General features: G+C 40.7%; 1 protein-coding gene across 2 annotated transcripts; it reads right to left on the reverse strand.

Moving 5' to 3' along the window:
- Nucleotides 1-66,591: 66,591 nt before the first annotated feature.
- On the reverse strand, nucleotides 66,592-236,297 carry SPOCK3 (SPARC (osteonectin), cwcv and kazal like domains proteoglycan 3). Of its 2 annotated transcripts, XM_056855211.1 has the most exons (11): nucleotides 236,091-236,297; nucleotides 181,416-181,424; nucleotides 181,277-181,322; nucleotides 162,948-163,062; nucleotides 136,841-136,967; nucleotides 114,933-115,047; nucleotides 81,506-81,622; nucleotides 72,132-72,353; nucleotides 70,631-70,693; nucleotides 67,808-67,945; nucleotides 66,592-66,962 (listed from the first exon to the last, which is right to left on the reverse strand). In XM_056855211.1, exons 1-11 carry the CDS (start codon nucleotides 236,295-236,297, stop codon nucleotides 66,802-66,804), a joined length of 1,320 nt encoding a protein of 439 aa, XP_056711189.1. In that variant the 3' UTR covers nucleotides 66,592-66,801. The 2 variants fall into 2 exon arrangements, with proteins under 2 accessions (XP_056711189.1, XP_056711188.1); XM_056855210.1 differs by lacking the exon at nucleotides 181,416-181,424.
- Nucleotides 236,298-288,358: the final 52,061 nt, after the last annotated feature.

Here is a 288,358-nt window from a genome sequence, read left to right on the forward strand (position 1 = left end):
GTGAGGTGGGTTAGACAGAGAGATTGTGACGGGCCCAAGAGTCACCCAGCAAGCTTCCATGGCAGGGTGGGGATTCAAACATGGTTTTCCCAGGTGTTAGTTAGATGCTTTAACTAGTATACCACTCTGGCTCTTGATGGGTCATTCATACTTATATTTGGCAATCATGCTAAAATTTACTGGGTGTTAAATCTTAGTGATTTGATCTGATAGCAGTTTCACAGGGATATTTAATGAATTTCAACTGCAGTATGAGTTGATAGCTCCAGTTAAAAGATTTGTGGGTTTCATGCTCAAAAGCATTTCGTTCGCTACAGCAAAATTTACTTCACAGCATTAAGAGAGTCACCAAGTGACCTCAGCTGAATTTCACCATATGGCTACAAGAACTGTTAATGAGAAAAAGATCAAGCATGGAGGAAATAATCAGCCAAATACTTAGTATGTTTGGTAATGACATTATCAAGCTCATTTTCTTGTGCAGAAAAGATAATGGAAAAGCACGCCCATTGAAGTGTTTATCTCTTCAGTTTACTGCTTTTTACTGTCAAATGCCTTGAGCTTTTGCAGCAAAGATAGCAGACAAAATAATAAGATTTTATTTCTTTAATTGTAAGATAAGTCCCATTCATAGGCTCACATGCTAATATATGGTGTTGGGTGCCGAACTACCGGTAGTTGTTTGCTTCTCTTTTGATGCATCCTTAGTAGGTCAACAAAAGTCCACATGGACTCCTATGTTCAGGACAAAATGATATAGAATAATTTTTCAGCATGGTGATGAAACGCATAGCGGCCAAATCAGGTGAAAATCCAATCCTGTACTGTAGAGCAGTGGGGCACCCAGATGGTATGAAATAAAGTTAGCTAGACAATAAAGGGCATAAGTGGCTGTGATATCAGTTGTGCCATAAATTTAAAAAGCTTAACCTACCAACATCCTGAACTAAGGACTCTGATATGCAGCAAGAAGCTTTGTGCCTGCCGCTGAGCTTGTAGAATCTTTTCCTTCCATCCCTTACACATGATGAGCATTACCAGCACAGATCCCTATTCACTCACTTGCGAGGAGGAATTTGGTGTTTTCTTTGCTTTTCCTATCACCTTTAAGGTTGCCAACCTCAAGGTACTAGCTGGAGATCTCCTGTTATTACAACTAATATCCAGCCAATAGAGGTCAGTTCACCTGGAGAAAATGGCCACTTTGGCAATTGGACTCTATGGCATTGAAGTCCCTCCCCTCCCCAAACCCTGCCCTCCTCAGGCTCCACCCCCAAAACCTCCCATTGGTGGCGAAGAGAGACCTGGCAACCTAATTCACCTAGCAGTTGCTGGGCCCTGTCAGAGCTCTAATTATTGTTTTTTACTATGCCACCTTTTGTCCAAAGAACTCGAGGCATTTACGAGTTTCTTTTCCCCTTCACTGTATTCTCATCCTGTGAGGTTCGACTGAGAGTGTGTACAAAGAGAATATAGGCACTTTCACACATGCCAAATAATGCACTTTCAAGCCACTTTCAGTACACTTTAACAATCGTTTGCAAGTGTATTTTGCCAGTTCACACAGTAAAATCCAGCTTCAAAGTGAATTGAAAGTGGATTGAAAGTGCATTATTCAGCATGTGTGAAAGTTTCCTGTGTGCTTGTCCCAAGACTTCATGCCTGAATGGGGATTTGAACCCACATCTCCCTAGCCCTGGTCTACACACTGTGATACCATCCTACCTCTCAGGTGCTCCTACGTTGTTCATATTTTTTCCTTCCTTTCATGTCCAGCAACAGCCTTCGGCGCCATGTGTGGAAAGGTATTGTGGACCTCTGCCTGGATCAGGGATCAGGGCAGGAAAGTGGTATTTCCTGCATCCAGCCATGGCAAGGGAAAGTATCCCCTTTGCTAAGTGAACTCCAGAGGTCATAATAACAGGCAATTTGCCTTTGACCCTCAGCAACCTAACTTACATTAATGTGCCACTGTGATTTTGCTCAGGTAAAATTCCTCTGCGGATTGAGGGCTGCTGTCGCTAAAATGGAGAGGGGATGAAGGGAAGCATATTTAATGGCTTGAGGAATTGTTCCCGTTAGCATGAAGGATGTTATCTGAACACACTAACAATGTGTTTTCATGAAAGATTTTTGATGGAGAAGCTATTTATAAAAGCCCTCGCAAAGCAATTAGTTGTCTTTCTGTATAACAGGATGCAGTTCCAAAATAGCTGCTTCTCAAAAGTGTACAATTGCTAATTTTCATTGTGAAGCTTGGCTTTCTGAGAACCAAATGCAGGAAGCGAGAATAATAGCTAGAAGGTGGTACACTAATTCCTATCAGGCATGGCCATGCATCTGTCTATGCTTCTGCTACTGCCCCTGCAATTTAATGTTGGGAGATAGCTAGCAGAAGCCCTGTTCTTTATTGGGGGTTTTTATTAAAAAAAAAAAAAAAACACAGTTTGATTAGAATTTTATTCAAGAGGAGACTCTCAAATGGGGTTACAAATACTGCTTTGGTAATGTGAATACATTTAATATACATTTAATAATTTTTGCCTGCAAAATTATAAGTGAATATCTAAATTAATTATAATGGTGGTTTATGGAACATTATAGTTTCCCATTATAGTTTCTAGATTAATTCATGCCATCATATTCCCAATTACTATGTATGGGTGTGAAAGCTGGACAGTGAAGAAAGCTGATAGGAAGAAAACAGGTTCCTTTGAAATGTGGTGTTGGAGGAGAGTGTTACGGATACCATGGACTGCCCAAAAAACAAATCAGTGGGCTATAGATCAAATCAAGCCTGAACGAACCCTAGAAGCTAAAATGACTAAACTGAGGCTATCGTATTTTGGTCACGTCATGAGATGACAAGAGTCACTGGAAAAGACAGTCATGCTAGGAAAAGTTGAGGGCAGCAGGAAAAGAGGAAGACCCAACAAGAGATGGATTGACTCAATAAAGGAAGCCACAGCCTTCAATTTGCAAGATCTGAGCAAGGCTGTCAAAGATAGGACATTTGGGAGGACTTTCATTCATAGGGTTGCCATGAGTCGGAAGCGACTTGACGGCACTTAACACACACACACACACACACACACACACACAGTTTCCCATGAGATCAGCAATAGCTGATCTCCAAGGACTTTTCTAATAACGCATCCACATATAATATAGATCTGAAGAGAAGAGCAGGATAACACCTTCTGGCCCTATCCTCCATTCAGGGTCAATCAAGGGGGGCAGCATGGTGGTTAAGAGTGAAGGACTCTAATCTGGTGAACTGGGTTTGTTTCCCCGCTCCTCCACATGCAGCCTGCTGGGTGCCCTTGGGCTAGTTACAGTTCTCTCTGAACTCTCTCAGCCCCACCTACCTCACAAAGTATCTGTTGTGTGTGGGAGGAAGGGAATGTGATTGTAATTGCTTGACATTTGGTTAGTTCACAACTTGTCTCACTCTTGTTTTGATGCCTTGTTTATTGCTTTGTATTTTCGTTAGGGACCACAAAAGCTGTGAATGCTCCAGGTCTCTGTGGACCTCTGGGAGGGCCTGCCTCCATTACCCAAGCATTGATCATTTATATAGATTTATACTGATTTCTTAGAACATAAGATCAAAGAACATAAGACAAAGAGTCTACATGCATGGACCATTTGGCATAAGACTTGATCAGGATGAGGCCAACAGGCACAATCTTGTTACCTAAAGAGTTATTCAAATCAAGCCTGAACTGACCCTAGAAGCTAAAATGACTAAACTGAGGCTGTCGTATTTTGGTCACGTCATGAGATGACAAGAGTCACTGGAAAAGACAGTCATGCTAGGAAAAGTTGAGGGCAGCAGGAAAAGAGGAAGACCCAACAAGAGATGGATTGACTCAATAAAGGAAGCCACGGCCTTCAATTTGCAGGATCTGAGCAGGGCTGTCAAAGATAGGACATTTTGGAGGACTTTCATTCATAGGGTCGCCATGAGTCGGAAGCAACTTGACGGCACTTAACACACACACATGCATCTGCTACAGGCAACCCAGATGTAGCTGCAGCAACCATGGCGTCTGGAAACCTTTGCTGCAGGCTTCTTAAGAATACAGAATGCTCATTCTTATCCTACTCAAGGCAGAACTACATATTATGTTCAAGATAAAGCTGCTGCTGTAAATAGCATCACAACACCAAATTCTCCCCCCTCACCGCAGTACGGGATAGTCATGTGACGCCCAACCCTACCGCCCAGAGTCAAGTTCTCTCAAACTCAGAGGTACAGGTTGGTTAGGCAGTCACTGGCTTGCTACTCATCTTGTCCCTATTTGTTTTTATAAGAGCCCTGACTTTTTTACACCCTGGGTCCCCACACGATTTCCCTGAGTCGCTGCCAGACAAGACAGCCCAGTTCCCTTTATCTCACCCAGTTCTGTCCCTGAGCTATTGGGTTAGGGAACTAGCATTATTGTCTTTTCCAGTGAACCTTGTCTTCTCATAATGTGACCAAAGCATGAATGATTGCTTTGTTGCAATGATAGCACAATATCCAATAGCCTAAATATTTCAACAACTTTCTTCTTAAACAATGTAAAAGATGTACATGTTTTATAATCTTTCATTTTTACAAGTATTATTCCAATAAAAATAATTTCCACATAAAGCTTTGACATTGTTTAAGTATAACATTTTGGAGGGCACTGATTCATAGGGTCACCATGAGTCGGAAGCAACTTGACGGCATTTAACACACACACAGAGAGAGAAGTATAACATTTAAACCGCGCTTGTTTCATTCCCCCCCCCCCCACAACTCAAGTATTTAAATTCTAATATTTGTGTGTATTGGAATATAAAATTAACACCAGATATTAAATCAGACCACCCTCTATTTAGGGCATTGGTTCCCAACCGGTGGTCCGCGGACCACCAGGGGTCTGCGAGAACTAAATTAAGGTCCGCGAAACAAAGTTATAAACCCATAATAAATTAACATTTATGCGGGCGGTGTGGCAGCGGCTCATGGGGGCAGAGCACGGAGGCGTGAGGCGGTGACTCGCGGGAGTGGCGCTCAATGAGTAAGGAACATGCAGGGGGAGGCCGGGGGAGGGTGCAAGTGAGCCTCACGGCTCATGCCACTTCGCATCCGCACGCACGTAGCGCAAGTCGTGTCACACGCATTAAGTACCTATTTTGTTTTGCTCAGGGCTGTGTCTGTGACTACTGTTTAGAGAATTGATATGACGGTTCCAGAGGAATGGTAAGTCTTTCAAATTTGTATTAACCTCTAAGATACCTGCGAAATATGTGCCATGCTCCCCGTGTCCTGCTGCACACGCCATTTGGTGGCAGTACACAAAGTTCTGTTGAGTGTGACACAAAAAACCGTCTGGTTCACTTTTCACTGAAGTTACACACTATTGGTAAATTGTTTTGAGCTATTGACCACTGTATCTCTTATAAAAAATTGTTATTCAATCACATACCATAGAGAAGGAGCTTTTATTTTTTAATTTGGATGTTGGATTTAGGATTTGCCGTGAAAAAAAAATACTAAGTGGTGGTGTAGCTGGGACCCATGGGTCCCAACCCAAAATGGCGTCCATTTGCACAGGACCGTATGGTCCCAGACTGGGATGTGAGAGGTTAATTTCAATCAATCAACTCAGCCTATCGCAGTCCACTGCTGGACATAATTAGTGTATTAATTTATTGATTCGAAATGACATAGTTATGGAAATGAATTTTGATTGCATCTTTGTTTTATTTTCAGAGAATGGCATCAAAAAAGAGAAAATACAACAATAGTTACATTAAATTCGGATTTACCTCCATTGAAAGTAATGGAGAAATAAAACCACAGTGCGTTATATGTGCCACCGTTCTCGAAAACGATGCTCTGAAGCCGGCAAAATTGAAACGCCACTTAGAAACAGTCCATCCTAATTTATCTGACCGACCACCTGAATTCTTTGAAGGTAAATTAGAGAATCTGAAAAAGATGAAACTTGGGCCTAGCGGTTCAAGATATGCATCATCAGAAAAAACATTAGTCGCGTCGTTTCAGATATCGAAATTGATAGCACAATAAAAAAAACCACACACAATAGGAGAAACACTCGTCAAACCTTGTTTGATGATAGCTGTTGAAGACATTTTAGGGATGGAAGCCAAAAAGAAAATACAAGAAATACCTCTATCGAACAACACGGTAAAAGCTCGAATTGAAATTATGTCAAATGACATCGAGGAGCAGCTTGTTTCTAAAATAAAAAATTCACCATGTTTTGCTTTGCAGTGTGATGAATCGAAAGACGTTTTTAATTGCAGTCAGTTGCTCGTATTTGTCTGCTTTTTAGACAACAACAACACTATTAAAGAGGAATTATTGATTTTGCGGAAACTGGAAACGACGTCAAAAGGTATCGACGTCATGAATATAATAGCGGAGTATTTTGAGAAACATAGCATTATGTGGGAAAAGCTCGCCGGCTTCTGTACGGATGGCGCTCCAGCCATGTTAGGATCATGCTCCGGTCTAGCAACATTAATAAAACAGAAGAATCCTTCAGCAATAACAACTCATTGTATCATACATCGTCAGGTATTAGCTTCCAAGACTCTTCCTAAAAGCCTTGTTAATACCATGGTTAATACCATAGAAATGGCCATAAAAGTGGTCAATGTTATTAAAAGCAGCACCTTAAATACACACCTTTTAAAAAAACTGTGCACTGAAATGGACTCCGATCATGAGACTTTTCTTTTCCACACCGAAGTTCGTTGGCTATCGAAAGGCAATATGCTGGGAAGGTTATTTGAACTAAGAAAAGAGGTTGAGCTGTTTCTAGCCGAGAAGAAAATTAAAGATTTACTAGAGCAGTTTTCTGATTCGAAAAGTCAGCTGCATTTGGCTTATCTTGTGGATATTTTCTCACTTTTGAATAAACTAAACTTACAGTTGCAAGGTTCTGGAAAGATAAATTTAGCAGGTGTGGGAAACATTTTTATGTTTGAAGACAAACTGCGTGCCTTTATTTGCAAAGTTCAATAATGGGTAGGTAAAGCTGGCGAAAACAATTATTCTGTGTTTGTGACATTAAAAGCACTGATCAATGATAGTAAAGATGACATGATCACTGCGAATATACAAGACAACATCAGAAGTCATCTGCAAATGCTGGTCGATGAATTCCACCGTTACTTCCCGGAATATAACCAGACCGAATCAAAAGGTACCCAAAAGCTGATTTGCAATCCTTTTGGTATTGCTGTTGAGGAGGTTGCAGAAGAAATCCAGGAAGAACTCATTGAATTCCAAAATGATAGGCACTGTAAGGTTGCGTTTGAATCAGTTTCTCTTGAAGAGTTCTGGTGTAAAAAAGCAATTTCATATCCTACAGTTTGGGGATTCGCCTTGCGATTTCTTATGCTCTTCTCCACAACTTATTTATACGAACAAGGGTTTTCTGCTTTGCTTATAATTAAGAACAAGACCAGAAATCGATTGGAAGCAAGTGATGATATTTGTGTAGCTCTGAGCAACAGTATTAGCCCCAGAATTGCCCAGCTTGTAAAAAGGATGCAAGCTCAAAAATCACATTGATTTTCAATTAAAATATATTCAAATACTATTTTAAGTTTAATGTTTAACTAACAGTTATGATTAAAGTTTATTTTCAAATTTTCAGAATTTTATTTTGAACCTTGGGGTCCCTGCACCGAACAAAAAAGTCCTAGTGGTCCCTGGTCAAAAAAAGGTTGGGAACCACTGATATAGGGCATTGGAAGATTTTCCAGAAAATCCACATCACTCGTAAGATGATATCATAGCAGAGGTGGATGATCCTACATTTTGATCCAACATAGGAAGCTTAATATGGGCAGCCATCCCTTGTTAAGCATAGTGTATTCTGTCCTCAACAACTACCACAGAAATCCTAGACAAGATTCTTACAATGTTTGCAACAAATGAAAATTATCTAATCAATTGTTAAATGCGACATTTAAGTGATTGACATTATATGTATGCGTGTCTGGTTGATGCAACTGCCATAGTCTCTCTGTTTAAGTTTTTTATACAGATGTTTATGAGAAAACACAAACTGTCTGCCATTTCTAACAATCTCTTTCATGCTGTCCCTTTTCTTCCTTAGACGCTTGTATTTTCCTTTCAAAAATAAAGTCATTGTTCAAAAGCTAACTTGCCATTTTGTGTGCCATCGGTCGAACCAGACACCAGACACTTCTATACTGTCCCATTATTGGTATATATTTGCATTCTTTTGTAACCAGGTATAATTGATGTGGGCTTCACTAACTCTCGGAAGTTAGATCACCTCTACCCATCACAAAGAAAGAATCTGGGAAATGAAAAGAATGAGTTCCTCCGACTAAGTAGCACAAGCAAATAATCTGTCTTTTATAACTAAAATGTTATCTAAACCAGGCATCAGCTTCTGTCAGGAACTTGAATAGAGGTTTCAAGCTGCAGCCTGGCAGGGCTGTGATAGATTTCACATTATTGGCTCTGCTATTTTTTTCCCCACCTGCCACAACAGCATTTGTAAACTGTACTGCCTGGTGACTGATGATGCCAAGGGTAAACAATGAACAGAGAATAGGAGAAAAGATGAAAAGGCGGCCTGCTGGCACAGGGAGGGGAAGCAGCCCTTCATCATTCTATCAGGGATGCCACGTGGAGAGTTATTTATCAGTGCTGTCTGCCCTGCTTCTCGGGATTAGCAAGGCACACCAAAGTTATTAAAATAAACTGTTTGGAATGTTGTGTGCATTTATAATTGGCAATGTGGGTTTGTTTTTCTGTCAGATTTACTAACATAGATTACTTTGTTTCATTGGGGAAAGATGGGTCTGCCAGAGATTATTGGCCCCTATATAATATATTTCTTTAGTTCTAATATTTACTGTATCTCGTGTGACACGATCCCACAGCTACATTTCAAGCCCCACCACTCCCCAGATCGTTTGCCTAGATCTATAGAAAGGTTGTTAGATTATTAATAAATATAAGGAACAAGGCAATCCTTGGGCTTGCTGATGATAGAAATAGGTGTCTAGTGTAGGCTGTAGAGATCACTGGAAGAGTCTGGCTCCAAACCATTTATCACTTCAGTGAAAGATTTTATATGTCCATGTCAAGAAAGACATCTCAAAGTATATTCAGACCAGAAATGTCTGAATGCACATTACTAAACCCCTGTGTTAGGAAGCAGGTGACAGTTCTATAGGGTGTGGCGTAAGCAATGTTCAGTGAGGCTGGAAATCAGGGTTCATGGGAGGCAACTTGGAATTAAACAGACACATAGTAGAGATCAAGTGAGGGGTCATCATCAGTAATGTAATTCAAGGAAAGAAAGGCATGAGGTCAAATACAGGCAAGAGGACAGGTCAATGAAGCACTGTACTGTAGTGGTTAGAGAGCTGAGCAAGAACTTCAGAGACATGGGTTCAAATCACTACTTAGCCATGAAGCTCAGTGAGTTATCTCAGGCTAGTCATGGTCTCTTAGTTCAGCTTACCTCACAGGGTTGTTGAGAGGGAAACAACAAAGCAATGGAGAACCATATACGCTGCCCTGAACTGCTTAGAAGAAAGACAAACTGAGTAGCATTTTTCTTTACATCAGTTTTTACAGTTGTAGTTAATGTTTTCAAAGATTTGAATATTCTTGTGGGAAAGCGATGATCTAGTATCCGGGTCTTCTTTTTTGTTCTTTTCCTATCTGATGTTTTAATTTTTCCTACAACCCAACAGCTACATCTTGCATTTCTAGTTGACTGATTTTATTTCATTTTATTTCCAAAACAAAAGTTTCTAAATGACATCGGGAGGTGTAAATTGTCATATATCATCAGCATCAGTTGATAAAATCAATCACAGAGCATAATTCTCACTAAGGAATTGAAATAATATTTTAATTTAGATCTAAAAGAATGAGTTCTTTAATGGATTTTTCTCCAAAGATATCTAAGAATTAAATCCATTTCATTTGGGGAAAATATGAAATTAGATGGTAATGAAACCTCTTGCTTTAATCCTAGAACCAATAAAAATGTGTTCATAATGTACTGGTTCAGAATGCAGAGTAATAAGAGCTATTAACAGTGGTGGTCCCTAACGAGTGTGAATCAGAACTAATTTTTTGGCATTATATCTGGCTTCTATTGACATAGAGTGGGAGGAGCCTGATAAGTAAATTAAGGCGCATCTAGGGAGACAGGGGTAATACAGCATTGATATGGCTATATTAAGGTGCGGGGGGTAGACTGAGTTGGCAGAAACCATTTTTTAGGGAACTGGATTAATTTGGTTCTCCAGCAGTAATGTTGGATCCAGTATAATCCCTGAGTTAATAAGGGTCAGTTGAAACCCATTAAGAGTGAGGCGCACAATATCCTTCAAGATCTCCACCTTCCCAACCTGCAAGGAAGATTTTTTTAGAATACTAAATGCTTTAAATAAGTAAAAAAAAAAAGTAATACAATAGCTGAAGATAGGGCAGTCATGATTGGTTGGTGGATGGGTGGGTTGGAAAGAAGGAAGCATGGAAAGGGGTTGCCAAGAGGAGGGAAAGAGGCAATAGTGTGAGGAGGGGAATTCAGGGGGAAATGAGGTGTGCCATACATATCCTTGCAGGTTCCCCACCATGCAACCAGGCCTTGCCTGACAGACTGTACCATGCCACTGGGCCTGACCCATTGGCAGGCACTGTACACTTGGGCCTAGTGGCTGGTAATGTACACCTGGGCCATAGTTTTCCCAGGTAGAGGCTGCCAAGGGGGAGGGAAAACTGACAACAGGGGGAGCAGAGAAAGGTAGGTTAGTTGGTGGATGGGAGGGAAAGAAGGAAGCAGGAAAAGGGAAGATACTATGGGAGCTTTAGGAAAAAGTAGGGTTGCCAGGACCCTCTTCACCATAGGTGGGTGGTTTTTGGGGCAGAGTCTAAGAAGGGCGGGGTTTGGGGAGGGGAGGGACTTCAATAGAGAACTGGTATGAACCTTGGTGAAGGTTTGAATCTTAATACTAGCCATTTGATTGTTGGCTGAAGAAGCTATTTTTTAGTGAAAACGCAAAGTTACATTCCAGAAAGGGTGTTTCCATCTCCATCTGGGCTCCGGGGCTCCCGGATTCCCAGCATGGCTGCCGGGAATCCTCCCGTCTACGCCTTGCTGATTTTCCTGGCCACTGCATCACCTAGCAGCTGCGCGCACGGCTTGCATGAATCCTCTTGGAACCCTTAATTATTGGTTTGCCAGCAGCCGCGCCACCTTTTTCAGCGCAGGCTCACCACTCTGTTGGCTCTCGCCGGTTTTCTCCGCTCGGCTCCTGCATCAGCTGTGTGCACGACTCTCACAAATCCTTTGGGACATTTACTTGAATATCAGTTTGGCTACAGCAGCGCACATTCTTTACAGGCTTACCGCTCTGTCGGCGTAGTATATTGCCGGATCCATCCATACTTTCGTGAATTCACTTTGGGTTGGGGCATAGAGAGTTCCATTGTCCCATCCTACTGAAGTGATGTATTTATGTACCATTTTATTGGTTTGATTATATCAGTATTTTGTACAAGCATGTTTATAGATTAATACAGTGATTATTATCACGAGAAATAGATTTTGTAGAGTCATTGACCTTATATTTACATGGAGCTGTGTGCTAATCATTACCTGGAGGTTGGCAGCCCTAGGAAAAGGGAAAGAGAAATAATGGAGGAAGGAAAAATGAGATGCCTCTTGCAAGTCCTTGTGGGTTCCCTGTCATGTAGATTTCTCTTAGCATTGTTTTTAAAGCGTCCTTTGCCGGTATTCTTTTGATTCCTAGCACATGTTCTGCTCCGTAGCCTTGTGTGGAAAACATCTTGATTCCCTACAAATAATAGATTATAGCTAAAGATGCAGCATGGGTCCGGAGAAGAATAAATTGCTTTAATTCCCTGCAATGAGGATGTGCAGTTTACTAACAAATCATGGGGAGAGGGAGCAAACACTTCAGCACTGTTTGCATCGCTTGCAGGTGGTAGGAACCAATCGCTCTTAGTGCCTCATTGTTATTCCAAAGGCATCCCTATAAAAGAAATAGCATAGATAATTATATTTCAGAAAGGAATGGTTTCAAAATATCCTATCTTATTAAAAAAGTGATTGATAAGAAAAACAAACACTGCTATAATGTGACTGCTGCTGTGTTTTACATTAAAAGCAGGGTTCTTTACAAGAATATATGGTTTCAAAGCCATTATTGGCTATATCTTTTTTGAAGAGAAAAAACCTTCCAACAAATACAAAACAAGTTTTGGAAACCAAGTCGTTTCCTTGCAGAATAAGAGTGACAATTTTGAAATTGCTTATGTATGCAGACATAAAAGTGCACTTAGTAACAGTAATTACAGCTTTTACAACAGTCTAATTAAAGAGCACATCCATCACATATATTGTCTTCTTGGCTGGGAACATTATAAATCATCTAAGAGGAGGAAAAGACAGTCTATTTCCTTTTCTTTCCAACCTGAAAGCTTCTAGGGTAAACATGAGTGGAGGAAGGAATCCTTCCGCTAACAGATAACTCAACTTCTTGCTTTCTGTTTCTCTCATCTAACAGGGTACTTTTCATTTTTTATTACATATGTGTGGTTATTTGGGAACTGAGGCACAGGGGAATACTGTCAGTACTTATAGTTCGTATCCATCTAGTACATTTTTATCCCACACTTACTCCAGGGAGCTGAGAACTGTATCCACAGCTTTTTTCTTCCTCATTTTATCCTAACAACTGTGTGAGATAGGTTAGGCTGAGAGATAATGACTGGCCCAAGGTCACCCACTAATAGGGTCGCCAGGTTATGGCCGGGGCTGGATGGAGAGATTACTGTCAGGCTCCAGCCTCCCTTTCTACGTTGCAAGTCAAATCGGGAGTCGGGACTCATCGAGCTTGCAGTGTGGAAAGGGAGGCTGAAGCCTTCAAAGCCCTGCTGTGCGCATGCTCTGAGAGATCAGAGAGTGTGCACAGCAGGGCTAGGGGTAAGGTTCCAGCCTTCCTTTCTCTGCTGCAAGTCAGATTGGGACTGATCTGACATACAGATTGGAATGGGAGGCTGGAGCATTCCCAGGAGCACGGGGGGGGGGATTACTCCCCTCTTACTGCTTCAGCCCTCTGACCATCAGCTGGTCAGCAGGCAGCCCAGTAGATTGGTGGGCAATTGCCCACCACAACCGGGCAGTTGGCAACCCTAGGTGTCACCCAGTGAGCAGAGTTGGGATTTGAACCTGGGTTCTTCCAGATCCTAGTCCAACACGTCACTACTCTGGCTCTCCCCTGTATTCCATTTTACATAAGCCCTACAAACATTTTCTACATTTGGTGGGGCCCAGCACATGGGAGGAGAGTGAAAGTGATACCTGCTGAACCATACCAGCCTCTACACATTGATCCAAACGTCTGCACAGAGCCTGTGGTTTTAAAGTTATATGCTCATATGTTCTGGCTCTGTAACATGAACACATACTGTGCATCCTTTTGTACACAGATGTGATTTATATAGATCTACCAATCAACACACGGACATCAAGGCATGGCTAGTGAGCTCAGTCCCAATATTCCCTCACACTCCCCAAATGTAGAAAACTATACAAAGCTACAGACACTCAATTGTACAGAATCATATATCTAATTATGAACCAGGAACCAGGATCCACATATCCACACCATGGAGCCAGGGACGCAAGGTGGAGGTGAATCTACAAACTTGTCAGAATCCCCAGGTTTATACAAGCATTCCAGAAGCTGGGGGTGGTGGCGGCTAAGACCCTAAGAAACAGACAAGTGATGTGAAAGGAGAAAAAATGCCAAAGTCTCATAAGATTTATCAACCCCAAACAAACAGGCCTAGCAACCCGATATCAATAGGTCCTTGGGAAAATGGCAGCAGGACTCAAGAGAGAAGCAGTGGTGGGAGCATTGAGCCAGAGGGGACAAAGAAGGAGCCAGAGAAGAATGGGTACCCCCACCACACACACACACACCAGTCCTCTCCCATGTTTTTTTAGGAATGTCATTTTGTTCTAGATTATATATAAAGGTATACTGCTTTATATGTATAAGAAAATGTATGGAAACTGTGCTAGAATACCAAATTCATTATAATTGACTTGTTATTTTAAACTCATATATATTTATATCTACCAATACATACAATTAGTCAATTTTTATCTGTAAATTTTCTTCATAACAATTCAATACTCAATTATAGTTGATTTTACAAGTCTTAGAAGATAGGCAGTATCTCATCGTACTCAGCACAAAATGTCCCTGTAAATAACTTTCCTTCATAAACTACTTCATATGTACGCGGTAAGGTAATTATACTTTCTTTCTGTATTTTAGGAAAATTGAGAGTGCTTTTAACGCAAAAGTGTGCTCAATAAGGGTTCACAGAGTGGCTTGGAACATCTGGGGTTTGCTTATAAGGTAGTTCAATTATTTGTTCCTGAATCACAGGTCTCCTGCAATGCTAATGGTGGTGCCTGGGCACAAGGTAGACTGGGAGGGAGGAAAGGCCTTGGACAAGGCACTGACCAACACCTGTCTTGTTACCACACCGACAAAAGAGGGGGGAAGGAGGTAGGGAGCAAACCAGCCACACACCTCACTCTGCTGGACTGAGCCACTCCCGTGGCTCTGTTGGCCCATTTCATCTGCATGTAGCTGTACTGCCACGGTAGTCCACTCAGCCAGACTGGGACACCAAAGCAAAAAAGAAAGCCCGCACACCCGCCAAACAGCTGAGAGGCGGTGTGGGGGGGGGGGACAAAACTAGCTGGTTTGGAAACTTAAAATAGGAACAGGAGGGTGCAGGGAAAGCCTCACACCGGCACCTCAGGTTACACTGTGACGTCTTCGTGTAGATGCTGGTCACTCCCCCTCTCTTCCCCCACCTACTTCTGCCCGCCGACCAGCTGAAAGTTGGTGGGCAACAGCAGTAATGGGTGGTAGATTGCCCGCCATAAGCAGGCAGTTGGCAACCCTACCTGCTAGATAGGTGACATTTAGCAGGAAACAGAGTATTGAAGGCTGAAAATCCTACAGAAGTCTTTTCCTGGAGACTTTAGAAAAAGCTTCTTTGACTTGGCCTGACCAGGTCAGTGGGAGGAGATAGAAAGATGACAAAATTCCTGGGCACAAGAAGGAGAGTCTCTTTTGTGCTGATTCCATCAAGGCAGATGGAGCTCTCAACTGTGGTCTGCTGGAGACAGCCTTTGCCATGTGCAGGACTGTAGGCCTGAGCAGAGGCTTCAAGGTAATGGAAACCCTGTAGAACAACTGTAACCTTTTAAGCTAAAAAGTTCAACTTGTGTTAACATCCACTAGGGCAGGTGCAGAGGGAGGGACCGAGGAATTTAAACTCCTTGGAATAGCCACAGAGCTGCAAAATCTTGATGCTGTGTTTGCTTTTATTTCAAGCAGTTTCTGCTGCTTCCAGAAACTTCCAGAAGGTATTCTATTCTAAAAGTCTGATTCTGTCTTGGTTTACATAAGCCAAGAGAATGAAAACATTTCCCAAATCCGCCAAGCTTTTCAAGGCCAATTCTGAGTCTGTATACATTCCCCCAAACATTTTTGAAGTGTTACATTAGTACACCTTGTTCTTTGCTACGTACAGAGAAGCAGTATGATAATCTCTTGGCAACTGCTGGCATTTGGTTTTGCATGTGAGTGCTTTAAAGTAATATAAAATATTTATTTTGCATTTGGGCATTTTGGTTTTGCAAGCAGGTACTTTAAAGTAATATACTATCGTTATTTTTCCTGAACAAATCTGCAGGCAGTAGGTGCTTGTGCTGCATATAAAACTGCTTTCCTTGAAAAAGTGCATTTGAATAAAAGGGGGGGGACCTTGCTCTACAAACCCTACAAAAACAGGACTGAAAATGTATAGAAGATACTATAGCAATCAAGCACAGCATATTAAACTCCATAAACCTGTATGAAGCATGGATTAATATTTTGGTATCATGCAAAGGAAAGAAGAAAAAGACTCTTTCATTCATTTTAATATATTTACTTTTTAAGCTACATGCGGTTTAATATTGGGATAGATTTCTTGTAATAATGGTTAGGAGATTTGTTTTGCTGTTTAGAGAAAAGATGTGAAATGAAAAACTTAATTCTTTCTCTTTAGAAGGAAGAGTGAATCATCTTCTTTTCATATATTATGCATCTCTATTCTGCAAGGAGCCTATAAAAGAAAAGTTGGAAAAGATACTATAAAACACTACAGACTTCCTCTTTCTGTGGAGGTAAATAATCCTCTTGGTGCTATCTCAAGTTGGGATCACAAAGGTCAAAAAGTACAACACTACTTAGGAGCATTCATATTAATTATTATTCTTTAGAGCAGGGATGGGGAACCTCAGGTCCGAGGGCCGTATGTGGCCCCCGAGGACATTTTTTGTGGCCCTTGGGAGCTCTGGGGCCCCGCTGCGAAGGCGCGGCACAGGGCGGCCCTCCCTGAGGGTGTTCCTGCGGCCACGGCTTGCAGGAGCGCTGCGTCGCCCTTTGGACCTCCTCTCGCCGACTGATGGCTGTTAGTCAGCAAGAGGAGGGAAGCTTCCCCCAAGACTGCCGCCTATAGCTGCAGCATGCAGGAACGCTGGGGCACACTGTAAGCCCCTCTTGCTGCCTGTCGGCTGTTGAGCAGCAAGAGGGGGGGAGAGGCCCGCGGCTCCCGGCGGCAGAGCATGCGCTCAGGAGCCGATCAGGCTTCAGGGGGCCTTTTGTGAACTCTGGGGGTGGGAAGGCATGGAGCCTGGAGCCAGGTTGCGTGGGGCCGGCGGCTGTGTGTGTGTGTGGGGGGGAAGGCTTTTCTCTCTTCCTCTCTTTCTGTGCCTTTCTTTGTCTGTCTCCCTCCGTCCTTTTCTTTCTCCCCCTTTCCATTTCTTTCTCCCTCTTTCCTTTTTCCTCTTTCTCTGTTTTCCTTCCTTCCTCCCTTGCCGATCGACGGCGGGCTGCGCCCCCCTGGTGCCTCGTTTGCTAGGGCCCACTGCTGGCTGCCCTCTCACCTCCAGGCCTCTCTGTGTGGCCTCCCCTGGGGTTGCCAACCTCCAAGTGGTGGCCGGAGACCTGGCAACCCTAGCCTCTCCCCCGCCACCAGGAGATCTACACCTGGTATGGCCCCCAAATGATGTTATAAATGTGCAAATGGCCCTTGGCAGGAAAAAGGTTCCCCACCCCTGCTTTAGAGAATGGAGGCTAATAATCCTCATTCGTCATCAACTCTACAAAGACATTATCTATTTGGGATGTCAAAAGCAGCTTTGGGTAATTTGCCTGGGCATATATCATAGTTACCAGAACACACAGATTTGCAGAAACCCCCCATGTTTTTTTAGCCAATTTCCTCCCCAAGATAATAACTTCACAAATTTACAAAACAAACACAGAGGTAAAATACTGGCTGCCATATTTGAAACCTCTATAGCTATTGGCTGTAAGAGTTTTGGCATCAGCATTTACAAGGAGTTCTTCCTGCTCATATTGCAGATATGAAATGTTTGTCAAGATTCCATCAGCTGAGGAGTTTTAAAACATTGAACACATACGCCCAAGGGGGTAAATAGAACTCTTAGTAGCAAGGAGTACAGAGTATGGTATGTGAATGGTGGTGTGCATAGAGGGTATGTATGCTTTTTGCTTGTGAGCAAAATAATAATGTATTTGTATATGAATGAAAGCATGTCCATCCATCTGGGGGAAAATCTACCTTCAACTTTGACCAGTTGAAGTGCCAGTTATTGGGCACATCTATCAAATGTGCCCAACAGCAGCAGCAGAAACCACTTTTAAAAGGAATCCGTGTATTTCTGGCCCCAGACCAAGTGCCTAAAGAATGAGACAAGACTGATACCCGGTGCCTCTTGCAGGATCTAGTTTGAGTATTCCAACTAGCGAAGAGTTTTCAATCAATAAAAATCACATTTTGAAAATCTCTTTGTCTACTGCAGCTTTTACTGAAACAGTAGAACATTGGTTAATATGGCCAAGAAAGAAGTAATGAATCTATTCTGAATCAGATGCTGAAGTGCTGAAAGTTGATTGTTGAGTTAAAAATGTCAGTTGAGTTATTAACTAATCTTACTGAGAATTTTGGAGTCTGTTGTTACTTCACCATCTGAGCATTTATCAGTCAAAATATATTTTTCTTGTCTTACACTAGAATCAATGTGCTTCTTGGGGAATGTCGTCTCCCACAAAATAAGCCATTATTTTCTCTGTCATTATGATATTCAGTAGCCGACCAGCAGGGAACAGCGAAGTCTTATGTTAAATGGGATGGACCTTTTAAGCCAACTGAATTCCATATTGTTATTGATCATTCAAATAAAAAAGGAAAATGCTTTTCTTCACCAAACAAAGGACCAAAAATCAGTTTTGAAACAATTTCTCTAGATTCTCTGCAAGTTGTCCGTATGTATAAGTCTAAGCATAGTATAATATTATGTAGCAGGTATTTTGTGTTTGTCACTTGGTAAAGATCAGTCCATTACCTAAAATGTTGACAGAAAACAGCCTAGTTCTAATGCCAATGTTTCTGTACTGATCATCATGAAACTGAAGAAGACTGGCATGTGTTACATGTTCCTGTGTCTGCCAAATGGGATAGTGCAAGAATAATTTAAACTGTGTCTTGACAGTTAGCCTAAAATATTTTATTCTGTAAGTAAATGACAGATTGTTAAAAAACCAATTTACTTAAAAAAAAACTCACCATGACAACAAAGTTTATTTCTCTAAATAGAGAACCTAAAGCAAGAAATTCAGAGAATACGTGCTCTCTGTAGACACATGCCTGAAAACACTCTAATTTTTTTCTGAGATGCAAAATAAATAAATAAATAAATGAACAAATGAAATACCATTCAGTTTCCTTCCATTTAAAGATAAAATTGTTCCTGACCTGTAGAGAGACTTGATGTTCATTGTAAAAATACGTTTAATAATTGTACATTAAATCAAATAGGAAAAAGACATTCACGCTTAATTTTTTTTCATGAATGTAATTAAATGCATCTTTTTGAAGGACTTTGGTGCCACTTTGTATATATTTCTAAATTTACTTCTTGAAAAATTACCTGTAAGTATGACTTTTGAAATAAGAATACCTCTTAACATAACCATGTGCTATATTTTAATGTTACCGGTTCCTTTTAAAGTTAAGGACGAAAGCATAACAAGCACTTAAAGGCCTGCACATAACCACAAGTTGGAAGATTTTTTTCTAAATTTATAAGCTAAAGAACACCTGCATTTTGAAACACTTTTCAATATGATTAGTGACATGAGCTATTCAAGACTAGTCGCCTCTTCCCAAACACTTCCTGTTCAATTTCATATGCTGAAACAGAGCTATTTTGGATGGTCCAAAAAAGCAGAGAACATGAATATATCTTACTTTCTCTCTTCATGTTTCTGACGGCTTGTGATTCTTTGGTAGATCACATGCTTTTATTAAAACCACTATAACCTGTGCTTTGACCCAAAAAAATCATGTTTTAGATGCAGAAGGTCACAGACTCAGTCTCTAGAACTTCAGTCAGAGGGTCTCTAGCAGAAGCAGAGAAAGATGTTGATATAAATTTACACATACATACATACATACATACATACATACATACATACATACTTTGTACTGGCAGCGTGCGGGGAATGGGTTAGGAGGCGGCATGGCGGTGCTTCCTCTCCACCGTCCCCACACGCCAGCAGCTCAGGAATGGGCTGTTCATGTTATCCTTTACCACTTCCATTCAGCCCCCCCACTGAAGCCGGGGGGCTACCCTTACTTGCAAGCCCCATGGAACAGCTCCATAGCATTCCACAGGGCCACGCCACCTAAAAAAGTGGCATAAATGCAAGTAAGGGTAAAGGGGAATTCCCGGCTTGAAGCAGACACCCCCTTTAGGAGGCTAGTGTCTGTGGCCCAATGCCAGTGTCCATGCCAGTCATGGTGGCGCAAGTGGCCTGGGCGCCTGCCCAAGCAGTGCGGATGCCAGCACGGGCCCTTCTGCACCTTCAAACGACTTTCGCTCTCCCAGGTCAGGAATAGGCTATAAGTAACTTAATATACAATGATAACTTTTCCTTTTATGGTAAACTGTAACATGAATAGAATACATTCATTGTGATTTATCATTGTTTGAGCATATTCATATTTAACATGATTTTACCCAGCATAGAGTATGCAACTCAGTTTTATTTGAAAGAGAAATCTAGCCATTTGGGGCATTTAACAATTGTTTTCATCGTTTTCATACTGTTTTGATGTGGAAACATAAGCCATATACCTACAGAAAACCAGTCTTAAGTTTTGCCACCTCCACTGAGATTGATTTCTGATCATTCCTAAGGACTAAAACCACTTCTCAAATGCAGCAACATAAAATGGAACTCTCAAGCATACTCAAAAAGATTTAGACAAGTAGTTCTAGTGACAACCTATGAGGGAATACAAAGGCTAGACAAATGGACCTTCTTCCAGCACAAAATGGTTAGCCAGGAGAGATCTACATCTTCACAAAATGTGCTTAATGCTCAAAGGGATGTAAGTCTTTTATTCCACATAGTTCATACTTGTCAGCCCACTATTCTTGCAAATGGTAAAAGACCTTGTAAAAACATGCAACTTACTAGCTCATCAAAGGAAAAAAAATGGGCATGGCAGATAGGAAGAACTAACTTATGTGGAGGGGATGTGGAGGAAATAAATTTTTAAAAAAGATAGGTTGTGAAATGAATGAAGGACAAATTCCTGCCTCCTCATTTAAAGTATATTTCCAACGGAGAATCAAACAGACATCCATTGTTCATTCATATTCTCCACTTCCTTTTGTAATGTGATAAAATTTAGTAGGCAATCCTCTTTCAGTGAAATCCTTAGGGGGGTGATTAAGAAGTGCCAGGGGTGGCACAATGACACCACCTCCTGAAGGGCTTGCCTTTTTCAAGAAAAAAACCAGGAAACTCTCTATTGAGTTCCATGGGTCTACACCTGCCTCTTGGCAGGCATAACCTGGTGCCTGTAAAAAGTGGCACTAACGCTGGCACAGGGGTCACCCAGCTCCTATCCTCTTCCTCACCCCCCTCACCCCAGTTAGGATTGCTCTGTTAGTCATCTTCCATGTTATCTACTTGAGCCTAAGGACTTTTACATTTGCCTCCTTTAAATGAGGTAGGCCAAACTGGCACCAAAATTCTGGCTTTAGTTTCATGCATTTTCAGCAGCCCAGTATGATAGAGCACTATTTAGGAGGCATTTTCGAGAACACACATAGGGAGAAATCCTAAGCAAAAACAACCAAAAAAGGTTGGCTACATAGACTACAACCCAGGGTTCTGGTCCCAGTGTATTGAAGCTGAAAATACATGCATTGCCTCTCTCAGATAACATGCTGATTTTGAGTATCAGGATTGCATGTAGCATGTTCTCTTTATGTGTGGTAAAATGTAATGACTGAAAAAAACCCTATTATCTGCTGTATATGCCCTGCTGGTTTATGCAAAACATCCCATATAACACAGTAGGGTTGCAGGCACAATAGGGCTCCAGTCACCTTGGGGGCTGAATAAGTGGGTAAGATGCCACAACATGCTGATTCTTGAGTGTGTTCTTCCGAATGTCAGAGGAGCAAAGTGGGATGCTTAGATGTATGGTTGCCAACTATGACTTGGGAAATTCTTAGAGATTTGGGGTGTTGCCTGGGGAGGGCAGAGTTTGGGGATAGGAGGGGGCTCAGCAGAGATGTGACGATTCCTCCAGGGGAACTGATCTCTGTAATCTGGAGATCCGTTTTATTTCCAGGAGAGCTCCAAGTTCCATCTGGAAGTTGGCAGCCCTACTTGTGTGCCTGTGCTGGCTCTCAGCAGCCCTCACAATGTGCAGGGTTCCTGGAGAATGAAACCCCTCCTTTTCTCAATGCTATATATTCATAGCTACCATCTTTTCCAGTATTATTATTACTAATTAGCTTCTGTTATCATGCAAAGAATTGTTATGAGGCCTCCAAAACAACAGCCATGATTTTAAAAGCCATGTAACACTGTTTTAGAGTATTATTGTTTCTCCAGGGACCAACAAAAGTATAATTGATGATGACCATCCCAGAAGAACAGATTCAACATCTGGCATCACCAGTTAATATTCACATTGTCCTCATCTTAGGTAAGCAAATCAGTTATCCCTTGATATCAACAGTGATTGAGATATATGTATATCATTGTTGGAACATAACAAAGCAATCCACTCAGTGTTGCATAACTGTTCTCTTACAAACAGTTGTTAAAATCATATCCTAGTTCAGTCTCTGTATGAACAGATAGGATGCTTGAGTTTCGTATGGAACACTTAAGGCACCAAAGATGGTATCTTGTTCTTTAAATGCATAGAGTGCTTTTCTACCAAAGGTACCCTAGGGGATTTGCAAACCAAATAATTTTGTTGTTCCACCTCCCTCCCTCTCCCCCTCTCTCCCCCTCTCACCCCCCCTCTCTCTCTCTGTTTAGGATATGACTTTGCTGCTGAAAGTGCTATTATAGCATGAAAACAGGCAACAGAAGAGTGCCACTTTTTAAAAGGAACATTTAAATGCTCTAGTAAAAAAAGAACATTTAAATGTTCCTTTTAAAAAGTGGCACTCTTCTTAAAAAGTGGCACACAGAAGAGTGCCACTTTTTAAAAGGTACATTTAAATGCTCTAGTAAAAAGCATGCATTCAGTTCCAGGTACAATGAACAAGTGAGCCTTTCATGAGTGACAAGATTATTAAAAAATAGTTCTGCATGTGTTGAAATATAGTTTTGGATTTATATGCATGCTCATATGAGTGCACATACAAAGAAAGATAGGAAAGAGTCTTAACGAGTGCTTCCAAAGTTAACTGTGTTTACTATTTAATTCAAACTTTGAAATGGCCACCCTACCTTCGTAATTAATGAAATGGATGCCATGTTAGGTGAGAAAAGGGTAGCAGAAGACAGCTTTGTGACTGTGAATGGATTTTTGGTTTTTGTATTCATATCTGATTTTTCATGACTTGATTTACAATGCAATAGCTTGAGAAAATTATAATATTGTCCTAGATTTTTACAAAAATTACCTCCCAAATGAGCTTATTAATCTCTAAGGTCCATCAAGCCACTGCCACAGAAACACTGATCAAATCAGGAGCTTCAATAAAGAGCAAGTTTTGATCGTTCTGTACTTTCAGCCACAAATGAGGAATGAAAGGAGGGAGATGTACAGACTTACCCTTAAGTCACCTCATCAGTACTTCAAGGATCTCCCTTCAATAGTTCAAGGATCTTCCTTAGCGGATTCTTGACCTGCACATCACCTCCATCACTATTCGTGGGATGATAGGATATTAATATTTTAAATAAATAAATAGAAAGAGAGAGAAATTATGACTTAGTTCAGATGTTATGTTAACCATCACCATGGTGTGGATGACTGGGAATATGCTGCAGGCTCACATACTCCGTCCTCACTCTTTTGCCATCTCCTCTCATTCATGTATTATTTTCTTCATTGGCGTAGCCAACATTAGTTGTGATTGGAGGAGCTGGAAACTTGGTGATAAACATGTTCCTCAGCACTTCCTTACCAGCTCGAGCAGCCGTGGAACAACTTTGTAGCTGTGCAGTAGCAGTGGTGTTTCATTTCTTTCTGTCTTGGATCTGCTTGGTATGTGAAATCGATTCTCCTCCAAGGCCAAGTGTGTGTCAAGTAACTAAACAATGTGCACATGGGGGAGACTACATGTTGTGGGAAAATGGGCATGTACAAAATACTATAATAATGATATTGATACCAAGGACTTAAATGAACACCAACTGATAAAGCTTTTGCAAAATACAAGTGTGTATTTATAACCACTGGTTGACTTTCTGGTTTGCTTATACTTTATTTTTGCTTATTTGCTTATACTTTATTTTTGCTTATACTTGATTACCCTAACCTGCCAAACAGGTCCAAGCTAAACATGAAGATTGCTTAGATGTTACCAAAAACTGTTGTTAGGCAATCCAGGAATGGTAGGAGTAGATAGGCAGGCAAAGAAAGGTGGGAGGAGGTAACAGTACAGCAAGATTTGAGTCCAATAGCCCTTTAGAGACCAACAAGATTGGGGGGGGGGGTATAAGCTTTCGAGAGTCGAAGCTCCCTTCATCAGATATGAAGGGAACTCTCGAAAGCTATAGCTCAAAAATCTTGTGGCCTCTAAGATACGACTGGACTTCCATCTAGCTGTTGTACTGCAGACAAGCATGGTTACTGTGATGTGTGTATATCTTTAAGGAGTTTGCTTCCCATCTGATGGGGATGTATTTAGCTCCTTAGAGTGTGGAGGGCGGGAGTCCTTCTTGGCAATTTAGATGATATGTCTGCCTCCCCAGTCATGTGTGAACGTCTATGTGAATAAAGCTGTTTGGATTAATAGCTGAGGGCTCCTGCACATTCTTCCAAGAGGCGTCTGGCAGTGGAACATCACATGGTGTCAGAAATATGGGCCAATTTCGACCTCCACCTCCACTTCTGCTGACTGGTAATCTTGCAGAAAATTGGAGAGCATGGGAGCAGGCTTTTCAGTTTTATTTAATTGCCAGTGCCACCGATAATGCTTCGGATAAGAGACAAATTGCTATACTGTTGAATGTGATTGGCGAAGAAGCTGTAAAAGTTTACAATACGTTTGTTTTTGAGAATGGACAGCCAGAAAAGTTGGATGATGTCCTTGTGGATTTTAAGAATTATTGTACGCCTCGGAAGAATGTAATCTTCGAACGCTATTGCTTTTGGAGCCACAGCTGGGTTCAAAATGTATCTGTAGAAAAGTTTGTAACAGACCTCAAATTAAAGGCTGCCAGCTGTGAGTTTGGCTCTGCCTCCGAGGAGTTGATAAGAGATAAATTAGTATTCAGGGCGCCTGAAGGACTTAAAGCAAAACTCCTGAAAGAAAATGACTTGACCCTGAAAAAGGCTGTGGAACTTTGCCAAGTTACTGAAGCACTTGCGTCTCAATTACAAACAATGATAAATACTGCAAAGCAGCCTTGTGAGTCACCGACTGCAAATATGCAACCTGAGGAAATTTCTTTGCAAGTGGTGAGATGACAACAAAGACACACCCTGAATCGGAAGTTAGCGTTGTTAGAGATAAGAACTGCTCCTATTGTGGCACAGTGCACAGGTTTCAAAACTGCCCTGCTTTTGGTAAGACGTGCTACAAATGTGGAAGAAAAAACCACATTGAAAAGCTATGTAAAACATCAAGGGGCAGTCAGATTCAGAACTTTCAACACCAAAAGGCAGATGTGCATAATTTGTTTATAGGAGTTTTGTCATGTAACACTGTTGATGATCAAACGAAAGCGCCTGGGTGGTATGCTGATGAGATTTTGAAGGGACTTAAAGTGAAGTTTAAGCTAGACACAGGTGCTGAGGCAAATATTTTGCCAGTTAACATATTCAATGTCCTGCCTGGTCAGAAGATACTATCTAGCAGCAAGGCTGTGTTGACAGCTTATGGTGGGGCACGCATAAACATCATAGGCACCATTGTTTTGACATGTTTGTCACAACGATGTAAAGCTGATTTAATGTTCTATGTCACAGATGTTTCACCACTTCCACTGTTGGGGAGGGAAGCATGTGAAGCATTGAATCTGGTGCGTAAGATAGATGCCGTACAGTCAGAGCAGCTGACTTGTGAACAAGTGTTATCAATGTATAGTGATGTTTTTGAAGGTCTAGGAGAATTTGAAGGACCCCACCACATATATATACTCAGCTGTTCCCCCAGTTGTTCATGGTTGCCGGAAGATACCATTTACAATACTGAATAGATTAAAGGACATGTTGGCCGAATTGGAGGAGACAGGAGTGATATCTATGGTGGTGTGTCCCACAGACTGGGTAAATAGTCTGGTTATAACAGAAAAAAGGGAAGTTGCATATGTGCCTAGATCCTCGTGATTTGAACAAAGCAGTTCGTAGACAGTATTATACTATCCCCACAGAAGTAGTCTTGGCTCAACTAGCAGGAAAGAAGATCTTTACAATAATAGATGAAAAAGATGGGTATTGGCAAGTAAAATTAGATAAACCTTCAGCATTATTGTGTACGTTCAACACCCCATGGGGGAGATACTGTTTTAATCATTTGCCGTTTGGCTTGGCATCATCTAGTGAAGTTTTCCAACAAAAAAATCATGAGGTTTTTGGTCATATAGAAGGAGTGTTCATGATTGCAGATGACATGATCATAGCAGCAGGGACCATGGAAGAACATGATCAAATCCTCCATCAGGTTATGGAAATAGCAAGGGCTAAGAATGTTAGATTTAATAAGGAAAAAATACAATTTAAGGTGGACTCTGTGAAATATATGGGACATGTGGTGACTGCTGAGGGCATTACCATAGATGAAGATAAGATCAGGGCTATAAGAGAAATGCCCTCCCCTAAAAATAGACAAGACATACTCCGATTTCTGGGAATGGTACAGTACCTATCAAAATACATTCCAAGGGAGGCTGAGTTAACAGCGCCCTTACAGGGTCTTCTAAAGAAGGATAGTTGCTTTCAATGGATGCCAGAACATCAGAGGGCTTTTGATACTATTAAACAACAGCTGTGCCAAGCACCAGTTCTCCAGTATTATGATGTAGGAAAAGCAGTGACCATTCAAGCAGATGCATCAAAAAATGGCCTGGGAGCCTGTTTGATTCAAGAGGATAAACCTGTTTCTTATGCTTCGAGATCCCTTACATCAGCAGAACAAAACTATGCACAAATAGAAAAGGAGTTTTCAGCTGTAGTTTACGCCATGTGAAAGTTCCATCAATATGTATATGGCAAAACGGTTTTGGTGCAAACTGATCACAAGCCATTGGAGATAATTTTTTTAAAAATCAATTGGTGCTGCCCCTGCTCACCTGCAGCGCATGCTTTTACAATTACAGAGGAACCAGCTTAGTGTATGATATATTCCAGGAAAACATATGTACTTAGCTGATACTTTATCAAGGGCTGTAGTGGACTCTTCCACAAGTGAGGAGGAGCAGATACATGAAGAAAAGGCTGTACATGAAGTGGAGACATTGGAGACTTGTCCTGTACGGTTAAAGACTATGCAGGAAGCCACTGTGCGAGATGAACATCTTCAGATGGTAATAAATTGTGTAAAATCAGGCTGGCCACAGTATTATAAAGATGTTCTTCTGTCTATAAAATCATTTTGGGCTATTAAGGATGTATTGCGCATTGAGGATGGTATATTGTATGTGGGTGAGAGGTTATTTATCCCCGTTGCTGAAAGACAGAGTGTGTTATCCTAACTTCATGAACCAAATCAAGGGATCCAGCGAACAAAGGCACGGGCAAAGGGACTAATGTACTGGCCAGGCATGTGTGCCGATATTGAACGATTGGTCAGGAGTTGCCCGGTGTGTGCCAGATTTGCTGTAAAGAATCAGAAGGAGCCACTCATGCCCCACGAGGTCCCAGACTTACCGTGGGAAAAGGTGGGCGTATACATTTTTGATTATCAGTCCTCCTCATTTCTTATGGTAGTGGACTATTACTCAGTATCCAGAGATAGTGACATTGCCAGAAAAAATTGCAGCTACAGTGATACTTAGACTTAAAAATATATTTGCACATCATGGTATTCCAAGGAAGGTAGTAAGCGACAACATGCCATTTGCTAGTAGGGAATTTAGACAATTTGCTCATGAGTGAGGGTTTGAGCAGTGTCTAAGTAGTCCCGGCTACCCTAGATCAAATGGGATGGCAGAGAGGGCTATAGGGTCCATCAAACAGCTAATGAGGAAGGTAGAATACTTAAAGAAGGATGTATATTTAGCATTATTGGAATTTCGTAATGCCCCTGTAACAGGAATGAAGTACTCCCCAGCAGAAATGTTGATGGGTAGAATGCTGAGGAGCAAGCTACCAGCATCTAATCAAATACTACGTCCTAAAATACCAAGTGGAGTAAGGGAGGCCTTGCAGGAAGTTCAGGATACACAGAGGTTTTTCCATGACCAAACAGCAAAGTTGCTTAGACCCCAGTAAGAAGGAGATGAAGTGTGGGTAGAGGGAAATAGGCAGTGGCATCCTGCTGTGGTAATAGAGCAGTGCCAGCGACCTCAGACATATAGGGTACAGACTTCTGATGGAAACATCTATCGGAGTAACATAATCCATCTAAGATGTTCCCAAAAGGAGATGTGAGAAGAACAAAAGAAGTAAGAGAGATGTAATCAAGGGGCGGGTAACAAGACATTGGAAGAGCTGAACAGTCAGGAGGAGAATAATAGTAATCAGGTGACAGAAGAAGAAAATCAGGAATTCAATAGTTCACAGAGGGCAGAAAGGATTCCTAGATGTATATCATCATATGGTAGGCATGTATTCTCCCCAGAGAGATACGCGCCATAATTTTATTGTTAATGTATCTGATGTATATGATATGTGGTTTTATTGGTATTGGTAATACTGGATCTTTTTGTATTTTTGGAAGGGGAGATGTAATGTGTGTATATCTTTAAGGAGTTTGCTTCCCATCTGATGGGGATGTATTTAGCTCCTTAGAGTGTGAAGGGTGGGAGTCCTTCTTGGCAATTTAGATATGTCTGCCTCCCCAGTCGTGTGTGAATGTCTATGTGAATACAGCTGTTTAGATTAATAGCTGAGGGCTCCTGCACATTCTTCCAAGAGGCGTCTAGCAGTGGAACATCACAGTTACCCTCTGAAACAAGGTAGCAGAGTGTTCCCAGTCTTCAAAACCACAATAAATAAAATGGAGTAAGATCAGAAGGAAGGCAAACTACCTTTCTTAGAGAGGACTTTTTGAAAGAGTAGAATACATTCTTTTTTCCCATTATTCCATTTCACAATGAAATATGAACCAAAACAGTTGCTGTATGTTATGGTGCCAAGCAGACTGAGAAAGATAAATTATATATTTTTTCAATAAAAATAATATTGAGAATGAGCTGAGAAAAAGGGGGGAAGTATGAGTAAGATACATTGGAAATGAGCAAAAAAGCAAATAGCATACTGGAAAGAAATATAGGAGCAGAGAAGAGTGGGGAAATTGTTTTAAATCACTGAGGCTAATTCCATTTAATTTAGCTACAAATCTGATTTATCCCATAAACTCAAAAACAAGTCATGGTCTTATACATCATCCTCTCAGGGAGAATAACGTTAACGGTTTCCATTTTTAGTCTGAGGTTATTCATTGCCCAGAAACCCAGAAAGGGAAGAATACTGAAATATCCTAGTATGAATAGTTGAGATTCAGTGGTCAACAGGAAGATGACAGAAATGAGAGAGGTTTTACAACCCTTGAAAATTGCTTAGCAAAAACCTTCAGCATTTTACAGGGCTACTTCTTTTCTAACACTTACATGTATTTGACATGCACATTGTGCAGTTGCAAACCTATCACCATGGCCTCTACAATTGATTTAACTGGGCATCTTTCTCTTAGACAAAGCAAATGTATTTCTAGCTTTACTGTTCACTCTGTCTATCGCTAAAAGGCAATGACAGATTCTTGGACTGTAGGTATCAAGAACAAGCCATTATAGCCAGTGGGCTGGATCCTAAAACTCTATCCTACTAATAGCAGTGTTGATAGAAAATGCATGTCCCACTGGTGCAAGGCTTCCAGCAGCAAGACAATCATAGGATCCAAAAGATTTATAGAATCCAATCCAGCGAACTTGCCTTGTTCAATGAATTTTTAACCTGGACTTTCTTGAACCAGAAAGCTCAATTGTGAAGGAAATTACTCAAGGAATCACTGAATTTTTAGACCCCTGAGCCACTTTTGTTAATTAAACTAGTAAGCATTGCCTATAACCTAGACATCTAGAGCTTTTAATGATACCTTTTGGAACGAAAAGGCGGAGTGGCAGAGCCCATCAATGCAAACAGGCAGGCAAGGAAATGGCACTTGCTGTTTATGGTAAATGATATATGTTTGTGCCTACTGGAGAGCCAGCATGGTGTAGTGGTTAAGAGAGATGGTTAGAAGTGGTGGATTCTAATCTGGAGAACCAGGTTTGATTCCCCACTCCTCCACATGAGCGGCGGATGCTAATCTGGTGAACCAGGTTGGTTTCCACACTCCCACACATGAAGCCAGCTGGGTGACCTTGGGCTTGTCACAGTTCTCTTAGAGCTCTCTCAGCTCCACCTACCTCACTGGGTGTCTGTTGTGGGGAGAGGAAGGGAAGGTGATTGTAAGCCGGTTTGATTCTTCCTTAAGTGGTAGAGAAAGTCAGCATATAAAAAACCAACTCTTCTCCTCCTCAAAAATGGCTGTTTAACTAGGCATTCTGAAAACCTTGACATGAACACACTTCTCAAGTAAACTTACCTTGATCCAACACCCTTGCTTACACTGAAGGCAAGCATTTTTGTCAGAATTCATCTCAAAGTCCGTGTTGATCAGCTTAAGGCTAGGCTGTGCCTTGGTAACAAGTAACAGATAATAAATGTCATGCTCAAGGTGAATGCATGTAGAGGAGTGTGAGACCAGCACACTCACTTTCACTCTTATATGTTGCTTTGTTCTTGCATTCATTGTTGTATATTGGGCTACTGTATCCTACTCCCTGCTCATTTACTTACTAGATTCGTGTTCCACTTTTCTGCAATGATCTCCCAAAGCGGTTCTCTTCTACAAATTGTTTCTGCCACCACTGACACTTTTATTGCATCCTCACTTGCATGGCATATGGAGGGGCTGCTAATTATCTAAGCTATTTTTATACTGCCTTTATAAGCAAAGCTTTCAAAGCAGTGTGCCAATAAAACATATATCAAAAATACCCAATCTTCAGAAAAATCTATTATAAGAACAAGAGTTGTTTTTTATATGGCGACTTTCTCTATCACTTAAGGGAGAATCAAACCGGATTACAATCACCTTGCCTTCCCCTCCCCACAACAGACACCCTGTGAGGTAGGTGGGGCTGAGAGAGGGTGACTAGCCCAAGGTCACCCAGCTGGCTTCATGTGTAGGAGTGGGGAAAAAAATCTAGTTCAACAGATTAGCCTCCGCAGCTCATGTGGAAGAGTGGGGAATCAAACCCGGTTCTCCAGATCAGAGTCCACCAGTCCAAACCACTGCTCTTAACCACTACGACCTGGGACAACCAGGTTTGAATCCCCACTTTGCCAAGAGGCTCACAGAGTGACCTTGGTCCAGTCACTTTTTCTCTGCCTAACCTCACTTACAGTGTGACAGTTAGGATCAGATGGAGGAAGGAAGAATGATGTTATATGATGGTTTGGGTCCCCATTGAGGAGAAAAACAAATATCTGAATCCAGTAAATAAGTACACTGCAGTCAAGCCATAATACAATATTGTATTTTACACACTCACAGAGTTTCAGCAGACTTGTTTTGTTCTTGTTGAGCAATCCAGCTGATATATTTTAGTTGCCATTTATAACAGAAAAGAGGGACTCAAACAGAAGGACTGAATGCGCCAGAAAGTACTTCTTTATTATGGACTTTGCCTGATGGGCCAGCTGATCTATTTGCTTTCTTCCTATAAGGGGGGGGGGAGGAAGAGAGAGAAGTGATCTGATAGCAGCTTATATTAATACTACTTTGCATGTGTATTTAGCCTTGTTTCTTTTTTACCTTTCACTAACCCTGCTCTTCTGATTCTTCTATGGAAAACATTCACTACCAACTTTCTGTCTATAATGTCTCTCTCCCCACCCCAGCCCCTTTCATTTCATACTTCCAGTGCAAATCCATTGCCCTGGGACAGGAAAATTGGTTTCAGGAATGTTTTCTCATAGGGGTTCTTCACACATCTTTATTGGTACATTCCCACAAGATGTCCTTGCTGTAGAGGGAATGTGCATATTATATTCACAGCAAGTAAAGGGGGGATCAGAGACCTAACTTGCAAGTTATTCTAGCCCATACTTAAAAAAAAAAAAGTATAGCTGTATAAAATTATTTAGCCACTACTTAAGCAAACTGGCTTAATGAAGGACAGGGAATACAGCTTTGATCTGATCAATATTAACTGTATTTCCAATATACCACAGGAGCAAACATTATGTAAATATTAAGGGGTGTCAGCCGGTTAGGAGCCCGTGGCGCAGAGTGGTAAGCTGCAGTACTGCAGTCCAAGCTCTGCTTATGACTTGAGTTTGATCCCAACGGAAGTCGGTTTCAGGTAGCCAGCTCAAGGTTGACTCAGCCTTCCATGTAATGAGTACCCAGCTTGCTGGGAGTAAAGGGATGACTGGGGAAGGCACTGGCAAACCACCCTGTAAACAAAATCTGCCTAGTAAACGTTGGGATGTGACGTCACCTCATGGGTCGGGAATGACCCGGTTCTTGCACAGGGGACCTTTACCTTTGTTTTTTTACAGCCGGTTAAGAATTTGGGGAGGAAAATCAGTTAACCATGTCTTGCCTTTAAACAACGAATCAGTTCATTTACTGAACTGAAATAAATGTACATATCGCAACACTTTAATGAAAGTCGCTTTTTGAGGATCCTAAAGGACTATTCCAGCTTCTCTTAAACATTTTAGCCTATAAGTTAAGAAGCAAAAGCAACCCCAATTCAAGAAGAAAAAATTAAAAAAAACTTCAAATAAGCCCCATTAATTAGCTGAGCATCAAATTTGCATCTATTATGTTAAAGCCTTAGCCAAGTAATCATAACAATAAATTGATTAAATTATGCAACCCTTGTGACTATGTAAATATAGACTCCAGTCCATAGGCGTTTAAGAAGAAGAATGTGCTATTGAGTCACAACCAACTCATGATGACCCCAGCCATGGGGTGTTCTAAGCAAGAGATGAACAGAGGTCATTTGCCATTGCCTTTGTCCATGTAGCAACCTGTCTTCCTTGGTGGTCTTTCATCCAAAGGACTAACCATGGCCAACCCTGCTTAGCTCCCAAGCCTTGTCAAGATCAGGCCAAACTGGGCTACCGTATATACTCGCGTATAAGCCGAGTTTTTCAGCCCCAAAAATGGGCTGAAAAAGCCGGCCTCGGCTTATACGCGGGTCAATACGGGGGGAGGGAGGGAGGAGGGAGGAGGGAGGGGGGAAAATTACTGCCGTCGCCGCCGCCGGGCCCGTGCCGCTTCCTGCCGCCGGGAGCAGCCTGGGGCAGCCTCCTGCAGCCGCGGGAAGGCTGCCCCGGCCCCCCCGGCCCCCGCCGCCATTTTTCCTGGGCAGGAGGGGCCTTGGGCAGCCTCCTGCAGCCGCAGGATGGCTGCCCAAGGCCCCCCGGCCCCCGCCGCCATTTTTTTTGGGCGGGAGGGGCCTTGGGCAGCCTCCTGCGGCTGCAAGAGGCTGCCCATGGCCCCCCCGCCCCACCGCCATTTTTTTCGGGCGGGAGGGGCCTGGGGCAGCCTCCTGCAGCCGCAGGAAGGCTGCTCCGGGTCCCCCTGGGCCTCGCCGCCGCTTCCTCCCACCGGGAGCGGCCTGGGGCAGCCTCCTGCAGCAGCAGGAAGGCTGCCCAGGCCCCCCCGGGCTGCGCCGCCGCCGGACCCTCGCCGCTGGAGAGCCTTTCAGGTAAGCCTGCGGGGGGGGGAGGGGTTATAAGCCGACCCTCGGCTTATACGCGGGTGCCTAATTTTTCCCCATTTTTGGGGAGAAATTAGGCACCTCGGCTTATACGCGGGTCGGCTTATACATGGGTATATACGGTAATCAGTCTGCTAAGAAGAATGTATCATCAAGTCACATCTGAGTCAGGGTGACTGAATCCATGAGGCATTCTGGGCAAAAGATGAGCAGAGGTTTGCCATTGCCTTCCTCTGTGTAGCAACCCCAGTCTTCCATGGTGGTCTGCCATCCAAGTACTAATCATTGCTCTCCTGGTTTGCTTCCAAGCTCTGATGAGCCTTGAGATAATCCAGGTTATTTGTGTTGCCTATTTAGTTTTTATTCAATATCTTAAGATGTTAAGCTTTTTACAAAAGTTCTAAAGTAATATATAACAAAAAATAGAAATAAAATGCAAATTTATCCTTAAGTAAAGGTAAAGGTCCCCTGTGGAAGCACCAGGTCATTCCTGACCCATGGGGTGACGTCACATCCCTATGGGGTATTCTTCATGGATATTTGCTGCTGTTTCAACGCTGTTTTGCGTCAGAGGCAAATTTTGGTTATTCACTGCAGAGCCGTGTTTTCCCCCACTGAGCAAAATAAGCCGGTTTAAAAGAGAGGCAATCCAAACCACTTCTGAGCCGTACTTTCCAGTAAAAGAGCATTTTGTTGCTCGGATGCCCATGAAGAAATGTTTGCTTTGCTCCCCGGGATGTCTCCTTTCTCCTCCCCCAAGAATGGTGATTGGCTGGGGGAGCTGTCACTCTAACAGCATTGCACCGGCAGGAGGGAGACCCAAAGCAGACTGGCTGCCCCTCTTCAGAAGGGTGATGGGGGTTTTGGCTTGGATTTGCCGCTCTCAGGATGCCCCTCCCCAACACACACACACATAGGATCGCACCGGCTGGAGGGAGACCCAGAGCAGACTGGCTGCCCCTCTGGAGAAGGGTGATGGGAGTTTTGGCTTGGATTTGCCGCTGTCAGGATGCCCCTCCCCAACACACACACACATAGGATCACACCGGCTGGAGGGAGACCCAAAGCAGACTGGCTGCCCCTCTTGAGAAGGGTGGTGGGAGTTTTGGATTGGATTTGCCGCTCTCAGGATGCCCCTCCCCAACACACACACACATAGGATCGCACCGGCTGGAGGGAGACCCACAGCATACTGGCTGCCTCTCTTCAGAAGGGTGATGGGAGTTTTGGCTTGGATTTGCTGCTCTCATGGTCCCCCCCCCCCACACACACACATAGGATCACACCGGCTGGAGGGAGACCCAGAGCAGACTGGCTGCCCCTCTTCAGAAGGGTGACGGGAGTTTTGGCTTGGATTTGCTGCTCTCGGGATGCCCCCCCACACACACACAGGATCATGGGAAGAGTGGGCGGGATTAGGCGGATTTGGAGCGGTGAGTCATGAGCGGCAGCAGACGTAAGCAGCGCAGAGAAGTGCGCTGTTTCTCCCGTGAAAAATTGGGATGGGGGGTGAATCTGCACTGCCATGAAAAAGCTATTTAAATCAGTTTATTATTTGCTCTGATTCGAAACCGAAGCAAAATCCACCGTGAAGAATACCCCTATGTTTCCAAGGCAGACTTTTGTTTTGCGGGGTGGTTTGCCAGTGCTTTCCCCAGTCATCTTCCCTTTACCCCCAGCAAGCTGGGTACTCATTTTACCGACCTCGGAAGGATGGAAGGCTGAGTCAACCTTGAGCCGGCTATCTGAAACCGACTTCAGTCGGGATTGAACTCAGGTCGTGAGCAGAGCTTTTGACTGCAGTACTGCAGCTTTAACACTCTGTGCCACGGGGCTCCTTAATTTATCCTTAAGTAATACTAAATTAACAAGGTAGAGATGACATTGCCATGGTTTTGGACATCTTCATAAATCTAAATGGAGATGTTGGGATAGCATCGGTGTCTGTGATGATCTAATGTCGCCACCCTGTCGCCACCCTAAATGGGGTGGAAAGTCATAATTGAAATGTTGTAAATAAATTAAATATGTAAATAAGATGACTCCTGACAATACAAAGGGTTAAGAGAGAGTGGATTTCTTACCCGTTCTTACACGATTAAGCATGGGCTTTCTGCAGTGCATTTTGAAAGGGAAATGCTTCTTCAATTGAACTTTTTTTCCCCTGAGGACTCCCCCAATGTGTAATTTTTCAGGTACTTTGGTTTCACTAGTTTTCTTCTGGCAATACTGTACAGAGTTGCACAGCATGTCCTGCTGTGAGGGTGTTTGCAAGCTAGATAGCCACACTTGTTGCAGATATGCTGCATGGGAAAAGCTGTAAGAAGGTTGCTGGTGTGTGTATCTTTTATAGTCTGAGCTGCTTTTATTACTGCAGTCTATTCCCCTTGATTTGTAACCCTGTCTCTTTCTGACTAAGGGTCAGGCTAGATATGATGCAGGAGAGCCATGGCAAGTAGGAACTCCCATGGGTATTTGGAAGTATAAAGCAGCCATGGAGGGCTCTGAATTGGGTTGAAAAAAATAGCACTGGAGAGGTGAATGATTCCTTTGCAATGTCATTTTCTAAATCAGCACCATGCTGCCATTTGCTACATTGGAAAAACCTGTTACCTGCATGTTTTCTCCAACAGGGCAAACAGCAACATTAGGGGGAGGATTTGGTTTTTCCCTCTCTGGCATGACTGCTTTGAACATCCACAAGAGATGCAAATTGTTGATTTCCTGCATCACATCTCATTAAAATATTGGCCTAACTACAGGTTATATCCCGACTGAAGTTGGTTTCAGGTAGCCGGCTCAAGGTTGACTCAGCCTTCCACCCTTCTGAGGTTGGTAAAATGAGTACCCAGTTTGCTGGGGGTAAAGGGAAGATGACTGGGGAAGGCACTGGCAAACCACCCTGTAAACAAAGTCTGCCTAGTAAACATCGGGATGTGACAGCACCCCATGGGTCAGGAATGACCCAGTGCTTGCACAGGGGACCTTTACCTTTACTTTTTTACAGGTTATAAAGTCCTAGGGACTATCACAAGGACTTTCAATCAGGTGTGTGTTGCAAATTCACCACTGGTAATTAAATTCCCAGGAAAATGAGGACCTGATTTGGATTGGGACCATAGTGAAGGAGGAGACAGTGCTTATGGCTTCCCCCTGCACCATTTTCCTGATTGCAGCAGACTGCAGATCAGTCCATATCCTCCTGTTGGCCTGACCCCAACAGACCCCTGACCACTTGGACTAGTTCTGTAGGTCTACACTGTGCAGATGCAATCATGGCAGAAAATATATTCTTTGCCACCATCACCACCATGGAGTATGCTTTCAAATTAGCTCTAGTCTGTGCCTTGTTGAATTTGTCCCAAGTCTATCTCTACCATCGCTCTAGCCGTCTCTGCTATCTTTTCATTATCCACAGCCCCTTAGTAAACCAAGGGTCTGCCTGGGCTTTTTGACCTGAGAGAGAGTGCCTAGTTGCAATCATGTCCATTGCTCAGGTCATTTCCCTATTCCAGAGATCAACCAAGGCATTGACAGAAGCGCTGACCAGACCATATCAGCAGGAAAATCCCTCAATGCCTTCTGAAAACGTATTGAATCCATCAGGATTCAGGGGCAGATCCATTCTTAAATGATCCCCCACCCCTGTGGAGTCTTGGTATCCCTTTAAGTCTAAACCCTAGCAAGTAGTGATCTGTCCGTGACAAGGGGACCAACTTTAACCCCTCCACCACCTTCATCTTTTTCCTGCCCAGAACAAAACACCAGACCAAGAGTGTGACCTGCACAGTGTATGGGCCAGTTATTACCTCAGACAGGCCCATGGTTGTCATGCAGACCATGAAATCCTGAGCCACTCTCAACAAGGTAGCTTTGGCATAGATGGTCCCCGGGCCTAGAAGTGTGCTGCAGTCCTCAACGAGACCCAGGGCCTTTTTGGCCCTGGCCCCGGCCTGGTGGAATTCCCTCCCTAATAACATCAGAGCCCTGCGGGACCTTAAAGAGTTTCGCAGGACTTGCAAGACGGAGCTTTTCCACCAGGCCTACAACTGAGGACAGCTGTGAAATGTCATCAGTGCTAGCCTCCCTACCTTCCCCTTACCTTATTTTATCTGAGTCTAATAACTATGGGGATGCCTGACTGTAATATTTGTCAATATTTTCCAGTATTTTTCAACAGCAACTACTCTCTGTGGAGCACCATCTATTGTTTTATTGCTTTATTGTTTTAATGAGGTCGTTATCATCAATTTATTGTTTTAATGAATATGCATAACTGATTGTAGGATGCTTTTAAGTATTGTTACCCACCCTGAGCATGGCCCCAGCTGGGGAGGATGGGACAGAAAATTTTAAAATAAATAAATAAAATATGGATGGATGGATGGATGGATGGATGGATGGATAGATACATAGACAGACAGATGGACAGATGGACAGATGGACAGATGGACAGATGGATAGATAGATAGATGGATGGATGGATGGATGGATGGATGGATGGATGTTGAAGTCCCCAAAGACAACCAGCCTGGGGTCCTCAACATCACATCTGAGACCTGTTTGTAGGCTTCCTAGAGGCACCTGGTTGGCCACTCTGTGAATTTGATGGAACTTGGTCTGATCCAGCATGGCTTTTCTTATGTTCTTATGACCACCTGCATATGTGAACCCTATTCTCTGACATGCCTGGGAGGAAACTTCTCTAGAATTGGGCTTTGTTTTCCAGAGTACCCAAAAAAACAAACAAATTACATTAAAATCAGATTGAGATCCAAACAATCAACTTGTATTTCTGTAGTTGAGTGCAATAAGAAAATCTATTCTTAGTAGACACAATATGCTTAAAGAAAAGCATCTTCTAACAAAAGTAGTTCATGCTGATGTCATTTATCCTGTTGGGCTCTAGGTTATGCATTCATTTTGTATGAATAACTTTTGTATGATAAGAAGACAGAATGAATACATTGAAAAATCAATGTGAGATGTAAGTACTATCTGTCCATCTCTCCAAGTATTCAAAAGTAAAGAGTAGAGTTTTCATTTACATTCTGAATTCTGAAACATCAGTAAGGAGATTATTTATTTTGTGAAAAACTAGGAAATAACCATTTTTGACTGTTGTCTGTTTAGAAGAATAACAGATGAGACAGGAGATGTATTATAAACAAGAATTGGAATTTAGTCTAATCAAATTTATTGTGAATAAAGCAGAATATGAACATTCTGGGCACCAGGTCTTAGGAAGTTAGGAATGTCCATGTCACTCAAATAAAAGTGTACCAAACTCGCTCTGCATGTACTTTTTGAATGTCAATGAAGATGTTTTCATTTTAGCACACTAAAATCTTTTTTCTGTAGTCACAGAAAATGTCTAAACAAGATTCAGGCTGGTGTCATCTTGATGAATCTTGGGTTTGCAATACCTGGGCTGCCTTAGCCACAGACCATGTGGCAACTGCCATTTTTGAATCTGAAACTATGGCAGTATTTTTCTGCCTTCTAACCTCTAATTTCAATCCATTGTCAGTGGAAATGGCAGGGAACAGGGACCAACAAGTGGAAATCCAAAACATTCTCAAGGGGTTGAAATCAATAATGACATAATGCTTGCACCCTGTCTGGTAAATAAATCCATAGTTTTCATATAAAAAGATCTACACATGCATAGGTGTGTATAAAAAGTGTTACTAAAATACGTCTCATTATGATACCTAGAAATGTGTACTTTTTTAAAAGAAAGAAGGATATCAAGATGGAACATTTAGTGCTGTGACTGAGATTCCATCCTTGTCAGTCAAAGCAGGGGATACATGAATTATACACAGTGATAAGTATGAATGATGATGAAAGGAAAGAACAAAGGATCTGCTATTAAATTTACATGCTTAGGTCTAAGAGGTAAAATATGTGTTATTAATTTTGATTGATAATAGACTATTAGGGTGTCATGTTAGATTAATTGAAATAGATAATAGTATGCAGAAGATATGATTCAAAAGCAGATATTGTGAAATGATAGTCTGTGACAAATTTGACAACACAGTGTTATGTGGAGAATTGTTGGATTTGGATTCTTGTACCAGATTATATTTTCAGTAATGCCTAGATCTAAAAGGGGGCAAGGACTCGGAACTATCCCAGTTTTCCTATTTATGATCTGATGTAGTATAGTGGTTAAGAGAATGAACTGTGATCCATAAAGTCCCTAGTTCAAACTTTGTTCCAGCTGGGAGCTCATTAGATGGCCTGAAACAAACCACTGTCTCTCAGCCTCTCCATATGGGGTTAGTAATGCTTAATCACAAGGCTATTGTTGGGATTATTAAAAAGTTAATACAAGTTTGAAGGTTCTATAGAAATTGTAGCTATTCTTTCTTACAAGCCATTGTGGTGTCGTTGTTAAATTGTCAGACTAGAACCGGAAGATATGCATTCATATATACTGCTATGAATTTCACACGTGACTTTGGCAAAGTTATGTGTAGAATTATTCTGTGGAAGACTACTTCAAAACAGGGAGAGAGCCAGCAGTCTGTCGTTTATCTGTTTACTCTGAAGTAAGATCATGGATTTAATTGGACATTGCCAAAAATTTATCTTTGAGAAAGATTACAGAATGGAAAAGGACTTTCACGCGTTGCCAAGAGTTTATGTGTAAAAGGATTTCATCTCAAAGGATTACAGAATGGAGGAGGAGGAAGTCTGACTTCTGTAAAACCAGTAAATAGAAATATATTTATATATGGCTTTATTCAGATAGAGGATTCATAATCCTTTATGGCTTGGGACCATTTTATCTGAAGAACCATCTACTCCTATATGAACCTGTTCAAATTTTAAGATCTGTATCAAAAGCCTTGGGCCTGGGTGCCACACTTTCAATTTAAGCAGGTGGTAACTGGAGACATAACCTCCTGGGTTGTGGTCTTCCCAGGTGTGGATTTAACCCATAGGCAGTTGGTTGAGGCTTACTATGATGGCTTTTAGATACAAATACAGTTTTATAATATTGAGCTTTTAATCGCTTTTAATAGCTATGTTTTTCTTCTGTTATTAACATAATTTTTGTGCCATTCCATTGCATTTTGATAGTTTTTATTGTCTGTTTTAAACTCTTGTTTTTAATTCATGATTAGCTTCTTACTGTTAACTGTGTGACAGTAGCTTAGGTTCACCAGCAAAATAGAAATGTTCAAATAAATAAATAATAATAATAAACCAAATCTTTATATCAACCAGTAATTTTTTCAGATAAAAATTTAGTAATCTCTTTTATATTATCTAGGAGCAGTACTTGTTTACATCAGATAGAAAGTTAGTAACATGAACAAGATTTATCCATTGGATCTGGAGGCATGCCCTGTTAAAGTATTGTTGAAATTGAAAAACACACTGTAATTCCCCTATCGTTGTGCATTGGTTCACACTCTGTAAACATGGAACTGTAGCTTCACTAAGATAGCAGCTGGATTTTCTGGATTGGGGTGTGTGTTTAAGTGAGGCTTCATATTACCCATGAAAATATCCCCTTTGGGACATAACTCTCTGGAGAGAGGTAAACACTTTATATATATTTATGTGATGCCATCTATTAACAGGCTTGTAATCAGCAACAGAAGTGTGAGGGGATGTTTGTTAATACAAACACTGTCAGCTGTAACATGGTACAAAATAAGTGTGTCTTTGATGCTTACTGAAAAATTGTACAGAATTACTGTCGTGTTATTATGCAGTTTACTAAAGGAATAAATTATATGCCTGTCACCTATAATGCAGTTATTCAGAAACACCCCTGATGTAGCTACATACATCTGCATTAAAATGTAAAGATGCTTCTTCTTCTTAAGGTCATAAAAACATAAGAAAAGCCATGCTGGATCAGACCAAGGTCTATCAAGACCAGCAGTCTGTTCACACAGTGGCCAACCAGGTGCCTCTAGGAAGCCCACAAACAAGATGACTGCCGCAGCATTATCCCGCCTGTGTTCCACAGCACCTAATATAATCGGCATGCTCATCTGTACTGGTAAGAATAGGTACGCATCATGACTAGTATCCAATTTTACTAGTAGCCATAAATAGCCCTCTCCTCCAAGAACATGTTCATTCCCCTTTTAAAGCCTTCCAAGTTGGCAGCCATCACCACATCCTGGAGCAGGAAGTGAAGAAATACTTACTTGTATCTGTTTTGAATCTGTCACCCTTCAGCTTCAGCAGATGGCTCCGTGTTCTAGAATTATGAGAGAGGGAGAAAAGCTTCTCCCTGTCCACTCTCTCCATACCATGCATAATTTTATAGACTTCTATCATGTCTCCCCTTAACCGCCTTCTTTCCAAGTTAAACAGCCCTAAGCATTTTAACCACTTCTCATAGGGCAGTTGCTCTAGTCCCCTTATAATTTTGGTTGCTCTTTTCTTCTTCTTTTTTACAGAGAGAATTGCTGGGGAATATTTTATTCACATCAAGAGGAATTCTTCTCCCTGCTGTAAATCATCAAAAATACAATGCTGTTGATTCAGCACTAAATTCACCCTCAAACACATATACTTTCTTCTCCTATAGGTATTAAATGTGCAAACTTACTTATGGTCCAAAGAATCTATGAGGGGAAGCCAAATGTGCTGAGAAGACAGCTCTCTGTGAAGCTACCGTCATAATTCAATTTAGGTTGCATGCTATTACATTATTGTTTCACTGCCTTACCACCCAAGACAAAAAAATTCCAACCCCCCCTTCAAATAACCATAAGCCGGAAGAATCAGAAATAATAATTTAGAAGCGCCTTTAACAGCACACTACAAGGAAATGAAACATGAGGACCATGAAATGTCCTTCTTCGTGGTATGGCAATACAGGGGCAAGCCTTATCAAACTCAAAATATGGACAGACTCTTAGCCCAACAAGAGGCACGTTTTATTTTTATTTTTGATTCTTTGCATCCAAATGGACTGAATACTAGCTTTCAATTGTCTAGTTTTCTGTAGTTTCTGTAGGTTTTCTTTAACAGTATGGCTATCAACAATGACAGGTGTCACCAATCAGGTTAGTACGACCTTAAATGTAACAGGGAAAGAGCACTTGGCAGATGACGCATGCATCGCCATCCGCTTGTAAAATGAGGCTACCCGCCACCGATTTTTGGTATGTATTATTTTCCCTCTTGTTCTGTACAATAAGTGAACTATTCATATTATTTTGATCTATGAACTGGGTGATTGTTTACCTGAATTATGTATTTTTAGAACAAACGTTCTAAACGGCTCAAGCTTCAATCCAAACTTTGCGGGACTGCCGAAATTGAGAAAGCCTTGCGAATTGGACTACCTTATGGAAACCTATTTTTTGGCGTCCGTGGAAAGAATTTCATACTCGGAGAACTTTTTGAGCCAATTAGGCACTGTATAATTTGCATAATTTGTCATTGTCACAAGTTGTATTTAGAAAGTGACACTAACACTGTTCTTATAATCTGTACTTGGAAAGTGCTGTATTCAGATGTTACATGATTATTACAGTCTGATAATATATGCTTAAGAAATGGATAACTAAAAACTTGACTATGAATCAGTAGATGTCATAAGTGCTGTTTATTTCCATAACCAGTACCTGGAGGTTGGCAACCCTAGTTTTATGCAAACATGTACCTAAATAGCTAACAGGCCACAGCCTTTGCTGCAATAAAAAAGGTAATAATGTTAAAGAATGTACTGAGGAGAGAGCAATAGGCTGCACTTACTTTTGAATATTTTTATTGTTTTAAAGAAGTGGCACACAATTTATTATGTACAGTTTTACCAATGGCTCCCAAGACAGAAAACTAAATTTGCATTGCTATTTATTACTGTTGTTGTGGGTGGGACGTAGAGGTTTTGCAAACATTCTTTTTGGGGGGTTTTCAGAAGCTCTATCAAAAATACATCAATAAACATCTGTTATGCAAGGCGAGAAAATGCCAGTAATTTTGGCCATATGCATTTTCAGCATGGAACATTTTGCAGTGCATTAAAAAATTCTCTGAAGGCATCACCACTTGCTGGAGTCTGTTTAACTGTAAGTGTTTCCTCATTATAATGCCATTAAGCACTGAACCAACCACTCATTCTGATTGATGAAGTAAATTCAAGTAACTGAGTAATCTACATTTAGTGCTAATATTGGAGAGTCCATTATTTACCTATGTTTACTCCCAAGTTTTGATGTCTTATGCTACCCATGGACACAGAATTTAAAAAAAATCATGATATGGGCAACATAATGAATAGGGATGCACAAATATTTTATTTTGTTTTGTTTGTATATGTTGTGAAGGTGATGACTTGCATTGGTGGTATTCCTGATTTGTTTGTTTTATGCCATCTATGCACCATTTATGTACAACTGGAACACAAACTGATATTGAAAAGAGGCATTCATGACAGTTGAGCCATAGATTGATTTGCCCCAGTCCAGCTTCAAATGGAGCTCATGGCCCGATTGGCTGGGGGAATAAAGCAGCCATCCAATGGGGAGAGCAGCAGGGGGAGGCTGTTTATTGCTGCTTCACCCCAGGGCAGCAGCTTTTGCTGCCTGCTGCCGAAGGAGTCAGGAGCATGCAGGAGCTTGGAGCTGTGAAGGCAATCTAGTCTCACTCTGGTTGCTGCCTGTTGGCTTGGCGGTTGTAGTGGTATGTGAGTATGTGAGTAAAAGAGTGATTGCTTAGTGGTTTTGATGCTGTGTCTCTTTTCCTTTGGAAATTGTTGAGAGGCTGAAGATTAGCTGTTTGGGTACATGTGTATTAGTTCCCCCATCAGGGATTGCCTAACTCCTCTTCTGCTTTGTGCTCCCTTGCCCCCCTGCTAGGGTTGCCAGGTCCCTCTTTGCCACTGGCCATTTCCTCCAGGGTATCAAATCTTGCCAACCTCCAGGTGAGGACTGAAGATGATCCAGAATTACAACGGATTTCCAGTTGACAGAGATCAGTTCCCCTGGAGACTATAAGAAATAAATAAACTTTATAGCCCCTGCTATTCCTTAACCAAAAGTAGCATTTGATCACTTTTGGAACCTTATGAACTGTACCAAGTACTATAGTTCATAGGGATCCACAGGTGCTCAAACACTAATTCTATTAGGTCATGCCCTGCCACTTTACTCAACCAGTAATCACATATTCCTCTGGCACAAGAAGCCTTCCTCCTGCGTAAGAGACTCATATATTTGAGAATCAAGCTGCTGTTAGCTGAACAGAATTATAGGATACAAGCCATTGCTACAATTGCCATGATTTTTGATGATACAAAATCCCACAAACAGAGCTAACCTCTTTATTGGTATATCCATCAGTATAACCACCGCAAGGGAAACACAATCAGTATTAGGTTTTAAGGTTTGTGCACAGCACCTCCACCTAAAGATGAGACTGAAATTCTCAAGGTATCTTTCATTTCCGCCCTTCAGAAAAGTTTGAGACTGTTGTCTCCACTGCTCTTCTGATGGGTGCTACAAGAAATCTGAAAATAGACAAAATTACAGTCCCTGCATGCCATTCCCCTACTGAATGCAGCAGTCTGTATTTTTATTGGTCTCCTATACTGTAGTTCCCCAAAGCCAGCAGGACATGATATAGCATTATCAGGCAGGGCACAATCATGGAAGCAAGTCCCACAGAGTATTCAAGAGCAGAAAGAAGAAAAGCATTTGTAGCCACAGTCAGGAAAGCCTGATTTGCCAGAAATAATGATGTTCATACTGAGCTAACATATAGAGGCAGCCGCCACAACCTGGTTTACTGTAAAAAGAAATCTACAAGGTCAGCTTGTGGTGCTGAATGCAAGAAAAGGGATAAACATACAGAAGTGGGGAAACAAAGAGGAAAAGTTCCATTCCGCAACACCTGAGTTTTCCATTTATTAGCACATAGTTGCTACGATAAACCAAAACTAACTCCTTAGGGCTCATGCTGAAGAGACAGAAAACTTACAGTTCAATCCTAAGGGCACTTTCCCAGGAATAAGTCCCATTGAGCAGACTTGAGAAGGATTCTGAGTAGACCTGCATGCGATTTCTCTCTTAATGCTTATCTAGACCTAAAAGAAATGTGCTGTTCAGAATAATAAGTTATTGCATTTGTTCAGTCCCTAATCTTTATAGACACTGTATATGGGAATACAGTTTCCAAAAAGAGCTGATCTGTACGGTCCAGCCTATTATTCCCCCCCCCCCCCAATGCCTATATGTAGACATAAACTGGGATTTTATTTATGTATTTATTTTGCAGGGCTGCTAATCGCACAGATACCACTTACATATGCTCTGGTTGGCATGGGGGCAGATCCAGTTTTGGGGAAAATATGGCCTGCGTGCCGCCCTTTTCCGCACTCTGGGGATCCCAAAAAGGGATTTGGGGGGAGGCCTGTATTGCAACATGCCCAGTCAGGGACATGCCCAGTTGGGGGCTGTCAGGGACATGCCCAGTTGAGGACTGTCAGGGTGGCCTCCTGCCAAGTGGCAGGGGACCACACAGCAGGCTTCCATCCCAGAGAGTCCCACGGACTGCCAGCCCAGGCTACTCCCAGCGGGCAGGCTGGGGATAGGAGATGCACCGGTTGGCAAGTGGGTCACCAATGCTTAGGATCACGCCCCATGCCATGCCAATGCCTGTTGCTGTAACCCATAAAAGTTATGGCCATTTCCATCCAGCAATGGTTTCTGTGGGTTTAATTGCATGCCAAGGCGTTCTTTGCTAGGGGACTGGCGTTGGAAGTGCATCCCAAGAGGGGGGAGGTTAGGGTGCTGCTAAGGTAGCAGGCTCCAGGCCCTTCCCAATTAAGCGCTAGGTCCGCAATGCTTAAATGTGCACAGTGCATCCCACCACCACCACAATCCCACCTTCCTTGCGCATTTCAGATGTAATGTCTGCATGGGGCTTTCCCCCCCTTAATCCTGAAAGAATGGTGTGCTATTGCCATTTATTTAAATGAACCAGTTGATTTATTCAGTTTGCTGTTCATCTAAGTACAATAAAAGCTCGTAGGTAATACCAAATAGTTCTCTCTACCATAAAGACATGATTTCTAGTACTTTCTAGTCCTGTTATTAGCTCAGAAAGGAAAACTCTTATTTCTACCAATTAAGCTCCTTCAAGGAATAATCTCTCCTACGCATAACAAAAGGTAATAAAGGGAATTCAACTGACAAAATTAATAATAAGAGTATAGATGTACTTTTATTAATAAAATTGTTAATTCCACTTGTGGCATCTTCAATCAGACTGAAACACCTTTGACGCAGCATTCCTAACATTTTATTTTCCTGCATAGAATTTTCTAATATTAAGGAGAATTTTGTGAATGCTAAGGGAGGAGGGGTGTCTGCAAAACACAGCTGTCCTCCAAATTCAAAGAAACTCCCATCACCAACTACAGATATTTAAGCTCCCCAGATTTTAGAATTCCCTTTAACATTCTTGTATTATTGTTGAAACAAACACTTCTCAGATTATTTTATTGAAATGTTTTAACCCACTCTTTAACAATTCAAGCTGATTTCAAACATTAAATCTAGAGGAATTCATGGTTTATATCACAATCAGATCCTAGTCTTGTTTTAGTAGAGAGAATCCCTGTTCTCCATCTTCTGCTTCCAGTTATATAATCTATTTGATTTCTGTATTGGCCATCCAATGATGTCCATGTATACAATCATCTGTTCAGTTGCCTGAAACATATGTTTGCAGTGAACAATTTGTTGTCTTCACAGAATTCTATGAGTCGCTCTCCTGCTTCATTTCATGCTGCTAGCCTAATATTTGATTCTACTTTGTTTCCTAATTTTGCATTCCAGTCACCTATGATTATCAGCACATCTTATTTAGTTGTGTGATCAATTTCTTCCTGGACACTTGCATAAAATATTTCAATTTCTTCCCCATCAGCATCTGTAGTTGAGGCATAAACCTGAATGAAGATTATATTGATAGGCTTTCCATGAAGTCTGATTAGTATTTTTGGTCAGACGTTGCATAACAGCCTCTTATTCCTTGAGCTCCATCTCACCTATTAGAGCAACTCTCTTTCTTCTGTGTTTGTCATTTCCAGAGTAAACACTTGGTAATTTTCTGACTAAAACTATCCTGATCCAGTCCACTTTAGTTCACTCCCTCCCAAGACTGCAATGTTTAAATGTTCCATTTCTTGTTTTACAATTTTGAGTTTACCTTGATTCATACTTCTCACATTCCTGTTATATGTGTTGAACATCTTTGGACTTCCCTTTTGCACCCATTCACATCAGCAACTGAACATTCTTTCAGTTTTAATTCAGCTACATGATTAAGAACTACACTATTCATACTTGTCCTCTGCTCTTCCTCAGTAGCTGAATGAGTGATATGCAATCTGGGGGTTCTGTCTTCCAGCACTATATATTACTTTGTTTTGGGTTTTCTCATCATAGGGTTTTCCAGGTATGAGATCATCAGAAGTGTTTCACCATTGCCTTCTTCTGTGCAGTACTAACCATGGTTAGCTGAAGCGGCACTGCCATTTATTATAGATCCTCTGCCAGTGTCACCTTCCAGTACTGCTGCTGCCCAGTTGTTACCCTTCCAGGATTCCTCCACCCTCATTACCATTGGAAATGTCTGTTCTCTTATGCTGATGTGTCCATTTATTCCTGAAGGGTGTGGAAGAATCTTAGTGTGGTATCTCATCTTTGACCATTGCACCGTGAGTGACACTGCTAGGAGTTTAGCCTCTTGACACAGTCTAAAACTCCTTGAAGTCTCAGCTTCACTGACAATCAACACCCCCTCCCTCACCACATTAAAGTATGCATCAAAGAGGGAGGAAAGTAATTTACAGAATCCATATTATTTTATCTTGAATCCTTTTATCAGATCTGGCTGGTTCACCAGCTATGGCCATTCCTTGAAAAGTTTGATCTCTCCACAGTGATCCATGCTTTGATCACATCCAGGTTAGCATACTGCACTGAACTGTCTGTGGTGCTGCCTTTGAAAATGGTTCAGAAAATTCAGTTGGTCCAAAATGCAGTGGCGAGGCTACTGTCAGGGTTTACTTACAGGGAATGTGTCACCCCATACCTTTGGAATGTCCTCCCCTTTGAGGCTCACTCGGTATCTAGTTTACTTTCTTTTAGGCGCCAGGCCAAAACACATCTTTTAACCCAGACTTTTAATCAAGGGTTTTTATCATATCAGCTTTTTAAAGGTCTGCTTCTGTTTTATGGATAGTTTTTATGCAGCTTGTGTCCAATGGCTTTTTTAAAATTTCTTGTTCTTAATATTGTTGTGTGGTTTTAATTGTAGGTCACCCCAAGCAGGGGTGTGAAGAGGCAGCATAAAAATATCCAAAAGAAATCAATAACCCTGTTTTGCTTATTCAGGGTGCCTTCCTCATCACTTTCTTAAGTATAAACTAATACTAAATGACATAGAACTCCCACAGTACAACCCAAAACATACAATTCTAAGTCCATGGGAATTGATGGGCTTCGAAGGATGCCGCTCTGCTTAGGACTGCGCTGCCACCATGCACATGGGAAGCCTTATGTTTAGAATGGTAATGATTTCCAAATTCACAGCAGCTTCAAATGTGCTGGAGTGTTGTTTTTAAAAATGCACTGCTGTGCGCTACATTGAGATGCCACATAATTTGTTTGATAGGTGTTTGTGTTGACAATGTCGGTTTGAGTAATCAAGCCATGTTGTTGATTAAGAAGGCTTCATGTTTCCCCTGAAATAAATCCTCAGGTTTATCTTTCAGTGACAGATGTTTGGTTACTAAATACCACAGCGACTGCTAAGATGTCCCATTTTTTGCTGGGCAGCACTTAACATATTCTATGCACTGTAGTCTGAAATCACTCTTTGTTAATTGGTATGCCAATATTCTGGTTATACAATTTCTTTATTGAGCCTATCAGATGCCCTTCACCAATTGCCACAGGAGGCTATTTCTGTGCTGTGATACCATGAAGATGTGAATGTCTTAAGTGCAGGACAGGTCAAAGCAGAATAGACTTTCCACATACAATTGGTAACCTCTTCTCTGGGCAATGCCAAACTAAAACCTATGTGATCTGATATGGTGTAGATTCATTTCATGTACAGCCCCTAGAGATGAAGGACCATGGAAAAGTTGCTCCAATGTGCGACTGAATATGAAGGGTATCCAATAAAAAGAAATAGAAGTTAGGGATGAGGAGTGAGATACCAAAGGGTAGGGTGATGATAGAGAAGATTATCAGGGAGGAGAGGCTCCAGAATAGTGCTAAGTCTTCATCTAGTAGAAGAAGAAGAAGCGTTTATATGCCGACTTTCTCTACCACTTAAGGGAGACTCAAACCGGCTTACAGTCACCTTCCTTTCCCCTCCCCACAACAGATACCCTGTGAGGTAGGTGGGGCTGAGAGAGCATGACTAGCCCAAGGTCACCCAGCTGGCTTTGTGTGTAGGAGTGGGGAAACAAATCCAGTTCACCAGATTAGCCTCTACCGCTCATGAGTAGGAGTAGGGAATCAAACCTGGTTCTCCAGATCAGACTCCACTGCTCTGAACCACTGCTCTTAACCACTACATCACACTGGCTCTCATAGTGTATATGAACTGATGGAGAAGTCCATATGACAGGAGGCAGGGCATTTTCCAGGAAGATGGGCATATAGCCAGTCTGAAATGACACGTGCCTGCATCCTAAGATTTAGGGAGTCATTTCAAAGTAGCATCAGATGCAGCCTGTAAGGTTGTTTCTATGGCATTAAAATTAATATTGGCCACTAAAAGGCCACAGATTGAAAATATGAGAAAAATAAAGTGGGAACAGCATGGAAATGAGTCATTCATCTGGCTAGGGGAAAAAATGACATGCAGTTAGAAAGGTCCACAGTATCAGGACATTGGTCTATCTCATTCAGGGTATTTATTTTATTTATTTATTGTACAAAATTTATATCCCACCTTTCTGCTCTTACAAGGGCCACTTAGGTGGCTAACAAATTGAAACATACATAATAAAATCACATTTTAATACCATTAAAACCAACCAAAACAAAACAAAATCATTAAAACTATTAAAGTCAGAGCTAAAATAAATACAAAAAAATAAACTCAGCAACGATAACATTGGTCAAAAGGGGGGATTCACTGAGGGAATCCCAAAAGAAATGAAAAAGTCTTTACCCTCTGGCAGAATATGGCAACAGACGTGGACAGATGAGTCTCCCTGTGGAGAGAATATCAGAATTTTGGTGTTGTGACCAAAAGGCCCTCTCCGCCTGTCTAACCTCAGAAGATATGTATTATATGCCCTTTTTACCAGAAAGGTTCCAAAGTTCCAGAGATCAGCTGCAGTTTTTGATAGTATCTAGCAGATTGCATTCATGGAACTTTGGCTAACCAAACCTCAGAAGAGGGCTTCACACAATCAAACAGTCATGTAATGGCTTCGTCATGTATCACCCAACCTGCAAGTAAACCTGCATTGACCTTGTCATTTGCTTGCTATATACAGCCCTCAAGTCACAGCTGATTTATGGTGATCCCATAGGGTATTCAAGGCAAGAGACGTTCAGAGGTGGTTTACCATTGCCTGCCTCTGCATCATGACCCTGGTATTCTTTGGAGTCTCCCATCTAAATACTGGCCAGGGTCAACCCTGCTTAGCTCCTGAGATCTGACATGATCAGGCATATTTACATGCCAAAAATATGTGTAGGCTTGGATTATATTTCAAGCTACAAAGAATGTTTATTTCCCTCTCCTTGTTTCAGAAGCATGTCATGTCCAATAACTTTATTTTAAAGTTTTTTTCTTCAGTAATCTTAATATAGGGCAGCCTAAAAATATTCTTACACTCACATTTCCAGAATTGTTTCTTTTCATGTGTTTTCAAAGCCCTGGCTTTAAATTGCCCCTTCTAATCCAGTCATAATATTTCTCAAATGTTGAACCGGGTTGAACATGGGGAATTTGCGTGGGGGTCATGGGCCATGGCACTTGGGCATTCTATTTTCATTGTCTAGAATGAGCAACAGAATTTGTGTGTTTTTGAAGGTAAGAGGCAGCCACTATAGTCCCCAGATCCAGGAACACAGGCATGCTGCAACTCCACAGGGAGCTTAGCAAAGGCGAGATTTCAGAATCTTTCGATGTACTTTGGATATGCTCTCTTGCTCCTGTCAGGCTAGAAAGAGAGAAGCTCAGAAAGGAAGACACTTGGCAGAAAAGTATCCAGGTAGCACATAAGGAAATTTACTTGAGACAAAATGACTGTAAAAGACTTAACCACTGAACCCCCAGAGCCCAGAAACAACATAAGCTCTTAATACAGGATTCTCCTCTCTCCAGGGTTACAAATATGGCTCCACTACCACTGATGTTTTCCTTTTCAGTTGGGATCAGAAATTTCATTAATCAGAAAGATCATTAATTACTTCAGTTCTCTTTTACCAATTTCTAATTTTTAAGGAGCTCAAATATGTCTCAAAGGACAGATGAACAGACCCATGAACTTGAAAACATGCACTCAATGGCATTTGACATCCTTGAACAGAATACAGATTGCTCCTTAATACAACATGATTAAGGATAAACATGAACTGGAAGATTATTTGACCAAAATGGATATATTCTCCTCTGGCAGAGGCTTTACTATGCTCAGATTTCAATTAATGACTACTTCTGTACTGAGGACTGAGACTGAAGAATTCCGTACTATTTGCAGTTGTCTGTCATCAGGCAAACTCCTCCAGGCTCAAATTGGAATCGGGTTGACAATTGCATGCTAAAAAGAAGTTCTAATCAATCAATGACCACACAGAAGCCCTCACCTCTTCCCCATAAGCCTCCAAAACTCCTTAGCTGGCAGTAGTGGTGACAGTGGCTGCCCTAGCAGTGGGGGCTTGTGACAGTGGTACCTTTTGTAACGATGGGAAGGAACGAATTAGCCCTGGTCTGTACATGCCAAGGAAGCAAGTTACCCTAAGCTTTATGATGCAATTCCCTCTTAGGGCAAATTAAATTCAAGTGGTCATGTTGGCCCACTGAAGCAAAATTGACAGGGGCCAGTCAGCATTCTCTATGCAGTATGGAAGATGGGTGATCTTATTTAATGGCTGGAAGTCCAGATTTTGTTCCCTGGCAATTATGTTTATTTTCCATGGCAGTACACTCTCCGCTATCTGTCGGTCTTACAGACAGGCGGTAGTAGCAAGAAACAATATCACTGGTCCTTATGAAGCCCCTGGTTCAAATGTTACTGGAAAAGCATGGAGTGGAGCCCAATTGAGAAATGTAGAACTGATGGACAAGAGTCAGGAAAGTGTCTCTCAGAAATGCAGCAATGCAGATTTAAATAAAAGGGAAGTGCCTCTCTGTATACATATCCCTTAAAATCTCTGTAATATTTAATGTTCAGGAATGGCATCTTCTTTGTAGCACACACAGATGAAAGACTACATTTAAGAAGACTTTTCTGCCTAAATACCTGAAATAAATAGTAAAGAATGTCATTATCAATATGCAAAATCCAAATGATTAGAGGCAGTCCATGAAGTACAAGCTAGAGATCTCTACAGTGCCAATTTTCATCTCAGCCACATGAAAACAAGCTACATGAACCTTTAAAACAACGCAAGCAATCTGGTAATTGAAACAATCTTTGCCGAATTCCTTCCTAGTGCGTATTATTGCCCATTTTATTGCAGTTAACACTCAACAGTTCAAAATGCGTACATGTGAAAAAAAGGCTATTAAAGTCCCCATCTGTTTTGGTTGAAAGATTAGCCCACCTGAGCATCAGAAAGTCACCTCTTTCAGATGCCAGCTGTTAGACATGCCAAAGCATAGGGTAAACTTGCATAGATGTTACATCTAATAGCAACTGGAGGCAGGGCTTTTTCGGTGGTGGTGCCTCACATGTGGAATGTCCTTCCCCTTGAGGCTCACATGGCGCCTACACTACTTTCATTTTTGTTTAGCCAAGCTTCTATAATTGAGACACTGGTTTTTTAAAAATCATGTTTTAGTCAGCATTTGGCTTGAGGAGTATTTAAGGCCCATTTTAAGATGCTGCATGTTTAATGCTCTGGCTGTGTTTCTGTATCCTGAGTTTTGATAACCTTTATGGTATTTTATTTTGTAAGCTGGCTTGGGCCGGTTCCCTGGATCGGCAGCATGGAAATGTTCCAAACGAATGAATGAATGAATGAATGAATGAATGAATGAATGAATGAATGAATGAATGTCTGGATAATTTTCTTATATGTAATTATGCCCATCGCTTAAAATGCTTGTGGTGAGGAAAAAATCTTTAGTGTATGATTGGGTTTGAAGACTTTCAGTACAAGCCTCTTTAAACTTCAGAACAGTCTGACTAGCATGTTGAGGAAAATACTTGCTATGCACCAGATTTTCTCTCTCCTGTATGAAGAGATGTTGTTTCAAAGCATGAGCTTTTGCTGAGCCTGAAGGCAATGGAAGGAAAATCCTATTGTTTAGGAGCAGAGATTTCTGTTGAGCCAAGAAAAAGAGAATACTGACCTTTTTTTTTGGGGGGGGGTGTTAATAGAGAGCTGCTAGTTGGTGGTAAACAAAAGATTTTTTTTTTGTGACCACTAATTGCCCATCATGCTTGTCTTTTATCTGTAAAGGCACAATTGTGAAAGGTAGCCGATGCCTTAGCCTGCAGAGTGGTAGTTAAAGGAATAGTGTGTCCAGAGTAAATCTGGGCAGAGAGGAAGGAGATGGATGGCAAGATTTCAGAACTGGTTGGCAAGATGCAATCTTGGGGACTGACGGAGTACTGTAGGTACTTTTGGAGGACTGGTGCCATTTGGGGGGGTCAGCACAATGTCACCTTCTCTATTGGTGTCTTTTGTCTTCTGAAGGAAGATGGCCCTGGAGCTTCCTAATGCCTGAGGAAGTGCGAAACAGTATAGGCCAATGCTGGGGATGCCAGCCTCCAGGTGGGACCTGGGAATCCCCTGGAATTACAGCTCATCTCCAGACTACAGAGATAGGTTTCCCTGGAGAAAATGAATGCTTTGCTATGGCATTGTACTACACTGAGGTCCCTGTTCTCCCCAGGCTCCATCCCCAAATCTCCTGGTGTCTTCCAACCTGGATCTGGCAACCCTTTCCCCCATTCCCCGCCAGTGAGCCAGGGGGGACCTGGCAACCCTAGAAGATAATTTTCTACACATCAGAGGCAGGGGCAGCCACAAGAAAAGTGGGGAGAGGGTCAGTGTGTGAACCTGAATATATTAGTAGTATATTTGAGGCAGTGAATCTGGGATTTATATACTAATTCAGGTCTCTTTGAGATTAGCCTGTTCCCATCCACTTCTCTTCACTCTGGAAGCTAAAGGTAAGGGAGTTTCTTTATGAAAAAGTGGAGGCACATCCCCTGATTCTATGACCTCCCTTCTGACTTCTTTGATGGTTGGTTTGACCTAATATGACCCAAAAAATGAGAAAAGTACTGTGGACTCAGGTATCCAGGCCAGTGCTTTTCCCTTGCAAGCAAGGCTATTTGATCATTTTACTAGGATTGCCAACCTCCAGGTGGGGCCTGGAGATCTCCTGGAGTTATTACTGATCTCCAGACTACAAAGATCAGTTCCTCTGGAAGAAATAGCTGCTTTGGACAATGGTCTTTATGGCATCATATCCTGCTAAGGTCCCTCCCCTCCCTAAACCCCACTCTTCCCCAGGCTCTTCACCCAAATATCCAAGAATTTCTCAGCCCCTCGTTGGCAACCCTAATTTGTACAGGCAGCAGAGCTAGAACAGAGCTAGAAGAAGAGTGTTTAGTTTGAGCAATATTGGGCCTGCAATCTTTCCACAGGAATCTGAAGCAATACCTATCCTGTAAAGTACAAGTAGGTTGCTGAAATAGTTAATATAACAGCTGAATGATTTCATTTGAAGATAGCATCTTTGGAGGAAAAGTATATTTAGGGAAATATTGTCATTTCAAAATGTTAATCCACTTCACATTCAACAAATGGGGCAGTTTGCTAGATTTCCCAGTAGATCATAAACTAACAAAAGTTTATCACCAAGAAAGGTTTAAATTAGGCAAGAGGAAAAGAGACTGATCTGCCGCTAATAGTATTCCATGGGAATTGGTATGAACTACCTTGAGACGGCAAACTGTGTTTAAAAGGGAATACATTATACAAAAATGGAAAGATGTAGAAAGCACAAGCCAAATCAGAAATAAAGCAAAAAGAAAATCTTTAGAGAATGGAACAATAATAGAGAGGGTAATGTGTCGATAAGGTAATCACTAAGACAAATATTGCAGAATATAGGCTAGTTTCTAACAGTCACTAAACAGCTAGACCCAGCTGATATTAGGCTTGCTTGTGGTGGACACTTGGGGCCCCCAGCGATGTTCAGCCAGTGGGGGACTTACCAGTGGTAAATTTAGGCCTTGGTCTGGTCGCCATGAACACAATGATGTCACTTCCAGAAGTCATGTCAACACGTCACCGACATTGTGGGAGACACTCTGGTATTTGAACACAACTCTATGGTAAAAACAGCTTCTACTGTAATAGTTTTTGCCTAAATACCAGAGTGTCTCCTATGACATTGGCAACCTAATGACTTCACTTCCGGAAGTGACATTAGCACGTTGGCGCCTGCCTCCCACTGCTGCTGGTAAGTTCCCCCATCCCCTAGTTTTTATGTCTTTATGCTTTATTGTGTTGTTAAATATTTATATGTATATTTTAAATGCTGTTTTAATGCCTTCATGTTTGCCACCTCGGGGATCCTGTTTGGTTAAAAAAGGAGCACATAAATGTTTTAAATAAATAGCATAAAATTCAGATGTAAACCCACATCTGGGGTGCTTCACTCATTTCTGAGGATTTTACTGCCTAGAAAAAATCCTGAAAAATCAGCAGCAGGCAGGAATAACGTTACTGACCAATCTAAAGGGAACATTTGGAAGGAGCACCTAAAAGAACACAGTCAGTATCACATGGTTAAGTAACACAGGAAGGACTATAATAGTAAACTACAGATATTGGAGAGGGACAAACCCCCAAGGAGGAGGATGTATTATTTGGACCCTGGCAAAGAAGTATCATTAAGAATAATGAGGCAACTTTACTTTAAAAAAGAATATTCAGGTTTTGTAGAAGGTGAAAAAGGAAGCTAAACTGGGTGATCTGCAGTTGTCCCAAGGGAAGTTATGAAAACTAACTAACTTAGGGCAGCTGAACTACAGACAAGTGAGAAAACATTATGGGGGAAAGAATTCAGCAACAGGTACAGCTCTTGGCTTAACAGCACTAAACCATATATAATCCCTGTAAAGAAAGCTGGGAAGCCATTAATGACAGCAAGCCTGGTTACTGCAAGTTCTTTGAAAGCCATTACTGTCCTGTCATTGTTCAGCAAGTTGAAGGTGTGCAAAAGGAAACAGGTGTAAATTTATCCTATTTATGTGTCTGATCTCAGAGTTAGTAGTAGGGGTATGCACCATTTTTTCCAGCATTTTTCAGATTTGGGTCTATGGGAACTGAAATTGTTTGGAGAAGCTGAAAAAAAAGCCAAATACCCATATTAGTAAATGGGTTTTTTGGCTCCCCCCCCCCGGATATACAAATTTTTGGGGCTCCATTTAAGTATATGGAGAATTTTGGGGGGCTCCGGGGGGCTGTTTTTCAAGGTAGAGGTACCAAATTTGCCACATAGCTTCAGGTGACTCTCCTTAGAAGAACCCCCAACTTTGGTGATATTTGGGTCAGGGGTCCAATTTTATGAGCCCCCAAAGTGGGTGCACCCCACCTATCCAATGGAGTTTTCAATTATTATTTTTTTCTAAATGATTTTATTTCTTTTTCACAGTATGGATGGTACCATTTTCAATTGTTTTCAATGGAAGCAAGCTGGAAACGCCTACAACAATTTACCTCACTTCACCCTCCTATTTATGCCATTATGCATGCTAAGGGAAGAACCTGACATCAGATCTAGATGTAGGACATATAAATTCTTAAATGACTGATCAAACATCTGACCTTTTTATTAATGTTGATTCAACTAATATAGTAACTTATCATTTATATCAACTCTTTCTCACTTGGTAATTGCTGTACATGTATTGCTCAAAAGTATTATTGACTCTCTCATCAGCTCTTTGTAGTAGGTCACAGTAGTAGTTCACAGTAGCCATTTACAGACAAGTATTAAGGCTATGGCAGAGTGACCTTTTCATGACCAGATCATGACCACACAATCCATTACATAACTACTTGCATCCTGAAGCTCAGTGAACACCTTGCTTAAGCCAATTCATTGGACTAAGCTTCGGTTCACTGAACTCTGCTCTTAATTTTGGCCAGAGAAACCAGTCCCACACCTCCCCAGAGCCCTCAGTTTGGCTGCCTATCACCAAGGCTGTACTGGTTTAAAATATGTGCTGCTAGGTGATTCAACCAATAAATTGGCTATTCAGGCAGACTCCGGAGTTCATTGTTAAATCTATAACACCAATGGCAAAACCACACAAGCATCAGCATACTCCATGGATTTTTTATATTGAAAGAGAAGGTGCTACTTCCTAATGCTTTCAACAGAATGTGTTACCACCACATAGGCAGCAAAGAAAACAAAAACAAAAAGCCACTATCCCAAAACATTATCATTCTTTTCTTCTCTAGTTAATATTAGAGTAGTTCCAGGCGTCCTAGGAAGAAAAAAACAAAACACATTGTGTAATTTATTAGGGAAAGGCCATCTGGCAGAATATATTTGCTCTTGTCCCTGTTTCACTTCATTCCCACCCAGGAATACCTATTCAGCTATTCCATTGCTCAGCAAGCCATTCCATGAATCTCGTGCATTCATTTACATTCTTGGGGCTGTAATTGCCATCTCTAATCACTTTTTCCACATGTTCATCACGCTCGTGCAATTCTTCATTTCCTTCTTATTCTCCTAATTTTTGATACCCCTCCTTTATTGGTGCAATCAGTTCTCTTTCAAAGCATGAGCTGAATATAAATTGCCTGGTTTACAGGGAATGGTAAATATTTTATAAAAGCTACGAATTTCAACAGATTGCTCTATCTATAATTTAAGGAAATTATTCCTATCAGGGTTTGAAGCAAACAGATTCTCCTTTTCCTTCTTTCTTTAAAATACAAATGTCTTCATGTCGTGACATGGGGAAATAAGTGCCTTTACTATTTTCATCTACCACCCACCTCCAATGCCATTATGCAACTGTTCAGGTAGATGTCTACTGATGGCTTTATTAAACCATGACTAAGAATCCATCCATAAATGAGATGCGAATCAAACATCCTAAATTCCTTGTACTTATTTTTCAGGAAGCTAAATAAAGGCTAATTCGGAAATACATGCCTCTCATTTGATTTATCTGCACTGGATGACTGGCAGCAGAATCTTGAACTGCCCCCTGAAAAATATATTAATTAGTGCCCTTGGGAGCTGTCATTCCAGTATCCCAGAGACAGGGCCAGCATTCAATGAACAGGGAAGAGCAGAATGCCACGGAGTCATCTCCTGACTTCTCTTGTGCAGAGTTTCAAGAGTGGTCTGCCCACACATGTCCTTTTTCAGCTTAGGCAGGTGACCTAGGGCACTCAGTCTGGCATTAAGCCATCACACCAACCAGTTTGCAATACTGCTTGCAGTTCTGGTCACTGTATCTCAAAAAGGACATTGCAGAGCTGGAAAAAGTATAGAAGCAGGAGCGAAGATGATTAAGAGGTCGGAGTACTTTTCCTGTGAGGAGACATTGAAGAGTCTGGGACTTTTCAATTTAGAAAATAGACAACCAAAGGGGGACATAAATCACATAAATCACATGCTGTTTATTATTATAGTATACCTGAATTAGCTAAAAAGCCATCCCTAGCTGGGTGGAACAGAGTGCAAGACAGTGACAGTGTTATATTCTTTCCCTCGGTCTCCCTACAACCCGGTCTCCATATTCCTAATCCAACAGAACAGGCAGTCAAAAGTTAGAAAGCCTGTTTTTCTCATGCCAATACGGGTGAGCAGAGAGAAGTAGCACAGGAAAAGGAAAGAAACTGTAGCACTAAAACCAGGGGAGTCTCCCACTCCACTATGGTTGCCAACCTCAAGTATTAGCTGGAGATCGCCTGCTATTACCACTGATCTCCAGCCGATAGAGATCAGTTCACCTGGAGAAAATGGCCGCTTTGGCAATTGGACTCTATGGCATTGAAGTCCCACCCCTCCCCAAACCCTGCCCTCCTCAGGCTACTAAAACCTAAAACCTCCCGCCAGTGGCAAAAAGGGACCTGGCAACCCTAATAACAGGGCCTTGTCAACAATAATGGACCATTCAACAGTTACACCATCCCAGGAACCAGAGCCTGCAATACACCCAGATCCTAACTCTAGCACCATATTCAGTCAGTCAACACTATCACAAGGCCTAATAACAGCAGCCATGCTATTCTTGGATCATTGCTTACTCATCCTGCAATGTAATATGTCATTATATATGCATAATATATGCATATATATATATGCATATATATGCACTAGTCTTTACTTTGAATTCTAACCTCCAGGTACTAGCTGGGACCTGGCAACCCTACTCAGTGTCCTGTATAGAGCGGCTATTTATTTCCCTCATAAAATAACTTTATTTTTCTGTGACTGAAGAAATGCCACAAATTACTCTTTTTTTAACACCTTCCTACTTTGTTAGCCTTCTTTTATTAACATTCTTTTAATTCTGGTTTCCATATTTTTTTTTCTGTGAGAAAATGTGAACGGCAATTGCTTATATGTCAAGCGGATTAGCTAAACTTCCTTTTCTTTCCCTTGACAAGCAAATCAGCGTGCCTAGGCTGGGAAGAGTTTACTGATAACATTCTCCTGTGCATTCTGTCATTAATTAGTCATATTTCCTTTGTGGGACTAAGACGCATGTGAAAATCCTTAAGATGCAAGCAGGTGCTTTTACTTAATTTTGTGAAAGAATTAAGAAATTTGCTCTCCTACTGATGTGCTGACAATTTGCTGATCTGCCATGAAGGATGAAGATTAAGAATGGTATCAAAGGAGCAGAAGAAGTTAATCATCAACAGAAATTCCAGTATGTCATCCTCTAGCCAGGCCAAAGAAACCCCAAAAAGGATTATTCAGTAGCGTTTTCCAGTACAAACTGGCAAGAAAGGTTTCCAAAGGTACCTTCGATTAAACATGGCTTTAAGCACTGAGTGCTTTGAGACTTCAGCTCTATAGGAAAGTATTTGATAGGAGCTCGTGTCCATTTCACCCGCGTTGTGACTGAGGAAGAATGGTTCAAAAAGGATCTTTTGAAGCCTGCCGCTCCTTTTTGCGCTCACGTCACCAGTTGGACTTTGAATTTATATAGCACAGTGGATGGAGTATTGTTTATTTATTGTGTACCTTTTCCATTACCACAATGGGCTAAATATGATTTTCTGCCATGGAGCATGTTATAATGCATACTGTATGTTAGACTTGTTTGGCTATATAGCACTCCATGCAATTTGTAAAGTCACAGTTTGCTACACAATTTTCTTATAGATTTTGCAAATTATTCACCTTGTGGATTTTTGTAATTTTGTACCTTACTTGCATATTATGAGATTTTCATTACATAACTAATTGCAACTTGGTCACCGTGCTGGTTCTTGTTTTGTTGCTCAAAAATTCTTTTTTTTTTTTTTTTTTTTTTTACTTCAGTACTGTTTTATATACTGTCGAATGGGATGGACGGAAGCTCTAGGAGACATCTCTATTGGCACTTGTAGAAAGCTTATATGGAACTAAAATGGAAGCTTGCCTTCTTAGATTACTTGCAAACAGAGAGCTTAGTACTCTAATGTGATTTATTGTGTTCCAGCACTGAACAGCCAGTATAAGGCTTGGGAATGCTTATTTCAGAGACTTCTTACAGCTGATTCTTTCACATTAAGACCAGTGATGCGCAAGCACTCCTCCATTCAGATCACAATTTGATCTCTAAATTGTGAGCAGCAACCTCAAATGCTGAAAAAAATGTTGGTGTTTTATTGAGCATTCAGAATTGTTCTAAATGGCATTGCAAGTTTGACTCTCACACTAATTTAATGTAGTTGTCTCTCTGTTCCCCATCTACTCAACTTATCTAACAGAAAAAGTCAGTTTACAAAAAAGTTGTCTTCCTTGATTGTTTGGCTGCTGCTGGACTGGAGGAAGCTTGTCCATCTAGTATGACAGATGTTATTATTTTTCCAATTGACTTTCCAAAGTGAGCATGTTGATGTTCACTGGATGACAAAGATATGTTCTCATATACGCCTAGGAACTGTTGCTTAATCTATGTTTTGAGCATTTACTAACATGATGAATGCTGACTGCACACAGATGCAAAAGGTAATAGGTGAGGGGTTGCTCAAAATGGGTCCAAAAGTTGGAGCTTGAGATAGAAAGGAGGGAATCCTTAACCAGAATACAATGATAAGGGCCAGATGGTAGTAGAGCTCAACAGTTCGGAACTGAAATTGAAGATACAACTAAATGATGAATGGGTAAAAGGCCATGGAAGCAGTAAGACTAGGAAGTAAAGTAAAATGGGAGGGAAGAATCAAACTCCACTAGTCTTGAAGAAGGGTCCAGTGATTTTGTGTTTGTGGTGGAAGAATGTTCTGGAAAGGAACCAGCTACAAAGATGGAGGAGCTTTTGCTGCTCTCCTTATTCACCAGTGTGCCAATGGAGAAAGTCTTCTATATGTCTATTTAGCGAAGAATTAGGATCCACTGCTCATTGGTGGGCTTTGGCACATAGATGCAAAAGCTGACATATATCAAAGCACAGCTGAGCTTAAGTGATATATTACCTTCCCATTGATGATCCTAAGGCATACATGATCAATGCAAGCTCACAGTGGGTACTCGATTACCTACCATAATGAATGTCACCAAGCTTTAACTCAGACTTGTGCCTGCATATAGACAAGGTATCTAAAACATGCTGCTTTGTAAGTGCCTGAGGTTTTCCAAAAATTCATTGTGAAAGCTTGTAATATTGAGCCAATTCTGAATTTCCCCTGCTAACCATCACAACCCTGGGTTCTTACATGCATGTTGCGTGCTTGTGTGCATGTAAAGCATGTTTTCTCTTCACTGTGCCACCAGTCCAAGTTAAAATTCCACCTCCCACAATACTGCTGCCTTGGGGAACCATAGGGAAGGCTGCCTCTGAGCAAAAACAAAGGGAAGAGTTTCCAAGCTATTCCAGCCCTTCCCCTGTGCATGTGTATGCGTGTGAGCAAATGATCTAAGGTGATATGAGTTTGAATCACAGTCTGCATTCCTAAACAGGAAAGGACTTTATTATTACAGATTAATCTAGAGCATAGACTAAGAAAACTGCTATCAGTGAGTAATGGTTACAGATCTAATGAAAAGAACATAAAGCATAAGTCTAAGCTGATTTAAGTATGCACAACAGTTACCTCTGACAACCCGCCTGGCTGTCGATGAAACAAATGCACCCCCCAAACCCCCTCCTGCTTCTGCAAGAGCATCTGGATCTGAGTGTCTGGGCAAAGCATTTGCACAAAGAACTAACAGGTGAGTCAACCTTTTAACCCTTCCTGCCCTGTGTTGGCAGGAAGCTTTTTCCAATCCAGATTTAGGGGGAAGTTGCATCCCAGACTCCCTCCAATCATTCTAGAGCTCATACCCAGATCATGTTTTACAAAAAAATAACCCACCCTGTCTCCCTGGCAACTAAGGCAATGGTTATCTCTTTGCAGAAACCCATATCCTGCTCCCTGACCTATTTGTACATTTTATGGTTCTCTTGCCTGAGAAAATGAATGGCTGTCAGGATCCCAGGAACTTCTCCGATGCACTTCAAGCACCTTATATCTTTGAATCACAATACTAACAACCCCCCAATCACTTATCACCTTTCCTCCCGCTCCAAATTTTGTAATTTTTACACATAAAAATAAAATTAGGAAAATGAAAATTATAGCTACATATACCAAACTTACATTATTAGTTGCAGTCATGTTTAATTACATTTGAAGATCATCCCGGAGATGTAATCCCATAAGTGTTAAAACAGTGGCTTCACCGCCTTTCACAGATATCCATAGTAATTATAGATATATTTTCTTTTTAAAAAAATTTTCATTACTTTCTTGTCATTCTCCTTTTCTCTCATCCTTACCATGCATGACACTTCTTAATTAAACCTCTATAGACTTGCAATGTTTTATGGTGTATGACTCACCATGTCAGAATTGACATTGTGAATTTCTTATTTCTCTACATTCAAGGCTTTCCACTAGAATCAAGTGCGGCTGTTTTTCTCAGCACCAACTTTGTGCCTTTCCTCTGGGGGCAGAATATTTTGAAAAGTTTCGCAGTACTACTAGAAGAAGAGTTGTTTTTATACTTCATTTTTTTCTACTTTAAGGAGTCTCAAAGCAGCTTACAATCACAATCCCTTCCTCTCTGCACAACAGGCACCTTGTTGAAGGTGGGGCTGAGGGAGTTCTGAGAGAAAAGTGACTGGCCCAAGGTCACCCAGCAGGCTTCATGTGGAGGAGTGGGGAATCAAACCTGATTCTGCAGATTAGAGAATGCTGCTCTTAACCATTACACCACACTGGTAGTGAAGGAAGGTGCTGCATTGCCTCTCATTGCTAGGAGGCCTGGGTGAAAGGTGCTTGGCCATATCATTTGGTTGGGGGGACTATATCCATGTCATATCATACCAAGGCTGATAAGAAGCCCAGGAATTCAGCATATTGTACTAATGCTTGATTGCCTCAATTGAATTTCAGGTATCCAGTTGGCCATTTGCTAGGTGGATACATTCAGAGAACAAGTATGGATTCCAAATGCTGCATTGTTCACAATTCAATTGGGGGGGGAGGGGGGCGCTTCCCACCTATTCTTATCTATGACTGTTTATATCAACAAGTTTTACTATTCTCTGTTTTGCAGTCATACTTCTTGAAATTTTGGGGCAGGTAGCAACACATTTAGAAAAATACACTATAAAGGGAATGAAATGAGAAAAAAGGCTACACAAAATATTCATTACTACTAAATACCTGCTCCATATACTAAAGTCAAATGTCTCATGCCAATTAGAACAAAGTCAAACAAGGTCTTAACACATATGGAAAATGCTGATGCTGTATTGCAACCCACTGTAAAAATTCCATTTTTATGCCTTCCATCAATGCATTTCCATGAAACACCTAGGATAATCCAGAATAAATCAGGATAATTGAATCCTGCACTTTTTTGTCAATTGTTCACTGGAATTCAATTACTCCACCGCTCATGTGGAAGAGTGGGGAATCAAACCCAGTTCTCCAGATCAGAGTCCACCGCTCCAAACCACCGCTCTTAACCACTACACCACATTGGCTCTCTGCTTTGTGTCTCCAGTGGGGAGAAAGGTGGAGTATAAATGAATTAAATACATGCATTCAGAAAGCACCTAGTACCAGATAAACATGCTTGAAGGAGTATCAACTCTGGAATGGGGACCATGCTATAGAATAGAAGAAAGGATTAGGATCAAAGTCAAAATGTTGCCAAAGGCGTCTGACAGCTACACCCATAAGAATCACTGCAGCACAGTGGGTAAAAGTTGGTTACAAGAGTCTTTATTTTGCAAACTATACATAAACATAAAAAAGAAAAACAGTAGTATTCTTTAATAATGCATAAGATAATCATTAAATTTTGTATTAAACCTACTGAAATCAAATGCAAATAAGAACCAAATTTCAATTAACTGGAGATAAAAATCAGGGAAAACAATAATGCACAGTTGAAATTAAACAACTGCTTGCATAATATTACACAGGTTCTTTCAGTTTTATTATGGCACAAAGCCACAGATCTGATATGCATGGAAGTGGTGGACTTTTAAAACGTCTACACAATTAATTAACATGCTAACATAAATACAGTGATTAAAATAATTTTCTCTACAGTCAAATTTTGAATGCTACTCTACATAAGAATTATAATGTATTCTACATGGTAATTACATAACAATGGGGGCAGGGGAGAAAATAACCCACTTTTTCCATTCCAGCAGCAGTACCTATATTGATATTAAATTTGGAATTTGGTAATGCTCAGCTATTTGCCTAATAATCCTATATTGGTATGCATGCTATAAATCTTTCTATTTCTATTTTGCAAGGCACCTTACAATACTCCTCTGAATGTTTGATCTAGTAACAGAAAAGGAAATGAATTAGGATAGAGATGCAAAACTAGTTGGCAATGGAAAACGAAAAAGCCCCAGCTTGGGTTAGAAAGCATATCTTGGGGAAAGCATTATTCTCAAGTACAGTACAGTAATATAATAAACATATTCTTTATGTAAAGTTTTCCCATTAAAATATGTTAAACTAATTTTATGATTAGAATGCTATAGAAATAAAGGTAAAATAATCAGGCTGCCTGCACAACCAAATTTACATGATTTTGACTTGAAAAGACACCATGAGCATAAAAGGACAACAAAACTTTAGATCTGCAGTGTTTATGCTTATCCATGTTTGCTGACTTTTAAAAACCATCATTTCAACACCTTAGTAATTTCAGTGTCAAAAACATTACCATTGCAAGTGCAAAGGAGGACTATGCTCTTTTTCTATAGTCATGGATTTTTTTGTTCTTCCAGTAATTTGTAAGTGACTTAACTTTACTGGACGCTATTCCTGTCCATGCACATTGTGAAAAGTCCTCATGGTCTAGAATCACTGCTAAAGTTTAAGTTAACAGAGCACCGGCTGGAAGCGGCCACACACATTCCCAAGGAGAAAATGTTTTTCATGGAAGGAATGAAAAGTTTGGTTGTCCTTATGATTATCTGCACATTTTTTTTAGTAGAGCACACACACACATTTCTTTGTTCAGGATAGTGTGATTGCTTCTGCTCAACGGCATATAAAAACAACATATAATGATTTTCATTTAAACAAAGAAAGTCTATGACTCCAGCTGCAATATTTCAAATAATCATACAAAATATACATGTTGTTTAGACTCTCCTTTTGACCTTCAATGGTATAGGAATTTTCTGGCGTGTCACCACATAAATTTTAGAAAGATATAATTTATTCACAGCTAAAAGCATCAAATGTATCCTTCATGGTCATCGTCGTCGTCATCATCTCCTTCATCCTCATCATCATCTTCAATTTCATCCTCATCATTCATCATATCATCTTCCTCATCATCTGTCCATTCATGGAAATCACCACTGGAAAAATCACCTGATGTTTCTATTTCAACAGCTAAGATAAAGTACACCTGTGTTACTATATGTCAAAGGTTTGCTTCAAGATGACAGATGATATTTGATTTTATAATTCCATATATAAGACAAAAAATTATTGCTATAAGGACACCTGCAGAACTGGAAGTTGCATAGAAATGTACGAGGCCCTAATCCTTATTGAGATGAAAGCCAGTGAAGCTGTTCTGAACCTATTTGAAACAGCTTTGCATCTCATGTGAAGGGCCTAATTATCTGCTGTACTGTACCACCAGTTGGCCAGAGAAGAAAGACAACAGGTAACTTGCCTAAGGGCTTTCAGGGTACAAACAGACTACTTGTTTTCCAGGGTCATCCTCTAGGTTCTACTGCAGTGGTTCCCAAAGTGGGCAGTACCACTCTTACCTAGAGGGGCCCTAAGAGGCAAGGGGACAGCAGGGGGGTCTAGAGGCGGGCCCCTTCAACTGTGTTGTTGGATAGGGGGCACTGGGGCTGAGTTTGTGGAACCAAGGGGGCGGTGGCCCGAAACGCTTGGGAACCTCTGTTCTACTGTAAATTTGTCTTGTCAGGCCCTATCTTTGCATTTCTAAGGACACAACTTTAGCCAAAAGTTAACATTTTAAAATGCTAATTTTAAACATACTAAGGACTTAAGCATGTCTTATAAAAAATAAACAGGGAAATTATATATTTTGGCTTGTGGTATAAATACCAATTTGGTATAAATACCAAAATTGGTCAGTCAACAGTATGCATTCCTGTTGTCATCACTCTATCCCTCCCTTAAAGATTGTCAGTTTGTCAAAATAGCATACTTATTTTTTTACTCCTAATCAAAATAATAGGAAGATTTCTGTGACTTACCACAGTCAGCTGCACCGTGTGTTCTGGATCCTGTCACCTCATTGCCATATCTGTCAACACACCAACATAGTCCTGCACTTCCATGGCACTGAGTTGGTTTATAGTACCCATCTTCATCACATAAAGGGATATACTGCCCTGTGCAATATGTACAAAAATTAAAAAGAATATTTAACAGAACAGCAATTAACCAATCAAGGAATTTGGTGAACAACCTCATAATTTTGTTAAGGCGCCAACTTTTCAATCATCAAATGCCCCTACTCCTAAGGCTGAAGCATGCAGCCCTTCAAAAGGTCCTATTACTGACTAGGAAAACCTCTTTGGTCCATCTGCTCTCATGCTGATCCAATACCCTATCTATAGTTGTGCTTTTGGTGTTAGAGCAGGAGAGATCCTATGCCAGAAAATTCTTTCACATTGGCTACTCTTGTATGATTCTGCTTAGGAATGCACTGTAAGATTCCAATAAGTTTATGTTCTGAGTAAAAAATGCTGAATAGTTCCAAGACTTTGCCAGCTACAAGATGAGAAGTCACAGCTTATTGGAGCATATCACTGGACTTGTTGCCATTTGTAGCCTTTACCCAAATTTCATTGAAGTACAGTATCCAAAATTATATCTGAAACAGCAATTATGTTTCACCAAGCCTAGTCCTCAGGAAATTATTAAAAATAAGACCTCTTAAAGAAGTGCTCAGATGTTTTAAACAAGCCAACACTGGAACCACAAGACATTGGTTTGCTGTGATATGGGAGAAAATAGGTCACATTCTAACATAAATCTACGTTGCCCTTCAATTGTATTATATTGCCTATAAACATCTTTGTAAAAGGACAACATATGCTACTCGTAATCGTTGATCACGTATCCCAATTGGATACTTGGACTGAACTGTCTCTACCTGAATCATCATCACCTTCATTTACAGTCAGCCTGTCTCACTGAGACTCAAGTCAAATTGCAAAACATGAAAAACAAATGCAAACAACATGGATCTCTATTGAACAAAACAATATTGAAGATAATGGAAGATTGGGTAGAATTGGCTAGGATTGGAGAGTTGGAAGAAAGTAAATAATTAAAAAAAAAACTGTCTTAAGGCCAGAAAACAGTCAGTGTAGGCAAAGAACTGTCTAAGGCAACAAAACTATGTTGAAGTTTGATATACCATAGTGAAGAAAAGGGTTACAAAGGTAGAAGACATGGAATTGCAGGAAAAGGGGAAGATACATGTAATACGTTTTGCAATCTACTACAATATTATTCTTTATAGAATCAACTTCCAGAACTGATCTATCGTAGTTTTTATTCCTTTATAAGAATGGCCTTACTTAGAAAATGATAAGCTCTGTTTATTCTTTTGGCACTGAATGTGTTCAGTAGTTGCTGCACACCACTCGGCAGATTTTTACAAAGTTTGTGTTGCTTACAGGATGGCATTACTTAATTATTTTAATTTAATATTTAGATTGGGAATTGTTTCCTATCAAGACTGATGCCATCCCAAGAATGGACTTTTTATCCACTGAATTCAATTCTGCATATGATTGCAGTGTTAAGCTTTCACATATGACTTGATATCGCCTCTAGGAGAAAGCAGTATCTCGATTAGATACTACATTATGTTATTTAAAGACAAGATTTCCTAGATATCTGGGAATCTCTATAAGTGGTGTGTATTTTATAGTATCCCAGAACTACCACAAACAAATATGTTAGAGCTTAGATCAGCTATTATTCTACCTAACAAAAAGACCAAAGCTGAGGACATGGAGTACTAATGTGTCCCTTTTAATTTAATTTTCTTTTCATTGTAAGCCTGTTCTTTCCACCCATTTTCATTGTTGCATTTTCAATTGATTTGTTTTTTATATTTTATATGCCATTTATACATAATGGATATAATAACATTGAAAAATATGTAATTCTATAGGAAAAAATTGGTACAAGAAAAGAGAAAAGAGTGCAAAAAAGGGGGGTATAGGGGAGAAGGCCGTTAGGCAGCCTCCTGTCTCCTTTCACCCCAGGTATGCTGGCGGCGAGAAGAGTGAGGCTGCGCCTGCTTTTTAGCCCCATTTTAAGAGAAAAAGCCTTTCAAAGACTTTTTTTGAGCTGCTGGCGGCCGTGGAACAGCTTAGGAGGCGCCACAGTGGCGCCTCCTCCCCGCCGTCCCCAGCCGCCAGCAGCTCAGGAATGCGCTGTTAGGATTAAGTCACAATAAATGTTAGAATTTAAGATGGCATGAGACTCCTTTCGTTTTTAATGTATCTGTATGTTCCTTCCATGAGACTTGTGCATGACTGCCCTTTAAAACCCTTTTAAGGCATATTAAGGACATTAAAATAAAAATTCCACCTAGGTATCATAACACATGGCAAAGTCTTCAAGTTTTATAAATTACTACTACAGTTTTTAGTAAATGTAGAAATAGTAAAACAAGATGATAATCTTTATTGCCGTAATTATGCAAACATATTTATTCTTCACAAGAGATTTCTATTCAAAAGGAAAAAGTAGAGGACTTTTTAAGAGAGACGTTATTTTACCATGGTATCACCCAGCCCTTCTCTGTCTTTCCTTCCTATCTCTTTTTTTAAGTGTAAAAATGGACATTCTAGTACTGTAATAAAACAGATGTAGTATTGTGGATTGATAAGGTAATAAAAATAAGCTTAATAGCTTTCAAAGACTTTATAAATTCTGTTACTACAATTTAGTTTGGTCCATCATTTTAGGGTTCGTATTGATTTTGCGTTGCAGTTTCAGTAGGATTATTTATGTAAGCAATAAAAACTTCAAAAGAATGATCTATGACTTACCTAGGAGCTTCTTTCCCCCTTGCTGTTTCTGAATGTTGCTCAACTCTGTCTGGCAAGGTGGGTCTACAATGACATCAGATATGTTAAATTTCAGCTGTGCTTGAGAACAGAGAAATGGATTGTTCAGTTTAAATTGTATACAGTTTTAAAATGAACTACTTCTTTTTGTCATCTTTTTGCCACCTTTATTATTCAGAAATGATCTGCAAGCCAATATTGTAAGTCTTTTTAGAACCTAAGCTCCATGAATGCTGTAAGTAAGTAAGGATTTTTGTAACCTAAGCTCAATGAATCCAATGTTCAGTTCCTGTCACTGGCTATTTAGATGCCTCTGGGAAGTTCATAATCATAGAATTATGGTCATCAGCCATTTCCTTCTAGTTTCTGGTACACCGATATTCAGCCTTCCATTCAACTGTTATAAACAACAGCACAGGCCCTCAAAATGGCTGAAAGAACCTTCTGCTTGAGGAAGAAACTCTTCCACAAGATGAAGAGACTTTTCTGCTAGAGAAAGCCTCTGCACTTCGCCAACCTGAATAGGATGCAACCCAATACGCTTTGCATGTGCTCTGCAGATTATTTCTGGAAGGAAATGTATAAAAGTAGACTTCAAATAGGGTTGCCAGGTCCCTCTTCACAACTGGCGGGAAGTTTTTGGGGTACAGCCTGAGGAGGGCGGGGTTTGGGGAGGGAGGGGACTTCAATGCCATAGAGTCCAATTGCCAAAGAGGCCATATTCTCCAGGTGAACTGATCTCTATTGGCTGGAGATCTGTTGTAATAGCAGATCTCCAGCTCCTACCTGGAGGTTGGCAACCCTAACTTCAAAAGTAAAAAAAATACCAGTTCTAGTAGCTCTTAGAAACTGAAAAAAGAATGCCTTCTGACAAACAAAAACCAGCAATTTCACAACATGGAATCTTAAACACAAACCTTACTAGGGGGGAAATCTTAGAATTGGTTTTTCCCTTTTAAAAGTATTTGGGGGGTTTAATGAGAATGTGGTATAGCATTATAAACAACACTATGATGCAAGTGCACACTTCATTTATTTAGTTGCCCTCTTTATATTATATTTATATAATTTATATTATTTGCATTAATATTTAGAGTATGCCATTTTTATAATATATTCTGCTTTTAAATCTACAGGGTAAAAAAAATCCCAGTGATGCTGCTCTATAATGCTAGTGCAAGAATTCACACTGTATAAATGGCATTTAAATTGCACAGATTTTTGCCCAAGCAGAAGAACATCTCTGGAAATATTTTCATTGTTCTCACCCAATACTTTAGTATGTATCAAAACCATGAGTGTAAGATGCTTTCTGCATGCAGAAGGGTACTTGGGACTCAATCTATTATAATTTTCACAGTCCTTAAAAATGCTACATTTTCACACATTCTACTTCCAGTTCTTGATTATATTTTGAATATTTCACAAACAGCTAGGGTTAAACATTGATCATCCATATCAGCCAGTTATTCTAGCCCACTACCTTGCTGTCTCTGGAAGCAGTAGCACCACTCGTTGTTAGATATCAAACTGTCCTTGTATGTGTCACAAGAGTTGAAGAATGCCTTGGTGCACTGTTCATTTTTGTCCAAGTATATACTTCCGAGTTCTGACTGATCCAACAGCAGGTCATAGTTTGTATCAAGCCTGTTAAACATCCAGCCAAGGGAGTCCTTGCAAATGGGCAAAATGCTGGTATCGAATCCTAAAGAGGCAGAAATTCAAGGTAATCAGGATAAGATAGAAAGGCACCGCAGGCACACAGCTCTGCCAATGAAGGGAGAGTTTCCTTGTAGAAACAGCACTACAAGACACCGTCAAGACAGAACATGCTTTTGATAGGCTTACAACAAGTAACACCCTAATGGCAGAAAAGAAGTAGTAAATTAAAACAGAGTTGCACTTACCTGTAACTGGTGTTCATCGAGGTACCCGGTGCAGACATACATTGGGAGTGCGCCTGCAGGCAGGCCTGCCACCAGAATATTTTTTCTAGCTTCCAGCCTATCAGGGGCGCCACTCCCTTTGGAGCGAGCGGGACGGCTCTTCCACCTATTATGCATACTCTTTTTATTTTGGGTATCTTGTTTGGATCGAAGAAATACTAAAAACATTTTGAAGGAAAAAAATCTATACAAGAAACACAGATACCGTAAGATTTTCTAAGATTGTAGAAAATATCCTGAGGGGTGACTTTAAAGTCTGTTTCACGAAACCATCAACTTCAAGTTGCACGGTTACAGGTTAAGCAAGTCATATGAATGGGGAAGTCTCACCCTGTAAAGTCCTGTTTACAAGTTACAGTGAACCTGTGTACATCTAGTATGTATGTGCATATACCAGTTTGTGAGAAACAGCCAGCATACATTCACTTAACAATTGAAAGCAGGGAACAGTACCTAGATAACTGTGGGCTTTCAATCACATGTTCACCTGTACATGCATTGAATGTAATATGAGAATTGCTCAATGTACGAAGAAAAATCCAGTGTACATTGTACACAGATTGGACATGAATTCACTGTAACTTGTGAATAGAGCTTAAATCAAATAGTTCACTGTGCGTACATGTGATCCAATTTAATGCACTCGCTTCCTAAATGTGCGTCAGTGCCATCCTTGTTTAGTGGCAGGGGAATTCTATGGCAACATCCCAAAGTGCATACTGCTGAAAACACTTAAGATGTGGAGAACATAAGCCTTATAGGAGTGGAAAAGTTGGAACAGACTGCAAAAACCCTAGAGGAAAACCAGAAAAAGCTCTTAATGAGACAAGGGTATTTGTTACCTTAAGTTTTTCTCTATTTCCCTGCCCATGATGTCAATCCACACTTGCTATATTAGAAAGTTAAAATATACTAAAAAAAAATGAAGTAAAATTTGTGAATTAGTTACATTATTCAGATATTGAAACACAGAAGTATTTTAAATTTTAAAGTATTAGTTTAATCACTGTATACTGTTTTCTCCGTTACTGACAAACATGATGTCATAACATCATGCCATCTTTAACAAAAGCAGCTTTCCCTCCTCTTTTATGTTTAATGTTACACAGACTTTATCTTGTGCTAGGTTAATGTCACACTGCGTATAATTATTACCTAGCAATAACAACAGCCTTTCTAAAATATTGTTTGGCTGCAAAGTAATTAACTGCCAAATAGTTTTTCAAAGCACTGTTCCTGTTACAGAGAAACGGAGACTTCTATAGGGTTTAGGAAGTATGGCTAGCAAGTGATAAAATGAATTTGTTGTATGGGGTTGGAATGAAGGACACGTTGCACTGAAGCAGGTTATTAATATAACCATTTTGACTGAGAACTTGAACCCACTGCATGTGCTTAAAGGCCACTGAGTTCAGTAGGGAACACCTGAAAATGGGAACAAGATGGCAATCCACATTTGGAACAAAATTTGATAAACAGCATCCAGTATTCCTGTAAGTGTCTAAGATTATCAATTCTAATAATAATATGTCTAGTACATTTCACAATCTGTGCATTGCAGATGATTACAGGGGGAGGAAATCTATAAAGACAAGGTTGAACTGAGATTGCCTTGATTGTTAAAAGCCAAGGAAAACAGAATGTCTGTTTTTCATACGTAGGCCTGCAGGTATCTAGCACAACAAAATGTACATTATCTACTGTAGGAATCGCTGAGGGAATAGTTATGTTGACCTCTGTTGTCAAATTGTTTCCTGTTTGCAGAACAAAAGAACAGCCAGAGGGAATGCCTACAACAGGAGAAGTTTCTGCTTTACAACAGGAGAAGTTAATGCTTTCAAACATTAATGAAAGACCAAAGAAAATATTTATTATTTGGTTTGGATAAAATGTTGATGAATTGTTGTTTTTTGAGATTTTCTAAACATATTCCCATTACAACATATATGTACGGTAATCAAATACCAACCCTGACCTGGATGGCCCAGGCTAGCCTGATCTCGTCAGATCTCAGAAGCTAAGCAGGGTCAGCCCTGGTTAGTATTTGGATGGGAGACCACCAAGGAAGGCCAGGGTTGCTGTGCAGAGGAAGGCACTGGCAAACCACCTCTGTTAGGCTCTTGCCATGAAAACCCCCCAAAAGGGGTCGCCATAAGTCGGCTACGACTTGACGGCACTTTACACACACACAATCAAATACCAACATTTTCTTCATGGTGGCTGAGCAGTTCCATCATTGTTTAAAATTCATGTTTGTGCTTGTTGAGAGGGTTGGCTTGATGGGGTTGCATTTTAAAGATACAATGCACTTAATATAATTTAATATTCCTAGGTATCTACAACAATGCAATGCAACAACAAGCAACATCAATAATGCTATAAATGGCGGATTCACATATTTGCCCACAGTTAATATCCTAAGTACCATGATCAGTACCATGTGTAGCCAACATCTCCAAACTCACACAGTGGCGCAGAGTGGTAAGCTGCAGTACTGCAGTCCAAGCTCTGCTCACGACCTGTGTTCGATCCCAACGGAAGTCGGTTTCAGGTAGCTGGCTCAAGGTTGACTCAGCCTTCCGTCATTCCGAGGTCGGTAAAATGAGTACCCAGTTTGCTGGGGGCAAAGGGAAGATGACTAGGGAAGGCACTGGCAAACCACCCCATAAAACAAAGTCTGCCTAGGAAACGTCGGGATGTGATTTCACCCCATGGGTCAGGAATGACCCAGTGCTTGCACAGGGGTCCTTTACCTTTTTACCATGATCAGTACCATGTGCAGCCAACATCTCCAAACTCACACATCCGTAACTCAAGCAGGATGTTTGCCTGTCGCAGGAAACACAAACGGGAGCCTTGAGAGACCTTGAATACTAACAAATATATTGCTCAGGCTTTACTAAAACTGTCAATCTTTTTTATAGCCCTGTCTATGGTCCTGACTTGGATGGCTCAAGCTAGCCTGATCTCGTCAGATATATAATACCACTGTACCATACTTATGATAATCCTAACATCTTTTCCTTCAGAATTCTGAGCCCAGAACCTGTAACACAGGACCCTCATACAGAGATGCCACAATCCCATCCATGCCGTCACCATAATTGCATCATTCATGAAATAAAAGTTTCTTGTTAATTCTGAAATTACACTTGCTATATTTCTAAAATTATATCATGGCTCCCTTTTTGCTACCATAACGTTCATCCTGAAAAAGAATCCTATAAAGCTTTCTGTTTTGTAAAGTTTTGGTTGGTCCTAAGGAATTATCCTGTCAGTGTTTTGATTTTTTAACTGTAATGATTCAACATGGCTGCAATTCACTTTACAGTTTTTCTTGGTCTTTTCATAGCAAACTCATGAATTACCTCCCCCAAATCAATTTATCTTACAGTCTGACATTCAATACGCAAAACATCTATGTGGCTTAACTAGTCTTGTCCTATAGTGGAATGCCCACAGCTTCTGATGAGTGCTAGCTTAATGACAACTATGGTTGGGGTGACTGCGCATGAAGCAATACTCATACATATTGTGAAGATCCTGACAGCAGCCAGCCCTGGTTCCTGCTGTCCCTGGGCTCAACATCCTTGATTAGCATCATACTATGCTTAGTCCCTCTCACAAGCTGTCCTTCCCTCTTCCCTATGCTCAGGGAGTTCTGGGTCTGGTAGTTCTCTAGGTAGCTTGACGCATAGAGAAGACCTTTTCTCTTTCTCTCAAACTACAAGTCCTAGCTTAATCACACAAGCCCTCACAATGTTATAGCCTCAGGCATGCTCAATAACCTCATTTTTTCTTTGTGGCGCTGGACTTGCACTCTGGGCCTGCTGGGCCTCACCTCCAGATGAGGCCTAGGGATCCTCAGGAATTACACCTGATCTCCAGACTACAGAGATCAGTTCCACTGGGGAAAATAGCTGCTTTGGAGGGTGTACTCTATGCATTATACCCTTGTTAAAGTCTCTCCCCTCCCAAAACCCAACCTTCCCCAGACTCCACCCACAAATCACCAGGAATTTCCCAGCCCAGGTTGGCAACCCTAGACCTCATGGATTTCTGGGCCTTAGGAAAGGGCCTTTCCCCACTCTCCCATTATTGGCCTTGGCTGTTATCACTTTTTACTGGCACTGGAAACTTGTAGCTACAGCTACTTAACTAATGTCTTCGGTACTGTTTTGTGGAGAAGTATGAAGAGGATCAGTTGCCATATTTATGAGAACACAAATCTTGTCCTTACACTTAATCAATATTATGTTTGCAAGGACTCAAATAGAAAGGCCAAAAGAGCAAGCTGGAATTGCAGGGTGGGGGTGGGGAGACATTAAAAAAAAGGATGGATTATAAAGGACAAAGAAGCAAACCATTTACTTTTCATTTTTTTCATAAGCTGTCGTGTATCTATCCATATTTATTGACTTAATGAAAATCAGTTTTGTACAGCAACTTCAAGCCACTCTCTAAGAACAGCAAATAAAATTAGAATCCAAAGGTAACAAAGCTTTTGAGAAGTCACAAAAGTTGTAGCATAAATAAAGGAGTTTCAGCATCTTCAGAATAAATTACTTTGCCTCTGGCAAATAAGTCAATGAAGGAAAACTACCCATAAACATACTGCTTACCCATGAATTTTACATTCAAGTTCATTATTTCCAATGAGACCAGTAGAAATGTTTTGAATGGCAGGTAGTTTTTTCTCAGAGGAAGGTATTTTGCGCAGAAAAATTACATGCCTGGCAAGGTTAAAATCGAGCATATGCAGAAATGACAGCTTTTTTCAAAAGTTTATTTTCAAGCACTAGTAATATATTTTGTCCATCTTTTAACAACAACAAAAAAAAAGCTCAAAGACCAATGGGGTTATCCCAAGAGAGCCAAAGTTTTTCAATAATAGTCTGCACTGTGTTTCATACGATTTACAAAACAACAGGTAATGAACTAAATCCTCTATCTCCCTTGAACTGCACACATAAAGGTGATTCTCTTTACAAATTTTCTTTAATCTTCCCTGGAAGACCATTGTATTCACATTGTCATAAAATTAAATTTATTTCTCAACCTGTGATCAGGGAGTTAAAGGTGCAAGCACTGGGTCATTACTGACCCATGGGGTGGCGTCACATCATGACATTTACTAAACAGACTATGTTTACGGGGTAGTTTCCCCATTGCCTTCCTACACTTTACCCCCAGCAAGCTGGGTAGTCATTTTACTGACCTTGGAAGGATGGAAGGCAACCTTGAGCTGGCTACCTGAAACTGACTTCCATTGGGATTGAACTTGGGTCATGAACAGAGCTTTGACCGCAGTTTACCACTTTGCACCACGGACCAGTAACCAATAATCCAGCCTCTGCACCTGCTCAATAAATTTACAAACCACTGGGTCATTTTTAGATTATTAACAGCAGCTACATGTTCTTGTTTTTTCACCTCCAGAATTCTCCAGTTTATTCTGTACTTTAGATTTGGCTTTGACAATTCACCAGAAAAGGTTAACTAAGGACATGACTGGAGTTGGCATTTTTAACTAACTATCTCTAAGAGGTCTTTGTACATTAGTTGTAATTACCCATTTCCTTAAAACAAATCTTTAGTAGCCTGCCTTCAGGCAAATAACTGTGTCTCAGCTAACAGTTTAGAAAATACAGCATTATCCTATATTTAACTGAAGTTAAGCCAACTTCCATACAAACTGTAATTGTAGGAACAGATGAACACTCTGCTAACAGAGCCCTCCAGAACCCATTTTGTATTTATTCCAATGATAGCATTAGGAAAGGGGCCCACACTGGAGCACCACAGCATTTTTTTTCTAGAGTTCCCATTTCAAAAAGTTCTAAAGCAGCCAAGAATTGACCCACTCCATTAAATCTATAAACGCTATACATTTCTTGGGAACTATTTCCTGCAAACCCCTTGATCTGTTGGTGCTGATGTTTCCAGCAGCCAAAAAATGAAGATCTAAATACATGCAGATCTAACTTGTGCCAGCATATTGCCCTTTATGTACTAGTAAAATGATAACAAACCTACAATTGTAGTTTTCTTATAATTTATTTTAAGCCCAGCCTTCTGACAAAGAGGAGCACATTCCTTATATCTATCTAAACTTACTTGCGTTTGTTAAATAACTTTATAATCAGCATGAATTCCTATAGAGAACACAGATTCCCTCCTACCTGATACAGACCACTAAAATGACTAAACTGAGGCTGTCGTATTTTGGTCACGTCATGAGACGACAAGAGTCACTGGAAAAGACAGTCATGCTAGGAAAAGTTGAGGGCAGCAGGAAAAGAGGAAGACCCAACAAGAGATGGATTGACTCAATAAAGGAAGCCACAGCCTTCAATTTGCAGGATCTGAGCAGGGCTATCAAAGATAGGACATTTTGGATGACTTTCATTCATAGGGTTGCCATGAGTCGGAAGCGACTTGACGGCACTTAACACACACACACAAGGTTTCCTATTCTGCCAGAAGATTTTGTAGAGATAAGTGGGCTGCCATGGGAGAAGGGAGGCATGGACATTCAATTTTGCCATTGAAAAATTAGTCTGGATCCAACCCAATGACCTAATCAGCCATAAGAGTCTTCTATCTATGATAAGATCCTCTGATATTTTCCAGTATTTGCTTCTATTCACAATTGACAGCTAAATTGCCAGGCATTTGCGAGCAGAGCTGTCAATTGGTTTCAGGTTTAAAAGTTCAGCATTGCTGAGGACTGGCAGGCTGGTGCTTCAAAGTCTGCCCAACCCCATACCTGGGGCGCATAGCATGATGTCCATGCAAATTAGCTTCCAAAACTGAGGAAAACAGCTTAAATGCAAGAAAAATAAAGCACAGAAAACTGAGGAAACCGGCTTACATGCGAGAAAAATAAAGCACAGAAAACATGACATCATGTGAATTGTCCTTTATTATAGTCATCAAAAATCTGATTTCAAGAGATGGTCACGATGTGGGGAAACGAACCCACTATTTGGGACGACCTTCAGTTTGAGAGCAGGTTTTCATGGGGGGGGGGGGGGAGTGATATCAGAGCCAGCCGAAGTTATGACCAAGTCTTTATGGCACTTATGTTTCCACAAATTTTGTGTGTACTTAATTGGGTCATTCTCTTTTAAAACTTGGTAGAACTTTTAAATTTTTTTAAAAAAAACCCCGAACGGAATATCGCCTGCAAGTTCACATGAACTACAGCAATGCTGACATTTCTAGTTCATTTTTGCATTAAATGCACCTCGTGGCGCAGAGTGGTAAAGCTGCAGTACTGCAGTCAAAAGCTCTGCTCACGACCCAATGGAAGTTGGTTTCAGGTAGTCGGCTCAAGGTTGACTCAGCCTTCCAGCCTTCCGAGGTCGGTCAAATGAGTACCCAGCTTGCTGGGGGTAAAGGGAAGAGGACTGGGGAAGGCACTGGCAAACCACCCCGTAAACAAAGTCTGCCTAGTAAATGCCGGGATGTGACGTCACCCCATGGGTCAGGAATGCACAGGGGACTTTTGCCTTTTACCCCCTCCCATTCAGTATTCTAAGATGTGCTACTAGGAGCATGCTTGGGCAATGTCATCAGCTTCTCTTGCCATTTAACCATGAGAAGTTAATCTGGGAGTCAACATGCAGTTTCTTTTTAAAAAAATATTCAGAGCTACCACCAGGAGTGCTACTAAATGTTTTCCTTTGTTCCTCACAGAAGACTGTAAGGCCCTGGCTGTGAGATGCATCTTGTGTGCACAGATCTCAGTTTTCAGGACAGCAGCTGATGTTTATGGCTGTCTTGTTTAAATTATATGATTGCTGGATTCTAAAGAAACAAGATACTCTCTGAAGTGTAAATCTTTTAAGGAATTACAAGAAGCAGCACAGCTTTTCTACCCTGTACCCTTACATATTTTCTTTTCCCTAGGCCTAAAATAAGAAAAACGAATCTGTGTAAGAACAGGTCCATCTTTATTTCACATTGGTTTTATACTTCACACTGGGGGTTAGCATTTCCAAGTGAAAACCAGTGGTGCAAATTTGCAGCACAGAGAATACATAATCGAACAAAAGTTTCAGAAGTTCTCAACATCTAAAAAACAATAAAAGTGAAGGTATCAAGGCAGGGTGTCAGCAGTGGGCAAGCTGTATTAAACAACACACAGGAGAAATTCACAGAGTTGGCTGGTTGTGTTAATGAAAGGTCCAAGTTCAGCGCTTACAAAATCTAATTTGCCTTGACTCCTCAGTGGGAAACCACTCACAAACGTATCACTGCACATAATAATTGCTGTTTTAAACAAAGCCCACCGGTAATTACATAACCTGCCGATTTTTGTTGCAACTTCTTTTTGTAGCAACAACAGGAAGAAAAATCAGAATGTACATACTAAAATCTCACAGGTAAATTTTTCTTGTTTGGACTGGATCTTTCAAATGACAAGCTCTTACAAGGATATTTTTCTATATGTTCCTGCATTATTATACAAAATTTATTAATTCTTATGGAATACTATGCAGTACTGATTGTAAACCTTGAACTCAACTGCAACAAAGCACTTTTATTTCTTATCGTACCCTTATAGGGCACCTAATTATCAGGTTGTATCAAACCATTTCCACTATATTAAAGCTACATACAGTGCTGAACAATAGCTATGCAACTGACAACCTGCCTAAACACTCACTGATTGATGCCATGCTGAATGATCTTTTGAAAAAGCCTGAAGAGATTTTTACATGCTGATACAAAAGCATAATTCTATTTCCTGCAGGGCTCCCCAATAAGAAAATTAACTTTTGAATGGATATTAAGTGTTTCCATAGCAAGTGGGTGAGAAACTCAGTTTTTGACCCAGTGAAAACATAAAGGTTATGATTTAATTAGGATTTTCTCACAGATATTGAAAGTTATATTTACTTACTACTTCTTTCAGGCCTTTGTACAATTCTAGTCCTCTTCTGAATTCCACTTTCATGAAGTGCCTTGAACCAATCTCGCAATCTGTTTGCAACCTCTCTGAACTCCAGGTCACTGCACACTGCAAAACAAAATGAAAAGCTCTTTAATTTTTTCAAGCAGTATATAAATTTAATATTTCACACTGCTGCAAATAAATGAAAAAATAAATACAGGCAACAATTTTCTCATTAATTATTTTATCAACAAATATTATCATGAAAAATACTCAATGCCACTTGTTATATAACCTATGTAATTTTGGTAGGAGAGAAGGCAGAATGGTATAGCCCGATCTCATCAGATCTTGGAAGCTAAGCAGGGTCAGCCCCAGCTAGTATTTGGATGGGAGACCACCAAGGAATACCAGGGTTGCTGTGCAGAGGAAGGCACTGGCAAACCACCTCTGTTAGTCTCTTGCCATGAAAACCCCATAAGGGGTCACCATAAGTCGGCTGCCACTTGACATCACTTTACACACACACACATGTAATTTTTACATGTTGCATTTTGTATACTGTTTTTAGACAGATGACACAAATGCTTTCATAAAGAATATTTGTATCTGATCAAAACCTGCCTTGCTAAGGCCTGGATGGTTGCCATACGGGTGGGAAAGTTTGGACTTTCCCAGCCCAGTCCACACAGAAGCAGTTTTCCGCTGCTTCTTTCCCCATGGTAGCCATTCCCCCCCCCATCACCATCAGTGATTTTTTTATTTTTAATCAGCAGTTTAATATTGTTATAACAATCTGTGTATCAGATACTTATCTAGCTCCTTTTGTTACAGAAATATAAATGGAAAACCTTTGTCGGTAAGACCATTTTAGTCCATGTATCTTGTTTTATCTGGCCAAGGGCCACAAATAAACTATCTATCTATCTATCTATCTATCTATCTATCTATCTATCTATCTATCTATCTATCTATCTATCTATCTATCTATCTAAATGGAAAAATGTATCTCCACAAAGGACTAGGTACTTAGTTGTTGAGGTTTTTTTAATGAAGAAGAGGAGTTGGTTTTTATATGCCGACTTTCTCTACCACTAAAGGAAGAATCAAACCGGCTTACAATCACCTTTCCTCCCCCTCCCTACAAGATGTCCTGTCAGGTAAGTGGGGCTGAGTGTGACCAGCCCAAGGTCACCCAGCTGACTTCATGTGTAGGAGTGGGGAAAACAAATCCAGTTCACCAGATTAGCCTCCGCCGCTCATGTGGAAGAGTGGGGAATCAAACCCCGCTTCTCCAGATCAGAGTCCAGTGCTCCAAACCACCGCTCTTAACCACTACGCCACGCTGGCTCTCTGGGAGAAACTGGGAGTTCAGAGAACCTGATACACAGAGTGAGCTCAGCGATTTTATACTAGAGCCCATCTCTGGTATCGTCAAGGCTAGAGGGGGAGGGGTGCAGTACACTGACCTCCTTGCTTACCATTCTAGGAAGTGCTGTAACTAGGGTTGTCAGCTTGAGGCTAGCATCTCTCCAAAATGGCCTCAAACTGGTTTAACCTCTTAGGCATTTTCTAGTTGTATGATTCTTTTAGAATTGGAGATACCTAGGACTGTCTGCATGTAAGTCATGTACTTTGTCATTGAGCAACGTTCTGGAACTTGTAGAGGAAGATGGTGACCTAGTTACATGCCTTCTCATCTGGCCCACAAGTTGTTGCACCACACGACCACCTGGTATTTAAATCCAGTAGGATAGTAGCTAGAATCACAGTAGCAGAGATCTATACAGACACAGACAGAGCCATCTGGAGAAAATGCACACAGCGGCCTTTGGACCTTTGTCTATGAAGTGTCACTATCACCATCCCTTGGTCATTCTTCATTCAGCTTAGGGTGCACACATGGAGTTTTCACCCCTCCCCATTAGCAACTCAACAGGATTATTGTTTGTAGTAGCACATGGTGTGATGAGTTGTGTCAGGTAGGAAAACTATAATCCCATTCATCCCAAATAATCTGTTCTCTTGTTTTGACCATCTGCTCAGCCTTACCATTTCTTGCTGGATAAAAGGGTACTGATGTGACGGATCAGGCCATTGTGAAAGAATGTGTGAAATTCTTCTGACATAAACTGGGCCACATTAACTGAGACAATAGCACTTGGTAGTGCAAGCACTGTTAAGAATCAACATAAAGATTTGATAATGATTCTTGAAACAGGAATCATTTCCACCACGTCGAACACGAGCCAACCACTGTTGAGAGTCTTATCCTGGAACAGGCCAACAAAGACAACATGAAGTATAAATCTGTTTACTTCCAGTTACTGCAATGGGCCATGCAGTAAATTCAGCCTTGAAGCTTGATACACATTGAATCTCCTATCTTCAAGTGGCTTACTGCTGGAAGCAAGAGTCTTTATCCTCACTGTCCCAGGTGGCTGACATATAGAGCTGCCAACATATGATGTTTTCAGGTTGTCTATATCAGTTGTTCCCAGCCTTTTTGGTATTGTGCCTCTGAAGTCCAAATTTATTTTGTATGGTGACCCAACCTGAGCTAGCTCATGCTTTTTTGGTGCCCTAGGCAAACTGTGACCTTGAAATCCATCGGCTTCAGCATTCCATTTTCCACAGTGCTCAACCAGCAAAGATCACAGAAAGGGTGCAGCTACCCCCCTACTACGAACCCCAAGCAAGTGGTCCTCTGCTAGCTAGACCAAAGATGGCATTTGAGGAGCTGTGCTTGGAGAGCCCTGGGTAAAGGAGATGGCAAATGGTGGTGAAAAGGTTGGGGGCAAGTGGCTCTAGGCAGTATATCTCCCACTGCAAGTACAGGGCAGTGAAGCAATGTAGGGGGCTGGGCAAGAGGTCAGGCTGCTGAAGGAGAAACGCCAAGACAGAGCATGCACACACCTCTTTCTGTTGTCCAGACTTCCCCTTCTTTCAGTCATGACCTTGAAATTACTAGTTGCTGGATGGCTTCTCCCCCCACCCCACTATTGTCACAGGGAGGGAAGGGAGATGAGGATGTGAGAAGTTGGTGAGGAGGAAAGAAAGAGCAAGATGTAAAGAGCAGGAGCTGCCATTAGGGAGGGCTGGCCTGCATCCCACTTGCAGCAGCTTCATAACCCACTTTTGGGTCCTGACCCACAGGCTGGGAAACATTGGTTTATATCATGACCCTCTTGCCCCACACGAGGAAGCCCATATGCATATTATGTTGATAAAAAGGTCCTGAATTTATCTTGAAATGTCCTCTCCATACCCAGTTGAGAACATGGACAAGAATGGGGTGTTTGGATGATGTAGTAGCAGTGTCAGCAGCAGCGGAGGAAGGGCTGAAACCGATGGCAGAGGAAGTTGATGCTAGAGGATGTCAGAGGAAAGCAGCATATGACATCAGCATGTGGATTCCTCTTGTCTGGTCTATAACACAGGTTGCAATCACATGTACTCAAAAAGACTGCCAATCAAAGCATGTTTGGATACCATATTTGAGGTGTTGGGTAAAGGCAAACACTACCAATATCTGTTTATTCTCAGAATATGAATTATTCTTAGTCATATTAATTAACAGCACTGCTATAAAGCTGTCACATTGGAGTGTGCACTGTGTATTTATTCAAGCATGAGACCATCCACAACTGAGAAATAAAATTTTAATGACTGTTTGGGTGGGGCAGTTTGCTGACTTGCCCCAACCCAGCAGCTTCTCCCATGGCTGCAGCCAGAATGGGAAGGATGTTTGCTCTCCTGGGTCCTCTTCTTCCTGCCCACTGCCTGCCTCTGCTATTCAGAATGGTCATTTGGACAAGCATCTGGCCATTGATATAGCATAGAAAAAGCTGCACATGCCCAGTGATGGCTCACCCCCCCCCAAAAAAAAACCTGATTTGTGGCACATGATTTGGTTCTTCCAATATTTTCTGGACAAAAATAATGAAAACTAGCTTTGTTATTTTATTTACCTGGAAATGTTTTTAACTTATTGTATACCACCTTGAGTCGTGAGGAAAGGTGGGATATAAATGTTTAAATAAATGAATAAAATAATCCCTGGGGGTTAAAATCTGGATATGCACATTTTGAAAAGGTTTCTCCTGTGACACACTGAGAACTAGAAGCTTTGGTAAGTGAATTCTCAAATTGTCATGAACCCAGTAGAGCTGCAATACTGTGCATACTAAACTACAATCTGTTCCCCATTGCATAATTACCCCCATGCAAATTTTAAACCTCTAATAGTACATAGTTCAATTAAACTCTTGGGCTTTACTACTGCCAGAATGCCAAATCAAGGTTATAGGGCACCAAGGATATATTTTAACTAGCTAACTATAGATGAGTATAAATTGCCCCATTTATCTACATTTTAAAAATGAAAAAGCCTTCCCCCCCACGAAGGCATACTACTCAAATTATATACTACATATTGGCCTGCATTGATTTAAAATAGGTCAAGATGAGGTAATTCAGACTATTATTTCACCCAATAGGCTAGCTGATGAATCTTTAATGACAAAAGACAGACAGTAAAGGTTGTGGAAGGTTAGACAGTAATCAAAAAATGCATATTAAATCAGATGAATCCACTCAGGAACTGCCAAGAAGTGCTTTTCTTTTTGTCTTATACTACTGCAGGCATTCTTGCTCTTACAATCAATTCCAGCAGCCATTAAAAGAATTAGTATGGATAAATGAAGTCCCTGGCTCAAAGGTTATTCTGTTCTATCAACTTAAAGTGCTAGAAGCAGACTGCCTTTACAAAAATCAACATATTTAACTACAGACAAGTGAAGAAATGTAAAGTTGCTGTCATACATGCTTCATAAATAACTTTAAAAATATAGAAACACTAAGAGGAACCAACTGCTGAATTTGTTTTCATATAAAGTAAATGCTACAATTTGTGGTTGTCATTTGAATATAATTTACTGATTGGAAGCAGAATACTTGGAAATGCTAATCAGTGTATTTTCTTTCACTGCTTTAATTTACTGCGCAGAAGATAATTGTTTCTTTTTATATCTTTCAATACAATTGAATCAAAGGGGCACAAATGAAAAAAAAAGTGCTATGTCCAACGGAACAGGCTACAAAACAAGTGTTATTAATTTTTCAAAGGACATCTCCAGTAACCAGTTTGTGTGTGTTAGTAAGTGCTTCTGGGTCCAGGTTTCCGATGCATGTGATTCTATCCTGACTGATCAACCATTTCTCTTACATGGAAATAATTAATATTCACTTGGTGATTACCTTTAAGCACCTAACTATATTGTATGTTAACTAGTTTTTAAAAGAGAAACGTAAGCATCATATTACTTACTATCACAATCAATATATAGACCACCATATCTGTTTGGTTAATGGAGGAGGCTAGAGGCCTGTATCCATAAGGCAAGAGTCACTGCCACCAAGACTCAGATTCTGTAATGAGAATGTATTCAATTTCATCCTAGGATGGTACCATTTTTGACTGCAAAGGATTACCCTACAGAGGCCGTTTTGTGATACCGAATGGTTATTCTTCCACAATCACTAGAAATGAAAGTGAAATTGGAGTTCTGTACAGCACTTAATACAGAGCAACATCCCTATTAAAATTCCACAATGTTCCCCCCTCATAAATAGTGAGAGCTAAATATCACTTGACATTTCCAGGTTGTCAATTACACTGAACTCTCCATTAACACTCGGTGAATGAAGCATGACAATTCCAGACTAAATAGTTAGTCTGCGGAGGACACTTGGAACACTGAATCCTTGTCACAGAAAAGAGTGTTTTTTTATTAGAAGGATGGGATGCAGGCTCTAAAAACAAGTACATAGAACATTAGCAACAAGAATTGCAATCTAGCCTTTCTAGGATGTGAAGTTTTCCAAGGCTAGAGGTGTTTTTATGTTAGCGAGCATTCAGTCATGTGATACCTGTCCTGCATGCTATGCAAGGAATGTGCCACGTGATACTTCATGTAACATATGTTCTTAATGTCTTCAAATTTTAAAGCAAAAGGTGCCACCTGAAGCAGGAATTAGGCAAAGATGTTTCAAATTAAGTACTAACCCGCAAATGACAAGAAACCCTTCTTGGGTCAGCTAATCTGGCACTCTAAGGAATTATATTTACACTAAAAGAACTACAAAAAGAAAAAGAAAGATAAAAGACAAGCATCCTTGTCATTGTATTCGCAGATAAGACGAGGGTTCCAACTCTAGGTTTGGAAATACCTGGAGATTTAAAGGTGGAGCCTGGGAGAGTGGGGTTTAGGTAAGGGAGAGACCTTGGTAGAGCATAATACCATGCAGTCTACCTTCCAAAGCAGCCATTTTCTCCAGGAGAAGTGGAATAAATGTTTTAAATAACTAAATAATAAATAAATGAGTGATGTATGTAGTCTGGAGATCAACTGTAATTCCAGGAGATCTCTAGCCACCACCTGGAGGTTGGCAACCCTAGGTAAGACTCTTGATGATTAAAGATGAGAGGAGAATGCAAAATGAAATGAACATTACAATTTCTCAGCATAAGCAATTTAACATAGGCAATTTATGTGTCTTACAATGCAATCCTAAAGAGAGTATCCTTAGGATTGCACTGTCACAGCGCATTCCTGACTTCTCAGGATGAAAGCAGAAGGATGGTCCTGAGGCAGTCGTCTTGTTTGTGGCTTCCTAGAGACACCTGATTGGCCACTATGTGAACAGACTGCTGGACTTGATGGGCTTTGGTCTGATCCAGCAGGGCCTTTCTTATGTTCTTAAGTCCTCAGGAGGCCAGGAAGGGGCTGTGCCAGCGTTGAGCCCCCCCACGGCAGCATCAAGGCTACTTATGCCGCCGTAAGTGGCTCCAACGCCGGCGGGGAGGCCCGAATGCTGGTATCTGGGATGCTGATGAGGCCTTCTGCCAGCGTCCCACTGGCATAAAGGCCCCCACCGGCGTTCTGGGAGGCATCCCAGGGGGCATTTCCGGGGCATCCTGGGGGCCGTAGCAGGTGCAGCCTCACTATTCTCAACAAGGCGAAAAGCCTCATTTTAAAAGAAAAAAGCCTTTAAAGGCTTTTTTTGAGCTTTCGACGGCCGTGGAATGGCTTAGGAGGCGCCACAGCGGCGCCTCCTCTCCGCTGTCCCTGGCCGCCAAAAGCTCAGGAATGGGCTGTTTGTGTACTATGTGCAGTGTAACTGAAGAAATATATACCTTAAATGTGTGAATATACTGATCACTAATTCTCCAACTGCACATTACTTTTTGCACTCATACAATTACGAATCCTTTAAATTCTATTTTGAACAAACTTACTGGCCGGTCTCTTTTAAAATTTTCCCTTCCTTAGTATGCAATAGTGTTTTCCAGTCTTGAAGCCAGTCTGTGTTCTGCCTCCAATGTTCTTGTGTAGCCATGGAAAGCCTCAGGTTTCAATGGGTACTTTTGTTTATTCATTTAAAAATTATATCCCATGCTTTTTTCCACAAGGAGACTCAAGGCAACTGTATTTTACAGTATGACCTCTTGTTTCTTTTTCCTGCACTCACCAACTGAATCTTGATTAAAAAGCGTGCTCCACATATATCCTTTTTATCAGTCTCAGATTCCCAACTATCAGCTTTCCTCACTTTTCTTTTTAAATGTTCCGGTGCTCTCTTATTTCAAGCCTGCTGCGTTCTCCCTCCCATCGGTCAAAGTTCTGTCGCACAGTCACAGAACAGCATCATTTTCATACAATGAACCCCATGGGCAAATGACAGCTGATTTAGCATTATAATAATTGAAGGGTAAGGAAGTCACAGTTCCTTGCTTCTATTCATAGCATCGCTTGTTCATTAAGAGTGAAAAGTTTATAAACCATCTAAGCGTTCCTACCATCTGCTACCTTTTAAAGCTTCTGATTTTTAGAGTACACCTTAAAATGAATAAATAAAAGCAGTCTGATTTCTTTTGTTATATAACTAACCAAATGAGTTTGTTTAATACTTGAGTTATCCCATGCTATGAGACAATTAATACAAATATTGCTGATTTACCAGGGAACACTAGTTGCTTATTCTTTTTGCTTCAGATTCATGTTCCACACAGGCATTTGTTCCATGATTAATGTATCAGGACATTTAAAATGATTTCAACACTAGAAAATAGTTTAACTCCGTATCTAGGCATGTTACTAGCCTTATTATGACTTTATGACACTAATTCTGTTCACAGTTCTTTATTATGAAATCTGTTTTCTATTTTCAACTTTTCCTTACATCTCAGATGGTCAAACCAAAAAAACATATGCTAAGGCAACACAGAGTGCAGAAGTCTGCAGCTCTCTCTAGTATTCGGTATACTGGTAATTTTATTTGCAGAAAACTAAGGCCTTTATGTTTTTAAACTTCACAAATATGTCAAGCAGTACAATTTTATATTAAAAGATAAATTATATACTTTATGTTAAAGCAGTAAAACTAGTTTATGCTTGATAATAGTGCATATATTTCTATTCCCCCTCCCCCCAACTTTTCCCTTATCAAACCTCCCAAGGATTAAAGTGCTGGTATTAACCTTTAAAGGCCTGAAAATCTAGGCTTCAAGCAACTGAACCCATGCTGCCAGAATATTAATATTTGGATATTATTTATTTAAGATTTGTCTGGAATAAGATGTTTAGCACCAACTACTCACTAATGTAGTACTTATATTTACTTTAAAATTATAATGCTGTTATTATTTGACTTGGGTGTTCAGTTCCCTTGTGGTCATTCCTTTCTGAATATAAAAACTTTGACATTTAATGAAATAAAAGTTACAAAAATATTTTACCAATCTACATTCCACCATTTGGGCAGGAACCCAAAACCTATCGATATCTTAGACATTATTTTACAGTGCCTTACATTGGGTTGCCAGCTCTGGGTTGGGAAATACCTGGAGATTTTGGGGGTGGAGTCTGAGGAGAGTGGGGTTTGGAGAGAGGAGGGACTTCAATGCTATAGAGTCCAACTGCCAAAGCAGCCATTTTCTCTGGGGGAACTGATTTCTATTGCCTGGGGAATCAGTTGAAATAGTGTGGGATCTTCAGCCACCACCTGGAGGTTGGCAACCCTAGCCTTACACAACTGTATGCAAATTGAATGCCTGACAGTGCTGTAGAAGGAATAAGCAAAACCAGAGTACAGATATGAATGATACATGCTATACAGATGTTTCCCTCTCATTATGTTTCTGGGAAACAGCATCACTATTAATGAGAAGTAAATGAAAATGAATGCAATTGCCAGTGAAACACTTCAGAGGCCGTAAAATGAGACAAAGATGTTAATACAAATACAAAAGCACCACAAGTATTGTGAACAATATACTGTTAAGGCAGAAGAATCAGCAATTTAGTGCAGAATCAGAAAGCAATGAAGTGTAAGTTAACAAAGTTCCTCATAAAACAGCACATACACGGTAGTAGAAAGAAGATCACGACCCAAATACAAAGGCTACTGAGGAAAGTATTGAACCCAACATATGGTTCGGACTTTGGAAACAACAATAAAATATTTTAAAGTTCAAATATCACCCCGGGTTTTCTCTTGCTCTTTTGAGACTACTTTTGTGTGTGTAAAGGGCCTTCAAGTCGCAGCCAACTTATGGCGACCCCTTTTGCTCCAGTGGTTTTCTGGAAGCTGATTCTGAGTTGGCTTTTTCCTAGTGCTCAATGTTTCTATCAGTTTTCTTTGTCCCATCCACCTCAAGTCCACTTTTCAATTATAGGACTGTCATCATCATCATCATCATCAGACTCTCTTCCCCCCAGGCAAGTGATGTCAATATTTTTTTAAAAGACCCTAAAATAGCACCCCGCAAACAAAGTCTGTCTAGAAAACATTGGGATGTGACGTCGCCCCATTGGTCAGGAATGACCCGGTGCTTGCACAGGGGACCTTTACCTTAGGAGGGGGGAGAGAGAGAGAGAGAGAGAGAGAGAGAGAGAGAGAGAAAACCTAATTTGTACACAAGCCAATCATGGATGATCAATTAACATCAGCATTTTGCATTCTGGACCTCCAAATCTATCGTGATTGGTCACACATCTTCACATCTTAAGTGATTCTCTTGTGCAAAAGTTTCACAGTACAGCAGGGTTTTTGAGGTTGTCCAGCAGATTGCTCCCAAATCACAAGAGCTAGGAGCACATGTGAAAACAGGTGGCTGGGAAAGGGTATGAGATTATGTTTGTGCTTACCACAAAGATTCTTTGGATCATTACCAGGGAAACCTGCAGCTTTGGAAATCGCAAATTTTGCATCTACATTTTATTTCAACATGCTGGTTCAGTGATAGCAGTCAGAAGTATAAGCTATGAATTGGGAAGTTTCAGCTTGAACTGATGCTTGCGGGGAAGAGGGGATTCTGCCTCCCCCCAGCATTCTGAGACACTAACCTCCCCAGGAGCGATTTACATAACTTTGGAGCCCCTTCCCCCTATGATCTTTAAAATGACTATCTTGTAGCTGATGTGTGACTGCAAGGAAAACAGCTTGGGCCTGGAAAACCTAGAGTCATCTAGTGAACAAACATATCGGGTAAATCAGCCCTCAGCCTTAGCTACTTGTGACTGAATCTGCTCAGTGAAGAAATTATCACTGCACTCATAGATTGGGTCTTAATGCTTCTAACCTAATACTGTTCCTCTAAGACTTGTGCAAGATGTAAAGAGTCAATGAGCTCTTCTGGCTTGTGAGCTACATGAAGGCACCTTATACCAAATCCAACTGTCGTATTACCATCAATCTTATCTACTCTGATAGCAGCAGTCTGAGACAGGGGGTTTTCATATCACCTACTACGATCCTTTTAACTGGAGATGCTGGGAATTGAACATGGGAACTTCTGCAGGTAAATGTATGATCTCTGGCATTAGAGCTGCCATTTTTGATGCTTCATGAAGGATAAGAAATAAGAAAGGACCTGCTGGATCAGACCAAGGCCCATCAAGTCCAGCAGTCTGTTCAAACAGTGGCCAACCAGCTGCCTCTAGGAAGCCACTAACAAGACGAGTGCAGCAGCACCATCTGCTCCTAGTTTGCATACATAGATAGCAAGGGACCAATACACATTGAGAGGAGCAGAAGGATAGCAAGGCAAAGTCCCTGAGAAGTGGAGAAAATTTCGTTTATTACATGCAGGTGAAGAGATTCTTGTTCCTCCTCTTGTCACATAGTTGTGATGTGTTCCTGCTTCCTGCCATGTACTTGCAGACCAATGGTATCCATTCTGCTGCCTGGGGTTAAAGATTTGTCCTGGGTCTGGAAAGCTTGAAGACCACTATAGTATTTTCTGTCTTTTCCAGGTGTGTCACAGTAGTTTCTAAGTCTACATCGCACAACCATCTCTCTGCTTATCACCAGAATGTTGAAGCCACCGGATATGGGATCTCCATTTCTAAGATGGTAGCTGTTTACTGGCTTATACTATATAGTGTGTTTTAGTCTGAAATCTGTTATTCTCTTTAAGTAGCTCAATAATCAATGTTTTATTATGTTTTTATTTTTCAAGCAGCCTGGGCCAAGTTTTCTGGAGAGGCAGCATAAAATTTTTCTAAATAAATAAACAAACCCCTTAGGCTGTAACACCACTGCAAAGAAGTCCTGCTAGTAGAAAGAAGACAGGAATGAAAAACTGCTTTATAAACAACAAGAGAGCCAACCACTCTACTCTATTTTTCAAATGCCAGAGATTTAATACACACCTCTGCTCCTATACTATGCAATTAGTGTCTTCTTAAGAAACGTTAATCATAGTTGCATCTATGACTGGATTTCGGATGTGGCTATTAATAAACCTAGATTGACAATAAAACCATTATACTACTTACAAATCTAAAAACAAATTATTGACTTGCCTGTTAAAACATTTTATATCAAGCTGTTATAGTGTCACAGTTATGAAGAGTATTTTTTCCAAGGGAAAAAATGCGGACAATGAGAAGCCAGGCAGTAATCCATTCAGCCATAAATTTGCTTGTTAATCATAAAGTATGAAAGATTTCTGAACTAACTGGATGTGTTGATTATCAGCTTCATTGCCTTCAGCTGAAAAGAACTGTCAAATGTCAGTACCACAAGCTTCTTTTTCCATTGCATCTTAGCCTTGCAACATCTATTTCCTCTAATAACTGCATCACTACTCTGCACTGCTTACAAGATTCATGAAACTGAGGGCGAAAACGCATGGTCGCTTTATCCTCCTTTAATCCCAGTTTCAGCCAGGATTCAGCCAGGATCGAACGCATGCGTTTCACCAAATGTGTGTACGATCCTGGCTAAAACAGGGATTAAAGGAGGATAAAACGAACATGCATTTTCGCCCTGTGACTAATTAAACTGTCAATGATGACATTGGCACTTTATCAGAAAAAGTCAGAAAATGATCTGTCAGGAGCTGATGCCTGAAGACAGAAAGAAAGGAATGTTTCATCTTTTCTGTAATATCCATGTATATTTTGCTGCTGCTTTTGAATATATGACAGAACATCCAATGGGATGTTCACAATGGATCTTTTTTTAACAGTCGAATGTAGTTCTCTGCATTGTTAGATTTTCAGCAGTTCGACAGCTGTCACAGTTCTATACCATTTAGATGAACCCTACTGCAATACCACGTAAGTTTCTGCTGCTTTCCAAATATTTTACCATCTTGAGTTAACATGAATTATGTAGACATCTGCCCAAGCACAACATTTATAATGTTCAGTCCCATTCAATAACACTGTCAGCCCCCAAATGCAGGCTCTACCTAGAGATACACAAGCTCCTTCCAGTTTCTCCCAATTGTCACCCACAGTAAATTGTACTGGCTTGGGCTCCAGGATTGTACTGGGCCCCAGGATTGACCTATCTGGTACATTTTAATTCCACCTTTCCTATAAGGACGTTCTTGCCCCATACCATTAACTGAAAACTGTAAGTGAATCGTAATGGAGTACTCTTATTACCATATGCTTGTTCCCACAGGGCCAGACATACTCATGGTTCCAAAAATACACTGGTGGTCTGCTTTGGGGGGGCGAGGAGGAGAAGAAACAGAGAAGAGTTGGTTTTTATATGCCGACTTTCTCGACCACTTAAGGAAGAATCAAACCAGCTTACAATCACCTTCCCTACCCCTCCACACAATAGACACCCTGTGAGGTAGGTGAGGCTGAGAGACTGTGACTAGTCCAAGGTCACCCAGCTGCCTTCATGGGTAGGAGTGGAGAAACAAATTCAGTTCACCAGATTAGTGTCCGCCGCTCATGTGGAGGAGTGGTTCTCCATATTAGAGTACATCGCTCCCAAATACCATTACATAAATTCTTAACTGTGACTTTATACCCCTTAGTAAAATAGAAGCAATAATAAAAACATATTTTTTTACTGAAATTTTGTACTGTACTATGAAAATTGCTCTAAAGCCAGAAAATATGAAGCTTTGCAACAACATTGAGCATATTCTGGACACTGCAGAAAATAAATATTTTAAAGAAATAAATGAGGCTGTTGTATTTTCAAAGGAAAATATTTCATATATAGAATAGCAAGGATCTAGTTCATTGTCTGGCCTGGGCAACAACTATATGTGCACTGCATGAAAAATTGTGATGCTCACAACAAAAGAAAGTAGAGTAATCTACAATTCACATTAGATTTTAATATTTATTCCTTTTGCCAGCCTCAATAGGTTTATATTACTCTGATAGGTATATTTAATGCCTTGAAATTTCTGTTATTCGGACAAATGTTTCCGCGCAACCTGACAGATAATACTGGTGGTGGAGGGTTTGTGTGTTCATGAAGATCCATTCAAAACTAAGGCTTACATTCAATAGAGCTCCTTTCCCAATTCCCATTCATGGGACAGCCTTTCTGATGTAATCAATTATGAAATGTCTCTCAGGACAAAGTGAAATATCTATTTCAGAATTGAACTGAACTCTAAAGAAGATCTGTTCCCATGCCAGATGATGGCTCCATCAAGCAACACTTCATTCTCTTTTGACCTCTGTATACATTCAGAGTGCATTTAGATTGGCTTTTATACCACACATGCTGATAGTGATGAATGGGTGATGTGTGGGAGGCAGTTATACAGTCCCACTACCTTTAGGTTGGCCAGACAACCACATGGGAAGGTCAGAGACTTAACAGAATGCTTTGCTATACTTTTGCAGTTGCTTAAGACACTTCCTAAGGTACTTGTCATTAGGGCTGTCAAAAAAAAAATTCGGTACAGTTCGGCTTCGGCCGAATTTGGCCCTTGTGGGTTTGGTACGTGCTGAAGTCCGAACTCCCCCACTTCGGATCCGTTCAATTCGGCGGGAATTCAAAGTTCGGGAAAAAAATTCGGCCGAATAAAGCCATTAAAAACACAATCGCGCCTTTCCGCGGCTCGGGGGGGCATTTTTGGGCTTAGAGGTCCCAAACTTTCAGCAGAGCTTCAAAGGACGTATATTGAAAGACTCCCCAAGTTTTGTAAAGATTGGGTCAGGGGGGGCTGAGATATGGGCCCTGAAAGGGGTCCCCCCCACCCTTAACGTGCATCTCTCAGCAGAGCTTGCCGCCCACGCACAAAGCTCCCAGCCCCGACAAACAGCTGATGAGAGCAAGGGCGGGGCAGGTGCTAAGAACTTTGCAAAGCAATACAACTGAAAAGCAACACCTTTGCAAACATGCAAAGGGCGGGGCAGGTGTGAAGAATTTTGCAAAACAATACAACTGCAAAGCAACACAAGTACGCAATGCAACACCTTTGCAACAGTGCAAAGCAACACCTGACACCTGGGAGTTTGCATACCATGGAAAGGGACAAAGGCAGCTAGCTATGCATAATGAGCAGGAGGGGGTGGAATTTCTCCTTTTGCATTGGACTTGGGACCAGGCAGATGCATTCTTTAAGTCACCATTTGAAAACCAGTTTTGAGCAAGCATCAAAATAACCTAACTGATCTTATGAATGAGGAAAAACCTGAAGAATAAAAATGAAGCCCCCCCTCAAACCAGGGAGAGAGAGACTGGAGGGGGAACACACACCCCAGGCAGAACCGGCAAAAGCCCCCTTTGGCTTCCCCCCCCCACAGAAACTGCTCCCTCCCCACACACACACAGACTCTGCTTTTCCCCACACACACACACACAGAAAAGAAAAATTATAGATTAAAGCCCCCAAAGGGGTCTTACTGTGGCTGTCTTCTGTTCCAGCAGGAGGGGCTGGGAGGCTGGGTAATCCAATATGATTCCATTTGTATCCAATATAAGATCCATATGTATGCATCTCTCGAGGGTGATCCATTCATCCCAATAGGGAAAAGGGGAAAGCCCATATCTTGGGGGCCCCGACCCAATGTTTACAAAACTTGGGTGGTCTCTTAAAAAGCCTTGTCTGAAGCTCCGCTGAAAGTTTGGGGTCGGCACACCCAAAAATGCGCCCCCTGCAGCCACGGAAAGAGAAAAGGGGGGAGCCGATATTTCAGCCCCCACTGAACCCATCTTTACAAAACTTGGGTGGTCTCTTAAGAGGGATTGTCTGAAGCTATGAGAAAAGTTTGGGGCTGCACCCCCAAAAAAGCGCCCCCTGCAGCCATGAAAATGGAAAAGGGGGGAGAGGAAAAAGGGGTGGAGCCCATATCTCGGGACCCCCTGACCCAATGTTTACAAAACTTGGGGGGTATCTTAAGAAGCCTTGTCTGATGCTCAGCTGAAAGTTTGGGGTCGGCACACCCAAAAATGCGCCCTCTGCAGCCATGGAAAGAAAAAGGGGGGAGCCCATATCTCGGGACCCCCTGACCCAATCTTTACAAAACTTGGGTGGTCTCTTAAGAAAACTTGTCTGAATATCCCCTGAAAGTTTGGCATCTGTACCCCAAAAAATGCGCCCCCTGCAGCCACGGAAAGGAGCGAATGTGCACAAGCACCCCCTCACACACACATGAGGATTTCCCTCTCTCTATCTCTTTCCCCGGCCGGCCGCACATCAGCTGATTCCTCCAGTACTCAATCCTGACTGATTGGCCAGAAGAAGACCCAGCTTGGCCACCGATTGGCCGGGGGAGGAGAATGCTACTTACTGAAGGTTATGCTGCTTACTGACGGCCCCGAATTGGCCGAATTTATTCGCGAACTCCCGAACTTGCTGAATTCGGTCCCCCCCGGTTGCCCGCCAGTTTTGAGTTCGGTTCCTCCCGAACTAAAAACCGCCGAATCAAGGGAAATTCGGCTGATTTTCAGTTCGGGCCGAATCGAATTGACAGCCCTACTTGTCATCTGCATTCCACTACAAGATGTAAATAACTCAGGTAATGTATGGGATTACTCAAATTAAAATAAACAATCTTGTTGCCTTTCTCTCATATTCACTTCAAACTTCGGTTACAAGACAGACCTTAACTGTTTTTTTTTTAAATTACAGACTAACTAATATGATCGCAGACAAGTCCAACAACTGTTGTTCAGTAGAAAACTTTTCAAAGGCAGAAATGTTATTGAAAATCTGTCCTCTGCACTATGCACCTTTGAAGCTCTCTAATGTTGTATGTTTCCAGTATTTTAACTGCTTCAAAAGAAAAGAACACAGAAAAATGATTCTACTTTCTTTGTGTTCCAAGTTTTCAAATTCAGCCTGGGTTTTGTTAGCAATGTATACAGTTCCCCACCTCCCCAATTATTTTTTGAAGAAAACACTGCTTTGTGAAATAAAGTGACTGAGTGAAACAAAATGAATTGTGACTGTCAGGATGTCCTTTGAAATAAATTTCTCCTACATTTTAGAAGTAGAAATACTGCTAGGAATGATCAATACCTTCAACTGTTAGAAAGGTGAACATAATTTCATTTTCTAACAAACATAACAGGCTTATAACCCCACTTTAAAAGATTTCATCACCTCCTATATTCAGAAAAGGTTTAATCCTGCTAGAAAGGCAAGTCACCAGAATAATGATAAAAAAGTAAGGCGTATTCTGGGGAGGGGGGTGTCATTTAAGACTGCAACTGTGACCCTTTCTCTATGCATGTTAAACCTCAACTTTTAAAAGCAAAAGTAACTGTATTCCGCAAAAATAAGACAGCAGAATAAATTCCTTTTGTTTCACCAAAATTCTGGATTGGACTGTGGAACCTAGCATAGAGGCTGTTACCGCACTTGTATTCCCAGCGATGTATTAAGAGTTTGAAAATGTTATAAAAAATACTGTTCGCACTTTGTTTGGCCCCTTTAGCTGCGAAGATGTCTTCCAACCATTTATAAGCCATGGTATCCAAAAACCCCTTTAAAGCGATGTTTTTTACAACATTTTCAAACTCTTAATACATTGCTGGGAATACAAAGTGTGGTAACCCCTAGAGTCTGCAATTTTGTCTAAGCATATACCGAAAGTTGTAACATACTCCAGCTATGTGCACAATGGAAGTCACAGATGTGGGTCTTTTCCACTTTCCCTCAACTTCTACCTTTGACTACCAAAAAGCTAATACTAGGTTATGTGAACTTCATGGACCAAAGGACACAGGGAGGGGAAATGAGGAGGGGAAACTGGACACTCACCCCCAACTCCACTGGCAGGTTATAGAATCCAACTTCAGCATACTGAAGGACAGAAAGGAAGAGGTGGCCGAGCATTGCCAGGGAGTGGAAACCTTCTTAGAATGTCTGGACTTGCAAAACAGCCAACCTCTCCCTCAGCATGTCAGAGGCCTTCAGACAAAGGAAATGGTCATAGCATGGCCAAGAAAGGGAATGTGGTCAGAACAAGGGTTGCCATCCTCCTGGAGCAAGTGGGGGATCCCTTGCCTCCAGCTCTCATTTCCTACTGCTGTTCCAAGCAGTGGTGGGATAATTTTTTTTTTTTAAAAGAGGATGTCTCCAGTGGCATGATGTCACTTCTGGGAAATGCCTTCTTCCTTCATTATAGGAAAGGTGCAGCTTCTAAAGAGAGCCCTGCTTATCATCAAGAAGATAATTATGATCAATACAATAGTCTAACATACATTGCTAATATTTCTAAGAGTAGAATACACACATGTACATTATAACTTAACAAGTGAGGACCTTCTGTTTTCCTCCTTACTGCTCAGTGGAAAGGTGGACACTAACAGGGGGAATCCCATACCCCTATCCCCAGTTGCCAAGTCTGGCATGGCTCCAGGACCTACTGCCCACGTCCTCTGCCAATGCTGAGGCTGCTGGCCTGGAGCAGCTGCTGGTATCCTCCACCACTGCAGAAGGGCCAAGAGTTGCTGCTGGCATCCTCTGCCACTGTGAATGGGCCCGGAGCAGTGGCTGGCATCATCTGCTGCCACAGCTGGGACTGGAGCGGCTGCCAGTGTCCTCTGCTGCCATGGCCAGGTTTGGAGCGGCTGCTGGCATTCGCCACAGCCAGGCCAGGAGCATCTCCATTCTGTTCAGGTAAGTGCATTGTGTGCCTGTGTGCAGACAGCACAAATGTATTTGGGAGGGGACTTAACCCTCCCATATATTTTATTGTTGATTTTAGATTTTTCTGCAAACATGGGGAATCTGTTTAGCTTCACTGTGGCCCCGATTTGTGGAAGCTAAACAGATTCCCCATGTTTGCAGAAAAATCTAAAATCAACAATCCTGCAGATGTGGGTCATGCGTCACTATTAGATATATAGATGTTTTCAGGAATGGAAAATGAAATGTAGCAGTGTTTTGCCACTTATAATACAATACAAATAAATACAGATCATTATCATTAAATCTAGCAGAGTTTTAACAGGTTAATATTTAACATTCCAGTTATATAATCCATAAATGGCAACTCACAAAAGGCACAGAACACAACCAAAACTGCAAAATAAAAGTGGTTTGTGAACAGAGTGAAACATTTGCCAAAAGAATGGAGAGGTGTCATGCTTTAGATCATCCCTTTTAAAGATGCATTTTGCAAGAATGATGCAATTTTAAGCACAGTGTGCAGAACAATCTCTCTTCCTCTATAGATTAAGTGCTAGCAAACTGGTTCTGCAAAAGATGCATCCCACAGCATGATCTCTCCTTGTTTTCCTCTCAATTTCCAAGTGCTTTGTCCAGTGAAGAAGGTCACCCAGAACTGACCAGCTGAGAAAACAGTGACCCACACATAACTCAGCTACGCCTGCCTTCAGTGATGCCATTACACTCACTGCTGAGTACCTGATTGATTGGGAATGCTCCACAAAGTAAAGATGAGAGGGGAAAATAGTGCTAAAACTGCAGCAGCTCAGAGACACAATCTGAGGTCAGACATTAAATGAAACCATGGTTTAATTTTAAAATAATTGTGCTTGGTGTTTTAGTCTGAATGCAGGCCATTCCACTAACTGTGGTAAATTAGGTTCTCACAAGCCAGGATCTGAACCTGGTTTACTTAGTCTTAACTATGGTTTTGTATGGTGTTTGAATGCAGTCTTCCCTGGCTTAATCCTAGCTTGTTCTTAGGGTTGCCAACTGCCAGGTAGCAGCAGGAGATCTCCTGCTAATTCAACTGATCTCCAGCCGATAGAGATCAGATCACCTGGAGAAAAATGGCAGCTTTGGCAATTGGACTCTATGGCATCGAAGTCCCTCCCCTCCCCAAACCCCTCCCGCCTCAGGCTCCACCCCAAAAATCTCCCGCCAGTGGCGAACAGGGACCTGGCAACCCTACTTGTTCTGCAGAGCTTCCCATAATACAAAGTCAGTGTGGGAAAGTGAAACAACAGTGAAGCCGGCATTTTTTTCAAGATTTAAATGATTCTCTGCAGACTGACCTTAGTAAAAATAAACCATGATTTTTCCATATGTCTCAGTTAAGCCAATGATTGCAACCAACACAGGAAAGAAAGGGAAAGGATTCTTCCACAAACAATTTTGGCCCCCTTCAAAAGCACAATGGGTGTCCAACCAATATTCACAGGGGAACATCTGACCCAGCCCTAGTAACAACCTTAACTTGCCCAAATTGAGATTTTTTTAAAAGTTACAGTGTTGTCAGAAGTAAGTATTTGGAGAAGATACTCCGTTAACTATTGAGATGTTCCAGTTTTCAAATGGTAACACAATTACTATCAATTCTCTTGAATAAGAATAGCCAATCCTGCTGCAAATGGTCTGGGTGGGAGGCTAGAGTTAGATTCACTGTCCAGGCATAGTTCAGGTCTTCATCACTACCCAGTCCCTTAAATTTCCATTACTTATAGAAGGAAAATAAAGGAAAACAATTTGTAATGCATCTGTTATGAAACGTTTTTCTTTCAGAATGTTCAGTATTGTTATTTACATCTCTAATATTAAGTATATTTGCAATTATTGTTCAAATAAAAACCGAAAACATGTATAGTATTTTTACCTCATAAAACCATTTGGCTTCCCAACCATTCTAGCTGAAATTGACTGTCTTGCTAACAACTGCCACCACAGGGTGAGAGTCTAGTGAGCTGCCCATCATCTAGCTCCCAGTGGTTCTAGCTGAGGCAGCCTTTCCCTCCATCAGATTCTACCACATGACTGCTGAAGAATAGTTTTACATGATATTATTATTGTACTGCTTGATGGTATGCCAATAAAGGTATTGAAATTTGAAATTTGATATTATTATCGTACAGTAAAATTGCATTATCTGGTATTCAGTTAATTGGCATGCTCAGTTAACTGGTATGCTGGCTGCTGCTGCTGCTGCCGTCTCTCTCTCTCTCTCAAGAGAGAGACAGTGGCAGAGTAGCCTCAGAGCCCCAGCCATGGGCGCTGCCAACTTGTGGACAGTGCCCATGATTTTGTTCACTGCCCACATGCCACCAATCATCTGTGTGGCAGGCACGGATTTACAGGACCAGAATGCATGCTAGTCTTTTAAACCCTGGCCTGCCACACATGTGACGGGCAGTAGGGAAAGCAGGAGGTGTGTTGGAAAGCATCTCCCACCCCCAAAAGTGTTTGTGTTGTATTGGGAAGAACATTGTGGCCATCGTTAGAATGTGCCTTCCACCCCACACCACTTTTTCAGCTCTGTGAAGGGTAGGATTTAAAGGGCCAAAATGCTGAGCATCATTTAACTGTCCCCCCTTCCTGCCACGCAGCTTATCGACAGTGTGCTGGAGCGGTGTGTTTTGATCATAGGGACCACCCCCACTACTTCCCAGTGGGAGGTGCCCATGGCCAGGACCGGCTGCCTGCAATTACTCCACCTGCTATCAGGCTGTGGAGCAGCAAACAGTGGGTCCCTACTTGGTTAACCGGAATATCTGGTTAACCAGCATCTACAAGGATGATGGTTAACATAGTTTTAGTGTAGTTCTATAACTGTGTAAGACATATTGTGATTTTTAAAAGTATAAAGCACATAAATAACCTAAATAAACAAACCACCCAAACCTATTATTTTGTGAGCCAAATGTTGATTTGGAAAGCCAATTGCTCCTGACCTCCCTTTCTTTAAAAAAAAAAGGGGGGAGGGGGGAGCTTACCTGGGACCCTAGGTGTGAATTGGATAACTTGAGGTTTCTTTTAGCAGGGGTTGATTTTATTATTACATTGGCAGTTGCCAAGTTTCCCCCCGCTCCGGTTGATTAAGATTAAAAATTATTAATTCTTGACTGTATATGTGTGTGTGTGTTTTTAGTCTTAGTGTGACACTGTTCTGAGCCAAATTGGCTGCATGAGCGTATCATTAAAGTAAGTAAAAGGGGGGAGGAGGGGGATTAAGTTTTTCTCCAATTGCTTCAAAATTTTCTAAAAGTTGAGGTGTATCGTTATTCCATATGTATTCATCTCTTGCCAGATTTTACACAGAAGAAGGGGGTGAAAACTCACTTTGCAGTGAGACATTTGAACAGTATCATTATGTGGAAATAATTATTACTTCCCTCTTTTATAGGTTGTTGGGGAACCTTTCCTTGGCACACAGACTGGGCCATGCTGGCGTACATCCCAACCTCTTAACATCAACCTATTGGAAATAGATAGTTTAATAGCTTGTTTTCATTCACTTGTGTGAGGTTCCATATTTCTTCCTTACTATGGGCACAATTATGTATACCAATGAAAAACTCCCCAAACATAGAAAAAATTATTAAGTCAAGGGCAAAAGTTCTAGGCTAGTCTTTTTCTATGCAAGTTTTTATGTGTTGAATCTACGCATAATTTTCCAGAAGCAGAAAGCTGAAAGAGATGTTCATTGGTTCCCTCCCTTCAAGACCTTTCCCACAATGTTCTAATGTCAGCTGTTCACAAGACATTTAGAAAGCTCAGTGGGCACCAGCAGGGGTGGGGGCTTACAAAATATCCCTATTTCTACTGAAGAAGTGTCTTGTGCCAGGGGAAGATAACCTTGGATTTAACCCTGTGTGCTTTTTATTTTGATAGGAAGGGATCACCTAAATGTGTGGTCATCTCCATGAAGTACAAGTGAGCTTTCACTGTGGGATTTTTATGATCAAGAATTTCAGGTTGTAAATGAGAACCAGAGGAATTACCAATAAAAATGTCACCATTACAGGGTTTTTTTTTTGCAGTACAATAATTAATCCAGTCAAAACAAATAACACGTATAAAAATGTAATAATAAAATGTTATTGCATAAGCAATTTCATTTTATATTATCATATCTCAATTCTGTATTGTTAGTAATAATGTTTTAAATTACAAATAGGTACTGCTAGAATGATTGCCTTACTATCGCAATAAAATTATATGTTTAATATAAGAGTTACTAAGGTAATAAAAGTGCTAATTAAAACAATAACACTTTCTGTTACAGAATTATCATGCAGAAAATTAGAAACAAGGCAGTTAGGATAGTAAGAAGATATAAGAAATTGTTAATTACTACTGTGGTCTAGGATCAGATAATCAAGATCATAAAAATGAAAGTGGGCTGCTGTGAAAAGCTATCACTTAAAAATAGAGTAATGGAGTAAATAAGAAGCATTAATCCTGAACACCATCTTGGATGCACACCTTAAGGTGGTGAGGGGTTTGTGTTCCTCAGCGAAGCTGACAGCAATAACATGAGGAGTTTAGACTTGTCAACAGGCTAAACTCCCAGCAGAGTCACTCAAGGATGGATAGTCATAGCTGAGACACCAGCCTTAGATGCACCCATCCCCTTCAGGAATAAATGGCCACATTAGCAGAAGAGAACGGACAGTTCCAATGGTGATGAGGACAGAGGAATCCTTGAAGGGTGGCTACTAGGTAGCAACACTAGTGGAAGGTGAAACTGGTGGAGGATCTACCATAGCCAACGCCAGGAACACTTCACCTAGCCCTAGTTAGTACTGCACAGAAGAAGGCAATGGTAAACCATTTCTGATCATCTCATACCTCGAAAACCCCATGATGAGACAACCCAAAATGTAAAATGATATAGTGCTGAAGACAGAATTCTCAGGTCAGATGGCACTTAATTAGCTACTGAGGAAGAGCTGAGGACAAGTACGAGTTCTTAATGATGCAAGTGGATTAAAACTGAAAAGACGTTCAATTGTTGATGTGAATGGATACAAAAGGAAAGTCCAAAGCTGTTTGATGTATATGATAGGAACATGGAACGTGAGAAGGATTAATCAAGGTAGACTCAAAACTGTGAAATAAGTAATGGAATATTTAACACTGCATCTTGGGAGTGAGTGAACTGAAGTGGACTGAATTGGGACATTTTCATCTGAAAATTATGAAGTGTTTACTTGGGAAATGACAAACACTGAAGAAACCGAGTTGCTCTAATAGTGAGGTGAGATGTAGCACAAGTGATCAGGGGCTATAATGCAAAGCCTGACTGAGTAATATCAATGGCAGTTCATAGAAAGCCTATCAACATAATCATCATTCAAGTTTACACCACAACTACAGATGCTGAAGAGGAAGAAATGTAAACCTTTTATGCAAGTGTCCAGGAAGAAACTGACCACACATGAAAACAAGATGTGCTGATAATCACAGATGAATGGAACGCAAAATAGGAAATAACGCAGAATCAAACATTTTTGGAAAATTTAGGCTAGTAGCATGAAATGAAGCAAGAGAGTGATTCATAGAATTCTGTGAAGACAACAATTTGTTCATTGTATGTGTGACAGACAGCTGCATTCTAAAGAGTTGTCCCAGTCACAGAACCCCGTGATTGTCAGGGAGTTTGAATAGAATTCTGAGAGTGGCAGTTAGAACTCTGACAGTTAAGAACAGACAGTTGACTGGGAGAGAGAAGTTATTAGATAGAGCTTGAAAACAGCTATGTGAGTTGTAAGCTGTTTGGGGGAGGATTCTCCTCAGGAGTAAAAAGGAACACATTTTGAGTTTTTGGAGCAGGACAGGATCCATAACCAGTTTATATAGGGAAAATAGGTCTAAGGTTTATGGAGGGATTCCTAAGACTGAGGATGAGGTTATCATACTTTGGTCACATTCTGAGAAGACAAGAGTCACTGGAAAAGACAATAATGCTAGGAAACGGTGAAGGCAGCAGGAAAAGAGGAAGACCTAAGATGAGATGCATTGAATCAATAAAGGAAGCCATGGACCTCAGTTTGCAAGACCTGAGCAAGGCTGTTAATAATAGGACTTCTGGAGATTGTTAATTCATAGGATCACCATAAACTGGAAGCGATTTGATGGCATTTAACACACACATACAATCCTGAACGCTATCTCATGCACCTTAGCTCAGTGCATAGGCTTCATGCCAAAATGTTTCACGTATCTTGGACACAAATATACCCCTTATATAAAATTGCACATAGAATTTCAAATAAACTTTTCTTGTAGACTAATGGAAAAGAGCTCATTTGTTCTTCTGAAGAATATTTACAGAACATAATATAAACAGACTTAAGCAAAAAAGCTGCTATAAAATGGTACTATTCCTGCTTTTTAGATGGGATAAGAACTAGAATGAGAATAAGAAAGGCCAATTTATTCTCACCAAAACAGCAATCAAGACTTCCAAATGATGCAGTGGTACACCATTAGATCTTATCAACATAAGCAGAGTTCAAAAATCGGATTTTATGCCAACATAAGTCAGAAATGCCCCAGTAACACCTTGTTAGAAGCAAAGCTGATTTTAGCCATAATTTAAACGCTGCAAAACACTGAAACATTCCTGATCTAATTTACACAGACAATTTCCATGGCATGAATTTAATTCAATTCCAGAACTAAATGATCTAGATATAAAGCACACCATTCTGAAGGGACAACAGCAAGTGCACATTAATAAAGTGTTGCAAAGAGAAAAGGGGGAGACATATGTAAAGTCCTTAATTAAATGCTTAGTTATATTTGTCTGAAGCTGAAGTAGCCAAATCCTCTCCTTCTATCCAGTGGTGGATCTACTATGACACTAATGAAGCTTAAGCTTCAGGGCCCCTAATCCCAGAGGGGCCCCGAAGCAACTCTTTTTTCAATGAGTGAATTTTCCAAAAATGATTGAGGTTTTTTTAAAGCATTTGTTATTAAAATAAGGCTATTTTAGTGATAGAATCATAAGCCAATGGGTTGAAGTACTTAGTATTGACCTTAGAATATGCTCTAACACCCATTTCACATGGCCTCAAAATGTCCCTGTGATTGGTCACATTTCAAACTTTTCTTGGGGCCTTGCAGTGCCCAAACCCACAGCTGTATGGGCTCACTGAGATCACCAGGATTTATTCATAGCCTACATTTTAGCAGCTGGATCCTTGAATCCTTTGTTGGTGCATGGCTTAATAGTTCTATGGATCAGCCTTTAGGCTAGAGCCAATTGGAACCATAAAAAGACATCTAAATTCTCAATTCAGGCTGCACTTGTCTTGCTTGTGCATTTTAACACCAAAAATCAGATTTTCACCTCTTTATTCTAACGAGCCCCCTCTGATGACCTTTTACCTCTCTGTTAGAGAATGAACCAATATATTTGTCATAGAACAACCCCACTGAAGAAGATAACAGCAGTTACCCAGACCTCGTTGCTGGTGGTAAGGGGCACAATGTATGGCCCATTTTCAATTCTCTACCCCACCACTCTGTTCTCCACCATTTGGGCCTCAAGGGCCTTGCAAGGGAGTCAAGGTCCTTTGGACCTTGTTGGATGTTGCCCTATTGTTGCTGGTTGTGAAGGGGGCCCCGTAACAGTTCAAGCTTCAGGGTCCCAAAAATGTAGGTCCGCCACTGCTTCTATCAGATATTTTTATTTCAGCTCTCTGTAACATATTGTTCTGATGCATTCAGCATAAACCATGGGTTTCTACTAAGTGAACGAGCCTTAAAAGTTCACTCATGCAAACCCTGAAGCTGCAATAAAGTGAAATAATTAATTACATCTACCTACCCTGCAAACCAGGATCAAATCATTGCTAGAATCCTGGTTTGTAATTACAAAATATGGTTTCCTATAATAATGGGGGGGGGTCTCTTTCCAGACACAACAGGAAGAGAAACTGAACCACACTCATTCACATAATATCTAAACTGAGCAACTCCTTGGTCCAAAGGGAGTAGATTCTATTTACATCTCTCTGCTCTGGAATAATTTTTTTCCAAATCCATAGATTCTAAGAACTTAACTATATTATTTTGTATTACAACTCAAAATTTGGGTTTTTGAAGTCATTTTTTAAAGAATCAGCACAAAAAGGAAGGTACCTTTTAAGTAATTATATTATGACAGAAAAATCAATTTTTTAAAAATCAAATAAGAGTCCTCAGTACTTCTATAGTTAGGATGGATGAAAGGCTGAGTTTACATTCCACACGCCTTCTAAATGGCTCTATTGCAATGTTTAGGAGATCAGTAACATTTCCTATTTTCTGTCAGGCCTTTTAGTTTGGTTAATTTGAGCTGGCTGCTTTTCACATATGATATATTGTTACTAATTCTATTATTATTGTGATTTAGGTGGTGGTTGAAACTGTAGTGAAGACATAGCTGACTTATGGTGACCCCATAGGGTTTTCAAGGCAAGAGACACTTGGAGGTGGTTTGCCATTGTCCTCTTGCGGGTGAACTGAGAGAGTTCTGAGAGAACTGCGACTGGCCCAAGGTCACCCAGCAGGCCTCCTGTGGAGGGGTGGGGAATCGAACTCAGTTCTCCAGATCAGAGTTCATTGCTCTTAACCACTACACCAAGCTGACTCTCCTATTGTGATTTTACTGTATGCTTTTATTACTGCAAGCTATTTAGAGGATTGGTGTTTAGGGAAAGGTATTAACATAAGCTGAAATATAGCTAAATACTTAGAACTACATCATCATGTCTAAAGGAAAAAGCTCAGTATGTATTTACCTAACTGTTTTTCTACATTTATGGAGAACTCTGCAGTGAGGATTTATATCAACTTGGTTTTGGGAGCATCCACTGTGCACTGTGAGTTGCTTTGCTATCACAGAAGTGGCTAGATTACTGCTGGATCATCCTCGTTCAATTGCGTGGTACAGACAACATTTTAGAAACAAAATATAATATGAGACAAAGGATGCATTCTAGCTCCTCTGCTCTTTAACTTTTATGTAAACTCTATGGTACGATGCCTATCCAACCCTAACTTCCATCCACCCAACCTGGCAAACAGACCAATCTCCACACTCTTGTATGCAGATGACTCGGTAATCTTAGCGCATACAGAGGTAGGACTTAGAAGAGCCCTTAGAGCTCTGGCGTACTATTGCAAAGAGGAACACTTATTAATTAACTTTACGAAGACCAAAATCATGGTCTTCTCTCACAAGACCATAAAACATAAGTGGCAGATAGATGGTCATGAGATCGACCAAGTCAAGGTGTTTAGATACCTTGGCATAACATTTCAAGCCTCTGGCTCATGGTCAGCTCAGTTGTCCCAAGTGTCTGAGACATCTCAGAAGACTGCTATGGCAACTCTGAGATTTTTCCTTACAAAAGGGGGTGCCCACATACCTTCTGCCATGAAAGTCTTCCAGGGAAAAGTGATTTCTCAACTCATGTTTGGGTCGCAGATATGCCTCTATAATAGTTTTTACAAATTAGAAGTAGTCCAGTCTAAGTTCCTTAGATCCCTATTCGGAGTCCCACAATGTATTTCAAACGCACTGATTAGATTGGAAGCCGGGATGGTAACATTAGAAACACGTGCTTGGTACCATGCCATTTCTTATTGGTTAAAGTTGAAGCTCACCTCATCTGGTTTAACTCCCCTAATCTTTGCAGATAACTTCTCCTCAAGATGGATTAAATTAATTGAGGACAAACTCCGACGTTTAGGTTTATAAAGTACAACCCTATTAAATCTTGGATATCAAGGAGCAAAAACAACAGCCAAAGAGGCTTTGGGACATTGCCCTTCAAGATGATAGCTCAAGGGCTCACTTGGTCCCGGTAGTGGAGAACCGTATTAAATTTTTGGTTCCCCCAAATTATCTTTATGCCTTAGATCACCCTAAATATTGGAGAGCCTTCACTTTAGCCCGTTTTAATGCCCTTCCATCTGCTCTTCTTGATGGGAGATATGCCCGTCTCCCTTACGAATTCCGCCTCTGTCCATGTCAATCTGGAATGGTGGAAACAGTTGAACATGTTCTATTACACTGCCCATTTTATCAAGACATACGTAAAACGCTCATTGATCCAATTTTGTCTAGCTTCCCAGATAGAGACAGAGTTAGCTATACTACTTTATTATTAGATGATTCTGTTAAAGATATTACCTATCAGGTTGCGAGATTCTGTGCCAGGGCATGCGCTATAAGGCAGAAGAAGCTGTTATAATGACTTTTCATGTTAAACATACTATTTTACCAAGAGTTGATGTAACTAAATTTACGTTTTATTGAGCAAATTTCAGACATTTTGTTTTTAATTACTTATGATATTTCTTTTTGTGCAAGCTGGTCTTTGACTGTAATAAACAAATGTAAACAATATAATATGAGACACCAGGCTTAAGAATAACCTATCCCTGAATTTATATTTTTGAACAAACACAAGACACTAGAGAGAGAAAAATACTACAAATTTCTGGGACTAAATAACTGCTCTGACTTGGATAGCCCCAGGCTAGCCTGATCATGTCAGATCTCAGAAGCTAAGCAGGGTCAACCCTTGTTAGTGCTTGGATGGGAGACCACCAAGGAATATCAGGGTCCCTATGAGGAGGAAGGCAATGGCAAACCACCTCTGTTAGTCTCAGCACTGACTTGATGGCATTTTACACACACACAACCAGGCACCTGGAATCTTTTTCCTGACCCAAAAGAGATTATTAATTTGTGGATAAAATTAAATGGGAAAAAGGTAGCCCATTTTATTTTAAACCTTCTTTATCCTTTTCATGTTCAGCAAATTATCAGCTATGCATATATAACAATTTTTAAAAATGACAAGACAATTGCAGTTAATTGTGGAGGTTGACATGGCAAAAGGTTGTGGAATACGCTGGACATATTTTCAGATGTAATTTCACCAAAATGAGAACTGTCACATTTACTGAAGAAACTGGATCACCAAAAGTATAGAGACAGGCTTTTTATGATCTTTCATGTGACTCTATTTTCAAATATTTTAAACAGAGAAAAGAAAATCCTAGAAGAAGCAGTTTCAATACGTTCATAAAAATTCACCAAGCAGCTCAGCAAATGTGCTGCTAAGGAAGTCTTTAAAGGTTATATTGCTTTTCCACTCACGCTCAGAAAATAATGTGAAGAAATCAACATTAAAAGAAATCAAATGGACAATCCAGCACTGGTTAAACATGTGCCTTCTACTTTAGAAGGTGTACTCTGCTGGAACTTAGGGGTCGTTATCTACATAAAGGATATTTTACAAAGTCCAGTTAGCAACAAATGCCTTGTACTTAATTGCTCACATGCATGTAATTATTCCTTTGATTCCACATAAAGTAGCACGCTGCTCTCTCATTATAGTATTTTTTATATTAGATATAAATAGTAATAATTATTCAAGGAGGAAAGTGACTCTTCAACAAATTTGGGACTTGTACATCCAGACCTAACCCAAAACTAGTCGACTGTATTTATGTACATGAAGTTAACAGACTGAAATGAAATCTGAACAAGATGGAGATGAAGAGAGTTATAGTCTATATTATGAATTTGTGCAATGAAGCTTGTGTGCAGTGGTACAAATTTAGCCAGAAAAGAATAAAAGAGTGAGAAAACAAGACTCTTATCTGCATCAATTGCACAAAGTATCTATTCCTTGCAAAAAAGGACCAAACTGTGGCAAAATGCTGCAGCTCCAGACTTACCTGGGGCTGTTTTTTGAGGCCGCAGGGTGGGGCAGTGGTCTGGGAGGCAGGTTTGTCATACCTGGGCAACATCATGCCACGTCATCTGGGAGGGCCTAGCAAGCATCTGGCCTCAGCCAAAGGCTCACAGCCTCATCAGCTTGTGTGTGTGTGTGTGTGTGTGTGTGTGTGTGTGTGTGTGTGTCCTGGGGAAGGACCTTTGTTTGAGAAGGGCCTTCCTGGGTTAAGCCCCCCACCCCTCCTCACACACTTTTAAGGCCACATGGCTGCTAGGCTGCTCCCAGCTTTGCTTCATCCATCTTCAGAAAAGCACAGTCGACTTCAGAGCGTGCTTTGCTGGACTGACGAACAGCTGATGCTGACAAACAACTCATCTGAGCTCCTGGACTTTGGCAGCTGCAGTATCAGGCAAGCGGCTGAAGAGGAACTCAGGAGGCGGCTGGAGGAGAACTGTGGCTGTGGACAGAGCCTGCCATTGAGTGGCCTCTGAGCAGCCAAGTGTTAGGCATTTCTGCTCAGATCATGCATTGGGGAGAGTGGCCAAAGGGACCCAAGGCAGCCAGGGGAGAAGGCAAGTGATGGAAGTGAGCTGTGGGCTTTGGGGGCGGCACTAAGGGCAGATGTCTAAGCGGGCAGCCTCATGGCTTGGGATTTCTCCTCCCAGTTGCCTGGGAACCATTCCACTCCTCCTTTTTTCTTACATCCCCACCCAAGGCATAGCTGACCGCCCCAACGAGCCTTTGTGCCCCAAGGCCAACAAACATAAAAAAGGGCCTTTTTCTTCAAATAATAAAAGCAGGGGAGGGAAAAAAGAATGTTAAACATGCCCCCTTTATGATTGCTGCAGTTGCCCCGCTCTTCTTCATCTGTGCCAGTCAACCCACTGTGGGCACAGCAGAACATGGGTTTTTTGACCCTCCCATTGTACAATCAGCTGCCTAAGGGGACCACTAGCTTAATAACTGTTCAGCCATTGGAAAAGCACTAATAATAATAAAAACAACAACAAGAAATAGGTATAATAATTATTCAGTTTTGTTTAATTTATGCATAGAAAAAAAGCTGTCCTGTTCCACAAATTTGTATTATGGCACCCAAGAAGGCCTCAAAGTGAGCCAACCTCCTCAAGGGCTGCATCTGTGAAAAGGCCTCCAAGGGCCAGAGGCCACAGGAAACTTAGGCCTCTGCAGTCCCACCAGGAAATCTAAGACAACCCCCTCCAGGACCTTGGACAGGTGGTCAGTCCCTAACATTCAGAACAGCCGTGCTGCAGGGCATTTAACGGGGTTTGGTGTGGTTTACAGAGAGGGGTTGAGTAGCTCAGTCCCTTTCCAGTAGACCAACAGTCCCAGGACCCAGTGGTAGTGCCATTGCACCACTGGCATCTGAGAGCCAGTATGTCAAGAGATGCACTGCAGGACAGGGCCCGAAGAAGGGCTCGTTTGCCCAGCTCTAACACTCCAGATCATGAAGCTCCAAGGGGACAAGGGTCACAGAATGTTCACCGTGACAAGCAGCGCAAGAGGTGGCAGACAACTCAGTGCTGAGATTCATCAGACAGTGAGTAGTTGTCTGGTGAGTCTTTCTCTGATGAGGAATCCACTCATTCAGCAGGCGCTTAGTGGATGGCGGCTGCCCATGTCCCTAGCTTACCAGCATGGGCCCTCAGAAGCGGTCCGACGGCTGACTGGGGTTCCAGGCACCATGAACGGCCTTCAGCCACTTACAATGATCATGAGGACCCCCCAGCATACTCCTACCCTGTAAAGTCAGGGAGGATATCCTGAATGGCTATTATGTTGACATTTTCATGCTGCTCAAATCCAAGTGTGAGGTCGGCAGACACATATCTAGATCCGACAAAATGGGGGAAAGAAGGAAGAGGTGGACTGGACTTTCCTCAATTGGATGATGAACTATATCATCTTCATGGATGTGGTCCGATCGGTTTATCCAGATCGTGGTTGGCACCTAACTAATTACCTGGGGAATGTTTTGTGAGCCTGAGTACTGGCGGGGGACGTTGCTGCCATAGATTATGATGAGGCTTTCCATAAGTGGGCCTCTCACCGTGAGAAATCCGGGTGGGACTTGATAAACAACAAATTTTGGTTGTTGATCATTGGGCCTCACATTAAGAACCAGTATGGCTTGACCAAGCTTGGAAATGGGAGCCTTCAGTGGGAATCAGCATACAGAGTTTGCTGGGAGTACAACCAGAGGAAATGCCAGATGGCCCATCGCACGTTTGAACATAACTGTGACAATTATTTCAGGCCAAATCCAAGGATCTCCTGCCCTCATGGCTCCATTGGCCAGCAGCTCTTTCGGGATGACTGACCCCTCTCCAGCACGAAGGAGGAAAAGTCCAACGTCTCCTCCACCACAGAGGGTTGCATGTGGGTATCCCTGGCCTGAGCCTTGCCCCACACCCCTATCAGGGCTGAGGTCCTGCAGCCCCTGCTTGACCTTTATTCTGACAGGGTCACTGCTAAGTATCTCTGGAAAGGTGTCACTTTGGGTTTCCATATTCTTTTCACTGGGCCCTGCATCCCCTTTGAGTTGGGTAACTTAAAATCTGCCTGTGACAGGTTCCCTGAATATTTAGGTGGCAACTGTGTTCAGAGTATTTATTTTTCACATTTCTAGGAAAGTACAGACCTGGCAATCATAATCTTTTCCTCTGCAATCTCTAAGACCAAGTACTGCACTGCATTATTAACTGGAGCTGCTCCCGAAGAATTGTCAAAAAGTGCAAACGCATGAAAGTGTGCCTACTTCCCCTTTAAATGACAGGTATATGACTGTCCTTCAGGTGTACAGGAATGGCATTGAGTATTGAATGGTACACTGTATTGTCCTGCTCCTTTGAGCTGTATCCCAAAAAATACCATTCTACTAGAGAGATAAAGATTGTGTGACAGAAATAAATGCTGCTGTTTTTCTGACAGCAAACTGTTGTAACAAATATAATCTTAGTTTCTTAGACATATACTCCAGGAATAAGAGGGAATTATCTATTACTACCAGAGTAAATGAAAAGGAATACAATAACATTAACTAGACTACAATGTACCACTGAACCTCTATTTCAAAAGTACTTTAAAAGAAAGAACTCACTCGTTCATTCTGAAGATTAATGCACTGGCCATTAATCACCATGCTTTTCAATTAGTACAATTATAATTCTTCTATGATTGTATGGTTGACGGATCTAATATAATAGTGAGTATTTACCCCTCTTATCACTTCGGCCTGTACTTGTAGATTTAACCGGAGGGCAAAGGCAACGTCCTTCACATTTCACGGAGATCTGTTTTCCTGAGATGCAGGCTTGATATTCTAGTTTGCACTACAATAAAAAGAGAATAACAATCTTTAATTTAAAGATCTTTTATAATGTAAATTTCAGTCCACTGAGTATCTTTGAAAGATTGGGGTTAGCCATTCATCATTTTCAACATTTTCCCCAGAACAGGATGTACAGGCTAAAATATGGTAAAGTCACACATTGAACTGTGTAAGCTGTGTAATGTAGTAATGGGCAGAAACCAGGAGGGCAGAGAACCCCCAGATATTTTGCCAAGCCTGTACTGCTAAGAGCCATGGTCATGACTTATCTTGGGTCTCTGTTGCCTAGGAAAATGGTCAGTTTATACATATTTAAAATACATTTTAATTTTTAAATAAATCACAACCAAAGAAAAGCTATCAGTCTAAAATAATTACTGCAGCTGAAGAGTGAGGGGAATTGCCTTCAAACCACCTTTTGCAGGAGTGTCTGTTATCAATGCAACATGCTAAGTTTTCAGCGCAGGGAACTAAAGTGACTATTCATATGGTCCTCGCTCTGAAAGGGTTTGGCTTGGCAGCTACTACATCCCCTCCAACTGCTGTCTCTTTGAAAGATTCTAAGTCTTTACATTTCAGTCTTTACATATGACTCCTTAGCTCAGAAAAAAGGGACGCATCACATGCACATGTGTGTGTTACATCTGAGGAAAGGCTTTGGCTCAGTGCTCATAAAGTGCCTAGCAGCAATAAGATTCTGTAGCATAGAGTGGTCCTCCAGTAATTGTGCATGCATATGCAGCAGAGTTAAGTTGAAAAAATGTTACCTGTTAACGTGGCTCATTTTGCAGCTGCATTATAGTGGAATGATAGGAAGCAGATAGGTGTGTGTCATATTATGAGTAAGAGCAGGTGACTGAATTATTTCAGATGATACATCTTTGAAAAGCCAGCTAATCGGTTTCATCTTACACTTCATAAATATCAGTTTCATTTCATTAGGACCATTAGAGAAAATTTCTTCTCCCTTTTGGTTCTTTGTATTTTGCAGTCACTTACTGGCTGCATGTCAATTCTTTCTTCCTTGTTATATTTTTTTGAAAATTTGGGGGTTTAAATTTGCCTTTGTGAATATTTGCATATTTATATGACAAATGTAAATGCTCAGGAGAATAATGCCCCTGAAGATAATGTTACTTGAAATGAATCTCTATTGAAAACCCATTATGGATTTGTGTGGGTGTGTTGTATATAAGTATGTATTTGGCAGATATACTGCTTATTTATTATTTGTTACTATAATAGGTTCAATCTCCAGCACATCTGCTTTCAAGGAATCTAGGCCTGGTTGACATATAAAACAGAGCAAGGTAGTAGAATCCTGAGGTGGGAGGATAAGCAGCTCTACTTCAGACTGGGTGTGTGTGGAGCACATTTATAATTATCCCCCTCCATGCAAAAGCTCCCTGAGATGGAAATGTAGCACATCAGGGTGAAAGGTTCTAACCTGACTGGGTTAGAACCATCTAACCATCTGTAGTTTTTCTTCTGATGCCAGAAGGAAATTGACTGGACATAATTTATAGGCTTCTTGTTCTCGTATAACATTTCCACAGTCTACTAATGGCTATCTACAAAGAACATTAACAATAGTAAAGTATTTCCTTGGTAAATGAATAACACCAGTCAAATACAATATTATCCACATTTGAAAGTTCTGCAGCCAAGGTGTGAGGTCAACTAGTCATTAGGTTGTAAAAACAGGAACCAGAGCTTTATGATCTGCTTCAATCACAAAATTAGTCCAAAGGTACAACCCTGGCGACATTCACATGTCCATGTGATTACCAATTTGTTTGAAATGGACATGACACTTTTCTGACACTGTTCTTGAGAAGACAATCCACCGAAGCTGGCCGTCCTCTTCATGCTGCAACCATTCAATCCTGAGGAGTCTGAAATAAGAGTTTTCCTCATTGGATCAAAAAGCCACTAGATCAGGTCCTATGGTTAGAGACTTTTTAATCATCTGACAGGCTTGCTCCTGACTTGGGCCCAGACAAACTCGCTGTTTGATCTCAACGGTGCAACACTGAGTGAGTTTGTAAGAACCAATCGACAAGACAAGAAATGTTTCAGGACATTTACCATTCCCAGAAATTGGCAGACTTCTGTGACAGAGCTGAAATTTCTAAAGTGCTTTGACTTTCTCAGGGTCAAGGTGAATACCCTCCCCATAGATAATACAACCTAAGACGTGTACACGTTGAACTTGGAACTCAGATTTGAAACTGTTGGGGGTGACTTTTGCCTCCTGGAGCTACTTTAAGACCTGTTTCAGTAGCACCATTTTGCTCCATTGTAAATCTTGTTATTATGATATCGTCCATATGTCAGAGAACCTCCTCCTCAGTGCCTCAAAGCAGATGATTCATTTTCTTTTGGAAGTGTTCAGATGAAGAGGTGATCCCAAAGGGCCATCTTTTGAAACAGTATCTTCCAAAGAGAGTGATGAAAGGTATTAGCTTCATGGACTTGTCTGGCAATGGGATTTGTTAGGACCCAACTTGGAAAATAATTTTGCTTTGAATAGTTGTCCCAGTGTGTACTCCTCTACTGGCATCAGGAGTAGTTCTCTTTCCATACGTCTATTCAGTTGGTTCAAATCAACAAAGATGCATACATCCTCATTTGGTTTATTGACGATAACCACAGGGATGCAGAAATTTGTGAGTTTATCGGTTCATTCAAAGCAACCCATTTCAATAATTCCTTCCAGATTTTCCTTGACTTAAGAGTGGCATAAGAACTCACCTGAAAATGCTGCCAGAGAAAATTTTAGAGTAAAAATGCTGTCTAACTGATGGGCAATGCAGTTGCCATGGAGCTCTAGCTGTGTCTTAACACTTCCATGCTATCCCACAGTGGGAACTGCCTGTTCCAGGTTGAGTCCATCATAGAGTTATAGTTTTTCAGACAATCTGATGCCTACAACAATTATGCCTTGCATCATTTCATTATACAGGGCACCATATTCACAGTGTTCAGCTAGCGAATATAAAGAGGCAATGAAATAATCTACAAGTCCACTTCCTTTTCGCAAACATGAATTACATTGCCCCTCACAATAAAATGTTTTTTGAAAGTTTCCATCACTATACCATCCTTTTCCTTCCTTTTATCCCTTAGAAGCTCCTTGATCAATTGATCTTGAGCAGCATATATCTAGTGTTGGAGGGATATAAGGACAGAAACAAATCTTGCCACTGACAATGTAGATTTGGGGTCCCTATCGCTTAGTAAAAAAGGCATTATGTCAGTCACAGAGGCATTGGATTTGTATATTAAAAGGGGGGAAATATAGTGCGATCAAAGTTCCTCGTAAAAGCGGCATTCCAAAAGGGCATGGGCTAATGAGTCAATAGAGCCAGAAGAGCAAGGGACAATAGGCTGATCCATCACTATACCAGAGTACTTTGATTCACTCAGTCTGAATGTCAGCAGAATATAATCTGATTCCCCATCAGATAAACCGGTGTATTGATCTGCTCCTCCTCAGGCTTGCCTTTTAACCCTAAAGCTACCAGGAGCTGTTCAAATCTGTACACCCTCACTCACTGGGATAGTAAATAGAAGCCTAAATGTTAGAAGAACATTAGGCTCAGAAGCCTAAATGTTAGAAGAAGAAGCTGCCATTGCCTCCCTGCCAAAGACACAGGTCTCCTCTCACCTTCATTTTTTTCCTGGTAGGTCTTGGTTTCTCCAACACCTTTTATATTCCTTTTTGTTTTCCTTCAGACTGCAGGGTTGTGGCATCAATTGAGCTGCCACCATGTTGTTAACTGGGTAATTAGTCACCCTTGATTAAGGGACTCCCAATACATGCCAGTAACAGAAAGCAGAACAGAACATCATTAAACATTTAACTAACTGTACACTCTAGGCCCTCCCCTCTTGCCAGAGCTGTATGTCTTCTCAGTTCAGGCTTCCCTTTTGACTCCGAAACCAGGAACTTCTCTCACATAAGGCAGCTTTGATATGTTTATATAACACTGTGGCACCATTTTTGCCTTTCACTGTCAATTCACCCACACATAGGGGGTTACCACACTTTGTATTCCCAGCGATGTATTAAGAGTTTGAAAATGTTATAAAAAACATCGCTTTAAAAGGGTTTTTGGATACCACGGCTAATAAATGGTTGGAAGATGTCTTCACAGCTAAAGGGGCCAAACAAAGTGCGAACAGTATTTTTTATAACATTTTCAAACTCTTAATACATTGGTGGGAATACATAGAAAGTGCGAACAGTATTTTTTATAACATTTTCAAACTCTTAATACCTCGCTGGGAATACAAGTGCGGTAACCCCCAAACATTTGATTTACTGCTAACCGGTGTTAAATGCAACAGCACAGTGTTGAGTTAGCTACTTGGGTACCTACCATTCTCTGTTGCTCAGGCCTAGAAAGGCTAGAGCAACTGTATGCAGAGATTTTACATACTTGTTTAAGTCGCCAGTCAGATATTTATAACTTATCTAATATTCTTAAAATACTTTTTGCAAAAATCTGCTATTTTTCTTAAAATAGCTGGAAGATTATATTTCCCTTTTTATTTCAATATATCAAACTGTCCTGACCTAGATGGCCCAGGCTACCCAGTCTCATTAGATCTCCAAAGCTAAGCAGGGTGGGCCCTGGTTAGTACCTGGATGAGAGACCACTAAGGAAGTCCAGGGTTGTTGCCTAGAGGCAGGCAATGGCAAACCACCTCTGTTCGTCTCTTGCCTTGAAAACCCTACAGGATTCCCACAAATCAGCTGTGACTTGATGGTACTTTTTACCACCATATGCTTTAAGTCCTATAAAGGACTACCTTACTTTGTATGGATGACAGCATTGTTTTTTCCTGACAGAAAGTTTATGGAGTTTTCAAGCCAGTTCCATCTTTACAATCTCCGGACATTTTTTTCCACTTTTGCCACTTTTGTGGCAGCAACCATTAAACTTACGAAAAACTTAGTTGATATTTTTTTTTCTGATTTATAGATGGGATAACACTATCTGTTAAGGACCAGGTTTCATGATTTGCAATTGTTTTAGAGAAACAAAGTCATTCAACAACTTTGGATGGTGCACAAGCTACATCCTTTCAGTTCTGACCTGCTATTACCATCCATGCTAATTATATCCAGGCATCATTACGCTAATTAGAGTAGTGCTGTACACTGCCTTTGAAGATCAGCTGCTTCATAATTTGGGAGCCAGTCAATTAACAAACATAAGATAGATCTACATGGACTTCTAGCTTATTTCCATGTACAGTTTAAAGTCTTGGTTTTGATCTATAAAGTCCTTAATGGCTGGGGTCCATGCTACTGAATCTTCCTGCACCAACCTGACAGTTCGCTTAGATAATGATTAGAGGGCCTACTATCTGTGCCTTCACATTCTGAGGCAGTGACTAGAAATAGACCTTTTGGGTAGTGGCACTATGTCTTTGGAACACCCTTCCCACAGGTGTCTGATTGGCACCTGCTGGTGGAGATCCTTTTATTCTCCCTAATCAATTCTGCTGTTGCTGTTCTTTTGAACTTGTTTATTATGACTGATTGAGTAATTTTATAATATTTTTAAACACTGTAAGCTGCTTTGAACACTATTGATGGGAAAGTGGGACAGAAAGATTACCAATAAAATAATTATCCATACTCTATATTTATAATCAGCTATTTTGTGAATAACTCCACGAATATCCCTTCAATGCCTTTGTACATTTCCATACAAATATAAAATCTGTATTAATACTACCATATTTTTACTAACTGCAATATTGTTGAAAGAAAAATGAAAATGTATTGCTGAATTACTGCTGCTAAATTCTGCCCAGAGACCAGAGCAGTTGATACCAAGTTTAGAAGCAAAGAGCAATAATTTAAGATTGTCATTATGCTATGTGATTTCTTTTTCTGAAATACTGAAGAAAGTGCAAGGTACTTACTTCAGCGACAGGCCACACGCTGGTGCTGGGGATTAGAACGAGGCATGGGCACAGGTGCAGTCTCAGCAGCAGCGCTCCTCCATTTCAGGGGTTTGCGCCGGCACCAAAAGAGGCGTTCATGAGGCAGGGCTGACTTTAGCCAGCTCCCTAAGCCTTTCGCACCAAGAACGCCCATTTTTGCTGGTGTAAACTTGTGCCGCCAAAAATGGTAGCAGAGCCCTATAGAAGCACTCAGGAAGCAGCCCGACTTCGCCATGGCTGCCCCGTTCCTGGAAAATCTAACCGTCCCCTCAGGATTGTGCTGCCAGAAAGCTATAACTCAGGGTTGCACTGTTACAGCTCATTCCTAAAGGGGGGTAGATTCGCGGCGGCTGGGAACGGCACAGCCACACTGCCTCCTCAGAGGCTTCCCAGCTGCTGTAAAGGCAAAAAGGTATTAAAAAAGTATAAAAAAAAAAACAGAAAAAAGGGGGAAATGCCCCATAGCACGAAGCGAGGCTGCGCCACCCAAAAAGATGGCACAGCCATGCCATTGCTTGAGTGGGCGTTCCCGGGACGAATGGGGTTAGGAAGCTGTCCAAAGGCAGCTCCACCCTCGGGAATGCCCTCCCCACGCTGGTGCTCCTGGACACTGGCATGTTTGCTCCTACACCAGTGTAGGTGCCACTTTATTTTGTGATAAAGTGGCACCTACGCCGGCATGGGTCACGCCAGCTCCTAAAGAGCTCTGTCCCCCCTTCAGGAAAGGGCTCTTAGTCACAGTTTTTTGTGGGGCTTTTTAAAGTTTTTTTTTTAAATGAGAGGAAAGGCTGTATAGTAAGATTTTTTTTTCTACCTTTCCTGCCTTTGTGTATAAATTGTTTGTGGCAATCACATAAAATATATTCCTAAGGCGTGTGGTTCTCTTCCCGACTTCCCCCATAATGTTTTTTTTAATTGCAGGAATCATTTGTTAAAAAATGTATTCAGGTACTATAAAGGATGCTTTATAATGTGACTTTCTGATGCAGTATCATTTCTTAAACAACACCCACTGATTGCATTGCTAATTCATCAAGTTCAATTTACTCAATTATCTAAGGCTGAAATATTTATAAAGTTATAAGTGAACTAAAATATCACATAAAGGGCATGCTCTTTAGTAGTTAATTGTACAAAAATGCAAAATAACACACATAATCAGCCATACTTGCACCACCTCTTTGAAAAAAGGTCTGCAAAATGTTTTATACAGGTTAAAAATTAGATCAGTTTTGTATGCGCACTTCTAGATTTTTTCTTTTTGTTTTCATCCCTGTTTCTCACTTTGGAAACATTTTAACAACAGAGGCAAAGAAAATGAAGCCTAAAATTGCACTCATGACTCTCTTCAATCAACTTTCAGTGAATTATTGGGGCAATGATTTTATAGGTAGATTCCAAATCTAGAACAAACTTTGTACACCACAGAGATGTCTAAAAATCATATTCATTGGAGAAGTCCCACAAAAATCAAGAGGAACACTTTGACTAAACTATACCAACATAAGTATTAACAAGAAAGTATGAAATCCCTGACTTTTTTTTTTTTTTTAGATCTGAAACAAGGTCTATCTGACTTGGATTACGAATCCAACAACTCTTGAGGCCAAGATACAATATATGACCAGTGATCACCTTCCATTACATAGCTTGCTATAACACAGCAAGATTGTTCAGATATCAGTTTGGGTTGCCAGTTAATTATTTTTCTGGTGTCTGATATAAGGCTGGTAAAACAGAATTTGGGTGTAGACTGAATGATAGAAATCAAATATTCTCAATGTTTAAATACAAATATGGAATGTTTTGGTAGGCTGATGGATTTCTACCCACAGAGCATGACTGTCTAACCTCTCCCCTCCCATTGCACCCCATGCTTTCTTCAGGGTCCTCTGTCCCCCAAGAAACAGCATTTTGGGAGGAATCTGGGGCTGCATCACGACAGAGGAGGGGAGAAAGTAACATTGTACAGGTGAAAATCCTTCGAACTAATTTCATGTGCTAATTTAGATGACAGATTCTTCAGCGTGGCATATAATTTACATTTTTCTATTTGGCTACCGCACATTACCTTGTTCATTAAAATAAATGTTGAAAGGCTAAAACTCTAGTTAATATTGCAGTTCTTGCCTAGAGACAGTAATGGCAAGACTATTAAAAATGATAAGTATTTACTCATGTTGTCCAAAACTAAATAAATGTATACGAATTTCAATGTTTTTAATGTGAATTATGGACACATTTTATTATTTGTGGCACTTTAAGCTTCTAAGAGAATTTGATTTTCGTCTTGTATTATAGGTTGTTTCTGTACAAGTGTATATGGTTCCAAATCTGCCCTTATTATTGGTATTTAATGTTTATAATGGTTAGGGTTGCCAGCTTCAGGTGAGGAAATACCTGAAGATTTTGAGGGTGGAGCCTGAGGAGGGTGGGGTTTGGGGAATGGAGGGTCCATCTTCCAAAGTCCATCTTCCAAAGTGGCCATTTTCTCCAGGCAGATCTCTGTCGCCTGGAAATCAGTTGTAATCCCATGAGATCTCCAGATACCACCTGGATGTTGGCAACCCTAGTTAAGAGCCAGAATAAACATACGTTGACTTTCTGTCTTCTATGATAAAAGCAGCAAGTTAGTTAATGAGCTGCCTAGCAGTAGAGGAGACAGAAAAGAAAAACATACCATAATTAGGGCAAGCCATGTGGTTGCAAAGGGATGCTCAACAAACAGTTGTGATATGGCCTGGGTTCAGAAAGTGGTCCTTACAGGGCAAATATGGGCAAATAACTCTCTCTGATAAAAAAACAAACAAGTGGGAACCTGCAAGGGTTTGCGGGAAGCATCTCATTTCCCCTCCCTTGCTATTTCATATTTCCCTTTCCTGAAAGCCTCCATAACTTCTCCCCTTTTCATGATTCCTTCTCTCCTTGGCAACATCCAGGTGAAGCCTGGAGATCTCCTGGAATCACAACAGATCTCCCAACTACAGAGATCAGTTCCTCCTTAAAAAATGCCAGCTCCAGAATGGGAAATTCCTGGAAATTTGGGGGTGGAGCCATGGAAGGCAAGGTTTGGAGAAGCAACCTCAGCAGGGTATAATGCCATAGAGTTCACCCTCCAAAGCAGCCCAACTCTTTAATTTTATTTGAACACCCTTTTTTTGTTCAGCTTCAAGATCTTATGCATTCTTATCTTCAATACAGTATAATTTAAATTTGTATGAAAATTCTAAGGCAACTATATGGTGTGACCAAAAAACCCACGAAAAACTATTATTCATCTTTACTTCACAACACAGGTGAATTTGATTTTGATATATACTTTTAAAATGTTAGCTTGATAAATGCCCAATTTTGGGTGTGCCAGGGACATGACAGGTGAATACCTAAACATACTAGGCATGAATAATCCAACAAAAGACAATGTTTTGCAGGAAGGCTATGATGTGTGATATAAAAACTATTCTTTATATTGCAAACAATTTATTTTTGTATTCCTTCTTTGTAGAATATACATAAATTTCTAGAAACAGATGTGAAGTCATTATTTCTCTAGCATTTCAGCTATGTGTAGTATACTGAAACATTTTCTAACAAAGTAATTAAATGCACACAAATAAACACCATCATTTTCTTTTTTCTCTGTAAAAAGTTTGTAAGAATATTAGTACAGAAGTTGGAATTTGATTTTTGGATAAGAAGTCAAAGAATTTTTCACATATCCATATACCTTAAAAACATTGTGCTTAGAAATTAATGCCTATCTTGGAATACTAGAACTAGTTCCTGGAGCCTTTAAATAGGGCTGCTACAGTAAAGATGGTGACTAAGTTTTAATTCTGGCAATCAGAATTGGAGCACAGGTTCCAGCAAAAATGCTACTATAAGCAATGGTTGGCTATGTATTATTTTATTTAGAAATGTTTATGCACAGATTTGTTTGACACATATCACAAAGTAAAACTTATACTACTACAACAACAAAATCAACAACATTAAAATCAACCATAAACAAGCCAAGAACCTACAAGAAGCATAAAAAGAATGTTCAGCACAAAACAACCCTCAGGCTAGAAGCAAGCTGTAAAAACACACCTAAAAATTTTTGGGCTTCTCGCAGGATATGTTATTAGATCTTGGGAAAACTGAAGCTTTCACCAAAATTAAAAAGAGCATTAAAGAGCTTGATTATAACAGCACTACTTTTCGTACTCGCCGCGTTTGTTCATCCCAGTTCTTCGGAATACCATCACCACGTGGTTTGCCTGCTTATACTTATTATTTGACAACTTTCTAGAGCCTTCTGTTTAGTTAGGCTGAATGCTAACTCCTCTATGGTTATGCAGGGCAGAATTTTGAATATACTATATCCAGATAGGACCTGTCCTTGCTCTTCTGGCTCTATTTATTTCATTAGCTCATGCCCTCTTGGAATGCCGCTTTTATGAGGAACTTCGATCACATTATATCTCTCCCCTTTTAACATATAAATCTAATGCCTCTGTGTTTGACATAATGTCTTTTTTACTAAGTGACAGGGATCCCAAGGCTACATTGTCAGTGGCAAGATTTGTTTCAGTCCCTACATCCCTCAAACATTAGATATATGCTGCTCAAGCTCAATGGATCAAGGAGCTTCTAAGGGATAAAGGAAGGTAAAGGAAAAATAAAAGAGAAATATTTTGGCCTGGCACCTAAGAAGCAACAAAGCAGGCAACAGGCAAGCCTCAAGGTAGAGTGCATTCCAAAGGTGAGAGGCTATCACTGAAAAACTTTTCTCTCTGGTTGCCATCTGCATAAGCTCTGCAGGTGCACAAAGAACAGGGCATGCAAGGAAGATCTTAACTAGTGGGCTGTACTGTACAGAAGCAGGACTTGCCAGCACCATAGCCCAAAGCTATCAGGACTTGCCATAGTTTTTGACTCTCTGGCTTTATTAAATACAATATGAATATATATATATATACTCTGCCGGTAACTGAAGCCTCATTTGCAGTTTTGTAGCTTTCCAGAGACTTGTTATGTCAGTAGTTATCAAAGAAAAAGAAAAAATAGGACAGTTGTGCCATTAAATGTGCCTTAATTTTGCACATTACTTCAAGAACCTTTCTTTTTAAAAAATGAAAGCATTATCACAAAATTAAAGATAAATACAAAAGTGTAGTAATTACATAACCTACATATATTTAAAAGCTCTGTATAACCTTGTGGTACATGTAAATGACAGCCGGCACAAAGCTGGGGTCACTACATTTGATTTAGAGATCTGTTCTCTTCCTGATGAGTACACATTTAACTCCAATTAGCATTATGAGGAGTCAAGGAGGCACATCAAGATAAAATGTTAACAAAAACAACAACAACATCCCTTTGGTTCAGCTTACTGAATATTCAGCTTAAATGAGAAGACTGTAATAAGCATTAAAATGGCATTAAGAAAATTCTAAAACACACACACATATACAAAATGAATTGAAAATGGAAACTGTTAGCCTGTTTTTTATGCACCATATTGTTGCTACGGGCTACAGGTATTCCCTCAGGGAATCTGCAATGGTGTGTAAAATTTGTCACTTAATTTTCTTAAGAACATCCTGACAATCCACAGAAGTCTGGAAGTGTATCTGAAAAACATGCTTTTAAAAGATCACAAAGCAGCCACGTGCTAAATATGCAAAAGTAAGGAAGTTAACATATTTATTGTGAGTACAATAAGGTCTTACACCGGTGTTTTGGGCCAAGGAACCTATGGGGATCCAGAAAGATACTCCAAAGACAGAGGGAGAGCCCTTCTATGTCCCTCTGGCTACTGTAAAAACAAACCACTGTCAGTTTTTTAGGAATAGGGGCAAAGATGTCTTGGGAAAGGATGAAATCAGTTCTTTTAAAGGGAAGAACACAAAGTATAGAGGAACTTCTGCAGTCACCCAGCTTCCAGATCATCTCAGAGCACCACCCTGAAAATGCATTGATTGGTTGCCAGTATTCAATAGCTCAGGCCTAGGAACTCCAGTCAGCTGAGTGGTACCAAGAAGGAATGGAATAAACATAGTCATTGTAGTTACTATGTGTATAAAGGTGAATTATTTTCACTTTCATTCTCCAGTGCAAAGTATTTCACCACAGAAATAGAAATATGTCAATTTGATCTATAGATAATAGTGGCAGTTTTCGCTTGCATTTTGGAAGCTCAGGTTTTGAATAACAGTGGTCCCTTCCTATCTGAGCAGCTCTGACAAGCACTCCAACAAGCACCCTGCCACCCCAGCCTCTGGCTAGAGTTATTAACTAATAAAGAACGTGCTTGATATTTCTAGCACAAACTCTTTCTTAATCGAGGAAGTTAAGGCATTTTGAGTTGTGGTCCTGAAGGATCAGCTATCCTTTGAGACCTGAAGATGCAGGTCATGTACAAACAATATAAATATTCTTAAATCGGCTTGAAATACCTGATATGGTTCTCACTGTATTATTTGATAACACTAGAGGATAGAAAGGCCTCCACTGGGGAACATGTGGTTTGCTATTCAGTTTGAAAAAGGACTGTCAGGCACGTGGCAGTGCCAGTAAAGAAGAAGGGCTTGAGAATACATGCAATAAAATAAAAATGCAGGAGGGACAGTCTCCTGAAATTTGAAAACAAGTTGTACACTATTTATGCCAATCTTTCCCCCCTCTTTATACCACCAGCAGCTCTTAATAACTGCCAAATAAAAGGGTACAAACTGTTTCAAACTTTCCCAATGCCACAAGAATGTGCCTAGAGCTTATGTACAATTATCAGAAGTCCAACTAGTTTCCATAACTTATGCTAAGGATGGAGTTTGTATCTCACTGAATTAGAACATAATCACTATAATAGTATACTGACGGGCCTCAGCATAGATGACGAAAACTATGAAACTGAGCCACGCACAAACAAGGGAATTCTATTTATTTACTGGCTTCATTTATACCCTGCCTTTCTACCCATTTGGGATCTAAGGCAGCTTACATTGTTCTCCTCCATTGTATCCTCTCAACAACCCTGTGAAGCAGATTAGGCTGAGAGTGACTGGCCCAGTGTCACTCAGCAAGCTTCCATGGAAGAATGGGGATTCAAACCTGGGTCTCCTGGATACTACTCTGACACTCTAACCAGAACACAATGATAGATCTGTTGAGGGGACTCCCCAGAAATATAAGAGGCAGACCTGTATATTAACAACAACTACCCTAAAATATGTTCCAGGAAGGATAGAGTATCACAAGTGGATGAGTCAGTTAAAAGAGAAAACGGGGAAGGAATATCTTAATATACCAAATCACTGTTAGAGCACTGAAATAAATTATTTATTTGCAAGGCTGATCAGCAGCTTTTCAAAAATTTCAAAGCTATAACATTTAAGAATCATATACAAATCATTTATACAGAACTTAAAATTTCAGTATTTAAAATATGGAAGAATGACTCACAAGTGAAGCTCCTGTGCTAATTCAGCCCCAGGGCACTATACATTATACTCATTACTGGAATCTGTATAATTTCAGGTGACCACAAGCTTTAACAGCTTTAAACAACAAAACAATCCATGAATGTAGAAACCCAGCCAGGGGGTAGAGGCTATCCAGGTGCAAAATGTATGAATATCTGCCCAATGGCAGAAGCATGTGCTCAATGCATGGAGCTCTTGGCTCTCACGGAACAGATCCAGGTCCTCTAGGCTAGGGTTGCTCATCTGGACAAGCTGAGAGAGACAAAGGGATAGGTACATAAGACCTTTAAAGACCTGTTACAACCGTCCCATTCCCATGCCGACAGCTCCCCTGCTGTTGTGGAAATGTAGGTTCTCAAGGAAGAGAATGTCACGTTGAAGAGAGGGGAAATGATCCCCTAGCACGCATCCCTTCCTCAAATGATGAATCTACATCCTCTCATACCAAGGGAGAGTCAATAATACAGAAAGCAAGGTCTGCAAAGAATGTTTTGATCACATGTTGAGTTGCCTGTCTGGTATGATGGCTGTGGACATCATGCGATGTCTAGACATAATGATAACTAGAGTGAGGGAAGAGTAAATGGATGTGGTGCACGTTGGCCACAGTAACATTGCAAATGTAGTCATGTCGTCCTAGAAAAAAATGTAGGGGCTCAAAAAGTAGCATTCTCATAATTGCTACACTGACTGGGTAGGTATGTGTTTGAATCATGCCATATGAATGGCATGAATTGCTGTGTGTTGGAACAGTTAGTTACAGAGTCAGAGGGGCAGAGACTGGACTTTGTGCTAGCACTTGAGAACAAGCGTGCGATGCAGATGTTGCATTGAATGGGAACAGTGACCATAGTTCATGCCAATGGAACATTGCCCCCAAAGACCAAAGCAACTATATTTACTTTCAAAAGAGGGGCTAGTCAGTAGGAACTTGAAAGGAAGAGTCAAACCCTTCCAGAATGTGTGGAAACTATTTAAACACACATGAACTGAAACCCAGATAGAATGCATGCCTCAAGTTAGGCAACACACTATCAAATCAAAAAGGATTAGTGGTGTAGTTGGTGACCCAAGTGAAGGAATCCATAAAAAGCTTGGTTTACTATCCCCTGAAATCTCTCTTCCTTTTCCCTTGCTGCTCCTGCTATGGATGAGGGGACGCTGGCCCATGGCATGTCATCTCCTTTAAAAGGGACCATTATTTTCAATGAGTGAAGACCTGACCTCCAAACTCTGGAGGCCAGGGTCTACCACCCTTTATTCAGAGCACCCTCCAGCTGGTTCATGGAACATCAGTCCTTTAAACTTTAATGTGCCACTGTTTTCAAAGGGGTTGTCCTGGCCTCCAGGGTTCAGATAACAGGTCTTCCCATTGAAAATATTGTCTGTTTCAAGTGTTGATGTGCCATGAACCAGCTGTGAACAAGCTAAAGGCTTCCTGGCCCAATTCTGGATATTTATGCTACTGGAAGAAAAATATCGGGATCAAGAAATATCAGGAGAGCCTTTCAGGGTGATGGATATTGCTGATCAAACACAGGAAATATCGGACATTGGTGATATCCAACTGCACACTCCTCTCACACACTGACAGGTGTGGCCTGTGTGTTTCTCAAGATTTGATCCTTTTAATTCCTGTACCTTTTTTTTTTTTTTTTCCATCTGCAAAACCTGTTTCTTCAGTAAGGGCCTATTCAAACTGCCTTTATAATCTGCTTGAGCAGCAGGTTGCTAATGAATTTTTTTGTGTCAGTTCAGACACAACTGTTTTGGCTCCTGGCTGCTAATGGATTTTTTTTACCTGTTCAGACAAAGCCACTTGCATCCCATTTGCAAAGCTAGGCTGAGCCGGTTTTTATGAAAACTGCTTTAAACCGTTTTCAGTTCTTCCTTGCACCTCCGAATTGCTCCAGTGTGCTGTCTGAACTGCCTGGAGCACTTCAGGAAGGACGGCAACTGTTTTCCCACCTTTTTTGCGGGTGCGTTCTTTTCCGTCTTTTTTTTTTTTTAAGTTCTGAGATTTGCGTTATAGCGCTATAATGCTATATCAGTACTACTGACATGCCTGCAACTTTTTCCAGGAAAAACAAGAGAAGAAAAGCAACTCATTGGGTTGTGGCTAATCAGCACAACAGTGATTGGTCTTGCACCCTCCTGTAGTGCTTGGAGGACACACCACTTCTGAATTACACCCTAGTAGATCTGTGCAAAGACCTACCAAGCACATCAAGCCTGTAATGTGCACTGTCAATCACCCCCAGCACCATCTCCAACAGGAGTCCAACTACATCAGAGATACTGACCATGATTGTAAGAATGCTAGCTATTGGCACAATGCACTTGCTGACCCCTTCCACCCACAAAGAGAAAGAATGTCCTTCCCTAGAATATATATACCTGAGACTATCTTGGCAACAAGTCACTGACCAGCCAATCCCATTGGGCAGCTGAACACCATGGCATCGCAGTACAGAGACCTTTGGCTAGCAACCAGTGCAAGACCAATCACTGTTGTGCCAATCCACCACCACCCAATGAGTTGCTTTTCTTCTCCTGTTTCTTTTGGAAACAGCTGCAGGCATGTCAATAGTACTGATATAGCATTATAGCCCGATAACGCTATAACACAAATCTCAGAACTTTAAAAAAAAGATGGAAAAGAATGTACCCGCAAAAAAAGGTGGGAAAACAATCATGGCACTGTTTGAACTGGCCAGGGAGCTGTAGAGACAGCTCATAGTTTGAAATGAGCTGTATGACCACCCATTTTTGTATTGCTTTATTCCAAAATGGGCCAACAACGGATGACATCCGGTTTAGAACGGCAATTTGAATAGGGCCTAAACCTCTTTGTTCTGTGTTTACATCTGCATTTATCTTTCTACAGTCATACTAAGTGTCCTAAAACAATATTCACACAAACTTTGGTACAGAAATAGGATAAATATTTATTAAAATATGTACTTTCATACCTGACTGCAGAATATTTTGGATCAGTTGACTTCACCCAGATCTCTTCCCCCTCACTCTATTAGTATGTACCAGAAATTACAGTAAAACAGATTTTTATGACTGATTGCTTCCTGTTTACACATTCCCCTTGGGGGAAGAAACATCTCCCTACATTTCATGGCAATTGGAAAACCACCTTAGCAGTTTCTAAATATTTAGCTGTGGTGATTGCCTGTAAAAAGGTTGCATTTTGATCTGTTCAAGACCTTTGAGTCAGAAGAACAGTAATATAAGTACACGCTAATTGTAATTAGCTATAAAACCTAGACCACTTCTTATTATCTCTATTAAATTTGACAGAGATGAGGCAGCATAAGCTTGAGGATATCAACCAAACTGGATGGAATTGAACATAAAACCACAAAGAAAACTAGAGCTGCAAATATGTTTGTCACTGAAGCCCGTGAAAGTGAAATTGAATGGTATTAGTTCATTTGTTTTGATTCCTATTCATTTTCATTTCAAACGGAATGAAAATGAATGCTTTTTGTTCAGTTCATTTTTTCTATTCATTGTGAGATGAATGCATTTGTGAGAGTGAGAGTGCAGGTTTTTTTTTAGTTTCCATATGGGAATTCGATCACCATCTCTTGACATAATCCATTTGCTGACATGCCTGTTCAGCAAGTCAAAGTATTCTTCTATATGCATAACTTTCTTTTTCTTTATTCCTGTGTGCTAAAATTGAAAAAGACCCTCTTTTTTATTTCTTCTGAGCCTTTACATGAAGCTACCTTCTACTGAATCAGACCCTTGGTCCATCCAAGTCAGTACTGTCTACTCAGACCCGCAGTGGCTCTCCAGGGTCTCAGGCAGAGGTCTTTCACATCACTTACTTGCCCAGTCCCTTTAACTGGAGATGCCGGGGATTGAACCTGGACCTTCTGCTTGCCAAGCAGATGCTCTACTACTTAGCAACGGCCCCTCCCAAGTTTCTGTCAACATAACAACATGTACTTTGCAACACAAGGATGCCTGTTTGAGAAGTCAGACCTGCAAAGCTCCATGCATGCGATGGGTCTTCTCCTCCGACCCCACCTGCACACCTGACCAAGTGCATGCGGGGGAAGGGGAGAGAGGAGCTGCCTCCCTCCCGGGAAGGACCTGAAGAGCCGCCTAGCCGTGACGCGGCCTCTGCCGCAGCGGGCTGGCCCCTCTGCACCCCAGCAGCCAGAGCTGTTGGGAAGGCCGGCGAGGGGAGGCCGTGGCCCTGCAGGCCCTGGCGGGAGCTGGACTCACCTGTGGCCTGTAGAGCCACCTCCGCAACCGGCTTCCTGTCTCTTCTGCTCATCTGCATGGAAGCAGTTCTGTTTGTGCACATGCCTATTTCATCAACAGATGATCAAGAACCCCCGCTCCACAGTAGACGGCTCCCCTTTGGGCCATGGCAGAGGGCGAGGCCAGCCCCACAACTACTGAGGGGCAGCTTTGCAGGCACAGGGCAGTTGAGAGGTCATCTGTCTGGTAAAACATGAGCAGCTAGGCACTCCTTACACTGGGAGTTGTGGGGTTGGGATGTTTTCCCCTTTTGAAGGGCGGAGGGGACAGCCACTGCAGATTTGCTCCTCTTTTTCAAAACAGGTAAAGTGAGGCAAATCCCCATACAGAATAGTATCTATATGTTAAAGAACTCCTTATCATTTAATCATTAACATGTTTGTTTTACATCTATACTCTGGAGCAGCTTTTAAGGGCATGATGGCTGCAGCCCAGGAATGATGGCTACTGATGAAATAGGCAAGCGCACAGATACTGTTGTAAGCACTGAAATGTTCCAACGCTTGGAAAAATGGCAAAAGTATTACCTGTGCCTTCCAGGATTGTCTGTGCCCATGGAACCTGTGTTTTCCAATGCTGGCCTTATTGTGAACCAGACTGACACCAGGTCACATGAACATGTCAGTTTACATATGGTAATATGTATGAACGTGTGTGTGGACTAGATAGACCGTGAACCTGTTAATGGCTGAATGAGGAAACTGTGGACAATTTCAACACCTTCTTTAATTGAAGGAAATTTAAATCCTTATTCCAGAGCATCAGGAAAGCGTGTGAATTTCTAACATACACCTAACTCCTCAAAAATGCCAACTTGAACAAAAAGGAACTGCAGAATCTTACATGTTTTGGGGTATGAATTCCGAAAGCTATAGAGTAATCTTTTCTGACTTGAAAAGGAGCTGTCAATGTGCAACTGAAAACGTAACATGAATATTTTAAGTGAAATAGAGATTATTAACGGAACATTTTCCATATGGTATACCAACAGGGTGCAACCATCAATGTTTAGGTTAAAACATGCTCCCAAGCAAGATCTTTCCATTCTTATTTAATATTGCTATATATAATTTAAGAGATGCTAAGGTGTTTAAGGTAGAGGCTGCTTGGGGGGGGGGCACCTGAAAACAGAAGGGCAGATAAGACTTAACTGAGGAATGACACCCAAGCCACTCATAACCATTATTTTAATGTTGTATGCAATATATACAGACAGAATCAAGTCATGGAAAGTTGCACACAGGATCAGGCATTAATGGACACATGTTTTCATTCATTTAATCTCCATCTTAGAATAAAGGCTCAACCCTTTATGGGTGGCACACCACCCATAGAGTACTAGCTAGGATTATATTAAAAGAGCTTGATGCTAATGTATTGTCATAACTCCACATACCGTTTGAATAGGAATGAACTATACATTGGACTGGAAGGAAATGGAAAAAGTATTACCGTATTTTTCCATGTATAAGACACCCCCATGGATAAGACGACCCCTATTTTTTTAACCCAAAAATAAGGGGGGGAAGGGGCCATCTTATATGTGGGGGCGTCTTGGAAAAATACGGGCAGGGAAGAGAGCGGGGCATGGGCCCCACTCTCTTCCCGTGCACCCCGCTCTCGACGGGCGGAGAAGAGAGTTGTTGGAGAAGAGAGTGGGGCCTGTGGGAAGCCTTCCCATGGGCCCTGCTCTCTTCCCTTATTCCATGTATAAGATGACCCCCAATTTTAAAGGAAACTTTAAAAGAAAAAAAGGGTCATCTTATACACGGAAAAATATGGTAAATGTTGAGCATTTTGGTAAACATTGAACACTGGAGTGAACAGGGAATGAACTACACGGCTGAGTTGAAAATGACCTATTCTTAGAAATTCTTAGAAATATAATTAGCATCTATTATTATTCACTTCATTTAAACCCCACCTTTATCCCCCATGGGGACCAAAAGTGTTTCACATCATTCTGCTCCCCTCCATTTTAACTTCAGAACAACTCTGTGAGACAGGCTAGGATGAGAGTGTGTGGACTGGCCCAAAGTCATCTGGCAAACTACCAGGGCAGAACAGGGATTCTAATCTGGGTCCCCCAGAACCTAACTAAACACTCTAACCACTGTAACACACTGGCAAACACATGAACACACGAAGCTGCCTTATACTGAATCGGACCTTGGTCCATCAAAGTCAATATTGTCTACTCAGACCGGCAGCAGCTCTCCAGGATCTCAGGTAGAGGTCTTTCACATCACCTACTTGCCTGGTTCTTTTAACTAGAGATGCACAACTCACAAGATTCATGTTTTCCACAATTCTCCAGTTATAACCCTACAAGATACAGTCCATACAATCTATACGTTTAATAAGAGTGCAAGAGCATGACATGGTACTCCCAAAACAAACTTCACAAGGAAATGCATGCTGCCACGGTGTTTATTTTTTGTAAGACTGATACAATTTATTGACATGTTCACAAAACAATCTGTACAGTTTGCATAAGTCATAGACAAATGCATAGAAAGAGAAAGAACAACAAGCTTTTATTGAAGTATGACAATACAATCAACAAGCGTTGTTTGGAGCAAACAGACATATTTACCTTTCATATTATTGTCAAGACAGATTACTTTTGAAGATATTCTTGATTTTTATGAACCAACATTATGCAGTTTGAATGATTTCTGAAGGCGTATGTTTTTACTAGGATGGGCAAACAAGCTTTTATCTATATTTTTAAAGGTAGACAGTTAACAGTTTGGCTAAGAGTTTGCCATTATTCTACTTTGTTTCTTGTTGTCCCCCACTCCTTTTGCACTGAAATTAGGTTGAACTCAACAACCTCAGAAAACATCTTTTCTTATTTATTTATATTTTGATTAAAGACTTTAAAGGCTTCTAAGTCCTTCATGTAGCTACAATAATCACACTTCCCACTTCCTTGATAAACTGTTAAACAATTAGAGACCAAACATCCTGGGCTCTGTGTGTGAGACAGAGAACCGAATATACAACCTACTGGTTCTTGTAGGTTATCCGGGCTGTGTAACCGTGGTCTTGGTATTTTCTTTCCTGACGTTTCGCCAGCAGCTGTGGCAGGCATCTTCAGAGGAGTAGCACTGAAGGACAGTGTCTCTCAGTGTCAAGTGTGTAGGAAGAGTAAAAATATAATAAACAATGATTCAGCTCAAACCCCTTTCTGACTATATATTACTCTTCCTACACACTTGATACTGAGAGACACTGTCCTTCAGTGTTACTCCTCTGAAGATGCCTGCCACAGCTGCTGGCGAAACGTCAGGAAAGAAAATACCAAGACCACGGTTACACAGCCCGGATAACCTACAAGAACCAATGAACTCTGACCGTGAAAGCCTTCGACAATATTTTATACAACATACTATTCTCTGCAACGTGCTTCACACAGAAGCCCGTGAACAAAGTATGGTGAGAAGTCCCCCGGTGATTGTGAGTAAGGAATTATGGGTGTGTATGCCACCAGAAAAAAAAATTGTGTCTTGTAAAACTGTCTTGTCAATGAATAAATTTGTTAAGCCTTTCAAAGTAACTTTTGCTGACTTCCTACAATACCAATCGTAATAGACTTCTGAAAGAAAGATCTTACTACTACCTATTATATTTTGCATAGAACAGAATTTGTTTTCCAAAATAAGATAAAAATCTATTCCAAGAGAAATTTGAAAAGCCAGGTGTTATAAATCAGCAGGCTAATAAAGATAAAATTGGATATAAATTTATCTCTTGGTAATTATACTTATTGGTAAAAATTCATTACTTTTGAATGGCCATTAAAACGAATGACCATTTTCAATTTCTTCTGGAAATATGAAGAAAGCAAAACTTCTTTAAATACACTCACTGGTAAAGTTATGTTCAGAAGGATTAACAAGCTCTGTGGTTTCTAAGTGTATGTTAAATTAGTTTGGATCACAAACACTTCACAAAGAATTTACTAGTGTTTGTATATTTGGTTGAGGACAACAAAATGAATGAGTTAAAGTAGAATAACCTGTAACCTGTAGCAAAGATTGAAAATCAACTCATTATTCTTACCTGAGAGGAATATGTATGACCATCAGAACCACAGACAGGATTATTATAAACTACTGGGCACTGCTTGCATTTTGATGAAACAGGACCGACTCTCCATTGTTTATGGCCCAAACCAGCTTCTTTCATCCTACAAGAAAATTAAGCATGTAGATATAATGATGAGCAATGACAGAAAATTGATCCAAAAAGTGTAAAGAAACAAGCAACAACAGATCAGCCTGGTGTCTACCCAACTCTCTTTCAGGTGCCAAACAACAAATGTTTACCTAGGCTTTTAATCATGGGGTTGATTTTCAAATTGATTTACAGTGTGCTTTTTTTTTTGCCTGAGGACTGTTTTATGAGATTTGATTTAAATGTTTATGTTCTGTGCATGTAATTTCAAATGAATTTTTTTTCTTATTGTTGTTAATATTTCTACACAGGGTACAAAAACTGTTTTACAGGACTTGTTTTTAAGCAGTTAAATGTTTTTGCTTTTTATACCTGAGATGAGTTTTAGGATTTTCTCTATGCTATTTTAAAGTGAGGGAAGGTGGCGTGGTATAGCCTAATCTTGTCAGATCTCAAAAGCTAATCAGGGTTAATACTTGGATGGAAGACCACCAAAGAAGACTCTGCAGAAGAAGGCAATGGCAAACCACCTCTGCTTCTCCCTTGCCTTGAAAGGCCCTTGCTGGAGTTACTATAAGCAGGCTGCAATGATGGCACATTATGTATGTATATGTACATATGCCATTTCACACTTTTATCATGTTTTGCTTTGTTAGCTACCTCAAACAGGCTCACACGACAGGCAGTATTAGGTTTGCTAGCATAAGACTGGCAAAGCAGAGGAAAACTCACCCAGTTGGAGATGGGGTCTTGCTGGCAATGTAGTGATGTCATTTCTGGAGTGTCCAGAAGTGACATCATCACATCCCCAATTATGCCAATGGCTGCACTCCCTCCTCCCTGTTTTCTTCTGCTGTCCAGTGAGTGGCAGCAGGAACAGGCAGAGAAAAGTGAAGTGGGAAACCTGGCAACCCTGGGGCATATAGAAATATTCTGAACAAATAAATAATACACACATACACAAACAATAACAAAGAAACATCTACCAAGTTGGAAATTGTAAATAGGATCAACATCATCAATGTATTCTCATAGCCTTGTTTATAAACCAATGTTTAACATTAATTTTACAGATGTTCTGCCATCACTGGCTTAGCTAATAAGGGGAAGCGTTTACAATTACAAAGAGAATCATATCTAGGCATTCATCACACTTAATTATTAAAGCATGCCGCCAACTTGTAATGCTCAGCTGCACTGTGAACAGAACATTTCCCTGAGAAGTTATTTTCTGGAATGGAATCTAGGTAAGCATGGACAGGTCTACAAGAAGCCCTGGCATGTGGTTTTTAATGGTATCTGATGCCCTTAAACTCCCTGGAAAATCTGATCTATGTTAATATCTTTTCTCAAAAGCACAAGGGTCTTATCATAGTCTTCCTGTTATCACAAGACGTTCAGCCCTGTTCCACACCAGCATGCTAGCTTTTGTCTAGCCCTTGCTAAGTTTTTGGTCCATATTCCCTAATGCTGAAGAGCATATCCAGGCTGCCACATCCCCACTTCCATCTAGATGAAACATATTGAGATAATTTTCTTATGAGTTTTTTGGACCTGTCACTGACCTACATCTTATGCCTTACCAGTCCTGCAAAATGTTCTCCCTAATCTCTGGCATGTGGAGGTTGGTGGTTACTACTCAATAGTGTAAAGTTGTCAGTGTATAACAGAGTTTCTTTTGTTTATTGATTTACGAAATGTATACCCTGACTTCCTGCTTTCAGACCAAGGTAGCTAACAGATTAACATCAAACATAATAAAAACACATCTTAAAAACCATTAAAAATCAAATAAAAACATATAATTAAAACAATTAAAACCAAGTTAAAATATGCATACAATAAAATAAAATACACATATAGAAAAACAATAATTAAAAATAGGAAGGAGGGATCAATGAAGAAATGCATTTCCTCATTGATCCCTCCTTCCTGACTATTTTTAATTATTGTTTTTCTATATGTGTATTTTATTTTATTGTATGCATATTTTAACTTGGTTTTAATTGTTTTAATTATATGTTTTTATTTGGTTTTTAAGATGTGTTTTTATTCACCTGCTGGCAGAAGATGACAACAGAAGGGTACAGACAAATCTTCCTGGGGAGACATTTCTACAGCTTTGGTGCCATGAACAAAAAGACTCTCTCCTGGGTTGCCAGCCACCTATACCACAAGGCAGGGGGCACCCCAAGCTGGGCCTCGGAATATGACCATAATGGTCAGATAGGTTCATAAGGGAGTAGGTTCATAAGAGAGTCCCTTCAGGTATGCTGGTCCCAAGACATGTAGGACTTTAAAGGTCAAAACCTTTATATTATACTGCCAGAACTGAGACATGGACTTAAAAATGGATTCCAACGTGCAGCTCTAATGGAGTCAGGCTCAAGTTAACCCCTTCTATTTGTCATGGCAAAAATAATCCCTAGATATAAAATCTGACTCTTCACACATTGAAAACTGGAAACCTTTTGCAGAAATAATCTGTAATTTCTATTTTAGGAAAAGAAGTAGTTTGGTTTTGGGGAACTGAAATTGTGTATCTGGAAAAATTGCATATAACAAGGAGAAAGGTTTCCCTGACCTTTACATGCTTTTATTTATTGATTTTTGACATACAATGCTAAATACATACTATTTGTACTAGCAACTGATCCATTTTTATCCATGATTATTATTTAGTTAGTATCCATAGCCATAATCTTACAATGTACATTTCATCCAAACATGCATAGTATCTCAATTACCAAGTATCTGAAAATAGTAGGTATATGTCTTCCCTTTAAAAATGCATGAACTTCAGAACGCACATCATATGTGTTAATGTCTGGATTTCTAAATGAGAGGATCCTGGAACACAACTTTGACTGTCATACTCATGTCTGTTTCACACAGAAATAATTCTTCCTATTCATGGGGATCTGTAAGAATAGCTGATATTTCTCAGTGGGGGAGCCATGGCATAGGTTTAAAGGCATTCTTTCCTTTATTACAGCTTTACAAATTCTGGTGTGGTGAGGGGTTAAAAATTGTGTTCCTACCAGCTCAGAAGCCACCAGCTATCATTACTGCTGGTTTAAGACAACACACACAAGACCTGGAAAATGTAACTTATGCAACCTTAAAAAGAACGTCCAAGCACTTCAAGAACTTCAACAGCAAAGTCTCTCTTTTTAATATACACGTAGCAGGCCCTTGGTTGGCAAGTACTCTTGCAAGAAGCCATTATAAACAAACAGTGTATCAGACTCTGGCACTTTGTGCTGAAAATGTTTGAAATACAGGTATCATTACCATCAACACCACTTATAAAGAAAGCTCCAACTGCTTTAATTGTAGAGTTTCTGCAGCCCACATCCACTGCATAAAGAATAGGCTTCATTGAGACATTATCAGACTAGAACAGGCAACTGCACCAGTAAAGCCTGAATGAGGAATCATTCTACCTAAGGGCATCAGGATTGCACCTACCAAAGTGATGTTCTCTATGAGTAAAAGTATGAAGTGGGAAGAAAAGGCCTACATTTAAAAAAAAAAAAAAACAGCTGAAATGGGATTCATGTCAAACCATAAGTACAGTAGACAAAAGAGGAAATTAAGGTTTAACAGAAAAGGTACATTTAATTGACGGTATTCATATCAGCAAGCATTGCTTGAAACTTTGCAGCTGATTAACAGAACATTCACAGGCAGTTAACGTTTTCCCCTCGGAAGGGCAGACAGCTGAGGAACCTGACAATGGCATTCTGAACACCAGACATGTGACACACACGCAGGACAGAAGAATTAAGGCATGGGAGAACTTATGGCACACTACATCAGTTATTCCTAGTGCCTTGTGCAGATGCAACTTCAACTCCAATTTTCCAATCCACAAGTTGCCTTGATGTGGTATAAATGCCCTGAATATATGAACTGAGCTTATGTACGTTTTGCCATTTATGTACGTTCACATGTAATGCAAAGCCTTTTGTTTGGAGCAGCCCTACATGCCCAATATTATCTGTATATCTAATAGCAACGTCTAGCCCCTGTCTGCAGATATCTAAATCCGTGTATCGGGGCCACAATGATACTAAACAGATTTTTCTGCAAACATACGGGAACCCCCAGGTTTGGAGAAAATCTGAAATGTTTAAAAATACACTGGTGGCTTTAAATGCCCCCCCCCCCTCAAATTACAAATCTGCACAGCTGGCAGCAGCCGACACAGGTCGCCAATCCAGGCCTGGCTGCAGCTGTGGAGGACACTGGGAGGCTCTCTGGGCCCAGCTGCACCAGCCCCTGGGAGGTTCCCCAGGACCGAAGCTGCTCCCAGACTCCAATGCTGCTGTAAGTGAGCCTGGAGGCCTGGAGCTGCACCTGGCTCAGTGATAGGGAAGCTGCTCCGGGCCCAAAATAGCTTCCTGACACTGCAACCGCCACAGCCAGTAAGATAAGGTGGGGAGAGAAAAGGGGGTAGAAAGAGGGAAGAAATGGAGAAGGGGTGGGTTGATAGAAAAGGGGTGGAGTGATTAATGGAGAAGAGATAGGGAGCAAAAGAGAGAGAGGGTAGGTTGACAGATATGGGAAGGGAGAGAAAGGGGGGAGAAATAGAGAGGGGGGAGGTTGACAGAAAAAGGGAGGGGGAAGAAAACGGGGGAAGGTTGTTAGAGAAGGGGGGAGAGGAAGGAAGCAATGATGGGGGTAGTGATGCATCCTCCTGGTAAGTTTCTTGCAAGTCCTCACTTGCATATCCTAATAGTGAAGTTGGCCGAATCTGAGGATACTTAAATCCAGACACTGGAGAGGGGAATGGATAAAATGGATCTTTCAACAAACCAGAAAAATTCCTCAGGTTTCTGTCAGTAAAAGGCAGGAGAGGGGGCTGTTTTGGCCTTCAAGGAAGGACTCATTGCAGATAAGCCTGGCAGCAACTACCAGGCAACTTGATAACACTTGAACTGCGTGACTCATGCAGACCTGGCTGCTTGTTACTGTTCAGCAACAGCCACCCCAATAAAGGCAATATTATGTAGTGGTTAAAATTACAGACTGGGACCATGAATCCCCATTCTGCTGTGGAAACTAACTGGGTGACCTTGGACCAGTTACACGTTCTCAGGCTAACCTGTCTCACAGGGTTGTTGTAAGGATAAAATGAAGGCAAGGAGAATGATGTAAGCCGCATTGAGTCCCCATTGTGGAGAAAGGCAAGATTTAAATACAGTAAATAAGATGGGAGGCAGATAAAAGGGAGATTGTTGGGTGGGTGTGAAAGAGAGAAGGAAGTAGGTAAAAGTGAGCACATGTGAGTTGCTAGGAGAAAGTGAAGTGCCCCCCTCAAGTCCTTTCAGGTCCCTCTCCCCAGTGCAAATGGGCCCAGCACGGCCGGCACTGCAAAACTGGGACATACTTTTTTTGGAGAGAGGCTGTCAGGGGATAGGGAAGGATGGAAAACTGGAGGGCAGATAAAGGTAAGTTGTCTGTTGGGTGGGAAGGAGGCAGGAAAAGGGGAGAAGCTATGGGGGTTTCAAGGAAGGGAAAGATGAAATAGTGGGGGAGGGGGAAATTAGATGCCCCCCACAAGTCCTTGTGGGCCCCCTCTTGTTTCATATAATTTTCAAACTATGTACATTAACGATGCATAAAATGTCCAAGTCACAAGACAGGCTACATTTTAATTGACCAAGATGACTTCTCCTGTAAAATATGAACATATAAAAGATGGAATTAAGCTGCCCTAGAAGTTTATCATTTTATCTAGGATTACTCTACCAGCCAGCTTACAGTTGTTGCCCTATTTCTGAAGCAAGAATAGCATTATGGACTGTTTTCTGGGAGGTAGAATGTGTTGTGGAACTTAACCTTGAGAGATATAAAGAAGTCCCAAAATTGAGTGTGCTTGATGAAAAATAAATTGAATTTACAATACTCACAAAATCATTAACACTTGATATCAACTATACTATACACAATCAACACAAATGGTGCTCCATTCTATAATATGTCATGACAGATAACTCCATAGACTCATTGATAAAAGGAAATTCTATTTTCAAAATTACATAACTTAAGTAGGACCACAAAATAAACATTAAATGGAAAGTTGTACTTGGCAGGTTAAATATCATCAAAAAAAAACAAAGCTAAGAAGGCACAAAGTCAAGAGGGAGGTAAGATATATGATGATGAAAATGTAGTTATGAAATATCACCAAGGAAGATAAAAACCTTTATAACAGAAGTGACAATTTAAAGTCTATGAAAATTGAAAAGGATGTTTTAAAGGTTCGTTATAAAAACCTATGATTTTCTTTCCTTTGTAAAACTACAGAAGAGAGAGGTGAAGCAAGTGGTATAAAGAAATAATAGTGTGTTCTTTGAGATTAAATAAAAATAGGTTGATACGAACATAAGAATCCAATTCAGAAAAAAGTCCTTTTTGAACAAAAGTTAACAAGAAAAGAAAACGGATCAAACAAATGGGTAATTTAATTAACAGTTTTCTGACAATTCACAGGGCATACTGAATTAACTCTTAAACAGCTGAGAGTTTTCTATAAGTGCATGGCAAAACCTTTTTATAAGTGCATGGCAAAACCTTACGCTTTTGATCAACATTATTCAGAAAACCTCACCATAGAGGGCATAAAGTACAATAACTTTCCTGAAAACATGCCTTCTACCTCATTCTCTACTTATGCCCACTCTTGTAACATCTATGTAACCGGAAGGAAGACACAGAAGAACTAGAGGCGGAGCCCTCCCCTAGTAGAAAAACTGAAAAAGCCCTGTTAAAAAATCTTTTCTCATTTAGACTGATGACTGCTAAAAACTGAGAGCAGTTTGAAAGAGGAATACCACAGTGAACTGTGGTATGCTCACTAATCCCACTATCATTGCTACTAAACTGAGGTTGCAGATGCTGAATGGAAAGGAAACTGTTCTAAAATCCAAGAAATTGAAAACTCTCTTTACCAATATGTTAGTTTTGCAATTTTGAATGCTATTTCCCCCCCCCCCAAAAAAAATTCCAACTAGCCAAAATTAAGATATAGTTTATAGCTGAAGTTTCCTGACCCATCTCTAGACTAAAAATACATTATTCCTGGAATAAAACCAATAAAATGAAAATCAAATCAGTGGGATCATTCCATATTTCACTTCAGTGATGAGTTTGGACAGAAAGAACATCAACAAAATTTGTGTATGTGTCCGGTTAGAAAATTCCTTTATTCGTATACTATACTGCACCCAGTATTAGTCTCTGTGTGAAAAGGCAGGGTTTTCCAACCCACAAGTTGACTGATATAAAGAGGACCGTCTCTTGACACTGCACTATGTGAAATGTCAGATTTCTTTTTTAAAAAAGACAAATTAAGAAGCCCATGAAAGTCCAATTTAACAGTAATTGACAAAAGGCTGGAGTGCCTTGGGTGCTTAGATTTATTTGTTTGTTTGTTTTGTACCCTGGCTTTATTCCCATTGGGGACCCAAAACAGCTACCGGTACATTGTTCTCCTCTCCTCCATTTTATCCTCACAACATCAAATGTGTGTGAACTTTTAAGCAGATATTTGCTTCCCAATCAATAAATGAGGCTGATAACACCACAGTCTCTGGATCCTTAGACCCTTCAAAGACCTAACAGAAATATAATCTGAATCCCCTTTCACTAAAGATTAAGAAAAAATAAACTTAACAATGACATTTTCTCTTTCGCACTCTCTTTCACTAGCACATTAAATACCTTCTGCAGTAAAACTATCAGTGCACAATCAATTCATTTAATTTCCCCCAAATTTTAATGTACATTTCGTTATTAGTTTGATTTTATTTTTCTGTCACTTCCAATGGGAAGCACACATGCTTAGTTGTAACTCCTTCACCTCCCCCCTTTTGAGAAATTTTCAGGGATGTTTGTTTTCAACCCAGGCTTTCCTTGCCAGAAGCAGACAAGAAAAAGGGTACTTTTTTGATAGGCATTTAAAACTCTTGCTTACAGAACAGGCAAATAAGGACAGGTATCTGCCACTTGAGGAGGAAACTGGCCTTACAGAATGAGTACAGAAAAACAACTGGCACATCCAGAAAGGAAGGAAAATATAGTGGGCACAGACTATATTACACTGGGGACAAAGGTCACTTCAAGGATGGCAGGCAGCTTAGCAAAGCAGACACAAAAGTTTGCATTTGGCAACCCAAGAAATACCAATAATGTGGTTACAGCAGGCATAGAAGCTTGCACTTTGACACCGGCTAATACCTTCATCCAGACTGTTCTGCTCCTTCCCCTGAAAGTTGTTTACTTCTTTGAGGAGGGAGGGTTGCCAACAAGACTGCCTCATTCCTTACCATGTGCACTGTATCTCTTTTTCCTGGAGTAAATGGACCACTACTCCTTTCTCTCTTGGCCTTAGGCTCTAATATTCATCTCTTGTTCACTGTTAGAACAGTGAAGACAACAAACTATGGAATAACACTGCTGGGTGGAAATCACTTTCAGTATTTATGTACTGCAGTGAGTGACACACACACACACACACACACACACACACACACTAATAATGTGAGCGTAACCAGATTTAATAACACAAAATAATGGAGTAACCATACACTGAAAATAATTAAAACACCAAAACCACGCTAACATCCAGGGCAGCCTTTCTGTCGGCAAAGACTCCTCCAATGCTACTCCTTGGGGTCCCCTCTCCCCTAGAAACAATTTTTCAGGGGGCATTTTGGGCTGCCGTGGATCCAACCCACTGTTACTATAACAGGAATATTGCTTAATATTAAAGAGTGTCTTTCCTTCTAATAGTGAAGGGGTTAGCTTACTCCCCATCTCTAATGATATAAGTTCCTCTTGGCTATAGATACCTACGTACAAGAACACAAGTATATGGAAATGAGTGTTAAGGGAAAATATGTGATTTATATATGCATCTGACATCCATAACTGATGCAATATGTATACATTTGGTATTTGGTATATCTGTACTCTCAAATCAAACAGTAGAAGAGAAAGTAGCCCTTAGTGAAACTGTTTTTCCCCCTGCAAGACTCCGAAAAGTATCTTCATTAATACTTTGCAATGCGTAACTGTGAGAGATTAAATGATTAATTGATTAAATCCCAACTCATTAACAAACTAAAAATAGTGAATTTGTTAGAATGCATATTTTTTTAACAAGTTTGGTGCCATTTGGTACAACTACATTCCTGCCCTTCCGCCACAGATGTATCTTTGGCAGTGTATTCTTGCAAAGAGTTCTCAGACTTCTGGAATGTTTTGTCTTAGCTTTCACGAAAAACCATTCATTTTCATGAAGGAGGCAGGGTTTACTAAGAGTTAGTTTTCTGATTCCGTCCTTTATCTTAAAACAGACAAAGCGCTTAGTGAAAGTGAAAATGTCAGAAAGGATAAGTTAGCCCGTGATTGAGGACAGAGATGACAGGAAAGGAGAAAATCTCAGAGGTGAGAAAGTTTAGAAATGAAATAATTGAGTATAGGTACTTTGTTGTAATTCATTGTAAACTTCCTCGAGGAAAAAATTGCCTCTGTTATGAGCAATCCAGGACACAGTATATAATGGAACAGTTTAAAAATACTATTACAGCTCACAAGAGGAGATTTAGTGTGAGCACCTGAAGAGGGGCCAACAAAAGCCTCTCTTAGGAGTTAACTCTGCAGTAAACAAAGCCTTATGCTAGTCATTAAGCAGCCATTACTAAACACAGGTCACAGAAGAAACTAAGACAATGAAGGAGTGTTAAAAATAGTAAGAGCCTATATATGGTATAAGCTCTCTAAAAGACAAAGGCTGTCTTTGAATGGGAGTCAAATATGTTTGATTGTTAAAAACCAGTTATGTGGCTTAAAGAACCCACCTGCATTTACTGAACCAGAAAAGACATGGGGTAGGTACCCTATTGAGAAGAAAATGGTGACCACAAATATTGAGAGGATGACAGAGAGCACATGCTCCTGGTACACACAGCTGAGTACCCCAGAACACAAGAAGCAGTTTCATAGCTTGGAGGTGCTCCTGGACCTAGGGTTGCCAGGTCCCTCTTTGTCACCAGCAGGAGATTTCTGGGGCGAAGCCTGATGAGGGTGGGGTTTGAGGAGGGGAGGGATTTCAATGCCATAGAGTTCAATTGCCAAAGCGGCCATTTTTCTCCAGGTGATCTGATCTCTATCGGCTGGAGATCAGTTGAAATAGCAGGAGATCTCCTGCTACTACCTGGCAGTTGGCAACCCTACCTGGACCAGGGCTTCTTGCTGGATAAACAGATGGCAGCATTGGCCATGGGTGCCTTTCACCAGCTTTGGCTGGTGACCCAGGTGCAGTCCTTCCTGGAAACAAAAACTACTGTGGTGCATGTCTCAATAACATCTAGATTATACTACTACAAGGTTCTCTACAAAGGGGTGCCCTTGAAGAGTGTCTGGAAGCTACAGTTGGTACAGAATGCTGCAGCACAATTGAAGGTTCCAGTATTAACATTAAAAGCCCTATATGTCTTGGAACCCGCATACCTGAAGGATTGCCTTCTATGAGATGAACCTACCCAACCACTCCAATAATCTTCAGAGGCCCTGCTGCAGGTGCCCCCACAATCTGAGGCTAGATGAGTGACAACCCAAGAAAGGACTTGCTCTGTCCTGGTACCAAAACTCTGGAATACCCTCCTCAGGGAGATTAATCTGTCTCCTTCTGTCATTGTCTTCTTCTAGCAGGAGAATACCTTTTTTTCTTTTTCTCTCTCTCTCACTAAACTAAACGTTTTAAATAAATAATGTCTGAAAAGGCCTTATGAACACATGAATTAGAAGTATACAGAAAAACTATTTAAAACTAATATTCAATGTCAATTATACTTGCATAGTTTGTTGTGTTCAAGTATGTTAACTGCAGAGGGGAGAAAAGAGTAGATCATAACATTCAAACCTACAATATTAAACAGCCTGTGCTCTGAGTAAGAACATTTAGAACCTGCTATAATCATTAGAGGGGAAAGGCATTAGAAAAGAAACAGAAAAGACTTTTAGTATAAATTGTCAACAGAAATAAATATTTAGAACTGCAGAATATACTACTCATACAACGGAAAGAAGCCTGCATGCAGAAGATTAAAGTAATCTGGCAGTCTTCAAACACAATCATTTATGTATTTAAAAATCACTACTTCTCCCTGCATGTTCCAGATCACAACAATAAGGAGTGTATTGGTGGTATCTGTATATATGAGCCCTGCTAGGTTTTATTCTTACCCGTGGGATTTCTACGCCTCTCTGCAAAATGTCTTTCTCACTGTGAGTGCCTTATTTGATTTTGCTTGCTAAAAGGGAGCTCAGATTACATCCTATAGGTGGAAAGGGAAAGAAGATGCAATCAACTGGGAACTGAAAACAACAAAAACTAAAAAAATCTGTACTTTTTTCTATACAGCACAGGGCACACAGAAACTGTAGAACTTGCATTAGGAAGGTCATTTTGCCTTGAATGAAGTCTGGCACTTTCCTCAGGGCAATATAGTAGACTAAAATACATTTGTGACTTTGCTACTATAATCCATGCATGTATGTCTAGTGTGCAGTTGTTCTCTTTTCTTGGATGAAGTATTTGTATTTTCTTGGATGAAGCAAAGGAGTATGCAAACAAAAGTCTTCCTGTAGGTTAATAATAATAACTGTAATATATTTATTTTTACTAATTTTACTAATATATTTATTTCTACTGCAGAAGCACCAAAAAAACCATGCCTTATGTTTATATTAGAGTTGCCAGCACAAGGCACAAGGCTGGCAACTGAGAGGAAACTCACTGAGACATTGGGGGCCCTCACCAGCAATGTAATGACATCAGCAAGGATGTGCTGATAGCACTTCTTGTGCAACCAGAAGTGTCATCAGCATATCACTGGGGAAGCTCCAGCATTTGGATAAACCTCTATGGTTTGCCTTGCTAGTGCATTCCCGGCAATGCACTGAAGTCACTCTTGGCCTAATGGGAACAGACTTCAACATGTTGGGATGCTAGCCGTTGCCCCCATTTTCTCTTTTAACTTGCTGGGGTGAGGGACCCCCTGTTCCCATTGGGAACTTGGGAAGCCTAATTTATGCAACTACCACAATATAATTGTCTCATGTTTAGGTACCCTTACAGTGTCACAAAATGAAAAGAGATGTGCATAAAAAGAACATACTTTTGGAGAAATGACTGGAGATATGAGAAGACTTCCTGTACTGAAGAACAACTACACTCAATGAATGACAAAGCCTTTTGATGATACTGCATGTATTTTTGTTTTGTGTTCAATTCAAACATATGTTTTTCTGGACACTTCTCTAATACAGCAAAATTTGGAATATGGGCCTACAGAAAACTAGTAGTCCATAGCTCTTGACAGTAATATATTCAGAATTTTTTAGACAAAGCATGCTCTCCCATTTAACTGCCACTTCAATGTGGATCCAAAAGCAATCTGGTACTTAAAGTACCATTGCCAGCCCTTCTCTCTCAAACATCATCAGCCAAAGAAATTCAGGAAACCCGTACAAGGTCCATTTTGTCTTTAAAATATGGACACTTAAATGTAAGAAGTACAGCTGTATTGACATAAACCAAAAAGATATTTCCAAAATATATTCAAAATATATTCAATGTTGTCTTTTCATGAAGCTAGACTATCTCATATACATATTAAAAGTTATTTGTATTATAACATTACGAGGACTTGAAAGGAAAGGAACAAGGGTATTACCCACTATCGATTCAATTTGCCAATAAAGACCACATGGCTTTAACATTCTGTTTACATTTATAGTGCAAACATCAAAAATAATCAGAAAGAAGTCCCACTTTTTAAGCAGAGGCTAGATGGCCATCTGATAACAATGCTGATTCTGTGAACTCAGGCAGATCATGAGAGGGAGGGCAGGAAAGGATGAGTCAGTGCTCGACTTTCATGGCCCTTTCTTACATGTTCAGGATAATGCTGATGGCCACTTTGGGGTCAGGAAGTAATTTTCCTCCAGGCCAGATTGGCCAAGGATCCTAGAGGTTTTCTGACTTCCTAGTGACATAGTGCGGGGGTCACTGGGGGAACGAGGGGAAGGTAGTTCCTGTGTTGTTCAGAGGGTTGGATTAGATCATGGTACCCAATGTGGTACCCATGGCCACCATGATGCCCACTGACATCTTTTCTGGTAATGGGGTAGAATTTTTAAGAAGTGGATGGGGCCAGGTAGGGCTTTTGTCCAACAAGGCTATTGAATGGCTATTGGAGATGTGATTGGCTGTGCAGATTTTTTAAAATGTTACTTTGGGGGAGGGGGAAGTGTTGCTTTGGCAGCAGCTGCCACCACAGCAGAAGAATCGTCACAGTGTGACTGAAGTAAAGTTATGGCAATAATTTTGTGGCTGGTTCCATCTCCTGTGGCAGCCATTTTGTGGCTGTGCCCACCCTGCCATTTCAAAATTCCAAAGGTGCCTGCAGGCTCAAAAAGATTGGACTAGATGCACATTGAGGTCCCTTCCAGCTCTATGTTTCTATGAATGTGCATCTCCCAGATCCTAGTCTGACACATCTAACAGAAGGGATGGCACTTCCTTCAGCAAAAAAGAAAGAAAATAAAAGGGCATTGAACACTGAGCAAGGGAAGCAGCGGCCATAGAAGCGGAAACAAAAACGTGGAGAGGCTAAAATTTGTGAAGCCCCCCAGCCTCCCCATTGCCCTTCTCTCCTTTGCTCAACAACCAACGTGTCTTTTTCATCTGCAGCTTTTGCCAAAGAGGCGACCACCCAGAGGGAAATGGAGAGGGTTTGTAATACACTGCCACACTGCCAATTTGGCTGCTGGAGCCACAAATGAACCATGCACTCTAGTCCCCCAAGTCATTTAAAAGAGATGGTGCAGGAATTTATGACATCTGGATTGTGCGGGGTCCTTGGGGGCAGAGATGTTTCACCATCCTGTGCCTGGGATGAAGGGGAAGGAATACTCAACCTATTAATTGCACGCAGGGTTGTATTATTCAGCTTTCCAGTAGGCGGCAGAGGCAGCTTTATCCTTTGAGAACTATTTTCAGTCTCCAAATGGCTGATCTTGCATCTAAGTTCATTAACACAACTGTACTGATGGAATGTAAAAATGAAATATTTAGTACATATCTGGGCTAAGGGTTGATAACAAATATGCTTGAAATCTGTTCTCAGCAACTCCAGAAATGGTTTTCCATCTTGATCTTGGAAACCGCTTCAAAATGATGTTAAAAAGTAAAAACAGACACAGATCTGGGCACTTTTACACAGCCCAAATAATGCACTTTCAGTCCACTTTCACTGCACCTTAACGATCGTTTGCAAGTGGATTTTGGCAGTTTACACATTGAAATTCACCTTCAAAGTGCATTGAAAGTGGGTTGAAAGTGCATTATTTGGGCTGTGTGAAAGTGCCCAGAGTTTTAGCTCATATTATAGTTATAGTTACTGACTTATGCTTGAAAACCCTTTTGTTGTTGTGCTACTATTTGCTTTGAGTAAACTTTACCTTTTGGGCTTAATATAAACCTGCATATGACACAGCACAGATGTCTTAAGATGGCCCACACAGACAATGTGCCATAGGTGTTTTTAAAAGCTGTCAGATGCCACTTTGTTCTCCATAAATATCCAACAGAATCCTGCTTGTCAACACCAAATTGCTGCATCACAACATTTTTTTAAGTCATGTCTGATAAATCTGAATATCTAAAGCCTAGACATATACCACCCACAATTCCCCTTGCTAGCTCTCACATACTTGCTAATCACACATACAAGAACCACGGTTGCAACTTATCCTGGCTCTACAGACAGCAAGACTGTGAAAACAAATCAATAATATAACCCACAGTTTCCAATTGGAAGTATTGCTCATTAGCCTTTCAGACAACATAGGGTACCTTCACTGGATCGCTAGCTTTGTACAAGCTTTACTATTTCCACTTTTTGTTCAAAAATGTACATTATCTATGCCACATAACTGGTTCACACGGTAAAGACAACACTTCCACACATGAAGGATTTTTTCAACGCCTGTAATTCCTGCATTCTTCATTGCTCACATTTACTGTTACAAACATTTTGTTTACATGTTTTATGATATTTTTGTCACAAAAGAGGAAAATAAAATTTGCCAATCCCTGGATTTATCATCTTGCTTCAAAGACAGCATTTTTCTTCCCTTCTCATTAATTAAACACATGATGTCAGGGCCCTCTTATATTCAAGGTGGTGATTAAGTATTAATAGGAATTCATTATTTTTATTAATAAACATTCTAGCGTTGTGACTTAAACAGTTTTTTCCCCCTAAATTATATGTCTCTTTGTGTGTGTATAAAGTGCCATCAAGTCATAACTGACTTATGGCAACCCCAGCAAGGTGCTTTCAAGGCAAGTGAGAAGCTGATGTAGTTTGCCATTGCCTTCCTCTGCACTCTTCCTTGGTGGTCTCCCTTTAAGGTACCAACCCTGCTTAGCTCCCTAGATCCGATGAGATCACACTATAGCATGCTGTATTCCCTCCCATATCCTCTTTAGGCATCACTAAACTGGCAAATAAGGTAGTACAGAACATTAAAATAAAATTCTCTTTGAAACTAAAAATGTCCATTATCAATATTAAGAATTGGAATATGTAATGTTCTCCTCTCCATATGAATGTACTTGAATAAACACATGTTTGGCTCACTGGAAAGAAACCCAGTGATTCATGGGATATAGAATGTATCTAATTTCCTAAGAAATTAACATGAACATGAAGCTGCCTTATATTGAATCAGACCATTGGTGCATCAAAGTCAGTATTGTCTACTCTGTCTGGCAGCAGCTCTCCAAGGTCTCAGGCTGAGGCCTTTCACATCACCTGATCCTTACAGGAGATGCTGGGGACTGAACCTGGGACCTTCTGCATGCCAAGCAGATGCTGTGTCACTGAGCCATGGCCCGTCCCTGTTATAGTCAATCTACTAAGGAAAATAAGCTTTCTCGCTCTCTCTTCCTCTCTCTCATAAAATCTCCATGCTATGCTTAGAGGAAGAATCCACACTTTTCTGGTGACAAACAGCCATCTGGCTGCGCTGTCAGGATGGATTATTTTTAACAAGCCAGCCTGAAGTCCTAAAAAGTCCAGTAGTGCATGGCATGGCATGGCATGATTAGTCAAATCAAAGAATTGGCCTCACAGAAATGTTCTCAGAAGGGGAAGGAAAGAGTTAAACATTCAGCTCACTCAATCTAAGGGTACCAAGTCCTGCTGACTTGCATCCATTTCTCAGAGATAAATGCCAAGGTAAATCAATAATGAGTGTGATGTCATATTCCTTTTTGCTTTTTATTTCCTAGATCACTGTATCACCTATGCTGGGTCCTGCCATGTGTTTTCCCCTGCTTCTGTGCTATTAGTCTGCTGAGAGTATATGTTAGTAATAAAGATCTTTTCTCTTCTAAAGATCTCAAAGTGCTATTAACCAAGAGCCGGAAACCAAACACCTAGGTGAGCTAGAGGGATTAGCTGAGGCTAGTAAGAGGGAGACTAATATTCCACACATGGAGATTCAACTTTCAATGAGTCAGACCACTGGAGGAGATGGTGGAGCACACAACTGCCTGTCTGGTAGCAGGCTACAATAGGAACACCAGATCTTCATTTTCAGCAAAAACCTGGAAGTGATGTCATATTGTTGGTGTGACATCAATGTGATATTCTAAGATTCAGACAAAACTCTACGGTAAAACCACAGAGTTTTGCCTGCATCCTAGAGCATTGTGTCTATGTCACACTGGAGACATGTCATCACATTTAGGTATTTGTTGGATGTGACAGAATGCCAACGATACAATGTTACTCTTCTGTCCCTTGCCACTGGTTTGGCAACTCCAGGCTTCATGAAGGATAGAAAATAAGGGGTACTAGGGTTCTGTACAAGTGGGTTCAAGCACCATCATGCACGCTGACATCCCAGGCTCTTGTTCACTCATAGCCTGGAATCCAGGGAGATAGAGGGCTGAGGAGTTGTGGGGTCAGGACAGTCATCTACAAAAATCTGGACCCCAAAACCCCCCACCAGTGGCCAGAGGCCACTACTGCCAGTAGTGGCAGAGAAAAATTCAGCCAACAGTGGGCACCTCTAAACACTGTGCTCAACTGAACCTTTGCTTTGGTTTCCACTCCCCATTCCAGCTTCCAAGAGGTCCCATGCATGTTATGCAATTTAAAACATTCAGAAATGACTACAACCTTCTACTAGTATGATTTTTTGAAAAAGGTTTCCCTCTTGGTAGTTAATGTAATGAAATCAAACCCACCCACTACCCTTGTATTTTCTTTACTACCAGTACAAATGGTAATCTATATTTATGCAGAAACTGCATTTTTACCCTAAAGCTTAAACAGTAACTAGCAATCACAACCTATTTATTGTGATGCTGTTGCATTAAACAAACTATGCAAAGTACAAAGTTTCCAACACATTTATAAACCTATTTACCTCTTACTTCTACCAACTGTTCTCTTGTCAAGTAAGATTAAAGAATTATTAAGCAAATCTCATGGGGGGGTTTGATGGTACTTCGCAGGGTAGTGTAAAAATGATCACAATCGCACAGTTCTACAGTAATTGGACTAATCAAAGCTATATAATGTTACCATTGTGAATAAAGTAGTCCTGCTCATTAGCCCATTACAAAAGAATTACTGTAAATTCAGCCTACGTGCAGCATCACTTCCTGTGCAAACAAACATAGATAATGCAACAAGCTTGAAACTTTTCCAAGCTGGCAGACTGGCAACACAAATTATGCAGAAAAACAGAAAGCTTTCACTAGATTCAATAGAGCTTGGAGCATAAGAATGATTAAATGTTTCTATACACAAGTACACACCACAATAATGAATCAGACTAAAAATTTCCAAGGAGGGACTCAACTGCACCAGCTGGGCTTCTTCAGACAGCAGCGTTATAATGCAAAATGATGACATTCTAAATAGCCTCATTTCCAACTTCTGTGCAATCTGTCTAAAAGATGCCTTTTTAAAATAAAGGCTGAGGGGGAGAGAAACCATAATTAAAAAGAAAAATGTAAATAGCTACAAATGGATGAGAGAAAGGAAGCTACTATCCTCCTCCCCCGCTTATTTTAAAGCAGGGGAATCAAACAGGGATCCATATTTTATGTAACCAAATATTTCATTAATAAACAAGATTAGGTTCTGTGAATTAAGGTTTTAACAGTGACCCAGAAACATTTTTTAAAGATCGCTTGAATCTTTTCCTATAAGATTTTTAGGAAGAATTTTTGAGAAGAATCTTTAAAAAGGAAGGGTTAGTAAATGATGCTAACTTGTGCCCAATTTTACATGCGAAGGGCAGCTAAGTCCAAAGAACAGTAACCAGACTCAGGATCCCTGAACACAGAGGTATCTTTCAGAAGTTTATTTTCCCGTTAGTGTAGCTGATTGCTCTGCCATTTCATCATACATTGGCAAGATTTCAAAAAGGGAACAGAGCCAGAGAACTATTTTTTCTAAAGATCATCTCTTGCCCTCCCCCCCCCATGCCTTCTCCTGCGTGAAAAAGCTGCATTTGCAAAAGGTAATGTAAAATTAAATGAAAGCATAGAGTTTTAATATTCATTCTTCCCTTTGTATTATTTATGGAAAACATCAGCACCTTCAGTGTCCAGTTGTTGCAAACTCTCACATTTGTGCCTTCACTTTTTCACCTCCTTTCCAGTTGCCTTTCCTCTACAGAAACATTTACAGCGAACAACAACAAATTTAGGAAAGCAAAGATTTTGCAGCTTCTTCGCCTATCCAGTCAAAACTCATACCATGCTAGCAAGCAAATGCAACTTTCTGAAAACAGTTCCACTACCATGTGAGTAAGTTGTGCTTTGTGACTGAGAGAATTAAAAGACTTGGGTGGGGGGTAAAGAGGAGAACAGGTAGCTTTACGGTGAGACACTGGTTTGGGGGCACTGTTAAGGACAATCACTGTTGTCTGCATAATGCCCAAGAGAGTATGGTTAGACTTGATGGGAACACAAATGATCTTTGTTCATGCTCAAGCACCACAACTTGACTACTGCTTAATGGAATGGAGTGTACATGTGGAGTGTACACACGTGGAGTGGCATGTACATATGTGGAGTGTACACAGGTGGTCTCACTTTGAGGCCCAAGTATCTCCAGTTAAATAATCAGGTAGTTGTCAAAGACCTTGGAGAGCACCTGTCAATAGACTGTACTGAGGTAGATGGACTAAGTTATAAAGCAGGTTCATATGACACTTGGTCTTTAGGCTTCATTTAAAAGACTTCTTTTCCTTGAAGGAAATGAACTGTGTATGCTTAGAGTCACCTCTAAGCATTCTTATTTTGGTGTATTTTTTACATCATTTGTAGGCTAACCCAAGTCTTCCAGGATAAAAGCCAAGGTCAAAAACTGTGTAGAGAATAGATCTCAGTTATATGAATCTCACCTTAAAAGTTAAAACTTTTAAATACACATCCCCAGTGTTGTGTATTTTCAAAGATTTCAATGGAATATGAACTTCATTTAGCGCCCCCCCCCATATCAAATAATCCTCTTTTCTGAGGGCTGATTCAATCCTTACAACATCCACGTGCTCAAGGTTAAATTCTGGGAACAAGGCACTTATGGGATTTGTTTATACGCTAGGAGAGGGGGCTTAAGCCTTTCCCTCTGCACCATTTTCCTGACCTGATATAACCCCAGAGAACTGCTGTTTGCCCCACTGGGAAAACCTATGTGTGGCTATTACTATATGTAAGTTTCCCCAGTGAGGCAAACAGCAGTTCTGGTTTCTAGTTGAGAAAACAGCATTAAACTGCTTCTCCCCATGAGCCATGATCTCAATCCAAATCAGGCCACTGAATGCCTGGTAACTGAGCAGCACTTCCAATCCATAGTCATCATGGTGGTCAATGTGCCTGCCACATGGACTTTGTAATGTGTAAATCAGCTCTGAGACCCTAACTCTTATGAGACTCAGTGGATTATAACGCATCTATAAACTACAAAATCATGAGAGGATTTATTCAGTTCTCTAAAAAACGGCTTAAGAGTTAGATTATTGTCGTCTTAGTGATCCTCTCTTCAAATTGTTTTAATGGTTTACATGTCATACAAGATGCTATTCTGAAATTAATTCAAGATGCTATTCTGAAATTAATTCCAATGTTGGAATTAAAGATGCTTGGAAAATTAAACAGCATAATCTGTGGCAATTAGCTGAACGACAAATATTACACAGTTCTCTTAGACTGAAAGATGAATGTTTCTTATACTATGTACAGAAATAAAATGAGGTAAATCAAGCTTATGCTCTTGTAAAATAATGTGGACAGTTCCACTAGTAATAATTAGGTAGGACACAATTAAATGACTTAACAGCATGACCCCTGATTCAGGAACACATCAAGAGGTTGCTAGCAAAACAAAACAACAACAAAACAAATCTTGCTGGAAAACCAACAAGGCCAAACTAAGAGCAGGATTCATGCTATCAGAGAACATACGTTGCCCCAAGAAAGACCAATACAAATTCTATGCCAGCCTATATACAAAGATGGTCCCCATCCAACAGCTTTTGGGCTTCCATCTTTCCACACTCCAACAACAACATGTTGAAACTTTGACAGCACAAATTAATTAAAAAATGAAGTTTCACAGGCTATTACATCTCTGCATGCAAGCAAGACAGACAGCTTTCCTAGGAAGTAACTTAAAAATAGTAATGAACTGCTACTGATCATAACATATACTTACACTGAAACCTTCGATAAGATTCCAGAGCCAATGCATGAAGCTTTAATTCAAGACATTTTTATACTGTGCACAGGACTCTGAAATATCTCATTACATACCAATTTCCTTAATTAACAAATACACTAAATATTTTGTCCTCAACTCATCCAAACAGATTGAAAAATGTCATTCATCTATAGTAATCAAGTAAGTTTTACTCCAGGCAAACAAGACTTGCATCTAATTCATCTATTGAACTAATTTAATAATGGCAACAGAACATAGTTATTTGAACAAAGTCTCTCAAATTGTTGCTCTGACAGATGATACTGAAAACTTTTGTTGAGGTTAGTGGTTTTTAAATGTCTTCCCTTGTCAGGGATAAAAGTAATTCTCTCCTTCCACACCCAGCCAATCAATGCCTGGTACAGCAGCAGGGTCTGGAGAGAGTCCAGGAAAGGAGGAACAAGAAAAAGGTGCAAGATCTCAGTGAAACAGCAACAATAAAAATAGTACTTTGCCAAGCATTGGACAAGTAGCCCTTTCCATCCGCAAACCATTCTCCCACAGCAACCATCAGTTGGGGGGCAGGGAAACATTCACTCCCAAATATCAAATCCCCTCATGGCTGCTGCTTCACCTTTTTGATACTGGTAAACATCACTGGCCCCTACTTCAATCTCTGCTACCCATACAATGTAGGAATTTTCTATGTCAAGAGGACTCAAAAGAGAGAAAGAGAGAAGAGAAGGGAAACCGAGATCGCATTACTTTAAAACAGAATTGCCTGCTGTCCCCACTGTACTTTAACCAAAACTGAGTTCAGATGATCAAGTTGGAGAGCTCTCGCTAACCCTACTCCTCTACTTTTTTTTCTCCCTGTCCTATTTAATCCCTGAAGCCATTGTCTCAGGCAGAGCAAGAAGTCAGGCTTGCTTTTCCAAACCTTATCATGCTTCCTAATTCTGTCAAACACAACTTTCAGGCTCTGAGAAGGAAATATGAAAATCCTCATTGAAGCTAAATTCGGAGTAGATATATGAAAGAGGCATCCAATAATTTCCCTTCCATTTACTTTTGTTTAAAAGTGTAAAGCCATCAGAATGATGCTCAACATGAAGTTAACAGAAACAAACCTATGGTTGTAATATACTCCTCCACACAGCTGATTTTATTTTACTCAGAAACTGTCATACTTGTGAAGTTCATATTTATGTTCAAAAACTCCTATAATTTTATGTAAAACAAGCTCTATAAAAGAGCTCATGTCATAATACCAGTAAACAAGTAATTCTTGTGTTCACGACCTCACAAGGGAGTCTTTTGTCAGGGAACAGGAAAAATCTATTTCACAAAAAGAAAAAAAATCGGGCGTGTACATGTCTAGTGTCCGTGTGCTTCTGGACTACAGTCTGTCTGCTTTTCAATTACAGGCATCCTGTAGAATGCCTTTGTTTCTGTCCCCTTTCTTATTACATCAGTTACATCCTTAAACACGCACCTAGAAAATGTTCTCTCCTCTGAATTAAGTCAAGTTATAAAAAATAAAATTGATGTATTACAAAGAATATTCTGAGAACTTCTACTTTGCCCAACATTAACTTTTGTGGTATAGGACTCTGATGTTATTAGTAATCCAATACATCATATTTGTATATTTCTCATGTAACTGACCTAACTCAAACCATGATCCAGAGCATTATACACTAGCAATTTTGTAAAGTTTCTGAATTACTGTTCGCAGTGGCATCATTCTAATATGAATCAATCTCACCTTCTGAGGGACTTCAGCCTCTAGTAGCAAAGCATAATAGCTAGAATAGGCCATAGTGCTGTGTGTGTTGTATATAATGAAGCCTCTGTTTCAGCTGGATCGCATTTCAGAATTTATTGTAGGCTTTTGTCACACCATCCATCACAGACAAGGGTAACCAAAGACCATGCTTCAAGGCACACAGCTGATCACTTTTGCAAGCTGAAAAGGAAATATCCCCCCCCCCCCATGTTTCTGTAGTGCAAAAATCAGGAGTAGCTTAGGGAGAACATAGAGGGGGGAGAATAAAAATGAATTAAAAGGTTTTTTTTTACTCCATTTGTCCCCTTTTCTTTTTTAACCCTGCCTTAGATCTTATCCATCCACAGTTGTAATGGGAAGAAAGAGAACCAGGTAGACATCATCAAGCTATATTTCTGTGCTGACTTTAGCACTCAAGATCAACATCCTGATTTGGCGAGCATCCCACAAAAGTTTCTGCCCTTCGTTTAAAGTTCCCTGCTTCCACAACTTTTTTTTAAGTGATTTTGTCCATATCTAATAAGGTGTCAAGACTTTATACTTCTTTGTATTTGTTCATTAAATGTATGCACTCTCGAAGTCAAAAGTACAGGGTCGGCTCTAGAGAACTGTAAGAACAGTTGCTAATATTTGCCTGCAAAGAAAGCTCCTTAATCCGCTACTCAGAGGCTGGAAAAGGAGCACAATTTGCCACAGTAGCAGAAGGATGAGCCAAATAACAGGCTGCTTTCTTTGTGATAGATTTGGAGGAGGGGGATGAAGTCTATGTAAGAGCAGGGTTGAGTCCCACCCCCTCCTCTTTTTGACCATTGGTGAAGGAGACACATGCAGGACAGCAAGAAGGACAAGAAAAGGCGACACATGCAGGATAAATACGGGGTACTCAACTCTCCCCTCTCAAATATCTGCACATATATCCAGAAAGACATGCAGTAGAAGCAGCTAGTAATGCAGGTGCATTCAATTAAAACTATTTTGAGAATTGTGTGTATCATCAGCCATTGATGGCATAAGCCCCAAAATTTAGCAAGTGTTCCTTTACACTGAAAGGTGTTTTTTTTTGGGGGGGGGGGGTAACACAGCTGTATTACAGAAGAGAAATCTATAAATCAATAAGCAAGACAATACAGGAATATATTTAAATGTTTAAATATTATTATGAAAAGATCATATCTTGATAGACACCCCTGTGATGTGGCTTTCAAGACCACCTCATGAGTAAAAGGAATCTGGTTGGTCCCTTTAAGTATGCGTCTTGCTGACATTTGTTTTCGCATTTTTCTTTAATTCTGTAATCCTAGTCCTATTGTATTGGTCATTGGTTGTCTCATGCTTTCTGTCTACACTGTTTTATATTCTGTAATCTTCCTAGAGTCTCAGCAAGAAAGGTGAACTACAAAGCAAACAAACAAACAAATCCTGGAAGAAGTTGTAGTCTTACAGTTAGGATGTAGGATCAACTTTGGAAATGTACTATACTGAAAGCAGATGAAATGAAAAATACAAACAAAGAGTATATAAAATGTCTGCTTCAGTTGTTACATAAAGCACATTGTTAAAAGGGCTCAGAAATTAAAGCAGCATTCATATTTCTCACTAATTTCTTACTTTTTTTTTTCAAATAAAGCTATTAAGGAGAAGTTTTTTACATGGACTTCACAGGCGTTTGTTGCTGGAAGTGTCCACTCATTGGTTCTGGTCACAAATGCCTCCAAAATAAAGAAATGGTCACACTGATATGCTCTGGGCAGTACTTTGCTGGGACAATATGAGGATCCAGTTTCAACATAAATCCGGGTAACAAAAGTAGCAGGATAATTGTCTCAGTGATCCCCCTCCTTTGTCATTGCCTTCCTGATCTCATAAGAATCCAGTTTGGATAGCCTTATGCTATTTGTAAATAGAAGTGCATGAGTAGCTGACCTATTCCATCTACTGCAGAAATCAACTACTGGTATATCTCCCTAGCTCCACATTCTAGTTATGGAGAGTAGGCACTTTCTCCAGGAAGCACAAAAGTAGACTCAATGATAACATCCTTACAGTGGCACTGTGGAAGGTAAATGTTAGATACCTTGACCCTGTTTAGACACGATGTTAGATACCTTGACCGTGTTTAGGGCCTTGTGTATCTATCATGGAATGGTTGGTCTCAGTACCAAGGTGGAGCGGAAGAAAAAAACACATCTCCAAAATAATGGAACCAACTACTGGTTATGAGTCAGCCTAGATTTCTGCTGTTCAAAGAAACATTGAAGAAGGTAATCACCAGGTCTGACTTTCCCCTATTCGTCTGGTCCTCGGTAGAAGACCACAAGGACAGGACTACGAGGGCAAACACTGATGAAACTATTGTCTCCAACAGGCAGGAGAGGGCAAGTGACAATACAGACTACCCTGCCTACCCCATTGCTTTTTAAACAATTCTAGGCTATATGGACTGCATTATACAGATAGGGGATATAGGGGGACTAAAAATATATATTTTCCCACACTTCTTTGCCATACAAGCCAAACAGAACCAAAGCAGGGAACTTTCCTGTGCTACTACAAAATGTTAATTACTGCTATACCATTGAGAGTATACTTACATTAGTTGTATAAAATGGTGCTATGCAATTGGGTGCTGTTTATGTTACAATTTCAACATTTTACTGATATTAAATGTTTTCCTTGCAAAAATAAGAAGGGTACCCTATATTAAATTCTGGACTTTGCACAGACAAGCATGTATGCAACAGAGGACACATTTGCTTTCAACAGCACGTTTCATGCAGCCAAAATTTTCGCAACTCTCCAAGGATTTAAATACAAAAGGAAAGTATTCTAGAAATGATTGTGACTCCACCAGCATTTCACAGTAGATTCAGTTTCTTTGGTACTAATACAATTGACATAAACATGAAAACTGAACATTCATTGTGGCTGCAATCTACTGAACATTCATTGTGGCTGCAATCTACCAGGAACTACTTCAGCACAAACCTCACTCAAAGGAGTCTGACCTGAGCAAACCCCATTCCCAATTGCTCTGTGAATGGGACTTCTCCAGGGAAAAAAAGCAACTCAAATCCTCAACTCTGGGAGCCTATGGGCGAAAACGCATGGTTGCTTTAGCCTCCTTTATTCCCTGTTTCAGCCAGGATTTAGCCAGGATCGAACACACGTTTGACAAAAACACATGCATTCGATCCTGGCTGAAACAGGGAATAAGGAGGCTAAAGCAACCATGCGTTTTCGCCCTATGAAGGATTATTTCATATATAGAAACTTTACAATCCCGTACACATTTTCACCTCAGATGTGAAATGTGGTCAAAATGCAGCAGTTATTAAAATTTCTGTTTTCACAGTCCTAGTTACTGTTAACTAATCAATAACATGGAGATATTTACCTGTGTGTAAGTCTCCGGTGGCTAATGCAAACAGCAGTTTGTTGATCTTGAGCAACGCATACTTTATGACGACTACATTTCATCTTTAAGCATGGATCTTTAGCTGGGTCTAAAGCTAAAAACAATTGTAAAGAATATTTTTTAAAAATCCTTTTCTAGCAATTATACATTAGCTAGAATAGCAATCGTACAGCAATTAAATCTTTGTTCACACAATAGATTTATGAATTCCTCACTGGGGACTCTTTATGCTAGTTTGATTTAACACATTTCTAAAACATTTTGCATCCTAATAAAGTGTACAAACCTCATAAACTCCATGCTGTTAATTTTTCCCTCCTGTATACTTGGTTCCTCATTTTACATGAAGATAGCTTCAGAGGGTAGCCCTACTGGTCTGTAATAGAATAGCTAGGGCAAAAACGCATGGTAGCTTTAACCTCCTTTAATGACTGTTTCAGCCAGGATTCAGCCAGGATCGAACGCATGCGTTTTTGCCGAACTGCATTTGATCCTGGCTGAATCCTGGCTGAAACAGGGAATAAAGGAGGCCAAAGCGACCATGCGTTTCCGCCCCTAGATTCCAGTCCAGTAGTGCATCTGACAAAGGGAGCTTTGACTCTCGAAAGCTCATACTCCCCAAATCTTGTTGGTTTCCAAGGTGCTACTGGACCCAAATCTAACTGTTAATTTACATTTTGTTTTCTTTGCATAGATTCATTTAAAAAGTTCATGTGATAAGAACAGTTGTCATAACCTTTAGGACAAATAGCTGTGATACCTTGAAAACGAAATCAATTATTTTATTCTATAAACTTTTGTGGACTAGAGCTCACTTCAGCAGACTCTAGTTTGGGAAGTTTATGCTAGAATTAGAATTAAATTAATAGCTGGTTCCCACATTTTTGACTATGTGAAGATTAATACTTGAATAAGTTCTATAAATCCACCCTAAAAGTAGACTGAGAACTCACTAGTATCATTTTGTTCAAATCATGTCAGAAGCAGCATATAAAGCAAATGTGACGTACAAACTTGGACCAGAATCAATTTTAAACTGCTGATTAACTGAATTTGCATAACTTGCATAACACACTGAAATATTAACAAAGCTACCCTCCTCTCCCATCAAGCAAAAATCCTCAGAAACAAATGGACAGGAAAAATATATTTGTTATTTTTAAAAAAACAATTAATACTTAAAAATTCTGAGTCACATGTGTGATGCCAGCAAATTGAATCACACAACGTTGGGGGGATTTATTTCATTTATACCCTGCTTTTATTCCCAGTGAGAGTAAAGTAGCTTACATCATTCTCCTGTCCTCTGTTTTACCCTGTGAGGCAGGTTAGGCTGAGAGTGTTTGACTGGCCCAAGGTCACCTCGCAAGCTTTCATGGCACAGTAGTGATTCAAACCTAGGTTTCTCAGCTCCTAGTCTACTACATCACACTGGCTCTCAATAATATGGGCCCCCTTAAACACTGTAGGAAGACTTGCTACTTATAGCTGTGAAATACTGCTTTTATACGGGAATAGGATTTTAATGTTTATTGCAAGTATCCATCATGCTTTTATTGCACTGTCTTGCACCTTTGTAATCCCCTCACAGCACTGTTCATACTAAGTCATGCCTTTATCAGCTTTCTGTTTACATTATTTCCTAATTTCTGTAATCCTGGTCCTATTGCACTGTTAAGGGATGCCTTGTGCCATTCGACTGAATTGTTTTCTATATTTTTTTAAAAATCTACCTTAAGTCTCAGTGAGAAAGTTGGGCTATAAATGAAGTAACCAATCAATCAAACATATGCTTGATGTAGATTCATACAGAAGAATGTTAGTTTTCGGAAATCCAAAAATTTCCTCAACTCAAATATGACTTTTAAATATTCTTATTAGAAGACTCCTTTTTAAAAAAAATAACTTTAATATTGGTACATATTACTTGACCAAAACCACACTGCCAAAAGAAGCTTTTTAAATTGCACACCTCATAGTCCAAACAAGCTTTGACACTTTTTCTTTGGATCTAAGAGCCACTCCAAAATTTTAGGAAACAGATTCATTTTTCAGCATTCAGGGTTTTTTATATTTTAAGCAAACAGATTTTATAACTATTGCTACCAAAACAACAACAACAATTGATCATAACCTCCTTTCACAGCTTCTTGTAATTTTATAAATGCTGTGACAAAGTGTTACAGTATATAAATATAGGGGTAACTTTGGTTGTCATGCCCACAGTAAAAAGTTAATTTCAAAATAACCACATATAATCACATTTTTTGAATGAATGAACACACACACAATTGTATATTGTCATCCTGCAGTGATTCAGATGGGAATAGAATGTTTTGCAACATTAAATCCTCACTTGCAGACAACAGACTCAGATGGAGAGGGGGAAATGCAGGCAGGAATTTACTGCTTTCATCATGAGGATAACTGTGTTTGACAGAGGCAATTTGCTAATGTTGAATGAAAAAAGTGTATGGTATTTTTGTATAATGAGCAAATTAGAATACAGTAACAACTTTCCACATCTATGTTTTCAAAAAGCCTGTCCGGTCTAAGTCAACTATTCCCGATTTACAAAGCTCTGCACTAGACAGAAAGTATTTGTTCCACATATTACAAAAGCATTACGATTATGAATGGAGTAATTTGGACAATTCTGAAGGCTGTCAAGTTTGAGTAAAAGCTGTCTTGAATCATATTACCTGCAAATCAAGAATTACCAGGATGTGTGAAAATACAGTATATGAGAATCCCGTGTCTTGACCAATTTTCTTTGGCTCTAGAAAACAGGCTTGTACATTTAGGAGCCAAACTTATTTTTCAGTCATTGGATTTTTGTATTTTGATGGCCATTTTTCTATTTATTGATTCACAAAACCTAATTCTAACCTCTTCATAGTTACTTGCAATTTAATTAAAGTTATGATGAAGTGTTACAGTATATAAATAAATATAGGGGTAACCCAGGTTGTCATCATCATAAAACAAACAAAAAACATAACCTAACTTCTTCCCAGGATTTCATAATTCCATTATGGCTTTAAAAGGCTTAATTTAATTGAACAGTGAAGCTAGTATAAAAAGCTAAGAATTCGTTTACCACCAATGAAAAATATTAAAAGTTAACACATAAACAACTTCATGCACATTTATATGGCCTATGAAATATGTGTAATACAAAATGTTAAGTAAGCATTTATCACTGCTGAAAATACTGGAAAAAATGCTGCAAATACCACATTGAAATTTCTAGGCAACATGGTGACCTGGCACCTGGGGTTTGTTGAGCTCAGGAGTACACAGCAGCATAAAACAGAAGGCATAACACAAATGGAAAATTACTACTATTGTTATTATGAAATTTTTACCCCTTTCCCCCATGCTTAAAGCATCATAATGAAGCACTGAAAGATACAAAAAAATATTGTTTCCTGGACAAATCCTTATGCCAAATCTACATATATGATTCACACACTAAACAGTATCAAAAGACAAAACAAATACTGTCATACTCTGAACATTTTTAAACCAGATTTTATTAATGATATCATAATAACCTGGCATATAATATTTTAGCGATCATACATAAACCCTAAATATGGAAATTTAAATCTCAAAAATGCAGTTTCTGGCTGTCCCTATGACAGGATATATCCTAGTTCCTGTCGCAATACATTAAATCCATATAAGGGATTACTATAACTTCTCTCCCTCTTAAAATCATGAAGGAAGGAAGTTTTCTTTTTGTTAAAAGAAAAACAAAATTGGAAAATTAAGGCAGGTTTGCATTGCACCAGTTTACCTACCCTCACTCAATGTGTATTGTAACATCTGGAAACTCTTCAGGAGGCTTTGTCACATGGGTAGTTAATGATGCCAGTATGCCAGCCTCAGAGAGTAAAACTGGAACTGGTCAAGAGCTTGAATGCAGTCCAAGTGACCCATGTACTCTACCCCTATATGGCTTGCTCATTTTACTCATTGTAGGGTATGAGAAATCTGCCTGCATGCTTGTCTGCCCAACTATAGCTAGCAGAACATGCATGTTGATTAATCCACTTTCCCTGTCCTCCCCTCTTAGACTATTGAGACCTTAACTCTGTGATAGTTTTCTCAAAAGGAAGTTTAATGCATATGCATTAGTTCTGGTAAAGTATCCATTAGAGAAGGGAGGAGGAAAAGAGTGGGAAGAGATGTCAGGGCAAACAGCCAGAAATACAGATGATCACTTCTTCCCCAAACATTATCTACTAGAGTGAATTATGGAATAAAGACGCAAAACATTTATAGCTATCATGTTTTTAAAGGGAGCAACATCCAAAGAAAACCGACTAATTCCTAAACGATTTAAGGGTTTAACTTTGAGAAGTTCCCTGTGAACTTGAAGTTTTAAGATGTACCTTTATTTCTATTCAGACTTCAAGCCATTTGCCCTGGAATTATCTGGAAACATTCTGAAATTTGTATAAACTGATTCGCCACTGAGTTTATTTTAAATAATTGCCAAGCTTGGCTTGTGCTCATGCCTAACTTGCTATTCCAGTTATGTCAATCCTAGAAACTTCGAGCTCTGATTTATTTATATGCAATGAATTCAATAAGTTGATGGAACTCAACATTTGTTGACCCACAACCTTGGCTGCATAAAATTGAAAGTACAAGACTTTTCTACAAAAGAAATCACCTGACAGAAACAGTGGCTAACCATGATTGCTACCATTGGGTTGATATATGTTTTGTTCTGTAAGTAGAGGCTTCAGCATGTGTAAAAAATGCACAGGAAGTAGCACCGACATGTGTAAGCATATACACAGCATGAGTAGTGTATTATATGTAGTTGGCCACGTGCCTATGTATCCCCGCAATCTGTAAAGATAATGTGCATTTGTTCCACTATTATGCAGTCCCCACTTGCCCAAAGAGAAGCTCAAGGCAGGTCGAAAGAGATTTTAACTCATTTAGATGAAAAGTACTACAGTCTTCTATTTTTGTACCATCTGTTATAGTTACAAATATACAGGCATAGAATAGTCAATGGAGCATTTAAGGTGTGGTGCTCAACCATTAAATTACAGGTGTCCTGTGGCTTGGCTTTTTTGAGTTATACATTTTTTAGTTTTTGCTTTGCATTTGGAGCACAACAGGAGTCCAGACTGTGTTAGGTTGACATATATTGACCTCATAAAATGTATAGATGTAGAAATTGGTGACAGAGACAGCTTAATTTATGTTATAACCATACATGTCAATAGTACATTTCCTGTGAGCTCCACCTTATTAGAAGTGTGCTGTACCCACACACATGAACCTCAACCCTTTACCAACAGACTCTGCCTTTAGTACATCTTCCCCAACCTCATTCTCACTTTACATTTGGCTTTGCTTTTATTCTAGTAAATTCACAGCACACTTTGCCTTTCTGTAAATACCAAGTAATAATTTCTAAGTGACTGGCTGAGATTATATGAAAACCAGTACAGTGTTATACTCATAAACTGGGTAATTTCAAAGATTAGAACTACAGCTCTTCAATTATATTTAATTTAGAATATTTATCATGTTCTGTTCAGCCCTCTCAGGTTCCTAAACAGGCTAACAAAAGATTTTTTTTTGGGGGGGGGGATTGACAAACAGAATTCCTACTAAAACAGCACCAAAGAAAAGTAAAGCCCAATACAATGCAACAGGTGACACAAATCTACAATATCAAAGACCAGACATCAGTTTCACTAGTGTAAAGTGATGTTGTGATCATGAAGTCCTGAGAATTTTTTACTATTACGGGCAAATATGATTGCAGCATAGGTGCCCTTTGGAATACAGCTAAACAGAGAAAGCAGATGGCTGCTCAGGTTGCATTATGACCCCTTTTGATAAAAAAAATCATTCTTGCGTACAGTTATTTATAATGCAATCTATTTACTTCAATGGAACTAAACTAGTTGAAAAAGATGTACACTGGCATTTAAAATTACTGTAATGCATTCTGTTTGGGGCTTCCCTTAAAAACAGTTTGAATAGCCTCAGCTAGAACAGAAAGCAGTGGCCCATGCCGTATTGCAGAAGGGATACAGAAAACATATTTAATCTGTTCTGGTTCATATACAGTTACTACAAGCCTTGCCCCTAAAAAGCATGAGGAAGAGTAAAGTTCTTTCAAGGATACCAGTCATCCTTTGGAATGCTTTACCAATGTATGTGAGTCCAATTCTGGAAAAAGTTAAAATCTATGCCAGTTGTGGGTTTAAAAAAAGATTTTTTTTTCTGAATTTTAATCATTCTAATTAATCCTTTTGCTGGGGAGGGTGGGCTATAAATCTAATAAAATAATAATAATGATAATAAATGGCTTTAGAGACTTCTTATGTTTCTCTATATTTTTTTTATTTTGTCTAAAATGTGTCTTCAACTATTAACACTTCATTATTCAATAGGAGTAATTTCAATATATTCCAATACTGCTGTTCTTTATAGCCAAGTCAAACTTATATCATAATGAAATCTTTATAGTCAGCCTTAAAATTAAGCAATAGGCTATTTTAAAAATTACCTGAATTCATATACATTTTTCAGTTCAGATGTCTGGATTTTATGTACCCCAGAGATTATTAAAGCAGGGGAATGGCCAAATGTCGGACCTGCAGGGTATAAAATGTCAGGAATTAAGCACCTTTGTGAATCCATTACATTAATCATGTCATTCTTAAATTAACATTTGTGCAGCCAGTTTAAAAATCTTATTGACAGAACTACATGAGAGACAGAGATGGCTCCAGCATATTTCTGAGCCCATCAATAGTGTTCTTTACATTGACATAATTCAATAATAATCTTCCACATTAAAGAAAGCATGTTATTTTGAATGCAAAACAACAAAGATTTCTTTCAGAAAAAGCCATTTTTGCATGTGAAAAGTTATCTAAAAGCATGAAAAAAATACTTCCCATTATCCAAGATTAAAGTTAAGCTAAGGGATAAAGCAACCTCTGGGAGGCAAAACAGTGTTTTATTTTTATTTTTAAAGAAACTCAAACTGTGAAGACCAGCTAAGTTTACTTGGGGCCAAAATTTGAGGCAACTTCAATTTTTTTGCAATGAGAACTTTTGTAAAAAATAACCTATTTTTATTGCAGCAAGAAGCTGACAGAAGAGTTTTGAGAAGGGTTGCCAGGACCCCCCCTCTCCTCCAGTGGGAGATTTTTGGGGCGGAGGTGAAGCAAAGATCGTGCGTGCTGCCGTGCCGACACAGTTACATCAAACTGGGAGTTTGAGTGGTAAAAGGCCCGTTGCAATGTGTAAACGCATCGCAAGGGGCCGTTTACCACTCAAACTACCAGTTTGTAGTTGAGCTGTAAAAGGCCCCTTGCGATGTGTTTACACCAGGAAGTGCCATATCGCAAGGGGCCTTTTACCACTCAAACTGGTAAAACTGGGAGTTAGAGTGGTAAAAGGCCAGTTGCAATGCAGCGCTTCCGGGTGTAAACCAGAAGGGATGTGGCATGGCAGGCGCGTGTGCACGCTTTGCCCGCCAACCCTCGGCTGGTCAGCGGGCAGCCAGGTGGATTGGCGGGGGTTTGTCCGCCACCACCTGGCACTTGGCAATCCTAGTTTTGAGCCTTTTTTTGTCCCCACCCCCTTTTTAACAGTATCAATGACTCTGAATGTATTCAAACTACACACAAATGGGAGTTTGTGACAAGAAAAAGCCTGGTTTATTGTCAGGCTCACACACTTCTGCCATCTTCTCCTGAAGCACAGAGTCTAGACTCTAGACTGAAGAGTCCCTATTTAGACTGAAAATATAAGTTCTCCAGTCTTGAGACAAAATGCAGGTGGCTTTGTTTATCCGGGTGAACAAATAAACCAACAGAAGAAATACCAGTGCGCAAAACTCAAGAACACTTGGTTTCTAGAATCTATAGAATCAGTACAGTTCTGCTCTACAATCCATTGGTCTTTCAGCTTCAATTCAGAGGGGGGGAATCATAAAATAATTGTTACATGGATGTAAGCTGCTTTTGGTCCTCATTGGGGGGAAACACAGGGTATAAATGAATTAAAGCAAATCTTCTGTTGCATGTATATGAATGTATGGGACTGTCATACTGGGTCAGAGCACTGCTTCGTCTAGTTTAAAACAGTTATGCTGACTGGCGACAGGTTTCCAGGGTTTCAAGAAGAGAAGGCCTTTCCCAGCAATGACCACCTGAGATCCCTAACTGGATATTCCATGGAATGATTCTGGGTTTTTTGGAGTACAAAGTATGTGTTGCATCATTTTTAATATAAGTTACAGCTCATTCCTGAAGGGGAGCCCCAAATGGACATAGAAGGCAGCATGACCCCTATGCCGGTGTCCATGCCACCTGCACCATGCAAACTGGCAGGGATGCTGGCGTGGGGGCACTTACATCGCCCCCTTGGATTGTGGCAGCAGCGCAGCCCTCAATTGCTGGCACATCCTCCCACCGGTGTCCTCCTAGTGCAAGTCCCTGTGCAGGTATGCCAGGAGGCATTTTCAGGGTGTTCTGGGGCGCAGCTGCCATTAGGCAGCTTCCTAACCCATTTCAGCTTGGGAATGCCCCCTAAACAACAGCGCTGCTGCACCACCTTTTTGTTGGCACAGCATCACTGTTTGCTTTGGGGCCTTTCCCCCCTTTTTCTAAATTTTGTAAAAACAAACAAACCCAAAACCTTTTTTACCCTCGCAGCAGCCTCAAAACCTCTTTGGAGGTGCCACGGCCACACCGTCCCCGGCTGCTGCGGCTTTGAAGCATGGGCTGTTATGGTCCTTCCCAGAATCCTGTTGCAGAGGACACAGACTGTGAGCAAGCTTTAAAGATTTATACACTTTGTCCAAAGCTGGAAAGACTTCATGCATACAGCAACCAAAACTGATTCCAGAAAAATAGAGCTATGAGTTAACAAACCTTTAAACTTTTTAAAATTATAGTGGTGGTTTGAGACAAGTCCCAGAGCTAGTACACGAGCACCTCTTGAGCAGGGCAATATCCTGCCTCTTCACTGTGTGAAGCCTCTATACAATGAAGAGGCAGGATATTGCCCTGCTCAAGAGGTGCACGTGTACTAGCTCTGGGACTTGTCTCAAACCACCACTATAATTTTAAAAAGTTTAAAGGTTTGTAACTCATAGCTGGAGATCACAACTGATCTCCAGATTACAGAGATCAGTTCCCCTGGCGAAAATGGTTACTCTGGAGGGCGGACTGTATGGTAATATACCTTGCTGAGGGGCCTCTTCCTCTCAACGCCCTCCCTCCCAAGGCCCTACCCCCAAATCTCCAGGAATTTCCCAACCCAAAGTTTGCAACCCTAATCAACCCATAGTTTGGTCAATTACAAACCTTGTTTCCATAATTTCTGGCAGGGTATGAGCTTTCGTGAGCCACAGTTTAATTCTTCACATGTGGCTCACGAAAGCTCATACCGTCAGAAATTTTGTTAGTCTTTAAGGTGCTACTGGACTCTTGCTGCTTTTTACTGCTATTGACAGACTAACATGGCTACCCATCATGATCTATCTTATTTCCAGAGATACTTCAAAGAAATAGAGAGAAAATCAAATTTCAAATACCTTTATTGGCATAGTACAATCTGCAGTATATAAAGATAGAAACAGAAACAAAAGAGTTCCTACAAACACTGAGAATATTTTGTTATTTGATTCAGATTTCATCCCTTTATTAAGACACATGGATCTGCTTCAATAGTTTTTGACCCAGGAAATGAGCTTCAACTACAATTGTATACAGGTTCTCTCAATTTACACTGGAGAGATTAAGGTGCTCTAAGCGTCTTAACCGCTCCTCGTAGGGCAGTTGCTCTAATCCCCTAATCATTTTGGTTGCTCTTTTCTGCACCTTCTCAAGCTCTGTAATATCCTTTTTTAATGTGATCTCACCATAGATTTGTACAAGGGCTCGCCTGACACTGTCCAAACAGCAAAGTCTCTACCTGGGACTTCAGTCCTGCAGCAGGAATCCCTGAAGTTCTCTTCTCCAGTCCTTGGTCCCCCTTTTCCAGCTTTCCACCAGCCTGTTTCTCCTCCTTGGCGTATTCTTCCTGCCAGCCTGCTCCAGCCTAGACCCACCAATTGTATCTCTCCTCCTCCCTCCTTCCCTCTGGAAAAAGGAAGGCCAGCCTCTCCAGAGGCAGGGCTGCTGAGAGATATAGCCCCTTTGAACTTCCATTACACTTGTGTGTATACCCTGAGGATTATCACAATCTTATCTCCCTGGAAGACAAAACCTATAATGGCAGCAGGCCGTAAAAAAGACCCAGTTTGGGAATATTTTAATGAGGTTCCTCTTCCTTGCAATAATTTCATAATTATCTGTCTATGTATTTCTAATAACCAAATCAGTATTTTTTGATGTAACTGTAAACATTACTCTGAAAAATTATTATTCCAAAAATGAAACCTTCATCTGGTTGTAAATATTGAGACTATACCAGCAAGAATGAGTCTTTCTGTAAAAAAAAAAAAAACATGATTTAAATCAAGTTGTACTGACTAGTGGAATGAAAGTTGCCTCACCTTTCTGTGCTCATGCACTCTCTAGTCAACTCTATGCTCTCACTACTCCTCTCTATTAGCGGTCTTGCACTTCATCCCCCTCTCCATTGTCACCAGCTGACCGCTGTGTACATTCTGATTTTAATTTTAAAAACGTGTATGTCACAATATATATTTATATACTGTATATGAGGCCCCTAGAACCATAAGAAATGCAAAAGATTCACTGTTAATAACTCATTCTTGAACTGCCCCCCTTAAAAATCAAACTGCCCCCCTGTGGGGCATGTGCCCCACATTGGGAAACACTGGTCTACTCAGATGGCAGTGGCTCTCCAGGGTCTCAGGCAGAGGTCTTTCACATCACCTCCTTGCCTAGTCCCTTTAATTGGAGATGTCGGGGATTGAACCTGGGACCTTCTGCCTGCCAAAGAGATGCTCTACCACTGAGCCACAGCCCCTCCCAGGCCAATATTACAACATCTATATTGTTTCCTAGTTTCCCCCCCAGGTCCAGTTCAAGTTATAGGAATTGATCTTTTAAGTTCTTAATGGTCTTGGATCAGTGTATCAGAGCAGTCGCCTGTGTTCGTATGAACCTGCATGTAGCTTAAGATGTTCTGGGGTTGGCATTTTCCACAACCTGACCCTGTGGAGAAGGTGAAACTAGTGGGCATGGGACAGAGGGCATTCTTCGCAGTGGCTCCCAAACTCTGGAATACCCTCCTCCCATTAGAGACTCAGATGGCCACCTCAGTTAAAATTATTCTCTTTCAGAGGGCCTTTCAATAGGGCTGTATGAATGACTTGGTTTGTTTCAGGTTTTATTTGTAGGGGAGAGGGGCTTTTGGTGTATGAATGCTGTTTTATTTTGGCGGGAGGAATCTTTGTACAATTGTTTCTTTTAAAGGTTTTTAATTAAGATGGAGCCACAGTGTTTCTTTTTAATTGTTGTTAGTTTTTATTAATCTCATAATTTAATTAGATTTTAAAAATGTAAATGTTACTGATTTATCTACTGCAAGAACCCTGAATACATTTTAAGTTGAAAGTTAGGGCACAAATCTTATAAATAAAAGAACTATTAAATCTATTGACTTAGATAAAGTAGAGAGTTCATATAGTGTTACAATATCTGAACAGGTAAATACCCATTAAAAATAAGTCAGATTGTTCTGTGATAGAGTAAGAAAACATAATCAAAACTATAAGCATAAAGTGTATATTTTACAACTCCATTTGTAATGATTAGGTACAGTAAAAAGGAATGTGATGGAGTTCAGCACTTTTAGAAACTGCATAGACGTGTTTTGATTCCTTTAAACATCCCCCAAGTCCCCAAAGAGACAAATATGTGATTAAAGGTTTCCAGCTCACACATGCATCCATATGACAGAGTACCTGGTAAGCAATTCTTTTCCAGTCTACAACCTCATTATCAGACTCCCCAGAATGATTTTTGCGTACAACTTAAATACAAATGAACACAAATCTAAATAGGGTAAATTCATACAGCATATGATAGTTCACACCATGCCAGTTTTTATTATGTAACACAAACCGCTGGAAACCAGCATCATGGTACTGTTAAACTGATGTGCACAAAGAAGAAACTATAATATACAGGAGACAGAAACTGCCTCATGCCCATTTTGGACAGAATATAGTGTACCTACTGCAACCAGATACTGTAACCGCCAAATGCTGTAGATTGGAGGGATCAAGGAATGCTTTACAAATACACGTACTGACATAAGAATACCTGCAGGGTACCCACCCTCCATGGACGTGTCATTTCGTATCTTATACATTACATGAAAATACTTCATTGTTCCTCCAGGGTATTTCTATCAAGCTAAAGAAAGCTACCCCCATGCTTCAGAAAATGTTCTAGTGACTTGTTTGGTGATTTTATTCAGTAAGCACACCATGTAAGCTTTGAAAACATCCACCTTCTAATAATAAACCATACTATATAGTGTATTGTTTATGCATGTTCATAGAAACAATAAGAAAGAACTGATTAAATGTGTTTCATTTGCCTCCCGTGGCTTGCTTTATAAAGTGGTGCAATGTTGGTTGGAAGGCAAACCATGCTCAAATTACATTGTTCACTGCAAACACTGGTTTTTAACAAGTGCTCAGTTCCGGACTTACCCGGAGCCGACTTTGGTGTCTGGGGTGGGGGTTGGGAGTGGCTGAGCTGCCTCGCTCTCCTGGGCGCGGCTCCTGGAGGGCTTTGCCCGATTGGGCTGGGGGGCCGACCGCTCCCGGCCAGTCAGGTGGGGGCCGGGAGGCTGTTGCTGGGCAGGAGGGGGAGGATTCACCCTGCTCCCTCCCCCACTGCTCCACATATGCCCTGGCGGCCCCGCCCATAGCCTCAGTCTGTCTCCGATTTTGGTCGAGCTGGGTGTCCCGCTCGCAAAAGAAAAAACTGAGGGCCCTGCAGTGAAATTGGTTTACCTGGGGATAGAAATAGACTCTACAGCGGGCACTTCTAGACTGCCTGGTGTGTGAAGTTGACAGCACTAAGGGAACTTTTGACAGCGTTGTTGGCCAAGAAAAAATGCACCCTGTGGGAGATGCAGTTGGTAGTTGGGCATTTAAACTTCGCCTGTTGGGTCATCTCACCTGGACGGGCTTTCTGAGCTCAGCTTTCGCGAGCCACAGCCGGAGTCAGGGCCCCTCACCACAGAATTCGGCTTACCTGGGGAATAAAAGACGGCCTCACCACTTGGCTTAACTTTCTCTCCAACTTCAACGGAGTGGCCATTTGGCAAGACCCGCTTGAAATCAGGACTGACTTGCAGGTCCAGTCCGATGCGTCTGGCAGTATCGGTTTCGGGGTATTCTTTGCAGGCAAGTGGTGCGCACAAACTTGGCCTAGCCATTGGTCAGCATCTAACTTAGTCAGGGACCTGACTTTCTTGGAGTTTTTCCCACTGGTGGTGGCTGTCACGATTTGGGCTAGCCAGTTCCAAAATAAAAAAGTTACATTCTGGTGTGATAACCAAGCAGTGGTGAGAACAGTTAACAGACAGACGTCCAAGTCACCAAGAGTCATGCGGCTTGTCAGGCATTTCGTCCTGACTTGCCTTTATAATAACATTGGTTTCATGGCCAAGCACATCCCTGGGGTGGACAATTCAGTGGCTGATGCATTGTCTCAATCGCAGTGGGACAGATTCCGGAGTTTGGCCCCGGGGGCAGACATCCTCCCCCAGACGTTTCCCCAGGAGCTATGGGCCCTTGGCAGTGAGTGATACTGCAAGCAGTGCTCGATTCCATCTCGCAGTCTACGTTCCAGTCCTACTCAGCGGCAGTCAAAAAATTTGTCTTTCACTGCAGCGGCAGGAGGCCCGAGTAACTGGCCAGTCTCTGAAGTCATGGCTTTTCGCTACCTAGCCCACATGAAGGAGGGTGGTTTTGCAGCAAAAACCATTGGGGTCCATATGGCTGCCATAACCTTTTTCAGCCAGGCCTGTGGATTTGCTGACCCATATGGGTCATTTGTGGCTCGCCGGGCGGCCACCGGTTAGCGGAGGGCAGTACCCAGTAAGCCTGACCGGCACAGGCCGGTTACCATAGACATTCTAAAACGGCTGTTTAAGGCCACCAAGTTAGTATGCCAGTCCAGTTTTGAGGCAGCATTGTTTAAAGTCGTTTTTGCTATTGCATTTTTTCGGAGCTCTTAGGGCCAGTGAGATGGTCGCAGCATCATCGCATGATAAAAGCGACAGGGCTTTGGGAATTCAGGATGTTACCACCTCTGGGAGCAAATTGAACTTAAGGGTCAGGCAGTCAAAAACGGACCAGAGAGCAAGAGGGGAGTTTATATGCCTGTAAGAGGGACTTGGGCACGGGCCATGCCCGGTTAGGGCACTAAAGCGCTTCCTGCAGGTTTGCCCTCCCAGGCCTGGTTGGCTATTCATGCACAGGGATGGTTCACCTGTGACAAGGTTCCAGTTTGTTCATGTGTTCAAGTTATGTTTGGGTTCCTCTGGTTTACCGGCGGACAAATTTGGTTCACATTTGTTTAGGATCGGGGCCGCCACAACAGCAGCCGGCCTGGGGTTGCCGGGCACGCACATCCAGGCACTTGGCAGGTGGAAATCAGCTGCTTATAGGGCCTATATTCGCCCACACCTTGAACTGAACTAATACATGCTTTGTTTTTCCATTCTTTTGAGTTCCAGCATGCCGATCAATGAAAGTAGGGATTATGGGACACAGCACTGTATACTGGGCCGGACGGTATGCTGAGACGTCCGGGTGGGGGCACCACCTGGGGATTGGACAGCTATCGATCCAGTGGTTGGGCCAGCGAGGAATGAGATGGTCATCTTTGCTTCCCGCATCCAGTGGTTGGGCCAGCGAGGAATGAGATGGTCATCTTTGCTTCCCGCAATACAGCGCCATTCCCAGTGTCTTGGTATCTCGGACGTTTTAATTATTCAGCTCAGGGAAAATGACCTGGGTCTCCGCAAAGGGAAGAATCTGTCAGAAGCGGCACAACAAGACCTACGGGCGCTGGCCAAGCATTGGCCTAAGACGGCCATTGGGTGGTCCGATTTATTGGAGAGGCGGTGTTGGTGTTGGGGGGCACCTCCCCGGCCTTTGGATGTTGCCCAGCGTAAGGTCACAAACACGGTGGGGAAGACTTTGGTCTCCCTTGGGGGATTTATAGTGCGGCACTGGGATATCTCCCACCAGCTGGCGGCATTGTTCAGACCAGATGGGGTCCACTTGTCAGAGTGGGGGTCTGATACATGGCTACATAGCATTCGAGATGCCCTAAAGAACTGGCTGCAGTGCTAAGGTGCGTTGGCGGTAGCTGGGCGGGGTAATGCCCAGCTAGTTGGTGGTTTACGCATGGGGCTGGATGAGTTTTGATGGGGGGAAGCAGCCTGCATGCCCCTTCCTCCAACTGGGGGACCCCAATAAGGGGTTTTGGGGGAGGCCAAGGGATTGGGCTTCCGCACAGGGGGCGGCAGGTTTGGCCTCTACCTGAGTGATGAGGAACACCAAGTGGCGCAAGCCCCGGCGTATCCCACATACCGTTATCCTCTACAGTGCAGGCCTGCATCAGTTCTCAGCGGGCCAGCTGATGCCCCCATCCAGCCTTCCCATGCTTCGCCAATGCGTCAATAACACTGTTGCCATTAATTTTAGTTGTGGCCATGTTTTCCCAATATGAAAAATGTTTTCCAATAAAAAATAATGTTCTTTGTTAATAAAATTGTTATGTTTTTATAAAAATTTGAATAGTAGCTTACTTAAAGCAATTCCCAGCCCAATAGCCCTCGGACAGCAAATACTGCACATTTCAAGATGAAATTAGATAGATGAAATGCTAGCTATTTCTTTTGATATGCAGATCGTGAAAACAATGGTACTATAAATATCTTCAAAACGAACTATGATCATAATCCTGTTACTCGTCCGTTTTCCCCATCTAAAGTCAGACTGTTATATCCTTCTTACTGCATTAGTTTCTAATAGAAATGAAGTAGGTACAATAAGACAGAACAATGTTCAGAAAATGTCCATCAGTTTTCTTCTGAATGGTTCTTCAGAGTTAATTTCAGGACAAGAAAATGTGACTACGTCTTATATACAAATATGTGCTACCTTTAGCAATACTAGACCCATTAAATGAAGTACCATTGCAGTTAACAACAGAAGCAACACTGTTTGTTTTAACTATGGTAAATACTCAAAGTATAAATTCAGGCTGATTATGCACAACAGCGAGCAAGAGAAGCAACTCATCACTGGCATTTTATAGTCTGCAAGAGCTTCTACTTTCTCCAGAGCCTAAAGGGAGGCAGGACTCACCCTGACCTCATATTGATCTTTGGAGAACCTCAGGAAGTAACTGGATGTCTCATTCCTTTTCAAAACTCTGAATGAAAACAGGGAAACCCTCTACTCCTTCAAGTCTGCAGAGAAAGGCAGAAATACCACACTCTGGGAAGTTCAGAAAGCAGCAAGGGATCTTGTTGCTTTCCAAATCCAATGGTCAGGTTATTAGCAATGAGCTCATACCACATCCACCTTGAAGCAAGAGGCTAGCCCCCATAATAGTGCTGGGACTCCTATGAAATTCAGCATGTCATACAAAATATTCCAGTTATACCCTCCAGGTAGAAACAAGGTCATCAGTGAACACCAGTGTTGACCAGTTCCCAAGGGTAGCCAACTATGTGGATCCTTCGTAACTCATGCTGTCTCTGTGCACCCATGACACTAAATGAATTATACATCGGAAGCATATCTCAGGAACAGAGATACTTTATAATTCTTTTAAAAAGTTATTTATACATCCCCTAAAAAGTAAAGTTTGACAGAGAGTGAGATAGATTAAATGCCCAGTGCCACCCACTGATGTTCACTGAGTGTGGCGCTGAATCCAAATCTTCCATTCATTATTAGGGAAAACAAATGAAATTTAAAAAATGGACATAAAATATTTGATATACTGGGATTTGATAACTAAATAAGGTCGGCTGTGTCCATATTCTAGTAACGTAGTAAATTAACTACACCGGCATCACATTTTAAGCCATATCCAAGACACCATGTTTTGCATCACTGAGAAAACCTTAGAATTTACGTACTCACAATATTAGAGAAGAAGAGAATGCACCTGTAAAACCAAGACACTAATACCTGGAGCTTCAAATTCTATTGAAATTTTATTAGACTTGTGAGCTTCTTTAGTTATGGATCACAATAATTTAAAAAAATGGGGTGTATCAAAATCAAAATTAATATGAAAACAAAACAAATTCCCCATCTAAACAGCCCATAACAGAAAAAAACATGATTTTATAGCATTATGTTCTGGATTATTTCATCATTGCAGTCTCTGCCTCTATTGGTTTCACTTTTACAAAGCAGCCAGGATTTTCCTAATAAAAGGCAGAGAGAGGGGGGGAGAGAGAACACTGTATTCCCTATAAGGTAGGGGAGAGATGCTCTAGACTCTCTTGACTGACTATAATTTATAGGATTACATACATGTGTGAGGTATTCCAATCCTGAAGAATATGGGGAGGAACGTTGCCTTCTTCTCTCCTCCCAATGCCTGTCAGTCACTGAGTCCCCCACACTAAGGCCAGTGGTCCCCAACTGCAACGGGCTAAGATAGCTGGGAGGAAGTTTCCAGCAGGAAAAGTGTTTATGTGATATGAAAAGAATAGCACAACACCATCTAGCCTTCCTTGTATTCCAGTATCCCTTGACTTGATGGCAATTCTTTCCTTTTTTCTTCATCTAGCCCAGGTTTTCTGGAACCAACTCATTCTGATTTGACAAGCTTATGTTGTCCAATTCAAGCATGATTTCCTTAGTTGTATGCAGCAAAAAATTGCCTAGACAGTCACATGTTACTGACTGCAAGTTCCAATGTACGTACATGTGGCAAGTAATATACGTGACCTCACTATCCATGTGCATCAATACCCAAGTTAGGAAAATACCATATGTGAACTTCAGTGACTATGCCTAACAAGAAACATTAAGCTATATCCAGAATGATGTAGGAGAATGAGATTTTGAACACAAATCAATTTCAGCACACTAAAGCTAAATTGTAAGGATACTTGGAATTATGTTTATAAGCTTAAATGTATGTTAGCATTGGAAAAATGACTTTGCAAGTAGTAGTTTCTTTTTAAGCCTGCAAAGAGAAGTAAAGCCTTTTACATTTCTTATTATGTCAAATTTTGACTGACATCTCTTCATTTGTACAGCGATGATTCCTTACCTTGATCAAAGGGTCTAACTGGGCTCCATGTACGAAAATAATCATCCTGTAGCAGAAAAAAAAGTGTAGGTTTAGTACGTGGAAAGAAATATAAAAACATGTTGGGGGAAAAACAGAAATACAGAAGGAATATACAAACCTCAACTTCCTGCAAAGGCCCGCAGCAAAAAAGAACACAAACAAGAAAAAGATAATTATCATATGGATATACTAATTACAGGGAATAGATTGATCGTTCCTAATATAGAAGTTACAGCAAAAATAGCCAATCTACAAACAAGGTGAAAATCATCTGTTGAGACACTTCTAGCCAGCCAAAATGACTAAACTGCTTACCACATGTCATATTAAGGGTCTCCCTGCTCCTACTAACATTTTCAGTAAGCAGTTTAGTCATTCAAAAGAGGATTCCAATCAGCTGAAAATCATCTGCTAGGTAAGCAGTTCCAAACGTTATGGCTGGGAATCACTTTAAACAGGGAAGTCATTTTAAGTAGCATTAGCCCTGGTGAGTGTAATGTAGTCCAGCTCTTCAACAATCAACTTCAATAGACTCGTCCTATATGAACTTGGTTTATGATAGTATCTATAAGCAAGCTCAGAAATTAATTTCCTTTAATTGCAAAATTTAAACAAGCAAGCTCTATAAATTCTTCATTTGGAACTACTGCTAGGTTGAAATTGCAGAATGCTTTTATTAATTATCTTATGGTATTGTTGCAAGAGATAACACTTTCCAACAAATGAAGCCACTGGGAAACCCGCACACAATTCCCAGGATTTGTTTTATTTTTAAAATGGAAGCATTGGGGAAAATGTAACAATATGATTGCTTGTTTTCTTATCGGTTAACAACTATTTTAAGAATATAAAATGCATCATCATGAATAACTTAATAGAAACTGTGATGTCTGATATATTTATGAAATTCAGAAGTATCATTTTTTTCAATTAACAGTTACAAAAAGCCTACAACTAAAGACAGGAGAGGAGGAGGAGGAGGAAAGTTGGTTTTTATACCCCAGTTTTCTCTACCTTTAAGGAGACTTAAACTGGCTTACAATTGCCTTCCATTCCTCTCCCCACAACAGACACCTTGTGAGGTAGGCGAGGCTGAGAGTTCAGAGAGAACTGTAATTAGCCCAAGGTCATCCAGCAAGCTTCATGTGTAGGAATGGGGAATCAAACCTGGTTCTCCACATTAGAATTCACCGCTGTTACACACGACACCTCGCTGGCTCTGAACAAACTGTACTCTGACAGCACAGTGGTTTCATCTTATATTCCAAGGCTCCCTCATTCAAAAGATGCTAAAACCTGCAGTGATGTCCTTGAAACTTTCCACCACTTGGGAAAAGTGTACAACAGTATTAAGCCTGTAAGTAAGCTTGTTCACATGAACACAACCTTGGGCAACACTGAAGTAGTAACGTATGACTGACATTCAGTCTAGTAACCGCCCTACAAGACTGCCCACATTCTGAGCAGGGCTCTGGAAAAGTGGCATTAAAATCTCCTAAATAAATAGATCTAGATCACAATGCATAGATGAGGCACTTGATTTGATAAATTTTGCTTTTTTGTCCTCAGCCACCTACACATTAAATGGCACAGTCAACCAGAAACAAATGAAGCATACATCCAAATACCTGGCAAATGGCACCTTAAGAGAGGGAAGGTTTCTTTCTGTTATCAACCAGAGAAAATTCCAAAATTACTTGATAGGATATCAAACACTAGATGGTATTTTAGTACTTTGTTGAAACACATCATGCTTTCAACAATCTGGATTCTCATTCCATTAACCGATACAGACATATGCATACAGACGCCTTCAAATTCAAGCCGTCTGAAAAATGAAAGTATATAAACTAAATAATATCTGGTTTATATTCTATGAACCATAAAAGAGGAGTATTTGTGGGATGGATCTTAACCACTTCTCACTGGACCCTCCCTGTACATCATCTAAGGGACACTCTAGATCTAAGTACCCTCAAGAAATGCATGGGCCATAGATGTCCTTTTTACATATGTAAACATAATCTGTTTATCTACAGAGAGCCAGTGTGATGTAGTGGTTAAGAGTGTTGGACTAGTATCTGGGAGACCCGGGTTTGAATCCCCACTCATGCCATGGAAGTTCACTAGGTGACCTTGGTCTAGTCACACTCTCTCAGCCTAACCTACCTCACAGGTTTGTTGCAAGGATAACATGGAGGAGAGAAGAACAATGTAAACCGCTTTGGAACCCCACTGGGGAGAAAGGCAGGGTACAAATGAATTAAATAAATAGTTGTCAGGGCTGTTGTGCTACAAATCATTCATGTTAGCAGGGCTAAATATGGGATATAAAGCATGGACAAACCCCAACGCTTGTACATGGTGTATCTGCCTTCTTTTGCTAACATTATTTAAATAAGCAAATTTTAAATAAGTAATTTAAATTAGAAAATTTTCCAAATCAGATTTTCACAGAAAACCCACATCACTGGACACAGGACAGACAAGAACTACTGGAGAAGGAAAACAGCATTTTGTACAAGTTCTTGTTCTTCTCACACAAGCTAAAGGGCAATTTCTGCATATTCCTCCCACCTCTGGCTACAGACCTCTCAGCCACATCAATTACTGAGGGTCTCCCAGCCTTCAAAAGCAGCTTTTAGAGGTGCTCAAGGACTCCAGAAGTAATGAACAAAGATCATTTCCAAGAACTCAAATCCTGTGCTCTGTGAACGAGCAAAGCCCATTTATATCAATAAAATTACACTAAGCATGATTCAGAATTTCTGCCATGTCAGATTAGGACTATATTGGTTCTAATATCTATTCTAAACTAATATAAACCAATATCTGTAAGAAGCAACACTTATTTAAGAATTGTTACCTCAGTGACATAATAGAAAAATAGTCAATGATTACCAAAATGTTACAGCTTACAAACTGCATGCTGTCAAAAGTTGTCTGCTTTAAGGGTGACAGGTTGGTCAAACCACGAAGTGCTAGAATGTGACTCTTCACAATCCCAGGGTAACAGTGCAATCCTAAAGAGAGTTACTCCCATCTATTGAAATGAATGGGCTTAGACAAGAGTAACTCTCTTTGGGAATGGACTGTAAGTCTCCCACCCTCCTGGGTCTAAACAAGAAGTCAATCCTGTATGCTGAGTTCAAAAACAAAAACAAAAAAACAATTGCACTGGTAACTATAGCCAACAAGGGCCAAAGTACTGGATTCAGATTGAAGCCCCAAACCCCAAGAACACAACAAAATATAACTAATAAGGTTTATTAAAGTAATGTGCAGAGATGAACAGTGAACAGCAAGGATAAAATCATAAAAGCTACATATCTAACCTAAGCACTTTTACAAGCATTGGTTCTCTAAATCCAGATGTTACCTGACCAGACTGAGTCCAAACATAGTTTCAAAGTCCAAAGTCCAAGGCAGGTGCTTTGGCCAGCAAGCCCCATTTGGTCTAGAATCAAGAGGTGACCCAAAGGCAGGTGTAATCCAGACAGAGGGCACAATCCTTTATGCCAAATCACCTACATTGACATGATTTTAGTTGACCAATCAAATGTGTTGCTAAGCAATCAGGTGTGTTGCTAGCATGAGACCATAATAGCTCAGATGTGTTGCCAGCATTGGACCATATATTCTGCAGCTGTATATAGAGTTGCCAGCCTCCAAGTACTAGCTGGAGATCTCCCGCTATTACAACTGATCTCCAGCCAATAGAGATCAGTTCACCTGGAGAACAGGCTGCTTTGGCAGTCCTCCCCTCCCTAAACCCTGCCCTCCTCAGGCTCCACCCCCCAAAACCTCCTGTCAGTGGCAAAGAGGGACCTGGCAACCTAGCTGTACAGGGCCTAATTAAGCAAGACACCTTCTCCCATGCATGGGTCCTTGCACTAACAAGACTGAATGCGTAGATGAAACTCTCTCCCCCCCCGGTTCTTGGCCTTGAAACCTCTAGGTCCAGTAACTTCACTGGCACTAGTGTCAACTCCCTTCTTCCTTTATTTGCTCTCAGAAACTGAAATCAGCATAACCTCAAGTTCTTAGAGGAAGAAATTTGTATGATTTTTTTGTAGGCCTCAAACCTGAACTAACATTTCTGGAAAGACAAGGGACTACTAGAAAAGCCAGTCTCTAGACACTTGTAGCTACAAAAATGCATCACGGCACAGGCAAGGAAATTGGAACCAAAACTGAAGACAAATAACTGAACATATAAATAGGATCATAAATAGGAGCTGGTTTGTGAGCTGGTAGCAAAATTAGAATTCAGTAGCCCATTAAAGCCCAACAAGATTTTCAGGGTAGAAGCTTTCAAGAGGCAAAGCTCCCTTCATCGGAAACTTGTTTTTTTTTTTTACTTCCTCCAGAGGCAACAGAAATTTAACACTTGTAAAAGGTGTTGCTTATGAACATTAGTCAGCACAATTTGCTTCCTACCAACATGACAGAATTCAAGAAAAAACAATAATACTGTGAAGAAGTAATTTCAAATAGAAGTAATTTCAAATAGAATCAGGATCAGTTACCTAAAAAAGAGTTCACTTATTAAATGTGGAACCAAATAACTGAATCAAGGTGATAAAGTCTCCATCTGGTATCTTAAAAAAAAATACATTGGGGGAGTAAATTTCCCCTCAAATAAAAAGCATTGTTCTTCACATGAACAGACAACACACTTACCTTCTTTAGATCTAGCAGTAGAGGCATCTGGGAGCCACTCCAGGTATGGAGCAGTTCCCAGACACTACTGTCACTTCTGCCAGGCGGCAAAGAAGGGAAGAGGGAGAAATAGAGAGGGGGTAGATTATCAGAGAACGGTTGGGGGAAAAGAGAGAAGGGACAGGTTGATGGAGAAAGAGTGGGGGAGAAATAAGGGATAGGTTGACAGATGAGTGGGAAGATTGTCAGAGAAGTAAAGAGGGAGAGAGGTAGAAAGGGGAGAGGAAGTGACAAAGAGGGGAAAGATTTGTTAGAGAAGGAGGGAGAGGGAAGGAATCAAAAGGGGGGAAGGGATGCACCTTAGCTACAAGTTTATTGCACGTTTTTCATATTTTATATGTATTGCTTTAAGAGAATGAGGTGGATCTTACTTTTTCATTAATGGAAGAAGTCTGCAAGTACGATATCTGTAGCTACTGAAGTGCCTGGTTGTCTTATAGAGTCCAATAAAGACAACTAGGAGGAGGTTAAAAACAACAGTTCTTTATTTAGCTAAACACAGACCTGGGGTGAAATAACCCACAAATAAGATGCAGAGTTACTCACCAGAGAAACAAAGGAAACTTAGTATCATTTATGCATTCGCATGGGGCAGGCCCATGGCTGCTGACAAGCAGATGGATACACAAAAGTACCAATGCACATTAGGTGTCTACTCCACTCTAATTAGCATAGCCTATAGACATTGCCCGGAGGCGTCTCTAAGCAAGTGCTAGGTCTTGTGATCTTAGTAACTAGAAATCACATTCCTAACGATGAAGGTAATTCAAAGACACTGTTTTCTTTACTGGTGAAAGGCCGTACCAGGCAAGCAATGTAATCTGTTGGCCTCTTATAGTTGTGGATGCCAATGTTCCCAAAGCTTCTATGTGTGTGCGTATGAATACATAGTGTTCTAAACCAGCCCTTATATCGGGGCATTACACTACCCATACCCCTGAAAATGCTGCTTCTGAAGGGCAGGGCTGAACTTCTGAAGGGCAGGGCAGAGCTGAAGCAAGAAGAAGGGGAACAAGCCCTTCCCTTACATGACTGCCCCACAACAAATCCACTGCATTCCATCCTTATTTTATTCCTGCAATGGTTAACTTGTACTACAATAAACAAGTTAACTTGATTCATTGTATCCAAAGAAAATCCAAAGAATGGATTGCTTCCCATTTGCTTGGTTTTGGTGGGTAATTGCCCATGAATTAACCGGGATGCCCGCCACCCCTCAGATGGTCAGCAGGTGCAAGCAGGCCAGCTGGAGGAGCAGCAATCCCCGCATGCACATGTGATGATGTTTACCCCAGAAGAGTTGGCATCGAGTTGGGGACACTCTAGCATTCGCGCCCCAAAAAACTCTATGGTTTCCATAGAGTTTTTGAAGGACAGTGCTAGAATGTCCCGTCTGGTGCCAGTGCTTCCTGGGTGAACCCAGAAGTGACATAATCGCACCATGTGTGCGGATTGCAACCTCCAGCCCCACCTCCAAGAAGCTCCCGCCAGTGGCAAGAGGGGACCTGGCAACCCTAATCCAATGTTACCTTGCTTACGAACAGCATTCACATAAATATGCCCCTGCAGTTTTTCCAAGGGCCCATTTGGTATTGTTCAGTTTTCACACTACCAGGAAGCGTAGCAAACTGGCTACATATGCTGTGAACCACTGTTTTGATTTTCTGCCCTAGTTTGCTAGCCTTCAGATTTTCCACAAAGCATGTTTGAACTCTCTCCCTCTCCAACAAGCAACTCGAAGAAAGCAAGCTCCAATGGTTTCGACATTTGAAAACTTTCTGAGCAATTCATCCAAATAATCTTGTGATCTTTTTATCAAGTTAATTAATAATTGAGCAAACCCTGGACTTGTAATAAAAATGTAGAATGTACTAAATAAACAAATAATTTTTATTTGCGGTTAATATGCCACATAAAACAGAAACTGACCATACAGAGTAGATGTTTACAACCAAGTCCAACAAAATTAGGAATCAGTAGAAAGTACTTCTACATACAAGAAAATATTCCACTAAGTATTAAACATATTATAAAGCGGTTATAGTTTTGACCCATATTCCTTTCCATAGTTGCCACTGTGGAACATAAACATTTAATCTACTATTTTCAGACTCCCTTTAAAAATGCATATATTCAATGACTGAGAAAATAAATATTTCATACCTACTGCTTGAAGGTCAGCCTATTAGTAAAGAACAGTATGTTTGGGAAAAGCAGGTCACTGAAGTATAAGTAGTAACCTAGATAATATACTCCATAAAGAGATAACTGAAGTATGTCATTCTGTTTTCTCACTGGCAGCCGCAGCAAACTCATTAACTCATTCTGCTAATAGCATGCCCTAGAAACATTAATCCACAGTCAACCAGTAATACAAACATGGAGAAAAAAAGATGATACATTGCATTTGATCCAGTGACTCTATTCTGCTCCTTTTCCGCTGTCAGATCAGGCCCCCACAGCATTTTTAAATCACTTTAAAACGGCCTTAGTTTTCACAGGTTGGAACCATGGATGCAATTCCATCTAGTTTGGCCCTTAGCAAAAAGGTGTCACTGGATACAACTGTGATATTAGCAATTTGGGGCAATTGTCTAATTGAATAAGGACATTTTACCAGGATTAAAATTACATGTACCACCCCCCAATAAATGGACAATTTAACATCACAAGTGTCCAATATTGTAGAACATTGTTAAGGATCACTAACAGCTCTTCCAATTTTCATATGGATAACTTTTTCTCGTTAAATTATCTCAGCGGAGCTGAGTTTTCCAGGCCCTACCTAAAAATGTTGCCGCAATGAAGCAATCAGTTCTTTCCATTTGTGTTATTTATGGTCATACTTATTCCCCTTCATGGCTGACATTGGCATATACAACTTTTATTGTGTGGCTGTCAAGAGACAAGCATTGCTTGTCCTCATTACCTGCATGTTGAGAGTGAGTTTTGCCATAGTTCTGTTTCATACAGCCTGCTAGTTATTCATTTCAGATCTTTCCCCATTGAATGCCTACTGGACTACATTAGCTCTCTGTCAAACTCTCACTTGTCTCTATGTCTTTCTTTTTCTGGGCTCACTCTAAAACTGAGAAGTGCAGAGCTTAGCTTTTGAATATGAAAGATCTATTTGGGGAAGCTCTCTTTAGAAACACGTAATGCCATGAGTTTGCATGAAACATAATGTAATTGTATTCATTTCTTTATTTGGCAAATTTATATGCTGCCTCTCCAGAGACCTGCTCGAGGTAATTAACAAAGTAAAAACATAATAATAAAAACTAGGAATAACGTTGGTTTTTTTTTAAAAAAGCATCAAATCATTCAACAAGTGGGTTTTTTGTTTTTTTGTTTTAAGCAGTAAAATCCAGCAAGTGGGATACAAGCCACAAAACAACACAATCAGCTTAAAAAAGAAGTTTATCTTTATTTGTAAAAATTTAACCCCTTTGACCACTAATAAAGAGTCCTTAAAACTGAAGAAATGTCTACATATCAGTTACAATATGTTTTTTCTTTCATCCCATGAGCACTAAACTACTATATAACCTGGTGTCCAGTTTAAAGAAGCACTTTAAGAGGAGCCAGTCTATCATGGAAGTACACTAATATGTAGTCACCCATTTTTGTTAGGGAAGTAATCCACTCTGTTGTCCCTCAGACTGGTCTCCCCATTCCTATGCAGGGCCTCATGGCTGCTGTTAATGAAATTCTATCCATCCTTGATCTCATGAAGGGTAGCAACCCATCCTCCAGGCTCTGAACCTTTCTCCTCTATGAGCTCCATCAGCTTACACTTTTGGTGTCAAAAGTGTAATTATTCATAGATAACAGATCAATAAAATAATAAAAAGTGCAAGTATTCATTAACAGTTCATAGAGGTCAACACAATTTATTCTGTTGTTTCAAAGAGTGGTTGATTATATGTACATATAGTATATGTGTTGATTCTGTATGTATATTTAAAGAAAAATTGTAATAATATATGGGGGTGTCATTTTGTACTTTTGCCTCTCTTAAAAAACATGTAGATCCAGTCCTGGTCATCTCATTAAATAACCTGGTATAATAAATAAGCAAACATACTTTCTGTACACTGAATAAATGCCTCTCACATATATGTATTACTATTTTTAAAATGTATGTAGATTCTATTGTGATTGATAAAATAAAAAATTATTTAAAAGTAATACTGAATTCATTATGAAGTTTCTCAATCAATGAATACTAACATTAGTACTACTACTATCATGTGGGTCCGTGAAAATTTTCAGTGTTAAAAAGGGGTCGTTGTACTCAATAAGGGTACAAACTCACTGATCAATTGTGTGTGTGTGTGTGTGTTAAGTGGTGTCAATAGCATAGGGAGTAGGAAAAACAGAAGTCCAAGAGTGGCTACAAAGGGTAGATGTTTTAGAACTCCCATTTTCCCTACGATATACCTCAGAGACTAGGAGAAACTCGCTGAAAGCCAGAGGATGATTGGAGATTGAAGGATGGGTCTATGTTGGCTAGTATCCTCCCATGGGCCTTCAACGTGTTTTTTTTCTCATTAACACTAAGAAAGCCTGAAGAGATCATGAGACTTTTTAAAGTTCAGTACAATATAACTGGATAACAGCCAGTTACACCAGCACAAGGATTTAGGATCAGAGGATCAAAAGTTATATGAGATGGAAAATTTAAAGTTTTGATTTTGGGGGGAGGATCTCATGGAGGGGTAGAGGAGTTGACCTTTGCCATGGGCATGTCATCATAGGATGTGACATCACTTCACCACTGACCTACCTACCTCCAAAATCCCCAGGAATTCCCAATTCAGAATTGGCAAGAAATGAATTCAAACATTTCATTAATTCTGCTCATGACCTAGTTTCATGAAGGCACAGAGTGATTACAATATGAGCATCAGGATTTGGAGGTAGAGATCCACATGAATAGCCTTGAATGAATAGAACCCCAGCAATAAACATTTGTTGTAACTAGTAGGTTCCAAATCCCAGTACATTTGGGGGGGGGGGGTTAGAGTCCCAGTACTTAAATATACACAGATTCCCACCATTTCCACCCTTAGTACCCCCCCAAAAGGTACTGGTACCACCCCAAAAAAGCTCTGCCAGATCCTATAGTGTCTGCATAACTATCATAGCTGCATTCAGTTTTCTCTGTGGCACCTGTTTCCACTCCAATTAACTGCTACTATTTGTGTGTGTGTGTGTGTGTAAAAATAGGCCTAACCAGAACTTTGTAATCCTCATGACAAACTGAAACTATTAAGTTCAGTTCAATAATTCCATAGCGATCATTTGTATTTCTCAAAGTCGATATCACGTTAAATGAGAAGCCAACAATAGGACCTAATTAATGATAACAAAAGTAAAAGTTTAGTTTTCGATGCAGGATTATGGAAGCAGAGAAGCTGCTGGCAGAGCCATTTCAAATGCTGCATTAGTAGCAGTTCTCACAAGTATCTAATAATCATCTTTGCTGCACCGGCACCTTTTTTTGCTCAGCCTGTCAAACATTAAGCACTTTAATCTGCTTCTATCAAAAAACTCTGAAAGCACACACAGACAACATGATTTTAAGAACTCACAAGGGCAAAAGCAAGACAGATTTTTGTATTGATTTTTGTCTTTCATATTACAGAACTACATCATTCATATGTACTCAGCAGTAAGAACAAAAGCTCAGCAATTCTGACACATCACAGGGCAGGGCAAAAAAAGAACAAGTGTCAAGAAACAAGCATTCCAGCATGTTCAAAACTTCACTGGATTATTCTACATTGTGGTCACTATCTTAAAAGAATATGTGTTAAATGGGGGGGCAACCAACATAGCAACACATTAGAGATATTTAAAATAACTGCATAAACATAATTACACAGGCATGATAAATTCAAAACTTTAACTATAAAAGAATCAAATGAGGAGGCAGGCATGCCTGTGTTTGGAGAAAACAGAAGGGGTTCGCGGAAGAAATAAGGGAAGAAGTTTTACTCTCTAAATATGGTTCTGCGAAATCACATGATCCTTTCCTTCCTTTTGGGAAACATAACTTGGATGGGTTCTGGAGTAAACAGTCCTCTGACTTTTGGCACAGCTAAACATTGTGACCTCTCCTTACAGCTGCTTATATAAGACTTGTTTTTTACCCACCCCAAGCCTTGCTGTAGTGGGGGTAGGTTTGCCAACCTCAAGGTGGTAGCTGGGGATCTTCCACTATTACAATGTATCTCCAGGTGACAGAGATCAGTTCACCAGGAAAAAAACGGCTGCTTTGGAAAGTGGACTCTATGGCATTAGATCCCGTTGGAGTCCCTCCCCTCCCCAAACCCTGCCATCCTCAGGCCCCACTCCCAAAATCTTCAGGTATTTCCCAAACCAGAGCTAGGAACCCTAAGGTGGGGTGGTGGTGGTACAAATCTAAATATAAATAAATACTTAAATCCACTGTTTGCAAACTTTAATATTAAGAACTAATGCATAGTTTGGGTTTCATAAAATAGACAAAATCTCTAAAAAGACATGAGTCTTCTGGGAAGACAGACAACTTCCAATAGAAGAAGAAGAGGAGATGGTTTTTATATGCCCACTTTCTCTACCATTTAAGGAAGAATCAAACCAGATTACAATCACCTTTTCCTCCCCACAACAGACACTCTGTGAGGTAAGTGGGGCTGAGAGAGCTCTAAGAGAGCTGTTACTGGCCCAAGGTCACCCAGCTGGCTTCATGGGTAGGAGTGGGGAAACCAACCCAATTCACCAGATTATCGTCCACCGCTCATGCGAAGGAGTGGGGAATCAAACCCGGTTCTCCAGATTAGAGTTCACCACTCCAAACCACTGCTCTTAACCATTATACCATGCTGGCTCTCCAGAAGATCAGTTCTCCCCACACCCACCTGAGCCACAGCACCATAATGCTGTAAAAGTTAGAACTCCAGTATGTAATTACAGAACTCCAGAACTCTAATTACAGTTGTACATCTGAATAAATGCTGCTGATCATGACATACCTGAAATCTGATCTACCCACCACTGCTTTAGCCAAGACTGACTTTTTCTGGTCTACAACACTTCCTGCAAAGCACTGTAGACCACCTCCTCAAACCATACTGTTCAGGCTCCCACCTCCAGCTTATTTACAAGAATGCACACAGACAATTTCAAGTGCTTCATTTACAGTGAGGCTGCTGTTCTTTGGAGGGAAATTCAGACCGGCGCAGAGTGGTAAGCTGCAGTACTGCTGTCTAAGCTCTGCTCACGACCTAAGTTCGATCCCAACGGAAGTTGGTTTCAGGTAGCCAGCTCAAGGTTGACTCAGCCTTCTATCCTTCCGAAGTCGGTAAAATGAGTACCCTGCTTGCTGGGGGTAAAGGGAAGATGACTGGGGAAGGCACTGGCAAACCACCCCGTAAACAAAGTATGCCTAGGAAACGTAGGGATGTGACGTTACCCCATGGGTCAGGAATGACCCGGTGCTTGCACAGGAGACTTTTACCTTTAAGAGCATTACAGCCTTCACACATTCTAATTTCTTGATGACTTACTCCGGCATGACTTTAATTTTCATAAGCGGTTTGTATTCACCACATGAGAAAGCGCTCTCTAAGTGGAATCTGCCTGTATCCAACAAATACATGAGATTCATAGACTAATTTGATTCTTTTTTCCAGCATCTTTCTTTCTGGTTAATAAATTACTCTTTGTGAGGTTGTGCCATCTCATCAGTTATAAGTGAGAGGAAAAAAGAACTAATGAGACTACTTACCTTCATGAATATAATGAGATGCAGCAAGAAACAGTAGCCAGGCTTCAGCTGTATATCAATGCCATTTTTTTTCTTTTAAACCTATCCTGATTATAACAAATGCTTTTACTGAACACACCAGTAAGTCATAAGCAAGACACTGTAACCAGGGGTGGTTTTTAAAATATATTGAACAAAATCCCAGTTGCCTATCATTGTGTTTTGTTTAAATTCCTGACACAACTACTGCATTTTTTAAAGGAATGGTACAGTGCATCTAGGTCCTGAAAAACTACTTCTCACTTGCAAAATCAAAAGTTTAATCAGAACACAATGATAACATTTATTTAAAATGCAGAGGAATTGAACAATATTGTGGTACAACTGTCTTAAGGTAGACAGTTGCACCATGTGCATGAAGTTGGAGGAAACAATGGGTGAAAATGCACAGTCACTTTATCCTCCTTTAATCCCTGTTTCAGCCAGGATTCAGCCAGGATCGAAAGCATGCGTTTTGCCTAATGTGTGTTCGATCCTGGCTAAAACAGGGATTAAAGGAGGATAAAGCAACCATGCGTTTTCACCCATAAACTCCCTGTCTAAAATGGAGGTACAATGGATTAGGATGTGATAAATTTAGTGCCAATACTTGAAGAAGTTGGTTCTTATATGCTGGTTTTTTCTAGCTTTTAAGGAGAATCAAACCATTTTACAATCTCCTTCTCTTCCTCTCCCCACAAGAGACTCCTCATGAGGTAGGTGAGGCTGAGAGAGCTCGAAGGGGGGAAAGATGGGCAATTTTTATCTTTCCAGAGCTAGTAACCGGAGAGGGTCACAAGCTAGTGCAGGAGAGGAAAGGTTAAATGACTTGCTCTGAATGATGGCCCTGATTCAAATTGGAATCATGAATGACAGAAAATGAAAATATGATCACAGATCTCCCACAGTCTTGCCTGACTGGCCCCAAGACATGCATGGGCTGTGTTCCTGGCAGGCCAATCCAGACAGAAACCCATTAGTGGGGCTGATTTCATGCATAGAAACCTGACAGTGCTTTGTCATCCAACAAATAGTTGGAAGTTTGGACCCAGGTTAACATACTGCTTTATTAAAAATGAAGAGGGCATAGCTGAAAAGATTCTGCATAGCCAGAAAGACTCAGCAGAATGGCTTTAATGAGGCAGCAAATTGACTGTAATAGGAAAAACATCTCAAAAATGAAATATACACAGTATTTTCCATTTTTATCCATCCTAAATTTCTTTTACTGCTTTAACAACATAAATGCATCATTTACTACTTGACTTATAAAGTTGTACTGTTTGGAATGTTTATGAAATGCTAAAGTATAAACACTTTTGTTTTCTACAGGCAAAACTGAAAATATACCCAATACTAGATAGACATGCTTACAAAATTGCTGCACCCTGTGCTACCTAAATTTTGAAGATTAACAGGAGGAAGTCAAGAAAAGGTTTTTAAATGTCTTCAGTATCTAAACCTTCCTTTAAAGCAACAACAACAACAAAAGCACTTATACTAATTTGGAATCTACTACAGTTTGTACACACTGAATATTCACAGGTATTGTAACATAAAATATCAATTATGTATTTCAATTGTTTCACAATGTACTTTTATCAATCATTTCCCTTGATTTTAACAGAGGAAGGAGAAAAATAAGTGTTTACAATTTTTACGAATTCATATTATTGCAACAATTGTCTTACACCTAACCCCAAACCTAGCAAGTGGTATCATGGTATTTATGGTTTGCCACAATATTATGCCTCTATTTCATACCAGGGAAAGTACTGGGTATCCAGCCAAAATTAATTTCGCATACACATTCCACTTTTAACTTAGTTTCATTCATATTGCTATGTAACTTAATGTGTGAGTGTTCAGAATAATTGTGATATAAAATAATTTCAACTCTGCCTATTTTAATCTGGTGACTAACAGAACGTGTTTCTCAAATGTCTGGCAAAATAATATTTTCAAATACTAGACAAACATCATTGCATTTTCACTAGCAAGAAACAGTCACAAATATTTGTCTATTACAGAAGCATCCAAAAGGATACATTACAAGCATGCCATCTGGCTACTTATAACAGTAGCAAAACCCTTTTGCAATTTCCTTCTGCCTTTCCAAGGCATTTTCTCCCAAATTCAACCTTAGTCTATCGCCAATAAGCTTTTCAAAATGGAAAAAAGCTTAAGATTTTAACCCCAGTATATGCAGAATATACAAGCAATTTGTTCAAAGTTCAGTAGAACATGAACAGAACATTTACATTTAATGCTGGTAATTTACTGAACTTGTGTTGTTACTGCTATACATGATGCATGCAGTGCACCACAGAAGTAGGACCCTCTGGTGTAAGTTTTCCTGTGAACTGCCCTCCTTGCAATTACATTCACTAAAAATGAGCTCTGATCCGTGTGTGTACACCTTTTAGATCTCAAAAAAGACTTGACCTGAAATAGAGGGGGGCGATGGTTAACAATTTCTCACCCCAAGGAATACTCCTTCTTCTGCAGGGAGATGAAAAAGGAAAATATATTGTCTGCCCAAAGAAAGAACACATTCAAGTAGTGTTTCAACAGTATTTCACAGTAATGTTGTCAGCTCCAGCTTTGGAAATTCCTGGAGATTTGGAGACGGAGACTGGGGATGGCACTCAGAAGTGATGTGATTCCATAAAGACTGCCCTCTGAAACTGCCATTTCCTCCAGGAGAACTGATCTGGGTAGCGAGATCAGTTGTAATTCCAATAGGCCCCACCTAGAGGATGACAACCCTGTTTCAGAGTGATTTGTCTGTATATCTTCTGTACCAGTTTTTGTTAAAAAAATGGCGCTTCCTCCTTACTAGTTATACTGCCATTACCATGTAGCCAAATCCAATGGGCGATGTGACAACATCAATACTTCTAGAAAGCAGATTTCTACACAAAATAATGGCATCTAAGCAAAAATCAGCAAATGGCAGTCAATTTGTGGTGGGAGTGCACTTCCTGGAAACATTTCCTTCCTGAAAGTTCTAATCCCACAACTTGCTAGAAGTATCACAGAAGAAGAATAAAATGACAAAAAGGATTTGAGCAGAGGAGAAATCAATCATTCCAAGAAAGAGTCTTCAAATACAGCATTTTGATGGTATTATATTAACTTGGGATTTGAAGATTCTATCCTAAGTCACACCTGTGTCACTATCAAAGCAGTATCCATCACTGAAGGCAAGCAGAACCTAGCCATGTTGGGTGGAATCAATCCTGAACATGAAAAGATGATAAATTGTCTATTCCACACCACAATCACCAAACAGGAAAAACACTCAAAAGCTTACCACAAACAGGTCATAGCTTTAAAAACTTAAAAACTGTTTAATTTAGCCATTATCTCTTGGGTTCTGAAAGAGCTCTATTCAAAATAAAAATATAAAATGCTGCTAACAAGTTAGGATGTAACATGTTTTGATAACATTCAAAGATTCATCAGCATCAAAACATTAGAAAGAGCAAATAGTCATATTTGATGTTTGAATGTTAAGTATTCTAGTTTTCACTGTAGTGGGTTAAGAACAACCAAGTGGCTTATCCAGAGCATGTACATCATTGAACACAACAGGGGTTAAATCCTAGCTTCATTTTCGGCTTGCACAAGGCACTTTTACACACACAAAAAGAGATAAATGTTCAGCAATTGCCCACTCCAAACTGCAGCCACATCACTTTTGCCTCCCTGACATTCCTCTGGATCCAATGACCGCAGTGAGAATCCCAGGGAACTGGAAGTATAAAGGAAGGGGGTAGGAAAGTTCTCCTTCTAGCACAGCTCCCTCTCATACCAGATAGGTTGTTCACAAAGAGTACATTGAAAATGCTAAATTTGTCTGACAGACTGGAGGACTCAACCTGAATCTAGCTAGACAGTGCCCTTTGGGCTATAAACTCACCTTCTCACTTTGATGTCAAAACAGCACTAATGTATAACCACAAGAACATGCAGTGATTGGGTAGTATAATTTAAGATATCAAGCTACGCAATGTTAATGATTTACATTAACTAGTAAAAAGTGGTGGTTGTGGAAAGTGCTGTCAAGTTGCAAGCTGGACGCTGCGACGTGTGCTTTATGGCATCTCCTCCAGAAATACTGGCATTTCAAGGGTCACTTCTCATGCAGTGTGAAGGACACCCATCTGCTGCATGAGAAGCAGGTGTTGATAGGCCTGCTGGAGCACCGTCTGTTTGGCAATGTCAGCACTTGCTGGGACTCCACCAATGCCATGCTTAAGCGTTTGGTGGAGCAGAAGGGAGCCTTTAATGCCTTGTTCTATGAGACCGAGGTGGTATGGAAAGAGAGCCAGTTCAACCTGGACAAGTGGTTGACTTGTCTCAAACGGTGGAGGTCCTTAAGCCCTTTTAAGGACTATACACAGTTGCTCTCATCTAACACGGCAACGTTGGTTCTGGTCATTCCCATGATTTAAATGTCTTGTGAAAACTTGGCCACTTTTCAGGAGCCAGCTGAAGGACATTCTGACTTCCTTCCATCAGTGTGCGTGCTGGTGCAGAGGCTGCAAGAGGATGTGGCATTCCGCCTTGAGCCTCTCACCCAGCAGAACCCATATGGTTCTGCTTGGACTTGTGTTGGTTCTTGGGGGGAGGGAGAGGCATTGACCTGTGACTGCTCACAGGCATGCCTCTTTGCTTTTCCCTTGGAGGAAAAAAGGCCACCTCCCCTGCTCCATTTGAAACAACAGGAGGATGAGGGCCTGTGAAACTGTTTTGTTCCAATTGCATTCAATGGGAGATCTTTGTGGGGCTCTGGGGGGGCTGTTTTTCAAGGTAGAGGCACTAAATTTGCAGCACAGCTGCTGGTGACTCTCCTCAGAAGAACCCTCAAGTTTTGGTGATGTTTGGGTCAGGGGTCCAATTCTATGGACCTGCAAATGGAAGAAAACTGGGTGCCCATAGAATTGGACCCCACGATCCAAACTTCTACCAATCTTGGAGGTTCTTCTGAGAGTCACCAGCAGCTGTGTTGCAAATTTGGTGTCTCTACCTTGAAAAACAACACCCGTAGAGCCCCATAAGATCTAACATTGAATGCAACTGGAGCAAAACCCAGCCCCCTCCTCCCACTGAAGTCAATGGTGGGAACTTTTCCCCCAAGATTCTCGGGTGTGACATCTGCCCATTAAAGTCTATGGAGAATTGTTCTGGGGCTCTGAGGGGTATTTTTCAAGGTAGAGGGACCAAACTTGCAGCATAGCTGCAGGTGATTCTCCTCAGAAGAACCCCCAAGTTTGGATCAGGAAGACCAAGTTTATGGGCCCCCCAATGGGGTGCTGCCATCTACCATTGGAAACAATTGAAAACTCCATTGGATACATGGGGGCACGTAACCCATCCATTTTCTAGACTTGAAATTTGCTGTTTTCCTGTGTAATGAGAGTGACCACTAAGCAGTCCAATTCTATATGCTGTGCCTTTCATGGAAAGAAGTCTAACTTAATTTCTTCCATTTGTTTGAAAAAATAACAGCACAGCTTTACTTAAATGCACAGTATTGTGAATATAAGATGCCTGCAGTAATGAATGTTAGATGTTCAGTTCCATGTACAGCTGAATTATCTGACTTGAATTTAACAAGTAAAGCCTTACCAACTTGGATTAGTTGTCATATGTTCTTGTTATAATTTTCTGCTTATGTTAGCCTATTAATGAGGACTGTTGGAGAATTTTTGAATTAGTTGTGCCACATTTTCTGAAGTCAACTGTGATTCTGCTGCTTGAGGAATGATACTGTGCTAATTGCTGCTTTTGGCTGCTAATTGCCACTGGACAGATGTACCAAATATATTGTTTCGAGGATTCTAGAGGTACATAGTTTTATATAGGCCAGCTAGTACAAATCACTGAAAATCTTCATAGTACCATTAAATAAATATATATTTAAAATTTGTTTGCAGGGTTAGGAAGATTTGGGGAAAACTGGGGCATATCTCACCCAGTAATTTCATCTTCCTGTGGACTGGTAGTACTTTTTTACATCCTAACCAGAGATGTTAAGAACTTCATTAAAATACAGTCAACACACAACTAGCCTAATTGGAAATTGCTGATTTTGGTCAAGTCAAACCTTTCTTATAATCAAATATTTGTTTGCAATTCAGAATTAGCAATATTGCAAGCAGTTTTGTATCTGCACAGTGACATCTGATTCAAGTGTTCTACTTCATGAATTTTTTTTAGCTCAGAAGCAGGGCAGAAGTATCATCAAGCTGATTCATAAAGGTACCTGAGCAGGGTGATAAATACATTTCACTGTGCACTTGAGTGACCTGCTCGCATGAATAGTATAGCATCCTGACTCAGACACAAGTAAAATCTCTGACTTGTTGCAAATTTCTTCACTATTGTGATGGAATGCTCTTCCAATCTGTCACCCAGCCTCATCTCTCAGTGACCCTTTAGTCATTTAATTTTAGCCTTTGGTGTGTCCATGCAGATATGAAGACCCAAAACTGGAGATCTCTGAAAACTACAACAACACAGAATATCTACTAACAGCACAGATGTCCTCTCAGCCTATCAGTGAACTACAATGGCACCTGTCTCTCCAAGGGCAGGACATCCATGCTTCACTTCAAGTGGCAAGAAAGTCCTGACTAAATGACAGAAAGCAAGCATTATTTATGGAAATGGGGATAGAAAAATGTGTTGCTTCCAGGGAAGCTCTTCTTCAGGTAACCAACTGCATCACCTCATTCAAATCTCTCTCAGAAAACAGAGACAGTCTGAGTCTTCCTGTCCACCACACTTATTATACAAGCTTTTAGAGCATGACATTATCCTCCTCAACTGTTCTTTAGCTCCCTTGAGCCCTAAAGCAAAGTCACTTGACACTGAAAAGTGCAGGAATATATTTGAACATACATCCATTTACATTCCATGGATCCAACACAGATGGTCAGATGAAGACACTACCAGACCTGGATTAAGAGAAGCTTCAATCTGAGCAAAAGGGAATGTGAAATGAAGACCACAAAGGCAAGAAGTGACAGAAGGCAATGGAAGGGCAAATGTAGTTTATTCTTTTGTGTCCTGCAGGACCCTTATATATTAATACCTCTATATGTAAATCTAATTCCTATCACTAGTTCAATTTGCACACTCATACCTTTCACTGTAAAGTGCTTCCACAGGATTTGCAACATCCCAATTTAACACAAAATCTAATTATTTATTATAATTATCTTGTATCATTATTATTGTCTGTCTTTTGCTATCATGTCACAACTGACTTAAAGTGACCCTGTAGGGTTTTCTAGGCAAGACGTTCAGAGATGGTTTGCCATTGCCTGCCTCTGCATCATGCCCCTGGTATTCCTTGGAGGTCTCCCATCCAAATACTTGCCAGGGTTGAGGCTGAGAGTGTGTGACTGGCCCAAGGTCACCTAATACGTTTCCATGGCAGAGTGGGGATTTGAACCTGGGTTTCCCAGATTCTAGTCCAACACCTTAACCACTATACCACACTGGCTCATGTTATTATTATTTAGCCTATTTGTAGCCCTCCTTTTCCCCTGAGACTCAAGGCAGATTACAGGATACAGAAAGAGGGCAGAAACATAATCTACAGAACATGTAATGAACCATGTAATAGAACTAAGAATATGAAACTGAACGACAATGTGAGCAAATGTTCGCCTACACATGATAATGAAGTAGTAATACTTCCACCACCTCAAACAAATGTGCAGGCTGGCCTACTGTAATGGACAGGGAGCAAAGTAACGTCACTGTTCAAATGGAAACATTGTTTAATTAGTAAATTATCCAAAATTGACTTCCAGAGTATAGGTCACAATCGCCATGATAGTTTTTACCACTGCAAGAAACTTCTGATTCTAATGTAGGAATTCTAACACAGCAATATGTTGTCAAAGTCTCTTATTCCCTTGTTGTATTCCAAATAATTATATTAGTGTAATTTCATACTATATTATAAAAATTGGTTAAGGGTGGTTATTTCTGCAAATGCAGCTGAGCAAATCTATTTTTAATAAATTAATCCAATCAGCAGATATATCTCAGATGTCCCTGAAGATTCACCCCATAATGCTTCTTTTTCTTTTAGCCATATGTCTACAATCCTTATTTTACAGCATTGCCATAGTGAAGGCCTACTGTAATACCCAATAATGTGCCACAAATTTTCAATGTGTACCATTATCACAGACTGGTCACCCAGTCATTTTTAGAAATGTTGACTGTTGTTCACCACTAGTGGCCAATGTCCCTCAACTGGAAACCCAGCTCTGTTAACAGCCAGTAGTTGCTGATAGAGAAGAGACATTGGTGTTCTATGCATGGTCGCTTTAAACTCCTTTATTCCCTGTTTCAGCCAGCATCAAATTTTTCAGTATGCACAATATCTCATTCCTTGGAAGCTCAACGCTGTTTCAACGCAAAACGAACCTGGCTTTTCCCACTCTTCTTCTGGCACAAATTAAACCGTTCATCCTGGCTCATTCTGGAGTCACAGAGCATGCATACTCTGTTCTCGAGTTGAGCTTCCCCTCGCCATCACGTCCCACCCTTTTCCAACCCCTTCTTCAAAGCAGCATGCAGGGGAAAACAGAAGATTGGCTTCTCTCACAGCCAATCACAAAGCAGTGTGTAAAGGCGTGTGTTCAAGTGCTTCCTGCTACCTCGGAGCTCTTTCTGAGCAAAAGAAAGGCTTTTTTAAAAATGAGGCTTGGATTTCTCTCCCCCCCCCCCCACCTTCTTTCAGATTGCTCCTTCTTTTTTGTTCTTAAAATGCTTTTTTTAATGCGGCAGTTGGGTTTGCTCTCTTGGGGAGCAATGTGAGGTGAGCCAATTACAGAGCAGCATTCAAAGGGGTGGGACTTGATTTGATCTTGGGAAACAGTTTTTCTGTATTCATGGTTCGATCAGCACACAGTTTCGTCCCTGATTTTTCAAGCCAATGCATACAGTTTCCCCCAACCCGGGTTACTTTAATGTGCGATGAACCCAGGTCCAAGCAGGGAGATCCACCCCATGCATAAAAGTTCATAATCAGATACTGGATGGGAGCTATTTTTCAGCCTGGGCTCTTTCTGATCTGTACAGCTCCACTACAACCGAGTCCAAGGAAGGCAGGGAGGAAATCTCATTTCACTTGAAGAAAATTTTAGCTGTGAAATCTGTGTGATTTCCAAAAAAAGCAAATGGATAGGTGGTAGCAGTAGCTGGGAAATACCATCTAAAAGGAGAGAGACAGGTAGCTCCAGTAGATTTAAGAGGCTGCTGGAGAGTGGCAAATGATGCTGAATCTGATGATGAGGAAAGAACGCCCCTGAGCCACCACTCTGACATGTGGGTGGACAAGCAAATGACCAGTGGGAGAAAGGGACTGGCAGTGTGATTATTAACAGCAATTCCAGAGGCAGTTAACAATGATGCAAATTAATATTAATATGTCTATTTTGTCACTTTAAGTTTTGAAGACGAGAAGCAACTCTGTTTATTCAATACATTTATGAGTTGCTTCTCATCTTCAAAACTTCTCAAAGTGACAAAATTGACATATTAATATTAATTTGCATAATTGTTAACTGCCTCTGGAATTGCTGTTAAACTGTTGGCCCTGAGATCATCACACGGCCAGTCCCTTTCTCCCACTGGTCATTCGCTTGTCCACCCACATGTCAGAGTGGTGGCTCAGAGGCATTCTTTCCTCCTTTCATACAATCTAAAACCATCATCCAAACCTTCTGGTCATGCAGCCTCCATGCCTTTTGCCCTGCTCAGTTATACCTAGAAATCACATGTGGATTTGAAACTGTATCCCTGGCTTGCATTACCCTGCCTTCCTTTTGCTGCCTCTTTATCTACTGATTTTAGATTGTAAACTTCACAGGACAAGGATTCGTACTCCACAAAGCACCACATCATAATAATTATTATTCTAGTACAACTGTTTCATATTCACAAATTTATCCAAATATATTTGAAACCTTCAAAAAACTATTTATTGTTATAATAAATGAGTTTTGTGAAGCTATTGTGTGTGAAACTAACAATTAAATCCTATGCCAAGTTACTCCAGTCTAAATTCATTGAAATCAATGAATGTACCATACATCTGCAACCCTATGCATGCTTGTTTGGGAGGCGGCCCTACAGAATAAAGAATAATTCAAATAATATGCACCAGTTCAGCTTTTTTTCTTTTTTTTTCTTTTTGAGACTATTCCATGTCTAAAGGAACAACCGTTCTTTTTGCTGTTGTACATCTTCAAAGGCTGTCTGACAGGCTCTAACCTATGTGGTAGTCAGTATCAAAAATCAAGTCAGGAGTAGAGTGGGGGGGTCAGAGGATGGTAAAAACTTCATAGGGAGCAATAGAAACAATGGTGGGGAGGGCCAAGGATCCATGGATAGTAAAGTCTGAGGCTAGGCAAGAGATAGGTCAGGATCAAGCAAAACATCAGAGTTCATAAAGCAGTCCAGTTCAAAACATGAGATCAAAAGAGGCAGAGGTCAAGAACTGGGATCAGAGTTAGCACAGATGTCACACCATGGATTAACTGCTCAGGCTGAAAGGTACAACTGGAAGCAAAAGGTTGATACTTCCAGGCTAGATTCTATTGGTACTTAAAGCAGCTGTCCCCTGAGACCTCAACTAGACCTCTCTGGGCATGATGTGCTTCTCCTGATTGCCTTTTTGAGAAGGACACTATGGTACAAAGGAGTCTTGTCCTGCAGAAATCTATCTCTAAAATTCTGGGAAGGTGGATTATTCTGAAAAATCCTGGTGATGCAATACCTTGACTCAGGAAGGTGTATTTAGTCCAATAAGTCTAAATAGTGTGTACAGGATATACCAAAAGGTCCTGTTTCTTCTGTAATGTGCATCTGAAATTCAGTTTCCCTTAAGGAACAGGTCAAGTCACATTATAATTTAATGCAGTAAATTTAAAATGTAACAAGCTATCATTTACACCATTATCAGCCCACTGATAGAATGCCATTGGTGGGGGGGGGGGACCAAGCCCAACTCTCTTTTGGGTTGCTTATTAGGCTGCTTACATGGGTTTTGAGTTATGACTTGGTATTAGGGTCGACCAAAAAAGAATTTAAATAAATACTGAAGAGGCAAGAAAGCATAATATGAATACCCAAAAGGTTACTTTGTCTATCAAGGTATTTTTTCCCCTTCAAGAAGTTTTGAAATCTTAAATCCCCAACTGCATTTAAAAGATCAAATATACCATTTGCTTCACTTACGCAAAGATCCATTTAAAGCTGCTACAGAAAGGTAGATAAAAATGTTCAAGGAATGTAACTGAAGATTCAAATGTATCTGGTAATTTTTGATGCAACCATTTCCTAGTTTGTTTCTTACTGAGAAAGATTTTTCATTTCAGTGTGGTTTATGTACTTGCAAATAATAGTGTGCTTTTGTGAACACAGACACAATTTTTGTGTGTTGTATGGCTTTGTATTAAATGCATCTACTTAAAATTTTCTATCTGGTACATAGCCATGGTCCAACAATGCCTCCTCTCAATTTGTTTCTTTGCAAATTTCCAGTAGTTAAAAATTTAGCTCTTCAAGGAACATGGACAATGAAGTCTGGGAAATGTGAACATCTGGAGCTGCCTTATACTGGGTTAGACCATTGTCAGTATTACCTACTCTTCAAGGTCTGGGAGACAGCAACCATTTTGAGCCTTAATACCAGTGGTTCCCAAACTTTTTGGGCCACCGCCCCCTTGGCTCCACAAACTCAACCCCAGCACCCCCTTGATCTATTGTAAATTAGTGAATGACACAGCTGAAGGGGCCTACCTCTAGCACCCCCTGCTGCCCCCTTGCCTCTTAGTGCCCCCTTAGTTAACCCCCCCAGGGGGTGGTAGTGCCCACTTTGGGAACCACTGCTTTAAATTATAAATGTCAGCCATGAACGGGCGATTTTCTGCTTGTGAAGCATGTGCTATACCACTGAGCAGAAACCAGATGGGCTGCTTCTCCTGCTGGAGATAAAGACCACCACTGCCAAAACTTGTCTCAGCTAATGGGGAACGCTTTCCTCAGCAACAGTATTGACACAGTGCTATTGAGAGTATGGTAAAAGGCAACACTTCTCCTTAATTCCTATATTGTCACATTTACCTGATCTACATAGTTGTGACTGCTAAAGGAGGAAACTGTGCCTCCCTCAGTATGAGGGAGAAAAAATTCCCTTTCTGAGTTAATGTTCTGGGTAGATGTTTGATTCAGTTTACTAGCCAATTTGAAATCGGCAACTGCTTCCACAACTAAAAGGTTCCTACCCACTCCCTACTCCAAGCAACACAAAAGCAGTGAAGAACATACTAACCAATGAAGCCTGGATGATTGACTGGTCTTTTCTCCCTCATTTGATTATGAAGTCACATTCATCTATCAGCTCTCCAGACTGTCAACCCTTGTGAAGAAAAGTAATTTCTCCATACATCTGCTATTCTTTTGCAATTTTATATATCTGAAGAGCAACAGCAGTTTCCCGCTGTGTTGGAGGGAACTGATAGCCACATCTTATGTTATAGATCTGTGTTGGCGAACCTATGGCACGCGTACCATTTCCGGCACGCGTCGCTCTTTCCGCCGGCACGCCCGGCTCACCGCAGCTCAGCTGCTCCTCGCCCCTCCCTCGCTGAGCTGAGGCCGTGACTTAGCTCTTCCTGCAAGTCGCTGGCCTTTCCGGCTCTGCCCCGCCCACCTCCACTGTAGCCTCCCAGGTGCCTCGTGGTTCCCAGGAGTTTTTTTGGTCCGAGGCAGGAGCTGCCTGCCTGCCTGCCACCTCCGGAGGCCCTCCCACTCCCGGCAGCAGCAGCTCGGCTGCACTTGGTGTTCACCGGCTATCTACTCGTGAGTCGCCTCCCTACTCGTGAGTCGCCTGCCCCGCGGAGCGTGCTTGCGCCTCCCCGAGCCCTCCCACCAGGGCGTCCGCCTGCTGAGAGAGAGAGAGAGAGAGAGAGAGAGAGAGAGAGAGAGAGAGAGAGAGAGAGGGAGGGAGGGAGGGAGGGAGGGAGGGAGGGAGGGAGGGAGCTGCCGCAACGGTTTGAATGGTAAAGCTCAAATGGTGGGGGGGGGAAATCAGCCTCCGTTTGCATAGTCTGGGTTTTTGGGGGGGTGTTGTTTGAGGGGGAGAGGGAAGGGTCTGCTTCAGCCAGAGGGGTGAGGTGGCAGTTTGCCTGGGGAGGGGCTGTGGTAGAGCATCTGCTTGGCATGTAGAAGGTCCCAGGTTCTTGCCTACATTGGTTAGATTTAGAAAATCTGGAAATGGAGCTAATAGAATTTCAAGAAAGCTCTATCTGGAAAAATAAATTCTGTGACCTGCGTGAAACACTTGAGAAGATAGAAGGGATGCCAAAGGACAGCACAGTTAGTTCTGAAAACGAAATCCTTAAAGTGTGGAATTCTCTGCCAAATAATTTTAAGTCAATGAAAGCACTTGGGATTGCTTTCCTTACTTTGTTTGGATCTTCTTATGCTTGTGAGCAGCTGTTTTCAGCTTTGAATTATATCAAATCTGACACCAGAAACATACTAACAGATGACCTGAGTGCTGCATGTGTTGCTCTCAAACTTACAAACTATGAGCCAAGGGTGGACAAATTATCAGCAAGCACACAACAAAAATCACATTAATTGTTCAAAAGCATGCCAAATGCAAACTTTTACCTTTCAATAAAAAGTTGTTTGTAGCATTGAAAGCTCTGTTATTGTGTTTTTCTTTAAAGGCAAAAGATGTTAATGTATGTGTTGTTTTTTCTAAACTAAAACCTCAGTATTCAGGTTAAATTGCCGCATTGGCACTCGGCGATAAATAAGTGGGTTTTGGGTTGCAGTTTGGGCACTCGGTCTCTAAAAGGTTCGCCATCACTGTTATAGATAGAAAAGGATGTAATGCTCATCCAGATCTTCCTCCTGAAAATGATGCATTTTGCTTCAGTTTGCTTCATTACAAGCTTATTATAGCAATTAAATATGTTCACCATATTTTGATAGCTTTTACTCCCCTGCAATCTTTTTTTCTCCCTGTGAAGGACATGGTAATTTTGATCCTCTTCTCCACAAAAGTTAAGAGAACTGAAGAACTACACTTCCAAGCTGCTCAGGGCAGTGTACACAGCTCTCTCTATACTCCCTTTGTGTCTTCACAATAACCCTGTGGGGTAGATCAGGTTGATGGAGTGACTAACTTAGTCTGTTTCAGGGCTGTGGGAATCTGAAACTGCCACACACTGGCTTGCAAAATAGAGCTATCAACTCTAGCATCTCCTTCAGCAATTGTATCTCCTCACTACAGTCAAATCTATTTAAGACAACCACTTACAAAACTGGCAATCCTATTTCTGTAATTGCAACATAAAAATATACAAGCCTCAATTTACTGTATAGGGCACAATGTTCACAGGGTATCAGAATTTCTGACTTTAACCCTTGGTGTCATAACTGAAAAGGTAGTAATTTGAGTCATAATTGCATAAATTTCCATTTCTTGGCCATTGTTTAGTGCATTGGCCAGATTTAGTGAATGTTTGCATTTTACGGCAGCCTTTATGTTTATGGCTTAGGGTGGGAAATTTAGAAGATGGTTTGATTTTGTATTTTATTTTGGTGAGGAACAAAGAACAATGTGATACAACCAAACAAAATTGTATGAGGCTTCGATAATATGTTACAGGAAAATATTGCAAGACTTTTTTTTAAGGAGAAAGATTATTTTGGGTTAGGAGGCACAGAAATAAGGAGGAGAAAGCAACAACAGTTTAGATCTGAAATGGTTCTCAATTGTAAAATATAATTCACTTTAACACTGACATCTGTTTCGACACAGCTTTAACTTGTCAATTTAAGCTATCTTAATGAAGATGTCTTTTCTACAGCTATATTTTAAATTTTTATCATCAGTCAATTCCACAGCAGTGCTCCAAATACAAAGAAAACTATTTGCAATTCTTATGTGCCTAGTAAAACAGCAATTAGATTAATCTTAGGCATAGTAGCTCAGGGTCATACAAGACATAACAAGGATTTCCACTCTTTCAGGTCAATGGACTCATCTACTGCATCACAATGGCCCCCTGATTACAATAGTTTACTTCTTGAATACACAATATCACAGCAAGTTAACTATTATTAAGATTATTAACTATTTATAAGCTTTCATGCCCAAATCAAACTGTATAAGTCAAGAGAACTTTCTGGGCACAGTGTACGAGACTATTTATAGGAAGTCCATGAAAATGAATATTAGTGCAATTCAGGCAATATGACAAAGCAAAAATGAAGGCATCCATATATTTTTATGTTCAATGCATTTTCAGTGGAAGAGCCAGGAATTTAAAGAATTTGATTTTCATCAACACTTAAACTAAATTTCAGAACACTTAAACTAAATCAAGTTCATATTCATGCTTATCAAACACTTCAATATAACGATCGTGCCTATTACTTAGATTACCACGAATTTCTTTCAAACACAGTTTGCAATCCAACATAAAACCTTACTCAGGTATATTCAACAGGATTTACTCCCAGAAAAGTTCTCTTAAGGCAGTACTGTGAGTCAGCTAACAAAAACCAAAGTTGCATCAATATGATGCCAACCTCACAGCTAGTAAGATTATGTAAAGTGGCTTCAATTACTAGTACTCAAATTAGCTCCCTCAAACATGTCTTCATCAAACTGCCATAGTTTTATCAGATGAGCGATACTTGGTGACTGAAACTGCTACTTTTCTGCTTATTCGAAAAGTCTGGAGGAAGATTGGAAGATTGGGGGAAATCTTCCCCTGCTAAATTAATGTGCTTATGTTGTCTTGCTATAAAATGGGCATTTGAGCCAATAAAATCTATAAAATGATGGTTGAGTATATAAAACAGTCAAACATCAGAATGAAGAGACTTATTTTAATACCAAATGTAAAACCTAGTTAAGTTTAACCCAGAAAACACTACTGGGATGAATTAGCAGCCCCATTTGTACTTTTTCAGTAGAATTCAGAGAAAATTAGTACTAGACACTTTTCCATAGGAATATAAACCCCAGATAATCTAGGCATTGTGCCATGGGGTACTAAAATAGCCCGTTGGGGTGTTTTCTTCTACTCCATGTATTTATTAAGAAAACAGTGGTCCAGGGAACCATTTTAAGTGCTCTTTTTCAGAGGCCAGGGTGAAGATTTTTAATGCAGTGTTAATAATAGTACAAAACATGGTTGGCAGATGAAAGCTAGGGGAAAAAATGAAATTTCCGCCATCCATTCTCACCCATAAAGTTAACCAACTATACTATTACAAGCGTCTCCCTTATTTTCACCACTGAACACTTTTATAGGAACAACAGTACACAGTGAAGCTTTAGAAAATGGATCAAAAGGCATGCCCTACATAGCTGTAAGAAACCTGGTACATAAGAATACCAAGATGTCAGCAGCAATGTTCTTCAAACCCAGTATTCACTCTAGATTTTCCTCATAGATTTTGTTTTGTTTGTTTCTAAAGGTCTGTTACTGTACACTAGAGATTCTTCTCACTTCCAGGCCACAGTTCTATCTTGAACCTAGAAAATAACCTTTGAGAGCTTTTCATGTACAAACAATCTCTCAGGTGATTTTCTTTCCCGAAGGTGATGTGTAATACACACATACTACAAGACCATGAGCACGCAACTTATATCTTTCTGCTTGGATAAATGCTGCCTTGCCTTATATAAAGACAATATACTCCTGTGAAAGCAGACCAATTAGTTAACTCTGATGCATCACTGAAATAATTTCCTCTGTGCTTTCAGGTTTTAGACTACAGGGAGGAATTCTGTTTTCTAGACTAGAAAGATTACTTCCCAAGTACCTATTTAGCCCATTGTTTTCCTTACAAATGAATGCAGCAAGAACTGAATTATTTCTTCCTCTTTTGTAGTTCTGTGCTGTACTGTATGATGTAGTACTACAGCGGATATATAAAGTATTTTCCTCTGTGTAAAAATTTAGGTACAGCTGTGCACTCCTGAATTTTTTATAAAGAGGCAAAATATTTCAAGTAGTATGTTCCTAGCAAATACTACAGAAAGCAACAGATACATAATAACTCATCACACAGGAAAAAAAATTACCACTATTATGTCCCAAAGTCTCTCTGCAGCTGACAATAGGTGGCCCAATTCAGGAAAGGATGGGCATGAACACACTGGCATTTGCATGCACAGAGAAAAATAAGCACAGATAAGCAATCCAACAGATTTCAGTGGGGTTGAAGACCATGTGACTTTTGTTGGGATCGCTCCACTGGGCTTTCCTCAAGGAAGCTGAAGGCAACAGCGTCATTAAAACAAATGAAACCTATACTGAATGAATAGGTAATTTTATCAAGTTAAGATTACTTCTCTTCAGACTCCATCGGTCTTGCTAAAACTTCCCTTCTGAGAGGCAACTTATTTAAATACCCTTACCTTTCAGCCGTCCTAGACAAGTGTTTAGTATTGCTCAGAAGAGATACAGAGAATAATTTGCAAACATATGCATTCGCATGGAAAAGAGCTACTACGTTAATAAATATCAGCTACCTCAAAAGACTGATGACTTTGAGGGCAAGTCACCTTGCTAAAAGAACAAATGCCATTTTGTCTGTAAGTTTGCAATTTACCATCTAAGCTGGTACAAGATGTTTCAATCCATTTTAGACTATTTATTTACTAACTGCACTCCTGACTTCCTTAAATTAAGATAATTTTTCTCCTTTAAGAATAAAATATATTCAAAGAGGTTTATTATTTTAAAGTTTGAATTTTATTTCTTAGCTGTCTTGAGTGTATAGAAAGATGGAACACGTTTTCATGCTTACTTTTTATCCATCTTATTCTAAATTTGATAATGCACTTACAGTTATTCTTCCACATCTGAAACTGCTAGAAGGCACGTCTGATGCTATAAAGTTTATCCCTCAAGAAGCTTAGAAGCTTAGAAACCCTTTGGGGAGGGGCTGTGGCTCAGTAGAAGAGCTTCTGCTTTGCATGCAGAAGATCCCAGGTTCAATCCATAGCATCTCCAGTTAAAAGGACCAGACAGTAAATGATGTGAAAGACCTCTACCTGAGACCCTAGAGAGCCAGTAACAGCCAGAGTAGATAATACTGACCTTGATGCATGGATAGTCTGATTCCATATAAAGTAGATTTCATATAAAGAAGGCATAAGAGAGAAATTTCATCTAAACCTGCTGCTGGCCAGGACTCAAAAAGGAAAGAAGTCACTAGAAGTCCATCTCCAAATGAAAACAAGTCTCCAGCCCTTAGCTGAGAGCTTCTTAGTGCTACCAGAGAACATTATGGGAATAATACATAAAACACTAGTGTTACAGGACTGTCTACATCTAGGTACCTTGAACACCATGCTCTAACTGTGTGCAAAGCTTAGTGCAAAACACATAATTTTCCCTTCTGTGCAAGCCCATTAAATTTAACACAAAAAGGAAGCCAAATACCTGACTATTAAACAATATTGCAACTGACCCCTTAACATAATTTGAAATTCAGACCAATAAATAAAACATGATGTTGGCTGCTTTTTAAAAACAATACTAATAGAAACAAGCCAAAGTGCAGAAGCTGAATCATCGTCTGAAATGTAAACTTTGTGCCACAGATATCACACACCTAGAAGCACCCTGTTAATTTTTCTTCAATCTTTGTGCTTAATTGAGTAAACTAAAATTAGTTAAGGAGCTAACACAAAAAAGGGAGCCTTGCAGATTTGTTGGCTCCGAGGTTTGTAACAAAGGCTAGTTCTTGGATTTCTGTCTCTACTAGGTGGTCCATCGTTGTTAGTAGACACTCAGTTACAGACAGCCCCTCAAATTTAAGGCAGATGTATGAGGCTTGATTTTAGACAACAATGTGATATATTCTGCAGAAGTAGGTAAACACAGAAGTCAGTTGGTTTCTTGTGTTCATCACATATAAGTTATTTATTATGCAGCTATATAGTGAAGACAAGAAACTGAATCTACTGAGTGAAGTGGTCTGCACTGAGGGTGGGATGTGTCAAGGGACTCACTGACATGAGTTCGAATTATTAAAATGTCTCTGATGCATCTTGAGGAGGAGAGTGCAAGTGCTTTGGAACAGACATTGAAAAGGACATGTTTTAAGTCAGCCATAAATATGTTGGCCCAATGCAGAGCCAAAGGGACCACTGGGAATAAAATACGCCACAGAACAGGGGACTGAAGTAAGGAGGAGAATAGTTGACATGGTCTTCCTTTTCCGTAGGGGAGAATGAATGAGGCAAATTTTTTGACTAATTACCCCTCCTTACAGCAGCCTTCTGTACTGGTACATTTTGTTCATAAAGGCCCCCCGACCTTCAGGCAAGATTTTCAGGGAAAGCAGACTTCTGGAAAAGCCAAAAAAGTTCCACTCGGCCATTTTCTGTGAGATTGTCCACTGGTTCTAGCTCAGGGATGATTTTCCATTGGTTCTAGCTCAGGAAACCTGGCCACCACAGGGGCCATACTAGTTTCCAATTCATCATTTACACCACTTATTGTGCTCCAGCAATACCTCTGGAATGCACACTTAACTTTATTGGCTCATGCCTTAGCTAACATTTTCAAAATGAAAACTCAGAAAGCTCACGTTGGGTCTTATGTTAAGACCTGATTAATGAATCTTCAAACACATTAGAATCTGAGTGAAGAACTAATCATTTGAGCATTTCAACACAATTACTAAACTTATAATAACCCAATTTGAAAATAAGCCTAGAGATTAAATCTTGTGAAAGAATTGCCAGTCTTTACAATACGTCTGTGCCAGTTAATTCTGTAGCTCTTGAGCTACGAAGAATGCCAAGAATCACTGCCATTCTGAATAGGGTTGGGATCTCATGGAAGATTTTTCTATGCATGTGAGACAACAACTCCGCCTCTTGGTTACAGCTCAGTCTTTGACAGGTCAGGATTAGTTTGCGAGCCCTGTCAACTGTGCCCTAAGCAGAGCCCGCAGTCTAGTAAACCATGGCAAAGCCTCTGCCTTGGCAGTACCTGCTGCATCTTCTCTTGAACCCAGGCTGAGTTAAGCTGTAAGGCAGCATCAGGAGTGCTGGAGAGTGGCAGATGCAGGAGGGGAAAGAGTCTTGAAGCCTGAAGAAATAGATGGCTGGTATGTGTGGGGGGGGGAGAAAACCTGGATGGGGGGCTGCTTCTGCCTGAGCTAAGGGTCTATCTAAAATCACAAAATCACACAAGGTTGGAAAAGACCACAAGGGCCATCCAGTCCAACCCCCTGCCATGCAGGATCCCACAATCAAAGCACTGCCAACAGATGGCCATCCAGAATCACACAAGGTTGGAAGAGATATACCTCCTGGCCCATGTTCGGGCTGATCGCCTGAGGACAGTCAGTGACATCCACTGGCAGTCCTTCTTTACATACAGTTGACAATAAACTACCCTTTATGCCTTTGTGTATCTGGTATAGGGCACTGCCTAGGTTTCTATGGAGAGGCACAGCTATGGTGCTCCTGTCCCTCAGGCAGCAGCATAGCACAATACTCCTTGTGTAAGTAGAAATGTTTTTAAAAATTACTCTTCACTGTTTCACTTAGTGAAGTTTATATATATATTCCCTATACATGAGACAAAGCAGAAGGTATTTCTCCTGATACAATTTCAAAAACAAATTAAATTACAAAAAGTGAAGCATCAGTTCTACATTCTATTGTTCCATAGGCATATCAGTATTTTGTTTAAAATTATATTGAAACATTGTAAATTGCTGCTGTTCTTGCACACTTGCTCGGACAAAGTTGCACTTTCTCATCATGCATCTTTAAATACCAGCCTAGATCATGTTTTTAAATAAATCATGTTTTCATTTGTTATGCAAGAGTAACTGATTTATCTCTTGGATACTGGGCCTTCTGACCCAACATCAGCATCACCTTTCTTCAGCTTTTGTGTCAGTACTTCACGGAACTGAAGTAGGTACTAATTAACACCACGGTAAATAGATTGGTCTTTAAGTGTATCAAGATTGAGTTCTTTTGGCTACAACACAACGTATCTATAGAATATGTTTTCCAAAGCAACAAAATGTTCCATGTGCTGATGTCATGAAGTAGCAAGTGGAAGATTGTGTGATCTATGGTGATGCACAATCAATGCAAAGAAAATTCTTTAACCAAATCTATACATCCACTGACAAATCATCCCATTGCAATAAGAAATTACTTACTTAAAGAGGCCAAGTTAACAGAATGTGTTAATATTTTGGGGGGAAATGCTATTCAACACAGAAACAAACTTTTCAGAAAAGGGAGTTCCAGATAACTTTAACAAGGTGACTTGTTTCATAGGTTATTAGGTATTTACACACATGCATGCATACTGGAGAAAAGAGGGGGAAAGTAATGGAGATTTAATGCCAGAATAACTGCCTTTTTGTAGTCTTTAAAATTAGATTGTGCCTTTTCAAAGACCATGAACATTTAATGAAAACAGCTAAACCAAGTTAATTCAAAAACATTAAAGGATTTTGTGCTATTACCTTGGCTTTGCAACACACATAAAACAACAATAGAACTCGTCATTGTAAAAGATCTGAAGAATATCTGATTTGAATAACACAGATTAAAAGCAAAATAAAGATTATGTAATCCCCCTCCACCCAAAAATGGAACTGGGTATTTACAAACAATGTAGCCATTCAACAAGGAACTAGCTTTTCCCTCAGTAAACAGAGCAACTTGATTCACATTATGTACCTGCATTTTCTCTTATCAAGAAAATGTTTTCTGAATGTTTTGGATATGTACCACAAGTTGATTTTAAATGTTAGTTATTTCCCTATTCTTCAAATTCAGAGCACAAAACAAACCCAAACCAGCAAAACATACTTACAAGTAAGATGTAAAACACTGTAATAAATATTATAAACAGAAGTAACTCAATACCCAAATATCACAAAATGGTATGCAAAGGTGAGTTCCCCATACACTTTCTGAGACTGGATATTATGTGCAAGAATACATGCATAACCCTCTAGAGGCTACATTCAGAGGTCTCTTCCATCACCTCTCCTCTTATTCATCCTCAGGGAATTTAAAAACTTGACCTTGGTTTGATATGTTGGTTGGTCCTAATAAAAGATATTTCAGAACTTTGGATTTTTGGAATTCTTCTGTGGACCAACAACACACCTACCTACAAGGGTTGATTTAAAAACCCCATGAAGTTTAACATTTCAGAACACAACATACATAAATGTATCAATTCACTCTATCAACTTAAATTTAAACAAAATCAATCCAAATAGTGGCTTGACAGCAAAATTAGATTTTCAATAGAAGAAAACAAAAACTGCAAAACAAATACAGGAAACACCTCTGCATGCTTTTGTTATACAGGTCTGATGATGAGCAAATGGATACTTATAGATTCAGTGAAGGAGGTATAGTCTCTTATCTGAGGGGAGTACATAAAGTCTGAGGCTGCAGCCTTGAACCTAGTTAAACGTGTAAATCCCACTGAGATCAATAAATGATCTGTGCACAGAACTGGCAGTAGGTTGAAATGTTTCATGATCCTGTAGAAAAGTCCAATGACTGTGTTCTTCTTGAAGGATGAACTCAAGTCACCCTTGTAACTGTTCCTTCAGCCTGACAATTTACAGGGTTTTCTCTTTGTATTGTCCAAAGACATAAACTGGCCAGTCAAGAATGCTGGTGCTTCAATTAATCTTCCCAAACTAGCACAGCATTTTGTTTACTGCAGTAACAGAGTTATGTTTCAGTTCTATCAGCCACAATGTGTATTTTTCCAACAGATTTTATACTATTCATGGGTGGGCACACACGTGCATGTGTTTCATGTACTTGAGATCATTTTTGTGCACGGATTAGTCATGTCAAAACTAATGGATAGTTATTAGCAATGCCTTTTCCCTACTCTTTAGCTACCTTTCCCCATTCTCCAGTGCCTCCCAAGTCCATTGCTGCTACAGCAGCTTTGCATCCTATACTGAGAATGAAACTGGTGATGAAACTGTACCCTAGCTACACAGCACTATCTTCAAGGGCTTTTTTAAAGAAAAAAGCTCAACAGAGGGCCCAGCTGCAATGGGTGTGGCGCAAGTTGTAGTATGGAAAATATGGGAGCTCTTAGCCATAACCTATGGCAAGGAAAAGATGAAAGAAAGCTGAAGAAACGGGGAGGGAAATATAATATTAAGGTGAAGAAAAAGGGATGAAGCAAAAGGCCAGTGTGGTATAGTGATTAGAGGTTAGAGTGCCAGATTAGTATCTGGGAGGGTCCAAGTTTGAATTTTCCACTCTGCCATGGAAGCTTGCTGTGTGACCCTGGGCAAGTCACACAATCGCAGCCTAACTTGCCTCACAGAATTGTCGCGAGGATAAAATGAAAGGGAAGAGGACAATGTAAGCCCCTTTAGGTTCCCATTAAGGAGAAAGGTATAAATGAAGGGAAAAAATAAATACAGGGTTCACTTGTCTCCCAACCCACATTTCTACAAACAACATTTTAATTCAAGTTTTAGTGTTACAGTCACCCAGAACAGTATCCTAAATTTTTTCAGCAACCACCAAGTCTTTCCAGAAGGTCTCTCTCAACCCTAAGGTGCCTAATTTCCACTGAGTCTAACTGGGATAATATACTGATCAGAGGAACAATGGCATTTACAAGACAGAAAGCAGCACTTAATACTTCCATTCAATACATTTTCTCCCCAGCAAATATACCCTATGAACATTACAACACAAACACAAGTTTCTGGCAAGACCCCATTTTTGCCTTGTTTCTTCTAAGAAGTTCCTTACATGAACACCTTGAAACCATGCTAAATATCCTAAAAGAATCTTATATGCATGTTACACTCCCTCAACGCAGCCACATTTATTTACATATACACACACACAACAGGTGAGGACCTATGGGCAACATTAAATCCCATTCCTCCTCTTCCTTATGCCAGTTCACTTCTCCTCCCCTATACCAGCTTCAGCACCCCTGCCAGCTACCACACCCTTCTCATCCTCACCACTGCATTTCAATGCACCAACCCAAAATCAAGGATGCCATGAACTTTGTCATGAATTAGTTTGCCAGGTGAACTTACATAACTGATGGGAGCAATTCCAGTGAGTTGGTCCTAGTTTTAGTGTACTGGTGTAGCAAATGCCCTGAGAACTCCTGAACTGGTTAGCAGCTGCATGATAGCTTTTGTGCTTATTAGACATACTAGAAGTTTGATCTCCCAGCCTTATTAACAGGCGGATCCAGCGTACTGGTGAACATGGTTGTTCCAGAACCAGAAGGGAGAGCCTTGGTGCAGCATGGTATGCCAAGTGGGGGTTCACAGTGAGCCAGAAACAAACAAACAAAAACACTTTATCCTGAATCCACTGGTGCTGACAAGGCAGTGGTGGGCTGTTTTTGAACCAGTGCTTTCCAGCCACTCTATCAAATGTATGAAAGGGTCGTGCTGAATGGATGAAAGAGTTATCTCCGCCCCAAATGCCACCAGAATCTCCCCACCGGAGTGTAGGCAATGTCTGCACAAGAAAAGGTTCTATTAACTTTTGGGTTGTTACCACCAAATTAGTTTCTTAGTAGAAGCATTAAAAAAAAAAAAACAGTAGCTGTGGCTGCCCTATTGCCCATCCATACAGAACCACCTCTTGGCTATTAGATAGAGTAATATACTAGATCACTTTAGTGCTTCATAAGAGCATCAGAAGAGCCTGCTAGATCAGGTCCATCTAGTCCAGCATCCTGTTTCATACAGCAGTCAAGCAGAATCTCCCCACCGGAGTGTAGGCAATGTCTGCACAAGAAAAGGTTCTATTAACTTTTGGGTTGTTACCACCAAATTAGTTTCTTAGTAGAAGCATTAAAAAAAAAAAACAGTAGCTGTGGCTGCCCTATTGCCCATCCATACAGAACCACCTCTTGGCTATTAGATAGAGTAATATACTAGATCACTTTAGTGCTTCATAAGAGCATCAGAAGAGCCTGCTAGATCAGGTCCATCTAGTCCAGCATCCTGTTTCATACAGCAGTCAAGCAGTTGCCCTGGAGGGCCAAAAAAACAAGGCATTGAAGCTTTCCCCTGCTACTGCTGCTTCCCAGAGGTTGCTGCCTTTGTAGACGGAAGCTACACTTCACCAAGACAGTAAACACTCTTCCCATTCTGAAAAGCATGAGAACTGTCTTTCTGAGATAGGACAAGATATCTAATTGTCAGTGTCAACCCCACCACCACCCCATATTCACACCTTTGCAAAGTTATCATTCTCGTGGCTCTTTAAAGACAGTTCAAAGAAAACAAGTAGGTCACAAGAAAAGGGTAGAGTGAGAGACAAGTAAGCACATCATTCTTGTGTGCTTCTCACAAGCAAACAAGCCTGAAAAAAGAAAGGCTCAACCCACTGACTATCAAAAGACAGGGGAGAACGTTTTCCTATATTTCACAGAACTAGAGAGGGTATAAATATCTTTCTGTCGGGCAGAATATCATTCTATCTTCTACCTGTTCAAGATACACATTGAAAAGGATAAGATCTTGTAACTTCCTTATGAATCATGCATATTTCTCAAGGCGTGCACTTCAAGAGCCAGTGTATAACATACACCTGATGACTGAACTCCTGTTATTAACCTATATTGTTCTGCATTCTCATTTGCTATTAAGGCCCTACACAAATCACTTAATTGTTTGGGTGGGGGGAACCACAACTAACAGATAAACCTGAACATCTGAACCAAAAGTAAGAATCAACATGAACCACATTGCAATGTGAAGGCATAATTTGAAGGGGTTTTTGTGTTAGTTATAGTTAAGCATTACATATATGCTCCATGCAAACCATGATTAAAGCAGTTTATCTGCCACTCCAGCCACCTTTTTCTCTCTCTTTAAAATTTTTGCAAGATGGCAAAAAGCAAATCTATTCAGTATAAATGTCCCTGGCATGCTAAACCAGTTTTACATGCATATGGGATCTTAATCAAGCTAGCACTAATCATGGCCAGCTGATTTCCATGAGAACAAATGGATAACATGTTAAGCCTACTATCTAAGGAATACAATTTTGCCTTATCCATACAATACAGAGCTTACGAAGTTGTTTCCTTATGAATTCATCCATTACACTTTGACAATGAATAACAGGAACAGGACACTTTGAAAACGAGGCATTTCACACTGAATGAAATCCTCATTTTTCTGCACCTATATCTTATTTCAGCAAAAAATACAGAGATCGCCATTGCTTATTTCCAGTATACATGTATGAGTGATTCACTAAGGCCAAAGTTAACCTTAGAATCAAGGGGCAATTATATGTCCAAATAAATAGGAAACCTGTCATGAAATAAATATTGTGCAAGATTTTCAGGAAAGTGAAATGAAACTGGCATGCTGTGGACATAACTCGTTAAAAGAAAGCTCTTAGTAAACTGAGGAGCCCTATTCACTTGAACATTTATCCATGTAGAGTAGTGGTTCCCAAAGTGGGCAGTACCACCCCCTGGGGACAATGGTATTACCTAGGGGGGCACTAAGAGGCAAGGGGGCAGCAGGGGGGCGCTAGAGGTGGGTCCCTTCAACTGTGTTGTTCATTAATTTACAATAGATCAAGCTATGGCACCATGCTGGCATATTTGGTGGAAACTATCAGAATTTTTTCCAGACATTGAAGAGCTGGTACCACTGGATCAAGTTGGCCATCTTCTGGGCATGTAGCAGGGGTCACTGGGGGTTTGGGGGGGAAGTAGTTGTGAATTTCCTGCATTGTGCAGGGGGTTGGACTAGATGACCCTGGTGGTCTCTTCCAACTCTATGATTCTATTATTCTAAGTTCATCAGTTTTGTTGAATAAATTTCAACTAAAAAGTTTTAATTTGATTAAGAATAGATATGCAATTGTTACTGTTTTGAAATTTTATTGTTATTATCTTCTTTAGTGAGTCATGCAAACCCCTATTTTGGGGTTGAGTTTGTGGAACCAAGGGTAGAAGGCGCAGGGGTTGAGTTTGTGGAACCAAGGGCGCAGTGGCCCGAAAAGTTTGGGAACCACTGATGTAGATCAAAGGATTGTGTTGACCCATCCTATTCACCATTCATATACTGGACACCATTTTGAGGCATAAAAGCACAAATCCAATCCATGTGATACACATTGCTCCAAGAATGGGGTGGTTGCAAAGATTGCAGAAATCAGGATTACATACATATGCTGTATTACAATAGGACATCTAAATAAATATACATTCAGCAGGATGATGTAGGTGAGAACAGCACTACCATATGGACCTTAGTCCCAAAGCAGTAATTTCTACTATGAATCAAGACACAACCTATTCAGAAATGTGTTTTTTCTATCATTATTTATTATGTCAGTTATGTGGAAATATTATCCATGGCCTTCTTGTAGCATCGTATGTTAGCGCTATGAAAAAGATTTGCTCTAAGATCTTTCATTTTCATACCTACATCACATCTGAGAATCAATGAGAGAGCTGATTTATGTTAGCAGCTGACTAAGGAAGATCATTAATTGCAGGTTGTAAAATATATACCACCATTAAGCAACTGTTCATCCTACGGTCTTATTAGTGCAACAACTGAAATTACAGTCATTAATACAGACCATGACTGCTCAACTTACATTATGGTGAGGGACATCTCACATGCTCAGTCAAACAGTCAGAAAATTCCCTCTGCTTCATTACTCTGAATGCTGTCTCTCTACCAGTCCGGCAGACCCACAGCTGTAACTAATATACAAATAAATGTGCCATCTTTCTGAAAAAGCACAGATCTCTCGCCCAATGTCCCTGGGCTCACAGTAACCCATGAATCTTTGTGTAATGCTTCTGCTACAGTTTGTTTCCGAGGCTATTTGAAAAACCTTTCATTTTTCCCTTTGTACACTGAAAGGCAACAAAAGTTCTCCAAGGGTCATCTCCTTTCTGCTATGAAAGTTGTAAGAATACATGAGAATATTCCCAGAATAACAAGTTGAAAACAAAGAAAAGCATAACAACCACAATAGGCTGTGCTTGCCTCTGAGACAAGTGTGTAGACCAAATCATCAGGGAAAATACACAATATCATTGCAAATGACACACAGCTACTTGTTAAGAAAATGCAAGTAATTTTTTAAAAAATACTTGCCTCAGGACATTACTCAGTTCAACATAATCATGGCTATATGGATTTCTCCAGCTAAGAAAACCAATTTTCTTACCCAATTGTTGCTTTCAAATAGCCAAATGGAGATGGGGGGAATTGCCCTGACATTTTACACTTACACTGCTCTTAAAAACCCCAAATCCTAAGTAGCAGCCAGAAAAATACTCAATTAAAATAATGAAAGGAACTAATGGAAAAAATTTGAAGGTGGGTGGGGATGAGATACAAAGAGGTAAAGAACAAAAGAAGAGCCCTGCTGGATCAGAACAGTGGTCCATCTAGTCCAGCAGCATCCTGTCTCACAAAGTGGACAACCAGTTCCTCTAGAGGGCCAACAACAGGGCATAGAGCAGGGGTGGGGAACCTTTTTCCTGCCAAGGGCCAGTTTCGGGGAGGGTCGTGCTGGGCCGCGTTTCAATGGCAGGGCACTGGAGCTCCCGGGGGCCACTGAAAATGTCCTCGCGGGCCGTTTACAGCCCGGGGGCCTGAGGTTCTCCATCCCTGGCATAGAGGCTGAAGCCTTCCCCTGATGCTGCTTCCTCGCACTGGGATGCAGAGGTTGACTGCCTCTGAATGTGCAGGTTCCCTTTAGTCACCGTGGTGAGCAGCCACTGATAGAAATGTCCTCCATGAATCTAGTTAATCCCCTTTTAAAGCTTCCTATGCCTTTGGCCATCATTAGATCTTCTGACAGTGAATTCCACATTTTAATCCCTCACTGTGTAAAGAAGTATTTCCTCTTGCCTGTGCTGAAACCACTGCCCATCAGTTTCACTGGATGCCCTTGAGTTCTAGTATTTTGGGACAGGGAGAAAAAATTGTCTTTGTCAACTCTCTCCACTCCATGCAAAATGTATAAATCTCTATAATGGCCTCTCCTTAGTTTTCTAAACTATTCAGCCTTTCCTCATAGGGAAGGTGCTCACAGGGAAGGTGTTCCAACTCCATAATCATCTTGGTTGCCCTCTTCTATATTTTTTTCCAGTTCTGCAATGTATTTTTTGAGATATAGCGACCAGAACTATACACAGTATTCCAAATGATGCCGTACCATAGATATATACAGGGGCATTCTAATATCAGACATTTATTTCTAATCCCTTTCCTAATAATCCCTAACATTGAGTTTGCCTTTTTTTTACCGCTGCAACCCCCTGGGTTGACACTTTCATTGAGCTGTCTACTACAACCCCGAGATCCTTTTCTCTTTCATACTCAGCAAGTTCCCCATTAGCCCATTAGCCTACATTTGAAGTTGGTAAGTGTAAGGTGATGCAGTGGAAGAAAAAATCCCAACACCGAACTTCATTTCCACATGGTCGCCCACTCACCCAATTTGTGGAGATCCTCCTGGAACTCTTCACAATCATCCTTGGTTTCCACCATCCTGAATAATTTTGTCAACTCCGAACTTGGCCACTACAGTACTCACCCCTTGTTTCAGATCATTTATGAATGAATTAAATAGTACCTTACCAATATCTACCAATACTGATCTTGGTGGGATCCCACTGCTTACTTAACTCCTTTGTGAGAACTGTCCATTCATTCCTACTCTTTGCTTCCTGTCATTTTTTTAATTTTTAATCCATCAGAGAAGCCATCATCTTATCCCATCACTCCTGAGTTTACTCCTGAATTTTACTCAGGAGTCTTTAGTGTGGTACCTTGTCAAAGCCTTTGAAGGTCCAGGTACATAATGTCTACCGGATCACTGTTGTCTACATGCATGTTCACTTTCTTGAATAAATCCAAAAGGTTGGTGAGGCAGGACTTCCCTTTGCAGAAGCCATGCTGATTTCCCTCAGCAAGCTTTGCTCCTCTATGTGCCTAAGAATTCTCTCTTTGATTACAGTGTCTACTAATTTGCCTTGGACAGAGATTAGGCTAACTGGCCTGTAATTTCCTGATTCCCCTGTGGACCCTGTTTTAACAAAGGTGTAACATTTGGTACACTCCAATCTTCTGGTGCAGTGGCTGAATTTAGTGATAGGTTACATATACGGGTTAGTAGATCAACTATCCCACAGAACCTTCTACGCCTGGTATAGAAATGGTCAGACCATGACACAATCTTTGGTGCAATGTATTATCTTCCCAAGGACTCAAGAGTGACTAAAATGCCCTTGAAAAACCATGTGATCTTGCATCAACACCAGAACTGTTAGGCTGTATATAATAGTACAGTTTACAATAATATACATGATGACACAAATACAGCCAATATACTGGGTGCGACAAAAAAACATCATATTATGTCACAGGATATCTCAAAAACTCATGGGAAGCTTTGAAACTCTGATACATTACAGTGGATGGGTTTTGCTATGATTGGTTGTATAAAACACTGAAAGGACATGAGCTGAATCTAGATATCCTCACTTGCAGAAAGAAGCAGACTGCTGCAGATGAGTATCCCCCACGCTAGAGATGAATGTCACCATCACCTCCAACAGAGTTTGATAACCTGTTAGAGGTGATAAGAGTACCCAGAACCTGTTAATTCAGTCCGTAATGGGTGATCAGTACTATAATAGTCAATAGAAATGACAATATGGAAATTCTGTATATGTACTCCAAGGATGAACGCAATGCAGGTTGAGTATCACTTATACGGAAATCCGATATCCAAAATGATCCAAAATCCAAAAACTTTTGAATGCCCACAAAGGGTAATAAAATGGTGTGCAGGCCAATCATGTGTGTGTGTGTGTGGGGGGGGGGAAGTAGTGCTTAATTTCCTGCATTGTGCAGGGGGTTGGACTAGATGACCCTGGTGGTCCCTTCCAACTCTATGATGCTATGTCAATGGTAGGTTCCCCACTATACCCCACATTCACAAAATTATTTAAAATACAGTATAAAATTACCTTCAGGCTACGTGTATAAGGTGTATATAAAACATAAATTAACTTCATGTTTAGACTTGGGTTCCATCCCCAAGATTATTATGTATATGTATACGCAATTATTCCAAAATCTGAAAAAATCTGAAATCCAAAACACTTCTGGTCCCAAGCATTTTGGATAAGGGATACTCAACCTGTATTTTACTCTGTGCAGCAACTGGTTCCACACCACAGCCTCTATCAAGAAGGGTTGTTCATGCACAAAAGTCTACTGCCATACTCAATTGCACTTACTTGATCAGAATGATATTTCACAAAGATATATACTCTAAAAAGGGATTCAGTTTCACTATCATATAGGGTAAAAACAGCACAACTCTAAACCTATCTTTGTTGTTGACAGCATAATGAATCCATGCTAAAAAAAAGCCAATTTGCATGACAAGTTGAAACAGTAGTTAAGCAACAAGCTTATCAAGAGATAAGCTTACTGCAACTGACAAATACTGTGTTCATAAGGCCAAAAACTTTTTTTAAAAAACAGATTTATCTACATAAGTGGATATAATTTGCCATTTCACAAACCAACCCATTTCCCTACATAACTAGTTCTATGACATAACTACCTTTAGTCTTCTGAAATTAGAGCCATATGACAGAACTTGACAACCTCAGCTATTACCTATGCTCAATCTTGTTACAAGGTAATCTTATCACATAACAAGATTAGCTCTTCCCAACTGACTAGTGAAGGAAAACTTTTAAAAGGCTAACACAGTACAGATGTGTGTGTGCGTGCATGTTAAGGGCCGTAATCCATGCCTATTTTAAAACACTTACCAGCAACCACCAGGCAGTTTTTACCAGGAATAATGCATTAAGATCAACTCAGGTGGATGGACTTTTTATATTCAAATGTTCATTCTAAATAGTAAATTTAGATCCAAGCTAAATAAAATTTTCTACCTCAGGTATTACATCCTTAAAAGCAGAAAAGAGGAAACCATGCATTTTGGGGAAAAGAAACTCTGGGCACTTCAAGCTTGCTGTACTTGATTTCTATCTACAGCTTTTACCACCTTACTTATAAAGCAAAAAGAAAGGCTGCTTCCCCCACCTATTCCTACATGACAAAGCTATTTATAGTAGCTACAGTATAATAAGCACAGATGGCAAGAGTCAATTCCAATAAGATTAAAGACATAAGACAAGACTAATGGTGGATATCCATATCTACTAAATATCCTCAGGCAAGTAAAAGAAAGATTATTTGTTCAGAGAAAGGCGATAAAGACAAGATGAAACAGTTATCTGCTTTACTTGAGATTACAAGGCCAATCTAGAGAAGAACATAAACTCTAAAATGTCCAGCTACAAAATCAGCTTCTCTCAACTAATGCCACCAGGGCTAAATAAACCATCCCGTTAGTGAACTCTAAAGATTTTTTTTCCCTACTGGATATTCATAAGCTGGCCATGAGCTGCCTAAATGCCACTACCCCACATTAAAAAAAAAATACTTTGTTCCTCTCTGCACTCCTGAGTTTTACTAACCAGGAGCTGAACAGCAACAAAGGAACTCTACTAAAGATTTAGAGGGCTTTAAGTCCTTCATTGTGTGTGTGTACAGTGCCTTCAAGTCGCAAGTGCCTTATGGCGACCCCTTTTGGGGGGTTTTCATGGCAAGAGACTAACAGAGGTGGTTTGCCAGTGCCTTCCTCTGCACAGCAACCCTGGTATTCCTTGGTGGTCTCCCATCCAAATACTAACCAGGGCTAACCCTGCTTAGCTTCTGAGATCTGATGAGATCAGGCTAGCCTGGGCCATCCAGGTCAGGGCAAGTCCTTCATTAGCACTATACAATTTTTAGATAAAGGCATATACAGTAAGGACTGATTTAAAAGTTCAACTCTGTTTTATTTACTTTAAAAAAATCCCTCTCTACTTAACTCAAGTTTGAATTTTTCTTTTATGAATACAGAATAAAACTTCTCTTTGACACAGAAAAAGACAGCTGTTACTGAATAAACCATCTATTTCATATAACCTACTCAAGCCCAAACACATTAAGGCAACTATTGGGGAGGGGGGAGGTGTAGTATGTGAACATTGCAAACCTACAGTATATTTTATGCTGTATGAGCAGTGGCAAACTTTACTAGAGGGCATTTGCTTCTACTCTGGGTTTTTTTAATGGACTTTTCTAGCACAGGTGCTATCCTACCCAACAGTCAGCGCCACAAGATGATGTACGGGTCGGTGACCATGAAGACAGTTAAACACAATTGGTTTCAGCAGAGTCTTGCCCCTTCTGATCTGGATCAACAAGCTGACCAATGTCTACTGTCAGATATTAAGCCTTAACACTTTGACCTTTTGCTGAATCCATATGGTTTCTACAATCCACCAATTCAGAAACGACGTTGCAAACTTCATCGCTGGGTATCAGTTGAAGAGGATAGAGATAATGAAGAGAGGTGGAAGGGAATCTAGCTTCCTGGTAAGAACACAGTATTACAGAATGAATGTCACCAGCCTAAAAACTTTGTATTTCCCCCTCTTATAAATGTATGAATAAACCACTGTGACACAGCCTGTCAAATCCAAATTGCCAGGCCCTATCTAGACTCTCGTAGGTTATCTGGGCTGTGTAACCGTGGTTTTGGTATTTTCTTTCCTGACGTTTCGCCAGCAGCTGTGGCCGGCATCTTCAGAGGAGTAACACTGAAGGACAGTGTCTCTCACTGTCCTTCAGTGTTACTCCTCTGAAGATGCCGGCCACAGCTGCTGGCGAAACGTCAGGAAAGAAAATACCAAGACCACGGTTACACAGCCCGGATAACCTACGAGAACCAATGAACTCTGACCATGAAAGCCTTCAACAATATTCCTATCTAGACTCTTTGACTAAGCACTGGAAAGAGGACATTACATTATTAACAGAATAAGCAGGTATATCTCAGGCAGTATTCTCTGGCAGGTTTGAAACAAAGAGCTAGGGAATCCAGAAAACCTGCATTCCATGGGGTGTTTGAGGTGCAGGATGGGAAGAAGCCTCAGAAATATATAGCCATTGCCTCTCAACCCAGAACCTTCCTTCAGAAGTGGGAGACTGGGCTCCTCCCAAGGATGAGGTCTTGCTGCCATCATAATGTTCCTACCTCATGCGACTTTTAACTGTATTGTTGATTTTTATTTTTTGTAATCTGTCTTGAGACTCTGCCAGAAAGGCAGGGTATTCATGAAATAATTAATTAATGTAGTTTTCCCCAACAGAAAAACAGCAACCATATTATCTCTGAACATGACCCCATCTGGGGACAGAAGGAGAGAAGGGAAAATTTTCTGCAAACACCCGCTCCCAGGTCTTCAGAAAAATGGATAGAGTTAATACCAACAGAACCAATGCTGACACCATCAGCCCAGCATCTCCTCAACAGCCTCTGAGGAGGTGAGCATTGGCAGTGCTGCCAGCAGGGCAGGAGGAAGAACTATGGATGCCATTGCTACCAGTCCCACCACAGCTGCCTCTCCTCAGCAGCCTCTGAGGCAGCAACACTCAGTGTAAGGGAGTAGGAGCTGACAGCAGTATGGTGGGAGGGAAGGAGGAACCACCCCACATCATCCCACCGGAAGAGGAGCTGCCCCCATCACAATCCCCCATATCTGTCCCCTGCTGCAGCTGCCTGAGTGGTGGCATTGCCAGCAAGCAGGATCCCAAGTAAGTGATGGGGGGGGGGGGGAAGAGAGACAGACAGCAAACATTGGGGGAGGGTGAAAGAGGCAGAAAGAATTAGAGTAGTCATGGGAGGAAACAGAGAAACTAACAAAAGGTGTTCAGGGAAAGGGGAGGGAGCCAAGAGGAGAAGGGGGCAGTTGCTCCAGCACGTTCCTTGCAGGTCCCCACTTGTAAATATATATACCCAAAACAATCAGCAGTCTTCCAAAGTAGACACACATTCATAATTACGCTTTCATAAGAAATAAACCACAAAGCATATCATAAATTGAATGTGCCAGCATTAAAACAATCAGCATCAAAAAATTTAAATTTTCCCCAAAACTATTTTGTTAAAAGCCAATAGAACCCTTAAAATAATGTAATTTCAGTCAAGGCAGGAATCAACCAAAAGGTTTTCACCAGACACCTAAAACTAAGCAGATTTGGAGCCAGGTGACCGGTTACAAGAACTCATTTCCACTTTTGGGAGCCCAACCAACCTCTTTTCACAAAACCATGGCACAGAAAAGTGAAACTCTGAGCAGAATATGAATTGTTGGGTAAAACTCCAAAAAAAATTATGTCTGTCCTTGGTAGCCAGCTGCTGCTTTCTACCAGTCAGCTGTAAAGCTCAATTCACAATATTACCTGTAACTAAAAGATAATTGCTAGAGTAATTAGACTGCACATCAACTGTATTATGGCAGGGGGAGAGACAGAGGAAAAGAATGTTTCATTATAGTGGAAAGGCACACCACAAGTCAAATTAAACAGGTCAATCTCAGAGACCCAATTGTTATGAAAAGGATCCCTCAAATGGGGAAAAGCTATGGGCAGTGCATAAGGGTTGGGAAAGTGACCAAGTAGAGGTAAATTCCATTCATTTTCGGGAGTACACTGTTGGGGGGAGGAACCTTTCACTATTCTGATATGGAAGGAATTCTGGAATATTAAATCCATGGCACAGGAGACCATGTAAAGTTTCTTTTGATCACATGGATTCCTTTCCACCCTCTTTATAAAGAGGATCAAAAGCCGAAAGAACATAGAATCCTCCCAAACAATGGCGGGGAGAAGTGTGGAAGGATGAAAGCACAAAAAAGAACAAAAATGGAAAACACAAGATTGTCTAGATATAGAAGAGTGGAAGGACAAGTTAGCAGAGTATGCAGTGATGGCTAAGTTGACAAGCTATGTGAATAGACGACACAGTGAAGAGTTCCAAAAAACTGGAAATTATACAGAGCACATGTTTCTTGAAACTGAAATGAAAAGGTTTAATTACAAGGCTATATTAAACATACTAAGCAAAAAGTGTATAATGGAATTCAGTTATTATTATTACTAATTAACAAGAGATTACAAATGAGATATCAGACTTAAGTTTAATTATTGAGTTAGTATACGGTATATAACCATGGGAGTGATCAAGCAGTATATATCTAATGTGTCTAACCTAGTATATTTAAACACAGGGAAGATTATAAAATGGGGGGGGGGTTGGCTATGCCTACCCAGGGAAAGCTTGTTATTAACTTGTTGTAGATTTCATGTCTGTAATGTATTGGTCATGTATTGTCTATGTATTGTTTTGTATTGTATGTCTGATTGTGAAATTGGAAAATAAAAACTTTTTTTTTTAAAAAAAAAAAAGCACAACAAAATGACATCCAGAAGTCACTTTCCAAGAGAGAGTGAAGAAGAGGAAGAAATGTTGCTCTTGATGCCAAGGAAAGATTTTATTACTTCCCATCACTGCTTTCAAATACATCATAATGGCAGAACTGTACACAGGCCTCAATTTATGGAACACAGCCTGGGAAAGCAAGTGGCACTTTAGGAGCTCTGGTCCAAGTTAATTTAGGGACTTAAAGCACTTTGAAATGAACCCAGAACCATGTCTTTCAAAACCAGCAAAACTGTTCCCTACAGGAGGGTATGGGCACGTGCTTCTGTGGATCAGTCATTAGGGGCCAAGCTTGTTCTTATGGGAATTGCTTCTTTCTGATTGTTTCTTGGCTACATCAGAAAATTGCAAGAATTCACTCTTCAACTTCAACAAGTAGCTTTAGTTTTGTATTATACCATGTAGTAAATGAATCAAGAAATACCCTGGCAAGAACTCCAAAAAGCTAGTACCTCAGGTTAAAAAAAAAAAATCAAGCCTACTTAGAACTGCACAGCTCTGCAGTTGCTTTGCACTGTTCAGGTGCTGTCCACTTTATTCTTGGACTCTGTTCTGAAAGATGGGGTGCCACTGAAAAGCTGTTTGAAGTAGCTCGTGTGAACAGAGACACACAATAAAAAGAAGATAAGATGTGCAAGCTGGTCAAGCGGCTTATCCCAACATCTACAGTCCCTTCCCCTCTTACCAACAGTACTTATCCTCTAGCTTTTATAAGAGTACAGTTCTTTTTTATACTTGACAGTGAGTGGGGAAGGGCTAGAAATGGTACACCAGCAAACCATTTCACCCACGTCCATCACTATGCTTAGAATAAGGTCAGAGTTTTGGCACAATTCTACTTCATGCATGTGGCTCCTGATCTGACTCACATGCTCTGTGGGAGTAAAGTGATGATATGGGAGGTCAGAAGGAGTTGGCACTTACCTGACATTTGTCAACACCTCCCTAAGAAGCCCCAAGGCATGCATTAAGGGCTACTACTCTCCCTACTGCAAGCTAATCTGTACCATTAAAAAGCATGCACCACATTTTTGGATATGAACATGTCTTATGATTTAACTAAGGCCTGATTCAAACATTCATGAGAAGAATGTGGTAGAATAGACTGCACCAATTCAGACTGCAGGTGGAGGATCATGGAGAATCATATTTTGGAATGTATCACCATGCCATTAACTCCTTACAAACAGGAAGCTAGCACAGTAAGCAAAGAGAAGGGGTTTTATAAGAGTACAGTTCTTTTTTATACTTGACAGCGAGTGGGGAAGGGCTCTTCTGTTCTAGTTTTTTTACTAGAAAAAAATTAAAGAAACATACAAAACTTCAATCTACCATATGCAGTCTGGTATAGGGACTCCTACCACCTTCAGCCTCACTCTCCAGCATGTGCCAAAAATTGCAAGCATTTCCAAAAGCTATAGGGACCAGTGTATATATTTAAAAATAGCACTGCAATTACATTTTTTTTAAAGTTGAAAAGACACAAAATCAGCTCAACCACCTTAAAGTTCAGCAGAGACCTGAGAGGAGTGAGGGTGTATATTTAATCCTTTCCTAACTAGACATTTTCCCACCCCAAATCCCCTTCTCCACCTTACAAATTGCTTTTCTCCCAGAAAGAAAAAAGACACAGGAACTCTCCTCTGCCCCCATGGATAAGAAAGCAACGTGACAAAGGTAATTTTGAACACAAAAGGGCTAAACTGGTTCATTCCTCCAGGTCTCCACCCAACATGAAGCTATCTATACCCTGAGACTAAATTTTTCTCACATCAACTGATGTCTCTGTTTAAATACCATTGGCCCTGTCTCCCTAATGTCAACTAAACTGGAAATTGGCAGCACAATTAGTATGCAGTTTCCACACATACACTTCCTTCTGCTTCACAGTTCTTGCCACAGCTGTTCAATAACTTTCCTCTGGGTTGCCATGATAAATACCTTAAAATTAAATTACAAGTCATTTCTGTACAATAAGGATTCTTTAATATTTAGACCATTTAAAGAATACAGTTTAGTGATTAATTCAATTTAATCCAATACCAGCATTATAAATCATCGGGCAAACTTGCAATAATGTAGTGTGAAGCCAACATTAGTTTAAGACATTCCCTTATTATGAACAATTCTTCTGAACTACTCTCCATTCTCTTTCATTGTGTTCTAAATTATCTCTGGAAAGCTGAGCCAATGAGCCAGAAGTCAGGGTCATTATCTTACACATTAATCAATCTTGTCAGTTAACTCCTAAGCTAAGCCTTTAAATACTTCTTTTCACACCAGAATTACCCCTTAGATAGACAGGATTTTTTTCCTGCTTTGCAGAAAGCACGTTTATCTTGCAATTTACTACTGTTTAAACATTCTAAATCCTGCCTGTATTCATATAAAAACAATCTAGACAAGGGACGCTGAATACAGTTATACTGTCCTGGTCCAACCGAAGAATTTTTACATACACTGCAGTTTTAATAAGGTAAAGGTCCCCTGTGCAAGCACAGGGTCTTTCCTGACCATGGGGTGATGTCACATCCCAACATTTCCTAGGCAGACTTTGTTTTACTGGGTGGTTTGCCAGTGCCTTCCCCAGTCATATCCCCTTTACCCCCAGCAAGCTGGGTATGCAGTTTTAATACACCACTTAAAATAGTTTCTGAAGCTCTGGAAGAAACCTAAATAAAACACTCAGAATGTTTCATCTTCACATCATTTGAGTTATCCAGACTATTTACTCACTTCATTATAACCTATTTTTCATTTTACAGTCACTATTTCAAAATACATGATTTAAAGATTGTATTTTTAAAGAGGTAACAGAAGGAATAGCACCAAAGAAATTAACAAGCTACAATGTGTGAATGCCATCTACCTATAGAGTGCATTTTAGGCTGATGCTTAAAATCATGAAAGCAAATATCAAAGATTAATGCTTACTAACATTTTTTAATTGCTTACTAACTCTTTCAATTGCTCTCCAGTTCTTCTTTCAAAGACACCTACTTACTTAAAATTAACTTGCTAACACAAATCAAATCTTTATACAGGAATATCTTCTTGTGATATTGCTATTCCAGTACAATCTACAGACCCCATTAATTATCACCCCACTGAAACAAACAACTGTATGTTTCTCAGTTGACATCGTTGTATATTTTTTTTTAATGAAAGATGTTTCAAAATAGATTAAAAACTAGTTATAGATTTCAAGTCCTACATAATTATTCAGGAGAAAGTTCCACTGTGTTGTAGCCTTAGACCCTTGGCTGTGTTATCAGTTGTCTACTTATTAGTTCCTGGGATTGTAACATAAGAAGAAAGTTTTCTCATATTTTAAAGTATTTATAAATCAGAAAGTCCTATTTTGCATATTCTTAGCATGGAACTAGTTCTTAATTGATTTTTCTGGGGCACAACAACTTGACCTGGACTTATCCTCCTTGCTAATAATACAGCTGAGAGGTCCTTATATAGCACATGTACACTTTCCCTGTAATATTTCTTCTCTGTCAATGTTTGTGAATACCACTATTAGCGTAAGTGAACACAGAAGGCCAACAGCTGCTGGAACAGATTCCTTTTCAGCAGAAGCTGAAATTGTAGTTTAGACAAGATATAACCCAATGACAACAGCTCTAGATTAAGATTATCTAGTACCTGATGGACACAACACAAGCAGAGAACAGCTTGTTGTAATATTAAAAGAAAGAGCAGAACATACCAACGTGGAAAGAACGGTATGAATGTTCTTAAGAACTTTCGTGGTATGAACTGACATAAGCAAATGAGATCGTACCAAAGGCACAGTGTACCATACTAGCCTATATTTTTAAAAAATAATTCAAAGGGAAAGTTTTATTACAGATCAGAATTGTTAATATGCATTGTAAATTAAGGCCTACAATAGTGCTTTTCTTCAAAAGTAAAAAATACTTCAAGCCAAGGCAGCAATGACAATTCAAGCCACATTTCTAGCAAAAGTACAAGTTTAAAATGTTTTCTGTTCAGTTGTACAAAAACAAACCCCAGACAGTCTTCACTATATCAAATTGCTTTCAAAAGGACACGGCTATGGGGCAACTCCTATGTACATTTACTAGGAAGTTTTATTGACTAAAGAAGTGTTTGCACCCAGGTAAACCAAAAGAAAGGAGTATATGGATCAGAGATGTCTCCAACATAAAACATTGCCATGGAAACAAAAAAAACATGTTTAATCAGCATGAAGTGCTACTGGAAAATGTTCATATTGTTTACTGCAATGCTTGCATTGTTTCAAAACATGAAATGCAGTCTCACAATGCTTTATTGAATGAGATGAAGCTAGACATTGAATGCACCTGCCAATAACTTCAAACTAGGCCTTAATGTATATTTGGATGCCTGTTTGGGATTTTGGGTTCACTCAGTTCACTTTGTGCTGCCACCCCATCCAACCAAAGGCCAAAAGATGTTGGTACTGGCATGGCATCTCTCAGGTCCCTGTTGCATGCGTGCAGGATTTTGTCAATGTAACTTACACTGAACTGAATAAGCACTATAACCCAAATGCAAGATGAGATATGGACACAAAGTGAGGTAGACACACACACACACCACTAAGCAAACCCCTGGGAACACCGGGATGGGAGATTGCACACCAGCAACTACGATTCAGTAACATCCAGCAAATTCAGTTCATTCCTGTTCAAATGGGATGTATCATTTGCATGGCCTCTGGATAAGCAAAAGGAGCCTTCCATACCCTTAAAATCACCACTGTCGCTGCCACTGACAATCAGATTCTTAATTTCCCATGGCCGTTCTCTCCCCCACCCTACACACAACACAGAAGGGCTGGGTACGTTTCCCCCAACTAAGCCAATCCCCCCATCTTCTCTTTTTTAAAGGCATCTAGCAAAAAAAATCATAACTTAACCCTTTCAGCACCATTCCCTAGACTCCAGAACGTAAAAGCCACCATCAAATCGCGCATGTATAAATGCTCACTTAAAAAATACATGGGGAGGGGCTTTCAGAGTGTCTGGCCCACAGCTCATCCATCAGGGCTTTTATCCACGCAGACAACCGAGTGCTTCCAATGAAAGACTGCCTTCCCTCCCCTCCCCCCCCCCCACTTTCTTAAAAGTTCTTTTAAAGAAACCATGAAGGATCGATCCTTGCATTACTCGATAGCAGCAACTCCCCTGCAAGGGAAACGCTCCTAGAGCAGAGTTGCGCTTTCACATGCTTAGGAAGACGTGGGTCATTTGTGCACGGGAGGTTTTGCCTTGGATTGGCCGCTCTCTAAATGTCCCTTTTCCCCATCCGGATTCTCAAAACTCTGCCTGGGGGCACTCAACTTCTTGCCGAGTTCTGACAATTCGGACGGGGAAAAGGTGCCTCTAAAGAGTGGCCAATCCAAGGCAAAACCTCCCGTGCACAAATGACCGTGGGGACCTTTACGCCTCCCTCTCCCCCCCCCCCAAAAAAAAGTTGGACCCGCATCACGACGCTAGCCGCATAAGGCTTCCACCCCCCACCATTAAACACAACCGTGCATCGACAACTGGGGAGGGGGGAGGGGGGAGGGGGGAGGGGGGAGGGGGGAGGGAAGGAAAGGAGCTCGGCCGGATTTGCAAAGCAGCGGCAGAGAGGCGGAAAGTTCCCCGCGGGAAAAGGTGATCCCGCCCGCCGCTCCAACCCCAGGTAAGCAGGAGCGGAATCGGATGGATGGATGGATGGATGGATGGATGGATGGGGGGGGGGGGGTCCGGGCGCGGCGGACTTACGTCTCGGAATTTGTTCCACTGCCCGACCTCCTGGTCGTACTGGGAGAGGGTGGTCAGCCACTGCTTGTCGTCCAGGAAATTGCCGCCGTCCGACCGGCCGCCGCCTCCCCCCGCCGCCGCCGCCGCCGCCGCCGCTCCCGCTCCGGCCGGGCTGCACCAAGCGGCTGCCCACACGCACGCCAAGGCGGCGGCTGCCACTTTCCGCATCTGCGCCGGGGGGGGGGGAGAGAGAGAGACACAACACACAAGGCGGGGAGGGGGGTTAGCCCACCGCACCAGCACGCAAACCCGCAGCCGGGGGGGGGGGAGAGAGAAGAGCCAGAAAGGCGTTCTTGGGAGAGGAGACCCCCCCTCCTTCCCTCCCTCCCTTCTAGAGTTGGCGGGGGGAGGACCCCTAAAGCGCCGTCACCTTGCCGCCGAGCCGCCCCGCACCGCCGGCTGCCGCTGCTGGGAATGCGGCTCGACGCTGCCGGCCGGGTCTCTGCGCTGGAGCTGCTGCTGCTGCCGCCGCACGCGCCGCCGTCTCGAGCCGTCCGCTCCTGCCGCCCTGCGCGCGCTCCCCTCCCGCCGCCGCCTCCTCCCTCCCTCCCTCCTGCCTGCCTGCCTGCCTGGCCGGCCCTCCCCGCCCCTGCTGCTGCTGCTGCTGCTGCTGCTGCTGGGGTCCGCGCGCGGCACCCAACGGGAGAGAGAAGCCCCCCCTCCTCCTCCTCCTCCTCCTCCTGCTGACTGCCGGGCAAGGCAGCCCTTGCGTGGCGCCGGGGGCGTTGGTTTGCGTGGGCGTCCCGACTCCTGGCTCCCCTACGGACGAAAGGGGGTGTTAGGGAACCCCGCCTCCCAGGGCGTCTTTGAAAGTTGGCGAACGCCCTGCGGGGAATGGCTTCTCATGGCTCCCTGCCGCGCTCTTCTCCTCCGGCACGGTCGTGAGGACGTGACGGGACAGCACCCCGGAGATCTCCCGGAAACAATTGGCTTCCAGGCTGCCAGGGGAGGGATGCCTGCCTAGCTACAAGCCTGCTCTGTGCGCTGGGGGACCGGGCTGAGAGTCGGGGGGAGAAAACGCGCGGTCGCTTTGTCCTCCTTTAAGCCCTGTTTCAGCCAGGGTCGAGCGCACGTTAGGCGAAACGCGTGCCTTCGATCCAGGCTGAAACAGGAATTAACGGAGGATAAAGCGACCGAGCGTTTTCGCCCCATGGAGTGTCAGGGTGAACGAGAAACAATGATAGGAGATACTGTCGAAGGCTTTCACGGTCAGAGTTCATTGGTTCTTGTAGGTTATCCGGGCTGTGTGACCGTGGTCTTGGTATTTTCTTTCCTGACGTTTCGCCAGCAGCTGTGGCAGGCATCTTCAGAGGCATCCTGGCGAAACGTCAGGAAAGAAAATACCAAGACCACGGTCACACAGCCCGGATAACCTACAAGAACCAATGATAGGAGAAGCTGGATGAAACTGCAGCTGTCCTGAGTCGCCTTTCTGTCTGCAATACAATCAGAGATGCATGACTTGTGGACATAGCGTCATAACTTGAATTTGGATAAATATCTCTTCCCCAGTATAACCGGGACTCAGAGATTTCCGCCCATTAGGGCCTCTGAGTCAGCGGCTGCAAATAAATTGTTTTCTTGATAACGATCTTGGGTCTCCCTCTCCCCCGCGCACCCCCTGTGTTACTGCAACGTTACAAACATAAGAAAGGCCCTGCTGGATCAGACCCAGGCCCATCGAGTCCAGCAGTCTGTTCACACAGCGGCCAACCGGGTGCCTCCAGGAAGTCACCAACAAGACGAGTGCAGCAGCACCGTCCTGCCTGCCCTGCGCTCCACCGCACCCAAAACAATAGGCATGCTCCTCTGATACTAGAGAGAACAGGTATGCAGCATGACTAGTATCCATTCTAACTAATAGCCATGAATACCCCTCTCCTCCATTAATATGGCCACTCCCCTCTTAAAGCCCTCCAAGCTGGCAGCTGTTGCCACATCCTGGGGCAGGGAGTTCCACCATTTCACGATGCGTTGTGTGAAGAAAAAAAACTTCCTTTTATCTGTTTTGAATCTCTCACCCTCCAGCTTTAGCAGATGACCCCGTGTTCTGGTATTATGGGAGAGGGAGAGAAACGTCTCCCTGTCCACTCTCTCCAAACCATGCATAAGTTTATAGACCTCTATCATGTCTCCCCTCAGCCGCCTTCTTTCCAAGCTAAACAGCCCTAAGCGTCTTAACCGCTCCCCATAGGACAGTTGCTCTAGTCCCCTAATCATTTTGGTTGCTCTTGGACGTCACTAAAACAGAGAATACCTATACATCACTTTTTAAAGGTTTGTGGATGTGACGGCTAATAAATGGTTGGAAAATGTCTTCACAGCTAAAGGGGCCAAACAAAGTGTGAACAGTATTTTTTATAACATTTTCAAACTTTTAATACATCGCTGGGAATACTTGGTGCGGTAAGCCCCAAAGTCCTCCAAAACGTCCAATCTTTACAAGCCTTACTCAGGTCTTGCAAATTGAGGGCCGTGGCTTCCTTTATTGAGTCCATCCATCTCTTGTCAGGTCTTCCTCTTTCCCTGCTGCCCTCAACTTACCCTAGCATGACGGTCTTTTCCAGTGACTCTTGTCTTCTCATAATGCGACCAAAATACGATAGCCTCAGTTTAGTCATTTTAGCTTCTAGGTTCAGTTCAAGCCTGATTTGATCTATAACCCACTTTTTTTTTTTTTTTTGCAGTCCACGGTATCCGTAACACTCTCCTCCAACACCACATTTCAAAGGAATCTATTTTCTTCCTATCCGCTTTCTTCAACGTCCAGCTTTCACACCCATATATAGTATGGCATTAATGAACTTAATCTTGGTGGCCAGTGACACATCCTTACTCTCAAGGAAACGGCGCCGCGGAGGATTGGGCCGAGGCCTCAAAGAAAAGCCTGGTCCAAACATGGGGCACACTGCCAGCAGGGCCAGTGCCAGTCATTTTTGTGCCCTGGGCCAGGCTAACTACTTGCCCCCACCCCCCGCAATTGCTAACCAATTTTCAAAAACAAATGTCTGGTAGGAAAAAAATAAAAGTGCAAAACTTTTTATAAGACTTTATAATTGATAAGTACCACAACAATGCTGTGGAATATTATCTTTATATATATAGATAGATAGATGATAGATAGATAGATAGATAGATAGATAGATAGATAGATAGATAGATAAGTTATATATATAAATAAATTGCCCGTTGCATTTCCCCCCCCCCACAAGAAACTAATCAGTTTAAAACGGTGCCCCTCGGGCCAGTTCTGTGCCCCGCTGAGGTCTGCGCCCTAGGCGACCACCTAGTTTGCCTAATGGTAGCACCGGCCCTGGCTTTCGAGGCGGAGTGTTGAGGGGGGGGAAGGGACTGTGTCGCTGCAAACTTCAGCTGAGGGATCACATTTTTCAAAGTTCCATGACATCAGTGGTTCCCATAGTACCACCCCCTGGGGGGACGGTGGGATTACCTAGGGGGGCACTAGAGGTGTGCCCTTTCAACTGTGTTTTTTTTTAAAAAAAAAAACAATTTTATTAATAATTTTAATAAAGGAGATATAGAAAGGAAAAGTTGAGGGGGGGAGATAAGTGATTTTAACATATCATTTATTATATCCAGTCCCAAATTCTATCAAGCTTTAATCTTACTCCATTTCTACTCTTAATTTATTTTTCTATTGCTTATCTTAATTTCCCCTTCAACTGTGTTGTTGGATAGGGTAGGGGGTGAACTGTAGTGTTGGATAGGGTAGGGGGTGCTGGGGTTGAGTCTGTGGAACCAAAGGGGCGGTGGCCCGAAAAGTTTGGGAACCACCGCCCTACATTAATAATTCCGTGTAAGTGGAATTATGCACAGCATGCAAAGGGCTAAAATAGAACTTGATGTGTTGGGATTTTTTCCCCCACTTGCAGGGAGATTTTACATTAATATATGAACACATGAAGCTGCCTTATACTGAATCAGACCCTTGGTCCATCAAAGTCAGTATTGTCCACTCAAACCGGCAGCTGCTCTCCAGGGTCTCAGGCGGAGGTCTTTCACATCACCTTTTTGCCTAGTCCCGTTAACTGGAGATTCCAAGGATTGAACCTGGGACCTTCTGCATGCCAAGCAGATGCTCTACCACTGAGGCACAACCCCTCCCATTAAGGATGTGATCTTTCCCTACCTGCCCTCTGAAATGGTTCAGCTTTATTTTGTTTATGTTATTTATAGTCTACTTTTCTCACTTGGACTCAAGGTGGATTACACAGATTGAGTCAATACAGTCAACAGATGGGACATTCAATAAACAATTCAATAGGATTAGAATTGCAGAACCAACCAAAAGTCGAAAAATTGAGCCTGGTAAGTGATGGGCAGCCGGTGAAGTACCTGCAAAATGGGAGTAATGTGCTTGCTTCGTCTAGCTCCTGATAATAGCTGAGCTGCGGCATTGTGGACCAGCTGGAGTTTCTGAATTGATTTTAAGGGGAGACCCATGTACAGTGCCTTGCATAGTGTAGATGTTAACTGTGGCGTGGATCCAGGTGGCCAGATCAGCCATACCAAACTATGGGGCCATCTTTCCAGCTAGGCTGAGTTGGAAGGAATCCTTTTTAGCGCCTGCATTAAGTTGCTTCTCTAGTAATAAAGTTGGGTCCAGTATAACCCCAAGGCTCTTAACTGAGTCAGCAAGGGTCAGCTAAACTCCATCAAAAGTGGGGGAAAGAATGTCCATCAAGATCTCCTTCCAAACCAACATTACCTCTGTCTTTTCAGGGATAAATTTCAGTTTGTCCACTCTTAGACCATTTACCACAGCAGCCAGGCAGTTATTTTGGACCTATGCCTTATCACCAGGGGATTTGGATAATGATATATAGAGCTGGGTATCATCCACATATTGATGACATTCAGCCCCCAAGATAGAAATGATTTGTCCTAAGGGCTTTATGTAAAGATTGCACCCTGTGGAACTCCACAGGACAGGTCACATACTGATGATGACTGGTCTCCCACAGCAACCCTTTGAATCTGATCTGTGGCCATCTCCTATTACTCTGCATTTAGACCAGGGCTAAGAAATCGCAGTTGAAAAATAAAGACATAGTAAGAGATAGGGATGTCCGCTTAGAATTAGATAGAGTGGTGATTTTGTGAAAAGAAAGCCTGCCCAAAGGCCCATTTGGTTGTGGTTACTCACGGCAGAGTCCTATGCAGGTTTTCTCAGAAATTAAGGTTGTTACCCCACTAGGTATTCTCAGCAATGTATTAAGAGTTTGAAAATGTTATAAAAAACATCGCTTTAAAAAGGTTTTTGGATGCCACAGCTAAAAAATGGTTGGAAGACGTCTTCACAGCTAAAGGGGCCACACAAAGTGCTAACAGTATTTTTTATAACATTTTCAAACTCTTAATACATCGCTGGGAATACCTAGTGAGGTAACAGCCAAAGTCTGCTATGTTTGGTGGTGCTTAGTCCTAGATAATAAGTGTGCATAGGCTGGCACGCTCAGTGAGGAAGAATAGGGTTGCCACCTTTCCTTCTGACCGGACTCCTGTGCCTGTAACCTTTTCAAAGCAATTATCAGTTGAAAGCAGTTCTCTGACTGGTCACTTTCCCAAGTAGATGCAGTAGAAGAAAATTACATATTGGGAGCATTTATATTTCCCAATCCACAATGTTTCTGAGATATCCACTATATCTAAATTGTCATTTAGCACCAAGCACTCCAGGTCAAGGAAACCAAACAATTTCCGGCAACTCTCTGCAGGAGGAAGCAAAGGGAATAGAAATCTCCTATAAAACTTAGAGGATATCTGCTTACCAGTAGTGTCAATTATGGCAACAGAATGCAAATTAGCTTAAAATATGGAACAGTAATACATTTTGTGGGAGAAAAATGCAAAAAACAAGCAAGCAAACAAAAAACCCTGTACATGTTGAAAATGCTAAGCCATTTACTGTATCAGTAGGGTTGCCAACTGCCAGGCAGTAGCAGGAGCTCTCCTGCTAATTCAACTGATCTCCAGCTGATAGAGATCAGATCACCTGGAGAAAAATGGCCGCTTTGGCAATTGAACTCTATGGCATTGAAGTCCCTCCCCAAACCCCACCCTCTTCAGGCTCCACCCCCAAAAGCTCCCGTCAGTTGAGAAGTGGGACCTGGCAACCCTATTTATCAGCCTTATCATGAAAAATGTTGTTCTGACTTGCATAAACAGCCAGAAGTATTACAGACAGACTCTCAGTGTGCTGGTGTGGCTGACATTTCCACTGACACTATCAAAACTCTTCTTCATGTATAGACAACTCCAGAAAACCAGTAAAATGTACACTGTATACAAATTACCTCTGTCTATGAACAATCCAATGATCTTTACAGCCTGGGGGCCTTTACCCTATTTTTTACCAACTCTGAATATAAAACTCCTTTTAAAGTATGAAAATTTCTTTTTTGGCAAGACTTCTGTGTTTTGAAGAGTTGTGTGGCATATGTACAAGCATTTCCTATTAATAACTCTCACTGCTAAGGAAACTTTTCATGCTGAATTTCTGCTTACCCTGTAGCTGTTAAAGATACTTTCATGAAAAAGTAGCAAAACTAACAAAGGAAAAAACACTCACATCCCAGTTGATCTGTCTACTCTTAACGGGGCTGCTTGCAGCTAAGCTCCACTGTGTAGAATGGTATTTAATTCAGAGTTAACAAACATAGGACTAGTCAGCATTGCATTGGACATCAGTTTTCAGGTCTTCCAAGCAGTAAGTATGATGAGAAAATTCTAAGTGCTTTGTAAGCTGTTTAACTCTTGATCTACAACCATTCTATTTACCCAGAAATTTTGGTCCTAGAGGTTTAGAAGCATGATCAATGAAAATTCCATTAAAATGTTTCTGAACTTTAGGAATTTGTCCAAAAATATGAGACTTATTTCTGATTGCTGTGATAAAGATGACAAAATGGGGAAATTAAAAAAAAAGTTTTATCTGTTGATTGTGTAGGGTAGGGTTACTCTCAAAAGTGAATTCTTCAAATTATACAGGCCCCATTTCCTTCTTTGAAACTGAAGGCTAGATAGACAATGACCTGTAGTCAGGGATGGTAAACTGACTGAGATAAATTAGCATCCAAAAGGACTTCTAGCAACAACAATTCCCTGGTGGATGAAGAGGCTGCCCTGTGGATTGGAAAGTCCCCAGCTGGTGCTGTCAAGAAGAAATAAAGCTAACAGGGGAGGGAAATGTTGTCACGACCTTTCCTTGGCTACCTAAATAGCTGCTTTTTCTAATATGTCATTAGAAAAATTATACAAGACAGGCTTTAAAAAATAACCTCTAGATGATATCACCTGAGGAACTGAAGGGAGAAAATGTACACAAGCAGAAATAAGTGCAGAGTTTAACATAACTGTATATGCCATTTAAGTGGCCCCACCTGATCTCATTAGAAGGAAGCATTAAATCATGTGATCCTCAAACAAGCAATGTAGAATTTGAAGTTTACTCAGAACTTTCCAATCCTGCGCATACTGACAGTAATCTCCATTGAACATGAGTAAACATTGCACCCTGTGTATTCTGAACTGGGAGTATATTCACATTGCTCAATAGCTTCCAATAAACTAAGAAAAATGTCATCTAAAAAGGATTGCTTTGTGAGTTTTCCCGAAAATCCCAATGATGACATTCTCCTGACCTGTAGGAGTGAATTTCAGAGGCCGCACTTAGGGTTGCCAACCTCCAGATAATAGCAGAAGATCTCTATTACAACTGATCTCCAGCCAATAGAGATCAGTTCACCTGGAGAAAATGGCCGCTTTGGCAATTGGACACTATGGCATTGAAGTCCCTCCCCTCCCCGAACCCCATCCTCCTCAGGCTCCACCCCCAAAATCTCCCACCGATGGTGAAGAGAGACCTGTCAACCCTAGCCATTCTGGAAAAGGAACATGACTAAGCAGAGGATGAATGAACCTCCTTGAATTACTAGCATGTACAACTAGCAAAACAGGTCTGTTATAGGAAAAGGTAGCCATTCACTTATGTTTGTTCCAGGACTTCAATGGTAAGATCCAATAACTTCAAGCAAATGGGCACTGATGATGCTGTTCCAGAAAACATCTAATATGTTCATACTGGGTTGCCCTACTCAACAAACATGCCACTTCATTCTGCACTAACAAACTTCTGAGTTGTTTCCAAAGGCAGCCCCACATAGCACATGTTATAATAATTCTAGAAGTCAGAAGCACACATGTTCTTTAGACATCCTATACCATGGTATGGTCACCTGGAGGCTAGATTGTTGTAACATGCTTTACATGGGGTACTTACAAAGGTAATGGAAATTTTAGTTGATATGAAATGAAGTGGTGTGAAATGAGGTACAGCCAGCATGGTGTAATGATTAAGAGCAGTGGACTCTAATCTGGAGAACCGGGTTTGATCCCCCACTCCTTCACATGAAAGACAGACTCTAATCTGGTGAACTGGATTGGTTTCCCCACTCCTACACATGAAACCAGCTGGGTGACCTTGGGCTAGACACAGTTCCCTTAGAGCTCTCTCAGACTCACCTACCTCACAAGGTGTCCGTTGTGGGGAGAGGAAGGGAAGGAAATTGTAAGATGGTTTGATTCTCCTTAAAAGGTAGAGAAAGTTGGCATATAAAAAAAACCTGTTCTTCTTTGTTATCAGGGTTTGCCTTTTGAGACCACAATTACACCAGCCCCAAGGTTGCTTCACTGGCTGTCTAATTGTTTGGGGGCACAATTTATGGTGCTGGTGCTTACTTTTAAAGCCGTTCATGATGTGGAGTCCAAGAATCATTTCTCCCTATATGCCAATATGTAGCAGTTGTGCTCCTGAAACAGGTCTGTGGTCTGTGATGGTGTGAGACTTTCCTGTGGCAGCCCCACACTTATTTGAATGTCATGATTGAATTACCGGTGTGTCTAGCCTAATGTCTACATTAGTAGGCCAGGAGATAAAATCGCCTGCCTGACCATGCATTTTATTCGTTGCTGAGAAGTCTATATTGTAATGGAGATTATTGAGTGGCTTGAAAGGCTTGGTTATTGTCCCACAAACTTTGGTTGTTAATCACAGCCAGACTGGTGATAATTCACAGTTCACAGAAGAGTCTTGATTAGGGTGCATCACAGTTCCCTGGGGAATCAGACTACTCCCACTTGCACTAGTCTCTTAATTGTACATAGCCTGATCTTCATTCTGAACTCCCTTATATTTTATTTGGTTCACCACATAATTTGTGAGAACCTCATTCCATCCAAAGCAGACAGATCAATCCCATCTAGAACCAGCATCACTTCCTAACCAGCATCATTTCCACCTTGTCTAGATTTAGCTTCAGTCAGGCATTTGTTCTGGACAGAGACAGTTGCTTCTGGAGGCTTAGTTAATGCTCGATATAGTTGGTGTCATCAGCATATTGACGACACCCAACCCCAAAGTTGTGGATTTCTATCAGCAGCAAATACTAAAGAGCACGAGTGAGAGTGCTGAACCTTGTGATCCAAGCTCCAAACAGTTGTTGCCACATCTCTGTCAAAAACAATTTGCCACATCAGATTGAAAACATTAGAGTCATGAGTGTTATCCTTTAATCCCTCTACATAAGAGTGCATTGAACAGATATATCTGCCCAAAGGTACTGTAAATAGAAGAAGACTGGATGTACTAATTCAGGTCATCCAGTCCTACTAAGGCACATATATGTAATGCAGAGACCCCTTCACACTATTTACTCTGTCCTACAACTGCAGATGAGGTAATGAAAATCATTGGTTCAACATTGTTGAACCAGAATACAAAGTGGATGAAACAGTCCCAGCATGAAAAGCACTGCACCATATTAAATCTTTATAAGGTTCCCTTGTTCTTGATGTCCAATTAAGTAAAGCACTAAAATGGGAGCATAGGAGCTTCCTGTGAAAGATATATGTACAAAATATTTTCCCCACAGTAATAGCATGTAATATTATTGCTGTGATAATGTATCTGGTCTCAGTTTTATTTGTGTTCACACACGTCCAGTCAGAAGTACTTATTTCCACATTGCACCAATATAACTCTACACACACTTCCTAGATTGCTGTTTCCCGGAACCCCTGCCATGGCTTTTGGAACAATATTTTTCCTGTCCCATGGCTATTGCCCATCCTTTTCTCCTAAGTATCCTTTATGCCTTTTTCTCTACTTAATTGTTTTTTTTCCTTTATGTCTTTTCCATTTGTTTTCATTTCAGCTTTCTCGCCCCCAGTTTTGTTACACTCAAGAGAATAGTTTAATCAACTGTTTCTGTCCAGTAGAACAGAAGGAGTGAATGATTAGTGGGGCATGATGATTATTCCAGACTAACTAGGGTAAAGAAGGTGATCTTGTACATATGCCTGCGAATAATGGATTTGGGATAACAAAGAAATTGGGGATCCACCCAAATCTCAGCAGAGTCTGTAAAGCTAAACCCACTGAATTGCTGCTAATCATACAACTGGTAAAGCTAAGAGCTTTGAATTATTAAACATTTAGGAATCTGAGGCTCAGATCACAATGATAGATAACTGATAATTTACATTGTGTTGTAAAAAAAAGCAGAAACGGATATAGAAGTTCACAGCTTCCATAAATCAAAGAGAATCTTCTGTAAAGCCTATTAAACTTCTTTCTTTAAAAAGTGACATAGATAATAGCTCAGATGCTTTCATATACTTCTGCTCTTATAATTATGAAATTATATACAATGTAGTCATTAGAATTTTTTTTTTAAAGGCTGCACTGAAGAAAACCTGGGTGGGGGGAGGCAAAAAGCTACCTGTGGGGTGAAAAGATCATAAATGACTGTGCACTGGAACAGTTGGTCACAGAGCCAAACAGAGGGGCAATGATTATGGACTTGATTCTGAGGGGGTTCAAGACCTTGTGAGAGATACAGAGATTGTTGCACCATTTGGGAACAGTGACCACAATGCTATTAAGTTCAGCACTCATGCCAATGGAAAGTTACACCTAAAGTCCGAAACTGCAACATTTGATTTCAAAAGAGGGAGCTTGACAAAAATGAGAGTTAGTGTTAAAAGGAATGTGAAAGGGAAACGCCAAGAGAGTCAAATCCCTAGAGTATGCTCATAAGCTATTTAAAACGACACTAATTGAAAATATTGTCAAAGGCTTTCCCGATCAGAGTTCATCGGTTCTTGTAGGTTATCCGGGCTGTGTGACCGTGGTCTTGGTATTTTCTTTCCTGACGTTTCGCCAGCAGCTGTGGCAGGCATCTTCAGAGGAGAAACACTGAAGGACAGTGTCTCTCAGTGTTACTCCTCTGAAGATGCCTGCCACAGCTGCTGGCGAAACGTCAGGAAAGAAAATACCAAGACCACGGTCACACAGCCCAGATAACCTACAAGAACTGACACACTAATTGAAGTTCAGAAAGAATACATTATCCAGGTTAGGAAAGGCATTGCCAAGTCTAAAAGAATGTCTGCATGGTTAACAACCCAAAGCAAGGAAGTATAACAAGTAAAAAGGCTGCTTTTAAAAAGTGGAAGGTCTTCCCCCAATGAATTGAACAGAAGGGACCACAGGCTCTTGCTGAGACTGAAAGGGAAAAATATCTTGGGGTCAGAGTATAAAGCTCAATGATATAGGGTTGCCAGGTCCCTTTTTGCCACCAGCGGGAGGTTTTGGGGGGCAGAGCCTGAGGAGGGTGGAGTTTGGAGAGGGGAGGGACTTCAATGCCATAGAGTCCAATTTCCAAAGCAGCCATTTTCTCCAGGGGAACTGATCTCTATCAGCTGGAGATCAGTTGTAATAGCATCTCCAGCTAGTACCTGGGGGTTGAGGAGAAAATAGACACCACTGTACAATTATCCAAGGATTTAGAAGCTAGTACAGGAGCGAAACACTACATAAACAAAGTGCAAATAGATTTATAAATATTGTCGAAGGCTTTCACGGTCAGAGTTCATTGGTTCTTGTAGGTTATCCGGGCTGTGTAACCGTGGTCTTGGAATTTTCTTTCCTGACGTTTCGCCAGCAACTGTGGCAGGCATCTTCAGAGTAGTAACACTGAAGGACAGTGTCTCTCAGTGTCAAGGGTGTAGAAAGAGTAATATATAGTCAGAAAGGGGTTGGGTTTGAGCTGAGTATTGTCCTGCAAAAGTATTGTCCTGTAAGTATCAAGATAATGTGATAGAAGATATAACAGCCTTATTTCACCATTGTTTGACAACAAGTTATTTCCTATGGGATCAAGAATTTTATGAACAGATTGATGGAGTAGCTATGGGAAGTCCACTCAGTCCAGTAATAGCAAACTTTTACATGGAATATTTTGAAAAGACAGCATTAGAATCAGCACCTTACAAACCTACAGTCTGGTTCAGGTTCGTAGATGATACATTTACCATTTGGAGCCATGGTGAAGAAAAATTAATGGACTTTCTAAACCATCTTAATAATATCCATCCAAACATTCAGTTTACCATGGAAAAGGAAATTGAGGGTAAACTCCCATTTCTTGATACCCTTGTCATCCGTAAATCAAACCTTCAGTTAGGTCACAAGGTCTACCGGAAACCAACTCACACAGATCGCTACTTACACAAAAACTCCAACCACCACCCCCGACAGAAAAGAGGAATAATCAAAACATTAATGGACCGTGCAAGACGGATCTGTGAACCACAGTTTCTCAAGGAAGAAACTAACCATCTAAATCACGCACTGCTAGCAAACGGCTACTCCAAGAATGAAATCAGAAGGGCCATTGAACCAAACAAAAATCAGAAAACTCAAGAAAAACAGTCTCCCATAGGAAAGGTATTCTTGCCATTTATTAAAGGAGTCACTGATAGGATGGAGAAACTTTTGAAAAAACATAACCTACAAACAGTGTTTAAACCCACCAAGAAAATACAACAAATGCTACGATCAGCAAAAGACAAAAGAGACCCCCTCACCTCTGCAGGAGTATATCGTATACCTTGCAGCTGTGGAGAAGTTTACATCGGGACCACAAAACGCAGCATACAAACAAGGATAAAAGAACATGAAAGATACTGCAGACTTGGCCAACCTGAGAAATCAGCAGTGGCTGAACATGGACTGACACAAACAGGACACAGGGTCTTATTCCAAGACACTGAAAGACTGGACAATTCTACCAACTATTTTGTCAGATTGCACAGAGAAGCCATTGAAATTCACAAACATCAGCACAACTTTAACAGAAAAGAGGAGAGTTTAAGAATGAATAAGGCTTGGCTTCCTGCCCTGAAACACCTCCAGACAAAGACAACATTCAACAATAGCCATACAGATTAGTTTTGGATTACACACATTAACAGATCACTTCAGGATACAATGGTTCCATATTAACATACCATACCCTCATTAGCACATTATCTTGATACTTACAGGACAATACTTTTGCAGGACAATACTCAGCTCAAACCCAACCCCTTTCTGACTATATATTACTCTTTCTACACCCTTGACACTGAGAGACACTGTCCTTCAGTGTTACTACTCTGAAGATGCCTGCCACAGTTGCTGGCGAAACGTCAGGAAAGAAAATTCCAAGACCACGGTTACACAGCCCGGATAACCTACAAGAACCAGATTTATAAATAGCTATGTGCAATTACATACATTATGATACATTATATACACAAAAAGACGTACAAGGTCATTCATAAATATTCATATTTTTAAATGTCCAAACAAGGTACACATTCTTCTTCCACAAGCTAATCTCATGTAGTCCAATGGATGCCAATAGTAATGGAGGATACGGCCATTTCAAATTCTTGGCAATTTAACAATTCTTCTTCAGTCCTTCCTATTCATATAAATGGTTTAAAAATTCAAATTACAATCATATTATCTGTCAATAAATATTCCAATAAATATTCCAATAAATATTCCAATAAAATTACTTACAGAAGGCATCTTGCAAAATTTTGTACCAAGCTTTCATTTTCAAATTGTAGGTTATGATATATGTCCCACCACGGGTAACATTCAGGTGCCGGTCCCAAGAAGGGTAAAGAAGCTCAGTGTGGGAATACAATAGTATGATTTACTAGTTGCTAAATAGCTAACTGGTGTGTAAAAAAAAGGAAAGAGGGAGGGAGGAAGGGAGGGAGGGAGGAAAGAAAAACTCCCCTATGTGTCAGCTGTTTGAGAAACATTCTTCAGTGTTATCTTAAAGGGACCTGTCCGGTATTAAAGGAAGCATGATAAATCATTTTCCAAGTTTAATCCAAAAGGAGCCATAGAGTTCAACAGGTGAATAAAATAAGCTTCTTTTTGTCTTTTTGTCTACCTGGAGGTTGGCAACCCTGTCAATGAAAGTGTCAACCCAGTGTGCTGCAGCAGTGAAAAAGGCAAACTCTATGTTGGGGTTCTTGTAGGTTATCCGGGCTGTGTTACTGTGGTCTTGGTATTTTCTTTCCTGACGTTTCTCCAGCAGCTGTGGCAGGCATCTTCAGAGGAGTAACACTGAAGGACAGTGTCTCTCAGTGTCAAGTGTGTAGGAAGAGTAATATATAGTCAGAAAGGGGTTGGGTTTGAGCTGAATCATTGTCCTGCAAAAAGTATCAAAGGTAATGTGCTAATCATTGTCCTGTAAGTATCAAGATAATGTGCTAATGAGGGTGTGGTATGTTAATATGGAACCATTGTATCCTGAAGTAATGTGTGAAATCCAAAGCTAATCTGCATGGCTATTGTGGACTGTAGTCTTTGTTAGTATGGAGGTTTTCAGGACAGGAAGCCAAGCCTTATTCCTAATGGGCGTTTATTATATATCCCATCTATGAACTTGGAAGGCAGGGCGTTAAGCCAAAGAAGCGTAAAGGCTCTGCGATATTCAGGATTTGCAATATTGGACAGAAAATGGAAAAGGCCATAATGTTTCACAAAACAAATACTTATTATGCTATTCTTTGGTATTTGTTGTAAGAAGGTATGGGGGGGAAAACACATATTATTGAAGAGTAGAACAAGGAAAAGAAGGACTCAAACCACATGCATTATCATACAGCAATGACTGCCTACAGCACTTATTTCCCCTCAGAGTGTTTAGCAGAAATAGCAAAAGGCTCAGAGGTTGTGAACTTGGATTTCCCACTCTATTCACTGCAAAAGCAATGCACAGTTGTAAAATCAGTGTAATGGAGTGGAGAAGGATGCCCAAGAGGTTGCGCTAGCTCAACTCTTGATAAATACCTTTACTTAGTCAGGGTTGGAACCTTGGTTTGCAAGGAGGTTTATTTAAATTAATGGCCCTTAATCACAGGGAGTTTAAAGTCATTCCAAACTGGAAAAATCAGCTGTTCATTCACACTGTGTTCTGTCATATCTGGTCAAAATGGAAGCAAGGGTATTTTTTTCTATTCCTCAGGATGCCAAAAATGTATTACCAGTTCTTTGAGGTCAGGTCTGGTGTAAAGATTATTCTGGCAAACATGAAGTACCACAGTTTCACAAAGCCCAAAGGTATAAAAAAGCCATCAAGTTCAATTTCATCACCCTGGCAGAATTTTTGATACAACACCCTCCCATTGAGATTAAAGGTAAAGGTTTCCTGTGCAAGGACCGGGTCATTCCTGACCCATAGGGTGACGTCACATCCCGACATTTACTAGGCAGACTTTGTTTATGGGGTGGTTTGCCAGTACCTTCCCCAGTCATCTTCCCTTTACCCCCGGCAACTGGGTACTCATTCTACCGACCTCGGAAGGATGGAAGGCTGAGTCAACCTTGAGCTGGCTACTTGAAACCAACTTCTGTCGGGATCGAACTCAGGTCGTGAGCAGAGCTTGGACTGTAGTACTGCAGCTTACCACTCTGCGCCACAGGGCTCCTTCGCATTGAGATTACCCCACATAACGCAGACTACTGTGTGCCACAGAGAGCAGATATATTTTGACAAGAACAAGCCAATAGATAAATTTCTCTCTCTGCTAATTTTTAACACTGCTATTAACAATCTCCACAGGGGGATAAATTCCTTCACTATATAAAAGGACTTTGCTAAACTAACCACAAGTGCATGAAAATAGGAACAGTTATCTCACAGAATAATGGATACACATCTGTACTCATTTGAACTTCCTAGTTCCAGAGTTACTGAGGCAAACTAAAAATCTGAACAAGATCTATTTAAATGCCCTTTAATGTCCATTGAATACATTCAACACTAGTTGCTCTGTTCAGATATGATTTCCACTATGTCTCAAAACTTATTCCATCCATCCTCCACCAGTTTATGCTGTAGAATGAACCCCAAACCAAGAACACTTTACGCCCCTTCAATTTATAATCACGGATAATTTGTTTTTCGTTTCTTTACTGCCATGCTGTCCATTCCTATGCATCATTACTCAGAAGTAAGCCCTACAGAATTCAAAGGCATTTTAAGAAGTGAGCAAGTGCTGTAATTTCTATTTTTAAAATATTTGTCAAACAGTGCTGTATTTTCATTCACTCTGTGTGTAAACAAGCAATGTAATTTTGGTCATGTCTTTGTTCAAGACTTAACCTTTAGGGTTGTTTGTGGTGTGGTGACTAATTGCTGACACTCTAAATAAATATGCATGCATTCCACAGGCTACTTGTGAGCTGTCTGGGGGGGGGAATGCTTCCTTTGTTTGCTTTAAGCATGCTGTCTGTTAATGTAATTTGGAGTTCTGTAGTTCCTGACCTGTGATGTGTGATAGGATAAATAATCATTCTGTATTTACTTTTACTACACGGTAATGATCTTACAACTCTAGTACATTCCCCATTCAGTCATTTCCTTTCTGTGTTGATTCATTTTAATGGTTTCAATCTTTCAGCACATGCAATAGTCCACCCCCATTTCTTTAATTACTGGAGACTGAACCGTCCAAAGCATGTGATTAAGTTTGGGGGAAGGGGAGGTGCCCACCCAGCATTGTTCCCCTAAACCTTCCAAAGACCACTAAAAATGTTTGATCTTCTCCATGTATAATAGCAAGTGAATCCTAGAGTCTTTTACTTAGATGTCAGTGGAAATCATTTCTATACTGGGATTACAGTTTAAGAACAAAATTACAGAATGTTAAAAAAAAGAGAGGCAGAAATGCCACTGAAAATGTTAGCTCCGTGTCAAACCTCCCGCTCCTTCCTACTGTCTTTAAAAAAACCACAACTGATGTCATTACAATGTGCATTTCCTCACCCACATTTCATAGCATTGGCAGCCTCTGGCAAGGGCAGGGAAATACACTTCGTAATGACAGAAGAACATGGGCCACGGTGACATAGATATTGGAAGGATGCATCCAGGGCTGCGGTTTTCGGTAGTACCCCTGTGTTGTTTTCATTTGTTTTTGTAATTTTACCTTAGAATAAAACTTGTGAAGAGTGCTCTAAATTTTTTAATTCATTAAATTTTTTAGTTCATTGTGGAACTTACACTTCATGTATTGTACAATACGTTGCTCACCAAATCACCGTAACCACTTTCTGAGTTCATGTAATATATCTTGTGATGTGGATCTATGAAAGTTCATGCTAAAGTAAACCAGTTAATTTCTAAAGTGCCATACTACACTGTAAAGGTTATAAAATATGCTGCCGTCTTGCTTCTTCTGTTTTATGTGTATTTTTCTAGGGTGAGACAAAATGGGAATACAGCTGGATGTATTCATACTTGCTATGTCCTGGGCTGAGCTGCAGGAAAAACAAAAGCAGAACCATTACCTTGTTCTAGAATATTGGTTCTCAACTGGTAGTATCCATACCACCGATGGGATGCAGAAGTAGTCGATAGGGGACACACGTTTTTCATAACAATTACTAAGAATTCACTCTCTCTAAATCCTCATGTCTACATGCAATGTGATGTGCTGTCTCCTACCAAACCTACCTGCAATAGATAATCCATCTATGACCTTTTGGCATTCTAGCAGTAAAATTTATTCCCAACAATACCACTGCAATTTTTATGTCCTTAAAACTTACCATAAATGATAAATATCAAATCAGCATGCCTGTAAACGTATATATCTATTCAGGGGGGGAAATTATTCTGTCTCTCCAGAGACTTGCCTGAGATGGCTTACAACTAAGGTAATGAAATAAAACCATTAAAACACATCCATAGCCACTGTTCTATAATGCACTAGGGTCTCAGAACTATTCAGTGTAGCTCTTATGCAAGCTTTTACAGGCTGTCCTTGCTACCAGGTTCCTATAATTATATGCACAGAAATATTGGCCCTTTGTCACATAGATAATAATCCATACGAACTCCAAAGACTTGTGGGCCCACTTTTCAGACAGCAATTCAAATCACAACAACTCTTCTACAACAAGAACTGCATTGCTCCAAGTACACAAAAATAGTAATTTGAAAGCTGGGGGGAAATGGTCACAGAGGCAGAAATGCTTCCATGAGAGAATGATTTGTGTGAGATCCAACAGACAAACAACATTTTCAATGACTGATCATTAGGGTTGCCAGGTCCCTCTTCACTGCTGGTGGGTGGTTTGGGGGGCAGATCCTGAAGAGGGTGGGGTTTGGGGAGAGGAGGGACTTCAATACCATAGCATATGAGGCCCATTTCTCAGGAGTGGCTGGATTAAATGGCTCCATATTAGCCTGGGCCCGGCTAGCCATTATCATGGCTCTGTCTATACCTTGGTGTTTCGTTCAGTTCTTCCCACGCTGGTGGCCTACCAGCATCGGGATCCCATCCTCGTTGCCACAATTATGTATCGTGGGTAACACCAAGAGGCCAGAGGCTCAGCTAACAGATAACTCCTTTATTAACAGTAACACACTGTAACTGTAACTGCATTGAACTGAGAATTCTGGCTTCCTGCCTGGCTTATATACTGTCAGAATGCCCGCCTTCTTTCTCCCCCCCACTCTTGTGATTGGGCGGCTCAACAGCGGGCCGACAGGCTCTTACTTAGTGTTCCATTCTGTCCCATGTAATACAACATCATATTCAACCAATACATAACACCAATTGCCAAAGCGGCCATTTTCTCCAGGTGAACTGACCTCTATCAGCTGGAGATCAGTTGTAATAGCGGGAGATCTCCAGCTAGTACCTGGAGCTTGGCAACCCTACTGATAATCTCTAAAGGCCCTATGATTGACCTAGACCCAGGGTTCCCAACCTTTTTGAGCCTGCCGGTACCTTTTGAATTCTGACACAGAGTGCTAGATACAAGCACACTATGGCTGCCATATTGGGGAGGAGGTGGAGCCAACCACAACATGTCAGGGAGGGAGGTCATGCATAATAGTAAGTCTTCAACATTTCAGTCTGAAACTCTTTCTAACAGGATGCCTTTTAAAATGAACGTATTGTTGAAAAATACTTTCTTGCATACACCGCGCTGACCTTCAGTCATGCAATGAAGATCCTTGTGCTGTGGTAGCAGTTGCTGCAGAAGCAACTTTTAAAAACATCTGCACAGCCAATCAGATTTCTAGTGGCCAAGCAGAAGGCCTGCTGGGCAGAAGCCCCCTGGCCCTACCAAGAAAAGTGACAGCTCCTGTTGGGGACCCAGACCTAAACATTGAGGTGACTGGGAGAGATTGACAGAGCACTGTACATCATGAACTGGCCAAATACGTGTAACTTGGAAACTGGGCTGGAAGGGGTACCATTGCTGGGTCAAAAAACAGTAGCTCACGGATTCAAAAACTGCAGATCTTTGCCATGTTCCCCTCTCTCAGAAGCCATTTTTGACCCCAGAAAAGTTTATTTTCAGGGTCGTGGGACCTTCAAAGACTTGAAGTTGTAATGCGGAGGGAGAAGGGGACAAATTCCCGTACTTCTCCCTCTTCTGCAGTGGAGCTGTGCTGATGGAAGAAGCAAAAAGGGTGACTTAGTCTCCTCCCTACTGCAGTCTCCTGATCCATGTGGTAGTCCATTCAGGGAATAAAATTTCCTGGAGTAGGAAAGGATTGCTGAGGAGAGGGAGCACAGGAAAGATCCATGATCACCCGCACCTTCCACTGACAAATCATTGCATCCAACTTCCTGTTTACTTAGGAACACCCTCCGGCTGAAATCTACAGCTAAATTTTTGGGACCTCTGTCATCATAAGTCAGATTTTGTTCATTGTGATTTTCAGAATTAAGAGTGTTAGGGTTTTCCAAAACCATTTCCTTATCAAAGGCTCTGTATAATATTATTTTTTCAATATATTTTTGACATTGGTTACTTGTTATTTGACATACACTGAAGCTGAAAAGCAAAATTACCTCCATCATATATAGTAAAATCTTTCATTTAAATTTATGTAAGTCAAGGTCTTTCATGAGTTCTGCTGCTGCACATCAGTATAGTTTATTGCGCCAATCCTGAGGTTTGTCTCCTCATTTCTCAGGCACATCCTATTGTAGCCTTATTTTCTAGCCTGTAGGATCTGTTACAGTTTACGCTTTAAGTTGACAGTATTCAGGTAAATATAGCTGGCAACCCTTCTAAACATGAAGCAGTCATCTTAGTTTTATCTTTGTGTACATTTAAAAGCTTACATTAAACAGAGACAGCGGAAAGTAAAGATTCTGAAGCACTTACAGGCTGTCAACTAAACTTAAATTGTGCCTTTTAAAAACAACTGTGATCTTCAAAGAAAGAAAACTATTCTGTGTACATTCCAGTAAAGCTGCATACATTACTGAATGTGTGGCACTTATGCCACTGCTAGCAGGCCTGGTTCTTGCAAGCAATGTAATCTGTGTGTTTTAATGTAGAAGGGATGAATAAACTTATTAAACCATGTTGTTTTCTAAATCCAGTCCAGAGACAGGTTACAGCTAGGTTTCTGTGTCAACGTACACATGGGATGCAAATGGAGGTTCACCTTGTCGACACAATAAAATCTAGAGGAAGATGAAATATTTGAAGGACCACATCTTTTTTGCAGGAATCAGTAAACCAATTACACTCTTCTGATCAACCACTTATCGCAATGCCCTCCTACGGAGTTAGACACTCCTGTTCAGGGCCCTCTCAGTAACTGGATTGATTCTATGGTTTGCCAAAGCTACTGGGTTCCAGCCTCACCCGGAGCCCAATTTGCCGGTGCCAGGGCAGAGGAGGGCGCAGTGGGCAAGTGACGAGCAGGGGAGGTAGCTGCAGAGTTTGTCGCTTCGTTGCTTCAGTCGTTCGGCCTCTATCGGGCTATCCAGGCAATGGCTGCGTCACAGCCAATCAGCTCTCTCCCCTTTTGCTCAAAGGGTCCAATGAGAGCTGTTGGCCTCATGGGAGGGCGGGGGTAGCTGGGACGGACCAGAGGCAGTCTTCACTCTGTTTGTCTGCTAAGTATAAAAAGGGATCCGGCCGCCGGAGGAGCTCAGTCCATTGCTGGCTTTCGTCCCACCCACCCTGCCTAATTGTTGGTTATTGTTAAATTAGTTTAGTTATGTATATATGTATAGGTTTACACTTAACTTTGTCACAACTTTTGTGGGGTGAGCATCGGGCAGGATCCATTTAGGGAGGAAAGGATCCATTTAGGGAGGAAAGCAAACCCCTTTTTCTCTGTTGCGGGGAATTCCAATAAGGGATTTCGGGGAGAGGCACGGTGGTAAGGCAAGCCAGTGATGGGGCAGCCGAAAAAGGCCTCTCCCTAGGTGTCAGTGGGCTTTACCTAGTGGCTTACGCCCTGGTTTTCCACGTCTCTGCCATCCCCAGCTACTTCAGCGAGACTGCTGGAGTAGGTTCAACATCAGGCTGCATTGGGGTCGGCAGATGTGCTGGATCCTGCCCAGATGCTGCGCCAATGCTTACAGCTGTTATCGGAATTTGAATAAGAAGTTGTGGCCGTTTACCTCCACAAACAATTTTCTTCTAAGCTCTGTGTGTTGTGTTGTGTTGTTCTTGTTATAGTAAATTTTAGGTTTTTAAGGTGGCAAGCTTCTCCTCAGTAATAGCCCTGCACTGGCAAGGGACCACCATTTCCTATTTTTAGGAAGGTGTGGAAAGCCATTCTTCTTCTTCTAGCTGAGATAGCTGGGACTGATACATTTTACTATCACTCTATTGAGAGCTGAAACTGGCCTACCATCTCTTAGGGCCCGCGTCCACCTTGCGGTCCTAAAACTTTTTTTAAAAAAATAGAGGGGACAGTTCAAACTCTTTCAGTAAACTATCTTTTGATACTATGTTCTCAAGGGACGCAGTACTCAGTACTATATCCCCGACGATCTCCTAAGACCTTCAGTAGCTAACATGCAACTAAGAGACTGGATCTTCAGGTGCAATGTCTTGCTTGACAGGGTGTTAATTCAGAAAGCACAGTCCACACCATAGTTTAAATTATTCAAAAATGACCATTTTAGAGCCCGGTATCTAACTAAGATCTCAAATTATAACCTCAGAGCAGCGTTTTCTGCTCTACACTTTGAAACAGTGCCAACGGCTGTTTTAGTCGGGTGGTATCTGCAATACCCGTGTGCAGGAGAATCTACCCCATTACTTACTTTACTGATACATTTTACTGCGGAATTCTAGTAAGGCCCAAAAGTGTATTCAATCAGGATAAGTATCTTGGGATCTGGTGTTAATTTATATTTTTTGATTTTGTTGTGTTTCCCCCTGCCTGTTTGGCATTTTGTGAGTCACCTTGCATCCCCGGAGAAAGGCAGGATTTAAATAAATAAATATCTAAACTTTGGACAGAACGCAGAGGTACAAAGGGTCACCAACACAATTGTTCAGCTACTTTATCCTCAAAACAGCAACCCTGTGAGGTAGGCTAGCTTGAGAAATTGTGATGGGCTCAAGGTCACTTGGTATACCTCTGTGGCACAGTTGTCCCATGTCCTAGTCCAATGCTCTCGCCACTATGTGATGGCAGCTCTCAGCTGGATTTCAGCTGGGGTGGCTACAGCTCAGTAGCAAGACAAAGACAGCTTCTGTTTTGGTACCAGCTTAGAGCTCTAGGGCTAGTGTGAGGTGTGAGTCCTCTTTCCTGACGATCCTTGGCCAGATCTTATCACTGCAGTACCATAGGAACACATAGGAATTAGTTGTAAGAGGAGTGTGGCTGAAAATCAGCCATTGCTTCAAAAATGTGATGTCATGGACAGTCAGACCTGACATGACATCAATGTGATGATATTGTCATGGACAAAGGAAGTCATATTATTTTCACTCTGAGTGGGTCCTGGGGAAATACATCTCTGTTTTGCCACACTGTACGGAGACAGTTTCAGTGCGATATGGCAAACAGGAATCATTTCCCCCCCCCCCCCCAATGTTTTCATGTCCCTTAGAATAATCAGCAACTGATAGGCGACATAGGTAAACGGCAAGAAAACATTCAGGGAAATCCAACTTCCTTGTTGTCTCCCTTATTTTGGCTTGGCTCCTAGTATTTCTTAAAATAGGTGTGAGTGTTCGTGTCTGTTTGTGTTGCATTTTCTAAAATATCCATCCAAAATTAAGCATGTTTGAATCCCAATGCTTTCCCTGTGAATGTTAATTTAAATCTTACTTAAATTGCCACATCAATGGGATTTAAAAGCACTTTGTGCCCTTACATAATGTTGCAAATGTTTTAAGTTTGGTCTAAGGATCATCATCATCATCATCATCATCCTTACATAATTTCTCATACATAATGTTAAAAGGGGGACTCTTTAGATAAGTATTCTCATTCCCTTTTGCATACCTGGTTAGATTATCTGTCTGTCCTTGTCAAATACTTTCCCCTGACCTAGCCAAACACACATCATGAGCAAGGATTCTCGGTGGCTGGTAAAGTAATTATGGTGTCCATCTTTTAGATGCTAAAATAGTTTTAGGAAATCCAGCTGCTCTTTTTATTCAGACTAGGAAACTGGGTTCTTTTTTGAAAAGCAGAATTCATGTAGAACATTTATTGGATGATTTCTTCTGCTCTCAAGTGGAAAAAAAAGTTTTCAATTATATATTTCTTGAAAAGTACATGGCTAATGTGCCAGCCTACGGAGGATTAACTAATGTCAACTTAATGATTAAGAGGCTGAAGAGGGGGAACACGGCAGCCTCCTGAGTACATGGCTTATGAGCTGTATGATAAGGAGGTCTAAGCAGGAATGATGTATTTCCTAATAATCTTCCTTCTCACAGAAATCAAGAATACTTTCATGTGCCCAGGTTTCTCAGAAGAAATGCATCATCTCTAGGAAGAAATGGAAGGCTTTATTGAATAACTATACAATCATAGAAAAGCTTTTACTGTTGTCACTTAAGTGTAATAAATATGTGGCATTCCAAGTGTTACATTAACAGGGTTTTATGGAGAGAAGCCTATTTAGGTTCCAGTTTAAGGGGCCAGTTTCCTAGTGTATTAAGGAGAAGAGAGCCCCCTAGTGACTTAAAAAAAAACATGAAAGGAAACGATTTATGCAAAATGTAATTACACCATTTTTCACTGGTTACATATAATTTACACACTGGAAGTCCCCCCCCCCCTTATATCACAAAAAATAGATTCTTTATTTTACATTATATTGGGTTTTAAGATGGCATCCAAAAATTCTGGGACAAAGCTAAGCTCTGCTGACCTGCATCTTTCGATTCTTTATGGCTTGCTTCTTGATCATAAAGCTGGTAGACACAGTAACCCGACATCTCTGAAAATAGGCATGATTTATGCAGTGCTTCAAGACTGATCTCCATAAAAAGAACAGAAACGGTCTTCTGTAATCCCTAATTTCAAAGGGATCTCGAAATATCTCAGAATTTTTATCTCAGAATAAGACAATATTTCATTGTCACAAGAGTATTCATGCAAAATACACAGTAGGAATGAAATCAGTTCTGCTCGGATGGGTTAGTCTCTCTTTTGAGGCTCCTCAAACTAGGAAAGAAATTAACAGTGAAATCCCCTGCAGTCTAAGGCCATGGGTTTCAGTGGATTTCAACTGGAGTAATGCTGCATAGGATTGCACTGTAAAGCTCCTGGATCAAATCCCAGGGTGTACACTTCACTCCCAAATGGTTAGTCAAGGAAACAGCAAGGACAATATACTTTCTTCTGAGGAAGCACAGAAAAGATGGCATGAACCTTTGGGACTTGGCTTTGTCCAACAGCACAGTTAATTCTACACACTTGAGTTTAAACTAAAGGTGTATCATAGAAACCATGATAAATAAAAATAACAATACTTAATAAACATTCTCTGCCAAAAGCTGGCACCCAGCTTACAAACCGTAACAGCCATAAAATACCATGATGATATTAAGTAAACTATTATTACTAAGAAAAGGCAAGCCAGTGTCCCCTGACTTCAGACTTGGACTAAACCATTACAGCCTTATGTAATGGTCTGGATCCTTCCATTTACATTTGTTACTCCAGTCAGTTCTAATCTATCTGCAGTCCAGAGCCCTGCGTGTATTATTCTACACACATGAAATGCAAGGGTAAGATTGTTTTAGAAAGGAAACACATAGCATCCCTCCCCTGGCAGCAGCTTCTTTCTTCCTTTTATGCTCCTTTAAATGACTCATCATCACAAGTATTTGATTATGGTTTTTTTCTTGCCCAGGAGATTTGGCCTCACAACCTTTTGCATCCCCTTTGTTATTTTTCTGTCAAGCCAATCTACTTGACTGATGGCAATTATCTTTTTTCTCCTCTCTGCCCTACGGTTTGGTCCACAATTCCCAGATTACTCAATTATTTATAAGTATCAACTTGACCAAAGTACCTACAGAATATTTTCAGTACAATCCAGATCATATAATCAGTACTGCATATAGGACTATTATACACATGCACCCGCACGCACAAACACACACACTACACCTGCCAGCAGCAGCCACTCCTATGCAAAGTACCCCCTTCATTCTGTGCTCAGCCTAGTATAGAATTTACTTAATGAGAGCCAGTTGGAGTAGGTAACAGTATTGCCAACAGAAGCAACAGTCAGAAATTACAAATGCTGCCTAATCAAGAAGACAAGCACAATGGAGACACATCCTGTTTCTTGGTTTCCCAAGGACTAGCACTGATAGTCTAATGAAACTCCATTTTATACATCTAGGATCTTTAGGAAAACCAGAATCATGGTCAGGAATAGCCAGGATCAAGACCCAACAATACAACCCAGCCACAGTTTCCAATGCACAAAGTAGAAATGGAGTCAGGGTCAACAGTATCCAGTGTGTTACCCAAATCAGCATACACACGAAGGTCCTGTAACATGCAAATGCATCACCTTACTAGCTTGGAGCAACATGTGTATTTTGGGGACTTTAAGATGTTTGGGATCTTAACCTTGTGTATACTAAGGTCCAGATTCAGGCCAACCACTTGAAAAAATGAGGGGGAATAAGCTCTTTAAACAGAAAAGGCTTTTATTTGATTAACAGAAAAGAAATCAAGTCAGGTTAAGCAAGTTGCAGAGCAAAATGGAGGATTACAGAAAGAAAAAATGCAATGGTAAAACAACTCAAAACCTTTCCCTAATAAACTGCTTGCCTGTAAAGGAAAAAAAACTGAAAGGGAAGAAGAAGAAGAAGAAGAAGAAGAAGAAGAAGAAGAAGAAGAAGAAGAAGAAGAAGAAGAAGAAGAAGAAGAAGAAGAAGAGTTGGTTTTTATATGCTGACTTTCTCTACCACTTAAAGGAGACTCAAACCGGCTCACAATCACCTTCCCTCCCCCCTCCCCACAACAGACACCCTGTGAGGTAGGTGCGGCTGAGAGAGCTCTAAGAGAGCTGTGACTAGCCCAATGTGGTGTTTTGCCCACATTTTCAGATACCTGATTTTTGATTACTTCTTCGATGATGATGAGGGTCTAAATTCATTGAGAAAATTAAACAGAGAATTACCCATTCTGAGTGGCTTCTTTTTATCACAAAACAAATTGAAAGAATTGACCACTAGCTGAACTTTAGTCCCAAAAGTTTTAAAACGTTTGTAAATGAAATGAGCTCATACTTTTTAGTGAAGCATGTACAGACATTTTAACTATGAGTGAGATTCCACAAAAAACTCACAGAAGACATCCAGAGTAATCTTAAACTGAAATTGTAAACTCTTTTATAGCCAATGTTTTGCCAATAAAGCCAGTAATAGGTATAATCCTATAGAAATTAAAGCTAATATTCACACATTTTAAAGAATAAGGCCACATCCCATTGTTAAATAATAGGAATTAGTCATCAAAACAATTATTTTAATTAAAGCTTGCAATCTGTCAGATTTTTTCAACTGGAAAAAAAATAGAACTTGAACAAATCTATATAGAAGCACTCCCTCACAGGAAACATTCCTCTCACTATTTTTTCAGGCCTTCTTCAAGATTAACTCCCATCTGTTAGAGACTTGCTACCCATTTGTTGTTGTTTTTTAACTTGGATAGAACTGTCACTAAATTACTGTTGAATGTCAAAGTAAAAGCAATATTGATAACAGCTTTGAATGAATTTGGCAAAAAAAAAACCAAAAAAAAAAAAAAAAAAAACCACCCCCAGAACCATTTTCTCAGCTCCTCTTTTTTTCTTGTTTCATCCAACTTAGTGAAGGTCCAGATAATAAAAGGGATTTTCTTTATAAACAATTTTTTAAAAATGTGACAGGCTAATTTTGAGGACACAGGGAATCCAGAGGTGTACTAGCTTCCCCTCTGGGCCCTAGATGGTCTGGGATAGCAGGTATGTGTACATAAAATAAAAATCAAGTTAAATCAGTAATGATTTCATAACATCTCTCTACAAACCTAAAGTGTCAAGAGCACAACTATAAATAAAAGCAAACAATGTTATCTGGAGAAGTCATCTTGGAAAGGATTGAAATAGACTGAGAGCTTGTTTTATGCCAAAGTGTTCATGGATTCTGACTTTGCGCCACCTCTTCCTCTGCTAAATTCTACCTTGTACCTTTCTTGAAGAAGAAGAGTTGATTTTTACACCCCACTTTCCCCTACCTTTAAGGAATCTCAAAGCAGCTTACAATCACCTTCCCTTCCTCTCCCCACAACAGATATCTTGTGAGGTTGGTGAAGCTGAGAGTTCAAAGAGAACTGTGACTAGCCCAAGGTCACCCAGCTGGCTTCATGTGTAGGAGTGGGGAAACCAACCCAGTTCACCAGATTTGAGTCTGCCGCTCATGTGGAGGAGTGGGGAATCAAACCCTGTTCTCCAGATTAGAGTCCGCTGCTGCTAAACCACTACACCATGCTGTGGATAAGTATTTTAATATTGGTTTTAACAATATGAATGAAAATGTTAAAAAATATATAACAATAATAAAAACATCTCTCACAACTTTTCTGGGCTTATCAATAGCAAAGACAAATTAGTTTGAATTAGTCAAGTGCATAGAACAAGATCAGCAGCAGCAGTGTTTGGGAAGCAATGTCGCTTATTGTGGGGAGGGAGCTTATGTGAGGACACTTCCTTCACACATTCACACTGTGCAGAAGACTGCATTGTGCAGAGACAGAGGGCAAGGCCAGTGCACTTCTGCCTACCCTTCCTCCCCATGTGGCCAGTCAACACCCAGACAAATCGGCATCGTGCTATAGTCTTTCCATTGACTGGGACCTAGGATTTTCAGGACATATTTTGCCAGTCAGACCTGCTCCTATCTTCACTGAATATTTTGATATGAAACTTTCCCCTGATATTTCTCTGTAGGGTTGCCAGGTCCCTCTTCGCCACCAGCAGGAGATTTGGGGGCAGAGCTGGAGGAGGGCGGGGTTTGGGGAGGGGAGGGACTTCAATGCCATAGAGTCCAATTGCCAAAGCAGCCATTTTCTCCAGGGGAACTGATCTCTATCAGCTGGAGATCAGTTGTAATAGCAGGAGATCTCCAGCTAGTACCTGGAGGTTGAAAAACCCTATTTTTCTGACTTTTGAACTATACACCTTATACAGCCAATATCTGACTTACAGAATACAGAACCTTTATTGGCATTTACAGTAACAACAATATCTGACTTACTATTTCACTGTTATAGATATACGTACTTTCTAGTATTAAATGCAGTGTAAATTAATGCCCATGCAAACTTTATCAGTGCTTTTCCCAAAGAATGATAGACATGGCTTCCTTTTAATTTTGTAATGCTTTCATAACATGACTGCCACTACAGTCTGAAACACACACCCTTCTAAACCCATTAACTTTAATGGGCTTAGACAGCTGTAACTCAGTTTTGTATTGGACTGTATACCTCTTTTTCTTATCCTCGAAATCAAGGCTACTTACCTAGGTGTAGTTTTCTTGCAAAAACTCAAAAGACATTGTAATTGATCATCTGGTGCTTATTTCCAAATGAAAATTAATTAGCTTTATAGCCTCATCTACCCCAGAAAAAATGGATTTGCCCATGGGGGCAACTTTACACCCTGGCCCAGGTTAACTATGGGGGTAAAAAGTTACCACAACAGACACACAGACAAGTTTTTATTGCGGCATTGCCATTCTAAAAAAACTTAGTAAAACTATTTACATTTCACAATTATGAATTAATTTAAAAAACAAGTACAAAATACAAAATACAGTACATATCCATCAATTTGACTTTGACTTTTCTCCCTAATTTAAAATTGAACTCATCTTTGCGGAAACCTTTGAAGGGCGGATTTTAAGAGCTATTGCACAAAACCCAGTGGTGACCAATGTAACCTGTTCTTTTTTCGCCCCTCCAAAAGTGTCTGCAATATTGCTGATTCTGTGAGCTCCCAGGGGGCTCTTTAACAAGGGGAGGATGTGCTTGGAACGCGCTTCTTCGTACCAAGGACAACTTAATAACACACGAGCCACTGTTTCCATTTCTCCAGTTTCACACGGGCAAAGTCTTCCACTTGTCGGAATCCTTTTAAAAGGCCATCTACCATTGCTGAGGAGAGAGCTTGAAAGCGGGTCAGTGTAAAAGCTCTTCTTAAACTTGGACAGTCTAACTGATACAGGTATAATGATGGAGCCACTTTATAATTATTGTTAGCTGAGATCCTATATTCCGGGCATTAGGGCTGTCGATTCGGTTTGTCCCGAACCGAAAAACTGCCGAATTTCCCCCAATTCGGCGGTTTCCGGATCGGGACGAACCAAAAAAAGGCAGGAAATGGGGGAGCCAAATTCCCCGACTTCGGGGTGTTCGGCAAATAAATTTGGCAAATTCGGGGTTCGGCGCAGCAGCATAACCATCAGGCTCCCCCCCACGCGCCTTCACGGGGCTTCCCTGATGGCGCGTGGGGGGCCCTTTAAACAGATCTGCGCCTCCCAGCTGTTAGGCGCAGATCTGTTTAAAGGGCCCCCGCACGCCTTCAGGGAAGCCCTGGGAAGGCCCGCGGGGGGGGGGGAAACAGATCTGTGCCTAACAGCTGTTTAAAGCTGGGAGGCGCAGATCTGTTTAAAGGGGCCCCTGCGCGCCTTCAGGGAAGCCCCGTGAAGGTGCGCTGGGGAGGACAGATCTGTGCCTAACAGCTGTTAGGCGCAGATCTGTTTAAAAGGCCCCCCGCGCACCTTCACGGGGCTTCCCTGAAGGCACGCGGGGGGCCTTTAAACAGATCTGTTTAAAGGGCCCCCGCGTGCCTTCAGGAAAGCCCCGTGAAGGCGCGCAGGTGGGGGGAAACAGATCTGTGCCTAACAGCTGTTAGGCGCAGATCTGTTTAAAGGGCCCCCGTGCGCCTTCAGCGAAGCCCGTGAAGGCACGTGGGGGGGAAAAATAGATCTGCGCCTAACAGCTGTTAGGTGCAGATCTGTTTAAAGGCCCCCCCACGCGCCTTCACGGGCTTCAGGGGGGAAGAGCCCCCCGCGCGCCTTCAGGGAAGCCCCAAAGCTTCCCTGAAGGCGCGCGGGGGGCTCTTCCCCCCTGAATTTTCCCCTGAACTCCGGCTCTCGTGTCGAATTTCGTGAATCCAAAGCGGGGGAGTTCGGACTTCGGCACATCCCGAATTTAAAAGGGCCGAATTTTGCCGAAGCCGAACTTTACCGAATTTTGTTTTTCTACAGCCCTACCGGGCATTTCCCCAGAAGTTACCACAACTCTTTCATTAGAAACTTTGTTGGAGAACCCAGTTATCACAGTTAAGTTTCATTAGTAACTTAGCTTAGTTTATTCAATTTTCAATAGAACTCTTAGAGAGTTGCAATTGTCATTGGTTACTGAACATGCTTATGGGGCACAAAATTATGTGTCTGTTTTTGTGGGACATGTGGTATATTCAGTGTTCATTGTGATTCTCTGGCCAAATATAATTAAATTTCATTGGAATTTATTGGTAAACACCACAAAATCAATCTGGTTTAACACCCCAAAGTAACAAACTTTTTTTCCCTGTGTCATTGACAAAGTTAAAAGCAAGATTATTTTACTTTAAAAATGGGGGCAGAGGATTGCTTCTTTGCTGTGGAATTTGTAGCAAGATTCATGTTCTGTAAGTCTTCAAATACTGTCGGGCACATATTACTACAGTGTTTTACTCTATAAAACACCGTAGTGGCCTGTGTCCAACATTTCCTACAGAATAGACCCAAACCTTGATCTTACTCTGTTGTAAGAAAAGCACAACAAAAATAAGACACTTTTGTCTAACTACAAAAAACTCTCTGCCAGGTCAAAGGATAAATTTATGTGTACAAAATAAATTACAAAACATTTATCTATTTCCATTTAATGATGGAAGAGTGAAGCCCAGAGAGATATCACCCCATGAAACCCAATCTATTTCTATACACTCAAACTCGTTTATCTATTATTGATTTTCGACCTATCTCCTCCTGAGTCCTTTATGTGGAACAGCAGATGCCAACTATTCAATGAAACGTAGTGTTTTTCACTAAGTCATGAAGCTATAAAACTGCTGCATAACATCTTTAACTCCCAGTTGTGTTCCTCTTCCAACAATAATAGAATATAGGTCTGCAGTATGCAGGAGTAACATTTTTTTTTCTTTTTTGCTAAATTTCTTTTTTGCTAAATAGTTTGCTAAATTGTGGGTAAGAACTGGATACAGCCAGTTACTAAAAGACCCTCTGGTTAGTATCTGGAAATAAGAGGGAAAAAAGGGTAGGAAATTACTGGTTAAACTGGCCAAGATGTCTATGAGGGTATCTGAAAAATCGGGGGGAAGGAAGGGGAGATAGCTTGTGTGTGTGTGTGTGTAAAGTGAGGTCAAGTTACAGCTGACTTATGGTGACCCCAAAGGGTTTTCAAGGAAAGAGACTTACAGAGGGGTTTGCTATTGCCTTTTTCTGAATAATGACCCTGGTATTCCTTCAGTCTCCCATCCAAATAATAACCAGGGCCGACCCTGTTTAGCTTCTGAGATCTGATGAGATCAGGCGAGTCTGGGCCATCCAGGTCTGGGCAGAGATAGCTTATACAAAGGAATAATTTAGAGTATAAACTTCTGCTGCTTGAATCAACACAAAGTCTGGGAAAAACTGAACAGGAGCAATTAAGAATTGCTAAAATTTTGCTTCATATATACATGTGAAAGTATGCTTGTATTGGATATGATGTGGTCAGAACATGCACAGAAATTACATTTGTAAAGAGATGGTGTAACTAACTTTGACATGCTCTTTGAAAGCAACAGAAACATTTTTCTTTCAAAGTGGACCATCAGAATAATGATGGAAGGGAGAAGCCCAGAGTGATACCACCCCATGAAACCCAATCCATTTCTACACTCTCAAACTCATTGCTGGAGGAGCGAAGTATATCTACAGGTACCAGTTTTTTTCTTGCCATCCCTGAGAAGACCAGGTCCTCTCAACCTCTAAAGTGGCCACCCTATAATTTCAGTTGGTATCGTCAGTTCCTGTGGATGAGGTACCAGGAGGTGTTTGTATGCTTTTACTTAATTATTTCCTGTTGCAAGACTAGTGTGCTATTGAGCTTAATAAACTAGTTTGATTCATAAATTGAGCCTGGTTTGGGTGAGATTGTTTTTCATCTCGCTAGAATTCTAAAAAGAACCTGCAGGGATAAGTTAGAGCTTTGTCGAAACCCATACTGATGTATGAACTTTTCAGGTGCAGCCTGATCTACAGATATACCACAAACATGAAACACATGATGTACCTGAATACTACAGCTGTAAAAGTAATAGCAAATCTATCAAATAACCGGTCTCAGCAGATACTAATCAACACCTGAAAAGGCAAAATGTTTGGGGGTGGCAAAAACAAAATCCATTATGAAAACAGAACTCTAAAATATTTTGAATTGTACTTTCTTCAGACAGTAGTCATGCTGTGGGTACATAATGGTTTTAAAAATGAGTTTTTCCTTGCTTACAACAGAACGTTCAAAGAAACAGTGTGAGAGAAGAAAAATACTCCTCAGAATTCTACATGGAAGGTTATAGAAAAACACCCTGAAAAATGGTAGCACAATGTGGATTCCTTAGTACTCCAGGGACTGTCTCAGTGAAATTTCATTTAAAAGCCTATTTAGTTTGGTTGTAGTGAGTTTTTTTAAAAATAGTAGAAATATTTTGCAGATGAAAGATTGCTTGCCAATTATTTACATTGGTAGTATATTTTAAAATGTTGGAGAATGGAACAGTTTATACATACTGTTGAAATGTAAGCATCGTTTGAGGGGGGGAAATGGAAATGATCCTTAGTGGGATAATTCAGATGTCTCAAAGCAGCATAATCAAATTGATTTCAATAGAACAACACCAATTTAAGTGGCAATAAATTGCTCCAGAAAGACAAAAACACCTGGAAAAGCTCTAATTGATTTAGGGATAGCTAGCATGCATTCATACAGTGTAGTCATGAGGAGCTACTGCAATCAATAAAACAAAACTCAGCATACTCTGATTTTCTGAAAGCATTTGACATCCTCACATCACAGAGAAACAGCAAAGTGCTTTTTTCCACATAATAATTACTATTTTTGTCATGAAGGTGCTGAAAATTTATGGACGCAAGGTAGGGTTGCCAGGTCCCTCTTCGCCACCAATGGGAGGTTTTTGGGGCGGAGCCTGAGGAGGGTGGGGTTTGAGGAGGGGAGAGACTTCGATGCAAAAGAGTCCAATTGCCAAAGTGGCTGTTTTCTCCAGGGGAACTGATCTGTATCAGCTGGAGATCAGTTGTAATAGCAAGAGATCTCCAGCTAGTACCTGGAGGTTGGCAACCCTAATGTAAGGTGAAGTCCTCGCCACAAATGCTTTCAGGGCCTAACTACAAATGACAACAGATGCCACTACCAAAAGTATCACATTCTTCCTTATCTTCCCATAGCATGTGATTTCAGGATATGATTGGAAAATGTGTTTCCTCAATATGTGGAAAATGTGGAACCAATGAAAGGAATGCAGGATCTAGCAACATAAAGTCTCTTCAATCCCAATTTGCCTCATGGCCATAAAAGGAAGTAGGAGGTTTTAACCCCCACTCTTCTTTACTAACTCAAAGCCAGCTCCTTCACTCTACCAGAATTTTAAAAGGTAGAATACGTGTTTTTAAAGGATAGAGGTTTTCTCCTGTAAAATGCTAAAGAGGGGGACAGTTTTGAATAGTGAAAGCAAGCAGTGGTTGAAAGATTAAACCAAAGCTGCATGACCCAGCAATTTGTTTTTCATGGACTAACTGAGATACATGATCATCATTGTCTGCTTAAACTTTCAGTTTTAAGTGGACTTATGCAAGCATTACAGTGCCTAGAATATGTTTACTCTTGAGTTCTCTATTACATGTATGATTATGTCATAGTAGGGTTGCCACCCTCCAGGTAATAGCAGAAGATCTTATTACGACTGATCTCCAGCTGATAGAGATCCATTCACCTGGAGAAAATGGCTGTTTTGACAACTGGACTCTATGGCATTGAAGTCCCTCCCCTCCCCAAACCCCACCCTCCTCAGGTTCCGCCCCAAAAACCTCTTGCCGGTGATGAAGAGGGACCTGGCAACCAAATCTCATAGAATCATTCAGAATCATTCAGATTGCATATGTTTTAGAAAATTTAAAAGGCATAACAAATGGAACAAAAGGCAACTTTGCTGAAACATCTCTCACACCATTTCAACAGCCATCTTCCTCCGAACATTGGCCTTTATGCCTATTCACCACAAAGGGATGAAGTCTAGTTTACTGTGATGACAAAAATCAGAATATTACTTGTTAGTTTATGCAATTTTGATAACCTCCAGAGGGTTATCACATGTCATTTTATAACAATTGTCTATTTAAAGTTGTTGACAATTGCTAAACTTTCATTTAAAAACCCATTTTTAGCCTGTAATCCTTTTTTTCCATTTTGCTATGTAAGATTTATTTCTTTTACATCCAATTTCAAACAATAAATACTAGAAAATGGGCAGGGTTGTCTATACTTTTAAAAATTGCTTTTAAAAATTATTTTATGTAAAAACATAATATTTTTTCTTCTTCACACCCAAATTATTGATACATTTCCATTTTATGGTTAGATTCATTGTAAGTTACTTCATAGCAGATATCAATCTTTATAATGATACAAATTGTATTTTTTCCATAAATTACAATCAGCTAAATATTCATCAAGGCTGATATTTGCTTATCTAATTACAAATGCTAATTTGTTTTGAAATTGTTTTCAAAATGCATAGCATTTGATTTCAAAATGCATAGCATTGTTTTCAAAATGCATAGCATTTGATTTTTTTTAACAAGTATTATCAGCAGTATAAAAATATGCTCACAGATGTGATTAAGACAAAGGAATGAAGAAGAAAGAGTATTCTGTGGTGGTAGTGTTTTAGCAAAATAAATTTAAGGTATGCTTATATTGTAACAGCATGGTTATAAAAGAATGACGCCCCCAGTTTAAATCATAGCTTAAAAGCACTACTGACAGTAAGAGCATGAGCCAGGTGAATGAATAGTTTACTGTCTGAGAAGCAAGCAGCTTCTGCCTTGACTGAGAGAGGATCTATATTATCATTCTAACAGGACTAGAGAAATTTTCTTTAGCAGATGTTGGAGTGACATCCATTTCTACCAATGACTGCGCTCTCGTTATTATTCCATGTTTGTGTTTTAATGTGAAGCCCCAATCTGTCAAAATACAAACCATCCTAAACGGAATTTGTACATAGGATTTCATGGGATTCAGTCTATATACTTGTATGGATGTGTCCTCTCCATTTGTGTATCCCAATTGATATCTAATCTTTTTTTCCTTTTTCTATGTTTTCCTTATCATATTTGTGTGTTATCCTTCAAACTTTAGTAGTAGTTGGCAGATAGCATCTTACGACTTTGCCTTCTCTATATGATATGATTTTTTCCCTTAATGTGGATATTCTAAGCTCTAAATCTTCTGCTGCCTCAGCTTGCAAATTATCATCTTACTGTTATGCTGCAGAAACCTGCAGAGGGCAAAATTACAGAAACTTTTTGATGACTGGTGCTCCTAGGGAACTCTAAACGATGAGATAGTATCCCAGTGGGATGTTACATGAAATTACACAGTACAAAAGAACCTAGTTTGGTGAAAATTATAGCTAGATTCTTTAGGGATATGTCCCGTCATCTTCAAGTCACCTTGTGTGTGCTCTAGGTGATTGCATTTCAACAGATTGAAGATGTTCTCTGTTTTTATGAATTCTTTGCTTAATCGGAATAGCCACCTTCATTTACTGTGTTTATTATCTTATCTGGAAAAGCCAAGAAGAGGAGTGTGTTTCTTTGTGTCCCTACTGACATCAGATTAAGAATAAAAACAAACTAACTTATACTTGGGTGATTTTACTTGTAAGGAACAGATCTCACAGCACACAGTCAGGCTTCCACAAATTTGTTACCTGACGACCACATTTGCCTTTCTTCCCAATAAAAGGCCTTCAGATGTGTCAATTTCAGGTTTCTTTACAACACTGCACTAAAAGTTACCCAGACTTAAAGGCACACAGTTAAGAATAATCAAATTTATCACTAGAGCTTTGTAGGAACTTTTAATATTCTTTTGAACAACTCCTGCTGTTTCTCATTTTGAAACTCTGTTCTCTTTCCATTAGCACCGTGATTCTTTCTTCCAAGATACATGTGTCGCAGTATTCTGTAAAAGAAAAAAAAAGATTGGGTACGTTTCTATTAGCTGTCTAAACAAACAACAACAAATTCTGTAAATGTGTTACATGTACATTCTTTGCCGGGGAAATAAGTCCATACCAGATTGTGCAGGGAATACAGCATTATGGTTGTCCCTATAATGTCACAGAACAAAGAAACTCATGAAGTAATACAACATTTTATTAACAACCAAACACAGTGAATTCTAACACACCAGTGAATGAAATACAACTATGTCTCTGAAACTTAACACATTAAAACATACAAAAATATAACACACTTAAAAGTAGAGTATCCAATAGTGGCTGGTTGTCTATTTTCAATGTCCTTAGTAGTAGTAAGAATAATATGGTGTAGTCTCATCTGGAGAGTCCATGTGCAAAAACACACATGACGGACCATCTCTTCTAGAGGCGTTCAAAGCCGTTTCATGTATAAAACACTTCTTCAGTTGTTTTCAATATTCTTGTTTCCATTGAGAGGCATATTGATCCTTGCCCAGTACATTTGTTAGTAGCTACTGCTTACAGCTTTCTGCCCATTTTAGGATCCCCTGGCTTCTCAGGCCTTGTGCTGCTTGAGGGGGGAGGTTGTTGTGAGTTTCCTGCATTGTGCAGGGGGTTGGACTAGATGACCCTGGTGGTCCCTTCCAACTCTATGATTCTATGATTCTATTCTATGAGATGTAGGATATAAAACCAGAGAACTTAGATCTGGCTACGTGCATTTAAGAGGCTATTGCAGGAGGGAGTGCTCTGTTTCCTATAGGAACTCCAGTATACCCTTATCAAGGCTCTTCTTTGACTCTCTGAGGGTCATGATTAATAACTGATTAATCAATACCTTGGCCATGATTACTAACTGATGTTTTCAGGATAATACTTGACCTCTCAGGCCAATCAAGGATGTGTCATACAATGCAGACTCCTTTGCAAACCTAATCAAGTACACAGTTGGGCACTGGGCAGGATACCCTCATTCCCTTGACCCACTGATGTCTGGCATTAGTCAGGCCAGCAACACTGGTAATGCAAACCATGCCATTCAAACCTCACTCCCATCCCTACAGCACTCATTCAAATCCCCCAATAGCAAACCAGGATCCAAATAACCGGACAATTCCTAGGTATTCCACAAAGGGTCACAACCAATAACAGTTACCACACAGATAAAAAGGGCATGAAAGGGGCAGCCTTAAGCTCACAATCTGAATGCAGTTATCACTTCAAACTGTCCCATCATGAGAATAAAGATATTTCTGCCTGTATCATTTCCACACCACTTCAGAATTAGGGTTGTGAAAAGAAAAAAAATTCGGGTTAGGGTTTTTTTGGCCTGTTTTCCCATTAAACCTGAAATAAGCCAAATACCCACACTGGTAAATAGGCTTATTCTGGGTTTCCTGAAAAATGTGGGCCCATCATAGTCAATAGGGATTTTTTCAAAGCTCCTGGAGAGAAAAATTTGGAGGTAGAGCCCCAAAATTTGCAGCGTGGCTGCAAGAACTCTCCTTCAATGGTCACCAAAGTTTGGTGAACTTTGGGACAGGGGGTCCAATGTTATGGGCCCACAAAGGGGTCACCCCCATCCTCCAGGCATTTGTGAGATGAGCTGTCCATTTGTTTTCAGGTTCAAAAGTTCAACGTTGCCGAGGATTGCGGAAAGAGCCGATTCCAGGCTGGCTCCTCAAAGTCTGGGGTCTGCCTTTGTTTCTGGGTCACTTTGCATGATGTCCATACAAATTAGCTTCCAAACAGAGGGAAAACGCTTAAATGCAAGAGAAATATGGCACAGAAAACATTCTTTTTGGTGGCAAATGACATCCTGTGAGCAGTCCTTTCTTGTACTCATGAAAAATCTGATTCCAAGAGATGGTTACGGTGCAGGAAAATGAAGCCTCTACTCAGGGCAACCTTCTTTTAGAAAGCAGATTTTCACGGGGGTGATAATTGGAGCCAACTGAAGTCATGACCATGGGGGCTGTCTGAAGGAGATTGCTTAACCACGTGGATGAAGAAATCTCCTTCAGAAGCCTGGTGGGTGGCTATTGAGGCCAGCTCGAATACTAATATGAAAGCCTTTATTGGCATTAAAAGGGAAATTGTACAGTGAAGTTTACAGTAAAATCATGATATAAAGGCATTCAGATATCATACAATAAAGTTTACTATAAAATCATTACTATAAGAACATACAAAGCCCACTAAATTGGTTACTTGATAATTCAATCCTGACTTAACTATTGTATGGTGCAGAGTGACAATCACATTCTCTAATTACAAGATGAAAAAACCTTACCACTGAGTCAACAATTATTGGATCCTGCATGGTCATAAGGTGGGACATTGAAGCCAGCTCTTTTAGTTGAAGGGTATATCCCTCTGGATGAGACTGGGTGAGCCCCATATTTTAAATAACACTATCTCAAAAGGGCCCCAACGACGGGGCCCTAACAAAACCAGTCCAAAAAAAGAAAGAAAGGGGGAAGAAAGTATAGAGCCATGTCTCTGAGCAAAGGCGAACAGCTGAACCTGAAAAGCCAAATATCGATTCGGGTTTTTTGGGAATCATCTATTCGGCTTTGGCTTTATCCCCAGGTTTTGGTGTTCGGTAAACCCAAATCCTGAAATTTACCAAAATGGCTAATTTTGGATTTATTTTTGCTTATTTTCGGTTCAGGTTTATCATTGACACATCAACTTAGAGTAGTCAAAGGTAAAGCTAAAATATCAGATTTCTATGAAATATTACATGATTTTTTTCATACATGAATCAGAAAGGTATCCAACATCTATCTAAGCCCTTCCTCAGCTTACTATAAAGGAATTAAGTACAAAATATATGAAGAATTATTGTTTTAAAATCCTCAGTTCCATTAATGAATTCCAGCTCATTCATGAGGGAGAGGGCTGAGCCCTTGGCTGGAGGCAGCACAGCTACACTGCCTCCAAAGGAAACAGCACCTTGAACTTGAGCCGATACTCCAGCTGGTGCCAGGGCCGATACTCCAGCTGGAGCCAGTTGTTTCACCATTGCTGTTATGTGATGTCATGGCAAGGACCCCTTAAGGAGCCTCGTCTTGGCATTTTGCACTAGCTGGAGCCTCTGGATCAATCTCAAGGGCAGCCCAATGTAGAGCGAGTTACAGTAACCCAGTCTAGACGTGACCGTCACATGGATCACTGTGGCTAGGTCAGGGTGGGAGAGGTAAGGCACCAGCTGCCTGGCCCGGTGTAGATGGAAAAAAGGCCACCTTGACCACAGCTGTGACCTGAACCTCCATTGATAAGGAGGCATCAAGAATCACACCCAGACTCTTGATGGCAGGTTCAGATGTTAACTGTACACCATCAAGAGCTGGGAGCTGGCAACCTGTCTCAAGGCCACCCCAGCCAAGCCAGAGGACCTCTGTCTTCGATGGATTCAATTTCAGCTGGCTTTTCCTCAACCATCCAGTCATGGTATCCAGACACCTGGCCAGTGTGTCCGGGGTGGAGTCCGAATGGCTGTCCAACAGCAGACAGCTGGGCAAGAGGACGCATAAAGATGTTAAACAACATAATAATAAAAATATTTTACAAGGTTTACACATACAACAGATGTAGCCATTCTGCTGTCTGAAAAATGGATCTGTATGAATCATGTATTAGGTGCATACTTACAATCTTAGGGGTACATTTAAAAATGTACAGTTTGAATGTGATAAGTGTTTAGAAATATGTAATCCATACAGATCTATTGGTCAGAGACCAGACTGGCTAAATCTCACAGTTGCATGTATACTCAATTCAAATGCAGGTTTATTGTTACTTAATGTTAAAACCATAATTATACCATTACATAAGAGTAGAGAAAGACCGTGGTTCTCTTGAGTTTGCACAGATGGAATATACATGCAAAAACTGCCATTGGCGTAACAGGAAAATGTAGGCTTATGAGAATTTTTGCACTGAGTTAGTACATCTGTTAACAATAGTGGAGAACATGGTCATCAGCATAGGAAATTAACTAAAGCCTCAAATGTTTTGAGAGGAAATCTTAAGCCTAGCTTCTAAGGAACCCAAATTAAGAATTCATACAATACTAAATGATAATATCTCTGCTTCTGTTTCTAATGCCTTGTTTTCATTGTGAAAATGGCAGAAACGTTTCAAGCATCAGGAGAAAACAAGTGGGCTTTAAAAGCTTTGCATCTCATTACTCCACAACACAATTGTTTTGTTTTGTTTTAAACATTTGCAGACAAACATTAGAACCCAATGTAAAAGTTTGTGAAATGAGAGGCATTGTGGCATGTGAGTTCCCACGGGAATTACCACATTCCAATAATTTTGGCCAGCAGTTCTGTGTTATCTGACTGTTAGCATGTTATCTATTCCTTGCAACAAGGACGACTACATATGCATGGAAATTGTATTTCACTTTTCTAAAGAAACAACTCATTTTGTGTATGCATATGGAGATTGCTTATAATTCTGGGAGAACTCCAGGCCCCACCTGGAAGAGGGCAAACTACCTTTGGAACTTAGATCCTCTTCTAAAACCTACTAATTTTGTATAGCAGTAGTAGCTGCCAGCTAGAGCAAACAGCGGCCAAGGACCACAGTTAGGCCCACTCTGTGCTAGAGAGCACCAGGTGCCCCATTCACTAGCCTGCTTCTGTGACTTAACAGTGCAGTAGAATACCTTTTGGCTACATTGTGATTTTGCACTCTCTATGTGTTCTCCCTTCAATTGTGAGTATTAATCAGTGCTCCTGGTATCAACCTCACAGAGGAAGAAGAAGAACAGTTGGTTTTTATATGCTGACTTTCTCTACCACTTAAGGAAGAATCAAACCAGTTTACAATCACCTTCCTTTCCCCTCCCCACAACAGACACCTTGTGAAGTCGGTGAAGCTGAGCGAGTTCAGAGAGAACTGTGACTAGCTCAAGGTCACCCAGCTGGCTACTTGTGTACTAGTGGGGAAACCAACCCAGTTCACCAGATTAGTGTCCACCACTCATGTGGGGCATCAAACTCAGTTCTCCAGATTAGAGTCCACCCCTCCAAACCACCACTCGTAACCACTACACCATGCTGGAAACATGCTAGAAAACAAGTTAGTGACAACCATTATCCACATTTCCTCCTTGTGCTACATCTGGGTTAGAAATTTAGCTCCGAAGAAACCTCTATTGATTGTTGCCAGAGAGTTACTACTAACTGGGCAGTTACAAAGAAGTCTTGATGGGACAAAGGCATTCACTGAACTGGGATATTAAAATGGCTCATGAGCAAAGCAAACTACTAAGTGGCTTGAGGAGGCCAAATTGCCCTTCAAGCACTACCAGAGCTATTGAAGCCTGGTTTGGCTTGCTCCTTGCTAGTAGCAGTAGTCCAGAGCAGTGGCTTAGATAGCTGATGATATGACTTCTCCTAAGATTTCTATGCATGCCTACACGTGGTAACTACTGAATACTGGAGAAAAAAAGGCAATAATCTGGCTCTAGGTAATCTCAACTAGATTTCCATTTAGCACATAATTTATATCCATGATGTTTTTTAGACTGGCCATCTCGTTAAAGCCACATGATTTTGACTACATACAGATACCATGTGGCATATACACAGCGGTGTGTTGGAATGCTACTATTAAAGCTGTTATGTCAGACAACATCATCAGGTTCCACTTCTTGACTTCACTGGCTCCACCCATGACATTATCAGACCCTACTCAATCATTCTCAGGGTTGGGATAATGAGGACCTGGCTACTCCCTTTCATGTACTCATATCCTCACATCATAAAATTTCTGGCCACAGGCCTGACTCAGCATCAAATGTTGTTTGCCATGAAATGTAATGACTGCTATTATGGAAGCACAAATGAAATCTTCCTTACACATGTAGAACTAGCTGTAGATTTGATTGTATGCCAGTGGGATCAGAGCATTAGCAGAAACCTGCATTCATATAACTGCAGCAAATGTCAGAATTGTAGGATGTCCCTGAGCAACAGATCCTCATTTATGTACTGCAGACATGGATTTTCTGGAATAATCATGCTACATGTAAGATCAGCCCCTAAAGTACTTGGAAATAAATGCTTTTATTTGGCTCTAAGGGCTAATATTTTGTTACAGAAAAGAAAATGGCCTTATTTTATATTATGCTTTATTCACAGCACTCCCAAACTTTTACAGAGTGTGACACTGTTGGAACATTGCCATTAAAACAGCAGGTGTTTAAGAAATTATGAAGTATAGTAATTTGTGCTTTGTCTATAGCTATAAGTAAAAGTAGTCTACAGCCATAAAGTCCTGAATTTAACAGAGGTGAGAAAAACGTGATGTCTGACTATTATTATAAACTACTTACTTTAAGATGGGGAATTGATGATGGTAGGAAAATTACAGAATGAAAGCTACTGTTATCAAAAGGATTGCTGGGAAAGGCATGCCTGGTTTAAGGCTCCATTTTGGAGTGCGGGGGTGGTGGAATAACGGGAATCTATTATATTGCATTATTTAAAAGAATACATACTATAACTGTATTCTTGTAAAACGTAGTGCATTGGATTTTGTGACAATCTGGAAAACTCTCTCAAAGATGATATAGTAGTACTGTCTCCAGTGGATTTCTATGAATAGCCAACCTGTTTCAACTGTAAAAGGACCTTCTTCTCAATTAGTTCAAGCAATCAAAATATGAAGAGAACTACAGCACAAGCAGAAACTGCATATATAGCTTTCCTGCATTGAAACTGAGGGTGGAAATGAGATACAGTGGGGGTTACCGCACTCTGTATTCCCAGTGATGTATTAAGAGTTTGAAAATGTTGTAAAAAACATCGCTTTAAAAGGGGTTTTGGATATCACGGCTTATAAATGGTTGGAAGACGTATTCACAGCTAAAGGGACCAAACAAAGTGTGAACAGTATTTTTTATAACGTTTTCAAACTCTTAATACATAGGTGGGAAGACGTGCGGTAACCCCCAGTGTTAAGTCTATTGAAGCCTATGGGCTTAGAAGGGTGTAACTCCATTTAGGATTGCATTGCCAGTTATCTTTGCTTTTCTAAGGCTTTGCGTTAGAGTAATTCTCACAAAGATAATGAGGAGACGCCTCTTCCTGTACAAACTTACCCAAATCCATAAGTCAAGGGTTCAATTCTGTTTGACATAGAAGATATTGGGGGGGGGTGTAACTGGTTCCAAATCCTTCCGATAGTCCTGCTCTAGGACCTTCTCATCCTTCCTGATATAACCATGATGGGTTTGTTATGAGCACCGTGCAATAAATGGGAAAATTCATCAGGAGTGTGTCAAACTACCTGGAGACATGCACTGTCCCAGAACCTGGGATAGCATATGGCATTCATAGACCAGAATTATACATGTCATTCAGCTAAGAGAAAGCTGCCTGATCATGGCTGTATGGGCAGTCTACGCAATGGCTGTGATTGCAGGTCTAAAGCAAAATCCAAAAATGAAAGCTATATTTTATTAATACCAATTAAAATGACAAAAAACTGTGCACAAGCTTTTGAGTCCTGGAGAACTCATTAGGCTGGATGTGATAAATAAAAAAAGGAGACTCATCTTTCCAGCCATGGTGTTGAGGCCTCCTTGTCTGTGCATACCACAAGATGTTTGTGGGATGGTTAAGTGACTTCATTGGGCATATAGTGTGGTTAGCTGATATAAGTTGCACCCTGGCATGCCATAAAGAAGAAACTAAAATGGAAACATCCAACTGAAAATATAAAAAAGGGGGGAAAGCCAAATCAAAAATAGTTGTGTGAGTTATGAATGCCAGCCTTTTATTACTGAATGTTGGTATGCAACTGTTATCAGAGCGCAATTTACAGTAATAAATAGCATTCTTCTGTGGACAAAGCATCATTGTTTGGATGCCTTGGCATGGTATTATTGGGAACATACCAACAAGAAAGAACCCTTTCCCACTCTCCTGCCATTGGCTCCATGGGGAGTATGATCAAAACTTATTGAAGACTCTATGATCAGGAGGTATACCCAGGGACCAATCTTAAAAAAGAAATACATTAGGCAGGTATAGTAAACAGAGCACTAGGGAGCACCTAGCCCTAACATTATCATTCAGAGTGAAAGACTGAAATTCTCATGAGGGAAAGTACCATTGTAAGCAACACAAAATTGTTTTATTTTACTACATTTTGGCTTTTGAAAGGAAGACTGGAGGAAATGTGACCAGAATTCTGTTAAACAAGGAAAATCCTACAGAGTACTTGAAGAAATCAAGACTCATTGAAATTCATCCAAGTCAAGTCTGAAAAGGGAGTATCAGCAATAGGGTCCTTAGCAGTCATTGAACAGGGATTTACAGTTGAGGATAGGGGGGGGGGGAACATTATGCAAACTGTTATCAAATTTGATGGGAAGCCCTCCTGATGAATGAGAGGGATGGCCATCTTCAATTGTGCTACGGAAACAAATCACTCAGATCAATGCATACGTGTTTATTGTTAAAAATATAAACTTATCAGTCATTTGCCTTTAAAAAATGCTGCCAGTCCTTCTCTAGCAGCAAAACTATTTACTGATTTAGTAGCACTATGCAACATAACTGAAACAGGAAAACATATTTGGTTAGTTTTTGATATCTATGAATTCTAGGGACCTGTATCTTACTGGTATGTTCAGCAAAGCCGGAACCAGTAAAGTTGGAGGAAGGCTTCATAGACTGGAGACTTTGCTGAGAGGAGTGGTAAGACACAGGCCAGTTGAAAATATTCAATACCCAGACCACTTTTTCTAGATTAGAACAGGAGGCACATTTCACTCTTACATTCAAAATCAATTTTCTCAATCATTGCCATTAGCAATCACAAGCTATTTTATCTTTTCTACAACAGAAAAGTGGGGATTTAAGGAAGGGGTCCTTACACATGCACCACAGCAGCTGCTTTTTAGATGGATATTTTCCCACTTATGAATTAATAAGCAAGCAAATAATGATAAAACAGCAAGAAAGTACTCATGAACACACATGAGGCTGCCTTATATTGGATCAGACCACTGGCTCATCAAGGTCAATATTGTCTACTCAGACATGCAGCAGCTCTCCAGGATTTCAGACAGTGGTTTTTCACATCACCTCCTTGCCTAGTCCCTTTAACTGGAGATGCCAGGGATTGAATCCAGGACCTTCTGCATGCCAAGCAGAGGTTCTTCTACTGAGCCACATCCCTGCCCAAAGCAGTGGGAAAAGAAAAGAAGGTTATTTTTACCATGTATGATCTGGCTCTGCCAAAGATTAGAAAATAGAGCTTTTAAGATTCAGAACATGACCACACTGAATATCCCAGTTACTTTTTCAATTATCAAGAGCCAAAAATACAGAGACATCCGTCTATGCAGAAGATTTTAAAAACATATAAATGAACAGTTTTTAGAGCAAGGAAAGTTGAGAGGCAGTTTGTACAATGGTACGCTTTCTTCCTCTGTACTGGCAAAATAATAATTTAGTTGATTAGGCACTTTATTTTCTATCTTAGCAGTCAACTGCAGACATTTCTGTATTAATACAGCTGTATGTTATACATTGGCAGAAGCTGGTAGACTAGATAGCCTTGAGACCCATATCTGCAATGTTTTGACTGGAGAGTGTGACTCCCACCCCCTTGATCATATTTCCACCAAAGTCCAGCAGCCTAATATCTGCTTTTAAAAATTATTGAAAACATTGATGCTGAAGAGCTTCCGATGAGGGAGATGATCTACCTTTTAAATTGTCATTGAAGTCATTTAAATCTGGCAGCGTGCTTGCATAGCACATTTTGTCCATAAAATTATATATTGAATTTAACAGAGTAAGGGAGTTGATGGTTTCAGGGATAACAAAAGTCACAGCTCATCATAAGACTCGCTTTTGTTTTTTACTGCAAAGTCTATTTTATGAGCTGGCTGCCAGCAGTGCTAGCCTGTTTCCCTTTCCGTATGGGACCAGCATGTAAACTATCATCAAGCTTAGCATCATAAAAGCGTACTTCATCATCACTCTACATAGCAGATCCTATTAGAATCCATAAGAACATAAGAAAGGCCCTGCTGGATCAGACCAAGGCCCATCAAGTCCAGCAGTCTGTTCACACAGTGGCCAACCAGGTGCCTCCAGGAAGCCACCAACAAGATGAGTGCAGCAGCACCATCCTGTCTGTGATGCATCCAGCTCCGTCCCATCGCTCATAGATGTGGGGGAAGGGGAGGGGATTGTAAGCAGCCCTGTGGACAGGGAGGCATGTGTCCCTCCTGGCACTGGACGAAGGGCAGAATATGAGTACACTCATAACTCCAGATCAAATTAGAGAAGATCTGAAAAGAAGGAGCAATTGTAACCAAAGTTTACAACATTTGAGAATTCCTACTGTGCAGGCCCCATTGTTATGGGAAGGGAATTGTGCGTCACACCTGTGCAACTCCCATTAATATAATGGAATGTACATCCAGTTTCAGTTTAGATGAGGACTACCTGAGATGCTCACCAGAATGGGCCACAGTAGACGTTTAACATGAGCCAGACCACCTGGACTGATTTAATTGCCTGTATGAAACAATTTATATAAGCAACAGAAGATACCTGGCCATCAAATGTGGTCTTATTGATGGCTGCGTTGCAGCTGCTTGTAGGTTTGTGGATTGGACTGTGTCAATCAGTTCCACGAATAAATGTTAAAGTCCCTAAAATGTAGTGCTTGATATTTTGATTTTTCACTCACGCAAATCATTGTTTGTTTTGTTCTGAAGTAGCAACAGAAGTGAGGGTTTTTTTGGGGGGGGGGGGTTGGTAATAAGATTTGTTATTCGGCAGTTCTTAGAAAGAAGGATTTAAAAATTTAATTGTCCCTTGAAGCACTTCCAAGGAAATTATGCAAGTAACGAAATGAATGTACTGCTAGACAAATGATTTTGTCTTTGCTTTATGAACGTCAAGACAACATTCCTAGCCTAATTTCACTAAACAGGCTGCTTGATTTTTCCCTGATATATTCTACTTTGAAACAGCAGTTTACAAAGCTGAAATGAAACACAAAATCCCAGCTCTGTAAATGCTCCTTTCTCTCCCACCTGCCTTTCTATCATGGGGCTTTTTTCTTGGAGCACTGTTTCTTGGATCCCTGCCTTTTCTGTTAGGGCCTTCTTAGCTTTAAATTTGTTGACTCTATTGGCTCTGCATGATAGATTTTCTCAGACAAAGAGATCTTCCATTCTTTATATAGAAACAAATCTGTTGCGAATCCTCCACCGTTGATAACTTTGTTCTCTCAGCTAACATGACATCACAGAAGTCCAGTCAATCAGTATCAGAACCTTCACTATTTCTACTTCCATTATACATCATTTCTTAGTACAGTGCAATATATATGATGGAAATATCATGGTGGATTATTCTTTCTTTCTTTCTTTCTTTCTTTCTTTCTTTCTTTCTTTCTTTCTTTCTTTCTTTCATAGTTTCCTATCAGTCAGGCTGTATGAAATTTTAATCAAACTATTAAATTTTTTGCTGAATTATATGTTCATTCACAATAAAAACAGTATTTGGAGGGCCCATAGTGTCCCACAACTTTATTTTCTCTTCCTCCATTTTAACCTCACAACAATAACGATTGTGGTAGGTTAGGCTGAGACAGAATGTCTGGCCCAGGGTTAACCAGTGATCTTCCATGGTGGAGCAGGGGTTCAGACCTGAGTCTTCCAGATCCTATTCCAGCATTTTAACTACTGCAGTGCACTAGATGTTATATATGAGACGTGTATGGACTCAACTTCTATCGTACAACTTTCAATAATGTTTAATCTATTATCTGTCTCCTGTAATACATACAGGTAAAGCTGTATTGTAGCAAATGGCTTGGATCGAGATGAACATTTCCACTGGCAAAGATTGCGGTACATTGAATAAGATTTTCTCACCTCTCCAACACCATAGCAGTCTAAAGTATCCCCACGCCAAAACCTGTTCCTGGATTAAGCATTTTGGAGGGAATTTTGGGCTGCTGCAAGCAGAAGGAAGTGGAAATGTCACAGTCTGTGGGCAAAAATCCTTGCACCAGCAGAAACGCTACTCTGGATCCAAGCCACAGAGAATTTTGAAGTATACAAAGACAGAGTGAAGCTTTCAACTTGCAAATTAATGTCCAAATATCTAAAATATCTAATGTCCAAATATCTACTATTAGCTTCCTAGAAGTAATGTTTACATCTAGAACAATATAAATTTTTGTGAACTGAACCCTACTGAAAAATATCCTTAGGTGCTGAATGGTAATCATCAACATGTTAATGGAGGATAAATGAAGGCGGGCATTGATTAAAAAGAAATAGCTCAACACTGGCTTCTCTGGTGACAAGCGGGATGTGATAGGCAGACGTTGCAGGGTGCTAATTACTTGGGTAATGTGATCCATTTTTTTCCAAATGGAGCAAACATCAATAATTCATCTGAAGTGGCTGCTAAAAAATTTAATGTCTGACAATCAAAGCCTGGCAAATCCAGAAGATAATCTTTTGTGTCTACTAGTTGGCATTCAGAGACTCTCTTTTCATTATAAAATATAAATGTGTTGCTCCTACTTGAGGCAGTTTAGATTATAAAAAATGGCAGATGTATAATGTGTAAAGCTTTGATTGTCTGAGGTAGGAAGACAAAGCCCAGCAGAGAAAAATGCAGATGTCACCGTTTCAATGAAAAAAGCGTGGATAGATCCTCCTGATATGAACAGCCCAGTTACATCACTGATAGTAGCAATGAAAAGATTTTTTAAAAACCATGGTCAAGGTTAGTCATTTTGATTGCTGGGTGTTATTTTTCGCTTTTATTGAGAGGTATCTTGATGTGCTTGCATCATCATTCCCTGTAAGAGTTTGAATGCCTGCAAAATCAACTGCAGCAACAATCCTATATCTAAAATGTCACCTATGGATTTATGAATTCTTAGTGTTTGGCTATAATATCAAAATGAAGAGAGCCTACACAATTTGACTCCCCGAGCCAAACATAGTTTATACAAACTATATGGCTTATGAGTAGGGTTGCCAACCTTGAGATGGTTGAAGGAAAATAACCTTGAGATGGTGGCAGGAGTTCTCCAGTATTTACAATTGTTCTCCAGGTGATAGATCCGCCGGGAGAAAATCGCCGCTTCTGAAGTTGGACTCTATAGCATTATTTTCCTTTGAAGTCCCTCCCCCCTCCGCAAACCTCACCCTCCTTGGGCTCCACCCCCCAAAACCTCCAGGTAATTCCCAACCCAGAGCTGGCAATCCTATTTATGAGGCACCTCCTCATTCACTTGCTGTTCCCAGAAAGCAGAAAGAACGTAAGGTATAATAACTCCAGCAGGCTGCCGGTCAGTGTATCAGAAGCGGTGGCTCAGTGGTAGAGCATCTGTTTGGCATGCAGAAGGTCCCAGGTTCAATCCCCGGCATCTCCAGTTAAAGGGGCTAGGCAAGCTGGTGATGTGAAAGACCTTTACCTGAGACCCTGGAGAGCCGCTGCGGGTCAGAGTAGACAGTACTGACTTTGATGGACCAAGGGTCAGATTCAGTATAAGGCAGCTTCATGTGTACCAAATTCATTTGCAAATTTAAATATGAATGTTTAAGTTTCTCTCATGATTTCTCCATGCTTAGAAAAAATATTATTCTCCTTGATTAATGAATCTGGGGAACATTTGCCAGCACCCTTATAAGGGAGGGAACATAAGGCTTTGTTCAGACAGGTCTGGGCCATGCACTTCATGACGCCAGTCAACAAAAATGGAGATTTTGGAGCGTGTATATGGGCCCTTTTCCAGCCTTCTTTGCATGTTCTCTCAGTATGGGTTAATCAGATAATTAGCCCAATTAGTCCCTAACTAGAAATGGCAAGAATGGCAAGCCTACCTTACCACCGTGACCATCGTCTGAGGTTCTGCTTCAGGTGCCCTCAACTTCTGAGTTTAGACAGGTGCCTTCTTGGTCATTGCACCAAAACTGTGGAACTCCCTTCCCTGGGATACTTGTCTTTTTCCATCACTATCTTCTGCTGGCTGAGAAGACTTTATTGTTTCATTTGGCATTTCCTTAATGACATCTTCCTGTCCAATACTTTAATTGCTAATTTTTATACACACTTTATTTGTGGTTTTAACTGATTTTGTGATGGTTCTTGTAATGTTCCACATTTAATTATTAGTCACCTTGGTGGCCCTGTTTGGGCTGAAAGATGGAATATAAATTTTGTAAAATAAATAAATAATGAATAGATATAACTGGCAAGCAACCTGAGACTTCTAACAATGAGGGGAGAATTCTCAAGCCTTTTGGTTTACACAGCCAAGGGGGTTGGTGAGGGGACTCCTTTGGTGCTGAGCAGCATCAGTCAAATCCTTAATTATTTAGACAGTACATCGAAGGAGTGGATGAAGCTTGGCATATCTCAGCACAACTTTACTGTGCGAGCTATGATAAACAAAAACCAGAGGTTGCATCAGCCAAACTTTGACCCAGGGTGGGTTGCTCAAACTGCTGGAGGCCATAATGGGAGCTATGATGGGAGCTAAGTGTATAACCAGGCTTAGAACATAAGAACATAAGCCCTGCTGGATCAGACCAAGGCCCATCAAGTCCAGCAGTCTGTTCACACAGTGGCCAACCAGTGCCTCTAGGAAGCCCCCAAACAAGACGACTGCAGCAACACCATCCTGCCTGTGTTCCACCACACCCAATATAATAGGCATGCTCCTCTGATACTAGAGATAATAGGTATGCAGCATGACTGGTATATCCATTTTAACTAATAGCCATGAATACCCCTTTCCTCCATGAATATGTCCACTCCCCTCTTAAAGCCCTCCAAGCTGGCAGCCATCACAACATCCTGGGGCAGGGAGTTCCACAATTTAACTATGCGTTGTGTGAAAAAAATACTTCCTTTTATCTGTTTTGAATCTCCCACCCTCTAGCTTCAGCAGTTGAACCTTTGAACTATTTTCCCTATTCAGGCACTTGGGATTTTTTGTTACAAGCTGATCTTTTTGGAGTCAGCGTTAAGCTGTTCTTCCCCACATGCTTCATTCAGTCAGACCCACTCTCAACTGAATGAATGGCTGTTTTCAACTGTCCCTTCGTGCCATCATTTCGTCAGCTCCCATTGGTCACTTAGGGAGAGGCAGAACCTAACAGGTCTGTCACATACATATTTGTAGAA

This window comes from Euleptes europaea, chromosome 9, assembly GCF_029931775.1.
Source record: "Euleptes europaea isolate rEulEur1 chromosome 9, rEulEur1.hap1, whole genome shotgun sequence".
NCBI lineage: Eukaryota > Metazoa > Chordata > Lepidosauria > Squamata > Sphaerodactylidae > Euleptes > Euleptes europaea.

What these genes read in the sequence shown, in the direction of transcription:
- SPOCK3 (XM_056855211.1), bottom strand. Translation starts at nt 236,297, where the DNA reads ATGCGGAAAGTGGCAGCCGCCGCCTTGGCGTGCGTGTGGGCAGCCGCT. An exon ending in AGTTAGACCCTTTGATCAAG is followed by an intron (nt 163,063 to 181,276) that starts GTAAGGAATCAT and finishes AATTGTTTTTAG; the next exon opens with CTTTAGACCCAGCTAAAGAT. An exon ending in CTGCTTCCAGAGACAGCAAG is followed by an intron (nt 70,694 to 72,131) that starts GTAGTGGGCTAG and finishes ATGTCATTGTAG; the next exon opens with ACCCACCTTGCCAGACAGAG.